At 42.4% G+C, this 288,358-nt stretch overlaps 4 protein-coding genes across 8 annotated transcripts in view; 3 read left to right on the top strand and 1 right to left on the bottom strand.

The window, feature by feature from the left end:
- The window catches only part of TBL1X (transducin beta like 1 X-linked), a 298,339-nt gene extending 281,822 nt beyond the window's left edge, over positions 1–16,517 (top strand). For all 5 annotated transcript variants that reach the window (XM_081327457.1, XM_081327458.1, XM_081327455.1 and 2 more), the window contains 6 exons: positions 3,346–3,467; positions 5,582–5,656; positions 5,882–6,009; positions 7,051–7,216; positions 12,328–12,429; positions 13,886–16,517. In XM_081327457.1, coding sequence (XP_081183583.1) covers positions 3,346–3,467; positions 5,582–5,656; positions 5,882–6,009; positions 7,051–7,216; positions 12,328–12,429; positions 13,886–13,912 — 620 coding nt within the window. In that variant the 3' untranslated portion in view covers positions 13,913–16,517. The remainder of the gene's footprint in view (positions 1–3,345; positions 3,468–5,581; positions 5,657–5,881; positions 6,010–7,050; positions 7,217–12,327; positions 12,430–13,885) is intronic.
- A 48,964-nt stretch (positions 16,518–65,481) lies between these two features.
- Positions 65,482–100,695, bottom strand: GPR143 (G protein-coupled receptor 143; the record flags this gene model as incomplete). The annotated part of the gene is made up of 8 exons (XM_081327461.1): positions 65,482–65,922; positions 73,137–73,254; positions 79,637–79,745; positions 79,942–80,051; positions 81,652–81,744; positions 82,768–82,862; positions 95,889–95,998; positions 100,452–100,695. 8 exons carry the CDS (start codon positions 100,693–100,695, stop codon positions 65,623–65,625), a joined length of 1,179 nt encoding a protein of 392 aa, XP_081183587.1. The 3' UTR covers positions 65,482–65,622.
- Positions 100,696–111,361: 10,666 nt separating this feature from the next.
- Positions 111,362–247,415, top strand: LOC308667237 (protein Shroom2-like; the record flags this gene model as incomplete). The annotated part of the gene is made up of 7 exons (XM_081326380.1): positions 111,362–111,587; positions 143,014–143,165; positions 172,934–173,065; positions 181,914–184,548; positions 206,229–206,329; positions 246,766–247,006; positions 247,398–247,415. Exons 1-7 carry the CDS (start codon positions 111,381–111,383, stop codon positions 247,413–247,415), a joined length of 3,486 nt encoding a protein of 1,161 aa, XP_081182506.1. The 5' UTR covers positions 111,362–111,380.
- LOC308667885 (protein Shroom2-like) lies at positions 247,217–270,988 on the top strand. Its single transcript, XM_081327460.1, has 5 exons — positions 247,217–247,515; positions 250,631–251,182; positions 260,824–261,001; positions 267,856–268,128; positions 269,695–270,988. The coding sequence occupies exons 1-5, from the start codon at positions 247,424–247,426 to the stop codon at positions 269,959–269,961; spliced, it is 1,362 nt and encodes a 453-aa protein (XP_081183586.1). The 5' UTR covers positions 247,217–247,423; the 3' UTR covers positions 269,962–270,988.
- The last annotated feature ends 17,370 nt before the right edge of the window (positions 270,989–288,358 follow it).

Raw genomic sequence — 288,358 nt, 5'->3', positions numbered from 1 at the left:
ATATTTAACAAATGGCAAAAAACATTTACTGTCATAATTATGTGTCACAAGTGACTACTGTATTAAACAGATTTAGGCTATTACATCCTAGTGCAGGGGTGTCAAACTCAATTTCATTGAGGGCCACATCAGCATTATGGTTGCCCTCGGGGGGTGGGGTGGCGTGGCCAGGTGGGCGTGACCAAGTGGGCGTGGCTGGGTGGGCATGGCCAGTTCAATGCTGCTCACTCAGCACAACTTACTCGAAATGCCTGGGTCAGGAGAGAACAAGTTGCACCAGCTAATTTGATGTGGGGACATCTCATTGCCCCACAAGCTCTTCACCTCCCCAAACATCTGCAGCCAAGCATGTGCAGAGGATGGAAAGGGCCTTCTTCCCAAGCCCAGGCATGATTGGTAGTTTGTTAGCTCAGATTTAGCCTCCTAGTCTCCAAGCTTGGAGAGAGAGAGAGAGAGCTGTCTTTGTGTGTGTGTGTGTGTGTGTGTGTGTGTGTGTGTGTGTGTGTGTGTGTTCCTTCTTCTGCCTTGACAGATCTCTGGAGAGCAAGAGGAGGCAGGGAGCAGCACTTCCCAGCACTTCCGAGTCCTGGCCCTTCTTGAAAGGGAATCCCCATTTCTACTCATGCATGGTAAGGATGCTGGCTTGTTGGAGCAGCCTTCCCTCATGCAGCTTCCCTGCTACCTTCTGCTCCTCTCCAGAGATCTTTCAAGGCAGAAGAAGTTGGAGGAAACTGCTTCCTGGAAATTTTCACCACATCAGCATCATGGTTGCCTTCAAAGGGCCAGTTGCATGTAGGACTATTGTATCATATTAGTTCAGAAGTGTATTATGTCTAAGAGTGGGGCAAAAAGGAGTAAAACCACTTGCTCCATTTTTTCCCCAACAACTCTATGTCCATGAAGCCCAGAAATAGAGTTCAAAATCCCTGAAATATCCATCCAAAATTTAGCTTTTGCAAGCAATGCTGGTTAGTTCTCTCAAGGTCTGTCAGTCTGTCCTTTGGGGGAGACCCAAAGCATCCCTCCATTGATTTCAACATATTTTCCACCAAGAATCAGACTGAGCATAACGTGGTTTGGGGACCCAGGGGGCAAGGGGATGGGGCTCACGGGGGCACTGGCAGGGATGGCCTGTGGAAAAGGAGGTCAGCGGCATGTGATCCAGGCTGGGAACATGCGGGGGGGGGGGGCGGAGCAATTCCAGGACAGAGGGATGGAGCCAGTCTGGGCACTGCCCAAAATTGCAGGAGGGTGGCTGCTGCCTCACTGTTGTGGCCCCAAAGGGCTGCCCAGCATTCTGCCTCACCCGCTCCCAACTCTCCGCAGCCCCAGGCCCGCTTGCACTGAAGGGCACAAGGAGACTTTGAAATTGACAGCACGTTTTCTCCTCCACACAAATCTGGAGACATTCCCAAGCCACCAAAGCCCAGGGCTGTGGTGTTCACAGAGCCAAGGGTGGCACCTACTCTGGAACAGTTGGGGCACAAAGGAGCATCTGGGGATGCCCCAGTATGACTCCTGCTGAAAGAAAGTTGGCAGCAGTGTCCCTGAGAGGCAGGCAGGGTGGCAAAAACAGTTTTTAGTGCTCAGCTCTACTATACCGCCCAGACCCCAGCCTGTAAAAAATCACAGACTATGCCTCCGGCTGCAGCTTCTCCTCCAATTGGTCCCGCTTTCCCTGCACAGACCAAATGGGAGATCCGCTCCAGGTTTTCCAGCCAGCCCAGTTCCTGAGTCCAAGGCGTCCTTAGAGCTAAGCAGCTGCTCTCCGCCTGCCTTTCAAGTTGGGATAGACTGCAGCTGCCCTTCAACTTTAGAAGGAAAGACACCCAGACCCCAGCCTGTAAAAAATCACACTCTGCCTCCAGCTGCAGCTTCTCTTCCAATTGGTCCCGCTTTCCCTGCACAGACCAAATGGGAGATCCGCTCCAGCTTTTCCAGCCAGCCCAGCAGAGGAGCCATCTACAGCTCTTTCTCTGGCCGCCTCAAGTCTGCCTTCCTGCCTGGGCACCTCTCCCCCTCACCGGCTGGGTGTTGCTCTCCCCCCCTCCTACCTCACTCCCTCCTACCTACCTCCTCCGCATCTGGTTGGCAGGAGACTAATGAGCTGCAAATGGTGCTGGGCTCCACCAGCCCACGTGCACTTGCCTCCTACTGAGCAAGTGCTCAGCTGGGCTGGTGCCAAGGTGGTGGGGGCCGGACCTTTGTAATTTCTGGGAGAGTTGTGAAGGCCGGATTCAATCATGTGGCGGGCCGTTTGTGGCCCACGGGCCTTGTGTTTGACATGTCTGTCCTAGTGTGCTTGATTGCATTAGTCTGAAAAGAAGGCAGAAGTGAGATAAATTTTGTCAGACAACTTTGAGAATAAAATTTTGCCATAAAATAAAGTATATTGATAGACCAAATCACTGAGAAATATTTGTTATTCTCAATTATCTTTTACATAGGAGATAGTATCTTTGTAGTGATTTAACCCAGTCACTTATTATACCAATAACATAAATTTACATAAATGGTATCAGACAATATCATGTAAATTGCATAAATTATTCCATTTTCATCTTACATTATTCAAACAATATGAATTGCCATGAATACTTGGTGTCCCAGAAATTTAAAATGCAGAGTCCATTTTATGTCAAGATTTCATCTTGTATTATCTTGTATAGAGTCTGAGCCACATGTTTTCATTCAGACTGATAGTGTTCTGAAAGTCTGTCCTCTGGTTTCCCAAAAGCTTTATTCTGGCATATATGTAAAAACTACATTATTATCTAATTTATTTTGATAAATTATGGGTTTCAGAAAGTATGCTTTGGGAATATTTTTAGGCTTGTTTGGAGTTTTTTTTCTACAGGTAGTCCTTAACTATGACTATGATGGACATAAATTGGGTCACCCAGCAGACTGACCCAATTTTACATTTTTTTTGCAATAGTTGTCAATGAACATCACAGTCATTAAGTGAACACTGCAGTTGTTAAATGAACCAATGATTCACTAGCAGTTTTGCTGAAAACCAGAAGTAAATGCTGGTTTTCAGCAAAACTGTCATAGAACACTTTAATGTATGTTATTTGTATGGCGATGTCATTAGAGTGGAAACTAGACCTGCTGCATGCTGTGGCATCAAAGCCTGGTACATAAGAGTTTTATTCTATTGTAAATAGTGGTCATATTAACAGAATAATGTTGGTCATATTATCAGAATAATGTTGGTCATACTATCAGAATAATAGTATAGTGTTAGGATGCTACGTGCAATTAAGTTAAATTAACAGTTGCAAAGGTAATTTGCTTCCTGGCTGAATTTTCTAATGGTCCCTTTCTGTCCTCCTTTCACAGCCCCAGCCCTGGACGTAGACTGGCAAAACAATACTACCTTTGCATCTTGCAGCACTGATATGTGCATACATGTATGCAGACTAGGCTGCGATCGTCCAGTCAAAACTTTTCAAGGCCACACGGTAAAATTAAGCAATAATCTTAACACATTGCAGTTAAAATAGACTTTATCAATATTTCAAGAATACTATATTCTAACATCAATAGCTTTCTAATTCATTTAGCTGGAAGGCATATATTGAATTTTGAGAATATATTTATGTGTTCATGCAAAATAGTAAGCATATTGCCTTGGGATGGGAGTTTCCTCATTCACAAATTAGCTGGCAAAGTGGTAATGTCTACTAAGAGGAAGCCAAGAAGGAAAGTTCCATTATTACCACAGCTGATTTTGCTTTCTTTCTACTTCAAAATTAGATAACATATTAGGGATTTTAGTCTTAAATTTAATCTTGTGTATTCTTGGCAGTAAATTCATTGACATTAATAAGAATATAGTGGAATTAATGTTTATTTGTTTTTATAGCTTTGCTTTAGAAAAATAGAAATGCATTCTTACATGAGGCAACTTCTAATTCCAATTTTTAATTTTCCATGCATCCCTGATGGCTATTTATTTATAAAACAGACAAAATATCCATGAAATGATAATGTGGTAATAATAATGCTTAAGATGTTAATTCTTTGACATTTAACTTCTATATTAACATCTCACAGAAAATTATGAACTCTGGAGTGATTATTACTTGCTTCCATTTGCAGTGGGAATGCATAAAATCTTGACATTTTAAAGGGATGTCTTGGACAAAATGATAATAACTAAGCAACATATTGAATTCTCTCTAAATTTAGACTTATAATGTTTAACAGAAGTAAAAAGTTGCAAAACAAGAAATGTACAGGGAATCCCCCAGGTACAAACATTATTTAGCGAGTTTTCACAAAAACAAATTAATTCAGAAAGGGTACTTACATTAGAAATTCAAAATTGCGACCAAAAAGAAGCCTTTGTAGCCATGTGACTTGGACTCAGTCTCTGCTGCAAAGGGCTACCATTTTAACTCTGACTTGCCTGGGCCATTCGGTGCTATGAGAAGCCGAAACGTTTTTTGTTTTTTGTTTATCCCTGGTCACATGGTCAAACAAGAGCAGAGTCAGCACCAGTTTTTGCTTTTGCTGCAATCTGCTACTGCCTGGGCTGAAGTGCTAGAATTACTTCTGTAAGTATTTTAAAATAATTTTTGTTACTCTATAGTGCTTACAAACAAACAGGAACTTTTTGGGAGCTGCTCTGCTTTTTAAGTGCTGTACTTTGCAAACTATTGTGTTTTTATTTTTGAGATTAGCATATATTACTGTAGTTTGTAGGTTTTAAATTTAAATTGCCTCCAGAAGTTGTGGGTGCCCCATCACTGGAAGCTTTTAAGAAGAGACTGGATAGGCATTTATCAGAAATACTGTACTCTCTTGTAAGAGCACTGGGTTAGACTACTAGATGACCTCAAGGTCCCTTCCATCTCTGTTACTATTGCAAGCCGAGAATTCTACAAATCTCTCCTCCATCTCCCTCTGGGTGCTTGGCTGGAGACTCTTAAGCTGGCAACTGGTGTTTTTTTTAAAGCACCGGCTCCACCCCCCCCCCTCCCTACCCTGAGGCAGCTGAAGACGCTTGAGTTGGCTAGCAGCAGTTGTGTTTTTTTAAAAAAAAATAACTAATGACTGCAAGCCCTGCTTGGAGGCAATTTAGTTCTTGAGCCAGCTCACCAGAAACAGCTGATCCGCAGCTGGTGGGAAACCCTCCCAGTTCAGTTACCAGGGCAGCTATTGGAGGAAATAGTAAGTCAGATCTTTGTTCATTTAACAACTCCTTTGATTTAATTAATGAATTTAATTTTAAAAATTTGTAAAATTGAGTCTGATTCATTTCACAAGTTTTTTTGACTTACAAGCCTAATGGCCAGGATCCATTAGGTTTGTACCTTGAGGACTACCTGTATTGTTTATCTGCTTATAACAACTTAATTGTTATCTACCAATGGAAAACTTTCGCTTGCAAAATGATTCAATAACATTCAGTCTATTGCCCTGTTTGAGAAACTTCTGAAAAGTTACATGTTTAAATAATGGAGTATTTTTACTTGATGTGCCAATAAATTCAGCTTAAGTAGCTTGCTTGTTTGTAAAAAGTACAACACTGTTTATGCACACTAATTTTAAACTAAAGCCTTTATTTCAGAATGAGGTCAATGCAATTAAATGGGATCCTTCTGGTATGCTTCTAGCATCCTGCTCAGATGATATGACGTTAAAGGTAATCTGAGGTCCTAGAATACGGTAGTATTTTCAACTTAAATTGAAGTTTATAAAATATTATTTGTAAAGTTTTCAAAGGATTTGCAATGTCTTTAAAGCCATCTGAAAATAGAAATTACCAGTCTTTTGTATGCTTTTTTTCATAGTGATCTGCATCATAGACGGAGAAAATATTTCTAAATATAGATTTTATTTATCTCCATTCAATTGATTCTTTATATAGATTTGGAGTATGAAACAAGACACTTGTGTACATGACCTTCAAGCACATAACAAAGAGATTTATACTATCAAATGGAGTCCAACAGGACCAGGTACCAGCAACCCAAACTGCAATATTATGTTGGCAAGGTAAAAGCAAAACAATGCAATGTCTTCCATTTTCATACCAAAACACTTGAAACACAGCTTCTCTTCACAGCTCCTTAGCATTCTGTACTCTCAGTTATATTTAACTAGGTGTTTACATATTTACAAAGTTATTGGTATTCTTCATAAAATATTAGAAGGAAAAGCATGTCTTGAAAAATGTTCCTTGCATTGTCAGCAATGGCAGAGGAGGAACAGAAAACTGTATTTTTGTGCTGAGCTCAGAATAAAGGGTTTCTTCCTCTAGTAGCCTATGTAATTCCTACAGTGTGCTACTTCATTCCTTTTTCTCCAACCCTACTTATTTATCTGTATTAAGTTTCATGGTCCACCTACATGCTATTTAGGATCAATGGCAATTTGCCTTGGCCAACTCGCCATGGCCAACTTGCCATGGGACAACTTGCCATGACCAACTCACCACAGGACAGGTCATTGCTGGACAAAGGTTACACTAATAACAAAGAAATGGTGGAATAGAATCATTGTTGAAAGGATGCAAAAGGAGGGACATAATGAAATGTGGTCAACAGAAATAAAAATATTTTTTATTTATTTTAAATAATTAAATAGAATTGTTAAATTGTTCTGCAGAGAGTTGTCCCATGGCAAGTTGGCTGTGGCCAGTTGTCCTGCAGCAAATTGTCTGTGGTGAGTTGGCTGTGGCAATTTTTTATTTATTTTAAATAATTAAATAGTTAAATTCTACCACAGAGAGTTGTCCCATAGCAAGTTGGCTGTGGCAAGTTGTCCCATTCCCTGCTATTTATGGTTACGTATGACTACTGAGCTAATATGGGGCTGTGACCCTGATATAGTCATTCAAGGAACTTGTTACATTGGGAAATCTCTATATCAGCAATGGAATGGGGAGATAAGCCCAAGCACGTATCTGCATAGGAAGGCAGAGAATATTGTATAAGATCAATAGGTTATTTTAATATTGATACTAATCTTTTTAACAACTTACATGAGCAATATCTATCCTCAATGAAAAAAAATGTTTTTATCTCTTTACTTCAGTGCTTCATTTGATTCTACTGTTCGGTTGTGGGATGTAGAAAGAGGTATCTGCACTCACACATTAACAAAACATCAAGAACCTGTCTACAGTGTAGCTTTTAGTCCTGATGGAAAATATTTAGCAAGTGGATCCTTCGACAAATGTGTTCATATATGGAATACCCAGGTATGGTAATTTTATATCACACCACTAAGATATAGGTTTAAATGTGCTCTTTAAATTGCAGGAATATCCTGCCACAAAAGGATATTCCTGTCACTAGTAGTTTTGTGTCTACCTGTAGGAGAAGGTGTGTATATAGTACACTGTAGATAGATCTTACTTATGTTGAATAGTAAAATGTATGACCAGGATTCCTATTCCAAAATGATTTTCAGCAATAAAGTTTTAAAATTTGTTTGAATCATACCCTTTAAAAATTATTAAGTCCTTTCCTTCAGCTTTATGTTTTCATTAATTGAAAGAGGTTATAAACAGTGTTCTTTCAATAGCTTAATTAGAAGTAGATAACTTAGTACTTTCCAGGTACTTTAGACCAGAGGTCCCCAACTTTTTGGGCACCAGGGACCAGTTCTATGGAGAGAGTTTTTTCCACACACCGGAGGGGGCGTGGTTTTGTGTGCTGCCTGCATCTCGCAGATGGGGCTTTGCTTGGTTGCTGGTTGCTGGTATGCCGCGGCCCGGTACTAATCCACGGACTGGGGATTGGGGACCCCTGCTTTAAAATCCAACTTCCATTAGATTCAGACTGTATAATATATACTATATGATGTAAAATAGCAACAGAATGTTATGTTTATAGTACAGAAACAAGTAACAATACTGATAGTTTGAAAATAAATTTAAAGGAAGTTTAATGGAAACCCTTAAACGTTCATCTTTAGTGTGTATGTCTTTCGCTGTGGTAGACTTCATGTTTTGAATTTAGTCCAAAAACTAACCTAATTTAATATTGTTGCCTTTTTTATCTGTCAAAAGGACTGTTCTTATGTTGATTATCAGTCAAATTCTCAAAGGCAACTTCGATGGTAATGAGGTTGGCTGCATTCCTTCCTAGGAATAGCAGTCTACACTCAAAATAAGTGAACTTAATTAAGAAATTGTATCAGTCCAGAAAAATTACTCAAAATACCAATGTGTTCTGAAACTTCCGGGTGGCTCTTCAGCGGCGAGGACAGTTGGATTCGACTGCCGGCCCTTCGATCCTGTTGAAGCAGCGGAATAGCTGACGATCAGCTGTTCCGCCGCTCAAAAACCCCTCTCCTCGGGCAAAGAGGGGAGGGGGAGCTTCCAGGTAGGGGTAGAGCTCCCCTAGTGGCCCAGAACATTTGTTCTGGGGCATGAAGGGTGAGAGCCCCCCCCGAAGCCTGGGAATGCTCCAGAACGAAGGACTCTTCTGCTTAGGCAGAACAAGACACTGAATCCACTCCTGCCGGATCTGATTGTCATCTTGAGTTATGGTAGCAGCAGAGCTGATGCAGGAGCAGTATAAATAGCAAGTACAAAGCTTTAACTCTGAAACTCAAACTCTCTTCCTACTCTAACGATTGTTTTAAAGAAGGGGAAGATGGCGCCTGACGGACTTTTTTTTCTATCAAGAAGTGAAAGTGTTTTTCTTCAAAGTAAAGTGACTGCTTGAACTGAGTGGGAATATGTAAAATGGACTATCAAACTTTAAAAGAGCTTGCTATAATTTGGAGGTGCTAAAAAGTTATTTTCAAGATTTGGTTATTTTACAGTTTAACTACAAAGTAATAAATGGACTAGAAAGTGAAAGTGTGTACTGAAAGTCATTAGTTGCAAAAATGGCTCCCAAACCACATAGACGTTTTTAAAAGTGCGGAGGCATTGCTTGTTCAGCAGTCTGGAATGCAGTCTTTGAAGTTACCCCCCGAAGCTGCTGCATCTGTATTGACTTTAAAAGATTTACAATATGCTTTAAACGATGCCTTAAAAATCCAGTCTGAAAAAATATTTGAGAAGGTGACAGAATTTATTGAAAAGGAATGCAAGGAAATAAGGGAGGATACTTTGATGGCACTTCAAGTGTTCTCAGGCTGTATTGAGAACCTGGATGAACGTGTGGAAGAAGTGAAACAAAATAATCTGATGCTGGAAGCTAAAATAGGTGAAGTGGAGAATAAAATGGAAAAACTTGAAGATGAAATGATGATAATGCAATATAGAGATATGGAATTCACCTTGAGGATCAGAGGTTTGAAAGAGAACCCGCAGGAGAATCTGGAAGAGACGTTGGTAGATGCTGTGGCGCCTATTTTGGGGTTTCAACCTGCAGATTTTCTTGGGAAGATAGATAAAGTATTTTGTGTTAATTCTTGGATTGCTAAACAAAGGAAACTGCCAAGGGATGTGGTTGTGTATTTTACAAAGAGAAAGATTAGAAATGAGATCATTCAAATCTCTTATAATAAAAGACTTAGAGTGGCTAATCAGGAGGTTTTGATTCTGAAAGAGATTCCTCCAAAAATTTTGAGAAAAAGGAAAGATTTTTTTCCTTCTGGCAGATGAATTAAAGAAACAACAGCTTCGGTCCAGGTGGGAGATACCAGTGGGGATTGTGGTGAATCATTCTGGAGAAAGATATTGCCTTAATACAGTAGCGAAGGAACGTGATTTTTATTCTAATGTATTGAAAGCAAGCTTACCGTCATCCTCAGAAGTTAAAAAAGGAAAGGAAAAAGGAGCGACTGTTACAAGGAATAGTTTCGGAAGCTGTGCAATCCTTGGTTTTATTTAAAGATCTTAAGATTCAAAGAATGACACGGGCTGCATCTAGATTCAAGGAATAACAATAATAATAACAGAGATTAAAGTCAAGTGTATGTAAGGAGGACATTGATAGAAACAAGATTTAGTAATGGAATTTGTTAAAGATAGTAGGATATTCAAGAATTAATAATGGTGGATATTTGGGGATGGTATTTACAGTAGATCTTAAAAATTAGTATGTATGTATTTAAATTGCTAGTCTAAATGTTGGAGATGTGGTTGTGATGATGCAATGTATTATTATGTATGATTGAATTGTACAAGATTACAATTTTAAAAGTTAAAGTAATTTAGTGGAATATGTAAGATTTTTAAGAAAAAGAAAAGGTTTTTCTTTTCTCTTTTTTTTCCTTTTTTCTTTGTATAACTATTTTTGTAGGGTACTATTATAGATTGTATTGTTATAGAAATTAAATTTAATAACTATAGTAGAATTTTTGATACTGTTATATTGGAAGAAGGCTGATTTGTTTATTATAGAAGAATGGATTTTGAAAGTTTTCAATTAGGTAGAAAAGGTAGAATTTGGAATATGTGAAGAATATTTGTAATGGAGATATATTGTGATGTTTAAAGAGAGTTAAAGCGTGATTGGATTTAAAGTGTAATTATAGTTTGTTAGTATATTTTAGATTAAGATTGTGAAAATAATACCCTGTATTCAGCTTTGGGAAGTGGGGGGGTTTGCGTGTGGGGGTGGTAGGGGTATTGGGTGGGTTAGGGTATGGGTTACGTGTAGGGGGGGATGGGGTTTATGCTTTTTTAAAAAAATGTACTTTAAAACTTTTTAAATTAAAAAAAAAGATGCTGTTGCTTTAAAAGTTAACTTTGGTGACTAGATCCCTTGAGCAGCAGCATTTTTTAGGTTTTTGGAAATTCCTGAAAAAATATATGTTACTTTAATTAGTGGTTTGGTCTTGCACACAGACACAAGGTTCAATTCACGTCTTACGAATCATTTAAGCACGTACGGTTCTTTTTTCCATGTACTCATCCAAATTATTAATTAAAAAATGGTGCAGGACAGTGTAAGGCCCTACAAAAAAAAATACCAATGTGTTCTGTTATAGATGCGACTCTCCCAATGTTGCTAAATTCTTGGCAAGCCTCAACATTTTTATACTGGCTGAAACTTTTATCAGTTGTAGTTTGGATCTCTTGGAATAGGGTCATATAAATTAGAGAGAAAATTACATTTTAAGAATAGTTTCATTCTTAGTTTTTTTTAATTTAGTTTTCAGTTTTATGTAGACTCCTTGTTATTCACCCAATATGTACCCTTAGTTAAAGGCCAAGTACCTTGTATAGTAAGTTAATAGTTAACAAATATCTGTGTTATCAAGATAATGATGAAAAATGACACTGCCATAGGTGTATACTATATGTCACCCAACCAAATAGAAAAAATAGATGAACTTTTTGCTAGTCAGTCATCTAAGGTATGTAAGGAAGTACATCACAACTGTAATGGGGGACTTAAACTACCCCAACATCAACAGGGAGACAAACTGCACCAAGTGAAAGATCAAACAGTTTCCTGACAAACTTAGCAGAAAACTTTGTCTCCCCAAAAATAGAGAAGGGAACTAGGGGGTCAGCCATAATGGACTTAATTCTCATTAACAGAGATGAAATGATAGAAGGTGTTGAAGCTATAAGAACCTTGGGGATGAGTGATCATGCAATATTGTAACTCAATATTATGCAAACACAAGCATTAGAACAAAGTCAGACTATAGTTTTGAATTTTAAGACAGCTGATTTCAATTAACATAGAGAGAACTTTGGAAGATTCTATGGATGAGAATCCTCAAGGGGAAAGCAACCCAAGAAGCTTGGGGAATTTTGAAAAGTGAGATTATAAAAGCCCAGTCTAGCACAATTCCAATGAAGAAGAAAAATAAAAGCTCTCAAAGGAAACCAGCTGCACAAAGAACTCTGATAAATGGAAAGACAAAAAGAACAAGTATAAAAAGTGGAAAGAGGGGCACATAATTATGGCACAATAACAGCAAATAGCCCAAGCCTGCAAAGATGAAGTCAGGAAAGCTAAGACTCAAATTGAGCTAAGGCTTGCAACAAAAGTAAAAAAAATAACACAAAAAAAGTTGCTTTTAGCATGTAAAAAAACTAGAAAAAAGCCAAGGAAATGATTGGTCCATTAATGGGAGAAAATGGTAACAAGGTGACGAGCAACAGGGAAAAAGCAGAACTGCTTAACTCATTTTTTTTTTTTGCATCTGTCTTTACACAAAAGAAAAAAACAGTCCAACCTTCTTCAAAAGATTAATGGCATAAAGATATAGTTATCCATTTGGAACATGGATGTGCCAATGGAAATGATCGAGTTATTGCTTCATAATCTATAGGCAAAACTAATGCAAGCATTATTTACAGAAATGTATGTGTTATGATATCAGTATTGAAATTATAAACAAAATGGTATATGTGTGTCCCCTGAATGAAGGTGTTCTATTTATTCATAGAGTGGGACTCTAGTACATAGCTACAGAGGCACTGGTGGAATATTTGAAGTCTGCTGGAATGCTAGAGGAAACAAAGTGGGAGCCAGTGCTTCAGATGGATCGGTATGGTTTCTTCAGTTTTGGGTGTTTTTTTAGTTATCCATAAATCAGTGCATTTCAACACTGCAAGTGTTTCTTTCTATGATGCATTAGTGATCTCTGCTAAAAGGCATAATCCAGACCAATTTATTCAGATAAGTTGGGAGTAAAATATAGTTCTAAGATAAGGAAACAAGAAACCAAAAATCTCAGCCTAAATAGAATCGTTAAATGTGGAACAGGTGTCCCCAACATTAATAGATAGCCAAGAATTCTTTGCCTTGAAAAGACAGGGGAGAAAGGTCTGAGGTTTAAATCCTGGCTGTGTAGGCTTTGGGGAAAGTTTGTATTAAACTTTGCTCTCAGGAGTGGCTGGCTGGGTAGGGAGGGGAAAATTGGTTCTTTGGGCCAGATATTTTTTTTTCTTTTCTGGGGGTATTTGTCAACAGCAACAGAAAGTGAGAGTGAGGAAGAAGGAGAGAAAAGGACAGGAGAGGGAGCACACTTTGTCACTCTTTTACTCTTGGGCTCCCTCTTGTTCTGCCATGCATTTCCTGCTGACCAGGCTAGAACGCATGTGGGGGGCTTTGCACCATGCAGCATCAGTGGCTAAGTTTTGGAAAAAGCAACTCACCCCAAACTGTTTCTTTGCTGGGAGATGAGGCTCCTTTGGAAACTTATTCCAGCAAATTCCCCTCATTGCTAAGCAGTCAAATGTGTAGAGCAGGCATGTCAAACTTGTGACGTTGCGTGACGTATTGCAATGCCGGCAATGGGGAGGGCGCAGTTTCATCATGATGCATCCAGCCCGTGGGCCGGCAGTTTGACATGCCAGGCATAGAGGTTTAGTATGCTTGGATTTTGGCAAGAAGGATTTTCAGTGCCAGAGCGGGGAGGCAGCAGTAAAGTATGGCTCTGGGCAAGGCCTGGAAAGCCTAGTGTAGGCCGCGCATAAGTCTCACTTCTGGTGCTGAAAATTCTCACTGCTAAAATCCAAGTGGAAAGCATTGACTTTCTAGGGAAGCTGGCAGGGAAGAATGCAAATGGCAATCACATGACTGGGATGCTTGACAATCTGTGGTAAACAGTATTTTGTGATGAATGGAAGTGTTTTACAGACTATAAAGCACTGTTCCAATACCATCTTAATTTTGAACAGTTGTTAAGGTACCAATCATAAGTCAAGAACTACCTATAATGGCCAAGTTCAAATAAAGATATTTCTTGTTTTCATTGTATGCTTTTGTACCACTGCAAAATTTGAGTAAGGATTTGATTTTAGGCTATCCTTACTCTTTAGCTAGCCTTTCTTTTATCTGAGTCTTTGCAATAGTTAGAATTTAAAACTGAATGATTATGAACATTTTATGAAAATGCAAGTATGCTCTTGTTCATTATTCTGATAGAATTATATACAATTGAAATATCACAACTTATTAAGAGTTTATTTGGTGCATAATACCCTTTTTCTGTGTTCCAGGTGTGTGTTCTAGACCTGCGAAAGTAAATATATTAGAAGAAACTACAAATGAACCAGCATTCAATGTGGAGGTAGAAGCACTCTTCAAACGTACTTTTAACATCTCTAGAATGGCAAAAACTGGGGGAAACAAACAGAAGCAGAACTAAACAAATAATGCATTTCTCCCAGGCAAAAGAAGCTTGCAATGTTTTGTCCATCAACCTTCACCAAGGTTTTAAAACAGAATCGTTTAGGGAGGCGGGATTTGTCCACTATGAACCTACAGCCTTTGGAGGCAAGCAACAAGGTGACCATCAAAAGCTAAATCTGCTGTTTGCTGGGGTCAAATCACTGAGATCTCATTATGACAGTTGCTAAAAAGAAGAAGAAAAGCTGTGCCAAAACCAATAACAAAAGGAAAACAAAATCTATGAAGCAAAATGCTTTGATAAACCAAATGGGAAAAAATCTCTATATGGTATTGCATTGTTTTTCTGTCTAGTTTGGACACTACAATTGCTCTCCCAAAGGACATTCAAAAACCAGTTTGTATTGATGATACATTCAAATTTGTAATCTCAACACTTTGTATTTTCTAGACTACTGTTATTTGTTCAGTGATTTTTTTCTTATCAGCTGGAATGTTACAGCCTTGACAATAACAGGCATAGGTTCAAACTGAATGTCTTTCTTTCTTTCTTTCTTTCTTTCTTTCTTTCTCTTTCTTTTCTTCACCAACTTTTTGCTTTGTCTTTTCCATTTGTGCCTAGTTAATGCAGAGAGCAGATGTGCATCATTAGTGACTGCTTCTGTTTTCCTTTTCTTCTCTCCCCCTCCCATCTTTTCCTCTTTTCTTTATCCTCTGATTCTGCTACTTCTTGAAATGTTTCCATGCTTCAGATATTGAAATCTGAAGAGCACTTTCAATAAATTGTGTATTAAGTGCTTTAGGTTCCAGGAAAGCTTTTTACAAAAGAAAGTTTACTTTTTTAAAAAAGAAACAGCCCTGTGTATTTTTGGAATAAGAAATAAAAGTCTTGGTATTTTTATGTTAAAATACAATTTTAGAAACTTAAAATATCTAACGTGGAGTGTATTGTGTTCCATCATTTTAAAGAACAATTCAGATGAATCCCTATTTAAAGATGTAGTATCTTTTCTAATCTTCATGAAAGGCAGTTTGCTAAAGAACAGTTTTGCCTATAGTTATTTTAAAAAAGATTCTTTAAATTAATCATACAAGTGGTAAAATATTCCATGGCATAAATTCATTAGCAGATGTTATAACTTGAGAGAATATTAAAACATATTTTCAGAATTATAAACTTCAAAACATAGTTCGGATTTTTAAAAAAAAATCATGACTTTTTAAAGGAAAAATATTAACATTGGTGTACCGTAATTCTGCTTTTAAATATAATTTTGACTTTATTTGAAGTTATGAAAGAATTAATCTTAACATTTCATATTATATTGAAATACTATTTATTTACAAATTATGCTAGAGATATTTGACAGATAGAACAGATTTCATGATTTTTATTTTTATTTTTCAAATAGTATTTCACCCCATTAAACTCAATGAAATTCACTTCTAACTAGACATGAATAATATTGCTGTTTAAGACAATATTTTAATTTTGGCTTCAAATCAACAATAACTGGATAGTGAGGCATATAAATATAATAAACAAACTACAGATAGTCCTTTAATTACAATCACAATTGGGACTAGAATTTCCATTGCAAAGCAAGAAGGTTGTTAAGTAAGTTGTGCCTAATAATATATATTTGCCACAGTTGTTAAGTGAAACATTGCACGTGTTAAGTAAATTATATGGCCATTAAGTGAATCTGTCTTTCCCCATTGACTTTGCTTGTCAGAAGACAGTTGACCCTGAGACAGTGCAATCCTACATGCCAGTTGTCAAGCAGCTGAAGTGGGGTTGCTATGATAGCTGTAAGTGCAAGGAAGTAAGTTACTTTTTTCAGTGCCATTGTAACTTTGAACGGTTGCTAAATGTATTATAATATCAAAATGATAGAACATTATTACATCCTCCCCATAACCAATTCTGGAATAAAATTCTGGACATTCTATTTGAATTTAGACTTAATTGAGATACATGTGAACTAATGGAATACTACATTTTTAATATGGTAAACAGGGTTCCTGTATGGAGAATCAAAATGCCTAATATTCCTAGAGTTTCACAAAGATTTTTTTCTTAATATAAGCAATTGCATTTTTTTAAATTTTAAAACGAACTATGTAATTTTGGGCCTGAGTGATATGTACTTTTTCATTTTTAGAGCTTTGTTTCCCTTGTTTCTCTTTCTTTCCTTCCTCTCCAAATTATATTTTCAGCCATTCACTGATAGTCTAAATTTTGGCTTCTGAAGGGTTATTGTCTGTGTCAGACTTGAAGCCAGGCTTGGTTCTCATTTCAGCATTTCACAGATTCTATTCAAACATCTCCCCTTTGCCCATTTTCTCTCTATACCCATCCCCTCTTACACAGATACACACACACAAATTACACTCACTCTCTTTCAGCAAATCACCCTGTGTGTTGTAATTCATTTGTTCAAGAAGAAAATCAAGAGATCGTGTTCAGTGTCTTGAATAAATTGCTATATTTTGATATTAGAACAATTTTGTATGAGTTATTCATTCCTTGTAGGCTATCAGCATTTTCTTTTTGTCTTCAGTTCTTATGATTTTCATATTACTAAGATCTCATGTTGAAAAATTGTGTAGTTTTCTTTGCTAGATACAGAAACATTGTGTGTTTTAGTCACTAAAAATCCTTAAGTACAGTATATGTTACATATATACAGTAATACTTCTAAAAATTTATGAGGCAGTATCAATCTACTCATCTTTTCAGAATTAAAGTCTAGAAAAGTATAGAATAGTTTTACTATTTTAAATCTGGATGCCTGTATTCTACATAAATTGTCAGATCCTATGTTCGTACTGTGTGATCAAAGCAACTGAAAAATAGTTCTTATGCCGTTCTTTTTTTTTCCAAGAGGAAAAACATTACTTTATTAGAATTGCATAACTAAAAATACAGCTAAATTATTCAAAGTTCCTTAATGGAATTTACAGTGAGGGTGAAGGTTTGTTCTCCGAGCTTGTGGGTTGGTTTCCAAATGTTCTGTTACCAGCATCATTTAAGGGATGTCTGTGTCAGTGCTGTTCAAGGGCTTCAGGTGTGGGTGTGTCAGCTGAGGGTCTTGTGATGGACGGTGTGAGGCATCAGAATCTTGTGATTGGGAAGTCACTTCAAGTCAGGGTCATTGGAGGGTGTGAGTCATCAATGAAGCTTTTGATGGGTCTTGTAATGGGGAGATTACATCAGGTCAGGATCACTGGAAGGTGAGCTGTTGCGGGGGGAAAGGGGGCTTGCATGGGTTGCTTGAGGGTTGGTGCTATCTCTGGTTGACTGTGGTCGATTTGGATTCTGAGGGGGTTCATCGACTGGTTGTAGATCAATGTTTTTACAATTTTTAATAGCAGTGTTTATAATGATTAAAAAGAAAAACTACTGTGGCATTTCCTCAGAAATAGCTGCCAAGACTGTTTTTGGTTTTTGTCCTCAAGTGCTATGTATTTATAGTCTCCAGATAACAGGTAAATCTTTTTAATATATTTTATGAATATTCCATAAACAAAGTAAACTAAAGAAGTAAAACATTGGTATGTGGCAAGATTATGCTTCTGGTCATTTTCTATTTATTTTTATTAGATCTTAGCTAGAGTGTTTAGAATTATTTTAAGCATCTTATCCGACATGGATGTGTGGAAAAAAGAAAGGAAGAAAGGAATGCACATTGAAGCAAAAGAAAAAGTTCTGTGGAGATGGAGTAGTGGTGGTTTATCCCTCATTAAAATAAAGCAAATTGTAATCAATGCATTCAAATGAGTAAGATGTTTCCAGGCCTGGATATGCCTTAAAAATGATTTGAATAAATGTTTCAGTCTTTGTGTTACTTCAATATCTCTATTGTTGAAGCACCCTGACTTTTTATAGGCTGAAAAAAAGATGCAATTGTGTTTGAACAATTGCATCATTTTTTTCAGCCTATAAAAAGTCCATTATGGCATCTCTTTTTCAGGTTTGTGCAGAAGCCTTGAGAAAACTCAGGATGCTTTAAATCAGGGGTGTCAAACTAGCAGCCCGCGGGCCAGATACATCATGCTGAAACTGCGCCCACCCCATTGCCAGCAATGGAAAAAAAAGTCACGATACGTTGCGACACGTCATGTGACATTGCAAGTTTGACACCCCTGCTTTAAATAAACATCCAAGAAATGTGTTTCTATGAAATGCAAAATGTCATTTTCAAAGTGTGCATCACCTATATTTTCTGCCTCAAAGTTGCAGGAAGAATCATAAGCAATCAACATTTTAATAGAGGAAGGCTAACAACCTATTCTCCATAGCTTAATTTAAATGTTTTGTGCACATTATTTAGTATAAAACCAAATAATGGGTTATACTTGAAATGCAGAGTTCAGTTGGACTAGAAACAGTATCAAACATAACAAAGAAGAAAGAACTTTTATTAAGTTCAGAGAAATGTAGAATGCCCACATCTGTTATTTTTTAATGGGGAAAACTGTATTAGAGCAAGAATATTATTTTTTGTTCTAATTTATAACATTGTATTGGATTATAAAATAAAATACAAAAACAAATAGTAGGACCCAGTGGGGAGGGAAAAGGGAAAGAAAAGTGCGGGGGAGAAGGGAAAAAGAAAAGAAAAAGCACTGATTTCCAACTTCCTCTGTTGCAGTAGAATAATGCATTAACATCAAAGCTCCATTTTTTACTTTTCCAAAGTTGTATAAACTAGCCATTTCTATAACAACAAATCAATCTAATCAGTAAAACCCAAAATCAAAGTTTCCTTTTTTTCCACCTTAAGCACAAAATCCAGATGCAGTCTCCATGTGAAACAAAAGTACTTATATTCTTTTCTTTAATCAAAACAGTCAATTTAGCCATCTCTGCCAATTCCATCAGCTTCTGTAGCCATTCATCCAAAGTAGGAATTATAACATCCTTTCATTTATGTGCATACAATAGTCTTGCTTCCATTGACATATATAAGATCAAAGTTCCAAAAAAAATTTCTACCTCTTTTTCCATTATGCCCAGAAGAAAAAATTCTGATTTCATCTTTACTTTAAGAATTTTCTGTATTAAGATATGAATCCTAGTCCAATATATCTTTGCTTTATTGCATGTCCACCATAAGTGATAAAAGATCCCTTCTTTACACATACATTTCCAACATTATTTTGAAATATCTTTATACATTCTAGATAATTTACGGTATCTGGTGTTAAATACCAATGGTACATCATCTTATAAAAAATTTCTTTAAATTATAATTCAGTGTAAATTTTAGGCTTTTCATCCACATATTCTCCCATTGTTCCAGCATCACATTATATCCAAAATTCCTTGCCCACTGAATAATACAGAGTTTTACATTTCACTTTCCAAATTTAATTTCAATAACATTTTATAAACTTTAGCAATAATATGTTTGTCACTACCACATAATAAAATTTCCAATTCATTTTCAATGAAGTCAAACCCATAACTTTTTTATTTAGTTTAAATCTTTCAATTGTTGATATATAAACCAATGACAAACATAGCCCTTTGATTCTAACTCTTCCCTCATCTTGAGGGTAACCAGTTGAAAAGTATCATTTTACCATAAGTCCACCAGTCCAGCTTCACGACCATTTCTTTTCTGGAAAAAACTTCCTGCAGAGGCACCCAAAGAGGCAACTTTTTAGAGAATCTTGTTTTGTATTTATTCCAAACTCTTAGTATGACACATCTAACAAAGTGATTGTTAAAATCCACATTGACTTTAACTTTATGATACCATAGATCAGGGCTTTTCCACTGGTGATACACATACCACCGGTGGTAGATTGGCACCTGGCAGGTGGTACGCTACGCTGCCCAGCCTAGCCAAGTGTAGCAGGGGAGAGAATGAGCCAAAGTGGTGCAGCACAGGACTTGCTGTGAGGGAGTCCTCAGGAGCTTCAGGGCTGCTGAGCCTAGACAAAGGCCCCAGAATTGGCACTTCCAGCACACCTGGAAGAGAAAGGAGGAGGAAGGTGGAGACAGGAGAGGCTATAAAAGGAGACAGTTTTGGCAGGAGAAGGGAGAGAAAAAAAAGGCGCAGCCTTGGGAGGAGGAGTCAGCTAGATCTGACTGAAGAGAAAAGAAAGAGGAGGAGGGAGAGAGGAGAGGAGATAAAACAGACTGGTTGGGAGCCAATCTAAAACTTGGGCAGCCATCCATGCTAGGCGTGCACACAGATGGCAGTGAAAACAGGCAAGAAACACAGCTGAGAAAGGGCTGCCCTTTGCGAGGAATGAAGAAAGGCACCATCAGCTGGAGGTGAGGCACGGAGGGAGGGAGGAAGGAAGGAAGGAGATGGCAATGAGAAAGAGGGAGGTAGAGAGCAGGAGGGAGGGAAATGGAAAGGAAGGAAGTGTTGGAAGAAAAAGCTGGGGGGTTGTTTTCCAGCCGGGAGGCTATACTTTTAAGAGAAAAGACAAAAAATGAAGCGCCATCGTTTGAAATAGACGAGAGGAAGCTGGCTGCTTGAGAGGTGATGTTTATTGTCAGAAACAAAGTACCATTTCAGCAGTTTGGTTCTGGGTCAGCTGAACAACAAACCAGGAGAGTGGAAGGATTCTTATATGATTTTGTGACTGAAATTCTGGGATTTGTGCAATGTGTTTGGCAATTTCTATTGTGACTGATGGCTTATGTCCTGTGTTGGATTTTGGGGTAAGGGGTTACTGGTTATAATTCTATTGCTCTGCTATTGTTAGCTGTAAGTTTTGTTGCAAGGGATTTTGAAGTATTTTTGTCCTGAATTGATTTTGCCTATAGCATTTGTTTACTTATGAATGGAGCCATTTGGGGAGGCTGCCTTAGCCAGCAGCCAGTACTTGCTACATTTTGGTTTCAGGTTTTTTTTCCTTAAGTGCCAGCAGCCATCTGCTGGCTTCTTAACTTTCCTTTCTAGCCAGTAGCTAATTCTTAAAACTAGCCTTTTTAAGCTAGTTCCCTCTCAGCAGCTTGTCGTTTCTGTCTCTGGAGGCTTTTCCTTGTTTGATAAATATATGGAATAGGGAAAATATTGGGGGGGTTGTTCAAATTCTTCTTTCAGATGGAAGGAGATGGGAATGACAGGGAGGGAGGGATGGAAGGAAGGAAGGAGATGGGAATGAGAAGGAGGGAGGGAGGGAAACAGAAAAGAAGAGAGGAAAAAGGGAGATTGAAATGAGAGAGTTGGGGGGTCTGAGGGAAGTCCTGCCTTAGCACTTGGCCACCAGCAGCCCTTCTGCCCTTTTACTATCCCCTTGCCCCTACCTCCTGGCCTATTCTGGTGGTCTCCCATCCTATTTCTAAGGATGCTTTGGTTACAAAGCCGGGTCTCCTCGCATGGAGAAGGAGTGGGTCTCCCTCTGACCCATGCACTTTGCCCTCCTACACCCACCATGCACAACCTAGCTAAGGAGAGCGAGCACAGCAGCAGCAGTCTCGAGGAGGAGGTAAGCTCAGCTGGGCGCCCCCTCAGGGAAGTGGGGGCTGGACTGGGTTGGGCTGCAGGGTCCTGGTGCCCCAAGAGCTTAAGGGGCATGCTGGGCACTTGCCCCCCACTTCTCAGGGCTCTGGGCAGCCCGTGCCACCTTCTGGGAATCCCCCGCATGGCCCAACAGGGACAGTGAGGCTCCTCCAGTTGACCATGCCCTGGCACCAACCCAGGTCCCAACCCCCCTCCACTAGAGACCCCTGGATTCCCCCACACAGCCCCACCCATTCACCCCTATAGGCAATCTCCAACCTGAGCAACATTGAGCTGGCCATTCCCCGCAGCCATTGACTTTCCTTGTCAAAAGGTTGCAAAAGGGGATCACATGACCCTGGGACACTGTGACCATCATAAATATGAATCAAGTATCCAAATATAAATCACATGACCCTGGGAATGCTGCAATGGTCATAAGTGTGAAAAATGGTCATAAGTCACTTCAGTGCCATTGTAACTTTGAACAGTCACTAAGCGAATTGTTGTCAGTCAAGGACTACCTGTACTTTATTACTTGTTTCTATTTTTAAAACCAGCGGATATGAATTCCTCCCCTAATCGTTTATTTTTTAAGCATTTCTTATCTTGTTTCTTAATATGTGTTTCTTGAAGGCAGATTATGTCAGCATTCAGTTTCTTCAGGTAATGAAAGAGTTTTTTATGCTTAGATGGGGCATTTGCACCATTAATATTCCTTGTAATAAACTTAATCTCCATCTTTAGACAAAGTGGTAGATTCCTGTGCAGAGATCTTCACTGAGTCTTCCTCTTCAATGCCAACTTTTTGAAATTGTTCCACCTCCATTTTCTTTTCCATTTAATTTAATTCTTCAGCTGGATCTAAAATTCGTTTCTGTCTGATCAGGAAGTCCTTGATTTTTTCAATATAATTCAGTCTAAATCTTTGCTCTTGATATGTTACTATCACTCCTTCAGAAGAGAGAGTGTTCCAGTGGAAGATAATTTTCCTCTTCTTCAGAATATCAGTAAGGAGGACTTCCGGTAGCACTGCCGCGCTGAATGGCGGCGTTTTGAAGCCGCTCGATCCTGGGAAGCGTCAAAGCGCTCGGAGGCAGCGAAAATCAGCTGTCCCGTGGCGCCGGAGTCTCTCCCTCGGGAGAAGAGGGAGAGGCGAGCTTGTTTGGGTAGAGGTAGAGCTCCCCTGTGATTCTCTCAAATAGTTTGGGGGATAACAGGGTGAGTTCCCTCGGAGCCCAGGCTCTCTCCGCTCTCAGGACGCTTTCGCTCCAAAAGGAGTGGAACCAGACGCGACAACTACACCTGCTGCTTAGATGGGACTGTGAGTATTTTTTTTTCTCTGAGAAGCAGGCAGAGCAAAGCAGGAAGATCTGAATTTTTAAGTTGATTTTAACTTTAACTCAGACTCATTATCTTCTTCAAGTTCTAAGTTGGAAATGGAGTAAAAATGGCGCTGGAATGTTTCTTTCTTATGTGAAGTGACTGCATTGGAAAATTGTTATATTTTGCTACATAGCAAGAGATACAAGCTGCAACTGATTTTACCCAGTACCGGATTTTGTGTATTTGAAAGCTTGTTCTTTTTTTTATGGAAGGTTAAGGAACTTTGGGAGAACTTTTATTTTTTTCTCTTCTTTCCCTTTCTTTTTTTTTTTAACTTTGATTCTGCTGGGTGAAAGAGGAAATCGAAACCTAAGAGATGGCTGCGAGACGTGGGGGAGGCCCTCCAATCTCTAAGAATGTTATTTCTTCTCCTTTATCACAAGTTGCAGGGCAGACTTTGATGAAACCTACAGTACAACCACCCTCCCCCCACCTCCTGCATTTACACTGGCAGACATTCAGCAAGTTGTGATGCAGTCAACACAAGTATTGCAGCAAGAAATAAAGGAAACAAAGGAAGAATTTGTTAACCAAAATAAACAGATGAGGGAAGATATAGTGCTTGCACTTCAGGGTTTCGCTGCACATATAGAACGCCTGGATGTTCGTGTGGATTCAGTTATGGAGTATGTGGAGAATTTGGAAAATAAAATCATTGATGCTGAACAGAAGATTGATAGAGTAGAGGTTAAGATTGACAGAACAGAGGACGAAATTATATCACAATATAAAAACATGGAGTTTGCATTGCATATTAGAGGCCTTAAAGAGAATCCTAAAGAAGATTTGGAATGGGAAGTAGCACAAGCAGTGGCTCCTGTTTTGAAATGCGAACCTGAAGAACTACTTAAAGAAATGGATAAGACATTTAGGGTTAACTCCTGGATTGCTGGTCAAAAAAAATTACCTAGAGATGTAGTGATTTATTTTTCCAGGAGATCAACCAGAAATTCTATTATCCAGGCCTTTTATCGAGAAAGATTTCAAATTGCAGGCCAAGACATTATAATTTTAAAGGAGATACCTCCAAAAATTCTTAGAAAAAGGAAAGATTTTGCTTTTCTGTCCGACGAGCTTAAGAAGCGACAAATCCAGTTTAGATGGGAAATACCCAATGGAATTGTGGTAAATTATGCAGGGACCAGATACAGATTGGATACAATTTTAAAAGCAAAAGATTTCTACACTAAGGTCCTGAAAGCAGGCTCACCACCGTCTCCTCAAATCAAAAGAACAAGACAAGAAGATAAACAATTGAGTGAAGGGGCAATGTCATTGCCTCTTGAGGAGATACGGCAGGCGGAGGTCATGGAGCAGAGTTTGGCATTAAAGGAAGACCCGAAAGAACAGAGGATGACTAGGGTTGCATACAAGCGTATGGAAAAAGAGCAAAAACAGAAGCCTGTATCTGGTCTAATTACGCAAGACGTGGTTGTTTCAGAGCCTGTGGGAGGGGCACGTCTGAAGAGAGCAACAGCTGATCTTTAGGTTATGTTCTAAAGGCTCATGGTCACCAGAGATGGTGAAGTTCCTGACATGGAATGTTAATGGCTTAAATTCACCACAGAAAAGAAAGAAAGTATTTTTTTATCTGAAACAACATAAAAATGACATTGTTTGCTTACAAGAGACACATATTGCATTTAAAGATCAAAAGTATCTGACTAATTCCCGATTGGGAACACATTTTGCATCTTTTGCTCCGGACAAGAAGGCTGGAGTGGTCATTTATTTAAGAAAAGACTTCTCGGCTAGATTAATTGAATCGGATAAACAAGGGAGATATGTTAGTATTGAATTAACATTACAAGGAAAGAAAGTTCTTCTTATTGGATTATATGCTCCAAATCAACAACAGCAAAAATTCTTCAAATTTTTACATCAGAGACTAATCGAATTGGATTATAAATCTGTTATTATGATGGGGGACTGGAATGGAGTTTTGGTCCCATCTGAAGACAAGAAGGGATCCTCCAAAAACTTTTCTAATTCGAAATTGCCTAAAGCTTTTTTTGATTTGAAGGAGGATCTGGAATTAAGAGATGTATGGCGGGAAAGGAATATGAGAGACAGAGATTTTACTTTTTTTCGGATAGACATAAATCTTTCTCTAGGATTGACTTTATTTTGATTACTACTGATCTTTTTTCTCGGGTTAAGAACGTTAAGATTTTCCCTAGGACAATGTCTGATCATAGTCCTGTTTGGTTGGAGTTTTTTGCTGAAGATGGTAATAGAGGATCCTGGAGGCTGAATGAGAACTTATTTACAAATGACTTGTTCTTGCAGAAATGTAGAGAACATGTGAAAGAATTTTTTGTTACAAATATGCATAAAGGTACATCGATGGGAATGGTTTGGGATGCTAGTAAAGCTTATATGAAAGGGGTTTTGATTTATATGAATAACGCCTATAGGCGTAAGCAAATGCAAAAACGTTTAGATCTTGAGGAAGAGATTAAATCTAAGGAGAAAAACCTTATTTTGAATCCATTGGATAATAACTTAAGGATTTCAATGCACTTATTGAAAGAACAATTTAGCATGCTACTGGCTGCTCAAGTAACAACCAACTTGCGTTATGCTAAACATAATACTTTTTGTAATGCTAATAAGCCTGGTAGATGGTTGGCTTACCAATTAAGGAAGAAACAGAAATCACGTACTGTAGACAAAATAGAATATAAAGGAAAAGAAGTTTACCAACAAAATTTGATTAAGAGGAGTTTTTTAGATTTTTATTCGAAATTATATTCTAAAGAAAACATACAAGCTTTAGATATAGACAAGTATTTACAGGATGCTCATTTTCCGAGACTTTCAAAAGAACAACAACTTGAGATGAATTGCCCAATAACATCAGAAGAAATTTCTTTAGCTATTAAACAGTTGAAATTGGGCAAGGCTCCGGGAACAGATGGATTAACAGCAATTTACTATAAAATGTTGCTGGTTGAAATGATTGAACCCTTAAAGATTTTGTTTAATGAAATTCAGACTGGATGTGCAGTTCCTCCATCATGGAGGACAGCTTTTGTATCATTGATTCCAAAAGAGGATTAAGACCTTACTCAACCTAAAAATTATAGACCTATATCGCTTTTGAATACAGATTATAAGATTTTTGCTAAAGTATTGGCTAATAGATTAATGCAAGCTTTGAAACAAATGATTCATAGTGATCAATCGGGATTTATATCCGGGAGGTATATGAAATATAATGTAAGACAAATTGTAAACTTGCTTGAATATTTGGATAAGAACAACCAAGTCCCCGCAGCATTGATATTTTTGGATGCAGAGAAAGCCTTTGATCAATTGAATTGGCAATTTTTATTGAGAGTTGTTGAGGAGATGAATTTTGGAGAAGGTTTTTTACATACTATTAAAGCTATATATCAACAACAAACTGCACAAATTATAATTAATGGGGGGCTAACAGAGACCTTTAAAATTGAAAAAGGTACAAGACAGGGATGCCCCCTATCACCATTATTGTTTGTTTTAACATTAGAGATTTTATTAATTAAAATTCGAGAGTCCTCTATGATAAAGGGAATTAAAATAAAACAGAATGATTATAGATTGAGAGCTTTTGCTGATGACTTGGTTGTGACAGTATCTCAACCGTTACAGTCGGTTATAGATTTGATGGAAATTATAACTCAGTATGGTAAGGTTTCTGGGTTCAAGGTGAATAGTAATAAGACTAAGATACTATCTAAGAATTTATGAGTGAAAGGGACATGTTATCTAAATTAACAGGTTTTGAAATAGTAAAAAAGGTTAAATATTTAGGAGTGTATATTGCAGCTTCAAATGTAAAATTATATAAGAATAATTATGAAACACTATGGTTGAAGGTACAAAGGGATTTAAATAATTGGAAAAAATTACAATTATCCTTATTGGGAAGAATTGCAGTTGTTAAAATGAATGTTCTGCCAAAGTTTCTCTTTTTGTTTCAAATGATACCTATATTGAAAAAGGATGCCAACCTTGATCAATGGCAGAAGGGTATTAATAAATTTATTTGGGCGGGGAAAAAACCAAGAGTTAAATTTAAGATTTTACAAGATGCTAGGGAAAGAGGGGGACTTAAGGCGCCGAATTTGAAATTGTATTATGATGCAGTTGCCTTGACGTGGGTTAGTGATTGGCTTAATTTAACTAACAAGAGAATACTTCATCTTGAGGGATGGGATTTGGTATATGGATGGCATGCATATTTGCTTTATGACAAGAAGGTGGATAGGGCTTTTAAATCTCATACTGTATTCTTAGAAGTGCCTTGTTGCGTGTCTGGAAAAAGTATTATTATAAGTTAAATTATAAAATACCGATTTGGGGAATTCCTGGACACGCGATAGAGGGCGTATCTATGGGAGTGAGTATGGATATGGTTTCCTATAAGGAATTACTTAGATTGGAAGGGAATGATTGGCAACTTAAATCATTAGAGGAGTTAAGACAAGAAAAAATAAGTTACTCTTGGTTTCAATATACCCAATTGAAAGCTAGGTGGAAGTTAGATCAAAAGGTTGGCATCACAATTACAGATCAAAATTTAGTAAAACAAATTAGAGACTTAAATTGTGCCAATATAAAGAGGATATATAATGTTTTAATTGAATTGGACTCGGAAATGGAATTAGTTAAAGATTGTATGATAAAGTGGGCACAAAATATTCAGGAACCAATTTCGCTGGATACTTGGGAGATAATTTGGGTCAGAAATGTTAAATTTACTCAGGCTCAAAACTTAAGAGAAAATTTTTATAAAATGTTTTATAGATGGCATTTGGATCCCAAGAAGTTGTCTAATATGTATCCTAACTTGCAGTCTAAATGTTGGAGATGTGGTAGTTTAGAAGCCACCTATTTTGATATGTGGTGGACTTGTAGAAATATAAAAGCTTTTTGGATTAAAATTTGGTGGAACATTCAAAAGATTTTTAAGAGGAAGATAAAGTTTTCTCCGCAATTGTTTCTATTGGGTATTGTTGTAGATTGTGATGTTAAAGAAACTAACTTGATGTTGAATATGATAACAGCAGCACGGTTACTGGTGGGACAATATTGGAAGAAGGATAGTTTGCCTACTATAGAAGAATGGGTGTTTAAAGTTTCGAATCTTGCAGAAATGTCTAAGATTTCTGCTTATTTGAAAGATCATTCACAGGAAAGATATATTTCAGTTTGGAGGAGATGGATAGATTATATTCAGAATAAATATGGGACTAAAAAGTTCCATTTAGCTTATGAGTAGATTTTTGAGGGATATTGTTATCTTAGTGTTAGTACTTTGTATGTATCTATGTTAAAGGGGAGTTAAAGCACATTATGAATTTGGTTAATTGTATATTATGGATAATTCTTATTTAGAATATGATTATTATAACTATAATCCTGTATTTAGCTCTGGGAAGTGGGGGGAGAAGTGGGGTTTGTTTGGGCTGGGGTGGATTTGGGGATATATTGTAAAATCTTGTTTCTGTAAAACTCTTTAATAAAAAAAAGAATATCAGTAAGGAAAACATAAGCTCTCCTTTTTCTCAAAGGAAATTCTGAAAATTTCTCAAAATTCTAACTGGAATTTCCTTCAGAACAATTATGTTCACATTTTCCATTTTTAGCTTGTGTTTGAAATGACAATCCAAAACATAATCTCTTCTTACAAAATGAACTACAACATCCCTTGGTAGTTTTCTCATAGTAGCATATCTGGAGTTTACTCTGTATGCCTTGTCCATTTCGCTATCATTTTTTTTCTTCCTTATTAGTTAAACTGAGCCAAAGCTTTAACCATCCTTAGTCTTTTTTTTGTAATATATTTTATTAATTTTTAAACATAAATCACTTAATAATTGATGAATAGTGTTTTGTATGGGTTTACATTTCTAAAACAATCACTAACAATTGATTTCAATAATCCATAATCCACATAATGGTTTTAGTTGATTTCCTCTTTTCCCCAAAATGTCCTCTTTTGCAAACATTGAGTTAATACAATTCTTGTTTTGATAGATAACAATTAAATATATATTTTTCCCAATATTCCTAAAAATAATAATCACATCAATATAATATTTCTTTTCTATCCAATCATTCTGGTTGCCTTTTCATGAATCCTGTTACAGTCCCTATTTAAATTTGTTTCTCCCATAAAATTCAAAGTATTCTTACTGGTTAATATTTTTTCAAAAATTAATTACATTTTAAAATTTAAGTTTATTTTTTCCATATGAACCATCTCAGCACTTTTACATTTCTTAAGGAATAGATAAAACAGTAAAAAAGGAAGGAGAGCAAGAGTAAAGAAACAAAGAAAATAGCGTACTCCTTAAAATATATATCCCTCCTAAGTTAATATATATTTGTTTCCAAAATTTCTTATTCTTTGTAATCATAATTAAAAATATGTTTAATCTTTAAATATTCCATTTAATACATCTAGTCATCTAGTCCTTTAACTCTTATTCAAAACATTTTTTATCCATTATAATTTTCTAAATTCAATCACATTTAAATATGTAAAGCATTTCCTTTATCTAAGCCATTTCAACTTGTTTATATTACTCATATCAAAAAATAGAATAAAAAGGGGGGGAAGCATACTATATTATTTAAGGGATTCATCCCTCTTAGAATGACATATATATTCTGAATCTTTTCTATTTCTTTAACTATATTCAAACAAATGTTTCTTTTTTAAATATTCTCTCTGGTAGATTCCATCATATATTTTCTTGATTTCCATAATAATAATAATAATAATAATAATAATAATAATAATAATAATAATAATAATAATAATAATAATAATAATAAGAATAATAAGAATAAGAAGAAGAAGAAGAAGAAGAAGAAGAAGAAGAAGAAGAAGAAGAAGAAGAAGAAGAAGAAGAAGAAGAAGAAGTAGTAGTAGTTGGAAGGGACCTTGGAGGTCATCTAGTCCAACCCCCTGCTAAGGCAGGAAACCCTATACCATTTCAGACAAATGGCTTTCCAGTCTCTTCTTAAAAACTTCCAGTGTTGGAGCATTCACCACTTCTGGAGGCAGGTTGTTCCACTGGTTAGTTGTTCTAACTGTCAGGAAGTTTCTCCTTAGTTCTAGGTTGCTTCTCTCCTTGACTACTTTACATCCATTGCTTCTTGTCCTGCTTTCAGGTGCTTTGGAGAATAGCTTGGCTCCCTCTTCTTTGTGGCAGCCCCTGAGATATTGGAACACTGCTATCATGTCACCCCTCATCCTTCTCTTCATTATACTACACATACCCAATTCCAGCAACCGTTCCCTATATGTTTTAGCCTCCAGTCCCCCAATCATCTTTGTTGCTCTTCTCTGTACTCTTTCTAGACTCTCAACATTTTTTTTACATCGTGGTGACCAAAACTGGATGCAGTATTCCAGGTGTGGCCTTACCAAGGCATTGTAAAGTGGTATTAATACTTCACGTGATCTTGATTCTATCCCTCTGTTAATGCAGCCTAGCACTGTGTTGGCTTTTTTGGCAGCTGCAGCACACTGCTGGCTCATATTTAAGTGATTGTCCACTAGGACTCCGAGATCTCTCTCACAGTTACTACTATCGAGCAAGGTACCACCTATACTATACCTGTGCATTTGATTTTTCCTGCCTAAATGTAGAACCTTACTTTTTTCACAATTGAATTTCATTTTGTTAGATAGTGCCCAGTGTTCGAGTCTGTCCAGATCCTCCTGTATCTTAAGCCTATCTTCTGGAGTATTGGCTATTCCTGCCAGCTTGGTGTCATCTGCAAATTTAATGAGTTCCCCATCTATCCCCTCATCCAAATCGTTGATGAAGATGTTGAAGAGCACTGGGCCCAGAACAGAGCCCTGGGGCACCCCACTACACACTTCCTTCCATGTAGATGCAGTTCCATTGAGGACCAGACGCTGAGTATGGCCTGTCAGCCAGCTACAAATCCATCTGGTGGTGCCGGAACTCTCATCTTGGCAGGCGCAGGAGGTGGGGGGTGGGGGTGGGGGTGGTGCTGCTGCGGTCACAGGCGTGAGAGGTGTTGGCGGCGGGCTGCCCCCCGGGGCAGGAGCCGGCACAGCCGGTGCTGTGGGAGCAGCGGGGCCCGCTCTATACAGCGGGGCTGCACGTGGCGGGTGGTGGAGGTGTGGCGGGCCAGGCGATGCAGGGCGGCCACTTAGGAGTGCCGGGCGAGGCGATGGTGGTGCAGGTCCAGCACTGGTTAGGCCACCAGCCTGGCTGACACAGGTGAGCACAAGGAAGGAGTGTACATCGACTCCGCAGAACCCACCTCCCACTCCTTGTCCTCTCTTACTTACCTAGTTGAGATGATGGAGTTGGGCAGCAGGGAGGGATGCAAACTTCCTGCCAACTCACCTTTGCTGCAGACAACTTGCCGGTGCAATGTTTGCCAGCCGGGTCTTTTGGCGCTCTCAGCAGCAATTCCTATTGGCTTTTGAGTAGCATAGCTTGTGGGAGGGAGGGAGTAGCATAGCTTGTGCAAAAGCTTTTTTTGTGTGTGCAAAAAAAGGTGCCAGAATGCCATTCAGAGCGTTCAATGAGAAAAGAAGCCCTGCTTTTATGTTTTAATCTTATGATTTTAAATATATATTTTTTCTGTTGTAAGTTGCCCCAAACCTCGCCATGTGGATTGCATACAAATATTACATAATCGGTAAATAAAGGTAGAACATATGTTAAATATACATCAAATGATAATATGCTTCCCTACAAAGTCAATTCTTGCTCAATGACAAACCAAGGAGTTAACTCAGAAAGGCAAGAGGAAAATCTAGAAGAGGTCTGTGCAACTTGTAGAAGGGAAAGGCCCAGACTGATAAATTAAAAATCTTTGTGGTCTGCAAAGGAATGCTGGTGGGCTAATCAATGATTTGGTGACTAGAGGAGCATCTACAGTGTTGGAGCTCGTGGTCATGGTAAGCCATGGAGACACTAGGCAACATGACTTTTAGGGCAGTGGTGGTGGTTTTATTACTTTTTTTAAAAAAAAAGTCTGTGCTCTGTCCAAGGGTGCTTGGCAGGCTGCATGTACAGGCCTGGTCTAGAATTTATTTTGGAGCATTCAACTATCTAGAGCAGGCATGTCAAACTCATTTTGTTTGAGGCAACTTCTTATAAAAGAATTGCCATTAATTTGTTTTAATAAAATAATTTAAATCAATTTTTCACTTGATTTCAAATTAAATGAATTATATTGGTTGACAATGAGATTTTTTTTAGTACAATTGCCAAATACAATAAACTGGTTTTAGGTATGTTACTGGAAGGAAAAAGCAATCCCTGCTGCGTTACTTATCCCAGAGAAGTATTTGCACATATGCAGGTATCCTTAGGGTGCATAGTTATGGATGAGAAATATTAGTTGCCAAGTTGGCATTTCTGGATGTAATACAGATATTTTGGACTTATTTTTGTTTCTTTGCATGTTTGATATTTTTAAAAAGGCATATGCTACTGACTACACTTATGCACATATGTAACATCTTTTGCTAGAATACATGATCACTGCTTGTCCAAAATGTGAAAAGTGAAAGATTGTGACTAAACAAAATTTTAATGTACAGATAATACCACCAGAAATTATTTTAGCCTTTTTACTAAATGTTATTGATGTTAAGCTCACCATGGAAAACATCATATATTGTTATGTATATACTAGGTTAATTATGTAAAGACTGAAGTGCAACATAACTAGATTCTAAATAATCTATTTTTCAAAACACACAACAGTCCAAACAGTAAAAGTAAACTCCAAATTAAGAATATTTCATTCTTAAGAATTGTTTAATTTAAAGTGGTTTAGTTGTAATAAATGGTTAGATTCAAAATAGTTTTCAATAGTACAAAATAGTAGAAAAGATACTATTTTTTTTCTAGCATCAGCTAAATTAGACATATTACATTGAGAAAAATGTTTCTCATTTCTTTACTGTTACCTTTATGAAATCATCATTGCAGAGATGTTAACATAGGAAATAGATTATTTTGTTATCTAATTTTACCTTCCAAATGACAGAAGCAGATGAAAAATCTGAGGTTCTTTCCTGTTGGCTTTTTTGAATTAGCTGCTTTAGATTCTAAAAGTTTAGTTCCTAAAGAAGTAAACCTGTAAATAATTTTAATGTCCTCCTCTAGTGCAGGGGTAGGCAACCTTGGCTCTTTTATGATTCAAGGACTTCAATTCCCAGAATTCCTGAGCCAGCATGGCTCAGCTTGGAAACCTCTTCTTTTCCCCTCAGCATGGCTGGCTCAGGATTTCTGGGAGTTGAAGTCCACAAGTCATAAAAAAGAGCCAAGATTGCCTAGCCCTGCAAAAGGCTTAGGAAAGCCAATAGAGGGAGCTTCTTTTTTTTCTTTTTTCTTTTTTTAAAAAGGTGCCTGAACGCCGTTCTGAGCGTTCTATGAGGAAAAAAGCCCTGCACTTATCTGTTTTATCTGCTCCTTCTCTGTTGTTGTTTTCTGGGAATTTTTTTTGTTGTATAGTTAACTTGGAAATAGATTGATTCATATTTTCAAAGTTATTTTGAATTTCTTTATGGTTTAAAATCATTGTTGTTTGAATTAGTTGCAGTATACTATATATCTCCTCCTGTGAAATATTTATGTTTTCTTGATATGTTCTTTTTACATGTCTCTGATCCATGATGACCAAGAATTTGAGTTTTTCTCTTCTTTCTTTTCTCTGCAAATAGTTTTAGAGTCCCGGTTAAATAGATATTTGTAATCCAAAAAGTTCAAAAAAAGATTTTTTTCCTGAAATTTATAATTCTCTCTTTGTCTACAGCCCAGATTATTGTCTTTTTTTGTCACAGCTGTTCTTTGTTGTTAAAGTTTTGAAGGTCACAAACACAAATTAGCTTTTCCCAGGTTTTGCCAAGTCTTATATGAAAGTCATAGCTGTCATAGTCTTCACCACTAAGTGTCAGCATTTATTTGTTTTTCAATTTCCAAAATGAACAATTGTTTTTAGAATGACAGTCTTAACCATTCAACAATTTTAGATTTATCCAGATTAAAGTTTTAAATTTCAGGTTTTATATTCATTTCACTTCCATATATTTTGATCCTCCATAAAAAGATTAATTTGCTGCTTCCATTAGTACAGGGGTCGGCAACCTGAAACAGCAAAAGAGCCACTCAGAACTGGTTCCGTCACACACACACAAACCCAGGAGCTGCAAAATGTGTGTGTGCATGCGCACATGCACACACATGCACAGAACAGGCTTGATTGAAGAGTGGCGCCTAAGGCAACATGTGCACCAGCCCTGCCCCCATCCACCTCTGGTATGGACGGCTCTGCCATCCTGGCTTTTCCTCCCTCAGAAAAGACTGCTCTCCCCCCACCCTGCGCTCTCTCTCTCTGCGACTTTCTTCTTTCCACCTTTTGGCGTGAAGGTTCCAAGGGAGCAGAGGAGGAGGCCGACGAGGAGAAGAATCTTCCGAGGCTTTGTGAAAGAGGGAGACAGTGGTGGGATTAAAATAAAACAGGCGGGGGGAGGTTGAGGAAACCCAGGAGAAGCCTACATCAGAGGACGAGCAAGTAAGGCAAGATTGGGGAGAGGAAGAAAGCTTTTGGGGCTTGCCCAGGCAGCTGCTCCCCACTCTCAGAAATTGCCATGGCAGGAGTGGAAAGAAGTGGGGTAACACCTCTCTCCCCAGTCTACCAAGCAAATAAAAGTTGAATGCAGCGGCTGGCAGGCAGGGACCATTAGGAGCAGCAGGATTGGAGGTGCAGAAGTCAACAGTGCCAAAGAGGAGGAAGGAAAGGAAAAGTGGGGGGTCTTTAAATAGTGACGCCCACTTTTACCCCTTTTTATCTTATTTTTTGCAACAACCGGTTGCAGATATCCACATGCTTGTCAGGTTTGAAAGCCTCCGCTTAAGTCTGTGTGTGTGCACAGACATAGGCTGACTCCTCATCTCCTGCCCTTGCTGCCTCTCTTGTCACTCTGCCTCTTTCTCTACCACTTAAAGCCATCCTGCACTTAAAGCCAGACCCCCTCCTTCTTTTCCCTTTTTTCTCTCTCTCTGTGTTTGTGTGTGTGAGAGAGAGAAAGAAAGAGAGACCAAGTCCATTGGTTTACCAATGAGCCACCGCCACCTCCTCCTTGTCTCCTGCCTTTCCTGCCTCTCCTGTGGAGATGTGTTTGCCTCTCTCTGCCTCTCTCTCTGCCACTTAAAGCCATCCTGCACTTAAAGCCAGACCCCCTCCTTCTTTCCCCCCTTTCCCCCCTCTCTCTCTCTGTTTTTGAGTGTGTGTGTGAGAGAGAGAGAGAGAGAGAGAGAGACCAAGTCCGTTGATTTACCAGCAAGCTACCACTGCCTCCTCATCTGCCCTTGCTGCCTCTCCTGTGGAGATGCATTTGCGTCTCTCTGTGTCTCTCTCTGCCACTCAAAGCCATCCTGCATCAGTTTCAATTGGCCCCAATTGCGAAGCATCCCCATAGAAGTCAGTGGAGGTCCGCAGTGTCTTGAAAGGCCAGCGCGGCACCTCCAAGTCTGTTGGATTTACCAGCAAGCCACCACCTCCTGCAGCTCCACACTGCCTTCTTTCACTCTGAACCGCAGCCTGCGAGGATTCCTCTCCACAGCTGCCACGCCGGTTCGTCCCTCGCCCTGTTGGTGCTGCGAGCCATGGGGACGCCTCACCCCGGCAGCATCGCTGGCCCGCCTCTGCTGGCTCCTCTGTGCTCTGGCTGCTCGTTGACTCTGGTGGCATCCCAGAGCTGGCCCGGCCTCGGCCGATGGGCTGCGGTCCACACAGTCTGCTCATCGGGCCATGGGAACGGCTCGAAGAGGCAGCCGGCGCTCTGGCGCTGTTTCCCCCGTTGTACATTTGTGTGTCAGACCCATGGGAACAGCTGGAAGAGGCAGCTGGCAGTCCAGCATTGTTCCCCCCCTCTGTGCTCCGGCTGTGCCGATGATGTCAGAACTGCCCCGAGCTGCTAGTTGACTCTGGCGGCATCCTGGAGCTGGCCTCGGCTGATGGGCCACAGTCTGCACGGTCTGCTCATCGGGCCGCCCGGCTTCCTGGCAGTACATCCCACAGGGGAGGTCTGCTAGGAAGGCGGCGGTCCGGCATTGTTTCTCCCCTCGTGCATGCATGTGTGTGTGTCAGACCTGCAGGAACAGCTGATAGAGGTGGCGGCAGTCTGGCGTTTGCGTTTCTCTGTGTGTTGAGCCCCGTGGGCCTGACACACAAGGGGGGGAATGCCAGAACGCCACCTCCCTACCAGCTGTTTCCTGTGGGTCTGACACACATACAAACATATGAGGGGGGAAAACAATGCCGGACTGCCGGCTGCCTCTTCCAGACATTCCCGCGGGTCTGACACACATACAAACATACGAGGGGGGGAAACAACGCCGTACCGCCGGCTGCCTCTTCCAGCCGTTCCCGCGGGTCTGACACACATACAAATGTACGGGGGGAGGGAAACAACACCATACCACCGGCTGCCTCTTCCAGCCGTTCCCGCGGGTCTGACACACATGCAAATGTACGAGGAAGGGAAACAACGCCAGACCATCAGCTGCATCTTCCAGCCGTTCCTGCGGGTCTGACACACATACAAACATACGAGGGGGGGAAACAACACTGGACCACTGGCTGCCTCTTCCAGCCATTCCCGTGGCTCTGACACACACACATGCAAAAGGGGGGAAACAGGACTGGTGGCTGCCTCTTCCAGCCATTCCCACGGGTCTGACACACATACAAACATATGAGGGGCAGAAACAAGGCCGGACTGCCAGCTCCTCTACCAGCCGTTCCCGCGGGTCTGACACACACACACATGCACGCACGAGGGGAGAAACGACGCCGGACCACCGCCTCCCTAGAAGACCTTCCCTGCGGGATGTGCTGCCAGGAAGCCGGGTGGCCCGATGAGCAGACCATGTGGACTGTGGCCCATTGGCCGAGGCCGGGCCAGCTCCGGGATGCCGCCAGAGTCAACGAGTGGCTCGGTGCAGTTCTGCCATCGTCGGCACAGCCGGAGCACAGAGGACCCAGTGGAGGTGGGCCAGCGACGCTGCTGGAGCAAGGCGTCCCCACAGCTCGCAGTGTTGCAGCTGTGGGGAGAGGAATCCTCGCGGGCCGCTGTTCAGAGTGAAAGAAGGCGGTGCGGAGCTGCAGGAGGTGGTGGCTCGCCAGGAAAACCAACAGACTTGGAGGTGCCGCGGCTGGCCTTTCAAGGCACCGTGGACCTTCATTGACTTCCATGGGCACGCTTGGCAATTGGGGCTGATTGAAACTGCTGCAGGATGGCTTTGAGTGGCAGAGAGAGAAACAGACGCAAACGCGTCTCCACAGGAGAGGCAGCAAGGGCAGGAGATGAGGCAGCAGTAGTTCACTGGTAAATCAACGGACTTGGTCTCTCTCTCACTCTCTCTCTCTCACAGACCAAGTCTGTTGATTTACCAGCGAGCTACCACTGCCTCATCTCCACTGCCTCATCAGAGAGAGAGAGAGAGAGAGAAAGTGAAAGAGAAAAGGGGGGAAAGAAGGAGGGGGTCTGGCAGCGCCCGAGACTCCATATGCTGCTCAGAAACTCCACCACCACCACCACCACCACACGCCTCATGTGACTGACCCACTCACCTTTCCAGCAGTCCTCCCATCTCTTCCTCCGCTGCTGCCATGTGCAGTCTGAAGAAGAAAAGAGGTTTGTGGGCAGTCCCACAAACCAAAGAACTTCAACCAATCAATTCAAACTTTTTTTCTGTGAGAAGTTTGAATTGATTGGTTGAACTTTTTTAGTCCATTTTTTTCTCTGGACTGCACATGGCGGCAGAGGAGGACTGGGAGCCACAGGAGATGGCTGCATGCACCTCTGGAGATGCAGGTTGCCGACCCGTGCATTAGTATAAGAGTGGGGTGGAAATCCCCTCCTTCCCTTTCAGAGCTATTTTGCTTCTTGGGGATCTTTTCCAGGAAATTAAATATAGAATAGAAAAGAGAAGATTCCTCACCCAGTTTCAAACACGCTGCTCACAGTTGTGCTGATTAGTACTTTTGGACTTCGGTTGCAAGTAGCTTGGGCTGGTTGAAGTACGACCAGCCTTTCTCCTGTCGGGTTAGAAGTCTTTCCCCAAGTCAAATGGAATGACTGCCATCGTTCCAGAATCAGTGGGACACCCTTCTTTCTTCGCCGCCTCTCCGGGGTGACTTAGACCCATTTAGGGTCCCCTGGCAGGGTGAAATTAGCCGTGGGGGGTGCAGAGAACCTACAAACCCGCCATCAGTTGCTACTGCGCAAAACCGGAAGTGTCTCCATCCTTAGTCTTATACCTTGTCCTGGTTGTTCAGGAATTGTTCGAAATCTTAATTGTAATTCTTTAATATGAGCTTCCATCCAGATCAGCTTCAAACAAAGTGTTTGTTTGCTTCAATTTATGTTCCATCCAGATCAGCTTCAAAAAAATGTTTGTTTCAATTTACGTTCCATAAGATCGACTCTATCTTTCACCTGTCTAATGTCTCCTGTCAGATGTTGGATTTCCTCCTGGAATTCCCTTGCCAAAGCATCAATCTTAGAGTCAAGTGTTGATACCGTTCTTTTAATTAATTCATCATTAGAATTCATTAATTCATGCATTTTAACTGTATAATCATCCATAAAGGGTTTCAAGTCTTCTATATAATCTCTCAGGTTTTTCGGTCTTCTTGTGGCCATAATTAAAATTAAAATTTTAAGATTGAAAGTTTTAAAGTTATAGATTTATAACATAAAATCCAATAGGTTTAATAATGTTAGTTAAGGGTTAAAGGAAAAGACAGTTCTATGGTCGTTTGGTTCCCTCGTGTGGTCAATCAATGTTATTATACAAGAAAAAAAACCAAAGCCTCTGCTTAGAAGCCTGCTGCATTCCAATAAGTAAGTTGAAATTGAAACTGTTTCATCCCGTTCTCATGGCAGATACAAAACACCATTTGAGCAGGCCTTATTTAAAAAAAAAAACTTCTGCAAAATCATCTAGCAGTATAAAATCCTCAAAAAAAATTTAAATTCAAAAATTTCAGTTTCCTCAATGCATTAGATGCTAGTAGTTTCCAGCTTCTTTGTTTTGTCTCGGATAAACCAACTCCTCCCTCTTCGCCAACTTAAAGTCACTCAGCTTCAAAAATTACAATAATCCCACAAAAAGGAAACAGCAAGTTGCAACTATAGAAAGCCTCTTTCAGCACAAAAGGTAAACATGCAGAAAAACTAGTGCCTAAGAAGCGGTGGCACCCTTTATTGTCAATTAAGAATGGCTGGTTCTTTCACAGCAAACTTGCATGGTTGTCCCGCCCCAGCCAGGGATTCACCCAACTATTTCTTCTTCAAGAAGCATTCTGAGAGTGTTCAGTTACTCGGGGAAGCTGAAGGGTTGATATCCAAAGCCTCCTTTTTCCCAGGAGGTTTCTTCTGGTTTAGAAAGAATTCTAAAACTTAAGCTGTGGAGAATTTTTAACAGAGATTGAGAACTCTGCTACATCAAGAGTGGCTTCTTCTGCAAAATTTTGATGTTTTGCCTCATTTTCCATCTCCTAGCATAGATGGAAAAACCACAGTGGAAAAACTTAGTGTAAAGACCCACCTCAGCTAACCATCCAAGAAAGCAGAACTCTTGAAACAGGCATTGTGTCAGGACCCACCTCAATCCACATCTTAGGAAATAAGAACTCTTGGATGCAAGTTTAGTCCAAAAGGAAAATGTTTACTAGGATGGAATCGATTGTGGCAATACAAGACGGAATCTAACAAAGTTACATTTCAATCCTATATAAAGCATTCCCATTTCAGCCCCTCCCCTCATCCATTTGGTCAGGCTCTCATCATTTGCTTAGGTGTCAGGCCCTTCCATGGGAAAGGGAACTCTCCTTGGTTTTATGGTTATTACTTTCCTTTTCAGTTGTAAATGAAGATGCAATCCAGATCTGTCTGTCCCCCTCCCTCCCCCAGTTCAAACGTTCCCTGTTGTTTGAAGATCGCCTTAAGTAACCATCCTCTCCCACCCCCTCGGAGAGATGGCAGAATCCCCAGAATAAGCACATTGTTCTACCTATACAATTATGAAATGTGATATAAATGGATTCTGACATTCGGCTCTCCTTTCAGAAAAAAGATGAGTCCATCTGTGGGGAAAGAAAACATATAAATGTTAGCCTGGTTTGTTCGGATATTCTGTATGAAACCTCTTAAGCAACTTAGGTGCTTTAACATGGAGTTTGTTAACCCACTCATTTTCTGAGGAGGGGAGGTGTTTCCATGCCACTAAATATTGTATCGTTCCATGGTGTTTTCTGGAATCTAAGATTTCTTTCACTTCAAAATATTGTTCTCTTTTCACCATGATGGGGGGTGGTGGTGGTGGGATTTTTGCTCGTAGTGGTGATTGTTGTTCTCTCTTTAATAGACTGCAGTGGAAGGTTGGGTGTATTCGTCTAAGATTTTTGGGTAGTTCTAATTCAACTGTTACTGGGTTTATGATTCTTTTAATTGGAAAGGGTCCAATATATTTTGGTCCTAGTTTTTTACAGGGTTGGAGTGATTTCAGGTATTTTGTGGATAAATATACCATCTCTCCTACCCTAAATGGTGTGGGATCGGTTGTTTTTTTGTCTGCCTGTGTCTTGTATGCTTTTCTGGCATCTTCCAATGCTTTCCTAACGATTGGCCATGTATTTTGTAATTGAGCAATCCATTCCTTCAGATCAGGGATAACCAGTTCTTTTGGGGTTAGTTCTGGTATTGGGTTGAAACTCTGGCCTGTAGCTACTTGAAAAGGAGTGTAACCTGTGCTTGAGTGGACTGCATTATTATATGCTACTTCTGCGAAAGGCAGTAGGTCCGCCCAGTCGGACTGCTGAAAATTAATAAAGCATCTTAGATATGTTCAAGTACATTATTAAGTCTTTCAGAAGCTCCGTCTGTCTGAGGATGGTGACTAGATGACAGTCCTTGGGTGGTTCCTAAGAGGGATAAAAATTCTTTCCAAAATGCCGATGTAAATTGCACCCCTCTGTCAGATATGATGTGTTGTGGTACCCTGTGCAATCTGTAAATATGCTGTACAAAAGGTTTGCTAATGCTTTTGCGGTCGGAATTTTTTGGCAAGGTATGACATGTACTTGCTTAGAGAACAGATCTGTGACAGTCCAGACTACGGTGTTTCCATTACTTTCTGGCAGTTCTACGATAAAATCCATGGCTATTTCTTTCCATGGGGCTGAGGGGTTTGCCACTGGTTGTAACAGACCTGGCGGTTTCCCTTGCAGTCTTTTGGCCATCGCGCAAATTTGACAGCTACCCACATAGCTTTCTATGTCCTTTTTCATAGATGGCCACCAAAATTGCCTTTTAGTTAAGTGTAAGGTTTTTACAAAGCCAAAGTGTCCTGCTGATTTTGTATCATGGCACAGTTGCATGAAATTGATTCTCTGTGTGGCTGGTATATATAGCTTCTTCCCCACCCATGGCAGTCCATCTTTAATTGTGCACACATGTTTATTTTTCTGGAACCATTCATCACTTTCCAAAGATTTCCTGAATTCTATTCCAGTTTGGCTATCTACCTTCGGCTTCATTTTTTCTTGTGCCCTGGTGGTACAAGTGGTTTAAAGTCAGTAACTCTTGTGCTGTTATATTGGGGCATGCGGGATAATGCATCTGCCAGGAAGTTCTTTCCCCCCGGTAAGTGTTTGAGAGTGAAATTGAATTGGTGAAAATGTTGGGACCAGCGGGCTTGCTTAGGAGTGAGCTTCCTGGGCGTTTTTAGTGCTTCCAAATTCTTGTGGTCTGTCCAGACCTGGAAAGGTATTTTATTTCCTTCTAAAAATTGGCGCCATGTTAGTAATGCCCACCTCAACGAGAATGCCTCTTTTTCCCATATTGGCCAGCGTTGTTCTGTTTCTGTGAGTTTTCTGGATGTGTATGCACATGGTTGCAACGTCCCCCCATCATTTTCTTGTAATAGTACAGCTCCTACCGCTACATCACTCGCATCTGCCTGTATTACAAAAGGTTTGTCGGGATCTGGGTGTTTTAGGACAGGTTCAGCAGAAAAAAGTCTCTTTAGCCTCTCAAATGCTGCTTGACATTCCATTGACCATTTTAGAGGCTGGCTGGGTTTCACGAGTGACCCCCCCTTCATTTTCAACAAATTTCTGAGGGGCTTGGCTATTTGGCCAAATGCGGGGATGAATTGGCGGTAGAAGTTTGCAAACCCCAGGAAACTTTGCAATTGCTTCCGTGTGCGGGGGGGTGCCCACTCTAGTACTGCCCTGACCTTCTCAGGGTCCATTTCGATGCCCTCTGGAGATATGCGATATCCCAGGTAGTTGACTTTTTCCTGATGGAATTCACACTTCGATAATTTAGCATATAAATGGGCAGCTCTCAACTTCTTCAGCACTGCTCTGACTAGTTTGATATGTTCCTCTTTGGTTTCTGTGAAGATAAGGATGTCATCGAGGTAAACCAGGACCCCCTTATATAGGTGCTCTCTCAGCACGTCATTAATTAATTGCATAAAGACTGCGGAGGCCCCTTGCAGTCCAAATGGCAATACTTTGAATTGATAGCACCCCATTGGGCAGTTGAATGCAGTCTTCCATTCGTCTCCTTCCTTAATCCTAATACGGTAGTATGCTTCCCTCAGGTCTAGTTTGGTAAAAATCTTTCCTTTCGATAGGTGGGATAGCATATCCTTCATTAGGGGAAGGGGGTACAGATTACATTCACTAATTGTGTTCAAATTTCTATAATCCACACACAAGCGGAAAGACCCATCCTTCTTCTCCCTGAACAGAACCAGGGAGGCCACTTTGGGTTTGGCAGGTTCAATAAATCCTCTTTCTAAGTTTTTCTTTATGAATCTTTCCATTTCTGCCATTTCCCTTGGGCTCATGGCATACATCCTGGGTTTTGGGAGTTTTTCCCCAGGTTTGAATTCTATGGTGCAGTCTGTGGGGCAGTGGGAGGGAAGCTCATCTGCTCTTTCCTCACTGAAAACCTCAGCCAGGTCCCTGTATTCCTCCGGTATCTCTGGTAACCCCTTCTCTTTCCCCACTGCTGCTGTCTCCTCCCTCTGGGTTGGGGGGGTGCTTTTGGAGTCTAAGTTCTTCTGCCCCCCCTTTGGGAAATTGAGTTCTGCTGTCCTCCAGTTTATCCTGGGGTTCCATTTCTTCAGCCATTCCAGTCCTAGAATCATTGGGCATTCCATGCCTGGGGCCACTATAAACGTTATGTCCTCCTCATGGGGCCCCAGTGATAGGTGGATTGGTAAAGTGGCTAGGGTGGCTGGTCCTCCCCCTGCTATTGTCCCATCTAATTGACTAAAAGAGATTGGTTGTTTTAGCCTCCTCACTGGGATGCCCAATCTCTCCACCAGCGTTGGGCTGTTAAGGCAGTGGATGCACCCAGAGTCTATCAGAGCTTTTATTTTGGCTGCTTCAGGCATAGGGGAAGCTAATATAGTCACTGTCTTAAGTATGGGTGGAAGGGGTCCACTTACCAATGGTTCTCCCTCTGAGCTGTCTTCCGAGTTGTCCACCGTCCCTGTGGTGCAGGCCGGAGTCCAATCCCAGTTCCTGGCAGGAATTGTGGACTCTACAGCCTCTGTCCTCTTCGTGGAAGATTCTTTTGTGTTGCCTTGGGGCTTCCCCGGCTTCTTGGAGGATGATGCCTCTGGTTTTCGTGGGGGGGCTTTTGAATGACATTCTGCAGCACGGTGGCCCTCTCTCCCGCAGTTGAAGCAACCTGTTGATTTTTTGGCTGTGGCTGGTGGTTTTTCCCCCTCGCGTGTTTGCTCGGGTGGCAGGCGGCCCCATGGTTTTCCTCTGCGGTGTCTCTTCAGTAGGTCTATTTCCACTCCCTCCGCCAGGATGTACCAGTCGTCGAGATGGGGTGGGTCTCCTCGAGGCAGGCAAGCGTCATACAGGTCGAACTTTAGACCGTCTTTGAAGTGGCTAAGGAGTATGTCTTCTGGCCAGTTCAGCTTGCTGGCAATGGCTCGGAATTCTTGGGTATAATCAGCCACTGCTCGCCTGCCCTGCCTCACTGTTTTGATTCTCTCCCGGGCCTTACGGTCAGCCAAAGGATCCTCGAACCGCCGCCTCAAAGATGACATGAATCGGTTGAAGTCGTTGAGTTCTGGGGCGTTGGAGTCATGCAAGTTCACCACCCAGTCTGCAGCCGTCCCGTCCAAGGCAGATTACACAATTCGGATGCGTGTTTTGTCACTGGGGATGTCCCGTCCGTACTCTTCCATGTAGCTGAGGACTTGGGTTAGGAAAAATCCCAGTCGTGATGGCTCCCCCTTGAATTTGACTTCCAGGGGCGGGAGTCTTTGGCTGGAGCATTGTCTGCGCCAGGGCCGGTATCGCTCCTCATCCTGGTCCCCGTCTGTGGTTCTGGGGGGGGGGTACTGCTGAGGCAGCAATTCCTGTTCCATTGGACGGCCCCGGGGTTTCAGGTGTTGGATCCCCTCCATTACCTTTCCAGTTGCGTCCCCAGGCGCTGCCTCGGTTGCGATTTTCAGCTCTCTCCTCCCTCAGTGAGCTCAGGGTTGCTTTCATCAGATCAATGGCCTTTTCTAGGATCCGCTCCTCCTCACTGGCGTGCAGGGAACTCTCCATCTCTTGCCTCCATTCTAGTTGGTGGTTACTCCGCCTCAGGGTCGCTTCTCCCGAAGCCTTTTCCCACTCACTTTTCCTTCCAACGCCCATCGACCACCGGGGTTTTCAGTCGTACTGCTCCACCGCTTCCCATCGTCTCTGGGATTCCATTTGGGGGGAAGACTCCCCCTCCATGGGGCTTCCCTCCTCTCTTGCTTCGTCGCCAGACATTGTATTTGTTGCAAAGTCCCCCGGTAAGGTTTTCCCTTCCAGGTTGACTCTTAAAGCAGATTCCGTCTACTGTCAGGACGCACCTCAATCCACATCTTAGGAAATAAGAACTCTTGGATGCAAGTTTAGTCCAAAAGGAAAATGTTTACTAGGATGGAATCGATTGTGGCAATACAAGACGGAATCTAACAAAGTTACATTTCAATCCTATATAAAGCATTCCCATTTCAGCCCCTCCCCTCATCCATTTGGTCAGGCTCTCATCATTTGCTTAGGTGTCAGGCCCTTCCATGGGAAAGGGAACTCTCCTTGGTTTTATGGTTATTGCTTTCCTTTTCAGTTGTAAATGAAGATGCAATCCAGATCTGTCTGTCCCCCTCCCTCCCCCAGTTCAAACGTTCCCTGTTGTTTGAAGATTGCCTTAAGTAACCATCCTCTCCCCCCCCCTCCGAGAGATGGCAGAATCCCCAGAATAAGCACATTGTTCTACCTATACAATTATGAAATGTGATATAAATGGATTCTGACACATTGTCTTAAAAGGAACTTTTATTAGGGGTTAGTGACAGTAGAGAAGTCAAGGCGAGATCTGGGGAAAAACCCACTTAAACTGTATAGTTAAACTAGCAATCTTCCTCCTCCCACCAAAGTCACAGTGTCCATTTGAAATCCAGCCAATCCACAGGTGGTACGATGTTTGGGTAACTGGAACAGTTGGCGCACATCTCAAGGTCTTCTCTAGTTTTGTTTCTCCATAGTTGTCTCCCTTAGAAGGGAAACACAGTCTTTTCTCAAGTGGATAGAGGTCGGAGAGGAAAAGCAGAAACCAAAAGTTATCCCAAGCGAAAGCAAACTTCACCCTCCTATTTTTCTTTCCCTCCTTCTCTAAACCTCTTTAATGCACCAACAAATAAATGCTTTAGCAGTGTTTCCCAAACTTTCTCCTTCATTACCCAAAACTGCTGATCAGAAAGTCCTGACTTAAATGTTCTTGTTCTAATTGGGTAATGAGTTACAGTACCAAAGAAAAACCACTTTTGCCCAATGTTAGGTAATTTACCCAGGTATGAGAGGCACTGGGCTTTGAATTTGTGTAAAAGTCCAGACTTTGTGAAAATATGACCTGAAAGTATTCCTTAATTAAAAAGAAACAAACCATCACAAAAAAGCATAGACATGAAGGTGTTATTTCCTTGGCCATTCTAATAAGTTGAATTCTACACATTTTCTCAACTTTTTTGAATGCGCCCACTGATGACTATGGAACTGTACATGTCTTTTATGGTAGACATGGAATAAGATTATATCAAGCAGCTTTTTAATGATTTTTGATAACTAGTTTTCACTGTATGCACCATCTAGGCACCTTTTGGTTTCTCTGCTTATTTAAATGTTAGGTCTTTCATTTTTCAGTTGGTTACCAAATAGCTGATGAGCCAAATAGTTCCTTCTCAAGGAACTATATACAAGCCAGATTCCTGCCTCCATTTCTTCCAATCATTCCAGATTCTTAAAGACTGCCTGGACAAATCCCTGCAGTTTTCTTGGCAAGGATTTTCAGAAGTGATTTGCCATTGCCTCTGTCAAAGCTGCAACTTCGTTGTCACAGTTGGGAGGGGGGATGTGTGCTTTTAAGGTTAGACAAAAGAATAAATTGTCCTGTGGAACCAAGGTCATTGCTGCTTGGGTTTTGGTGGGCTGAGCTTTCCATTACAAAGCCCGCTAAAATAGTTTATTGGGGAATGTGATTACTGGGGTGGGAAGTTCAACTATGTAACCTTTGGGAGGGAACTTCAGTTGGTTTCACTTTTGATCATGCCGATACTTTGTAACCAATAAATATGTTCTTTAAGGAAACCTGTTACATTGGAGTTCTGTTTTTACTGGTCTCATCTATCAAAACCATGACATTAAACCAAGACTCCAATTAATTTTAAAATGTGGGGTCCTGAGCCCCAGTTGCCTACCTAAACTTTTGGGAGGACATCAAAGACTCAGGGAAGATATCGAGGTAAAAAATAAGGGGGGATCGGCTGCTAGCCTTGGTGCAACGGCTGTAGATGGAATGCAGGCTACAACCCAGGTGGAGAATGCAGCCCCTATGGTCAGAGTGAGATCAAAAGCCTGGGAGATCCCACCGGAGAGGTTGATGCAGCAGGAAGGAGCACTGACCCTCAGAGAGACTTGGCATTTGGATGCTGTCCTGCCATGGAGAAGTACTGTTAAGGCTGTGGAAGCTGAATTCCCATTGATTTCATCCCACAGATCTCATTTGCTAGTGCTGGGAAAGGCAAAGTGGCCAGCCACTTGGGATGAATTAGGGGAATAGAGGTACCTGACTGCTATCCACAGTCATTCTGTCAAACGCTTGAGAGGCAAGTTTGATCAACTCGAGATGGGGGAAGTTTAGCCGATTACCCACCTGGTGATCTCCAGTGGGCAAGAGGACAGGCATCCTCAGGACCGTCCACCACCACGGTGAAGCCCCAGTCCCATAGCGATGGCTTGTGCTGCCTCTCCACTGCCTAGACCAGCTTTAACATCAAGCCCAGTGCGCTGGCAGAGCCCTGACCATTATCGATGCCCTGCCAGTCCAGGACCCCAGCAAAGGGCTTTCCAGGGATGGGCTCTTCTGCAATCCCAATACCAGCAGGCATACAACAAGCAGTGACCTGTGGACCCACCCCCAAACAAGCCCACGAGAAGCTGTCCTTTTTCTTGAATCAAGTGTGGGCTCACATGAATCGTTATGCCCATGCTTACCCAGATGGGGCTGGAATGATTGATGCTGTGGCAGCAAACTTAGAAAAGGAAACAGCCAAGTGGGTGACTGGCCTGCATAACAAGTGGGCACCAGAGCTATGGGACATCTGTTTATGTGTGGGCTGAGAGCCAGATTTAAAGATGAATTCCAAGCTCTACAAGCTGACATCCACAATTTGAAGCAGAGGGGCCTGCTAGCAAAAGAACACGTAAGGGAATTCTGAAAGGTGGCTGGATGGATCAGGCAGTGGCCTGAATGATCACTGATTCACCACTTCAAGGCTGGTTTGGACCATGATTTATTCCAAGCATGCACCTAGGAAGGGATTCCTGACCAACTTCATGAATGGTACCACCTGGCTATAAACTTAGACATCAAACTGAACCACTACCAAAGACCTACAGCATCAGGATCCAGACCAAGGCGAGACCAAGTGAAACGTCAGGTGCTCCAGTGCCCCCCACCTGCCATGGCCGCTGGGTTCCCTAGAGCAGGGCTTTTCAATCTTTTCACCCATTGTACCACTTTTAGGATAAGGCACTCTCAGAGTACCACCAGTCGCCCAGCAAGGTGTCAAAAACATGACCAAAAAAAGGAAAAAATGATAAAGTACAGGTAGTCCTCAACTTACAACAATTCACTTAGTGACTGTTCAAAGTTACAACAGCACTGAAAAAAGTGACTTATGACCATTTTTCACACTTATGACCATTGCACCATCCCCAGGGTCATGTGATTTACATTCAGATGCTTGGCATCCGAAAGCACAGATATCAATAACCATGCCAGGCTGGCAGTAATTTTGTGTTATGCTGCTGGTGACACCATGAGAGAAGAGCTGCTGAAACTGATGTCTTTGCCTGAAAGAACACAAGGCATAGATATCTGCAATGCTGTGAAAGAAGTTTTTCTATCACAAGATGTAAGACCAGAAAAGGTGGTTTCAATTACAAGTGATAGAGCACCTTCTATGGTGGGGGCAACATCTGGTTTCATACAGTTGTTTCTTCAAGAAACAAAACACAGAGTAATTCAGTTCCACTGCATCATTCACTAGGAAGCTCTCTGTGCCAAGGAAAGCAACAAACAATTTGACAATGTCCTCAAAGACATCACAAAAATAGTTAATTACATCATGGCTCATGCTCTGAATTGTCGGCAATTTCAAGTACTACTTGAGGAGGTTCAGGCACAGTATGATAGTTTAATTATGTACAACAATGTCCAGTGGCTGAGCAGAGGACGGGTCCTGGAGAGATTTGTGGCCTGCTTGGATGAAATTCGGCTTTTTCTGTATGAAAAAGGGCAAGAATATCCACAGCTCACTGATATGGACTGGCTTACCAACCTCATGTTTTTCACAGACTTTACACACCACTTCAGCCTGCTGAATAAACAATTACAAGGTGCAGGGAAAACAGCAGACAGAATGTTTGGTGATATCAAAACATTTGAGAGAAAACTGCAGGTTTTTGAAAGACACCTTGAAAGTGGGCAGCTGAAATATTTTCCTACTCTAAAAGTTCATTTAGAAAATTGTACAACATTTGCAGACAATCCTAAAAGCCATCAGGAAATCTACAAAGAGTTTTCTAGCATTGTTGCAGCTGCAAAAGTAAATTTTAGTAATAGATTTTCACAGTTCCGAAAAATGGAGACAAACCTGTGTTTTCTTACTGTTCCAGATAAAGCCAAATTTGAAGAACTTGATCTTTCCTGCTTAGGAAATCTGGATATGGAGCTACTGGAATTCCAAGAACATGCTACCTGGAAAAATAAATTCTGTGACCTGAGTGAAACACTAGAGAAGATGGAACGGATGACAAAGAACAGCACAGCTAGTTTTGAGAATGAAATCTTGAAAGTGTGGAATTCTCTGCCAGATAATTTTAAATGCATGAAAGCACTTGGGATTGCTCTCCTTATTTTGTTTGGATCATTTTACGCTTGTGAGCAGCTGTTTTCAGCTATGAATTTTATCAAGTCAGACAACAGAAGTAGACTAACAGATGACTGCATGTGTTGCTCTCAAAATTACAGACTATGAGCCAAGGGTAGATAAATTATCAGCAGCCATACAACAGCAAAAATCACATTAATTCTTTTACTTTTCAATAAAAACTTGTTTGTATCATTGAAAGGTCTGTTATTGTGTTTTTGGAAGGTGGAGTGAGTTGGGAATTTTTACTTTTTGCCTCGTGTTGTTTTAAAAAGAAGGTGCCCCAATGCCCCCCTGCATAGCCAGAAGCCTTGTGCCATCTGCTGCTGTGCTCCCCCAGCCTCTTTCCCTTCCTTTGAAACAACCCCCCCTCAATCCTCCCATTCCTTCTGAATTAAAAAGAGAGAAAGCCAAGTTTTTTCTTTTGTGGTTTTTACATATTTAACCTGCAGCTAGAAGGAAGTGGGGAAGAAAACCATCACGCAACACTCTTCTGTTTTAACTTTTTTTCCTTGTTGCTTTTTGGAGTTTTCATCCTGCTTTTGTAAGAGGGCAGCGTTTGGGAGGGGGTGTAGCTGCCCTTCTCCTCAAAGCTATCAGCTTAGCAAGGTGCCCACCTGCCAGTGCTCTTTCCCCTCTCTGAGGCTTTCGCGGGGGTGGTGGTGTTTGGTTTGTATTCCCCTCCCATCTGCTGGGTGGTTGCACCAGAATGGATTATTTCAAATAAAGTCCAATTTACTGTGAGATTTTGGAGGGACTTACTTAAACTGATTGGATTCATGCAAGGACTATCATTAGCTTTTCATCTGTCTACGAATGGAGTGGCTGACAAACTGAATGCAATGGTGGAACAATACATTATATGTTATGTTGATTACCAACAACGACCTGGGCTGACATCCTCCCTTTTGCTGAGGTGTCAGTGTGCAAAAATTTATGAACTGGAATAGCCATAGCAACAAACCAGCCAATGAGAACTGTGTCACATCCATAATGGTCCTAGCCGTCCCCCCCACACTAACACAGGAAAGAAATACACAGGAAACCGGGAAACAGGAACAAAATTTTAACAGATGCTGAAAACGCAAAGTTAGCACTGGGAGTGGTTTGCTCCCAGTGCTCTAAGTACCCTGCCCCTGAAGCTTTACCCTTCCCTTCCCAGCAGACCAGCATCTTGGTGGTTAGGTATAAATCCCTCCCCCCTCCCTAGTTACAGCCTTTGATTGTCCTCTGCTGTCCGCACAACTCTCTGTCCCGCCATCAGCTCTGCTATCCGGTAAGTCCCCTCTTTCCATTTGGGGGAGGGAGGTTCAGCTCCAGTATGCCGAGCCTGCCTGTGGAGGCCCTCCCAGTAGCCCAGAGGTGCTAGAAGCATTCACCAGGCCCACCAGCTATTCAGCGGCTGTGGAATGCAGGTGCCGGCGTTTCCAGCTGACCAGCACCCCCGGGTGGATGCAGCTGCCACCTCTGCTCCTCCGGTGGCTGCCGGGGCGTCTCATAGCCCACCAGCTGTGGGCCCAACATCCAAGCGTTCCAGCTGATTGGCCTGGCTCCCAGGCAGCTGGTGGTGTCAGTTCTGGCATCCCGACCTCTCAGCTGAGCGGTGGAGCAGCACATGGCTGGCAGGTCAAGCAGTGGCGAAACAGACGGTTGGTGGGCCACGTCAGAAGGTATCCCCCACCCACCTGATTGTTGAGCCTGGGGCTTGACAGGCAGCTCCCCCTACCAGGGGTCCACCTGGAAGACAAGAAGACACATGTAAGGACATGTTGAGGGACCGGAAAGCCCCCCTCCCTGGGCTTACCCGGGTATCGACAATAGAATCTGCGCACCAACCAGGCGGCATGTACATCCGGTTCCTGCACCCAAGAAGCATCCGTCACAGGATACCCCACCCACCACACCAAATATTGCAGTTGCTTCCTTCGGAACCGGGAGTCTAGGATCTCCTGCACCTCATACTGATCCCCTTGGACAGGACCTGGTTTCCCTTCCCTGGGTCTATAGGGGATGTTCCCAGCCGGTTTTAAGAGGCTACAATGGAACACTGGGTGTACCTTTCCTAAGACCCAGGGCAGATGCAATCTAACGGTCACCAGGTTAATGATCTGTGCAATCCGGAAGGGGCCCAGGTATTTAGGGGCTAATTTCTTGCAGGGCACCCTTAACCATAGGTATTTGGTTGATAAGTACACTTGGTCCCCCACCCGGAACTGTTTCTGGGGACTTTGTTTTTTGTTGGCCTGGGCTTGTGTGCTTGCCTCTGTTTTAACCAAGGCTCATTTCACGTTACCCCATACCCCCCCCAAAATGGGTTATCCACTCCTGTGGTTGGTAGGGCGTGGGGTCCCCTTGTTGGTACTCAGGGATAGTGATGAAGTCCTGGCCATGCACCACTCGTAAAGGGGTATATCCAGTGCTGCTGTGCATTGTATTGTTATAGGCCACTTCCACGAATGGTAGGAGGTCAACCCAATCCACCTGCTGATAGGAGATGTAACTTTGTAGATACCGCTCCACCATTGCATTGGCGTGCTCTGTCGCTCCATTAGTACTGGGGTGGTATGCGGAACTGAGGTCTTGCGATGACCCAATGGACCGGACGAAGGTCCGCCAAAACCTAGCTGTTAATTGTACCCCCCCGATCTGAAATGATCTGCCGTGGCACCCCATACATGCTGTATGAACATTTTGGATAACTTTCGAGCTGACAGTAACCCCTAGCATGGTATGAAATGGGCTTGTTTTGAAAAAAGGTCCACAATGGTCCAGATCACCATGTACCCACAGGTCTCTGGCAGCTCTACCACAAAATCCATCCTGATGTCCTCCCACGGTCGGGTCGGGTCTGCCACCAACTGGACCAAACCTGCTGGTTTCCCCCTTTGTTTTGGAACTCATGCAGTCCCGCATTGAGCTCCACCACCAACCGATACCACTCCTGAAGCCTACCCAGGACCCCCCTGACCACGCACGTTTGGCATAGGTCTCGGTCTAGGCCCGCTCAGAACTGGTGGATTAACAGCCTTTCTGGCCAGGATCGCAGTCTACCAGAGGCTCATCTGAAGTCTCATACATACTCCACTGCAGGCTGGCCTCGTTATTTTATTGTCAGGAGCTGCGCCTCAGCACGCTGGACCCTTGAGACATCCTCGAGGCGGGACCTCAGTGCTTCTAGGAAAAGTCCCGCATCAGCCAATTCCCTGGTGTGTTCGGTATACAGGTCAGCCACCCAGTCCGCTGCTTCGCCTTGCAATCCTGCTGTCAGAGCCACCACCATGGCCCATTGTGATGGGTAGAGGCTGGCGTACCGATCCAGATGGTTGACAGCTTAGCTCAGGAACATTGCCAGGCAGTCTGGATTCCCATCAAATGTGGTTGGAAAAGGCAGGGGACCCCAGGCCATCCCTGGACCCCATGGAGCTCCAACCATCCCCTGACCCACAGGAGCGGGGTGTTGGCCTGCTGTTTGCTGGCCCGAAGGCCCAAGGAGTCTGGTTGTTGACCCTGTAGCCTCTCTGCCAGTCTCTGTTGCCATTCTACCTCCCCACAGAGGCCTTGCCTGCTCAGCTGGGCCACCTGATCCAGAGCCGCCTTGCTGGGGCCCCAGCTGGAGCCTGGGACTGGCCAATCGAAACCAGGATGGGCCTGACATGGCTGATGGTGCTTCCATGCTGGGCCACGAAGCTGTCCCATGCCCTGCCTCCCATCTGGACCACAATGGTGGATTCTAGAACCTGGCCTCACCAAACCTCTCTCTGATGATATCCATGGTGTTTTGGCCGGGCACTGTGGAGTAACTCCAACCCCTATCATCCTCGTCGGTGACCCTCCTCTCTCTCCACTCCACCAGGGGTCCTGGAAGGGCCAACGTGTGGGTCTGGCCAGCGTTTGGCCAAGCTATGCCACCATTCACTGGATTGCCCTGGGGCTGCTCCTGCTCCCTGGCTCCCGGGCTCTCACTTACCGGGGCTGCTGAGCCTGCAGTTCCTGCTGAAAGAGGAGAGGCCCAGCCAGTGGTAAGGCCTAAAATTCGGGAAGCACAACTTCCCGAATTTTAGGCCTTACCACTGGCTGGGCCTCTCCTCCTTCAGCAGGAACTGCAGGCTCAGCAATCTCAGGTGGACTGCTTTCTGCAGCTACTGGTGTGGCTTCTTGCGTTCCCTCAGCCATATCTCAAAAGATTACTGATAAGGGTAACGAGGCAGGAGAATGCTAACTTTAACTGTCATGTCTGTAATGGTCCTGGCTTTCTCCCCCCAGACTAACATAGGAAAGAAATATACAGGAAACCAGGAAACAGGAACAAAATTTTAACAGATGCTGAAAACACAAACAAAGTTAGCACCGGGAATGGTTTGCTCCCAGTGCTCTAAGTACCCTGCCCCTGCAGCTCCACACTTCCCTTCCCAGCAGACCAGCATCCTGGTGGTTAGGTATAAATCCCTCCCCCCTCTCTAGTTACAGCCTTTGATTGTCCTCTGCTGTCTGCACAACTCTCCATCCCACCATCAGCTCCGCTATCCGGTAAGTCCCCTCTTTCCATTTCGGAGTACAGCCGATTGGGAGGGGGAGGGAGGTTCAGCTCCAGTATGCCGAGCCTGCCTGCGGAGGCCCTCCCAGTAGCCCAGAGGTGCTAGGAGCATTCACCAGGCCCACCAGCTGTTCAGTGGTTGTGGAGCGCAGGTGCTGGTGTTTCCAGCTGACCGGCAGCCCTGGGTGGATGAAGCTGCTGCCTCCGCTCCTCCAGTGGCTGCCGGGGCCTCTTGTAGCCTGCTGGCTGTGGGCCTGACGTGCAAGCATCCCAGCTGATCAACGGGGCTCCCAGGTGGCTGGTGATGTCAGCTCCGGCATCCTGACCTCTCAGATGAGCGGCAGAGCAGCACATGGCTGGCAGGTCAAACGGTGGCAAAACAGATGGTTGGTGGGCCGCATCAGAAGGTATCCCCCCCACCCAACTGATTGTCAAGCCTGGGGCTTGACAAACTGTTTTTGATTAAGACAGAGTATTGGCTATGTGAGGCATGTGATCCAGCCTAGGTCTGCATGTGTCTTAGTCTTCTCTGTTGTTTTTTTCCTGATCTCCAAGTTAAGAGTTGTTGATGTTCCCAAGAGCTGAATGAAACTGTATGTATCATCTTTATATATATTTTTTTTAGATAAAAGTTTTTCTAAACTTTGCCTCCTGCTCATTTTGAATGTGTGCTTATTTTTTGGGCTTATTTTTGCGCTAGAAAGCTGTAAAACTCTAACACATGGTACACAGCAGCACTGGACTCACCCCTTTTAAGATAGCTACTGGTAGAGAATTCATTCCTATGCCTGAATACCTGCAGGAACCTCCCGCTTCTCAAACCTTAGATCAGTGGATGACCTCCTGGAAAGCTGTTTGGGACAATGCAAAAAAAGCTTTAAGGAAAACCTCAAGAATTTACAAAGAGCAGGCTGACAAGAAAAGGGCTCCTCAGAAGCCATTTTGTATATGTGTCTGGGGGGAAGTCTATCTCTCTACGAAGTATTTAAGACTCAAATTGCCTAGTAAAAAATTAGGACCAAAATTACTTGGAAATAATTCAAATTATAAACCAGTCACAGTAGAGCTAAAACTCCCTCGTCTTTTGGGAAAAGTCCACCCTGTTTTCCATGCAGCCTCTTGAAACCTTTCAGGGAGTCCTCTTTAAGACCTCCTCCAAGATGGCCCCTGGTCCCCTGACAGTGGAGAGAGAGACTCATTATGAAATAAAACAAATCTTTGATTCTAGGTTATACAAAGGAAAATTACAATATTTGGTACAGTGGAAAGGGTACCCACTATCAGAGGCTACTTGGGTGAAAAGTACCGCAGTCAAAGTAGAAAGATTGATATGTAAATGTTTTGATAAGCACCCTCATAAGCCTTGGGGAGATTCCTAATGCTAATTCTTTATTTACAGGATTTCTCGTTTCTGCAACTTTGTTGTCAGTTGCCACAGTTGGGAGGGGGAATGTGTGCTTTTAAGGTTAGACAAAACAATAAATTGTCCTGTGGGAACCAAGGTCATTGCTGCTTGGGTTTTGGCGGGCTGAGCTTTCTGTTAGAAAGCCCACTAAAGTAGTTTATTTGGGAATGTGATTAATGACATATTACTGGGACCCTTTAGGAGCAGCTGAAAAGTTAGACAATTTATTAGGACCAAACAGTTATACGTGGGATGAGTTAATGGCTATACAAAACACATTGTTCTTGGCTGAAGAGAGGCAATTGATCCGGGCCACTGTGATACAAGTCTGGGAGCGGGACATTCCCCCTTTGACAAATAATGATATACAGGGAGAGGATAAAATTCCCAGTGTGAGACCTAATTGGGATAATAACAATCAGGCACATAGGACAAATATGGAAGATATGAGGAACATTATAAGGGGAATAAAGGAGGCAGTCCCAAAAGCACAGAATATGACAAAGGCTCTAAGCCTTGAGCAAGAAAAAGAGGAATCCCCCACCGCCTTCTTACAAAGATTAAAGGACACCATGAGAAGGTATTCAGGAATGGATCCTGATGATGTGGCAAATGTGCCGCTCGTCAGAATCCAGTTCATGAATAAGGCTTGGCCAGATATTTCAAAGAAATTGCAAAAACTGGATAATTGGACTACCAAACCTATAGATGACCTATTAAAAGAGGCTCAGAAAGTGTATGTCCAGATAGATGTGGAGAAAGTAAAGCAAAAAGGGAGAGTGATGGTGGCCACAGTTAAGGAGGTAGTAAGGCAGCAAGAGCCCCCACCTCCCCCTCGAGCTCTGGAAGGAGGACCAGGATGTGGAAAACAGATTGGAACAGGGGATGTCAGAATCAGGGATTCAGGGGAAGGACACAAGGAAGTAGGAATGGCATGGGCCGGGAGGAATGCAGAAGGAGATGCTTTGGGTGTGGCCAGCCCAGACATTTTAAGAAAGATTGTCCCGTGCAACAGAAGGAAATGCAAATGTACAAGTTAATGGAAGGGGATGAGGAGCAATATTAGGGGTGTCAGGGGCACTTTATATTTAAGTCCCACAGAGAGCCCTTGATAAATTTCTTAGTGGGACCCAGCGAAGAGGAATTAGTATTTCTAATAAATACAGGAACAGCCCAAACCTCCGTTTCTGTATTAACTCCGGAAATGAAATTAAGTGATCAGAGTTTCTGGGATAAAAGGGGAAGGATTTGAAGTCCCCAAAATCAATCCCCTGGAAATTAAAGTAAAAGATGGGGGACAGAAAATTAATATTGAGATGTTATATATTCCTGAGGCTGGAGTAAACCTATTAGGGCGAGATGCTCTGATGGCATTACAATTAAAATTAGAGTTCAAGCCTGAGGCATTCATGAGAAAACTGACCCAGGAGGAGAAGGATAAGATCAACCCATCTGTTAAGGTGAAAGAGGGGAACCGGGGGGGGGGGATTTACAGATCACCCCCTTTAAAAATCAACTTGAAAGAATCTTAACGAAATAATTAAGGAAAAACAATATCCCATTTCAATGGAAGGTAATCAATAAACCCATAGTACGAGGATTATTGGAGAAGTTACATGAAGGAAGCCACTGGGCGGGGGTTCAGGGATTGGTGGATGAGCTCCTGAAACATTATGGGTACATTGGAATTTATACCTTGGCCAAACAAATCTCTGAAAAATGTCTCATGCAAGAAAACTAACAGGCAAGCTAAGAGAAAACAGCAACTAGGAGGGAGGCCACCTGCCCTAAGACCATTCCAATGCATTCAGGTAGATTTCACCAAGCTACCTAGAATAGGCAAACTAAAGTTTTTGTTGGTTATAATTGACCATCTAATCCAGTGATGGTGAACCTTTTAGAGACCGAGTGCCCAAACTGCAACCCACATGTATCGCCGGGTGCTGGATGGGCATGGCCCACTCGGCGGGTGCAGCTACAGTGTGTGTGGCAGACTGCATAGGCCTGGCCACTGGATGGGCATGGTTGCGGTAGTCATGGCAGACTGGGTGGCCATGATGTTGCTCATGGGGAGGGACACCTGTGGGGGCTGGGCAAGGTTGGGGGAGATCCAGGTAGTCTCTGGTGGGTGGGACAGTGGGCAGAAGGCTCATCTTGCAGGGTGAGGTGAGGCAAGGCAGGGGGCAGGGCAGGGGTGCCATTGCCACAAGACGAGGCAGGGGCTGGGGCGGCTCCTGCCTGACACCATCAGCTCCCACACACAGCGAGCGCATGGAAGCCAACAGGGTCCGTCAGCAGCCACAGCCTGCCCGCCCCTTGACTGGTGCACTCTTGGGCTCTGCAGCCCACTGCCAATACTGGGCCAGCCCTCCAGCAGCAGGCGAAGTAGGGGAGGGGGAAGGCACACGATGCAGACTGCCAGATGTGCCTACTCCATCCCATCTGTTTTTGCTTGCAGTTGGAGAGCAGGTTGCTGCTGGTCATCTCCTTGACCCCCTCGCAGATCTTGCCCTTGGCCCGCCTGTGGAGCCTGTTCCCCTTGCATACCCAATGCACCTTAGCCCCACCTCTGACTGCCGGTGCCAGCAGGTCATGCAGGTCCATTAGACTACCACCGCTGCCTGGAGCACTGGCCCACCCAGCACAAAGGAGGTGAAATGGCTGGCTAGCAAGCTCAGGTAGAGGTGATAGAACACGCCCACACCCAGCAAGCCAAAGGCCACCTCAAATGGGGAAAGCTGGATCTCCATCAGTACTATTGCCCTCCAGTCCCAGCTAGGCTTGTGTGCCTCCCTCCATCTCTGCTGGGCCTGGGTGGCCATGACGCCAATAGGGATCCGGCTTTCCCCGCTCGGGGTGGCCTTTTGCCCTGCTGGCCCTGGGCGTGCTCCACAACCTCTAAGCAGGCCTTCCTAGCTGACCGCTTCACCTCCTTCGTGCTCAGCGGGCGTGCAGCTCTGGACGGTGGCCTAAAGGACCAGCGCGAGTGGCTGGCAGCCGTGGTAGGTACTGAGGTGTGCGAGGGGAGCAAAGAAAAATCCCTGATCCCATGTAAGGTGAATTATTTTCTCTGCCATACTTTTAAACCTTTCTTTAAAGTTAACTTGCTGGTAGCAAAAAGCCTTGGAGAGCAGAGAAACCAACCCCCCCCCATCCCATGTAAGGAGGCTTTTCTCCTCCCTCCTTGGCTTTTTGCTCCCAGACAGTCTGGCAGCGAACAGCCAAAGGGAGTGGGGGGAAAAACCTGATCCTATGTAAGGGGCAGTATTTTCTCTGCCATACTTTTAAAACTCTCTTTAAAGTTTACTTGCTGCAGAATGTGGATCCTTCCCATTCTGCTGCACCAAGTAAAACAGTCTTGCAGTGAACATCGAGTGGAGAGAAAAAATCTGGTCTCAGGTAAGGTGGAGTATTTTCACTTGTCAACAGGGAAAAAAAAACATTTTTTTTGGAGACGCCAGACTAGCGTGCATTCATGTGCATCCAACCGTCTTGCTTGCTGCAAAGCCAGATTGCAGCAAGGAAGGAAGGGATTGGAGCACGTGAATGCACGCTAGTCTGGCCATTTCTGGGCCGGTTCTCCGAATTCAGATTAAATTAGGTACTGGTTCTATGGAATGAATCCCACCACTGGATGGGGGGTTGTTGTTACTGACCGGCAATAAGATGGTAAGTTCAAGGAGGCCATCATATTCCATTCAGCCATGGGTTGGCTTTTTCTATGATACAAATCTTGTGTTTTAAAAAATGGTTTAAAGGTCAGGGGGAAACAACACAATGAGAATGAGAAGCACCCCACCGCCAGCCACTACTTTCCCCACCCCATCCCAATGGAGCGCTCCATCGCCGCCACCGCTACAACCCATCCCTCGCATGGAGCGTCCTGCTCCCATTGCCCTAACCCACCCCTCACAGAGCGCCCTTTCACACTCCGCTTGCAGGGCACTGTCCACCATTTCTTTCAATTTCCCTTCTTGCCACCGGATATTTTCCATCCATTCCTATGAGTCTGGGCTTTGGGTGGAGATCGGCTGCCTGCACCCACCAGGTCTGCTGTGCAGGGGGAGGGGGCACCTCCCCAACGGCAGCTCCAGGCTGTCTGGCCTTAGGCCATTGATGGCAAACTTTTAGAGACCACATGTGCTGTGGCGATGGCACGTGCCCACAGAGAGGGCTCCACATGCCACCTCTGGCACGCATGCCATAGGTTCATCACCACTGATCTAACTGGATGGGTAGATGCATATCCGTGTAGTAATGCCACTACCAAGGTGGTATCCAGGGTACTACTAGATCAGATTATTCGTAGGTACAGGAGGGTCACTCAAATTGATAGCAATCAGGGGAGCCATTTCACGGCAAGGGTATTGCAGAATATTATGGAAGCCTTGGGAATAAATTGGAAATTTCACACCCCTTGGCACATGGCCAGCAGTGGAAAAATTGAAAGAGCTAATGCAAAGATAAAGGAATCATTAACCAAACTAATTTTAGAGACCCACATGCCCTGGACTAAGTGTCTGCCACTCGCACTGCTGAGAATTAGAACTCAGCCACGAAAAGACATAGGACTGTCACCCTATGAATTATTATTTGGAGTTGCTTTTACCCCAGGACAAATTTATATAGATTCACTCCAAACTCGAAATAGAGTACTGAAACAATATGTACATAAACTGTCCAGATATTTTGATTTTCTCAGGAAACAAGGATTGCTGGCACAAACACCTCCCTAGGAGTTTCCAGTCCACAGATTCCAGATCGGAGATTGGGTGTTGATCTGGGGTTGGAAGGAGAAGAAGCTGGTTCTGAAGTGGGAAGGCCCTTTCCAGGTGCTGCTGAAATCAAAACAGTAGTACAAACGGCAGAGAAAGGCTGGACCCTCTACACCCATGTAAAAGGACCAGCAGAAGCTCCAACTGAGTGGAGAAGTATGCCTCAACCTGATCCTTTGAAGTTGATAATAAGAAAAAGCAAAATATAGACATTTCTCACCAGCAATCTGTTTATAGATCTAGCTGAAAGAATAGCTACCACCCTGGGAGTAAAGAATTGTTATGTATGTGGTGGGACAAATATGGGGGAACAATGGCCCTGGGAAGCCAAAGAACTTGACATCCAAGATACTAATATTACGTCTACATGGACTACTAAATTAGCAAAGAAAAGTCAAATGTGGGCTGTAACTACATCCATTATAGTTTACTTCTGCTTTCAGAGAAACTGCTCCAAAAACCAGGAGGAAGTAGGAATTATGGTATGTGAAGGCCAGAGATCTTACGGGGACTCAAGTATTCAGAATTGGGGAACCATGCATAGTATTGATCATAATCCCTTTAATAACACGGGTTGTTTTTTTAAAATTCCATTTATATCCCGCCCTTCTCCGAAGACTCAGGGCGGCTTACAAGCTTAGCAGTAAGCTTTTACAGGGATTATGGAACAATGCATCCCAAGAATGGCCTGCTCCGCAAGGATTGTATTTGATATGTGGAAAGTTTGTATATACCAGCTTACCTAACAATTGGTGTGGTTCATGTGTATTGGGAAATATAAAACTCAGTTTTTTCCTACTTCCTATTCCTCAAGGGGAAAAACTTGGAGTAGCAGTATACGAGGATAAGGGAGCTAGGAAAAAACGATCATTGAAAATTGGAGAATGGAAGGATAATGAATGGCCACCTGTGCATATAATACACGTATATTGACCTGCTACTTGGGCTGAGGATGGATCATGGGGATATAGGACTCCAATTTATATGCTGAATCACATTATTAGGCTACAAGCAGTTTTGGAAATTGTTACTAACGAGACAGCGCTAACATCGAATAAGTTGGCTAAACAGAATACCCAAATGAGGACTGCAATTTATCAAAATAGGTTAGCATTGGATTATTTACTGGCAGAAGAAGGGGGGGTTGTGGAAAATTTAATCTCACCAACTGTTGTCTGCAAATAGATGATGAAGGGAAAGCCATTGAGGAAATAACGAATAAAATAAGAAAAAGAGCCCATGTACCGGTCCAAACCTGGACTGGAATACTTGATGATGAAGGATTCCTGGGAGGAATTTTTAGGAATTGGAAACAAGCTTTATTTATGTTAGTAGTGATACTTGTAGGATTAATGTGCTTACCCTGCTTGATCACTATAATACGAAGTATTGTACAAAACACTATGGAGGGAATGGTAAATGCCACTAACAAAAGTGACAAGCAAATGATGATGTTAAACAAGGTAACTGAGCATACTACAATAATTGATTTCGAGAATGCCGAGGAGATCTGGGAAAGTTTAAAACCATTTGAAAAACTATATTTTTATTTTTAAATTAGTGTAAAAATAGAAAAGGGTGGACTTGTGAGCAACACAGAAGTTTAAAAACAAAATGGTTGTCAGAACCTATTCCTATTCTATCTCTCCCGAGGGGGGGGAGATGTGCCTGCGGGGTTATTGCTTCCTCTATAACTTTTTGTTTTGTTTATTGCCTCATATAACCTTTTGCTTTGTTTATTGCCTCATATAACCTTTTGCTTTGTTTATTGCCTCTGTGTCCACTGCCCGCTACAATTTGAGCTAGAGACGGGCCAATGTTATCTCCCCTTTTCCTATGATGGACTTAACAAGAAAAAAGGGTGGCCAGGGGTAGTTTTGAAACAAACATAACTGGGGGAGGGGTGATGTATTCTGGTTAGGCTTCTCGGACAAAATTGTGCCCTCTGAAGTCCTTTCAAATGGGACTGAAAGGGAGGGGAGGGGGGCATCACGATAGAAGTGTATATAATGCTATAAATTTACATGTTTGAGTGTGGTCTCTGTTTTAGAACTTCCTTTAGAAGCTTCTCTCAGAGATTCACCGCACTTTGCAAACTGCTTTTTCTATTTTTGCAGACTAAACTTTTCTTACCAATCCAATTTTGCTGGTGTTTTAATTCCATTCCCAACATCCTTGAGCAAGATTCTGCCTTTTTAATTGTTATATTCCTGATATATCAGATCAGTTTAACTACAAAAGTCATAAATGGCATTTTGGGCCTAAATGAGATCTATAATTGTTATGGCACATTGCTCTGTTTGTGTATAACCATCTTAACATTTCAATGCATATTCAGTATACCTTTGCTTAAAATGGAACATTCCAATTCTTTTATTTCTTTAATAGAGAAAATGAATCATTTGTTCCACCATAATATGTCATAACAAAGAGTGCAATTTTAAACTAGCTTATAGGTTTTCTGGGCTTATAAATAATGTATTAAGAGAAAAACCACTGAGGTCCATTATAACTATGAAAAGGATGTTTTCTTTTTTACATAGCTGATAATACACCATCAATATATAAGGCTAATTTAGATTGATAGAAGATGTAGACAAATGTTAATTAGACAATTCTTTATAAAAAAAATAGTAAGAAATATATATTTATAAATATGTAAGAAATAACAATAAAGGTCAAAAACTAAATTGTTAATTTACAAACTTCCTAAACTATAATTTCCTTTAACTTATTTGTTGAACAAAATCTACGGTTTGGTTTCATGTAGCAGCCCAAAGGAAATTATGGCTGTGATGCATTAATCTTTAGGGCATATGCTAAAGCTAGATATTGGAGATTGCTAATTTGGATACCACTAGTTTTCTTTCATGAATCTGTATAATTTGTACCCTTGCATCTTGCATTAGTGCTTATCTTTTTTACGTATTATTTTTAACAGAAATCATTCCATCCCAATGAGATGGTAATATGTATCTAGAAAGATACAGGAATGATTAACAATACAAAGCAACCTACCCCCACTCCAAAAGTTAACTTTCACAACTGTGTAATTGGTCAGTAGAGAAACAGAATGCAGAACTAAATCTTAACTAGTGTGTGTTTTGGATATACAGTTGCAAGAAAAAGTATGTGAACCCTTTGGGATTACGTGGAGTTTTGCATGAATTGGCCATAAAATGCGCTCTAAACGTCATGTAAGTCACAACAATATAAAAACACAGTCTGCTTAAAATAATACTACACAAACATTAGCTGTTGCCATGTTTTAATTGAACATAAGATGGAAACATTCACAGTGCAGGATGGAAAAAGTATGTGAACCCCTAGCCTAATGACTTCTCCAAGAGCTAATTGGAGCCAGGAGTGAGCCAACCTTGACTCCAACCAGTGTGATGATATTGGATGTGTTGCTGACAGCCGTCCTGCCCTTTAAAAACACACACCTGTTTTGGGTTTACTGGTCTCAAGAAGCACTGTCTGATGTGAACCATGCCTCGCAGAAAAGAGCTCTCAGAAGACCTACGATCAAGAATTGTTGACTTGCATGAAGCTGGAAAGGGTTACAAAAGTATCTCCAAAAGCCTTGATGTTCATGTGTCCACGGTAAGACAGTCTACAAATGGAGAAAGTTTAGCACTGTTGCTACTCTTCCCTAGGCGTGGTCGTCCTGTAAAAATGACTGCAAGAGCACAGCGCATAATGCTTAATGAGGTAAAGAAGAATCCTAGAGTGTCAGCTAAAGACTTACAGAAATCTCTGGCACATGCTAACATTTTTGTTGACACATCTACAATAAGAAAAACATTAAACAAGAATGGAGTACATGGGAGGACACCACGGAGGAAGCCATTGCTGTCCAAAAAAAAATATTGCAGCATGTTTGAAGTTTGCAAAAGAGCACCTGGATGTTCCACAGCACTACTGGCAAAATATACTGTGGACAGATGAAACCAAAATTGAGTTGTTTGGGAAAAACACACAACACTATGTGTGGAGAAAAAAAGGCACAGCACACCAACATCAAAACCTCATCCCCACTGTAAAACATGGCGGAGGGAGCATCATGGTTTGGGGCTGCTTTGCTGCCTCAGGGCCTGGACGGATTGTTGTCATTGATGGGAAAATGAATTCCAGAGTTTATCAGGACATTTTGCAGGAAAAGGTACGACTATCTGTCCGCCAACTGAAGCTCCGCAGAGGATGGGTGATGCAACAGGACAATGACCCAAAGCATACAAGTAATTCAACAAAACAATGGCTTCAACAGAACAGAATACGCCTTCTGGAGTGGCCCAGTCAGAATCCTGACCTCAACCCGATTGAAATGTTGTGGCATGACCTTAAGAGAGCGATTCACACCAGACATCCCAAGAATATTGCTACACTGAAACAGTTTTGTGCAGAGGAGTGGTCCAAAATTACTCCAGATCGTTGTGCAGGTCTGATCTGCAACTACAGGAAACGTTTGGTTGAGGTTATTGCTGCCAAAGGAGGGTCAACCAGTTATTAAGTCCAAAGGTTCACATAATTTTTCCACCCTGCACTGTGAATGTTTCCATCTTATGTTCAATTAAAACATGACAACAGCTAATGTTTGTGTAGTATTATTTTAAGCAGACTGTGTTTTTCTATTGTTGTGACTTACATGACGTTTAGAGCGCATTTTATGGCCAATTCATGCAAAACTCCACGTAATCCCAAAGGGTTCACATACTTTTTCTTGCAACTGTAACTGCTGGCCAGAAGGAGCTACAATAAAGGAATCAACATCATCAGAGGAGTTATGGAAATTCTAGCACAGAAGTGGGGAAGAATGGCTCCTTTATGACCTGGCTGGCTTAGAAGTTCTGGAAGTTGAAATCCACATGTCATAAAAGGGCCATCATTCCCCATCCCTGTTCTAGAGCAATCACATTTCTGCATGTTAAGAAAAGAAAGAGAAGAATAGAGAGAAGCAGCTATGACTAAAATTGTGGGATGATTTCAACTGAGGAAAAGCAAACAAGCAAAAAAGTAGGCAATCATAGGAAGCAATGCTCTGTAAATTACATGCTGGTTACAGTGGCATGTTTAGTTTTAAATTTTAAAATAAATCATTAGAATTATAAGATTTCCTAATATCTTTTATTAAGTAAAATTGTCTTTTGCTGGCAATGCAAGCAGAAGAAGACATAAAAGCAGATTAAAGAATTTACTAGTAGCTTATTCTGACATGCTCAGAATTTATTGGTATATTTGCCTCAACAACTATTTATTATTTGTTTTGTTTTTTTAAATAAATGATTAGAGAGTCCAGTTTAAAAAATGATGTGTCACCTGGTGTAAATATTAAGTGGAACATTTCTTCAAGGTCTGGATCATGTATCCATTCCTCGGCACTGGTCTACTAATTGAATAAACAAGCTAACAGCATTTTAAGCAGATAAAATCTTGTCAATGTATGTGTGAGTGAATCCTGAAGTTTACCAGCCTTGGTAGATAGGAGAATTCTTCATTAATCCCTCATTGGTGCCCAGATTTCCTTCAGACAGTATGCTTAAAGTTTCATCTGTCTGATAGATGGGCTCTGTTGATGTTTTCTTTGAGTCATGGAAATTCACTGAGCTTCCACTTGGCAAAGCATAGCCATTTCCAGCAGCAGTTGAGGTGGAGAGAGAATCCCATGGAATTGGGTTTTTCTGCCACTGCAAGTCCAGATTCCAGCCAGTCCAGCCATAAAAAGCCAACGTGAAAAGAAAGCCTTGCATGGGGTTCAGCACTCCCTAGGAAGGAAAGAACAGAGGAAGTTATTTGAGGGCCAAAATGCAGCTTATTATACTTTCTGGTGAGGACTTAAAGCAGTAAAGTAGCCCTGCTTTCTCTGCTATTATTATCTCCTATTTCAGACTAAAGAATCAGACCTCAAATTACATAGTCATCCTCTATAAAAAAATAGACAACAAAATGCAGGAATAAATATATCTTAAGTAATGCCAGCTTGAATACAATAGAACAGAACAGAACAGAACAGAATAGAAGCTGGAAGGGACCTTGGAGGTCTTTTAGTCCAGCCTCCTGCTCAAGCAGGAGAACCTATATCATCTCAGACAAGTGACTGTCTAGTCTCTCTTAAAAATCTCCAGTGATGGAGCGCCCACGATTTCTGGAGGTGAGCTGTTCCAATGGTTAATTGTCCTCACTGTCAGGAAGTTTCTCCTTAATTCTAGGTTGCTTCTCTCTTTGATCACTTTCCAACTATTGTTTCTTGTCCTGCCCTCTGGTGCTTTGGAGAATAGTTTGACCCCCTCTTCTTTGTGGCAGCCCCTCAAATACTGGAATATTGCTATCATATCACCCCTATTTCTTCTTTTCTTTAGACTAGCCAAAGCCAAGTCCTGCAGCCGTTCTTTATATGTTTTAGTCTCCAGGCCTTTGATCATCTTAGTTGCTCGTCTCTGAATTTTTTCCTAACTTTGATCATCTTTTTTGTGATATGGTGACCAAAATTGGCTGCAGTATTCCAGATGTGGTCTTACTAGGGTTTTATAAAGCGGTACCAATACCTTGTGTGATCTTGATTCTATGCCTCTCTTTATACAACCCAGGATTGTATTGGATTTCTTGGCGGCTGCTGCATGTTACTGGCTCATGGTTAAGTGATCGTCCACTAGGACTCCAAGGTCCCTTTCACAGTTACTGTTTTTAAGCCAGGTCTTGCCCAATCTGTACTTGTACCTTTGATTTTTCCTGCCTAAATGTAAAACTTTGCTTTTCTCCACACTGAAACTCATTTTGTTGGATAGGGCCCATTGTTCAAGTATGTCAAGATCTTTTTGGATCCTGAGATTATCTTCTGGGGTGATGGCTACTCCTGCAAATTTGATGAGTTCCCCTTCAATTCTCTCATCTAAGTCATTGATGAAGATATTGAAGAGTACTGGGCCTAAAATGGAACCTTGTGGTACCCCACTGCTTACTTCTCTCCATGTGGATGTAGTGCCGTTGAGGACTACTCTTTGAGTACAGTTTGCCAGCCAGCTACAGATCCATCTGGTGGTGATGTTGTCTGTTCCAGCTTTTTCTATCTTACCAAGGAGTACATTGTGGCCTACTTTATCAAATGCCTTATTGAAGTCTAAGTATACTACGTCCACAGTATTTCACTGGTCTATTAGTTTAGTCACTTTGTCAAAGAATGAAATAAGATTGGTTTGGCATGATCTGTTTTTAACAAACACGTGCTGGCTACTAGTTATAACTTTGTTTGCTTCTAGTTGTTCACAGATCTGTTTTTTGATTATCTTTTCTAGGATCTTCCCAGGTGTTAAACTGATTGGTGTGTAGTTTCCTGGGTATGTTTTTTTTCCTTTCTTGAAGATGGGAACCACATCAGCCCTTTTCCAATCTTCAGATACTTCCCCGGTGCTCCAGGATTTTTGAAAGATGTGGTGCAATGGTTCTGAAATAACATCTGCCAGCTCCTTCAGAACTCTGGGATGTAATCTGTCAGGCCCCGGTGATTTATATTCATCAAGGTCGAATAGATGTTCTTTTACCATTTTCTTGCTTCTTTTAATTTTTGTTTCTAATTTGTCATTTGCAGTAGTTTTTTTTGGTATGTTGGGCTATAGTTTCTTTTTGTGTGAAGACTGTTGCAAAGTATGAGTTAAGGAGCTCTGCTTTCTCCCTGTTGCCTGTTATTTTCTTGCCGTTTTCTTTCTTTAGTGGACCTACAGTTTCCTTAACTTTTTTCTTGTTATTAATATGTTGGAAGAAACTTTTTTTTATTATCCATGATTTCTGTTGCAAGTCTTTGTTCGTTCCGAGCCTTTGCTTACCTGACTTCATCTTTGCATGTTCTGGCGGTCTGCTGATAATTGGCCTTAATTATGTGCCCCTCTTTCCATTTTTTGTATTTGTCCTCTTTGTCTTTTAAGTTTGTCAGAGAGATCTTTGTGCAGCCATGCTGGATTCTTCTTGAATTTCTTTTCTTTTTCAGTGGTATTGTGGTGGTCTGGGCTTTTATGAATGCATTTTTCAGAGTTTCCCATGCTTCTTGGGTTGCTTTCCCCTTTAAGATTTTCATTCATGGGATTTTTTCTAGGTTCTGAGTTTGTTAAAGTCAGCTCTTTTGAAGTTTAAGAACCTGGTTGGATTGTTTTCTGTTGATAGTGTTTGTGTTATATTAAATTCCACTTTTGCCCAAGGTTCTGGCAACTTCAACTCCCTCTATCACTTCTTCTCTATTAGTTAGAATTAAGTCCAGTATGGCTTTATGTGTAGTTTCCTCCTCCTATAATGCCAGCTATGTCATACCCTCCCTCGTGTACTATTGCTTCTAGTTCGCCCTGTTTGTTCCCCAAACTTTGAGCATTTGTATATAAGCATTTAAGACTTTTATGCCTGTTCATGGGTATGTTTCCTTTATCTCCTGATTGTTGTTTAGGTTTTTCTTTTTTCTCATCTCTGCCTACCTCATTGTTTGTTTGTTTTTAATCCCATTTATATCCCACCCTTCTCTGAAGACTCAGGGCGGCTTACAATCTAAGCACAAATCAATTGTTTGATTTGTTTTCTTGGGATTTATGATTGGTTTTGGATGGTTTTGGTCACCCTCCCCCCTCAATTTTAGTTTAAAGCCATCCTGATGAGTTGGGCCAGTCTTTTTCCAAGTACATTTTTCCCTGTTTTCGTGAGGTGTAGCCCATCCCTTGCCAAGAATCCTTTGCGTAGGAAATGCAGTCCACATTCCAGGAGTTGGCAACACCAACTCTTTAGCAAATGGTTTATTTCTAGAATTCTTTTTCCCCTCAATGGGTGTTGGCCTTTTATTGCCTAGTTGTTTGTAATCTCTCACTATTGTACTCAGATTCTTTGTTGTGTCATTCATTCCAATGTGAAGGAGTAGGAGAGGGTAGTAATCAGTAGGCCTAATTATTTTGGTTAGGTTCTCAGCCACATCTTTGCTGTGCAGGGCCACCCAAGACGGACAGGTCATGGCAGAGAGTTCTGACAAAATGTGAACCACTGGAAAAGGAAATGGCAACCCGCTCCAGTATCTTTGCCATGAAAACCCCATGGACAGTACCAAAAGGAAAAAAGATATGATGCTGGAAGATGAGCCCCTCAGATTGGAAAGCATCCAAGGGAGGACTAGAGATCTCTTCAAGAAAATTAGAAAGCATCCAAGGGAGGACTAGAGATCTCTTCAAGAAAATTAGAGAGATGAAGGGAAGGTTTCATGCAAAAAATGGGCATGATAAAGGCAGGGACCTAACAGAGGCAGAAGAGATTAAGAAGAGGTGGAAAAATTACACAGAAGAACTATACAAGAACGAGCTTAATGCCCCAGATAACCATGATGAGGTGGTCACTGAACTTGAGCCAGACATCCTAGAATGTGAAGTGAAATGGGCCTTAGGAAAGCTGAGCAACAACAAAGCTAGTGGAGGTAACAGTATTCCAGCTGAGCTATTCAAAATCTTAAAAAGACGATGCAGTAAAAGTGTTACACTCAATTTGCCAGCAAATTTGGAAAACTCAACAGTGGCCACAGGATTGGAAAAGATCAGTTTACATTCCAATTCCAAAGAAAGGCAATGCCAAAGAATGATCAAACTATCGCACCATTGCACTCATTTCACATGCTAGTAAAGTTATGCTTAAAATCCTACAAGCTAGACTCCAGCAGTATGTGGATCAAGAACTACCAGAAGTACAGGCAGGATTTTGAAGAGGCAGAGGAACTAGAGATCAAATTGCCAACATAAGCTGGATCATGGAGAAACTTATATGCAGAGCACATCATGAGAAAGTCAGGGCTAGATGAATCAAAAGTTGGAATTAAGATTGTCAGGAGAAATATCAATAACCTAAGATATGCAGATGATACCACTCTAATAAGAAAGTGAAGAGGAACTAAAGAGCCTCTTGTTGTGAGTAAAGAAGGAGAGTGCAAAAGTTGGGTTGAAACTAAACATTAAGAAAACCAAGATCATGGCATCCGGCCCTCTCAATTCCTGGCAAATAGATGGGGAAGAAATGGAGGTAGTGACAGATTTTATTTTCCTGGGCTCCAAGATCACTGCAGACAGGGAGTGCAGCCAAGATATTAAAAGACACTTGCTCCTGGGGCGGAAAGCCATGGCAAATCTAGACAGCACAGTAAAAAGCAGAGACATCAGCCTGTCAACAAAAGTGCATGTATGTAGTCAAGGCTATGATCTTCCCAAGTTGCAAGGTATGGCTGTGAAAGTTGGACCATAAGAAAGGCTGAGCGCCAAAGAATTGAAGCCTTTGAACTATGGTCCTGGAGAAGACTCCTGCGAGTCCCTTGGACTGCAAGGCGATCAAACCGGTCAGTCCTAGAGGAGATCCACCCTGACTGCTCTTTAGAAGGCCAGATCCTGAAGTTGAAACTCAAATACTTTGGCCACCTTATGAGAAGGAAGGACTCACTGGAGAAGAGCCTAATGCTGGGAAAGGTTGAGTGCAAGAGAAGAAGGGGATGACAGAGAATGAGGTGGTTGGATGGAGTCACTGAAGCAGTAGGCATGAGCTTAAATGGACTCCAGAAGATGGTAGAGGTCAGAAAGGCCTGGAGGAACGTGGTCCATGGGGTTGCAATGGGTCGGACACGACTTTGCAACTAACAACAACAACCTGTCCTCAGCCGGTCTTTCTAATTGCCCCCAGTTGCCTCCAGCTGTTGCCCCTTTGAGGTCTCTTCTATGTTCAGCTAGTTTTTCCTGTGGTAAGCTGGTCTAATAGCCAGTCTTTTTGAGCTGGGCAGGTTTGCTAGTTGGTTTTTCTCTGCTGAGCAGGTTTAATAGCCAGGTTTTCTCTACTGGGCCTTCTTACCAACTGCCTCCATCTGCCACTCCACCACTCCATCTCCGGCCATTGCTGTCTCCAACTTTCAGCCAGGTTCTCTCGAGCTGCCAGTTGAGTCCTCTGCTGTTCTGCTGCTTCTGTTGTGCTGCCTCATTGCCACCTGCAGGCCTCCCAGTCAAGTCCCAGTAAAACCTGGTCTGCCAGTGTCCATAGAACCTGGTCTGCTGCCGGCTGTAGGCCCTGGTCTACTGTACTGCAATTATTGTGTAGTGGGTCCGACGCAAGAGAGACGCCAGCCGGTGTGTGAGTTCAGCTCTTTATTGGAAGGGGAAGTGAACTGGGGAATGAGGGCTACCTGGCCTCCTTATATACCTGGCCAGGTAAGCTAACAGCCAATGGGGTTGGCCCTAGGTTTCCCGCCGAAACTGTCCAGGCCAACGCCCCCTGATGGCTGTTGCTATGCAGATGCCTGCATACATAACAGCAATGTTTCACCACCCCTACCAACAGCTTTGCAGCCACATGGGTCCCATTTGCTGGTCCATGATGCCAGTGTTCTGCTTCCTTCAGCAAACAGCGCTGCCTGGATAGTTCACAGTAAACTCTCCTCTTCTCTTCCTGGCTGGCTCTCCTCCCTTCTCCACAATCTCACCGGCTCTCCTGTTTCTCCTCTCTGCTGGTCATTGCACTGCTCTCAGTTGGCTTTCTTCTATGCCCCACAGCTGATTCTCCTCTCTGCTATGCAGATCTTTCTTCTCCTTTTCTCTTCTCTAGTCTTTTTTATTTTTCTGACTTATCTTTCCTCTTCTCCTATTGTTTTGTCTTAGTTTAAGATAACTTAGTTTAATAGCAACTTCTCTTCCCACGATGTAACCATGCTTCCTCTGTGGCCGCCATCTTGGAATGGAATTTTGAGGTGCCAATCCATTTGCCAGCTCCTTATTCCACCATTGGCTCTGCTGAAAGCAGAATCATCTTCAGTCCACCATTGGTTCCCCAGAAGTCCCAAGGCTTTTTGGTCATGCCCAAGAAGACCATTTTTATAGAGTTGCTGGCTAATATGAAGTCAGAATGAGTAAAACAACATTGGGGTAGGAATAAGATTTCTAGCAAAGTCAAATCCCTGCTAAGAATAGAGAAAAATAGCTATGAATGACACAAGAAAATTCCAGCTAAAAAAACAGACAAAAACGGGGAGAGAGTGCCAAGCAATGTGAAAGATAGTTCACAGGAAATGAATGGCATCAAAAGCACATAGGAGAGGCAAGATAATGATAGCAGGAGGCAGAGGACAAGAAGAAAAAATGTTTGGTGTATAGTCGCTACAATATAAAATTAAAAAAGGAAAAACTGGCAAAGACGTTCTTAGGAACCAAGTTTGATATGACTCAACTTATATAAATACTTCAATACAACTACAGTGATGCTTAAAAGTCTGTGAACCCTTTTGAAAATGACTTGAAACATGATCTCTTCCCCACACAAGTCCTAAGACTAGATAAAAGACATACTTTTGCCACATACACAGTGGTGGGATTCAGCCGGTTTGCACCACTTCGGCAGAACTGGTAGATAATTTTTTTGTTGCCCAGGCCCAGAATGGACTTCCAGAAGCGGCATCCACACAGAGAACTGGTTGTTCACATACTTGAATCTCACCACAGCACACACAGAAATGTGGCTTTGGATCATTTTACTCAATAGATGAACAAGTATAATGTTTTTGACTCATTTGTTTAACTGAGTTCTCTTTATCTAGTTGTGTGGAGAACAGGTCATGGTTTAGGTCATATTTATGCAGAAATACTGAAAATTCAAAAGGGTTCACAAGTTTCTAGGCACCACTGGATACATATATTTTTATATACAAGTTGTATATACAAACTATTTTAAAATATCTTAGAATGTGTTTTCCCCTTACTCACCTCAACAAACTTTTCATACATATATGCATGGCTGGACTCATGACATCCAAAGCCACAGATTGGCTTAACACCATTATATAAACTCAACAATCACAGATTATTAAATAAGTTACTGTTAATCAAACCACAGTTGTATATAAACTGTGAACCCAGTAAATTTGCTTAAAATTTCCATATGTACAGGAGGAGGCCTTAAATATCCTGGCAGTTTCCCTGTAACCAACTAGAAAAGCTCATACCATTATAATCCATGTGATCAGTGCAGCAGTTCTGATATTTTTCAAGGAGCTTCCACTGATATCTGGCTGCATTTCCAGGTAGAACAGAAGACACTCATTTATGATATTTGATGACCAGCTTTTATGAATGTAAAAGTTATGGATAAAAACAAGACAGAAAGCTTTATAATTATTTGTTATTTTCAAAGCAAAATTAAAACAACTTTCTATCAACATTACTTGTTTTCCTTTCAGGGATAATAAATATTAGTATGAGTACACATAATTATTTTGTTAGAATTCCTTCAAAGAGACAGAAGCACATAAAAATTATTAAATAATGTGTTTTTTATTAGAGCACTATTATAACTACAGTTATAAAATGGATTTTTTATTTTTATTTTTTAAATTTTTTAAAATTAATTTTCTAATATTGCATTAACATATTTGAAAAGCAATGTGGCAGCTGAGTACAATAATTCCATTACATTTAAGTATCATCAATACAGATCTCAGTGTTACAACAACTAATTCCTTCTCTTTCCCGCTTTATTTATACTCTCATATTCAAGCCAACCCCCTTCATGGATTACTGCCTTGTCGTGGTGAAGGAGCTTGCGTAATTCAATGAAGCTATGAGCTATGCCGTGCAGGGCCACCCAAGACGGACAGGTCATAGCAGAGAGTTCTGACAAAACGTGATCCACTGGAGAAGGAAATGGCAACCCACTCCAGTATCTTTGCCATGAAAACCCTATGGACAGTACCAAAAGGCAAAACGATATGACGCTGGAAGATGAGCCCCTCAGGTTGGAAGGCGTCCAATATGCTACTGGGGAAGAGCAGAGGGCTAGTACTAGTAGCGCCAGAAAGAATGAAGCGACTGGGCCAAAGCCGAAAGAACGCTCAGCTGTGGATGTATCTGGTGGTGAAAGGAAAGTCCAATGCTGTAAAGACTTTTTCTCCATAGGAACCTAGAATGTAAGATCCATGAATCAAGGCAAGCTGGACGTGGTCAAACAAGAGATGACAAGACTGAACATTGACATCTTAGGAATCAGCAAACTAAAATGGACAGGAATGGGTGAATTTAATTCAGATGACCATCAGGTATACTATTGCGGGCAAAAATCCCTCAGAAGAAATGGAGTAGCCTTCATAGTCAATAAAAGAGTAGGAAAAGCAATACTGGGATACAATCCCCAAAATGACAGAATGATCTCAGTTTGAATCCAAGGCAAACCATTCAATATCACAGTAGTCTAGGTCTATGCCCCAACCACTGGTGCTGAAGAGGATGAAATTGACCGGTTCTATGAAGCCCTACAGCACCTTATAGAACTAACACCAAAAAATGATGTCCTTATCATCATGGGGGATTGGAATGCTAAAGTAGGAAGCCAAAAGATAACTGGAATAACAGGCAAGTTTGGCCTTGGAGTACAAAATGAAGCAGGGCACAGGGTGATAGAATTTTGTCAAGAGAATACGATGGTCATAGCAAACACTCTTTTCCAACAACCCAAGAGATGACTCTACACATGGACATCACCAGACGGTCAACACAGAACTCAGATTGACTATATGCTCTGCAGCCAAAGATAGAGAAGCTCTATACAGTCAGTAAAAACAAGACCAGGAGCTGACTGTGGCTCAGACCATGAGCTTCTTATTGCAAAATTTAGGCTTAAACTGAAGAAAGTAGGGAAAAGCACTAGGCCACTCAGGTATGAACTAAATCATATCCCTGACGAATATACAGTAGAGGTGACAAATAGATTTAAGGAATTAGATCTGATAGACAGAGTGCCTGAAGAACTATGGACGGAGGTTCACAACATTGTACAAGAAGTAGCAACTAAAACCATCCCAAAGAAAAAGAAATGCAAGAAAGCAAAATGGCTGTCTGAGGAAGCTTTGCAAATAGCTGAGGAAAGGAGGGAAGCGAAAGGCAAGGGAGAAAAAGAAAGATATGCCCAATTGAATGCAGAATTCCAGAGAATAGCTAGAAGAGATAAGAATGCCTTCTTAAATGAACAGTGCAAAGAAATAGAAGAAAACAATAGAATAGGGAGGACCAGAGATCTTTTCAAGAAAATTGGAGAAATGAAGGGAACGTTTAATGCAAAAATGGGCATGATAAAGGACCAAAATGGCAGGGACCTAACAGAAGCAGAAGAGATTAAGAAGAGGTGGCAAAATTACACAGAAGAACTATACAAGAATGAGCTTAACATCCCTGATAATCACAATGAGGTGGTCACTGACCTCGAGCCAGACATCCTAGAATGTGAAGTGAAGTGGGCCTTAGAAAAGCTGAGCAACAACAAAGCTAGTGGAGGTGACAGTATTCCAGCTGAGCTATTCAAAATCTTAAAAGACAATGCAGTAAAAGTGCTACACTCAATTTGCCAGCAAATTTGGAAAACTCAACAGTGGCCACAGGATTGGAAAAGATCAGTTTACATTCCAATTCCAAAGAAAGGCAGTGCCAAAGAATGTTCAAACTATCGCACCATTGCACTCATTTCTCATGCTAGTAAAGTCATGCTTAAAATCCTACAAGCTAGACTTCAGCAGTATGTGGATCGAGAACTACCAGAAGTACAGGCAGGATTTCGAAGAGGCAGAGGAACTAGAGATCAAATTGCCAACATACGCTGGATCATGGAGAAAGCTAGGGAGTTCCAGAAAAACATCTACTTCTGCTTCATTGACTATGCTAAAGCCTTTGATTGTGTGGATCATAACAAACTGTGGCAAGTTCTTAAAGAGATGGGAGTACCAGACCATCTTATTTGTCTCTTGAGAAACCTATATGCGGGTCAAGAAGCAACAGTGAGAACTGGACACGGAACCACTGATTGGTTCAAAATTGGGAAAGGAGTCCGGCAAGGCTGTATACTGTCACCCTGCCTATTTAACTTATATGCAGAGCACATCATGAGAAAGGCAGGGCTAGATGAATCAAAAGTTGGAATTAAGATTGCCGGAAGAAATATCAACAACCTAAGATATGCAGATGATACCACTCTAATGGCAGAAAGTGAAGAAGAACTAAAGAGCCTCTTGTTGCAGGTGAAGAAGGAGAGTGCAAAACTTGGGTTGAAACTTAACATTAAGAAAACCAAGATCATGGCATCTGGCCCTCTCAATTCCTGGCAAATAGATGGGGAAGAAATGGAGGTAGTGACAGATTTTATTTTCCTGGGCTCCAAGATCACTGCAGATGGGGACTGTAGCCAAGAAATTAAAAGACGCTTGCTCCTGGGGAGGAAAGCCATGGCAAATCTAGACAGCACACTAAAAAGCAGAGACATCACCCTGTCAACAAAAGTGCGTATAGTCAAGGCTATGGTCTTCCCAGTTGCAATGTATGGCAGTGAAAGTTGGACCATAAGAAAGGCTGAGCGCCAAAGAATTGAGGCCTTTGAACTGTGGTGCTGGAGCAGACTCCTGCGAGTCCCTTGGACTGCAAGGCGATCAAACTGGTCAGTCCTAGAAGAGATCAATCCTGACTGCTCTTTAGAAGGCCAGATCCTGAAGCTAAAACTCAAATACTTTGGCCACCTAATGAGAAGGAAGGACTCACTGGAGAAGAGCCTAATGCTGGGAAAGATCGAGGGCAATAGAAGAAGGGGACGACAGAGAATGAGGTGGCTGGATGGAGTCACTGAAGCAGTAGGCATGAACTTAAATGGACTCCAGAAGATGGTAGAGGACAGGAAGGCCTGGAGGAATGTTGTCCATAGGGTTGCGATGGGTTGGACACGACTTCGCAGCTAACAACAACAACAACATTCAAGCCAACACAGTTCTTATTCTATCAAACAACAAATAACTTTCTAATATTCATCAAAATCTTCAATTTATATGTATCTTAATTAATTTAACATTCCATCTTTTAGACAGTCAATGACCTAATTTTTTTTAATTTTAATTTTCCATATTTTAAAATTAACATTTATTCTTTATCATTTCCAAATTTTAAATGACCCCAATTTTTATCACGATTCCCCCGCAGTCTAAAGTTCTGAATACACTTCTTATCTATATAGGCTTCTCGCCATCTACATCAACCAATTAACAGTACAAGGTAGTATTCTTATTTTCTAGTAATTCTCAAGTATCTTAAAATCTCCAATTTAATAGCCAAGATTACTTTTATTTCCACACTTATTTCCTCTTTTTTCTTCTTTTAGTTTACTATCTCATATTTGATTGGAATCATTTTTTTTACTGTTAACATTTATACCACAAACCAGTATTCAAATTTAATTCTTAGTTTTTATACTTCTAGGTTTAATTTATCCAAAATTTTTCTTTGTCTCAGCTCATCACAATATCTTATATTCAAATCTTAATTCTTTTTAACATTCAATCTTTTAACCCATCAGTGATCTAATAAGCTTTTCTCAGTTTTAATTTTCCCCTAATATTTAAATTTAACATTTAATATTTATTTTTTCCAGATTTTTAATTGTCCACAATTCCTTTATCACCATTCCTCACAAAATCTAGTATTTATCTATCATTTATCTTAACAAATTAATAAAACAATATAAAAATTCTTATTTTAATATTTGTACTTCTAAATTTTGCATGACCAAAATTTTCTTTATCTCATACAATTATAATGTCTTATATTCAGAATAAATGTTTTATCTATTTGTGTATATTCTACTTTAGATCTCATGTGTAAATCAAAAACCTATTTCTTTTCAGTCTTATTCTAGCTTTCTTTCTTTGCCAGATCATCTTCTGTGTCTTTGCTTTTAAATCATCAAGCAGATCTCCTTGTGTTGTTGTAGCTCATTTGGTGTTGAAAAGACCATCCACTTGCCTTTTTTTAAGAGGACTAGCTGATCTAGCAGGTTGTCTCCTTGTTTTTCCAGCTGGACATGGCTGTCCCAAAATATTTATCTTTCATCTATTTTTCTTTTGAATCTTCAGATTCCTTTTGATTTATAAGAAAAGTACTTTCCTTTTTCTGTTATCAATTTCTTTTCTGTATCTTCCATTATCTGTATTTGTTGAAAAGTTGAATCTTTTATTGTAGCATTTAGTTGTTCCACTTTTTCTGTAGACTTCTGTATAGATGATTCTTTAGTTGAAATCATAGTTTGAGTTTGAATGTCCAGGATGCTTTCTTGTTTTTTCGTGCCGTTTCTTATTTCATCTCAAGCTGTAAGGAGAGTTTGGACAATCGCTTTTAAGATACAAAGAGTTTGTTGCTGTTCTTCCTCTGTAGGAAAAGTCCATTCCTGTTTTTCTTCCATTGTAGTATATTAAAACTGAAATCTTACAATTAGAAAATCCACTAAGTGAAAAACAGAGCTGAATTTCTTACAGCTGGTATTTCAAGGTTGGATATATCTTATCTCTTTTCTAACCTGTCAACAAGTCTCTCTTAAACATATAATCTCAAATTCAGCCAGCAGATGTCACCCCAGAGTTATTTTGATCTTTTCAGTTTTTTTCTTCCATTTTAAAGAAAAAAAACCCAGATCTTCAGTAAAAATAGGAATAAAAATCAGAGAAAAATAAAGAATAGACAATTAAAAATCTTATAATCCACCAATTTTAGAAAATAGAGTTCCAATTAGGATCCTAGTATTTTTTTCAATGTTTTAAACTCCCTTGGGTAGTTGATCGCTGCTATTTCTGGAGGGAGGGCTAAAATCTCCCTTCCGTCACCACAGGGCGAAAATACTTTAGCAGCTTATGCAGGTAAATAAGTAATTAGGATACAAGAGGGGTAGATCTCACCCAGTCTCTTCCATGCTGCTTTAAAGATGTCAGGTGGTAGATGCGACTTCGGCTGTCTGCAGCCTTGTGTCGGACCATATCTCTATGGACAGCCTTTCGTCCACCGGTTTGGAGATTCTCTGGCTCTAATGGGAGAGTTGCTCTCCTGCGATGGCCCTTGCTTGCTGGTCGCCTCTACTGGGAGACTTTCAACCCTCTTCAGCGTCCCCCAGTGATACGAAACTGGACGAGGGAGACAAGAGTTGTCTTCCACACGTCCATGGTGGCCGTGCAGCATACTGGAAATCTTCAAAATGGATTTTTTATTTATTAGTATTCATATCAAGCTGTGCTGTTACATAGCAATAGAAATAGTAATAGCACTTATATACCATTTTATAGCACACTCTAAGCGGTTTACAGAGTCAGCATATTATCCCCAACAATCTGGTTCCTCCTTTTACCGACCTCGGAAGGATGGAAGGCTGAGTCAATCTTGAGCCAGTGAGGATCAAACTCCTGGCAGTGAGCTGAATTAGCCTGCAATATTGCATTCTAACCACTGCGGCCATCACATATGAGAGATAAAATACTGTTGTCGAAGGCAACATTAAAAAAGGTTTTGAGTTATAACAGGAAGAGACAAAGGAATAATACTACATTAAAATTGAAGTGGAGAACTTACATATCAAGAAAATACACATAGTTCAGCCAAAAATCCAACACATATATTTGCCTGTCTTTGAAGTTTCCTTTAATTTTTTTAATCTTACCAAACAATGATGATCATCATAATTTTGAAAAAACGTTTTTTAATCTCTGTCCCCAGCCGTCTTTCATTCTCTGTGTAGATTCCTTGCCTTCCCTTCAATAAAGATGCAACTGAGAAGCAGAAAGCAGAAATGAAGTATGTTCATTCAATAAAGAAGTTGATCCTGCCTAGCTAGAGCAAGCCTGCCATGTTTTGAGTGCAGAAGGCACTATACCATGGATCTGCCCCCCGCCTCTTTCCTAGTAGGTAGAATTGTTAATCTTCATTTTTTCCTATTAAAAATCTAATTGTCATTTGGAATCTTACCAGCAACAACAGTTCTACTGAAAAGAATTGGGTTGACCATCAAAACAAGCACCAGTGGAACATACGTGGTGACATAATGTGGAATTGCATGCTCCAGTCCATTTTCACAACTGTAAAATAGGGAGAGCAGATGATTATAATTCGGATTTATTTGTTCCCAAGTTGGAAAAAGCTTCCTGCTTAATCAAGGAAGATTTCTTATGATTTGCTTACAATGCGGCTATAGGAATACATTGAATAAGTGTCTTCAGTGTGGCAGCATCGACTGATGGCCAGACAGAAGGCTGTATTTGTATGAACAAATATATAGTGTTTAACTGACAGTGATAGTACAGTAACTGACTGTTTTTCAAAGAAATAATGATTATATTGCAAAATCATATGAAGGTGGAAGCTTTCCGGAGGCCAGTTAATTGATCCAATTTATAGAAAAATAGGAAAAGGGATTGAAATGTATTTGAAAAACAGCCTAATGCAAAAAATTAATGTTAACCTGACTGACCCCCAAAAGGCTAAGTATGAACATATTCTAAAGTTCTATGTGGAAAAGAACAAATGATTCCATAACTTGCATTTGGAGAAGACATTTAAATCATTCAGATAAAATATCTTTAAATGTGATCGGGGCAGAGCGCTAGTAAAATATAAAAGCAGAATTTGAAGGTTGCAACAATTTTGCATGCATTGTACTAAAGAAGTGAGCAAGACAATATCCCAAACTTATGAGATCACTCATTCTCTCTTATACCCTTTCCTCTATTTCACCTCCTCTTTTCTCTCATGTCCTCCTTGCTCATTACACAGCAATTAGACATAGAGTCAGTTGCAATTCCAGCATGATATGTTTCTTAATGGTTTAATTGGTTATACAAATACAGCAGGTTGTTGGTTACATGGCCCATTTGAGAATTTGAGAACACTGGGAACAAAAAAATCAGCAAATAAAAAGGATGTTACTTCTTCCATATACAAATTTCACTTCTCACTGCTTTAACAACTTCCCATCTCCCACAGGCCTCCTAATACTAGCGTTCCTTTGTGAGATTAAAATTCTCTGGAAAAATGGATGTTTGCGGTTAAATAACAAAAGCTAGTAGTGGGAGGAAGGCCCAAACATTTGCATGCATTTAGGTTCCCTTAAAAATGACTCCTGTCAATATCCACATTAGCACTGTATTGTGACAAGAGCTTGCTCTGCAGGGTTTTCTTTATAACATTCATTAGACCCTAAGACTTATTCAAGTAAATATTTTCAGATCTTTTAATTACTTTTGACATGTATATACTTTCTTATTTTTCTCCACCATGCAAATTCCCATGCTGTCTACGGACACTGACAAATTCCTGACTCTGGAAAAGTATCTCCTTAAAACTGAACAACATAACAAGGTTGGATTCCATTGTATACCTGGGCAGTGAAGCTGGCTTTCAAATGTTAGATTCCCTGCCTTTTAATAAATATGGACCTAACCAATAGCCTTCAGTGTCCTTTGATTTAAACAAATTATTGAAATGACTTAAAATTCAGACAACATTAGTAATATTAGATGGGAAGGCCTGGAAAAAAACCTGGAAAAATTGAAAAAAAAACATGGTTTTTTTTTCATTTTTTCCCAAACAGCTTTGGAAAAAAGGAAAAAAAATGGGGGGGAAACCCTGTTTTTTCCCAATCTTTCTGTTTTTTTCCAAGCCTTCCCATCACTCACTTACCTAGAAACTGAAGGATAATAGAGCAAAGCAACTCCCTCCATGCACAGCAAAATTGCCAAGCCCCATGTCATCATATGGTACAAAACAATAGTGCTAGAATGATATTGTACAGAAAAATAAAATGTGAATATTGTTCCTTGTCAACTTCAAAAATTATATGAATTCCATTCATATAAATTACAAGGTAAGTTACAACTGATGGTGAAAAAAGAATACAAACATAAGCTTTTGAAAAGTTTCAGTTTACATCTTTTCAAAGCAATATCACAATAGAAAATATCAATATGAAAATACACATTCTACAGCAAACAGAATAAAACCCAATTAAACGTTGATAGCAAATATTAAATAGCAAGGAAATATATTTTTCCCCCGCTCAGTTGTGTTCAATTCTCAGACATTGCCTGGACAAGTGCTTGTATTTTACTAGGCAAGCTTTTCAGAAATAGTTTGACTTTGCCTTTTTCCTAGGGCTGAGAGAAAGTGATTGATCCAAGGTCACCCAGCTGGCTCTGTGCCTAAGACAGGACTTGAACTCACAGTTGCCTGGTATTTACCTTAATGCCTTAACCCAGTGATGGCAAACCTTTTAGAGACCAAGTGCCCAAACTAAAACCCAAAACCCACTTATGTATCATCAGCTGCTGGGTGGGCGTGGCCCATTGGGTAGGCATGGCCCATTGGGTGGGCATGGCTGCAGTGGTAACAGCAGATTGGGTGGGGCTAAAAAGTTCAATCAATCAATTCCAACTTTGCAAGATCTTTTTTTCCCCGCGAGAAGTTGAAATTGATTGATTGATTGAACCTTTTTTTCCCTACATGGCGGCGGAGGCCTAAAGCAAAAAGGTTTTATAAAACCCAGCTGAAGGCCTAGGACGGGGGCAACGGTGCGTGTGCCCACAGAGAGGGCGCTGCATGCCACCTGTGGCATGCGTGCCATAGGTTAGCCACCACAGCCTTAACCACTACACCAAATTGGCTCTCATATTAATTATTAAGCAAATAGTTATTCATATTCATCCATGAAGAGAAAGCTATCTAAATGTACACTTAACCATGAAAATATGTCATCCTGAAAATACCCCATGTTTAAAATATAATGTTCATTGGTGATACCTTACTCCTGCTGATCTTTTAACTACCAAGTACGAATCCACAGCATAGCAAAACAGCCACCAAAAGACAGCACTGTACAAAAGTTGGATCCACATCTGAGAAACAAACAGAAAATCACGTACCATAGGGACTTAGAACTGGATTATTGAAATATTGTTACCCGTAAGTCTGAAATGTTATGTCCAGCTGTGTTCAGTATATTACACAGAACAGAACACCAAAGACAATTGGGTCAAATAATTTCCACCTACCCATGTTCTTCCTAAATTCAGATATACATAATAAGTTTGCTCAGTGCTTCAAATTCAAATAATTTGAAAAAAAACGTTTTAGATTGTTCAGAGCATGAATACGGGTCTTTACCATATCTGTATTTTTCCAGAATTTTACCACTGATCTCACCAATAGCCACATGAGTATAGGAAAAAACACAGCTACTTTAAAGAGATACAGACAGCTGCATGGATTTTTAGAATCAAATCCAAAATTCTGCATAATGCAAATGTATAATCTATTCTCTTTTTCCTCCAAAAAAACAGTAAGATATTAAAAAGCTCTTTAAGCATGGCATACTTTGAGAAATCAAACTAAAGGAAACTAAGAGTGATTCTCATAATCTTGGTTACTCAGAACTTGTGACTGTACATCACGACAAAATTAAATATATTAAACTTGGTTGCACATATTTCTCATGAAAGTTGGATGGAAATTAGAATATGCAGTTTTAAATCAAACTAAATTCCATGGCATGCACATAATTCACACATTTTGTTTAGATCATTTATCAGTTCTTAATCAGTAGTTACAAGTTGTAGCATTTTTTCTCATAGGAACTGGATTTTCACTGCATATTACATTGGTCTGAAGCTTTATTTCTATTTGACTTCCACTTCAATTCCTTCAATTGTTTATTTTTACTTAAGTTACTTTCATCTTACATCTTTTTAGTCATTATTGCCAAAGGTTACTATATAGCTTACCTACAGAAAGTTATAATTTAATCGTGTTGCATGCAATACTGAAAGTCAAACTTTTTTCTCAAAGAAAAAAATGAAATTCAGCTTTAAAAAACCCAATTGAAAGCAAATGCTGCTCTAAAAACATTAACAGAAAATTAAATGAAAAGCAGAAGTTAAGTAAATTGAAGATGATTATTACTAAATAAATGGGCTATTGATTTGCTGCTTTAGACCATCACCTGTTTTTTATTTATATACAAATGTATTTTTGTAAAAGTCACAAAATTGTTATTACTAGCATAAATAAAAAATAAAAACTGAGAACTAATATAAGAGTGCTTTTACCAAATCCTATAACCTATGAGCTCACTATAGATTTGCCTGAAAAGTTTTAAAAGCTCATATTAAGAAATGCTGTAGAACTTCAACTCAGAATATTTAAGAGCTGTACTGGGAGAAATTGTATGACTTCAGGAAATAAAGTAGTTACTGATCAGTCCTGAACGTGGTTGGAGAAGAGTTTTGTATCAAACCAGTCTAATACTGTGGAAAATAACTGGAAGTAGTGAGGAAGTTTAAAAATAAAAATATATATGCTTTTAGTATTATCATGTAATCATATTTTATATTTTATAATAATCATTTTATAATCAATTGCTTGAGTAGATGCTTTGAGAATATGGGGAAAAATACAGGCCTCAAGTGGAGGGAGGGGGAGAACAGGAGTTGCCATGGGGCCCAGTATGAGTCACCATCTTGGAATTGTTTTTAAGTACCTTCTGGTACCTGGTACCCCTGGCAGGTGTAGAAGATGGGAGACATTTCTAGAAACAGGATAGTAGGGGAGGGATCTTATTAGTATAATGTAAGCAAACAGGGGCAGAGATAATGTATTCTGTTTAGGCACTTCTGATAGATTGTAACCTCCAAAGCCTAAGCCAATGGGGCCATGGGGGAGGGAATGGGGCGTCGCGATAGGATGTATAATAATATGTGATTTTGGAATTTGGGGTGTGGTTCAGTGTTTGGCTGCATTGTTTGCCTTCCTGAATCCACCACGCTTTGCAAACCGTTACTTTTTAGACTTTGTTGTGAAGTCTAATAAACTTCTTTTCTATTTGTAACACAAACAGAGTGGATTTCAATTTGTGACTATTTTTGTGTCTAACAATTTTTGGTGCCGAAACCCGGGACTCAACAGGATTTCATTCACGACTCCCTAACTTGGTGGACGATGTGGAAGGCATGCCCTGTCGAGTTCGACAGTCCAGCTTCGAACTCCGGGAGTGGTGAGTGCTGAATGAACCCTAGAGCCCCAAAAACCTGTAGAACTTACAAATAGAACAGAAGTGTGAAGGGGAACAGGAACAGAGATTGCCGGCCTCAGGCCTCAGGAAATACCGGGTAACTTCGTGCACGGACCTAGGTGAGTAAGATCTGGGGTGGACAGATGAAAACCACCTAGGCGGTTGGGAGAGGGCTGGGTAGGACTGCTTGAATCTGAGATCTGTGGGAGGAGTGCATTAGGCGTCCCAAGTACCACTGGGGGTAGCAAGACGGAGTGGGAACTGACCCCTCTGTAAGAGGGGAAGCAGGAGCTTGGTGAAGTGAAAGTTGGTCTCATTAGATTGGTAAGGATAAGATAGCAGTACGGTAAACCAGCAGATGAGGACTGGGTAGGACTGTTTGCATCTGAGATCTGTGAGAGGAGTGCATTAGACATCCCGAGTACCACTGGGGGTAGCAAGACGGAGTGGGAGCTGACCCTTCTGTAAGAGGGGAAGCAGGAGCTTGGTGAAGCGAAAGTTGGTCTCATTAGATTGGTAAGGATAAGATAACAGTAAGGTAAACCAGTATAAGCAATTCTCGGAGTGTTCCCAGAAAAGAAATGTGTGAAGAAAATTAGGAAAAAATCCCAAACTAAATGTAGATAAAGAGAATCCTTTGGGACTCTTATTAATGGGTTGACTGTGTGTGTTGGGGGCCTCACAGGCAGGGAAAGACCAGTCATAGGCAATAAGGCCAGTAAGGGGATAAGGTGTCCCCTGGAAAGTCCCTTAGGGCAAGGTTAGTAAAGGTACCATGATTCAATATTGTTATTTTGAGTGGCCAAGAAATCCTATTGCTCAAAATATGGAAATATGTAAGTTTTAAAAATTGGCTATGTCAAGCATTAAATATATATATTAATAAAAGAAGTTTTTGTGCCTGTTAGATTCCAGGCAGTGAATAGTTCATTTTTGTTAGAGGAGTGTGGAGGTAGTGTATGTGTGTCTATCTGTGTTGTGTCTAATAAAAATAAACAAAAAAGCCTTATTTAAAAACGTATGGTTTGCCTAGAGAAAGTATGAAATGAAAGTTTTGTATGTGAAATTGTTTATGCAGGCAGTTGGAATGGAAGTGAATGAGTTAATTTGCTGATATGTAAATGTGAGTGTGTTAGCCCTCAAACCCACCTACCACCCCCACCCCGTCCCAGGCTGTGAAAGGAACAGTAAACTGCAGATTTTATTGTTGTAAAAGCCATGGATGATGTGTGAGAGAATTTATAGAAAATGCATGTAAAGGAGAGCAAACTATTTTTTTTAGTGGTGAGATTTTTGTAAAGTTTCTTTTACTCCCCCCCACCCCCGCTGTCCCCTTCATGGATTACTGCCTTGTCGTGTAATTCAATGAAGCTATGAGCTATGCCGTGCAGGGCCACCCAAGACGGACAGGTCATAGCCGAGAGTTCTGACAAAACGTGATCCACTGGAGAAGGAAATGGCAACCCACTCCAGTATCTTTGCCATGAAAACCCTATGGACAGTACCAAAAGGCAAAACGATATGACGCTGGAAGATGAGCCCCTCAGGTCGGAAGGCGTCCAATATGCTACTGGGGAAGAGCAGAGGGCTAGTACTAGTAGCGCCAGAAAGAATGAAGCGACTGGGCCAAAGCCGAAAGGACGCTCAGCTGTGGATGAAAGGAAAGTCCGATGCTGTAAAGATTTTTTCTCCATAGGAACCTGGAATGTAAGATCCATGAATCAAGGAAAGCTGGACGTGGTCAAACAAGAGATGACAAGACTGAACATCGACATCTTAGGTATCAGCGAACTAAAATGGACAGGAATGGGTGAATTTAATTCAGATGACCACCAGGTATACTACTGCGGGCAAGAATCCCTCAGAAGAAATGGAGTAGCCTTCATAGTCAATAAAAGAGTAGGAAAAGCAATACTAGGATACAATCCTCAAAATGACAGAATGATCTCAGTTCGAATCCAAGGCAAACCATTCAATATCACAGTAGTCCAAGTCTATGCCCCAACCACCAGTGCTGAAGAGGATGAAATTGACCGGTTCTATGAAGCCCTACAGCACCTTATAGAACTAACACCAAAAAATGATGTCCTTATCATCATGGGGGATTGGAATGCTAAAGTAGGAAGCCAAAAGATAACCGGAATAACAGGCAAGTTTGGCCTTGGAGTACAAAATGAAGCAGGGCACAGGGTGATAGAATTTTGTCAAGAGAATACGATGGTCATAGCAAGCACTCTTTTCCAACAACCCAAGAGACGGCTCTACACATGGACATCACCAGACGGTCATCACAGAAATCAGATTGACTATATGCTCTGCAGCCAAAGATGGAGAAGCTCTATACAGTCAGTAAAAACAAGACCAGGAGCTGACTGTGGCTCAGACCATGAGCTTCTTATTGCAAAATTTAGGCTTAAACTGAAGAAAGTAGGGAAAAGCACTAGGCCACTCAGGTATGAACTAAATCATATCCCTGTTGAATATACAGTAGAGGTGACAAATAGATTTAAGGAATTAGATCTGATAGACAGAGTGCCTGAAGAACTATGGACAGAGGTTCGCGACATTGTACAACAGGTAGCAACCAAAACCATCCCAAAGAAAAAGAAATGCAAGAAAGCAAAATGGCTGTCTGAGGAAGCTTTGCAAATAGCTAAGGAAAGGAGGGAAGCGAAAGGCAAGGGAGAAAAACATAGATATGCCCAATTGAATGCAGAATTCCAGAGAATAGCTAGAAGAGATAAGAATGCCTTCTTAAATGAACAGTGCAAAGAAATAGAAGAAAACAATAGAATAGGGAGGACCAGAGATCTTTTCAAGAAAATTGGAGAAATGAAGGGAACGTTTAATGCAAAAATGGGCATGATAAAGGACCAAAATGGCAGGGACCTAACAGAGGCAGAAGAGATTAAGAAGAGGTGGCAAAATTACACAGAAGAACTATACAAGAATGAGCTTAATGTCCCTGATAATCACAATGAGGTGGTCACTGACCTCGAGCCAGACATCCTAGAATGTGAAGTGAAGTGGGCCTTAGAAAAGCTGAGCAACAACAAAGCTAGTGGAGGTTACAGTATTCCAGCTGAGCTATTCAAAATCTTAAAAGACAATGCAGTAAAAGTGCTACACTCAATTTGCCAGCAAATTTGGAAAACTCAACAGTGGCCACAGGATTGGAAAAGATCAGTTTACATTCCAATTCCAAAGAAAGGCAGTGCCAAAGAATGTTCAAACTATCGCACCATTGCACTCATTTCTCATGCTAGTAAAGTCATGCTTAAAATCCTACAAGCTAGACTTCAGCAGTATGTGGATCGAGAACTACCAGAAGTACAGGCAGGATTTCGAAGAGGCAGAGGAACTAGAGATCAAATTGCCAACATACGCTGGATCATGGAGAAAGCTAGGGAGTTCCAGAAAAACATCTACTTCTGCTTCATTGACTATGCTAAAGCCTTTGATTGTGTGGATCATAACAAACTGTGGCAAGTTCTTAAAGAGAGTACCAGACCATCTTATTTGTCTCTTGAGAAACCTATATGCGGGTCAAGAAGCAACAGTGAGAACTGGACATGGAACCACTGATTGGTTCAAAATTGGGAAAGGAGTCCGGCAAGGCTGTATACTGTCGCCCTGCCTATTTAACTTATATGCAGAGCACATCATGAGAAAGGCAGGGCTAGATGAATCAAAAGTTGGAATTAAGATTGCCGGAAGAAATATCAACAACCTAAGATACGCAGATGATACCACTCTAATGGCAGAAAGTGAAGAAGAACTAAAGAGCCTCTTGTTGCGGGTGAAGAAGGAGAGTGCAAAACTTGGGTTGAAACTTAACATTAAGAAAACCAAGATCATGGCATCTGGCCCTCTCAATTCCTGGCAAATAGATGGGGAAGAAATGGAGGTAGTGACAGATTTTATTTTCCTGGGCTCCAAGATCACTGCAGATGGGGACTGTAGCCAAGAAATTAAAAGACGCTTGCTCCTGGGGAGGAAAGCCATGACAAATCTAGACAGCACACTAAAAAGCAGAGACATCACCCTGTCAACAAAAGTGCGTATAGTCAAGGCTATGGTCTTCCCAGTTGCAATGTATGGCAGTGAAAGTTGGACCATAAGAAAGGCTGAGCGCCAAAGAATTGAGGCCTTTGAACTATGGTGCTGGAGAAGACTCCTGCGAGTCCCTTGGACTGCAAGGCGATCAAACCGGTCAGTCCTAGAGGAGATCAATCCTGACTGCTCTTTAGAAGGCCAGATCCTGAAGCTAAAACTCAAATACTTTGGCCACCTAATGAGAAGGAAGGACTCACTGGAGAAAAGCCTAATGCTGGGAAAGATCGAGGGCAATAGAAGAAGGGGACGACAGAGAATGAGGTGGCTGGATGGAGTCACTGAAGCAGTAGGCGTGAGCTTAAATGGACTCCAGAAGATGGTAGAGGACAGAAAGGCCTGGAGGAATGTTGTCCATAGGGTCGCGATGGGTCGGACACGACTTCGCAGCTAACAACAACAACACCCCCGCTGTGTTACTTTAAGAGTGAGAAAGAGAGAGACAGCCAGAAGGGGGGGGGGGCTGGTCGTTTTAACCATTTTTTTTTCTGCTTAGAATTTTGGTCTGAGGAAGGGGGGTGGATGTGAAATTTAATGCCCACTCTTGCAGTTTCAGCTTGCAATTTTTTTACTCGAAAGAGGAGAGATTAATGTTTGGACAATCGTTTTTGGAAATTGAGTTTTAGTTAGACATATATATTCATCAACCAAAAGAAATTACTTTGAATTGTTTTGCTTAGATTTGTAAGTTTTAACCTACTTGATGGAAATTTGTTTCCATCTGATTGGAATAGGATTAAATTGGAATTTGACTATCTTTATATTAAAAGCAATATTAAAGTTTGATATAGGACTATTTCAGTAACTCAGAAAATCTTATTAAGCTTGTTTATTTATTTATTGTTGTAGAGTTGCTTTTTGTTGTTGTTGTTTTAATTTTTATGTTTTTATGTCTGTGTGCAGGACACACTGATAGAAAATAATACCTAAGAGAAATCAAACAGTGTAAAAAGGACATTGAAAATTTTCCCTTTGATAAACATCCAAATATACCAGCTTTCCCCTTAAGGGAGGTGCCAAATGGGGTAGATGGGAACAATGTCCCAAGGATAACCTTTGTCCAAGAGCTGTTAAAGGCATCTGAAGTAAGGGCATTTAAAAAAAAAGAATTGAAAAATCTAATTGAGAACCCGCTGAGGGCTGCTGAACAGTTGGATAATTTATTAGGACCAAACATTTATACCTGGGATGAACTGATGGCTATTTTAAATTCTTTATTTTCGGCTGAAGAAAGACAATTACCGGTAATTAGAACTGCAGCAGCAGCAATTTGGACTAGGGAACACCCAAATGGGGGGCTGGTGGCATATGTAAAGCTTCCTCTTGGCAGACTATACTGGGATAACAATGATTTGGCTGGAAGACAAAATATGGAAGATATGAGAAATCTTATAATTACAGGAATGAAAGAAGCAATACCAAAGGCTCAAAATATGACCAAGGCATTGCAGATAGAACAAGAGAAGGATGAATCCCCAGCTGCCTTTTTGCAAAGGCTAAAAGATGGTATGCGTAAATATACAGGGATGGATCCAGATGATGCTGCCAATGCACCACTGATCAGAGTTCAATTTGTTACTAAATTCTGGCCTGATATAAATAAGAAGCTACAGAAATTGGATGATTGGACAGCCAAACCAATCAATGATTTATTGAAAGAGGCTCAGAAAATGTATGTTCAGAGGGATACAGAGAAAGTAAGGCAGAAAAGTAAGATGATGGTAGCAACAGGTACAGCAAGTGATAAGCAGGAAAAACCTCCTAGAAGAGAGTTTGGGAACAAGCAGAGTTCCTTTGAGAAAGAGAGAAACATGGGAAGTAGAAGAAAGTGAGAGGTGGATGTTGCAAGATGGAAGACGGATGTTGAAAAGAAAGAAAAAAAAATAGCTAGCACACAGAAGCAGCCACTGAAAGGGGGTTGCAAGGGATGAGTGATACTTAAAAAAAACCCAGGATGGTTGTATTTATACTCATTAAATAAATCTGTGATAAATGTATGATATGTAAACAAGTAAATAAAAAGCTCTATAATATCTAGTGGTGAGGCTATTTCAATGCGTTCAAGTTGAATTTAAATTATCTCAAGTGGGGGAAATTCCACAATATGAAACTAATGACATGTTTATAAAGGATTAGATACTGGGGCTGTTTTCTGCTTTGTCTTTTCTCAGGAAACAAGGATTGCTAACCCAGACACCTCCATTGGAGTTTGCTGTTCACAGGTTTCAGCCTGGTGATTGGGTCCTGATAAAAAGCTGGCGTGAAGAAAAACTTACTCCAGCCTGGGATGGTCCCTACCAAGTCCTCCTAACAACTGCAACAGCAGTTTGAAAGAAAGAAAAAGGGTGGAGCCAAAAGAGTGGAAAATAATTCCTGGAGAAGACCCGCTGTGAATAAAAATTACCAAAAACTGATGTGATCATTGTGGGATGAATAGTTTGGATTTTGTTTGTGGTTTTTTTCATTGTAGGAGCAGCAGCTTTCTGGCTTTTTCGATCTGAGTGGTGGCCTATGCTGTACCATCCAAAGGATTCCAGAGGAAGCTGTGGACCTCTGCATTCTACAAACCCTTACATAATATGTTGGTTCTGTGATTGCAACTGTATCACTGAATGCTGTTGTTGTTATCACTACTGTGATTGTGGACCAGTCTGTCCCTATGAAGAACCTTGTGACATAGTAATAGTGGAAGATTGGTTACAAATGTGTAAAGGTCCGACACCAAAAGAGCCTTTTTATCCCACATACCCATTAGGAGAAATTGAAATTGAGACACCGGAAACACAACCTGACCTAAATTCAGTTATTTTGGGAGATAGTGATATTCAAATTATGGATAGATTTAAGAGAAGGAGGTGTGTGTGGAAAATTTAACCTAACTGTTGTTTGCAAATAGATGATAACGGAAACGTTATAGAAGAAATTACTAATAAAATGCGAAAATTAGCACATGTACAAACTTGGATGATAATGGCTTTTTAGGGGGAATTTTTAGAAATTGGAAGGGACGCGGTGGCTCAGTGGGTTAGGACGCTGAGCTTGTCGATCAGAAGGTCGGCAGTTTGGCGGGTCGAATCCCGAGTGCCGCGTAACAGAGTGAGCGCCTGTTATTCGTCCCAGCTTCTGCTCACCTAGCAGTTCGAAAGCACGTAAAAATGCAAGTAGAAAAATAGGGACCACTCCGGTGGGAAGGTAACAGCGTTCCGTGCGCCTTTGGCGTCTAGTCATGCCGGCCACATGACCACGGAGATGTCCTCGGACAAGCGCTGGCTCTTCGGCTTTGAAATGGAGATGAGCACCGGCCCCTAGAGTCGGAAACGACTAGCACGCATGTGCGGGGGAACCTTTACCTTTACCTTTAGAAATTGGAAGCAAGCTTTGTTTATGCTTGTAATAATCATTATGGGATTAATGTTTTTACCTTGTCTTATCCCTCACATTAAGAATATTATTCAGAGTACTGTGGAAGGAATAATACAAATTAATCAGAAGGAATCATTAGGGAGAAAAATGTATAACCTTACACAAATCAATGAAGAAACTAATTTTGTAGAATATGAAAAGAAATTAGAAATACAAAGAAATTTGGAAAGATTTTAATGTTTTATTTTTAAAGAATAGGTAAAAAGAAAAAGGGTGGATTTGTGGAAAATAACGAAGTAGTGAGGAAGTTTAAAAATAAATATATATATGCTTTTAGTATTATCATGTAATCATATTTTATATTTTATAATAATCATTTTATAATCAATTGCTTGAGTAGATGCTTTGAGAATATGGGGAAAAATACAGGCCTCAAGTGGAGGGAGGGGGAGAACAGGAGTTGCCATGGGGCCCAGTGTGAGTCACCATCTAGGAATTGTTTTTAAGTACTTTCTGGTACCTGGTACCCCTGGCAGGTGTAGAAGATGGGAGACATTTCTAGAAACAGGATAGTAGGGGAGGGATCTTATTAGTATAATGTAAGCAAACAGGGGCAGAGATAATGTATTCTGTTTAGGCGCTTCTGATAGATTGTAACCTCCGAAGCCTAAGCCAATGGGGCCATGGGGGAGGGAATGGGGCGTCGCGATAGGATGCATAATAATATGTGATTTTGGAATTTGGGGTGTGGTTCAGTGTTTGGCTACATTGTTTGCCTTCCTGAATCCACCACGCTTTGCAAACCGTTACTTTTTAGACTTTGTTGTGAAGTCTAATAAACTTCTTTTCTATTTGTAACACAAACAGAGTGGATTTCAATTTGTGACTATTTTTGTGTCTAACAATACTACTTTCATATTTATTATAAATATATATATATATCTATTAGTTTGAGACAGTCCAGACAAGCACAACCATGAGTATTAATTCTGTCATTATTGTAAGGATACATTTACAGAGTCTTGCAAGTCTGAAAGTGCCTCTCACATCCCTCACTTTTAGACTTCTGAGGATACTTTCTCCACGCCACTTATCATCCTGTTGTCTAGGCTGTGGCTCTTCTTCCTCTTTCCCAAGGTTATTTCCAGATGCCATTATGAAGTCTAAAAATAATGATTATTTCCTGCTCTTTTGGCTATTTGAATCAGCAATACACTAGATCCTTCTGCAACCTTTTTCATGATATGTTGGAGCCTACCATACCTATCAACCCCAGATACTGTAGCAGTGTTTATGGGACTCCAGAATAAGTTCTGGATATTAATTAGGAAAAGACTTCACTAGCATTTTTTATCTATTTATAGTGACATATGTGGATTTGGCTCTTGCATGCCTTTGCACATAAATGAACACAAAAAAGTGAACAGTTCATGAAATGTCACATACTTATTCCATTCTGCTATAAAGCTCACACATTGAATCACTTTATCAATATAGGAAACAAAAGCATGAGAAACACGTCTTCTGGAATGCTTTAGAATCCTTTTATCAACAACAGTCAAAAGTCGTAATGCATGTTTGTGCACTAGGAAGCATAAGCAGAGCAGGCCATATAAAGCTCTGTTTGGGATCACATGACCAACACCTGAGGAAGGCTTCGAATGGAGCAATCACCAACATTCCAAGTCACTGCCCATGCCCTGGAGCAGGGGTGTCAAACTCAATTTCATTGAGGGCCACATCAGCATTGCAGTTTCCCTAGGGGGGGTGGGTGGCCAGGGTGGGCATGACCTACTGGGTGGGCATGGTTGGAGTGTGTATGGCCTACTGGGTGGGCATGGCCAGCTCTACATCATTCACGTCAAGGGTGCCTATGGGGGCCTGGGCAGGAGTGGGACAGATCTGAGGGTCTCTGGCAGAAGGAGATGGGACTGGGGCAAGTGCCAAGGCATGGTCCAATGGAGGAGCCTCACTGTTCCTCTCAGGCCATGCGGGGGAGGCTGGACGGTGGAACGGAGGTCAAATGCCCAGCCCTCAAGCACCTGCGGCACTAAGCCCAGCCCCACTTTCCCAAGAGGCTGCCCAGCTGCACTTACCTCCTCCTCAAGGCTGCTGCTGCTGTGCTTGCTCTCCTTAGCCAGGCTGCTCATGATGGGTACGAGGGCAAAGTCAAGAGGGAGGCCCACTCCCTCTCCATGTGAGGAGATCTGGCTTTGTATCCAAAGGTTCCTTAGCAATAGGATGGGAGACCCCACCAGGATAGGCCAGGAGGAGGAGACAAGGGAATGGTGAAAGGGAAGCAGGAAAGGACTAAGGCAGGATTTCCCTCAGACCCTCCCTCTCCTTCCTTCTTTCCTTCCTTCCTAAGAACAAAGTGGTGGGGAAATATTTGAGATGAGGGAGGGAGAAAAACAGGCAAGAAACGCAGCTGGGGAAGTGTCATCCTTCGTGAGGAATAAAGAAATGCACCATCGCCTGGAAGTGGCCAGCACATGGCCCTCGCCTACTTCACATATCTGGCTTGGTGGGCTCTGGGGGAGGGGATGCCATGAGCAGCGCGAGAGTCGATGTTACTTACGCAATGCTGCCCAGCCCCCAGCCTGCCCACTTTTGGCAGGCAGTGGGGCGCTCTCCTCACAGTGCCAAGAGGCTGAGCCGGGTGGCACGAATCTGAAGAGAAGTGCAATGCTGCCCAGCCCTTAGCCTGCCCGAAACAGGCAGGGCCATGTGCTGGACACTTCCAGGTGATGGTGCATTTCTTCATTCCTTACAAAGGGTGATACCTCTGCAGCATGCGCCCAGGGGGCAGTGCCGACGCAGCACGGGCCAGTCCCTCGCTGTTTCCAGACGGCCTTGTGGAGCTAAGACTGAATGTATTTCAGCATAGATGACCACCACAAAATTGTACATTGGCTCCCGGCTAGCCAAGGCAGGAGGGGCCATTCCCTCACTGTTTCTAGGATGGCTTTGTGGGCCACATGAAACCACTTCGCAGGCTGGATCCGGTCCCCGGGCCTTGTATTTGACTTGTCTGCCCTGGAGGAATGTAACTTGCACCATTATTGTGGGTAATTTCCAGTTTAGTTTGCATACAGCATCCCAGTTATTTTTTTCTCTACAACCAAAGGGCGGATCAGGCCCATTTTTAAGCTTGGTATTTCATTAATCTACTTACTGTGCCCCCATATCAATTGTGATCCTTTCTTTTCCTGTACAAATAGACAGACAGAATCCCTGTATCTTTGAATTATTTATTTGCAATATTCTTCTGGGTTAGAAAGAATGAGAACATTGCCCAAGTATTCTATCCTGACCTTTTCAAAGGAGAAAGATATCAATACAAACTAGCAGCAATTTCATTCATTTCATTTATACCTACCGCACTTCCTACACAGAATGTAGCAGGCCATATATCAGTTTGATTTACTAAAGATATATTTGCCACAAAGTCTGGGAACCCTAACCAGACGATAGATCGGAAGATTATACCTATAAGGAAGAGAATAAATCCATATTAATGCTACAACTCTGACCACTTTAATATTCATGTTGTTTTATACTTTCCAAAAGTATTAAAAAGAATATGAGACTTCATTCAGTTTTCTATGATGAATTATTTTTCCCTTTTATAACTTGAAGCTATTTTATTCTGAATTATTTTGAATCTCCCAAGGATAATTGCCCATTTTTAGAACTAGTGTTATATTCCATTTATGTTGCTAGTCATTCTAAGACCCTTTTATGTTTGGTTCCTGTTTTCAAAAACCCTTGAAAGAGGAAAACATTTTCTAAAATATATGTTCCAAATATTTTTGCTGTTTTTATTTCAGTGATTTCTCTCTGTCCCCTTTTCTCCTCAAACACAAACAGCAGCAGCTATCAAGGAAAAAGGTAGATGATAGATAAGGATTTGGTTCTGCTGCTCTGCTTTCCAATGCTTATTTCCCATGTAGCTTAATTCCATGTAACTCAGGATGTGGCCTTAAGGACTGGGAAAAGTTTTTTTTTATCTATTTTTTCTCCCCCCTTGTCTTATGTGAGATTAAACAGGATTGAGGACACCCATCTCTTTTGTTTTTATCTTTCATTAAAAGTCTATTTTTATTACAATGGGAGTGTATTTTCCTTTTCAAATGATATTTTGGTAAAGGTTTTGTTCTGACAGTTAAAGGGTCGGTGATCCCTCTAGCAACTTTGCTTCTGTGTATGTATTGGGAGAGAAAATGTAGAAACTGGTATGAATCAGGATTAGAAGTATTACAGTTTTACTCCCTCACATGCATACATTTCCGCCTTCCATCTTCTGGTCCACAGCTGCCTGCCTGGCCAATAAGGAAAGGATCAGCAATATAAGAATCCCCTGTCAGTTCTCTGGCTAATCCTAGCCATTTTCTAGAAAGAAAGATGGAATAATCTGCATTCTCAGTGACCTTTGTCACAGTAAGACTGCATACTACTGCAAGAACCACTGACTGGATTAATGGGAATTGTCTTCTATGGCTGTGTTGTGGGAGAAGGATTGGGAAAAATCATATGCTTGTCAGCAGACCCAGCTTTCAAATTATCACTAAGGTCATGTGAATGCCTAGATCTGAAAGGATAGATTTCATTCATGAACTGAGACATGTAAGGGATTAAAAACTGAGTAGTTTTAGTCAAATTCTTTAGAGGAAATGTGGCAGTGAAAATAAATAGGTCAATGAGAGCTCTCTTTTCCTTCCTCCCTCCCATTCTGCTTTCATTAATACCTTTCATGATACAAGGGGAAAAGAGAGATTTTTAAGGGAATTTTTAGCAAACTATTACAAGTACTGGAAAAGCAAAATCTATATCTAAATAAACACATTTTTAAAAAATGCAGTAGATTCAATTTCCTTCATATTCTGTCTGAGTCACTTTTAACACATTAATCAGTTTTTCATTGGAGATTATGGTTAAACTGTGAAACTCGGATTCGGACCGGTTTGGACTCCGACTGGGCAGAGTCTGACGATCAGGACACGGGTGGTCTTGTCAATGTTATCTGGGAGGAGTTCGATCCTGTGACTCCGGAGGAAGTGGACAGGATTATGGGGAGGCTGAGCTCCACCACATGTTTATTGGACCCGTGCCCTTCCTGGCTGGCTTATGCAGCCCGGGAGGGGACACGAGGCTGGTTCCAGGCGGTTATATCTGCCTCTTTGAGTGAGGGTAGTTTCCCCGCCGCCTTGAAGGAGGCGGTGGTGAAACCTCTCCTCAAGAAGCCTGCCTTGGACCCAGCTGTGTTAAATAACTTTCATCCGGTCTCCAACCTTCGCTTTCTTGCGAAGGTTGTTGAGAGTGTGGTGGCGCATCAGCTTCCTCTGGTTCTGGATGAAGCGGATTATCTAGACCCGTAACAATCGGGCTTCAGGCCCGGGTACAGCATGGAGACGGCATTGGTGGCTCTGGTGAATGATCTCTGGAGGGCTCGGGACAGGAGATATTCCTCTGTCCTAGTCCTATTAGACCTCTCAGCGGCTTTCGATACCATCGACCATGGTATCTTGCTGCGGCGTCTCAGGGGATTGGGAGTGGGAGGCACGGTCCTTCAGTGGTTCTCCTCCTATCTCCTGGGACGCCCGCAGTCGGTGTTGGCAGGGGGGTAGAGGTCGACCTCGAGGCCTCTCGCTTGTGGAGTCCCTCAGGGGTCGGTCCTCTCGCCTCTCCTGTTCAACATCTACATGAAACCGCTGGGTGAGATCATTTGTGGTTTTGGAGTTGGGTATCATCAGTATGCTGATGATACCCAGCTTTTTATTTTGACCCCAAACCACCCCAGTGATGCCCTCGACGTGATGTCCCGCTGCCTGGAGGCGGTTCAGGTCTGGATGGGGAGGAACAGGCTTCGACTCAACCCTGACAAGACCGAGTGGCTGTGCGTACCGGCATCTCGGGATATTCAGGATATCCCATCTCTCTCTACGTATGGGGGGTGAGTTATTACCCCCCATAGATAGGGCTCGCAACTTGGGAGTCCTCCTAGATTCACAGCTTTCTCTAGAAGACTATATAGTAGCCGTGACTAGGGAGGCCTTCGCCCAGGTTCGCCTGGTGCGCCAGTTGTGGCCCTATCTAGACCGGGATGCCTTACGTACGGTCACTCACGCCCTCGTGACCTCTCGTCTGGACTACTGCAACGTTCTCTACATGGGGCTACCCTTGAAGACCACTCGGAGGCTCCAGCTGGTACAGAATGCAGCCGCGAGAGTTGTGTTGGGAGTTTCCCGACACTCCCATGTTACACCTCTGCTCCGCGAGCTGCATTGGCTTCCAGTTGTCTTCCGGGTGAGATTCAAGGTGTTGGTAATGACCTACAAAGCCCTACATGGCATGGGTCCGGAATACCTTGGGGAGCACCTGCGGCCGGCGTCAACTTCCCTCCGCCCAGTACGCTCCCACAGAGAGGGCCTCCTCAGGGTGCCACCGGTCAAAGAATGTCGAATGGTGGCCCCCAGGGGGAGGGCGTTCTCTGTGGGCATGCCGGATTTATGGAACCATCTTCCGGTCGAGCTCTGGATGGCGCCTGACCTCCGCTCCTTCCAGCGCGATCTCAAAACCTACCTTTTCGAACAAGCTGGCCTGGCCTGATGGGATGGGGTTGGGTTTTACTAATCGGTTTTAACCTACTTTTTAATGTGTTTTAACTTATTCATGGGCATTTTGTTTAATCGTTTTTAATTTTTGTATCTTGTTTTTTTAATATGTATTGCCCTGTTCACCGCCCTGAGTCCTTCGGGAGAAGGGCGGTATACAAATAAAATTAATAATAATAATAATAAATAATTAATATTCACTACTATTTCATCTACCTAACTAATTTATCTTTTAAAAAATTACTTTCTGTTGTAGTGCATACAAAGTCCAACTGCATGTGGATTAAAAAGCAATTCCCATCATATCCAAAGATATTTCTATGTATATTCAGAACACGTTTAAGAACAATTCTGGTCATATTTGACCTCAGATTTATCAAATTATGAGTCTTGACCAGTGCTTTTTTTGTAAAAGAAAAAGGTGCCGGAACTCACACGTCATACAACCTGCCTTGCCTACCCTACAAGGTTCCATCCAAAAAAGGTGCCAGAACTCCATTCTGAGCATTCTATGACAAAAAAAAGCCCTGGTCTTGAGTATTATATTTGTGGAAAGAGGATCAAGAATGCTTACATACTAATAGACAAACCAATTAGGCAACAGCAACAGAGCAGCTGGCTTTTTATATCATACTAAAATGAAGTGATAGCAACTGCAATCCAAATCACAAATACAAATCCCAAACCGTATCTCACTTTGAAATAACATATAATGGTTTATTGCATATCAGAAAGTCCAGGAATAAATTTCAACATACTGTACCAGACAGTGTTACCTTTATTTGTCTATTGTTTTTCTTTATGTCAGAGGTGCTAATTTACTGGTATTGTTGTCCTAGAATAATACATATTAAGAATAACAGAGTTGGGAGGGACCTTGTAGGTCTTCTAGTCCAACCCCCTGCTTTAATATTCCCTATTAAAATTTCATATTCCAAGTATTGTGTGGTGTATTTAGTTCCACAAAACCAACTGCTAACAGAACAAGAGTTAATGAATAGAAAAAGAGATCCAGTCTTAAACATCTGAAATTTCATACTTCCGGACTTAGGAGTAAGTCCACTTAAAATCACCTGCAAAGCAGAAACCAGGCTGCAATGCTAGTGAAGCTCCACTGGATTCCAAACCATTGATGTGCATTGTCAAAGTACTTATTACTTATTTATTCGTTTCTCTAACATCGTCTACCTTAGTCTCATATTAAAATATCCTTAGGCGGCTTTCTCCCAGCCCCTCCGTCTCTCTTCCTCTCTCTCTGCTCTTTGGTGGGATTGATTTAGTTATCAAATGTATATAGTCGCCCATATCACCAGAAGTGACCTTCTTACCCAGAGAGCCCAGCATGTCACATGCCGAGATGAGGAGGAGGATGGTGGTGGAGGAGGAAGCCTTGGAAATTCCTCGGGAGCCCCGATCCTTCTTCGGGAGGAGTTGCAGGGCGCTCAAGAGAATCCCGGCAGAGGCGCTGCCAAAGCAGACCCCGCAAAAGACCTCTGACTTGAAAGACACCACAAGCTGCGTGGAGACGTCCCGGTTGGGGCAACAGAAGGTTTCCAGTCTCGGAGAGGCCATAGCAAGTTTGGGGGAGACTAAAGGGTCGGGGTGGGACGAAGGGCCAGACGCTTTCGCTCGCTCGTAGGAAGCTCTTGCAGGCTTTCCGTCTTGTTCCTGCTGCAACTTAGAATTAGGGAGTCACGCGATAGCCAGATCATGTGGCGAAGTGGCGATTAAAGCCCCTGGAGCTGCCATTCCCGGCTCCGTTTTTTGTTTTTTTCCGAAACTGTGTGTGTGTGTGTGTGTGTGAGAGAGAGAGAGAGAGAGAGAGAGAGAGAGAGAGAGAGAGAGAGAGAGAGAGAGAGAGAGAGAGAGAGAGAGAGAGATGCTTTTAGTTACTGCTTCAGCATTCCTCCATCAATAGTAGCGAATACCTGTAGCTCTGGTGTAGGATGAGGGTGAAGTTCATTCTCTCAGAATCCAAAGTAGAATCCGAATCAGCCACACAGCCAACCAGAGACAGTACCAGCCCTCAACCAACCCACACAACCCCCTCCCCTACAAGCAGTTCACATCCCAGTGACCCTGACCTGATGTAACCTCCCCATCAGAAGACCCATCATAAGACCCTCACTAGATGCACCCTGCCTGAAGCCCTTATAAACAGAACACTGGCACTGACTGACATCCCCTAAACTCAGCTGAAGATGTTAACTAACATGGTAACGAAACATTCAGAAACCAACCCACAAACTCAGAGAACGAATCCTCACCCTCATTCTTCCATCAACTGCATCTTGAATTTCCACTTTGCACTATCATACGGCATCTGAGCTCAGAAATCCATATGAAAACTAGATAATGACAACATTGTAGAATTTTTGCATCACCGCAGCTATCTAGCGATGTCTACTGGGCTTTTGCAGCCTAGGCTCAGTAACCTGTCACTAGATCAGTATTTTTCAAACTTGGCAAATTTAAGGTCTGTGGTTTCAACTCCCAAAATTCTCTAGTTTGTGTGCTGGAAAGGGAATTCTGGGAGTTGGTCCACTTAAAGTTGCCAAGCTTGAAAAACATAGCACTAGAGTCAAGTTAGTAGACTGGAAAGTTGTCTTTTATTAAGAAGTTTGTTTTCTTAAAAAAATAGAACTAAAGGCCAGAATTTACCCCAGCATTTGGGTATTTCTTTTTAATTAACAGCTCAGTCTGTTCTTTGTATTCTCATCTTAAAAGTATGTTCAATGATATGATATATATTTTAGTTGATAAGACTTATTTTTACGTAAATCAGTATCATCAGCCCAAATCAGTCCATTACAGGATTAAGTCCTCTTCAACTGACTGCAAATATTTATTTGGGTGTTTTCTGGGTCTTTCAAGGTCATGTATCCAATCAAGGATAGTTGTTGTCGGACACTGATCTGTTGTATAATAAGGTCAATCCATTATCTTTTCCATGAGGCTACTCAATTATAATGTATATCCTTGACTATTGGTGGAGTCAATTTTTTTTCTTATCACATTTTATGTTAAGCATTTGTATACTTTTCTACTTCTGTACTGCTTTTGCATTGAATATGCAAGTTGTGAAACCTTGTGTTACTACATGTATTATACACTAATTAAAGTATTACATTCCTGAAGTAGGTTGCGATGTTCTGAAATGCTCTTGAAGCTACAGTAGTTTAGTCTATGACATTACTGTCCACAATTAACTTTTTACTGTCAACATTCTTTTCTATTTTTTATTGGCAAAGGTTTTGAATAATTTTTGTCTTCAAGATAATTTTCAAGCCATGTATTTGGTCACAATTTCATCTTAAATAATGGTTCACAAATTCTATTTTACTGCTTTCACTGAGTGGGATTGTATTTCTTTTGTGCTTGTGTGTGTGTGTATAACATACATAAATAAATTCTTCATTTCTAAATAAGCATACAACTAATTGCAGAATTAATCTGATGTCATGATAAAGGGAGAGGGACATTTTTAAGAGTTTCTGAAAGAGCACAGGAGTTTATTTTGGTGTATAAAATGCATGCCTTTATGTTAGACCACAGGTGTCAAAATCAATCACATCACGTGATGTATTGTGACAGATCACAATGTTTTTTGCCTTTGCGGAGCTGGGGTGGGCGTGAACGGCATGTGACTCATCCAGCCCATGGGCCCCCAGTTTGACACCCCTGTGTTAGACTGACAGGAAGGTCTATTAGGCAGCAAAACCAAATCTTCTTTTGTATAACCATGTTGCACCACGCTCTTAACATTAAATTTCTGTAAGGTAAACTGTCTTTGAAATTGCTCATCCATTTTACACATTTAGTACTAGTTTTTAAAACTATTTTGAAAGAGGAAGACTTTGATTTCTCTGGCACTTTACATCTACATAAGAAAGAAACAGGATACTTTGAAATGGAGACAGCATGACTGCAATATGGTGTCAACGCTGCTAACATTGGATGTTTTTGCATCAACAATACATGGAAATGTAGCCATTTTTTCCTTTTCACTTTTAGAGTTAGATGATACTGGGATGGGGGGATGTGAATGAGAGTCCAGCTATACATAACAACACTAAACTTAGCGTGAGAATCAAGGTTATTCAGCCCAGAGCTGATTAAGAATAGGCGGGCTGGAAAGCTGGAGAGAAAGCCCATGCTTCAAGCTAATTGGGGAATGCCATTTATGACTATTAATTGGAGGAGGGAATTGTGCTTTGATACTATGTGCCCAGGGGAGGGGAATTCAGTTTTTGGCTTTGATTATCTAAGTGCCAATATTATGCTACTCAAATAAAAGATCGTTTAAGATAAACAATGCCTCGAAGTTCTTTTGAAGAGTTTCATCTGTCGGAACCATGACATTAAGCCAAAAACTCAAACTCAAACTTTTTCCTAACTATCTTGGGTTCCTGAGCCCAGTCGCTGTCCCTAGAATCGAGGGATAAGCTGACAAAGATTCGAGGAAGATCTCAGCATGAAGAAAGAGAGAACGCCTGAAACCAACACCCCGGCAGCGGCTGCTACCCCAGAGGGCAAAGCCCAAGCCACAAGGACAGCTGATCTGGTCAGCGGCTGCTACCCTTGGGGGCAAAGCCCAAGCCACAAGGACAGCTGATCTGGTCATCAGAATAGACCCTACCCAGCAAAGACTCCAGACACCTCGAGATGCCCTTGCCACCCTCAAGTGCTTCAAAGGCGGGAGAGGTGGAGATGCTAGGAAGGGATTCCCGCATGTCACATTCCCCAGACCGGTGGAGAACCACAAAATCATATACCTCTGAGGACTTGGGTGAGTGGAAGTACCTGTCCGCAGCCATAGTCAGTCAGTGGAGAAGTTGGTGGAAAGATTTGAAGAGCTAGAGATGAGAAGGGGGGAGCAACCTTCCTGTTCCCCATACGCTAGCGATCATGATGATTGATGAGGCAGCCACCAACTCCTGACAAGGGGAACCGCCAGTCCCACCTGTGCAGACCAGGCAGCCTCCCCGCCCTTGAAACCACCTTCCAGGGCCTCCAGCCCTGTGGAGAGAGACAGCTCCAGACGTCGCTCCTCCAAAAGCCCAGATCGCTGACGACGAGATAGGAGCCTGAACCATTGCTGGGACAGCCAATCTGTCAGGGCCCATTTCAATACCTCATCCTAAGAAAGTAGAACTCATGGAAACGGTTTCTTCCAAAAGGAGCTTTTATTAGGAGAAGTTGATAGGAGGCATGAGAGACAGGATCTGAGGTTTTCCTGCTCAGATCAATAGGTTAAAAGTGTCCCAAGCAAAACTCCACCCCATAGTTCATCCAGTCAGTTTGAATAGGCTAATCCCTAGGTGCTAGGTCTGTGGTGGGAAAGAAAAGATAACATCAGACTGTCTCCGGGCTGCAGCGATGTTTTGTCAGCTTTTCGCACCTTTCCTTGCGAATACGGAGATAAGCTGCTTGCCGGAGATACATTCCTTTCTTCTCCCCTCCCCCTTTTTAGCTGACAACAATGGGAGAGGTAGTTCACAGAAGAGGTATGCAGAAATAGCAATGTTTTACAATGTAGCAATAGAGGAAGTCAAGGCAATAACCCACAAGCATTTCCCCCCTCCCCTTCAGGAGTATGGCAGAACCCAGAAATGAAAAGAGAAAAGGTTTGAGTTAACAAAAGAAAAGTGGCCCATTAGGATATGGGTTCTGACAGAATCCCTGGATTGACACGCTTACCGAGCACCCAGCCCAGTGTCCATACAGCAATGGGGGATACCGCAGCCTGCAGAGGTGGGAGGCCAGCAGCCTCTGCCAGAGCAGCAGCTGAGCTGGGGGTGGCCGTAGCCCCCAAATATACAGCAGCAGATCCAGCAACAACCCCCTCCAGAACCACAGGGGGCTTACAGCAACTGGGGATGCCACAACCCACCGCAAACCAGCAACAGTGGGGATGGCAGCAGCCCCCGCCCATGCAGCAACCATTGGGAGGCCTACAGCTATTGGGGATGCCGCAGCTGCCAGCAATGCAGCAACAGCTGTGAGGGTGGCAACAGCCCCTGAGCATGCAGCAACCATTGGGAGGCTTGCAGCCACTGGGTATCCAACAACTGCCATGGGGGGCAGCAAAAGCTGGGGGTGCAATAGCCACAGTGAGGAGGCCAGCAACCATTGATAGTGCCACTTTTCAGGGCAACCTTCGATGGGGACCCAGAGAAGCTGATCTTCTTCCTCAACCAAGTGCGCTCTCACTTGAACCGCTGTGCCTATTTCTATCAGAACCCAGCCACTATGGTTGACGTGATTGCGTCCAGCTTGGAAGGAGAAGCATCCAAGTAGCTGAACAATTTATATAACGAGCAGGTATCTGAGTTGGAGGACCTCCATATCTTCCTCCTAGTACTGAGAGAAAGGTTTGAGGACCCATCCATTGCCCTCAAAGTGGAGGAACAAGTCCACAAGATAAAGCAAACTGGCAGGCCTGCACTGGAATACATATGAGAGTTTTGCAAAATAGCCGGTCGGATAGAGAGGTGGCCCGAGCAATCCCTAGTCCATCACTTCAAAGAGGGACTAGACAACCATCTCTCCCAGGCCTGTATCTATTGAGCAGTACCTGATCAGCTGCAAGAATGGTACCAGGCAGCAGTAAGACTGGACATTCAGGTCACCTGGTATAAGAGGTCACTCCCCACCTGAAGCCAAGTCGAGACCAGAGCAACTCAAACAGCAGCTACCCCCCCACAAAACCCTTCAACCAGTGCAGGTACTGAAAATCCCAGGCCACCTGCAGGTCCACTGATCAAGTGTTTCCGATGTGGACAACAGGGACATTGAGCAGCAAATTGTCCAGTCCCTTACCCTCAGCAGCAGAGTAGATCAGGACCAGCAGCTAGAAACAAACCCATCCAGCAGCCAACGAAAGAGAAATCTAATTGGATCACACAGGAACCTGTTGCCCAAGTCATGTCCCCCATGCAGGATAGTGCCAAGACCTAAGCTGGACCCGCCGCCACTCTACCCTCCTACGACAGCGACGATGAAGGAGAGAACGACCCAATGTTGAGTCAACACATCCCACCTTTCTCGCTACCTGCCAAACTCATAATCCCTAAGATGGGGGCACAGGTAGATTAAAAAGTGCTAGTCGACTCTGGATGCTCCCGGTGTGTTATTAGCTTGTCATTTGCCATGAAAATGGGAATACGAGGAAGGCTGCTCTCCAAACCCGTGAGATTTGAGTAAGCTGATGGCTCCCTAATGGGGGGAACTTTAGTCACTTTAGAAATAGGTGAGCACTGGGAGTTCATTTGTTTCCTGGTGGCTCCAAAAATGACTGAGACTGTGAGGTTACCTATAGGACCCAAGCCCCTCCCTTAATGCAAGGGACGTTACAGGAGAGTTTAGCCCACCCAATGAGCTAGCGCCCAACGACTGACCAAAATGTTCCTGAAACACATCTACCAGCTGCATGGCGCATCTAAATGAACAATTTCGGACAGGGGGGTGCAGTTCACAGCTAAGCTTTGGAGAAGTTTTCTTAAACTAATTGGATCATTTCAAGGTCTATCATCTGCTTTTCATCCATCTACTAATGGGGCGGCTGAATCCGCGAACTCAATAGTGGAGCAATATCTCAGATGCTATGTTAGCTACCAACAAACAAACTGGACTGACCTCCTCCCTTACACAGAGGTGGCTTACAATAACTCTGTTCACAGCAGCACTGGCTTCATGCCTTTTAAAGTAGCCACAGGAAAAGAGTTCAGCTTGATACCTGAATACCCCCAGGCGCCCTCATCTCAGACACTTGATCAATGGGTGAGGGGGAGGGAAGAAGTTTGGAATATCATGAAAACTGCTTTAAAAACGCTTCTGAGACCTATAAAAAGCAGGCAGATAAAAAAGGGCTCCTCAAAGAACATTACAAGTTGGGGAAAAGGTTTATCTGTCAACTAAATATTTACATCTCAGATCACCTAGTAAGAAGTTAGGACTGAAGTTCATGGGACCTTTCCCCATTGTAAAGATCATTAACCTGGTTACAGTGGAATTAAAACTCCCTAAGCTCTTAGGAAAAGTTCACCCTGTTTTCCATTGCAGCCTGTTGAAACCTTATCGGGGTTCCACTTTAAGACCTCCCCCTAAGAAGGCACCCAGACCCCTCATAGTGGCAGGACAGACTCACTATGAAGTAAAGCGTATTCTTGATTCTAGAATTATTGCAGGGAAATTGCAGTACTTAGTACAATGGAAAGGATATTCGTTGTCTGAGGCCACTTGGGTGAAGTCTGACGTGAAAGCTGACAGACTATTTAATAGGTTCTATAAGAAACACCCTAATAAACTGAAAGGCAATCCCTAACCTGTTCTTTCATTTACATTCCAGGATTTGTCCTTTTTGTAAGGGGGGGCATGGATGTCAATGCTGCTAACATGTTTTTGCATTGAGAATAGATGGAAATGTAGCCATTTTTTCCCCTTTGCTTTTAGAGTTAGATGTTGCTAGTTGGGGCATGTGAATGAGAGTCCCGCTAGACATAACAACACTAAACCTAGCGTGAGAATCAAGGTTATTGAGCCCAGAGCTGATAAAGAATTGGAGAGCTGGAGAGGAAGCCCGCGCTTCAAGCTAATTGGGGAATGTGATTTATGACTGTTAATTGGAGGAGGGAATTGTGCTTTGATACTATGTGCCCAGAGGAGGGGAATTCAGTTTTTGGCTTCGATTATGTAAGTGCCAATATTATGCAGTCAGAGACCTTTCCAAAAGGCCACTGTAGAGGAGAAGGCCTCTGACTGCAAAATGCAGCCTGGGGATGCTGCAGAAGAAGTGGGCCAATAAGGAGAGGCCTGGCTGCAAGATAAGTGAATGCAGGGTGCGTGGGGCAGTTCCACACCTCCACCCTTATCCTAGCTTGATTTTTAGATGTGTGCCTTGCCCCAAAACTAAGGGTTCTTTGGGGGTAGGGGTTATATTAGGCCCACCCCCCAAAATCAATCTAGGGCTTATTTTCGGGGTAGTTCTTACTTTCAGGGAAACACGGTAGCAGCAACAGCTTTGAGATTAGATTGTTCAGAGGTTTTCTAAAGAACAAAGGTTAATTAATATAAAGAAAATTATGATTTCTCTAATTGTTTTCCATTGGATTCAGTGACATTTCAAAAACAAGGAAATTAAAGATATTATGAAAAAAAGTTTGACTTTATTCATTTCATTCCTGCTATTTTGAAGGACTCATTTATAGCTCTATCTGCTTCTGAAAACTTTTGATACCTTCAAGAGTAAAAATAGATGCATGAGTTACTATATGCTTCCTTTAACTATGGTTTTGTTGTTTTTTATGGTTCAGATGAATTGGACAATAATGTTAGACTTTCTATTAGCAAAGAGTTAGGGTTTGTCATGCATAAGTTTAAGAGGACCATCTTTCACAGTGCAACATCCATTGGCATCTAGCACAAATAGCAACAGCAAACAACAACGACACAATGTGTTTCATAATATAAATCCCTGCCTTTCATATTAGCTCATTCCCCTGCTCCACAACCACATCAATGAAATTCACTCCCGCCATTTTTTTAATGCAGGATATAATCACCGTTGCTACTTCTGAGGGATCTCTCTTCTCCCATGTACACAAGCTCACCACAGAATTGTACCCTGTGAATTGCCATCTTTAAGAGCACGGAGAACCTGGTCTTTTATTCTAGGTATCACAACAGTTACAGAAGAGCAATCCTTCTCCTCCTTCAATCAGGTCCTATCATTTACTAACAGTGGTATCCAACAATATGTGTGGCTGAAGCAATCCCACCAGAGATTGGTTCTCTGCTGAGAGTCCAACTATTCTTAGCACTCACTGTATGGATAGCAATGGAAACAGATGGCAATGGAACTCCTTGATTTGTATAGAAACAGCAATTGCAAAGAAGTCCTGGTATTATGGTATTGACAGAATTGGAAGAATGAGTTATCAGACATCACAAATGTATTTGTGATCTTGTATGGTACATGTTGCCTCAGCAATGCTGAACAATGTCACTATGACTTATGCATGACAAAGTCCAAGCCAACAGATGTGATAATGGAGTGGCTGGTGTCTAGTGATGGCCATGACCCAGACCTTGTTCATATGCATGGCATTGAGTGGCTGCAGGCAAGTGGGGATGGGCATCTTCGTGCAGTGTTGACATGTGTATCCCACATACATGGTAGCCCTGCAGTTTCTACTTGGAGTCTTGGCACACCTTCTCCATGGATTCCAGATCCTAAAGCACAACACACAATGTGCATTCCTGAATGGCAATAGTTTGCAGTGCACCACCATGGAAGACCCCACACAGAGCAAGGCAGAGATGCTGTGTAAATTTGCCCTCATTTGTAAAACAGTAAGTTTCTACCTACTGAGCATTAATTGAACAAAGTGAGAGGTAATGTAACATTTTAGTGCCTTCAAGTCAATCTTTACTCCTGGTAAATCCTTGCAATTTCTCTGGCAGAATTTTGGAAGTGATTTGCCATTGCTTTCTTACTAGGGTTAAGAGAGAATGATTGGCCCAAGGTTTCTCAGCTGCCTTTGTGGCAGTTCACAAACTCCTGGTTTCTAGCCTGATCCTTTAACCAGTACACCAACTTGGCACTGTCAGTGTAATAAATGGGTTTTTAAAAAGGTAACACATCATTTTATTCCACCTTTATTATTTTTATAAATAACTCAAGGAGGTGAACACTCACAATGCTCCTTCTTCCTCCTATTTTCCCCATAACAACCCTGTATTATGAGTTGGGCTGAGACACAGTGACTGGCCTAAAGTCACCCAGCCGGTTTTCATGTCTAAGGCGGGGCTAGAACTGACTCCTAGTGTTCAACCATTATATGGTTAAGGTATCATGCTGGCTGGTGAATTCTGGTAGCTGAAGTCCACAAGTCTTAAAAGTTGCTAAGTTTGAAGACTTTGTGCACTAGACTAAGGAATTTCTAATTGTCGCTTTTAGTCCCTGTTAAACCCGGATTTCGTCACTAGGCTATCTAGGCTGCTGTAGAGCTTTAATTGATTCGAAAGCGATGCTGCTCCCCGCTGTGCTTTCCCGCAGCCGTCGCTAGGAGGCCTCTGACGAGAAAAATGTCGCCTCCAAGACATTTCGCAGGTAGCTCGGTGCTGCGCGCCGCAACCCCCAGCAAGGAAAATGCCGGAACTTTTTCATGTTGTAAAATCCTCTCGGTCGCTGAAACGCCCAGCCCGCGGGGTCTTTTGGAAGGCTGCTAAGCGAACTTCTCGTCGCCCTCCGACACAAAAGCCTTCTTTAGCCAGCCTGTTGTGCTTGTCCTCCTCGGCAAAACAGCAGCAGGGGAAAAGGCCCTCGTGAAACCCTGCGGCCAAAGAGCCGGAAGGAGCTGGCGCTGCCTGGAAGGGGAACAGGGAGGTTTTTTTCTTTTTCTTCCTTGCCGTGGCTCAACCTCTCCTTTTCTTGGCGCCTTGGAATCGTCAAGTTTACTGTTTGCAGCTCCTTTCCTCGTATAAAACTGGCTCCAACTGGACCGCTTCTAAGAACACCGAGCGCAAAACTACATTCAAAGGAGCAGTTTTCTGAAAGGTGGCCACTATTCTCAGTGGAAAGGCGCTACTCCCATTGTGAAGAAGATGGTGCTCGCGACTTTCCTCTAAATGTTGAAGAAAACTTTTCGCTATTGTCCTCGGCTCATTTGGGAAGGACGATTGTCCAGATCGAGATTTCCTTTTTAAAACAAAAAAATACCCATGTTTCAAATCACCCCTTTTCCTGTTGGCAAGAGCCCCCCTCCTATCCGAAACGGAATCTCGTATCATCTGGAGAAAGTGAAAAATGCCCTCAGTGACTTCCTGCCTTTCTCTTCGGGCTCTGGTCTCTGGCATTTCCCTTGGGGAAAACTGCCGCGGTTTGTTTCCGTGAATCTATTAGGCGCGCGCAAAGCAACTAAGCCAACAGCCGTGAAAGCACGAATAAATATTTTATGCTTTGAGGGAGCTGTATCTAGTCCAGTCAAGCGAGTCTAATTTCCTGGGGTCGCTTGCTCGCTCGCTCTTCTCCCTTTGGGTGATTTGGGCTTCTCTTTCAAAGAAAGAAAATGAGAGCCTGAACTCTGGAAGAGGAGGAGGAGCCAGGGTGTGGAAGGGGTTTACAATCCCTCTCCCTTCCCATCTGGGAGCAGCCTGAAAAACTGCTGGGAGGTATGTGGTTCCTAGGTCGGCGAAGCGTGGGATTAAACTAGGAAGAAGTTTTTTTTTGGGGGGGGGGACAATTTCGAGAGACTATGGAGAATGTGGACTTCAGAGGCAGACAAAGATCCGAGGCTGAATCCGGCAGTAATCCGGCAGGGACACCCCCACCAGCTAGCGACAGGAGACAGAGAGGAGCTGATCTGTACAAGCTGGTGGAAGTACAATTAAGTGGCGAAGCTCCCTGGGGATTTACTTTAAAAGGAGGCAGAGAACATGGAGAACCTCTGATCATCTCTAAGGTAAGGGGCAAGAGCTGCACGAATGCATCTGCAGTGGTGCGTATCTTGTCGAAGCGGAAGTGGTGCCCCTGGACGAGGTGTTTCTTAGTTTCTTTTGTTGATGTGATCCGCCCGAAGAATAGGATTATGGTACCAATTGGCACTGAATGATTATACAAAGAATTCCGGAGGGGGGGGCGGCGGGAAGGGGTGAGAAATGAAATGGTGATGGCTGCGGTGTACCTTAACAAGACAACTTGCGGGTTCTTGGCACTGTCTGAATGTCTTTAATTTAATTTAAGGAAGAGATTGCTAGCAAGCCTTTTAATGTAGGTCTTAAAACTGCTTGGTCACTGCTTTCGTGTTGGTGATTTGGGGAGTTACAAAAAGGGCATGAATAGTGCAATCAAGAACCAGACTTTAGTGGCAAACTACTGTGTTGTATTTGGAGACATGTTTTATTATAAATGTACACAATAGTCTCAGTGATTAAAAGTAATAATGTATTAAAGCTTAGTTTTACTGTTTTATAAATACTTATATCCCATTCAACGGTGACTAAACATTTATAGGTATTGCTAGAGTTAATACCCCCCCAAGCTTTATTAATTAATTCAAAATAACATTTCAAGTTAATTCATCAGCCATCACACAGTTGTTGGACTGAAAGGCCATTGGGAAGAAGGTTCACCTTTGCACTTATGTACAATATTTATTGAAGTAAAGTAATTCAGGTTGCTGAAAGTAAATCTACATATCCTATTTGTCTTTTTGAATTTTGTGAATGATTATATAGTGCTTAATTAAAAATGGACATTATTCCTTGTGGAAGCACTACACTTTCCTCCTTTTACAACCCACAAAAGGAGTTTTCTTCCTTCTCTGTCATTGTTATTCACCTGTACTAAATAAATATTTCATTGTAAGTTAGACCGTAAACCTATATGTCAAACTAAATTTTTTAACTTACGACTTTTTATGGTATCTTTTTTACTTGAGATATAAAAGGGGGGCAGGGTTCTTATTTAATGGTTAAAACTGAGTATGTAGTTTTATTTTTTCAGACATGTTCCTCCTTATATTATTTTCAAAAATTGTGTATAAGGTCAGAATTCCTGACGCTGATGCCCTCCTTATGAGTTACTCTACAAAGGAGCTGAAAATTATAAAAACTCTAACCTGACACATTGGTGAGACTAGGCTGCAGAGGTTCATGTGTGATAAGCTATGCATATTTCAAAAATGATTTACAAAACATAGTTTGAATCTTATATGAGCACAGTACATCTCTAATTTTCATTAAAGCAGCTCCTCTTTTTTTCAGAACTAGAAGGGGACTACTTTATTAATGATAAGCAGAGAGATACAATGCTTGTGTGGGTTACAAAGCACTACTGAATTGTTTCATAGCATTTATGACCCTACTGTGTAACAGTTTTTGTGTAAAATACATATAGATTGCTAAGCCATCATTAACTCAACCTTGATTAATGAATTAACCCAGATACCACATTTCCATGTTTATGAACAGAACAATATTAAATTATAAAAAAATCCTGATTGTTTCCCACAGCGATGGGTAAAAGATAAATTTTAGCAAAGGTTCTCATTCAAAATAGTTCAACAATAACAAGTAAGCAAAATAAAAAGAATTTGCCATTGTCTTTATGTTAGCCTCTTATAAATCAAGGATTTGAGGATGCCTTAAATCATTTTGGGTCTCTCTGAAAATTAGTTAATGTATTTTTCCTTAAGTTTAAAATGTATAACAATACTTATTACTCTAGGAAATAAACTGTGTGCACAATTATTAGGCGGATTAATTTTCTTATTGAACAACTGTAGTGCTCTTGGTCAATCCAAAATGTTAATAAACCTCAAACCTGAATATTTATGAAAGTAAAAGTGAGGTTTTGGCTTTCTTAGGAGAATATTTATCTCTGCACAATTATTGGGCAACTATTAGTGTGCAGAATTATTATGCAACTAAATGAAAAATGAAAATTTGCCCATCTCATTCATTTGCATCTATTAAAGTGAGAATAATAACTCAAAATGTACAAATAAACATTTCTGACATTTCAAAAAAAAAATCAGTGACCAATATAAATATCCTTCTTTTCAATAACAGTCATAATCCTTCCGTTCATGGAGTCTGTCAGTTTCTTGATCTGTTGAGATCAGTGTTTTGTGCAGCAGCAACCACAGCCTCCCAGAGACACTGTTCAGAGAGGTGTACTGTTTTCCTTCACGGTAAATCTCCCATTTAAGAAGGGCCCACAAGTTCTCAATAGGGTTTAGGTCAGATGAGGAATGGGGCCATTTCATTAGTCTTTCATCTTTAAGGCCTTTACTGGCTAGCAACGCAGAGGAGTACTTTGAGCATTGTTCAGCATAAAAATCATGGTCTTTTTGAGATGCAGACTTTTTCCTGTACTACTTCTTGAAGAAAGTGTCTTTAAAAACTGGCTGTAGGTTTGGGAATTGATTTTTTGTCCATCTTCAGCCTGAAAACGTCCAACTAGCTCATCTTTAATAATATCAGCCCATACCAGTACCTCACTCCACCTTGCTGCCATCTGAGTCGAAGTGGAGCTCTGTGCCCATTACTGATCCCATTACGGGCCCATCCATCTGGTCCATCAAAAGTCACTCATCTCATCAGTCCATAAACCCTTTGAAAAATCTGTCTTCAGATATTTCTTGGCTCAGTCTTGCTGTTTCAACTTATGTGTTTTGTTCAAGTTGTGGTCAGGTTTTAGCCTTCCTTACCTTGGCCATGTGTCAACTGTCCAACTAACGAATTCAACATTGAGGAAACTCTATGGCTTTGAGGTGCCATAAAAGATAAACTTCATTGAATACACATCTCAGTACTGAGGAAGCAAAATCAGCTCTAAGTTTCCTGCATGAAAATCTGGTTAGTTAACAATAAAAAGGTAAAGGTTCCCCCGCACATGCGTGCTAGTCGTTTCCGACTCTAAGGGCCGGTGCTCATCTCCGTTTCAAAGCCGAAGAGCCAGCGCTTGTCCGAGGACATCTCCGTGGTCATGTGGCTGGCATGACTAGACGCCAAAGGCGCACGGAACGCTGTTACCTTCCCACCGTAGTGGTCCCTATTTTTCTACTTGCATTTTTACGTGCTTTCGAACTGCTAGGTTGGCAGAAGCTGGGACGAGTAACAGGCGCTCACTCTGTTACGCGGCACTCTGGATTCGACCCGCCAAACTGCCGACCTTCCGATCGACAAGCTCAGCATCCTAACCCACTGAGCCACCGCGTCCCTTTTTTAGTTAACAATAGCTCTCCATAATCCCACCCACCAAGTGTCATGTTGTCAAATCATATTTCTTTGGTTTGTTATGAGAACAGTCCACTTCTCTGCCAGACACCTGCTTTTCTGAACTTGGTTTTCATGGTCCCGTTTCTCCCAAGCTCACCTTCCCCCCTGTTTCAATGGCAAGTTGAATAACGATAGAGATTAGCAAGCATCTTAGGAATTCAATCTTGACATGCTGGCCCCCTAAAAAAATAAGCATAGGGTAACAATAATTACAGTTATCCAACCATTCACAAATCATCCCCTTAGATGTTGTGCATATTTCTCATGAAACTTTTGTGTTAGTCGATCAGTCTTAACATCCTGGGCTCTCACCCACACAGCATCAGCTAAGGGGTAGCCTCTCCAGAGGACTAGGTACTGTAACTTCCCCCTAAAAATCCTTGAAGTTAATATTTTCTTAATCTCATAATGCCTCTCACCCTCGACCAGTATAGGAGGAGGAGGTTCCTCTTGCCCAGGTCTCAGGCTGGATCTTTTGAACGGTTTCAATAAGCTGCAATGGAATACTGGGTGAATTTGCTTCAATTCCTTTGGCAATCGTAGTTCAACAGTTACTGGATTAATTATTTTCACAATTGAGAAAGATCCTATGTACTTAGGGCTCAACATCTTACAAGGCTGCCTTAGCTTGAGATACTTAGTAGACATATACACCTGGTCCCCAATCCTATAACTCTCTTCTGGAGCTTTCTTCCAATCAGCCTGTTCCTTATACGATTCCCTAGTTATCCATCCAATTAGCTAAGGATGATGAGGAAGGGGACCCCTGTGGTAGTTCTGGCATAGGCATGAAGTCTGCTCCCATCACTACCTCGAATGGGTTGAACCTAGTACTGCTATGTACAAAATTATTGTAGGCTACCTCTGCAAAAGGCAGAAGTTCTGCCCAATTGGTTTGTTGGCAGCTCACATGGCAGCATAAATACTGCTCTATCATTGAGTTAGCTCTCTCTGCCATCCCATTGGTACTCGGATGGAACCCAGTATTGAGCCCCGTGAGGATCCTATTAATTTGATAAACTCCCACCAGAACTTTGCAGTAAACTACACCCCTGGTCAGAGATGATGTGCCTTGGGACTTTATGCAGCCTATATATATGCTGCATAAATAGCTTGGCTAAGGTCCAAGCTAATGGAAGTTTCAGGCATGCCACAAAATGTGCTTGCTTCGAAAACAGGTCAATCATAGTCCAGATTAAGGTATTCCTGGAACTCTCAGGTAGTTTCACAATGAAGTCCATGATTATCTCCTCCCACGGGCTGTGTGGGTTAGCCACTGGCTGTAACAGTCCAGGAGACTTTCCTGGCAGTCTTATAGAAGCACATGTCAGCCAGCAACGTAGTTCTTTATGTCCTTGTTCATCTTGGGCCACCAAAATTGCCTCCTTGTCAAGTGGAGGGCCTTCAGAAAACCAAAATGGCCCGCTGGCTTCACATTGTGACAACTTTGCAAAATTTAGGCTCTTAGATTAAGTAGCACGTACAGTTTGGAACCCTTTCAAGCCAGACCCTCTTTCATTGTCCCTTTTATGGTTCCTAAACGATTCATCTCCCTCCAGGGCTTCCCTTGGCTTTTGGGTGACCTCATCAGCTGGCTGAGGGGGAGCCAACAGAATTGGTCTTGTAGAGCCCTGTGCTGCTAGCTGCCCTGAGGGAATGATCAAGCTGCCTAGTATGTGTTGATTGTCTCTTTCACTTTCACGGCCAATCACACTTGCCTAACCTTCCGTGGCTTTTCCACCCCCAGTCCTTTCTCATCTTTAATCCTAAACTTCTACTTTTGCTTCCTCAATCAATTGATGCATTCCATTTTTTTCAGCCACAACAGCCCCAGTATCATTGCCTCTGCTATCTTTGGGTATAATAAACTGGATAGTCTCTTTGAGGCTCCATACCCTTAGGCCTATTGGCTCAGGCAGGTTGCAGGTTGCAGGCACAACCCCCCCCCCCAATAGGTGAGCCATCCACTTGCTCAAACTTCATGGGTTGCTTTAGTCTCTTAAGCCTTAGTCCCAACAAGTCCACCGTTTTTAGGCTGATTAAGCACTGGGTGCAACCCAAGTATAACAGGGCCGTGAAGACCCCCCCCCTTGCTCCTGACTGAGGGGGGACTACCACCTCCCCCTGGGCAGTTAATGGGGTGATGGTGCCACTTACCATCGGATCATCTTCCCCCTCGCTGTCATTCTCATAGACGGGTCCAGACTTGCCGGGGATTGGAGTTTCCTCCCCTTTGCTTGATTTGGGGGAGACCTCCACAACCTGTGCCACTCGTATTTTCTCTTTTGTCTTCTTTGAAGTCTTCTTCGGCTTGGGTTGGCTCAGGTTCCTGGGCATTAATATGGGTTGGGGGAGCTAGGCATTTGGCTGCTTAGTAGCCTTTTCACATTGGAAGCAAGCTCTGGCAGGGCGATGCGGACCCTCTCTGGTGCTCAGAGGAGGGGCCCCTCTCCCTCTACGTGCTGGCAGGCACTTCTTTTGGCTTTGGTGAGGGCAGCTTTCAGCTGCAGAATGTCAACAATATTGCATCAGGTGCAGCTCTACTGTAGTGGCCAGTTGGTACCAGGCTTGGAGATTTGTCAGGGATCCCCTGGGGTAGGCAGTTCTGGTACACCTCTCTGCTTAGCCCATCTCAGAATTGGTAGACCAACAGGCATTCCAGCCAGTCTCCTGGCTATGCTGTGAAACTTCCAAATATACTCAGCCACGGGCCGATTCCCTTGTCTTATGGAGCGGATATCGGATTCTACCCGGTAGGCTTGGGTGGAGTCCCCAAACCTGGCCCAGAGTCCTTCCAGGAAATCATTGACAATACCCAATTCTGGAGCCCCTTCGTCATTGAGTGCCGCCATCCACTCAGTGGCTTCCCCTCCAGTTTTGCTGCTATAGCGTTCACACAGGCCACTTCGTCTGGGAACACCGCCCCATGCTGGCTCAGATAGATCCATACCTGGTTCAGGAAATAGGTGAGCTTCTCTGGCTGGCTGTTGAATGTGGCTTTCAGAGGTGGTAGCTTGTGGTCATCTTGAACCAGTAGGTAGCCGGGTGGTACCCCCACAATGTGTTGGGCACCACAGGTTGGGTAGGGTTCAGGGGGCTGCCTAATGGCCACCAGGAGGTTCCCATTGTTTCCCTGCCAGTCCCTGGCACACCCATGTTAGCGCTGCTGGTTGAGATGGGGAAGGGGACAAGGCCGCAGTTTGAGCCGTCCCCAGTGTTGCCCCTTGGGCTGGGGATTTTGTATGCTCCGCTTGTCACACCTCCATCCCCAGTGTGGCCCAACCTGGGGATCTCACCTCTTCCATTCCTCGCATGTCCAGTTCTCTAAACTTTTCTTGCAACTGCTCCACCGAAGGGCCGAGGGAAGTGGTTAGAGATTTCCACTCCGCTGATTCCTCCCAGTCTGCAGCCCTCTTGGTCTTCCACTCACTTCCCAGGGTTATCGCAACCCACTGGTTTTCCCACATGAAAATCTGCCAAGTTAACAATACCTTCCCTTAACACCCACCCATCGGTTGTTCACATTGCCCAATCATATATCTTTGGTTTGTTATGAGAACGGTCCACTTCTCAGACACCTATGTTAGTTACCTTGGCATTCTTGTAGGCTCTCATGGTTTGTGGATGGCTTCTTGGAATCCCATTTCCTCACTACACTTTCTACACCTCCCCCTGTTTCTATGGCAAGTTGAATATTCATAGAAGTTAGCAGACATCTTAGCAATTCAACCTTGACATGTTGGCCCCCTGAAAGAAGGGTAAACATAAAAGAGAAATAAATACACTTAAACATTCAAACATTATCCTCTTGGAGGTTGAGGGTATTTAGTATGAAGCTTTCTTATTAACCCGTCAGCGTTCACATTATGAGCTCTTACCCATTCAGTATTAGCTAAAGGGTAACCTCTCCACTGGATCAAGTACTGTATCTTCCCAATAAAAATCCTTGAGTCCAGTATCTTCTTAACCTCATAATGTTTCTCACCCTCCACCAAAATGGGAGGAGGAGGTTCCTTTTCAACTGGCCTTAAAGTAGGTCCCTTATTGCAATGGAACACTGAGTGGACTCATTTCAATTCTTTTGGCAACCGTATTTCAACAATTACTGGATTAATGACTTTCACAATTGAGAAACATCCTATGTAAGTAGGACTCAGTTTTTTACAAGATTGCCTCAGCTTGAGATCTGTATCACTGTATTCCCAGAACTCTCAGGCAGTTCTACAATGAAGTCCATGGCAATCTTGTCCCACAGGCTCCTAGGGTTAGCCACTGGCTGCAATAGTCCAGGAAAGGGCTTTTCAACCTTTTCACCCATTGTACCACTTTTAGGATAAGGCAATATCCAAGTACCACCAGTCGCCCAGCAAGGTGTCAAAAACGTGACCAAAAAAATAGGAAAAAAATGATAAAATACAAGTAGTCCTCGACTTACAACAATTGGTTTAGTGACTGTTCGAAGTTACAATGGCACTGAAAAAAATGACTTATGACCATTTTTCACACTTATGACTGTTGCAGCATCCCCAGGGTCATGTGATTTACATTCGGATGCTTGGTAACTGATTCATACTTATGAAAGTCACAGGGTCATGTTATCATCTTTTGCAACTTTTTGACAAGCGAAGTCAATGGCAGGGGGAGGGGGCAGCTCATCACTCAGGTTGCAGGGTACCTGTGTGTGGGGGGGAATCCATGGGTCTCTGTTGGAGGAGGGTAGGACTGGGGTGGGTGCCCTCCTTCCTCTCTCTCTCCCATTGTCCCTTCCTTCCTTCTTTCCTTCCTTTCTTTCCTCCTTTTTTGTCTCTTCCTCCTTCCCTCCCTTCCATTGTCCAGCGCTACTCCGCCCAGACCCCAGCCTGGAAAAAAATCACAGACTCTGCCTCCAGCTGCAGCTTCTCCTCCAATTGGTCCCGCTTTCCCTGCGCAGACCAAACCAGAGATCCGCTCGAGGTTTTCGAGCCAGCCCGCCCACCCGGTTTTCGAGTCAGGTGCGTCCTTAGGACTAAGGGGCTGCTCCAGCTGCTGCGTTCCCCGCCTGCCTTTCAAGTCGGGATAGACTTCAGCTGCTCTTCAATTTTGGAAGGAAAGACACTGGAGATGCCTCTGGAAGATGCTGGAGAGGCGGCCGAGGTAACTGAAGGTCCCTCTTGCTGGGCACAGTGATGGCTGTCTCCCCAGCCCGCTCTCTGGCCAGGAATCCTCCTGATTGGCTGCTGGGAATGCGCACGGCAGAGGCGCTGCTCGGGGCTGGAGGGTGATCGCATAAGCAAGCAGGACAGCCACACATGGCAGAGGCAATGCTTGGGGACGGAGGGGAGGCCGGACAGATTGCAGGCACTGGCGGTGGTGCTGGTGCAGAGGGCGCTCGCGCGTGTGATGACCCTCCAGCCCTGAGCAGCGCCTCTGCCATGCGCATCTGTCCTGCTCGCGTGTGGGTTCACCCTCCACACTGGTGCCACCGCCAGTGCCTGCAATCTGTCCAGCCTCCCCTCCCTTTTCTCCCTTCCTTCCCTCTTTGTCTCTTCCTTCCCTCCCATTGTCCCTACCTTTCTTCTTTCCTTCCTTCCTTCCCTCTTTTGAGAGAGGCCAAGCGGGAACGAAGCAGCCCTCAGGTCTGTGCTACTGCAAGCGCCGGTGTCGCCTGGGCTCCTGCGCAGCTCACTTGCTTGTGGGGAAGACCTCCATTACCGGAAAGAGGCTCAAGAGGAAAAGGGGCAGCTGGGGATGCCCTGAACTATCTTGTGCTCATATGCCCGTTTACTGGAGCTGCACACCAGGATCAAAAGAACCACAACCCATAACGGGAGGCGGCAGCCATGATGAGGCCACTCAGAAGTGTTTTGTCTCTCCTGCCATAACCGCCCCTCCTTTCTGTCTCACCTGCCCCCATTGCAAAATAACCATCCCCTCCGCGGTGGCCCCCGCAGCCTATCAGAGAGCAAGAGCCATGGTGGCACACTCTCCCGCTCAGTGCGAGAGTTTAACGGCATCACCCAATTACAAGCCACTTCTGGACTTCAACTCCCAGAATTCCTCAGTCAGACACACTGGCCTGGGGATTGGTTTGGAGGCCCAGAGGGGAGGGGAGCAGCCGAGGGCTGCCCATGTGACCTTGAAGCGGCCAGCTTTGGAAGTACCATTGCTCGAGCCAGGCAGAGCAGGCGATGGGAGAGGAGTGGGCCGATCGCTTTACTGGTAACTGGGATGCGCCTTCCCGGCCATGTGTGCCTTGGACGGAGCTGTGCTTCTCCCAGGGGGTGGGGCACTTGGGCGCAGGACCAATCAGGAGCCCTGTGAGGGGGCAAGCACTGGGAGCCGTAGTTGAAGGCTGAAACGCCTTGAGCTGTAACTGCTCACACGTGTTTGTGTGTAAGCAGGGATCAATGCTGCTTTCCAGGTGATAAGTGCTTCTTTGGGGCTCAGCAGATGTGTCGGGATCAGTGCTGCTTTCCAGGCGATTGGTGCCTATTTGGGGCTCAGCAGAAGCACCAGGTTCACCACCAAGCTCCAGATGGAGCCTGGTGCTGATTCTGGTGCTTCCGCTGAGCCCTGGCAGCCCCAAAGAAGCTCTGAACAGCTGCAAAGCGGTCCTGATCCTGGCTCTTGACCCCTGGCAGCACCAGCACCAGGCCGCCACCTCCCTCCCAGCCTCCTCACCGGCTGGGGCTGCCACTGGGAAGCCGTTGATCCGCCAAGAGCTCTCCGTGGACTGGAGCCCATCAGCGAAGGTGTGGGCTGGCCATATGTGTCGATCAGCTGGCAAATCCATATGGCCGGCCCTGGGGACGGCGGGGCCTTGCTCTGCGCCTGCTCTCTTCGCGCAGCCTAGGGTTTGTGCAACCCGCTGCCAAGCAGCATTTTTTCTGCAACCAAGTGAGCTGGGAAGGAGCGGGGGGGGGGGGAGGAAGGCAATGCCGCATACCACCAGCCCGGTGCTCGCGTACCACCAGTGGTAAGCATACTACCGGTTGAAAAGCCCTGTTCCAGGAGGCTTTCCTGACAATCTTTTCATGGATGCACAGATTGGGTACCCAGCAATATAGCTCTCTATGTCCTTGTTCATCTTAGGCCACCAAAATTGTCTCCTGGCTAGGTGGAGGATTTTCACAAAACTGAAATGGCCCATGGGCTTTACGTTATGACACCTTTGCAAGATCTGAACTCTTAAGTTGAGCAGCACATATAGCTTGGGGCCCTTCCAGGTTAGACCCTCCCTCATTGTCAACTCTTCTCTGTGTTTCCTAAACTGTTCATCCACCTCCAGGGTTTTCTTCAATTTCTGAGTGACCTCATTATCAGCTGGCTCAGGGAGAACCAGCAAAATTGGCCTCATGGAGCCTTGCGCTACCAGGTGCCCAGAGGGGATGATCAAGTTAACTATTTCTTTGCTGGAGTTCTTGTACTGAGGTAGGCAAGAGAGCGCATCTTCCAGGAAATTTTTCCCTCCTGGTAGGTACCGAAGGGTAGTTAAATCTAAGTATTGAGCCCATCGGACCTGCTTAGGGGATAGTTTCTTTGGGGCCTTCAGGGCCTCCAAGCCCAATGGACTGCCTAGGTCTCCTTCTCCCACACCGCCCAGTGCTTCTTGGTGTCAGTTTCCAGGAGGTGTAAGCACATGGTTGGAGTTTCCCTTCTTTGTTCTTTTGAAGTAGGATTGCCCCCACGGGTACATCACTAGTGTTGGCTTGTATCACAAAAGGTTCTGTTGGATCTGGATGTTTGAGGGTCGGCTCCGCTGCAAAAAGCCACTTGAGCTTTTCAAAAGCTGCTTGACACTTCATAACCGCCCTGAGTCCTCAGGGAATAGGGCGGTATATAAATGTAACTAAATAAATAAATAAATAAATAATAGTCCAATTGAATAGCTGGCTTGCCTTGGCCTTCAGTCCTCCCCCTCCCATTTTTAATAGCTTTTTTTTATTTAAAAAGTTTTACAATACATTTTGACTTTAATCCCCCCCTCCCCCTCCCTATCCCTTCCCCCCATTCCCTCCTCCCCCCCACTTCCCAGAGCTAAATACAGGGTATAAAATCAAAAAACAAACATAAGCACCCCTATGTTATCAGCAATAAACTATTAGTTCTATCTCCCTCTAGCTCATGTAAAATGAATACAAACAATACTAATATTACAAATAAAGTAAAAAAGAAAAAGAGAAAAACAGAAAAGAGCTTTACTCAGAATAGATTTTCTTAAGCCCAGTCCTTATTCATATTAATTTCAAAGAAAAAAAACAAAACAAATTCTCAGTTACGCGCCAAAAGCGCCTATCTATTAACCTTAATAATCTCCAACCAAACTAAACCATAATCAAAAATAATTCTTGCATGTATCACACCAAATGTCTCGCAGTTCCAAGTCATCCTTGAGTTCAAATAAAAAGAGTAAAAAAAAAAGGGTTAAGCAGTCTGTAAGACAACTTGTTGTTAATTAGGAGCTTGCATACCCATTCTTAGTTCAACACACACTTTTAGTCCATAACCCTAATATACTTTTCTAACAAGCAAATAACATCCATCTTAAATTGTGTTAAATATTAAAAAAAAACTTTCTTTCTCCTCTATGATAAATTTAATCCATTAAGATACTAATTTAAAATTTAATCAGCAATCTTAACGCCCCAAAACTTTTGGAGCACGTCTGTCATGACCCCCAAAACTTCTTTGGACCGCGCCCCTCCCACATCTTCACTGTAAATACACTTTGGAGATTCCATAACTATCTGCTGGTCTTGCTCTTGCTCTCGTCTCGCTCTTCTTAGGGCGGCACGCGTCTTCCTCTGGCCTCCTGCAACATCCAATGAAACTGTATCTTGATCCCCTCCAACACCATTGTCCTCTATCTGTCTGTCTGCAACATCTTGAAGCTTTCCCTCGCCGTATCCCTTAACAGCTTCCAAAAATGATAGGGGGGTTGCTTTTAACACATTGCTATAAAAATCACGTGCCTGGGCCACAGTAACCAGACGATGTCTTTTACCTTCATGCGTCACCACCAGTCCAACTGGAATCTCCCATCTAAACTTAATATCACATTTCTTAAGTTCCTGTACTAAAAATGCAAAATCTTTCCTTCTCCTTAAAATCTTCGGAGGAATCTCTTTTAAAACCAAGACTTCTTGCTCAGCCACTACCAGTTTAGTATCATAGGCAGCTTGAATAACTTCATCTCTAATTACTCTCTTTGTAAAATAGACCACCACATCTCTGGGTAACTTCCTTTGTCTTGCAATCCATGAATTAACACGAAAAATTTTGTCCATATTTCCCTCAATTTCAGATGCTGGCTGGCCCAATACCCCTTCCAGAGCCTCAGAAATCAGCTGCTTTAAATCTTCTTTACAGTTCTCCTTTAAACCCCTGATTCTAATAGCATACTGCATCTGATGATACTGAGCAAGGCTCAATTCTCCGTCCATTTTATCCCTTATATTTTCATTTTCTGATACCTTTGCTTCTAGTATAGAGTTCTTTTGACTGAGATCCTTCACTTTTTCATCCAGCTGTTGCACACATTCAGCTACAGATTCAATCATAGACAACATGTCCACCCTCATTGCTCTAAACTTCTCTTCCATCTTCTTCTCCAGTTTCTCCTCCAACTTTTTCAGCTTTTCATCCATCATGTCAGACATCAATTGTGAATGCTTTCCAAGAGCATCTTGTAAATCCTTAAGCGTCAATGCCGGAGGAGGTGCAGGAGGAAGCAAAGCTTGCAATGAGGTCTGTTGCACCAGGGAAGACCCCACACTCCGAAGAGCTTTAGAAGTTTTAGCCGCCATCTTCCCCCACTTTCACTTATTGCGCACTTTCACTTTAAAGCTATAAAATCCATTGAGCTAGAGAGTAAAGATAAGAGTCCACATCACCTTGACCTCCTGTACCGCTCTGCCTGCATCTTGACAATCAAAAGTATTTCCTTTTGGCAGGGGTGGTTGCTAACGCCTGGCTCTGCTCCATAAATCCCGGAGCAGGGGCGCTGCGCAGCTCGGAGCAACCCAGGCTTCGGGGGGGCTCAATCCTTCAGCCGCCCAAACTCTCAGCTCAGGCGGCCCCGGAGAGCTCAACCCCTACCTGGGGCCTCACCCCCTCCTCTTCTCCCGAGGAGGGGGCTTCAAATCCATCTAAACAGCTGATCGGCGCTGTTTACGATGTAAAAACACAGCTGCGGAGCGGGCAGCCCGAAAACGGCTGTCTTCGGCGTCGCGTCGCCACCGGAAGCCCCATTTTTAATAGCTTGATGATAGGTAGGGCTGTCTGTGAAGGAGGGGGTGAATTGTTGATAGAAGTTGGCAAAACCCAGAAAGCCTCTGGGTTCAGGGGCTTCCCACTCTAATGTTGCTTTCACTTTCCAAGAGTCCATTTCTTTTTCTTTTTTTTTGTAATAAGCTTTTTATTGTTTGTTTTTCCCTCTACATACATATGTTAGTTTTTCAAACAGCATGTGATCTGGGTTCATAAAACGCTAATACATAATCAAGTCCTACTCTTTGGTTCTCTCCTTTAGCCATTTGTAGAATAGATTCCAACTTTGGTAATATTCTGTTTCTTCTTTGTCTTTCAGCCTCATAGTTAATCTGTCCATCTCCGTACATTCCAGTATTTTTTTTATTACTTCTTCTAAAGGTATTCGTTCATTCTTCCAACATTGCGCATAGCTTATTCTTGCTATGGTTATAATATATAGAACCAAATATAAGTTTTGCTTATTAATATTTTCTGTTACTATACCTAATAAAAAAAAATTCTGGATTAAATACTACATGTTCTCCTAATATTTTTTCTAGCCAAGCATGTATTTTTTTACAATAGGCCTTTACTTTGTCACATGTCCACCAGATATGATAATACGTACCTAAATTATCTTTACATTTCCAACATTTACCTGATACATTTTTAAACAGTTTTGCTAATCTTGCCGGAGGCAAGTGCCATCTATAAAACATTTTATACAGATTTTCTTTATACACAGTTGACATTGTCAATTTATAATTTCTCTCCCATAATTTTTGCCATTTTTTCTAATTCTATATTATAACCAAAGTTTTTCGCCCACCGTATCATTGTCTCTTTAGTTTGTTCACTTTCCATCTCTAAAATTAACAAAAAATTATACATTTTCTTAATTAATTTCTCATCAGAAGTTAATATCTTATCAAATACAGTTTGTTCTTTATAAAATCCATACAGTTTCATATCTTTTTCATATCTATTTTCTATTTGTAAGCGTACCCACCATGACGTTGATGCTCTGATTTTCCAGCTCTTGTTTCGATTTTAATGTCCCTTCAGTATTCAAAATATCTCTATATGTCCAGGTTTTTTCAAAATCTAACAAATTTGTGTGTGAGAAAGCTTCAGACATTGATAACCACCCTGGAATTTTTACATATATTTTCGTTTAAATTTTTCCCCATATTGTTATCAAAGCATACAGTGATTTTGAAAATACTTATGAATTTTGTTTTTCCCATACCACAAAAAAGCGTGCCACCCCAGTTGTAAGTCATGTCCCTCCAAATATAACAACCTTTTATTCCTAAGCATTATCCATTCTTTCACCCATGTTAATACAGATGCTTGATAATACAAAGACCACTCAGGTAGGCCAAAGCCTCCATTTTCCTTAGTATCTTGCAAGGTTTTCATCTTTATTCTAGCTTTCTTTCCTTGCCATACAAACTTCAAAATTAATGAATTCAACTCTTGGAAAAAAAAATTCCCAAGTTTTATCGGAATTGTTTCAAATAAAAATAAAATCTTAGGCAATATATTCATTTTAACTGTAGCAATTCTTCCTAATAATGACAGTTTTAAATTTTTTCACTTTTCCAAGTCTAGCTTTATTTGTTTCAATAACCTTGTATATCTTCTTTTATTGTTGAGCACTTAGCTGATAAATATATACCCAAATATTTTACCTTTTTCACTATCTGTACCTCTGTTACTTCTGACAGTCAGCTTTTTTGCTTATCCGGAAGGTTCTTAACTATTATCTTAGTTTTTTCTTTATTTATTTTTAGTCCTGCTATTTCTCCATATTGTTCTATTTCCCCTCACATTTTTGGGATCATCACCAAGGGTTCTTCCAAAATAAATACTAAATCATCAGCAAATGCTTGTAGCTTATATGTTTCACCCTTTATCCCCAACCCTCTAATTTCTGTATCTTGTCTTATATTTCGATTTAAAACTTCCAAAGTGAAAATAAATAAGAGAGGGGATAGAGGGCATCCTTGCCTTGTGCCTTGCCTTATTTCAAAGCTCTCAGTACAATCTCCATTCACAATCACTTTGGCTGTTTGTTTATTATATATTGTTTTTACCATATTTATAAAATTCTGTCCAAAGTCCATTGTTTGTAATTGATGAATCATAAATTGCCATGAAAGATTATCAAATGCCTTTTGAGCGTCTAAAAATATTAATGCCATTTGTTTCCCTGGATGTAGCTCATTGTATTCCAATACATCTACAGTTGCAAGAAAAAGTATGTGAACCCTTTGGGATTACGTGGAGTTTTGCATGAATTGGCCATAAAATGCGCTCTAAACGTCATGTAAGTCACAACAATAGAAAAACACAGTCTGCTTAAAATAATACTACACAAACATTAGCTGTTGTCATGTTTTAATTGAACATAAGATGGAAACATTCACAGTGCAGGGTGGAAAAAGTATGTGAACCTTTGGACTTAATAACTGGTTGACCCTCCTTTGGCAGCAATAACCTCAACCAAACGTTTCCTGTAGTTGCAGATCAGACCTGCACAATGATCTGGAGTAATTTTGGACCACTCCTCTGCACAAAACTGTTTCAGTGTAGCAATATTTTTGGGATGTCTGGTGTGAATCGCTCTCTTAAGGTCATGCCACAGCATTCCAATCGGGCTGAGGTCAGGACTCTGACTGGGCTACTCCAGAAGGCGTATTCTGTTCTGTTGAAGCCATTGTTTTGTTAAATTACTTGTATGCTTTGGGTCATTGTCCTGTTGCATCACCCATCCTCTGCGGAGCTTCAGTTGGCGGACAGATGGTCGTACCTTTTCCTGCAAAATGTCCTGATAAACTCTGGAATTCATTTTCCCATCAATGACAACAATCCGTCCAGGCCCTGAGGCAGCAAAGCAGCCCCAAACCATGATGCTCCCTCTGCCATGTTTTACAGTGGGGATGAGGTTTTGATGTTGGTGTGCTGTGCCTTTTTTTCTCCACACATAGTGTTGTGTGTTTTTCCCAAACAACTCAATTTTGGTTTCATCTGTCCACAGTATATTTTGCCAGTAGTGCTGTAGAACATCCAGGTGCTCTTTTGCAAACTTCAAACATAACATGCTGCAATATTTTTTTTGGACAGCAATGGCTTCCTCCATGGTGTCCTCCCATGTACTCCATTCTTGTTTAATGTTTTCCTTATTGTAGATGTGTCAACAAAAATGTTAGCATGTGCCAGAGATTTCTGTAGGTCTTTAGCTGACACTCTAGGATTCTTCTTTACCTCATTAAGCATTATGCGCTGTGCTCTTGCAGTCATTTTTACAGGACGACCATGCCTAGGGAGAGTAGCCACAGTGCTAAACTTTCTCCATTTGTAGACAGTCTGTCTTACCGTGGACACATGAACATCAAGGCTTTTGGAGATACTTTTGTAACCCTTTTCAGCTTCATGCAAGTCAACAATTCTTGATCGTAGGTCTTCTGAGAGCTCTTTTCTGCGAGGCATGGTTCACATCAGACAGTGCTTCTTGAAACCAGTAAACCCAAAACAGGTGTGTGTTTTTAAAGGGCAGGACGGCTGTCAGCAACACATCCAATATCATCACACTGATTGGAGTCAAGGTTGGCTCACTCCTGGCTCCAATTAGCTCTTGGAAAAGTCATTAGGCTAGGGGTTCACATACTTTTTCCACCCTGCACTGTGAATGTTTCCATCTTATGTTCAATTAAAACATGACAACAGCTAATGTTTGTGTAGTATTATTTTAAGCAGACTGTGTTTTTCTATTGTTGTGACTTACATGACATTTAGAGCGCATTTTATGGCCAATTCATGCAAAACTCCACGTAATCCCAAAGGGTTCACATACTTTTTCTTGCAACTGTATTATCACTCTTAAGTTATTTTTAATTTGTCTCTTTAGTAAAAAGCCATTTTGATCCGGGTGTATGAATTCAACCAAATATTTTTTCAATCTCTCCACCATTATTGAAGTAAAAATTTTATATTGCACATTAAGCAATGAAATCGGCCTGTAGTTTTTAATCTGGATCAAATCCGAATCTTCTTTTGGTATTAAAGTAATATTTGCTTCAATCCATGACATTGGCATTTTAGCTTCTAATGAAAGTGCATTAGAAACATCTTTCAATGGTTCGCTTAATATCTCTTGTAAGTTCTTATATAACTCTGGCGGAAGTCCATCTGGACCTGGTGTTTTCCCATTTTTTTGTCTCTTTATGGCCTCTGTTATTTCCATCATTGTAACCCTTTTGTGTACCCCTTCATGGATTACTGCCTTGTCGTGGCAAAAGGGCTTGCGTAATTCAGTGAAGCTATGAGCTATGCCGTGCAGGGCCACCCAAGATGGAAAGGTCATAGCAGAGAGATCTGACAAAACGTGATCCACTGGAGAAGGAAATGGCAACCCACTCCAGTATCTTTGCCATGAAAACCCTATGGACAGTACCAAAAGGCAAAACGATATGACGCTGGAAGATGAGCCCCTCAGGTCGGAAGGCGTCCAATATGCTACTGGGGGAGAGCAGAGGGCTAGTACTAGTAGCGCCAGAAAGAATGAAGCGACTGGGCCAAAGCCGAAAGGATGCTCAGCTGTGGATGTGTCTGGTGGTGAAAGGAAAGTCCGATGCTGTAAATATTTTTTCTCCATCAAAACCTGGAATGTAAGATCCATGAATCAAGGAAAGCTGGACGTGGTCAAACAAGAAATGACAAAACTGAACATCGACATCTTAGGTATCAGCGAACTAAAATGGACAGGAATGGGTGAATTTAATTCAGATGACCATCAGGTATACTACTGCGGGCAAGAATCCCTCAGAAGAAATGGAGTAGCCTTCATAGTCAATAAAAGAGTAGGAAAAGCAATACTGGGATACAATCCTCAAAATGATAGAATGATCTCAGTTCGAATCCAAGGCAAACCATTCAATATCACAGTAGTCCAAGTCTATGCCCAAACCACCGGTGCTGAAGAGGATGAAATTGACCAGTTCTATGAAGCCCTACAGCACCTTATAGAACTAACACCAAAAAATGATGTCCTTATCATCATGGGGGATTGGAATGCTAAAGTAGGAAGCCAAAAGATAACTGGAATAACAGGCAAGTTTGGCCTTGGAGTACAAAATGAAGCAGGGCACAGGCTGATAGAATTTTGTCAAGAGAATACGATGGTCATAGCAAACACTCTTTTCCAACAACCCAAGAGACGGCTTTACACATGGACATCATTAGACGGTCAACACAGAAATCAGATTGACTATATGCTCTGCAGCCAAAGATGGAGAAGCTCTATACAGTCAGTAAAAACAAGACCATGAGCTGACTGTGGCTCAGACCATGAGCTTCTCATTACAAAGTTTAGGCTTAAACTGAAGAAAGTAGGGAAAAGCACTAGGCCACTCAGGTATGAATTAAATCATATCCCTGTTGAATATACAGTAGAGGTGACAAATAGATTTAAGGAATTAGATCTGATAGACAGAGTGCCTGAAGAACTATGGACAGAGGTTCACAACATTGTACAAGAGGTAGCAACCAAAACCATCCCAAAGAAAAAGAAATGCAAGAAAGCAAAATGGCTGTCTGAGGAAGCTTTGCAAATAGCTGAGGAAAGGAGGGAAGTGAAAGGCAAGGGAGAAAAAGAAAGATACACCCAATTGAATGCAGAATTCCAGAGAATAGCTAGAAGAGATAAGAATGCCTTCTTAAATGAACAGTGCAAAGAAATAGAAGAAAACAATAGAATAGGGAGGACCAGAGATCTTTTCAAAAAAATTGGAGAGATGAAGGAAACATTTCATGCAAAAATGGGCATGATAAAGAACCAAAATGGCAGGGACCTAACAGAGGCAGAAGAGATTAAGAAGAGGTGGCAAAATTACACAGAAGTACTATACAAGAATGAGCTTAATGTCCCTGAGAATCACAGTGAGGTGGTCACTGACCTCGAGCCAGACATCCTAGAATGTGAAGTGAAGTGGGCCTTAGAAAAGCTGAGCAACAACAAAGCTAGTGGAGGTGACAGTATTCCAGCTGAGCTATTCAAAATCTTAAAAGACAATGCAGTAAAAGTGCTACACTCAATTTGCCAGCAAATTTGGAAAACTCAGCAGTGGCCACAGGATTGGAAAACATCCGTTTACATTCCAATTTCAAAGAAAGGCAGTGCCAAAGAATGTTCAAACTATCGCACCATTGCACTCATTTCTCATGCTAGTAAAGTTATGCTTAAAATTCTACAAGCTAGACTCCAGCAGTATGTGGATCGAGAACTACCAGAAGTACAGGCAGGATTTCGAAGAGGCAGAGGAACTAGAGATCAAATTGCTAACATACGCTGGATCATGGAGAAAGCTAGAGAGTTCCAGAAAAACATCTACTTCTGCTTCATTGACTATGCTAAAGCCTTTGATTGTGTGGATCATAACAAACTGTGGCAAGTTCTTAAAGAGATGGGCGTACCAGAGCATCTTATTTGTCTCTTGAGAAACCTATATGTGGGCCAAGAAGCAACAGTGAGAACTGGACATGGAACCACTGATTGGTTCAAAATTGGGAATAGATTCCGGCAAGGCTGTATACTGTCGCCCTGCCTATTTAACTTATATGCAGAGTACATCATGAGAAAGGCAGGGCTAGATGAATCAAAAGTTGGAATTAAGATTGCCGGAAGAAATATAAACAACCTAAGATATGCAGATGATACCACTCTAATGGCAGAAAGTGAAGAACTAAAGAGCCTCTTGTTGCGGGTGAAGGAGAGTGCAAAAGTTGGGTTGAAACGTAACATTAAGAAAACCAAGATTATGGCATCTGGCCCTCTCAATTCCTGGCAAATAGATGGGGAAGAAATGGAGGTAGTGACAGATCTTATTTTCCTGGGCTCCAAGATCACTGCAGATGGGGACTCTAGCCAAGAAATTAAAAGATGCTTGCTCCTGGGGAGGAAAGCCATGGCAAATCTAGACAGCACACTAAAAAGCAGAGACATCACCCTGTCAACAAAAGTGTGTATAGTCAAGGTTGTGGTCTTCCCAGTTGCAATGTATGGCAGTGAAAGCTGGACTATAAAAAAGGCTAAGTGCCAAAAGAATTGAGCCCTTTGAACTGTGGTGCTGGAGAAGACTCCTGCGAGTCCCTTGGACTGCAAGGCGATCAAACTGGTCAGTCCTAGAGGAGATCAACCCTGACTGCTCTTTAGAAGGCTAGATCCTGAAGCTAAAACTCAAATACTTTAGCTACCTAATGAGAAGGAAGGACTCACTGGAGAAGAGCCTAATGCTGGGAAAGATTGAGGGCAATAGAAGAATGGGACAAGAGAGAATGAGGTGGCTGGATGGAGTCACTGAAGCAGTAGGCGTGAGCTTAAATGGACTCCAGAAGATGGAAGAGGACAGGAAGGCCTGGAGGAACGTTGTCCATAGGGTCGCGATGGGTCGGACATGATTTCGCAGCTAACAACAACAACACAACAGATTTAATTTATGTTTTATTATGTCTTTTTTTGTGGATTTCTTTGTAGTTCTAATTCTAACTTTCCAAAAAAAAAATTAATAATACATATTGCTGTTTTCTCTGTTCATTTTTCCTTGCCATATACGTTATAGCTATACCTCTAAAATACACTTAAGCTGTGTCCCATAGATTTTGTGCTGTAGTATCTTCTTTTTTATTTTCTTTGAAGAAGACTTCCATTTCTTTTTTTGTTAACTCTATAAATTCTTTTTTTTAAAATATGGTATGATTTAAAGTCCATCTTGGCCCTTTTTGTATTCCTTTCCAGGTCTTTTTAAAGGGATTATGATCTGCCCATATGTCTGTTTCTGTTTCAATGTCCTGAACATTCATTCTCACATTGGCAGTCATCCAAATCATATCAATCCTTGACCAGGACTTCTGGCTATTTGAATAAAAAGTATATTGCATTTTTTGTGGATTCACTTCCCTCCAAACATCTTGAATTCCACTTTCCTCCACCATATCAAAAAATGTCTTAGGTAATTTTCCTCTTCCATTTTTCCCTGTTTTGTTACTTTTATAGTCAATTTTTCCATTTTTCTATTATTGCATTGAAATCTCCCAGTAGGCAAATATTTTGATACTCCATTTCTATTATTTTTCTATGTAAGTTTTTGTAAAATTTTTCTTGATTATGATTTGGTGCATAAATTGCCACTAATAATATTTGCTTTTGATGCAGATAAATTTCTACCATTAAAATTCTTCCTCCTTCATCTGAATATACCATTTTAGAATCTATTGTCTCTTTAATATATAAATGACTCCTCTTTTTTTCTGTTGTGCTGATGCATAATAAAGTTTTCCAATTGTTGCATATTCCAGTAATTTATGATGCTGTACTTTTATGTGTGTTTCTTGCAAACAAATTATATACAAATTCAGTTTCCGTAATTTCATAAAGATCTTATTTCTTTTAATTGGGGAATTCAGTCCATTTATGTTTACTGAGAAGATTCCATTTTCTTTATCCATTTCCATTTATTTATATTTCAGTCTAGTAGATCTAGTAGTCCTTTGTTCTCTGGCAAGTCCTTCATCCTCGCCCTTTTGGTCATCTTCCTCTTTCTGTTCTTCTGTTTGTGCAGTTTCTCCTTGAGTCCTCTCTTCTGTTTGTTTCTGCTCCTTACTCTTCCCTTGACTTAATTTCACTCCTTCATCTAATATTGACCTATTCCTCACTTCAAAATCTTCTGCTTTCCAAATTGAGTCCAGTCTATAGCTTGTATTGTTCCAGTTTATTAAGATACCTTCTGGCATCAACCATCTGAAATTTATACCATTGGCAATCAGTTTCATGGTCAAAAAATGGTACTGTCTTCGTGTATCTCTCTCTTGGGTATCTGCTTTAAGACCACAATTTCTTTATTTTTATATTGTATTGGTTCATCTCTAACTTTCCGTAGTACTTCATCTCTTGTTGTCTTCTTCGTAAACCTTACATGTACTTCTCTTGGCAGCTTATTTCTTCTTGCATAGCTTGAATTGAAGCGAAATATCTCATCTAGCTCTAGCTGAATTTCTCCTCGATCTGCCTTCAAAGTCTCCTCCAGGATGTCAATAATCACCTCCGCTATGTTTTCTTCTCTATCCTCAGGAATGTTTTGAAATCTTAAATAATGTTCCGCTTTTTCCATCTCTAAAATCTTCATTGCATTCTCTAATTTTTCATTTTCTTGTAGTAACATTTCTTTTTATCATTCTCATCTGTTTTTTCTTCAATTTTATGTATCTTCTGTTGATTTTTTATTATCATTTGATTCTGAGTTTCAAATTTTCCCTTTATATACAAAATTTCTTCATTTAATTTCTCCAGTTTACTTTGTGTACTTCAATGATTTTCCTGCATTTCTAGGTGGTTTCTCTCCAAAGTCTCTTGATTCTTTAACATGAAATCTTGAAGAAATTTTAATTAAGTCTGTGTTTTACTTTGAGCAGTGCTTATCTTTTCACGTTGCAACATTGCTTCAATAGATCCCTGTGTTGTAGGACTTGATTGTTCTACTGAGGGTGCAGAAGAAGTTTTCTTCATGAGTCTAGTAATATTCGATGAAGTCATTTTACAGCTTACAATCTAAAGCCAAAACAACGTCTGTTTAAATTTAGCGAAATTCAATAAAAGTAGCTTTGAATCTCAATCTCACAACAAGGCAGTCTTATCATTTGCAGGTGTCTTTTGTCAAGGTTAACTTCAGCCAACAACAGTATATCAGAAATTTTGTTCTTCTTTTGCCACTAGATGTCCTCCTTGGCTTATTTATCAATGTCTGATATTTTTAACAAAGAGTCTTGCCCCCCTTTATAATTACTTGCCACTTTTAAACCTTCTGGGGGTCTTTACTTTCCTGCCCTTTCCCATCAGGGGCTCAACATTTATAATCCTCAAGGAGAAGGAAAGAGAAAATCTTGCTCACCCAGCTTCAGCACGCAGTTGAAATTCCGCTGATTTATAGTCCTTTTTCTTCCTGTTGGAGATGACTATGGCTGGTAGATCTTAGCCTTTTCTTTCGTTTTTCCCGAAGGTCCTACAGTTCGCTCCGATCGGATGTCCCTTGATCTGAGCTCATGAAGTATCCCTCCTCCTTCATTGCCCCTCCAGGGCAACTTTCTGACCCTTTAAGGGTTGCTAGACAAAGAAAAATCAAGCTGGAAAGCTGAGCTCTGGCTTTTCCCAGTTGTCCCGATGGCTGCCAAACAGGAAGTCCAAGAGTCCATTTCTACTCCTTTGCTTGATATGCGATATCCCAAGTAGTCCAAACTAGTTTTGTGGAAATCACACTTTGATAGCTTAGCATAAACCTTAGCTTCCAATAACTGCTGTAGTACTTCCCTTACTAGCTTCACTTGTTCCTCTATTGTCTCTGAGTAGATGTGAATATCATCCAGGTAAACCAGCACTCCTTTGTACAGATGATCACGCAGCACATTAATTAGCTGCTTGGAACAGCTGATGCTCCCTGTAGCCCGAAAGGCACCACTCAGAATTGGTAACATCTTAGGGGCAATTGAAATCTGTCTTCCATTCATCCCCCTCCTTGATCCTCACACGATAATATGCCTCTCTCAAGTCCAGCTTGGTAAACACCTTTCCCTTGCACAGGTGCACCAGCATGTCATTCATGAGGGTGCGGGGGTACATATTCTCCACACAAATTCCATTGATCTCCCTGAAATACACACACTCAACTATCCATCCTTTTTCTCCTTAAAGAGCACTGGTGCTACTACTTTGAATTTAGCTGGTTGGATGAAACCCCTACTCAAGTTCTTGTCCACAAAGACTTGTAGTTCCTCCATCTTCCCTGGGGTCATAGAGTACATTTTTGGTTTGGGGAGTTTTGCCTCTGGTAGCAACTCAATTGCACAGTCTGTGGGGTGGTGAGGAGGGAGCATATCTGATTCTCGCTCACTAAATACTTCCACCAAGTCTCAATACTCCTTCAGGATGCTTTGCACTGCTGGGCTGCTCTCCACTAGGGCAAGGCTTTTCAACCTTTTCACCCATTGTACCACTTTTAGGATATGGCAACATCCGAGTACCACACCACCTAGCAAGGTGTCAAAAACTTGATGACCAAAAAAAGAAAAGAAAAGAAAAAAGTGATGAAGTACAGGTAGTCTTCGACATATAACAGTTCGCTTAGTGACTGTTCGAAGTTACAATGGCACTGAAAAATCCCCCCCCCAAGCTACAGCCGAACAAGACACCTGCCTGCCCGCCCAGTGGTGGTTCTCCTCCTGTCCAAGGTTTTCATTGTTGTGAGCATTTCTGTTGAGGATTGGCAGTGGGGGTGGGGTGGGGTGTGTTTGGTTTTTATTCCCCCCCGTCTGCTGGGTGGTTGCAGCAGGTTTTGGTCACTTCACATGACCCTGGGACACTGTGACCATCATAAATATGAATCAGTTGCCAAGCATCTGAATGTAAATCACAAGACCCTGGAGATGCTGCAACATTCCAGCTGATTGGCGCTTCTTCTGGGCTCAGCAGAAGCGCCAGGATCAGCGCCAAGCTCCAGCTGGAGCCTGGTGTTGATCCTGGTGCTTCCGCTGAGCCCTGACAGCCCTGCAGCTCCAGCCATCTCTCGCTCCGGCTTGTGTGGTGCTGCCATTCCCCTCCCCTGCTACCACTTTTCTAGGATGGTCGCATACCACCTGCCAGGTGCCAATGTACCACAGGTGGTACCTGTACCACTGGTTGAAAAGCCCTGAATTAGTAGACCAGTGAAATGTTATGAACATAATATACTTAGACTTCAGCAAGGCATTCAACAAAGTAGATAGACTACAACCTACTCCTTGGTAAACTAAAAAAAGTGCCTCCAGAAGTGGTGAATGCTCCAACACTGGAAGTTTTTAAGAAGAGACAGGACAGCCATTTGTCTGAAATAGTATAGGGTTTCCTGCCTGAGCAGGGGGTTGGACTAGATGACCTCCAAGGTCTCTTCCAACTTTATTATTATTATTATTATTATTATTATTATTATTATTATTATTATTATTATTATTGAAAAAGAAGTTGTACAAGTCTTTTTGAGATATATGGTAATAAACATCTGCCCAGTCTCTTTCAAGCAAATATATATATAAATATATACTTCACATACTTCATCTACAATGGACAAAGATACAAACAAATGGAAGGAGCACCCATGGGATCACCCCTTTCACCTGTCATCGCAAACCTCTACATGGAACACTTTGAAACCCTCGCTCTAGAAAAATCCAACCACAAACCCAAACTCTGGCTCAGATACGTAGATGACACCTTTGTAATCTGGCCACACGGCAAAGAAAAACTGGATGACTTCCTCACACACCTCAATAGCCTACACCCCAAAATACAATTCACCATGGAAACAGAAGCTAACAACCAACTTCCCTTCCTTGATGTCTTAGTCTACAAGAAATGCAACGGCTCCCTAGGACACACTATCTACCATAAAAAAACACACACAAACCACTATCTGAACGCACTCTCACACCACCACCCAGCACAGATCAACTCCGTAGCCAAGACACTCATCTCTAGAACAAAACACCTAGCTGACGAACAACACCTAAAAACCGAAGTACACACTCTCACTAATGTACTAACAGCCAATGGATTCCAAAGAAACATGATTACCAACTTAATCTGAAGAGAGACACCCACAAAAACCCAAGACAGAGAACAAGTAAATGGCAAAGCCCTCCTCCCATACTTAAAAGGGACCACAGACAGAATCAGCAAGATCCTCCAAAAACACAACATCAAAACAGCATTCTACACAGACAGAAAAATATCCACCATCCTAAGAAACCCTAAAGACATAATTGGGTTAGAAAACCAAGGAGTATACGAAATCCCATGCACCACCTGCCCCACCACATACATCGGACAGACCAACAGAAGAATAAGAGCACGCATTGAAGAGCACAGAAACTCACTCAGAAAGGGAGAACAAACTTCATCCCTGTTCCAACACTTTGAAGCCACGGGACATGAAATTGATTTTAAAAAAAACAGAACTTTCGCCAAAATTGAACATTTTAACAACAGAATAATCAGAGAAGCCATTGAGATAGAAAAACGCCCCCACAGCATGAACAAACGAGATGATACCTCTTGCCTACCAGCCATTTGGAAACCCGCCTTGATTGACAGACGAGTCCCAACCACCAAGAATGATACCAGACCCAAACTCATGACAATATCACATGACATCACCACCACACAACCATCCAAAAAGCAAATCCGAACCCACAATGATAACGACGCACAACCACAAAACAGAAACCTAACTACAGCTGCAACATCAGCCACTTTAAACCCCTCCAAACCACACAATAAGCAAACTGACATCCACTATAAAAACATGGCACCACCACAAACACGGAGCCGAACAAAAGCAGCACAACTCACCAGCTCAGGTCTGAGGCTGGCAGCTGAGACCAGCCATCCACCCAAAACACCCCCCCAACCAATCAGAACACACACCCCATTCAAAACACACACCCCATTCAAAACACACTCCCTCCCAATCAGAACACACCTAATCCCCCACCCAATCAGAGCACACCTCCACCCACAGAACACACCCCCTCTGGCAGTTTAAAAAAGAGGAACAAAGTCACTACCACATGCTTCTCCCAGAAGAAGGAAGCTGAAGCCACCAGCCTGATGATGACGGATGGGATTTCGTCGAAATGTTGCTTTTACACCTTCAATTCTACGCAGGAAAAAAACCCAAATAACCAAAGATCCACATACAAACACCCGCGAAAACCTCAGAAAACATATTATATATATATATATATATATATATATATATATATATATATATATATATATATATATATATATATATATATATATATATATATATATATATATATATATATATATGTCCCCTTCATGGATTACTGCCTTGTTGTGGCGAAGGGGCTTGCGTAATTCAATGAAGCTATGAGCTATGCCGTGCAGGGCCACCCAAGACGGAAAGGTCATAGCAGAGAGTTCTGACAAAACGTGATCCACTGGAGAAGGAAATGGCAACCCACTCCAGTATCTTTGCCATGAAAACCCTATGGACAGTACCAAAAGGCAAAACGATATGACGCTGGAAGATGAGCCCCTCAGGTCGGAAGGCGTCCAATATGCTACTGGGGAAGAGCAGAGGGCTAGTACTAGTAGCGCCAGAAAGAATGAAGCGACTGGGCCAAAGCCGAAAGGACGCTCAGCTGTGGATATGTCTGGTGGTGAAAGGAAAGTCCGATGCTGTAAAGATTCTTTCTCCATAGGAACCTGGAATGTAAGATCCATGAATCCAGGAAAGCTGGACGTGGTCAAACAAGAGATGACAAGACTAAACATTGACATCTTAGGTATCAGCGAACTAAAATGGACAGGAATGGGTGAATTTAATTCAGATGACCATCAGGTATACTACTGCGGGCAAGAATCCCTCAGAAGAAATGGAGTAGCCTTCATAGTCAACAAAAAAGTAGGAAAAGCAATACTGGGATACAATCCTCAAAATGACAGAATGATCTCAGTTCGAATCCAAGGCAAACCATTCAATATCACAGTAGTCCAAGTCTATGCCCCAACCACCGGTGCTGAAGAGGATGAAATTGACCGGTTCTATGAAGCCCTACAGCACCTTATAGAACTAACACCAAAAAATGATGTCCTTATCATCATGGGAGATTGGAATGCTAAAGTAGGAAGCCAAAAGATAACTGGAATAACAGGCAAGTTTGGCCTTGGAGTACAAAATGAAGCAGGGCACAGGCTGATAGAATTTTGTCAAGAGAATACGATGGTGATAGCAAACACTCTTTTCCAACAACCCAAGAGACGGCTTTACACATGGACATCACCAGACGGTCAACACAGAAATCAGATTGACTATATGCTCTGCAGCCAAAGATGGAGAAGCTCTATACAGTCAGTAAAAACAAGACCAGGAGCTGACTGTGGCTCAGACCATGAGCTTCTTGTTGCAAAGTTTAGGCTTAAATTAAAGAAAGTAGGGAAAAGCGCTAGGCCAGTCAGGTATGAATTAAATCATATCCCTGTTCAATATACAGTAGAGGTGACAAATAGATTTAAGGAATTAGATCTGATAGACAGAGTGCCTGAAGAACTATGGACAGAGGTTCGCAACATTGTACAACAGGTAGCAACCAAAACCATCCCAAAGAAAAAGAAATGCAAGAAAGCAAAATGGCTGTCTGAGGAAGCTTTGCAAATAGCTGAGGAAAGGAGGGAAGCAAAAGGCAAGGGAGAAAAAGAAAGATATGCCCAATTAAATGCAGAATTCCAAAGAATAGCTAGAAGAGATAAGAATGCCTTCGTAAATGAACAATGCAAAGAAATAGAAGAAAACAATAGAATAGGGAGGACCAGAGATCTTTTCAAGAAAATTGGAGATGAAGGGAACGTTTCATGCAAAAATGGGCATGATAAAGGACCAAAATGGCAGGGACCTAACAGAGGCAGAAGAGATTAAGAAGAGGTGGCAAAATTACACAGAAGAACTATACAAGAATGAGCTTAATGTCCCTGATAATCACAATGAGTTGGTCACTGACCTCGAGCCAGACATCCTAGAATGTGAAGTGAAGTGGGCCTTAGAAAAGCTGAGCAACAACAAAGCTAGTGGAGGTGACAGTATTCCAGCTGAGCTATTCAAAATCTTAAAAGACGATGCAGTAAAAGTGCTACACTCAATTTGCCAGCAAATTTGGAAAACTCAACAGTGGCCACAGGATTGGAAAAGATCAGTTTACATTCCAATTCCAAAGAAAGGCAGTGCCAAAGAATGTTCAAACTATCGCACCATTGCACTCATTTCTCATGCTAGTAAAGTTATGCTTAAAATTCTGCAAGCTAGACTCCAGCAGTATGTGGATCGAGAACTACCAGAAGTACAGGCAGGATTTCGAAGAGGCAGAGGAACTAGAGATCAAATTGCTAACATACGCTGGATCATGGAGAAAGCTAGAGAGTTCCAGAAAAACATCTACTTCTGCTTCATTGACTATGCTAAAGCCTTTGATTGTGTGGATCATAACAAACTGTGGCAAGTCCTTAAAGAGATGGGCATACCAGACCATCTTATTTGTCTCTTGAGAAACCTATATGTGGGCCAAGAAGCAACAGTGAGAACTGGACACGGAACCACCGATTGGTTCAAAATTGGGAATAGATTCCGGCAAGGCTGTATACTGTCGCCTTGCCTATTTAACTTATATGCAGAGCACATCATGAGAAAGGCAGGGCTAGATGAATCAAAAGTTGGAATTAAGATTGCCGGAAGAAACATCAACAACCTAAGATATGCAGATGATACCACTCTAATGGCAGAAAGTGAAGAGGAACTAAAGAGCCTCTTGTTGCGAGTGAAGAAGGAGAGTGCAAAAGTTGGGTTGAAACTAAACATTAAGAAAACCAAGATCATGGCATCTGGCCCTCTCAATTCCTGGCAAATAGATGGGGAAGAAATGGAGGTAGTGACAGATTTTATTTTCCTGGGCTCCAAGATCACTGCAGATGGGGACTGTAGCCAAGAAATTAAAAGACGCTTGCTCCTTGGGAGGAAAGCCATGGCAAATCTAGACAGCACACTAAAAAGCAGAGACATCACCCTGTCAACAAAAGTGCGTATAGTCAAGGCTATGGTCTTCCCAGTTGCAATGTATGGCAGTGAAAGCTGGACCATAAGAAAGGCTGAGCGCCAAAGAATTGAAGCCTTTGAACTATGGTGCTGGAGAAGACTCCTGCGAGTCCCTTGGACTGCAAGGCGATCAAACCGGTCAGTCCTAGAGGAGATCAACCCTGACTGCTCTTTAGAAGGCCAGATCCTGAAGCTAAAACTCAAATACTTTGGCCACCTAATGAGAAGGAAGGACTCACTGGAGAAGAGCCTCATGCTGGGAAAGATTGAGGGCAATAGAAGAAGGGGACGACAGAGAATGAGGTGGCTGGATGGAGTCACTGAAGCAGTAGGCGTGAGCTTAAATGGACTCCAGAAGATGGTAGAGGACAGGAAGGCCTGGAGGAACGTTGTCCATAGGGTCGCGATGGGTCGGACATATCAGAAGCAAGAGAAAAAAATGTAATAATGTACATGATACAAGGACTAGTAAGAAAGGGGGTAGATATCTCTGCTGTATTATTTTTTCCTGTAAAGGTTTCTTTAGAGAACTAACACATTAAATGTACTTCCTTGTATTATTCTAGACATCATTTTTCTCCATATAGCAGTGTTTGCCAAATTGTTAGGTGTTACCTCCTATTTAAAAAGTACCCAGAGGCCCAGACTAGAGGGGCCTTTTTCCAGTTCTGGCTGGTACACTCAGTGAATGACTACTTGGCTTCAGTAACTCATACTCTCATTACAAGGAACATTAGCACTTTGATATCAGTAATGGGACAGTGTTTGATCACTTAGTGATCTAATTGATGCTTAATATATTTCTGTGATGGAAGCGGAGATTTATAGCACTTTAAGTTTGGAATTGCTATCTAGGTAGAGATAGTAACAGCTTTTGAGTTTTACCTTCTTAAAATGGTGTTATAAGGGACTATCTCGTGGAGAAGAAAATTTAACCACAGTGCCTTCGTAACTTCCAGATCAACTATTTGGATGCCTTTTCTTCTTTTCTTTTTCCTTTTCCTTTCCTTTTATCTCCCAGAGCCACTTGGTAGTGAAATATAAAATAAATAAATAAAATGCTTCTTTTACACTATTGTCAACTCAGCCGATCGATTTCTATAAGATAAACAAGCAGAATATGTGTTTTTTAATAACCTATGTAAACCAAGTTGGGTTTTTTTCTCATTTTATTTTTCAGATTGAAGAAGGTAGCAAAGCTGCTGCTGTAGATAAATTGCTGGCTGGAGATGAGATTGTCAGCATCAATGACATTAACCTCTCTGGCTTCAGGCAAGAGGCAATCTGCTTGGTGAAAGGCTCATATAAGTTTCTAAAGCTTGTGGTAAAAAGGTAAGAAGATCACAGTATGCAGTGGCAAAAACTGAAATTAGGTTTTGTTTGGATGTTGTTAATTTAGTGACAATAATTACTTTTTACAAAATACCTTTGTCACCACAAATTTCTCTGTGCATTTTCTAAAGTAACTCAACTCTACTTCAACATATTTTATTTTTGAATTGCTTCAGAAAGCTAGTTGATGTTGTCATTCATTCTTGGGAAAAGATTGCTTGACAATAGGTCAGGTAAACTTAGGGTTTGTTCTGTAGCATTTCTAAATTAAAAAACGGCAAGGTAAATATCCGGTTTGTACATATTTTAAGTCTCATTATTTATGACTGTGACAGTTTTGGGGAAATGCACCTCATATGTAGAAATGATGCTTTGTCAGATATCGTGGGTTTAATCATTGAATGGTTGTGGGAAATATTCCTTCTCATTCTTTTAAGATTATAAAGTATGATATTCATATCTCCATTGCAGTTTTTAGGTGTGTTAGGCTTCTGCGTTTTAGTCACCCTACCCCAATTTGGAAAACTGTCCATGTACTCAATCTACTACTACTAATATTTCTAATAAGCAGTAGCTTCAGAAGTCTGGAGTTTGTTGTCTCTGCACATATTGAGAATATCTTATTGAGTATAGTTATAGGACAATATGGCTATATGTAAGGAATGAAGTTGGCATCCTAAAGAAATTAGGTCAACATAGATCAGATGCATTCCAAGACTGTAAGGGGAATAGGCAAATATAGGTTAACTCAGAAAGATGGAAAGAAAAAGACTAGCATGTAATGGCTTTAATTTCTGTGAATTGCAGTGCACAGATTTTATGTATAGTAATTAGATTATCAATCTATCATTATACCATATATTGCCTCAAGGGTGAAGTGACTCCAGAAACTTACACAATAAGATTGGCAACTACAGGCCAGGTGGAAAGAAGATCAGAAAATTGGTTTTTCAATGACTGATGAAAATCTGGTAAAGCAAATTAGAAATCAGGGTCCAGCACATGTCAAACGGATATATCTTGCATTGATAGAAATTGACTCAGAAACAGAACTTGTTAAAGATTGCATGATAAAGTGGGCTCAGAATATTCAAGAAGTTATTACAATGGATACTTGGGAAAAGATTTGGGTGAGAAACGTAAAATTTACGCAAGCTCAAAATTTAAGAGAGAACTTTTATAAAATGTTTTATAGGTGGCATTTAGATCCTAAAAAGCTTGCAAGTATGTATCCGAACTATCAACCTAAATGTTGGAGGTGTGGTGGCGAAGACGCAACGTACTTTCATATATGGTGGACCTGTAAAAAGGTTAAAGCTTTTTGGATTAAAATCTGGTGGAACATGCAGAAGATATTTAAGAAAAGGATAAAGTTTTGTCCGCAATTGTTTTTACTGGGCATAATTACTGATACTACTGTTGTGGACACTAAGTTGATGTTGAACTTAATTACGGCAGCAAGACTTTTAGTAGGTCAATATTGGAAGAAGGAGGAACTGCCGACTATAGAAGAATGGACTTTAAAAGTTTCTAACCTGGCGGAAATGGCAAAGATATCGGCGTACTTGAAAGACCATTCGCAACAACGTTATATTACGGAGTGGAAAAATGGATTGATTACATCCAGAATAAATATGGGACTAAAAAGTTTCATTTAGCATTTGCATAAGTATTGATGTGATATTAGTATTGCTTGTAGTCATTTTATATGAGCTAGAGTGCGATAGACTTAATAGCTTATTGTTGTTAGCATATGGTTGTTTATGATTGTTTTTACTTTTATATCTTGTATTTAGCTCTGGGAAGTCGGAGAAGGGGAGGGGGGGAGGGTTGGGAAGGGTTGGGTAGGGGGTGGGGGGGAGGGGTTGTTAAAGGTAAAATGTATTGAAAAACTTTTCAATAAAAAAAAAGATTGGCACATCAAGTAAAAAAAAAACCACCCCCACCACCGCCACACAAAAGCAAAAGTAAAAGTAAAAAAAACATACAGGAAATACCTGTGATCAAATAAGAAAGGCTATAGAGTTTAGAGTCAGTTTGAGAACAGCATTCTGGTTCAGTTCTATAATTAGGCCATATACCAAATTCCTTTCGAGCATCTAGTGCACGGGTCGGCAACCTGCGGCTCCGGAGCCGCATGCTCCTGCGGCTCCCATTCCTCCGCCATGTGCAATCCCCCCCAAAAAAAGTGGGACTAAAAAAGTTCAACCAATCAATTCAAACTTCTCACGAAAAAAAAAACTCGCAAAGTTTGAATTGATTGGTTGAACTTCTTTGGTTTGTGGGACTGCCCACAAACCTCTATTCTTCGGACTCCACATGGCGGCAGCGGTGGAAGAGACTGGAGGACTGCTGGAAAGGTGAGTGGGCCCATTTTTCATCTGCTGTGCCTTCCTTGGGCTCCCCTCCTCTGAACACACTGCTGCTGTCTTGCCTGACTCTCTCCCCACCCCACTCTTTCGCAGCAGGGCCATTCGGCCGTTTTTCCACCTGCTGCGCCTTCCTCAGACTCCCCTTCTCTGAACACACTGCTGCAGTCTTGCCCAACTCTCTTTCCACCCTACTCTTTTGCGGCAGGGCCATCCGGCCCTTTTACCATCTGCACCTTCCTTGGGCTCCCCTCCTCCGAACACACCACTGCCGTCTCGCCCGACTCTCTTTCCACCCCACACTTTTGCGGCAGGGCCGTTCGGCCATTTTCCCATCTGCTGCACCATCCTTGGGCTTCCCTCCTCTTTACCGTCTGCTGCAACTTCCTCTGGCTCCCCTCCTCGAATACACCGCTGCCATCTCTCCCGACTCTCTTTCCACCCCACTCTTTTGCGGCAGGGCCATCCGGCCCTTTTTCCATCTGCTGTGCCTTCCTCGGGCTCCCCTCCTCCAAACACACTGCTGCCGTCTCGCCCAACTCTCTCCCCACCCCACTGTTTCGCAGCAGGACCGTCCGTTCCTTTTTCCATCTGCTGCGCCTTCCTCAGGCTCTCCTCCTCCAAACACACCACTGCCATCTCTCCTGACTCTCTTTCCACCCCACTCTTTCGCAGCAGGGCTGTCCGGCCCTTTTTCCATCTGCTGCAACTTCCTTGGGCTCCCCTCCTCTGAACACACCACTCCTGTCTCGCCTGACTCTCTCCTGACCTCACTGGGCAAAACAGTGGAGGAGGGGAGCCCAAGGAAGGCGCAGCAGATGGAAAACGGGCCGGATGGCCCTGCCGCGAAAGAGTGGGGTGGGGAGAGAGTCGGGCAAGACAGCAGCGGTGTGTTTGGAGGAGGGGAGCCCGAGGAAGGTGCAGCAGATGGAAAAAGGGCTGGACGGCCCTGCCGCGAAAGAGTGGGGTGGAAAGAGAGTCAGGCAAGATGGCAGCGGTGTGTTTGGAGGAGGGGAGCCCAAGGAAGTTGCAGCAGATGGAAAAAGGGCCGGACGGAACTGCTGTGAAAGAGTGGGGTGGGGAGGGAGTTGGGCGACACAGCAGCAGTGTGGTTGGAGGAGGGCAGCCCGAGGAAGGTGCAGCAGGTGGAAAAAGGGCCGGACGGCCCTGCTGCGAAAGAGTGGGGAGGGAGTTGGGCGAGATGGCAGCAGCCCTTTTTCCACCTGCTGCGCCTTCCTCGGGCTCCCCTTCTCCGAAAACGCTGCTGCCGTCTCTCATGCCTTTCATTATTTTTTATGATGATGAGGGAATTGCAGGAAAAAGAGAGGGTCTGCGAGCTCGAGGCTTGCAGGAGGGAAGAGCTGCACGATTGGATGGCTGGAGAGAAGCCGAGCAGGCAAACTTAAACAATGAAAGCAGAGTCCCTTCTGGCTTCTGCGCTGGGGCTGCTACCCTCTTCACGGTGGTGCCAGCAGCGGCATCGCCTTCTATGCTGGTCCCATTGTAAGCTAGGTGTGCCCCCGCACGCTCACAGGAAGGACAGGAAAAAGGGGGTGGGTTGTGCTGGTGTCGGGGTTGGGGGAGGAATAAGGGATGCATGGGGGTGGGATGTGTGGGAGGAAGAGTCAGAATCCAAGGTGTTCAAATCTGGTGGGCTCCCAGCAAAAGCGCCAAAGAAGTGATGGGAGAAGGAAAAGAAACAGCGGGTGGGGGGGAAGCGCCCTGTTTTTTCTTCTTCTGGCTGAATGGGGAGGGGAAGGAGGAGGAGGAGGAAGAGGAGGAGGAAGAGCAGTGATTGACAAACTCCCAGCCAAACTCTTTGGGAGAGGGAGCGCAGGATGGAGAGGAGGGCAACTTGCCTTGGAGAGGGAGGGAGGAGCCCTCCTAATCTGACTTTTGTTCTCTCTTTCTCTTCCCTATTCCCCTTGCTGCTCCGCGATTCCTCCTCCTTCTCCTCCCCCCCAGTAAACTGAATGCAAAAATCCCACGAAAACCCCCAAATACCGCAGCAAGCTGAGATAGGTAAGTCCAAGCAGCAGCCTCGGAAGATTTGCTGCAGCAGCTCCTTCTCCCCGTCGGCCTCCTTCTCTGCTCCCTTGGAGCAGTCTTGTCCAAGGGGAGGAGAAGCCAGGACAGCAGAGCTGTCCATACCAGAGCTGGATGGGGGCAGGGCCGGTGCATGTCTCGCCTTAGGCTCCACTCTTCTATCAAGCCCCCTGTTGTGCGCATGTGTGTGCTCGCGCGCATGCGCGTGCACATTTTGCAGCTCCCTGGGTGTTTTTTTTTTAGGGAACCGGTTCCGAGGGGCTCTTTCACTGTTTCAGGTTGCCAACCCGATCTAGTGAAATATCTTCTATCGATCTTTAATCCTTGTTATCTAGAGACCAGTCTTGCATGCTGTAAAGAAATTGTTGAAGAATTATAACAGAGTATCATGAGCAGTATTTTCCCATAGTCCTTAAAGAAAGCGGAACAAGATTTTTAAAGAATCAAACTTTTGGGCACTGCTATTTGTAACAATTTGGGTAGGATTAAAAAGGGAGGAGGGAGGAGGAAAAGTCAAAGTCAGCAGGGAATAGAAGGTGTGCCATTATATTGTATCAAATATCTTATGTTGCTTATAGCTAAGGTTTATGTCACAGCCATGAGTTCCTGCTCTAAAGGAGCAAATTTCTATCCTTGAAACAAAAATTAATGAACTGGAAATATTTAGACAATAAGATAGTATAAATAAAATATCTTCCAGAATATGCATCCCCCAAATAGATCATGTAGATAGAGTAATGGTTTTCAAGGTTTGAATTTATTCATAAAATGACTTCCAAGTAAATGGCATATAACTTTTTAAGTATTTATATAAAGGCAAAAATTGCTAAAATTTTATGTTAGCCACATATGATAGAGCTGTAGGAAGTTATAGGAATGGGAAATCAGGGAAGCAATAAACAGATGTCAGAATAACAACAAATACGAATAGTTTCTGGGAGAACTACCAAAAATTATATTATTATTTATTAAATTTCTCCCTAAGGACTCAGGGCGGCTCACAACAATAAAAAATTTAAAAAACATAGAATACAAAGATTAAAAAAGAATTAAACAAAATAGAGAAATAAAGGACAATTTAAGCCGATAAAAACCAAATTTAAAAACCATGATCAGTCCAGGCCCGCTTGTTGGAACAGCCATGTCTTCAGGTCACAGTGGAAGGATCGAAGGTAAGGGGCCGTCCGCAGCTCCGGAGGCAGTTCATTCCAGAGGGTCGGCGCGCCCACAGAGAAGGCTCTCCCCCTGGGGGTCGCCAGCCAGCATTGCCTGGCCGACGGAACCCTGAGGAGGCCGACTCTGTGGGAGTGAACCAGGCGATGGGAGGTTGACATTGGCAGCAGGTGGTCTCACAAGTACCCCAGGCCTAAGCCATGTAGGGCTTTAAAGGTAATTACCAGCACCTTGAATCGCACCCGGAGGGCAACTGGAAGCCAATGCAGCTCGCGCAGGAGTGGTGTAACATGGGAGTATCGAGATACTCCCATAAGCACCCGCGTGGCCGCATTTTGCACCAGTTGAAGCCTCTGGGTGCACTTCAAGGGCAGCCCCATGTAGAGAGCATTGCAGTAATCCAGGCGAGAAGTGACAAGGGCGAGGGTGACCGTGCCTAGGGCATCTCGGTCCAAAAAGGGGCGCAACTGGCGTACCAGGCGAACCTGTGCAAAAGCCCCCCTGGTCACGGCAGCCAGATGGTCTTCCAAATTAAGCTGTGAATCCAGGAGGACACCCAAGTTGTGGGCCCTTTCTGAGGGGGGCAATAACTCCCCCCCATAAGAAGAGATGGAACCTGCTGGACAGTACGAGATGCCGATATCCATAGCCACTTGGTCTTGGAGGGGTTCAGCCTGAGCCTGTTCCTTCCCATCCAGACTCGCACCGCCTCCAGGCACCGGGACATCACGTCAAGGGCATCACTGGGTTGGCTCGGGGTGGAGATAAACAACTGGGTATCATCGGCATATTGGTGATACCTCACCTCACCCCAAAGCCACGGATGATCTCACCCAGCGGCTTCATATAGATGTTGAACAGGAGGGGGGAGAGAACCAACCCCTGAGGAACTCCACAAGAAAGGGGCCTCGGGGTAGATCTCTGCCCCCCTGCCACTACAAACTGTGAAAGGCCCGAGAGGTAGGAGGAGAACCACCATAAAACAGTGCCTCCCACTCCCAACCCCTCGAGCCGTCGCAGCAGGATACCATGGTCGATGGTATCAAAAGCCGCTGAGAGGTCAAGTAGGACCAGGACAGAAGAGCAACCCCTGTCCCAGGCCCACCAGAGATCATCTACCAGTGCGACCAATGCCATTTCCGTGCTGTAACTGGGTCTGAAACCGGACTGCTATGGGTCCAGATAATCCGCTTCATCCAGGAATTGTGGAAGCTGATGCGCCACAACACTCTCGACAACCTTCGCTACAAAGCGAAGGTTGGAGACAGGACAATAGTTATTCAACGAGGCCGGGTCCAGAGCAGGCTTCTTGAGGAGGGGCCTTACCACCGCCTCTTTTAAAGCGGAGGGGAAGACACCCTCTGTCAATGAAGCATTGACAACTGCCTGGAGCCAGCCTCCTGTCAGCTCCCTGGCGGCCAAAACCAGCAAGGAGGGACATGGGTCCAATAAACAAGTTGCAGCGCTCAGCCTATGCATAATCCTGTCCAGATCATCCAAAGTCACAGGGTCAAACTCACCCCAAATGGTATGACCAAGACCTGCCCGCTCCACTCCGTCGGATTCCGCCCAGTCGGAGTCCAAACTAGTCCAGATCTGAGCGATTTTGTCCTGCAGATACTGTACAAGTTCCTCAGCCCTACCCTGCAAGGGGTCATCCCCCGGTCGCTGATTAAGCAGTGAGCAGGTCACTCTAAACAGGGCGGCTGGGCGGTTATCTGCGGACGCAATGAGAGCGGAAAAGTAAACACACTTTGCTGCTTCCATCGCCACTAGGTAAGACTTAAGACATGTTCTTAGCCATGTTTGATCAGATTCGGATCTGCTGGACCTCCAACAGCTCTCTAGGCGTCTTTTCCGGCGCTTCATCTCTCGGAGTCCCTCAGTAAACCAGGGGGCTACCTGGGATCTGCGCTGGGTCAGAGGCCGCAAAGGCACAACTCGATCCAAGGCCCTGGCAGCAGCCCTCTCCCAGGCTACCACTAGGGCCTTGGCAGAGTTGTGGGCAAGGGAAGCAGGAAATGTCCCAAGCTCTATCTGGAACCTCTCAGGGTCCATCAGGCGCTTGGGGTGGAACCACCTGGTCGGTTCCGCCTCCCATTAGCGGGGGGTGGCGTACTGAAAGTCTAGCCAGAGAAGGAAATGATCGGACCATGACAGGGGTTGGATGGTTAAATGTCCCCTACCCAGATCATTAATCCACTGCCCAGAGATAAAAACCAGGTCGAGTGTGTGACCTCCCATTATGGGTCGGGTCTTGAATTATTTGAGTCGGGTCCATGGCCGCCATGGAAGCCATGAACTCTCGAGCCAACTCAGACGCCTCACCCACGGAAGGCAAATTGAAATCCCCCAGAACTATAAGCCTGGGGAACTCAATCGCCAAGCCAGGCAAGACGTCAAGGAGCTTGGGCAGGGCCGATGACATGCAGCTGGGAGACAGGTACGTAACCAATAGGCCCAACTGAACTCTAGGACCCCACTTCAAAAGGAGAGACTCACACCCGCCTATCTGAGGGGCAGTGGCCACTCGCGGACAAAGACTCTCCCTAATAATAACCGTCACCCCACCCCCCCTGCCCTGGGCCCGCGGCTGGTGAAGCACCCGGAATCCCGGTGGGCATAATTCCGAGAGGGGGACACCCCCCTCTTGGCCCAACCAGATCTCCGTGATGCAGGCCAGGTCCGCATTCTCCTCGATAAAATCATGTATGAGGGGAGCCTTGTTCACCATGGACCTGGCATTGAAATAAACCAACCTGAGCCCAGGGTCCTGCAATCCTGTGCCCTCGGGGGAGCAAGAAGAGCCACGAGGGTGGGAACAGGCAACCGCTTGAAGACAGTGGTGGCCCATTCCCCAGTTGCGATAAAGCCCTCTGCTCCCACACTCTCTGCCCCTCCCAATCACCGTTGGTATGGGAAGACCCTCTTCACTTGGAGCTGAGTCCCCCCCCAAACCCCTACTCCTCCTTGTGACCATCTGATGGTCTGGACTGCTGTCCGGATCGAACTCCCCCAAGTTCATTCCGGATCCTTTGGGCCTCCCCCCTCCCGAAACCCCTTAAAATTTTATTTAAAAAACTCAATAAAAAACCCCTCAAACCCTCTTTGCAGCATGCCATCTCTCAGGGTCCCATAACCCATCATCAAGAAAGATCTTCTTTAAAACAGATGGACGCTTCTGTGAGAGGGGGGAATCTCGCAGTGAATAAAGTTCTCCAGAGTATACACTGGCATATAAAGTAAAACAGTAACAGTAACATCGGACAATGGACAGTGGCAGTAGATGGAATCAATGAAAAGTTCAGTCGGCCAGTGGCAGGTCCCAAAAGCCACAATCATGATGATAGTGAGATAATCAACGGCGGCGACAGCAAAAGTCATAATGAAATAAAGATGACAAATCCAGAAGGGGGGGGCAGCCCGATGACAATGCCAACGGACCCAAGCCAACAGGTTCAAGCACGACGACAGGGACAGCTGCGACCTCCGCGGTGGCAAGAGGAAGGAACAGCAGCAGCGGCAGACCCCACAGCCACCACAGCACCACCAGGTCCACCGCATTCACAGAGTCAAACTTGCCGAGTGGCAGGGGGGGGGAAACATGACATCGAAGCCCCCTTCCCCCCAGCCATAACCCGGGGCTCACAATAGAGCAAACAAGCACGAGCAGGGCCCAAATTCCGGCTCAAATTCACTCGGTCCAGCTCCGCTCAGCTCGGCACAACAAGGAAGCAGTCAGGTCGACCCTGCCCAGCCGCCAGCGTCCTCTCACCAAAGTGTTAATGGTCGGCTTCTCCTCCTCCATCCTTTGTCATTGTAAGCTGTATCCAGACAGGGGAGGGTGCCAACGCTCCACCAGAAATTCAGCTGACTGAAGAGGGCCAAAACGATAGCAGAAAGCCCCATGGCCACCCAGCAGAGCCAAAAACCATACCGTACTAAAAAGCTCAAAGCCAGCGGAGAGCCATATTGGACATGCGCCGGGAAGAACCAATAGGTTATAACAAAATAGGTTATAACAAAATCCCATCTGGTCTGAATATTTGATGGTATTTTGGGTTCTTGTTGGGAAAAAAGAACAATTAACATATTACCTATTCTCTAAGCCAGGGCTTTTCAACTGGTGGTACACGTACCACCTGTGGTACATTGGCAGCTGGCAGGTGGTATACGACCATCCTAGAAGTGGTAGCGAGGGAGGGGAATGAGCTAAACTAGCGGCAGCACCGCACAAGCCTGAGCGACAGATGGCTGGAACTGCAGGGCTGTCAGGGCTCAGCAGAAGCGCCAGGATCAGCACTGGGCTCCAGCTGATCGGTGCGTCTTCTGATTGGTGCTTCTTCAGGGCTCAGCAGAAGCGCCAGGACCAGCACCAGATTCAAACTCTTTCCTTCATGGGGAAAAGGGCAGGAGGGGGGATGAGGCTTCCATGTTCCTCAAATCTGGGGCAAAGCAAAGCAATGGGAACCTGAAGTTGCCGATCACCTGGCCGACAGTAGTGAGATCGGCTGTGCTGCACTGGAAGTGCAAGCAGAGGCACCCTTGAAAATGGACCGGATGGAAAGCAGAGCAGAAATGAAATCTGAAACCCCCCCAAAAACCCAAAACCCACCTCCGGACAGCCTTTTCCCCTCCTTTCTTAATGTGAGGATTTGATCCCCTGAGAAGCCACTGCCTGGCCATCCACTGAAGGAGCTTGGGAGGAGCAGAGCCCCGGGACCTTCGCCCCTTGGGCTGCCTGGATTCGGGAATGGCTCATGCAGCACAGAGACCTCTTTCCCGGGGCTTGCAGTGGCTCTTCCTGGCCACCCTGTGACAGGCGAGGGGGGCAGTGAGAGGAGGGGGGTGCCACCTGCTACAGGGGCTTCAATCTGTACTTCATTTTGGAGAAGTAACTGGTCAGGCATCGCAGTGGCTGTGCGGGATGAGGCTGGGCTGTGTGGGGCACTTCATTTCTGGAAGGGGCGCAGCAGCCCTGGCAGTTTTTCAAAACTCCGCAGCAGTTTTTTCCCTTTGCTTTGGGTGCTCAATTTGGACAAAAAATACCTGGCAGATGCCACGTTCATCTTTCCTCCGCAGAAGATTAAAGGAAAAAGTTTGGCTCATTTGCTGGTTTCTCCTTTTTGCAATGTTGCTTTTTTTTGGGGGGGGGGGAGTTTAGCAAAGAGCAGCTATCATCTTTGGCCTGTTTGGTTAGACTTACAAACCCCCGTTTCCAAGCCTTGCTTGGCTTCCCTCATAGGATGCAATTCCTGCAGAGCAACCGTTTAAGACGGGGATGGGGAACCTTGGCTCTTTTATGACTTGTGGACTTCAACTCCCAGAATTCCTGAGTCAGCCATGCTGAGGAGAAAGGAAGAAGTTTCCAAGCTGAGCCATGCTGGCTCAGGAATTCTGGGAGTTAAAGTCCACAAGTCATAAAAAAGCCAAAGTTCCCCACACCTGGTTTAAGATCTCTGAACTCTGGAGTCAGTTTGAAACTTGCTCCATGGCTGTGATGGATTATGATTCAATTAATAATTAGAAGTTAGCATGTACATACCCATGAAAAAGAAATACCTTTGGGAAATATTAAACAGGCAGGAACAATTGGAAAAGAGGTAGAAAACAGCCCCAGAAACCAACTATTACAAATATGAAAGGCTGCTCCAAAAGAAACATCCATTTCCCTTCTCTTAGAAAAGTCAAGCCGAAAAATAAAAGTACCAGAGGTTTTCTCTCTCTCTCTCTCTCCCTCCCCCTCCCTCCCTCCACGGCCCAGCTCAATTAATAGCCTCAGGCAGACAGCCAAGAAACATGAAGCAAAAGAAACAATGTAGCTTAAATGTTGCAATAAGCGCTAGCCTTGAACAAACTAAAAGAAAGCTGACAGGAGTGCGCTATACACACATAGAAACCAATAACAAGTTTAACCCCCCCCCACACACCAGCACTTATGACAAGATTAACTTAGACACACAAAAACTTCATCAATAAGTTATTTCCTTCCCTGGGTGATAGGATTAATCAATCCTGCTGATGGGGAAAAAACCAAGCTAGGAAATTACATTGTAAGCCGCCCTGAGTCTTCGGAGAAGGGCGGGATATAAATGGGATTAAAATAAATAACACCTGTGGTACATTGGCACCTGGCAGGTGGTATGCGACCATCCTAGAAGTGGTAGCGGGGGAGGGGAATGAGCTGAACAAACTTCTTATAAATCTCATCAAAATTTAAAATAGGAAAAGGAGTATAAATTGTACCATTTTTACTAGCTAGTCCAGAAGTCATTGCTGAATCACTTCTCTGTCTGGCTTCTGTAATAAAATCCACTTTTTGGCAGCTTGCTTTACTCAGTGTCAACTTTATTTTTATTTTTATTTATTTTTTGCCTATTTTTTCCCCTTAAGTCTGAGTCAGTCACTGTTCCTTTGTTGTCCATTAATGAAATGCACATTCTCTCTTTTTTCTATTTTTGCTGTTTTTTCTGCAGCTGCAGGAATTGTATCCAGGGAAGAAATAAAATGCTTGCTCATGTTATTTGTCCTACAACTGACATGATGCATTGTATTTTTGTAAGAGGTTTGAGGCTATATTCTTAAATATTGGCCAGATGCGTTGAAGAATGAAGCTGCCAGAGAACCTTAACAGTGTCTGACATGTAAAAACAAAACAAAAGGTTTTGTAGAGGCTGAGTTTCCAAAGAGCCACATTTTGCATAGCTCCAAGGCTGTGAAATGATTTGGTGGGTGGATTTAATTATCTTTCTTTCCGACGTTGATCCAGGCGCTTCTGCTGAGCCATGAGAGCCCTGCAGAAAAAAGGAAGGAAGGAAGGAAGGAAGGAAGGAAGGAAGGAAGGAAGGAAGGAGATGGGAATGAGAAGGAGGGAGGGGGGACTTCCGGTTGGTCGCCATTCCTGTCGGACAGGAGAATTCCCTGCTCTGGAAATCTCCTGCGTGTTGGAGGAGGGGGGCACCGCAACAGCGCTGTGGGCACCCCAAAAACAAAAACAAAAAACCCCCCTCAGATCAAGCGTTCTGAGGACATGGGACTCGGCGGGCACCTTAGACGTTTTCCCTGCTCTCCGGTAGACCCTAGTAAGGGCTGCCGAAAGCGAGCAGGGTGGGAGACGTGCTGTGAATCTTCTTTGCTAACTTCAGCGCGCGAAGCTACGAGTTCCAAAGGACGTGGAGCGACCAATTTCCCCGTCAAAAATTAGAAGAATTTGGACAATTGAATACCATGAGTAAAAGAATCTTAAAAACAAAATTTGGACTTGATTTGGATTGCGGAAGGGAAGCTAAAAACGGAGGTCGGTCCCTTTCCACTGCGGCAAAACTGAAAGCAATTGCCTGACAGCTGCAGCAGTAAAGACTCTTGAACTTTTAAAACTTCCAAGTTTCTGTTTTATAAAAACAAAAATAACAAAAAAACTCCCCTGAAGCAGGGTGAGGGGGGGAGAGACTCTTTAGACTTAAACCTCCTGTCAAAATAAATAAAACTTAAACCGACTCTCTCCCTGGGAGGGAGACCGGGTCAGACAGCGGACTCCATTGTGATGTAATAAAGAGTCTGGAAGTCTTCGATTCTCATTTCCTATTGGAACCTTTGATGTTACGGTGACGGTCTGAGCTGTTGAAATTGAATCTTTAAGGATCAGACTTTCTCATCGGCTTGGTAACATAAATTGCTTCTTAAAAACTAAAAAAAAGACTGGTAAAACTGCCTGCTTGAGTGGAACTGTTGTGCTCTGGCTGTTGCAACTGGTTGACTGCTAGTGAGAAAATAGTGACCTCGACATTCCAAACTGTTGAGCCTCTAGTTTGTTATGGCTGCGGAGGCTACAACTGCACCAAAAACAAGAAGGAAACTTTCTGTCTCCTCAACCTTTGAAGATGAAGTGCTCAAAATGTTAAATACATTAAAGGAGGGGCAGGACAGATTGCAAGAGACACAGGATAAACATACAGAGGAATTTAAAGAGATAAAAAAGGAAATTGGCTTCCTGAATAAGGAAATTCAACAGATCAAGACAGAAGTTTCAGAAGTGGATACAAGAGTTACTCAGCTGGAAACAGGACGTGTCCAGGATTTGGAAAGACAACAGTACCAAGCTCAGGTAGCAATTGCTTCCCTGCAGATGAAGGAGAGGGAAATGAACTTAAGAATTCGAGGATTTCCCGAGATAGAACAAGATAACTTAAAGGCAACAATAATCCAGGAATTTGAAGCATCGTGGGATTTGACAAAAGAATTGGAAATAATAATAGTGAAGGCCTATAGATTTGGAGCGAAACCAAAGAAGAGAGATTTGAAATTTATAAGTGATTGTATGGTGGTTTTTCAAACTAAAGAACAAAGAGATAAAATTTTGGGCCTTCACTATCAAAAGAATTTGAAAGTCCAAGAGCTATAGGTGGTCCTTTTTAAGGTTATCCCAAAAATTTTCTTGGATTTAAGAAGCAATTATACAGATTTGGTTAGTGCCCTAAGAAAGAAAGGAATCTACTTCCGTTGGGAATTCCCCGAAGGATTATATTTTAAATACCAACAGAAGAAGATTCGAATTCGAACATTGGGAGAGAAGGAAAGATTTCTGGAGAAGAACGTAAAAGATCTTGAATCGGAAGCAGGAGCAAGACCTGGCCCACAACTGGAATTACCACCTCTTTTTGACGTAGGGCCGCTAGTAGCCGGGGCAGGAGTTAGCCAAGAGCAGTACAGTAAAACAATATGGCACTAAGAATTTTATCATGGAATGTGAATGGTTTAAATTCGAAACCTAAAAGAAATCAAATCCATCACGTGTTGCAAAAACAGAATTTGGATGTGATATGCCTACAAGAAACACGTGATGAGAACTCATAGAAAAATTTTGCAAAATAAAAGATTAGGTCAAGAATTTATTTCAGCAGATAAAGTTAAGAAACAAGGAGTAGTGATTTATGTTAAAGAGAAATTTGAAGCAAAATTATTGTTTAAAGATGAGGAGGGAAGATATGTTGCAGTTGAAGTAACAGCACAAGGCGATAAGTTGCTGATGCTTGGAATTTACGCACCAAATGAAGGTAAGGCTGAATTTTACAAGAAAATACACGATGTACTTTTGGATTATATGGATTATAAGATAATCTTGATGGGAGACTTGAATGGAGTAGTCTCCACATTGATGGATAGAACACAGAGACAGAAGATTTCTAATGATGGAAGTCTACCAAAGACTTTCTTTGAAATGATGGACAATTTTGATATGATTGATACTTGGAGATTGAAAAATCCATTGGAGAAAGACTTCACGTTTTTCTCTTATGCAAATAAATCGTGTTCCCACCTCGATTATATATGGACAAGAGATTTGGCCCCGAGAATAAACAAATCAGAGATTTGCCCAAAGACTTGTTCTGACCGTAATGCTGTGCTGCTGGAATTAAAACTGTTTCTACAGGGTTCGCTTAGATGGAGAATGAATGATGCCTTGCTGAGAAGTGAACAGATCATTGAGAAGGCACAAAAGACCATAAGAATGTTGAATTCGCTTTAGTTTTTCATATTATCTTTCAACTTGATGACACACAGGATGATGTAAGTCTTAGTAGGAAGGAAGAAGTGATGTCTTACTCCTGGGCTTTTCAACTGGTGGTACGCATACCACTGGTGGTATATGAGCTCGGGCTCAGGGTAGGGGCGGGGGGGTGGCAGTTGTTATTAAGGAGGCCCTTTGTCCACGGGAGACTACTGCCCCTCAGGCGGATGTGAGTCCCTTCTCCTGAGGTGGGGTTCTGGGGGCCAGTTGGGTCTGTTGCTCACGTACCTTTCTCCCAGCTGCGTGGCAACGGCCCTGCCCGGGCTACTAGACGCTCTCTTGGGGTTGCCGGTTGAGTTTCCCAGGCTTATGGTTCTGGGAGATTTTAACCTGCCTTCCCTGGGTGGCGTGTCGGTGGTGGCCCAAGAGTTCATGGCTTCCATGATAGCCATGGACCTGACCCAGATTATTCAGGGTCCGACTCACAAGGGGGGAAACACGCCCGACCTTATTTTTATCTCTGGGCAGTGGCTTAATGGTCTGGGTGGAGTTACTCCAACATCTCAACCCCTTTCATGGACAGACCATTATCTCCTGCGGTTGGGCCTCCGTCATGCCACTCCCCGCTGCTGGGAGGCAGATCCGACCAGGTGGTTCCGCCCCAGGCGCCTGATGGACCCTGATAGGTTCCAGACAGCGCTTGGATTGATTCCTTCCTCCCTTTCCCACAGCCCGGTCGAGACCTTAGTTGACGCCTGGCAACGGGCTGCTTCGGAGGCTCTCGACCGTGTTGTGCCTTTGCGGCCTTTGACCCGGTGCAGATCCCAGCTCGCTCCTTGGTTCTCCGTGGACCTGCGGGAGATGAAGCGCCGGAGAAGGGGCCTAGAGAGCATTTGGAGATCCAGTCGGTCCAAGTCTGACCGAACACAGTTAAGATCCTTTTCTAGATCTTATCTTGTGGCAATGGAGGTAGCGAAGCATGCTCACTTCGCCACCCTCATTGCATCCGCAGATAACCGCCCGGCCGCCCTGTTTAGGGTGACCCGTTCCCTTTTAAATCAGGGGACGGGAGAGGACCCCTTGCAGGGATGGGCCGAGGAGTTTAGTGAGTATCTGGTGGATAAAATCGCTCAGATTCGGGCTGGCTTGGACTCCAACTGGGCAGTATCTGACAAGGGGGAACCGATGGGTTTGGCCGATAATATTTGGGAAGTTTGATCCTGTGACTCCGGGTGAAGTGGACAGGATCATGGGGAAATTAAGTGCCGCCACGTGTTTGTTGGACCCGTGTCCCTCCTGGCTGGTTTATGCGGCTCGGGAGGTTACACAAGGCTGGCTCCTGGCAGTTATTAATGCTTCCTTGAGTGAGGGGTGCTTCCCTGCCGAACCAACCCAGCAATGCCCTCGACGTGATGTCCCATTGCCTGGAAGTGGTACAGATCTGGATGGGGAAGAACAGGCTCCAGCTCAACCTGGCCAAGACTGAGTGGCTTTACGTACCGGCATCTCGACTTGTCCAAGAGGTTCCATCTTTGGTTATGGGAAGAGAGGTGTTACCTCCCGTTGATAGGGCATGCAATTTAGGCATCCTCCTGGACTCACGATTCAGTTTTGAAGATCATATTGGAATTGTGGCCAGGGGGGCATTTGCCCAGGTTCGCCTGGAGTGCCAGTTGCGCCCCTATCTGGACCGAGATGCCCTACGTACGGTCACTCATGCACTCGTTACCTCCCGGATAGATTACTGCAATGCTCTCTACATGGGGCTGCCCTTGAAGACCACCCGGAGGCTCCAACTGGTGCAGAATGCGGCTGCGCGGGTAGTAATTGGAGCATCCCGGTACTCCCATATTACACCCCTCCTGCGTGAGCTGCATTGGTTACTGGTTGTCTTCCGGGTGAGATTTAAGGTGCTGGTACTTACCTTTAAAGCCCTACATGGCCTAGGCCCGGGATATTTGCAGGACCGTCTGCTGCCAGGAACGACTTCCCATCGCCCAGTGTGCTCACACAGAGAGGGCCTCCTCAGGGTGCTGTTGGCTAGACAATGTCGGCTGGCGACCCCCAGGGGGAGGGCCTTCTCTGTGGGAGCGCCAGCCCTGTGGAACCAAGTCCCCCTTGAGCTCCGGATGACCCCAGATCTCCGGTCCTTTCGCCGCGGCCTTAAAACTTTCCTTTTTCATCAGGCTGACCTGGATTGACAACAGGGTTTTTAAAATGTTTTAATTTTTAATTGTTTAGTTTAACCTATTTATTGGGGCTGTTTATTTAATTTCTTTTAATTTTGTATTGTTGTTTTTATTGTTGTTAGCCGCCCTGAGTCCTTCGGGAGATAGGGTGGCATATAAGTCCCAAAAATAAATAATAAATAATAAATAAATAAATGATAAATGTGAAAAAATAGTAATTATTTTAATAAATGTTAGAAACTATTTTCATATTAAGGAATGATTTGGAGGGGCTAAGAGCTGCCTTTTTATGACATCTGCCTAATATGCTTTTTATAAACCTACTGAATCAACATTTCATACAAGAAATATTTCATGGTTAATGACCAATGCTGCTGGTTTCCAAAATGTTAGATTTTGCTTTTTTAATATTTTTTTTATGTTACAGATATCTTTTCTTATACCTAATGGATATAATTTATATTTACTTTGATAAGTACATAAAAATGCCAAGTATTTGGATTTAAGTTTTGCAAATGGGGCTTCTTTCCATCTTTCATTGTTTAAAATTTTTACTGCATATTTTGCAACCTTCAATATTTTAATAATAGATTATTAAAATGTCAAAATTGTTTCCAAATGATATTACGTTGCAACTTATTCCCCTTTACTTTAGGTGCCCTCTAGTGGATATTTTTATTTATTTGATCCAACTGATTTAAATGCTGTTCTGCATTAGGGAATTACATTTGAATTCAGCAGTGTGTCCATTATTATCTAATGTACTTGTATAGGAACCAGATTTATTAAAAAAATTGTAGATGACATTAATACAATTATTTGGCTTCATTGCTGTATAATTCCTGACAATGTGTCAACAAATCTTAGATAGCAATAGAGTTGATTTGTGAAAGTACACATCATGTCATGGAGGGATATGAGGACTTAAGCTAATTCTTACAGTACTATCCAAATTAGAGTTGTGATTTCACGCTATTTATTTGCATAAGTATCATCTTAGTTATGATTGGCCTGACTTCAATGCATTTATACCAGTCTTCTACAATAGTACTCCAGATGTATTTGACTTCAGCTCCCATAATTCCCAAGTAACATAATCTTTCCAAACCTAGATATAAGAAAATCATGAGTTAGAATTGGACCATACACATGAACTGCTCTATTTATTTATTTATTTATTTATTTATTAATTATTGGGACTTATATGCCGCCCTATCTCCCGAAGGACTCAGGGTGGCTAACAACAATAACATACAATAAATACAGAAGTTAAGATAAAATTAAAATTAAAGGCCCCTGTACAATAAATTAAAAATAAAATTAAAATAAATTAAAAAATAGAGTTAAAAATTAAAAACATAATTAAAATCCCTGTCAGTCATTTTTGCAAGTGAAAGGCTGTTTAGAAAATTATTATATAGGTGTAAGCAGAATTACATATAAATGCATTGTCCAAGAGAAAAGATGGCTTTATTTTGTATGGTACATTGTGGGTTAGACTTCACAACCAGAAATTTCTCTAGATAGTTGTAGTACAGGCACCCATCTCATTCTTCATGACAACCTTTTAGGGAAACCTATAACAAAAGGAAAAGTGAATGAAGCTGGATAAATTAAGCATATAAAAACAAAATGTTTATATTCTTTCTTTATTTACACCCATGAAATATAATATGCAACATGTATGCATTTATTAGTTAATTGTAAATTATAAAATAAAAACACAAAAATAGGATCACAGTAAAATTTAGTTTATAAGGAATTAAAAAGAACACATTAACAAAAGAAATCAACCAAATAGTTCCTGTGTGGACTAGAGAGTGTTTTATCTAGGTCAAGAGTCCCAAAAATATTCTTATGGTATTTTTAGAATATGTAGATTTTAAAAAAAAATTAGCTTTTGAGACATGTTTTTCCTTTATTGATTCATTAGTCATGAGTTATTTAGATATTTTCCACACTCACTGCATTCAGACCTTTATAATCAACACATAAATGAAGAGACCCATCTTTTTCTTTCTTTAAACAACACAGGGGCTCCCACCACAGACTTGGCTCGTTCAGTGAATCCCCTCGCTAGGTTTTTATCCTTTTGGAATATTCCATTAACAGCACAGACCCATAGCTGACAGATCTGATTAATGTTCATGTTCGTGACAGTTCTGTAAATTTTTTAGGCAAAGTGGTATCCAGTTGAATGGGAAAGTTCTCGTGCTGGGAGAGATTGTGAGTTAAGAAAATGTAAAGACTTCAAACAGTTTTGAAATATGCTGTAAACTACTGTATACATCTATGCACTTGATATTTTAATACCTATCTTGAAAAAGTTCCTTTTTTTAAAAAAAATGAAGTTTTCACATTTGCATAGTATTTTTTCTGTTCCTGATGTTTGAAGTGGATAAAAATGTCTTGGTTTAGACTTCTACATTCTATCTATATCTTCTCTCCATTGATATTTAATCAATTGGCAATTTAGAGAGGGAAAAAAGAAAGTCTGTGAAATTGCATTGGAACAAAGCTGTTGTTATGTTGAATTTGCTTTTGTTTTTCATATTATCTTTCAACTTGATGACACACAGGATGATGTAAGTCTTAGTAGGAAGGAAGAAGTGATGTCTTAGTCCAGGGCTTTTCAACCGGTGGTACGCATACCACTGGTGGTACATGAGCAACTGGCTGGTGGTACGTGGCGTTGCCTTCCTCCCCCTTCCGGCCTCCCCCCCCCCCGCGCTCTGCTCCTTCCCAGTTCACTTGCTGCTGGAAAACATATTGCTTGGCGGTGGCCTGCAGGAACCCTACCGAGGGTTAGCGAAGAGCACTGGCGCAGAGCGAGGCCCCACCCTCCCCAGGGACTCGTTGTGCAGCAACTGGATTGACCTCTTCTTGTGCAGGATCCATGTTGTCCTTCCCCCCTCTTCTTACTTTACAAGCAAGCGCAAGCCTGAAGGGGACAGAGCCATCCACTCCCTCAGCAAGTAGGTGTTTGAGACTGCTCACGTTGCAGCCCTGAGCGCCAACCTCAGAACTGCCCCCTCCTTCTTTTCCCCCTTCTCCCTCTCTTTGTTGCGGCCTTCCATCTTTTCCTCTCCCCCCCCCCCCGTGAGCTTGTGATACCCTCATGTTGCCTCCTGGGGTTCGAGACTTTCCCCCCCCTCTCCTCTTCCCGAGGTGCCCAGCTTTACGGAGGGGAAAGCAAAGCAGCCGAATGGCACGTGCCCTCCCCAAGGGCTCATCCTGTGGCAGCAGGTTGGAATTGAAGCCCACATTTGTTTTGCTGATGCGCGCCAGGCGAAGCCATCAGAACACGGGTGTGGAGGGAAAAACGTGCCCGCCTGATTTCCTCCCCCCCACTGTTTCACCGAAACCCAATCACACACTCCTGCGCAGCTCACTTTCTTGTTTTCTGCTTGCTTTCTGCAAGCAAGTTAACTGGGCAGGAGCGTAGGATCAGCCTGTATAACTACAGCTGAGCTGTGCTGAGAAACCCAATCACACACTCCTGCGCAGCTCACTTGCTTGCAGAAAGTGAGCTAGTGAGATTGCCAGGAGCCAGGGTCCAAAGGATTTGTGCGACATGTCTGAGAAGGTGAAATGCTGCTGTCTCTCCTACCTGCTTTGCATGGGGCGAGCCTGGCGAGATGCAGGGCTGTAATTTGTCTGAAAGTCGGTGGAAGGGTTTGGCTGGGGGGCAGAGGAGGCGGGAGAAGACTGGGGCTCTGGCAGGCCTTGGGCTGGTGTTGTGCTTTGTGGGTGAGGAAAGCAGGAATTTTTCTTCCCTCTCTCCTGCCTTGGTTCTGCTCTGGATCATACAGTTTGGCTTTTCTGGACGGTCTTAGCAGCCTTTTGTTCGCTTCCTAAAAACCGGAGGGTGGGTGGGGATAGAAGCAGCAGGAGATACGTGGAAAGAGAGGAGTAAGGAATTGGGACATAATGTTCCAGGAAGCCCCTTAGCTCCGTTGCGCCTCCCCTCCCCCCATACCATCTTTTGGATGCAGAGAAAATGCCAGAGTTCAAGGCAAAATTAATACCAGGAGCTAGTAAGTTTTCCTTTTCTTCCTGTGAACAATCCACTGCCTTATTACTAAAACCAAACAGAACTTGCAGAGATGGGAGGCGAAAAAAGAAAACCAGTTTGATTATGCTATTAATGGATAGATTTAATGGTTTGTAGTGATTAGGACGCTCGTTGTGGCGAATGGCGATTGGGAAGCCTTCTGTCTTTGCTTCGGCTTCATGATTTGAGCCCGAACCGAAAGACGCATTCTCCAACCGGCTCTTCCTTCCCCTTCTCTGGGCTGGGCTGCAAGCTCGCCCGCTGCTTCTGCGCTTCCTCCTTTCCTCTCCCTTGCAGAAAAAAAGGAAAGGCAAGCGGTGGGGGAGGGGGTTTCCCATGCTCCTTTTGCAAACAGGAAATATTGTGGGTCTCCTCACAAGGAAGGAAACCCCAGATGTGGAGAAAGCCAGGGAAAGAGTGCGTGTGTGTGTGTGTGTGGGGAGAAATCCCTGACTGCAATTCCTGTGCAAGATTTCCTGCTTGCAAAAGGAAGGGACAAAGAGGGAAGGAAAGAAGGAAGAAAGGAAGGAAATAAGAAAGGTAGGGACAATGGGAGGGAAGGAAGGAAGGGACAAAGAGGCAAGGAAAGGGAAGGAAAGGAAGGAAGGGAAAAAGAGGGAGGGAAGGAAGGAAGGAAGGAAAGAAGAAATGAGGAAACCCCAAATGCGGAGCAAGCCAGGGAAAGAGTGTGTGTGTGGGGGGAGAGAAATCCCTGGCTGCAATTCCTGTGCAAGATTTCCTGCTTGCAAAAGGAAGGGACAAAGAGGGAGGGAAGGAAGAAAGGAAGGAAAGAAAAAAGGTAGGGACAATGAGAGGGAAGGAAGGAAAGAAGAAATGAGGAAACCCCACATGCAGAGCAAGCCAGGGAAAGAGTGTGTGTGGGTGGGGGGGGGGAGAAATCCCCAGCTGCAATTCCTGTGCAAGATTTCCTACTTGCAAAAGGAAGGGACAAAGAGGGAAGGAAAGAAGAAAGATAGGGACAATGGGAGGAAAGGAAGGAAGGGACAAAGAGGGAAGGAAGGAAGGAAAGGAAGGAAAGAAGAAACATAGGGACAACGGGAGAGAGAGGGAGGGAAGGAAGGTACCCACCCTAGTCCCACCCCCCTCCATCAGAGACCCATGGATTTCTCCCCCCCCCCCCCCCACACACAGGCACCCTACAACCTGAGTGATCAGCTGGACATGCCCCCCCAGCCATTGACTTTGCTTGTCAAAAAGTTGCAAAAGTTGATCAGATGACCCTGGGACACTGAACGTCAAAAGTATGAATCAGTTGCCAAGTATCCGAATGTAAATCACATGACTCTGGAGATGCTGCAACAGTCATATGTGTGAAAAATGGTCATAAGTCACTTTTTTCAGTGCCGTTGTAACTTTGAACAGTCACTAAGCAAATTGTTTTAAGTCGAGGACTACCTGTACTTTATCATTTTTTTCCTTTTTTATCAAGTTTTTGACAACTTTCTGGGCAATTGGTGGTACTCACATATTGCCTTATCCTAAAAGTGGTACAACGGGTGAAAAGGTTGAAAAGCCCTGTCTTAGTCTGCTAAATACCAGATGAGTTCAAAAGAAACTCACTAGTTTGTTTTGTAATATTACTGCTATTCTCTTAACTTTGCCGTTAGCTGTAATATTTTATCTGTGTCCAGTAAAAACCAAAACAAAGATTATGTTATGAAAATAGATTCCTAAATTCCCTGAAGTTGGTCTGTCTCCTGCTGGACTGATATAAAAGAAGGACATTTTATTTATTGCTGTTGGCTTTTTTCTTTTTCTTTTGGTGAATTTCTTAGTGCCCTAAGGGATTAAAGCAAAGCAATGAGCTGGAGTCCTATTTGGAGGCTTTTGCTAATTGCTATTTAAACAACTGTTACTTAAAATGTCACATCAATTTAAATGAGTATTAAATTTTATTAAAATGTTCATTAAAATATTAAAACTAAGAAAATAAGCCATTTGTGGAGTAGCTATTTTTATTTTTATTAATTTTATAAGGATGTCCAATTATTTAGCAACTCTTGGTATAAAATCAATACTAAACTACAAATCAGTAAAATTAAATAATAAATCTATACTGATTTAATAGCAATTATAATACAGATCCTCTGGGAAATTATTTTATTAATAAAACAATCTCCTCAAATGAGAATTATGTTAATTTCTAATGCTGTCATAGATTCTTAATATTACTGAATGAAATATCAAAGCTCCATATTTGTTGTTTTAAAGACATACCTTTGGCAATCAAACTTTTCTTTGTTGTGCAAATTGGTCCTAGGAAATAAATAAGGGCAAAGGTATGTATAAATCAATGATATACAGTGTGTTTGCTCTTTGCTTCCCCAACACACAATGCACCCAGGTGTACCTTAGTCTTTCCACTGAAGTTAAACAATACTACTCAAAAAAGTGGTCTACTCCTCAGTAGAGGAGTTTAATTCAGTGATGCCTTTACAATTGCTATTCTGTCATTTTGGCTAATTTTGAATCAAAACCAGCTGCTACTGTCTTTTTTTACTTCTTTTCTAAAGTAAAGTATTTATGTTCCAGTTCCTTATCTTATTCATTTCATTGTTGCAATAATTTCCCTTCCTTTCAACTTCAGTTTCATACCATAAATCACTTTAGCTTAGTTCAAAGTGTATTTCTAAAGGCTGTATTTCTAAAATACAAACGACTAGAGGAGAAAGTGCTATTTATTTTTTTTCATAGCAGTAATGTTATTGCTACTTCATTGTGAACAGTTGTAGTTAAATAACAGTGTTCCATTATATTTGTTTGCTAACCATTTCTGGTCAACTAAAGAGGTGCAAACCTCATAGAAAGTTAAAGTTGATTCCTTAATGAAAGTAATTTCATCAGAAAAGTAATTTGCTGCTTCAACTTTCTTTAAGTTAAAGCTAAACCTTTTTTTTAAAGTTACTGCTTGCAGTTTCACATTCCAATGGATATTTAAAGAAATTAGTCTTTAAATAATGTACATGTTGGGTTTAAGTCACAAAACAAAAATGTCCTTATTATAAAAACTCCTTACTTGATGGTGTTCATTTAAATTAAATCTGATCCTGTGAACACAGCCATGAATATCCATTCTGCCTCACAGAAAGATCGACATAAGATATCAAAAAGCTGTCAGGGTATTATATTGCCTTATAAATTACATTGTGAAGTAAAGTCATACATCTGTTTCTGGTTAACAAAGCAGCACTATGGGATTTAAAACACAAATAATAGCTTGGTATGTGTCATGATTCCAACAAATGAAACTCCTCAAAGAACTTCAATGCATTGTTTACCTTAAAGAATCTTTATTCGAGTAGCATAGCTTCGGCACATACATGCTTGAAGCCAAAATCTGAATTCTCCTCCCCTTAGCACATAGTATGAAACACATTTCCCTCCTCTAATTAGCAGTCATAAATCACATTCTCCAATTAGTTTGAATTGCAGGTTTTCCCTCCTGTTCTCTATCCCACCATCTCTTATCATCTCTTATTTCAAAAGCCCATGAGTTCATACACTTTTACAATGTTGTTATGTCTAACTCCCATCACATTCCTCCTCCTCCCCCAGTATCATGTAATTCTAAGAATAAAGCATAGGAAAGAAAAAGGCTGCATCTCCATATGTTGTCAAAGCAAGAACATCCGATGTTAGCAGCATTGACAGTATGCGCATGTGCCCTTGAGCTCATGCAAATTAAGTGTCTTAACAATATAGGAATTAAATGTTCATTTTAGAATGACTTTTGTTAAATGCATGCATTCACAAAATAGCATCTGTTGTGGAAACTATATGATTTGGGGCTTCTGAATATATTCAGGAATATAAACTAAGTAGTAATATTATTTTTTCTCTAGAAAAGAATGGTAAAGAAGGCTTTATAGATCAAAATGTAGTAGAGCATTCCCTGGCATTTTTTTAAAAAAATACTTAATATAAGAAAAATCAGTAACTTTCCAGTTAGAGATGGTAAAGCTATTAAGGAAATTGTTTCAGACAATTCAAATGGGAGGAGGGGTGCCCCCGTCTTGGAAAACTGCTTTTATTTCTTTGATTCCGAAGGAAGATCAGGAAGTCACCCAAGCAAAAAATTATAGACCAATATCACTTTTGAATACGGACTACAAGATATTTGCTAAGGTTTTAGCTAACAGATTAATGAGGGTACTGCAACAAGTAATTCATGGTGACCAAACTGGGTTTATAAGTGGTAGACAAACGAAGAACAATGTGAGGCATATAGTTGATTTATTGGAATTTTTGGAAAGAAACAATCAGATCCCTGCAGCGTTGATCTTTTTGGATGCTGAAAAAGCCTTTGATCAATTGGATTGGCAATTTTTGTTGAAAGTATTAGATAAAATGAATTTTGGGGATAAATTCTTACAACCAATTAGGGCACTATATCAAAAGCAAACAGCCCGTATAATAGTAAATAATAGTTTGACTGAAGTATGTAACATTGAAAAGGGCACAAGGCAGGGGTGCCCGTTGTCACCTTTACTATTTGTTTTAACATTGGAGATATTACTGATTAAAATACGGGATTCGGAAAAAAATTAGAGGAATTCAAATAAGAGATCAGGATTACAGACTGAGGGCATTTGCAGACGATCTGGTTGTTACGGTGACTCAGCCAGAAAATTCAGTTGTAGAATTGATGGAGATAATAATGCAATATGGGAAAGTTTCTGGATTCAAGGTTAACATACAAAAAACTAAAATGTTGTCTAAGAATATGACAGTATCACAAAAGGCTGTTTTAGAAGAGCTAACGGGATTTGAAATTGTTAAAAGGGTTAAATATTTGGGGGTATATTTGTCACCCTCAAATGTAAAGCTATATAAAAATAATTATGAAAAGCTATGGGGAAAAGTTCAAAAAGAATTGGATAGCTGGAAAAAACTACAATTATCTTTATTGGGAAGAATTGCAGCAGTGAAAATGAATGTTTTGCCGAAATTTCTATTTTTATTTCAAATGATACCTATTCTTAAAAAGGATTCAAACTTGGAGGAATGGCAAAAGGGTATTAATAAATTTGTCTGGGCAGGGAAAAGGCCACGAGTTAAATTTAAGATTATGCAAGATACGCGTGAGAGAGGTGGTCTTAAAATGCCTAATCTTAAACTATACTATGAAGCTGCTGCTTTGTCAGCGATAGGTGATTGGATTAATTTAACACAAGTGAGATTATTAAATCTTGAACGTCATGATTTGCTATTCGGTTGGCATGCATATTTATTGTATGATAAGAAGGTGGATAATGTGTTCAAGGTGCATATTTTAAGACATGCTCTGTTGCGAGTTTGGAAAAAGTATAGACATAAGCTAAATTATAAGATACCTATATGGGCAATACCGAAACACGCAATAGAAAATATAAGTGTTGGGTTTAAACATGATGTGACTACATATAAGGAAATTTTAAGTTTGGAAAGGAATGTATGGTATTTGAAGCCGTATAATATCTTACGAGAAGAAAAGATTGTACAAACTTGGTTTCAGTATGGGCAATTGCAGGCCAGGTGGAAAGAAGACCAGAAAATTGGTTTTTCAATGACTGATGAAAATTTGGTAAAGCAAATTAGAAATCAAGGTCAAGCACATATCAAACGGATATATCTTGCACTGATAGAAATTGATTCAGAAACGGAACTTGTTAAAGACTGTATGATAAAGTGGGCTCAGAATTTTCAAGAAGTTATAACAATGGATACTTGGGAAAAGATTTGTAAAATTTACGCAAGCTCAAAACTTAAGAGAGAACTTTTATAAAATGTTTTATAGGTGGCACTTAGATCCTAAAAAACTAGCATGTATGTATCCGAACTGCCAGCCTAAATGTTGGAGGTGTGGTGGTGAAGATGCAACGTATTTTCATATATGGTGGACCTGTAAAAAGGTTAAAGCATTTTGGATTAAAATTTGGTGGAATATGCAAAAGATATTTAAGAAAAGGATAAAGTTTTGTCCGCAATTGTTTTTACTGGGCATTATTACTGACACTACTGTTGTGGACACTAAGTTGATGTTGAATTTAATTACGGCAGCAAGACTTTTAGTAGGGCAATATTGGAAGAAGGAAGAACTGCCGACTATAGAAGAATGGACTTTAAAAGTTTCCAACCTGGCGGAAATGGCAAAGATCTCAGCGTACTTGAAAGACCATTCACAACAGAGATATATTGTGGAGTGGAAAAAATGGATTGATTATATCCAGAATAAATATGGGACTAAAAAGTTTCACTTAGCATTTGAATAAGTATTGATGTGATATTTATATTGCTTGTAGTTATTTTATAAGAGTTAAAGTACGATAGATTTAATAGTTTATTGTTGTTTGCATATGGTAGACTATGATTGTTTGTACTTTTATACCTTGTATTTAGCTCTGGGAAGTCGGGGGAGGGGGAGGGAGGGAGGGGTTGGGAAGAGGGGAGGGGGTTGGGAGGGGTTTTGTTTTGTTTTGTTAAAAATAAAATGTACTGTAAATCTTTTCAATAAAAAAAGAAAAATCAGTAACTGATTGAAGATAATAATATGATTGAATATTATGATCATAAATCTAACCATGTTATTGATGGCCTAACATGCACATTAGGTCATACTGTAGATCTGGTTTTTTTGCCCTCAGGGAAGTAGTGACATGATCTGAACATGCAAGACATTACCACCAGTGCTTTATCATTTGATCAGGTGACTGTGAGTCACAACAACTCTGTGGTTTCTTTTCAGCTTCCTGGTGTTGCATTCCTCCCTAGTCATTAACGCATCAGACTAGAGGAGGTAGTGAATTTTAGTCCTTTCTTAGGCATGATAGTCAGCTGGGTGACTTTGGGCCAATCTGTCTCTCTCAGCCCAACTTACCTCACAGGGTTGTTGATATGGGGAAAATAGGAGGAAGAAGGAGCATTATAAACATTTATAAAAATAATAAAGGCAGGATAAAAATAATAAAATCTGTCCACAGTAAATAATAGACCTGAATGGGTTTAAGAGGAAGCTTGTGGTGTTTCCTAATGATTTGATAAACAGTTTAATAGAGGCTTTGCTTCTGCCTGGAAAGATTTGCATTTGACAGTTGTTTGTCAGTGGCAGACATGTTTCACTTTATAGCCTTACCTGGGATACAAGAATTTAACCCAAATTCATCCAAAAATAAAATATTCTATAACTGGGCTACATCCCATACAAATAAACAAGCCACTAGAATTATTGTGATATAGTAGATAGCTATAGAACAAGGGTCAGGAAACAGAGGTTTTTAGTCTACTCTTATCCATGAAAACTCACATGATAAAGAAAGTCACCTTCTTTCAGCCTACCCTATTTCACAAGGCTGCTGATCTGAAAGTAAGATGAAAGGAGATTACTAAAACACTGTGAGCTCCTGTGGGGGAGGAGTGAGTTATACATTAAATAATAATAAGCAAATGTAAAAGTTAATCTTTTGTAGTGGAATGTCTATGCCTATGGAGATTCTTAATCATCCAGTCATGGTTTCCCAATGGTGCTTTTCCAAAAGGCAACTTTTGCATTTTTTAAAAAATATTTTGCTTCTGAAAAGCTTCTTGGATGAGAAGTGTAACAATTTCAAAAGAAAAAAACACAAAGTCCAGTTGCCTTTTGGAAAAGCACTTTGGGGACTTTTCATGCATCAGGGGGTTGGATTAGAAGGTCTCCAAGGTTCCTTCCAACATTATTATTAGATCATAAAGTGATTAGCACAATAATTATTGCTAGATTGGTAGAGAGGAGACAGCTTCATGCAGGAAGTTACATAGGATTTGAGGATCTTTAGGAGATCCATTCCTGGTTATGTAAAATTTTGAAGCAACTGGGCTTAACCCCCTCCTCCCCCCTCTTTGGAGCAGCAAAAGTCAAGAAGGCATAAGAGGCTTCTTCATGCCTGCTGTTTCGTTCATTTTTTGTACACCTGAAGAAGAAAGCAAATGGGTTATAAAAGCAAAGAGATAAGATTCTGGTCTTCAGCTGTGGGGTTCTTCAACTGTAGAATGTGGGGTGAATTCTCTTTTCAAGGTGATGCTTTATTCTGTAAACAGCAACAATTTGCATCTGTATCAAAGTTTAGTCTTTCCTATAGCTAATAAACCATATCTACTTTATTCTGAGATTCAAATAAGAGGAATGTCTGAGCCCTGATTAAGCTCAGAGTACTTTTTTGTACTTCCTTGCTTGTACACAAGGTTTAATTGTTTTGAATTTATTTACCTGCTCTTAAAAAAGTGTTTCAGCTTGCTTTGGAGTGTCATTTAAAACAAAAGCTGGTGATTTATTTTAAAAAAATGTTCTGTAATGCAATCCTCATTACTGCATCTGTGAACTACGTCTTTAGTTGTTTTCCACAGTGTGATTTCCATATGCAGTAAATGTATTTGCTTCACTTTTCTCATTCCAGAAAAAACGATCTAGCCTGCAGGCCTCATTCCTGGCATGCTACCAAATTCACTGATAATCGACTTGAAACAACTGTGTCACAACTCTCCTCCACCAATGTCTGTGCTTCATGGCCCTCTCAGTATCATTCAAGGTAAGTTCTTGTTGAAACTTACAGGCAGCAGGCTCAAATGGTAACAAAATAATTGCTTGTCTTATTTTATTATTAACTTTAAACTTCCAGCAATGTACTGTGTTGTCTTGTTGGGCTTATTGTGCAAAGCAAGCTCTGTTATTGAAAAGATCAGTAAATTATATACCCAAGAGTTATTAATTCAGAATGCTTTTTCATAATGAAGAAGGAAAAATAATACCTGCAAGTTGTGATGGCTAGCATTTTTTCTTTCTTTCCTACAACTGGTACCAGAATATATACGGTAATCCTTTCAAATCCTGGCAGCTAATTGCACCAAATAACTTCTTCCAGCAGCCTTTAATTTAATGGAAGAAATAGAAATTGCTGTTCCAGGGTAGCTTCTTAAAATTATACATGTGTATTCTTTTCTGGAAACTTTTTAAAGAATAATTCTGTAATTACTTTTCTATTTACTGTGTAATTTCCTTGATGAGAAATAGATATTGCATACCATTGCCTTCTTAATAATTGAAAAGTCCACAGTAATAATTATTTCTGTAAAAATTCTTCCAGGACTTAAAAAATAAGTACCTTAATTAAGATATATATATTTTTCAATCATTCATAATGCTATTCTTTAATTTTGACTAACACAAAAAACCATAATATAAAATAAAATATTCAAATTTGTAATGAATTTAGAAATACATTTAGCATTCCACTATAATAAACTATTAATAATAATAATAACAATCTAAAATTTACTTATAAGCTAAATAGAACTTTTTAGTCCCATATTTATTCTCAATATAATCTATCCATCTTCTCCAGACCGAAATGTATCTTTCTTGTGAATGATCCTTCAGATAAGCAGAAATCTTAACCATTTCTGCTAAATTTGACACTTTAAGCGTCCATTCTTCTATAGTAGGCAAGCTATCCTTCTTCCAATATTGCCCTACCAATAACCATGCAGCTGTTATCAAGTTCAACATCAAGTTAGTTTCTTTAATATCACAATCTGTAATAACACCCAATAAAAATAATTGTGGAGTAAACTTTATCTTTCTCTTGAAAATCTTGAATGTTCCACCAAATTTTAATCCAAAAAGCTTTTATATTTCTACAAGTCCACCAGATATGAAAATAAGTAGCATCCAAACTGCCACATCTCCAACATTTGGGCTGTAAATTAGGATACATACAAGACAACTTTTTAGGATCCAGATGCCATCATAAAACATTTTATAAAAATTTTCTCTTAAATTTTGGGCCTGAGTAAATTTTACATTTCTAACCCAAATTACCTCCCATATATCCAATGGGTATCGGTTCTTGAATATTTTGGGCCCACTTTACCATACAATCTTTAACTAATTCCATTTCCGAATCCAATTCTATTAAAGCATTATAAATTCTCTTTATATGCGCTCGATTTTGATCTTTAATCTGTTTTACCAAATTTTCATCCATTAATGTAATACCAACCTTCTGATCTAACTTCCACCTAGCTTGCAATTGAGTATACTGGAACCAGGAGTGTACAATATTTTCTTGTTTTAACTCAGGTAATGACTTTAATTGCCAATCATTCCCTACCAATCTAAGTAATTCCTTATAAGAAAGCATATCCAAATTCGCACCCATAAATACACCCTCTATCGCGTGTCCAGGAATCCCCCAGATCGGTATTTTATAATAACTTATAATAACTTATAATAATACTTTTTCCAGACAGGCAATAAAGCACTTCTTAAAATATGAGATTTAAAAGCCTTATCAACTTTTTTATCATAAATTAAATATGCATGCCACCCATATAATAAGTGCCATCCCTCAAGATAAAGTGTTCTTTTATTTGTTAAATTAAGCCGATCACTAACCAGTGTTAAAACCACCGCATCATAGTATAATTTCAAATTAGGCATCTTAAGTCCTCCTCTTTCCCATGCATCTTGTAAAATCTTAAGTTTAACACTTGGTTTTTTCCCCGCCCAGATAAATTTATTAATACCCTTCTGCCATTTGTCCAAATTAGCATCTTTTTTCAAAATAGGTATCATTTGAAACAAAAAAAGAAACTTTGGTAAAACATTCATTTTAACAGCTGCAATTTTCCCCAGCAAAGATAATTGTAGTTTTTTCCAATTATTTAAGTCCTTTTGTACTTTTAACCATAATGTCTCATAATTATTCTTATATAATTTCACATTAGAGGCTGTAATATATACTCCCAAGTATTTAACCTTTTTCACTATTTCATAACCTGTCAATTTAACTAACATTTCCTTTTCGTTCATGGTCATGTTTTTAGATAATATTTTAGTCTTATTATTATTTACCTTAAAACCAGAAACTTTCCCATATTGAGTTATAATTTCCATCAAGTCTATAACCGATTGAATTGGTTGAGATAATGTCACAACCAAGTCATCCGCAAAAGCTCTTAACCTATAATCATTCTGTTTTATTTTTATTCCCTTTATTATAATTGATTCACAAATTTTAATCAGTAAAATCTCCAATGTTAAAACAAACAACAATGGTGATAGTTGACATCCCTGTCTTGTGCCTTTTTCAATTTTAAATGCCTCTGTTAATCCCCCATTAATTATAATTTGTGCCGATTGTTGTTGATATATAGCCCTAAGAGAATGTAAAAATTTATCCCCAAAATTCATTTTATCAACAGCTTTCAATAAAAATTGCCAATTCAACTGATCAAAAGCTTTTTCAGCATCCAAAAATATCAATGCCGCAGGGACTTGGTTGTTCTTATCCAAATACTCAATTAAATTAACAATTTGTCTTACATTATATTTCATATATCTTCCAGTTATAAATCCAGACTGATCACTATGAATCATTTGCTTCAAAACTTGCATTAATCTATTTGCCAATATTTTTGAAAAAATCTTATAATCTGTATTCAAAAGCGATATAGGTCTATAATTCTTAGGCTGGGTAAGGTCTTGGTCCTCCTTTGGAATCAGCGATATAAAAGCCCTTCTCCAAGACGGAGGCACTTCTCCTCCAGTCTGGATATTATTAAAGAGTTCCTTTAATGGTTCTATCATCTTTGCAGATAATATTTTATAATAAATTGCTGATAATCCATCTGTACCAGGAGCCTTACCCACTTTTAACTGCTTAATTGCTAAAATAATTTCCTCAGAAGTAATTAAACAATTCATCTCCTTTCGTTGTTCATTTGAAAGTCTAGGGAAATGTGCTGCCTGTAGGTACTTATCTATATCTAAGGCTTGTATATTTTCACTAGCATATAATTTTGTATAAAAATCTAAAAAACTCTTTTTAATCAACTTTTGTTGATATACCTCTTTACCTTTATATTCTATTTTCTCTATAATACATGATTTCTGTTTCTTCCTTAATTGATAAGCCAACCACCTACCAGGCTTATTTGCATTACAAAACGTATTATGTTTTGCATAACGCAAATTAATTGCAACCTGATCAGCCATTAACATATTAAATTGCTCTTTCAACAAATTTATGGAAACCCTTAATCTATTATCTGATGGGTTCAAAATAAAAGCTTTCTCCTTCGATTTAATCTCTTCTTCAAGCTCTTTACGTTTTTGCATCTGCTTACGCCTATATCTATTATTCATATGAATCAAAACCCCTCTCATATAAGCTTTACTAGCATCCCAAACCATTGCCATCGATGTGCCTTTATGCATATTCAAAGCAAAAAATTCTTTCAAATGTTCTCTACATTTCTGCGAAAGCACCTCATATCTGAATAAATTTTTGTTCAATCTCCAAGATCTTCTATTCCCATCTTCAACAAATAACTCCAACCATACAGGGCTATGATCCGACAATGTTCTAGGAAAGATCTTAACATTCCTGACCCTGGAGAAAAGATCAGTAGTAATTAAAAAAAAGTCAATTCTGGAAAACGATTGGTGCCTATCCGAAAAAAAAGTAAAGTCTCTATCTTCCACATTCCGTTCCCGCCAAATATCTCTTAATTCCAAGTCATCTTTCAAATCAAAAAAAGCTTTAGGCGATTTAGAATGATTAGGAGAATTTTTGAAAGATCCCTTCTTGTCTTTACTTGAATCCAAAACACCATTCCAGTCACCCATCATAATAACAGATTTGTAATCCAATTGAATTAGTTTGTGATGTAAAAACTTATAAAACTTTTTTTGCTTTTGATTAGGGGCATATAATCCAATAATAAGAACTTTTTTGCCTTGTAGCACTAATTCAATAATAACATATCTTCCTTGTATATCAGATTCAATTAATCTAGCTGATAAATCTCTTCTTACATAAATAACCACTTCCCCCTTTTTATCTGGGGCAGAAGCTATAAAATGTGATCCCAACTGAGAACTAATCAAATACTTTTGATCTTTTGCAGCAATATGAGTCTCCTGTAAGCAAACAATGTCATTTTTATGTTGTTTCAGGTAGTGAAATACTTTCTTTCTTTTCTGTGGTGAATTCAGGCCATTAACATTCCATGTCAGAAGCTTTGCCACGCTTAGTGGCCTGAAGCCTCTGGAACACTGCCTGAAGATCAGCCGTTGATCTCTTCGGTTGTGCCCCTCCCACAAGCTCTGTAGTAATCGGGCCTTGTGTTATTGATCCAGAATTAGCCTTCTGCTTCTGCTCCTTTTCTTTACGTCTATACACAGCCCGAGTCATCCTCTGTTCCTTTGGATCATCCTTTAACACCAAACTCTGTTCAATAGGCTCAGCCTGCGGTAAATTTCCAACAGCCAGTGACATTGCACCTTCAACTGGTTGTTTATCTTCCAGCCTTTCTTCTATTCTCTTAAGTCGTGGAGATGGTGGTGAACCTGCTTTCAGGACATAACTATAAAAATCTTTTGTCTTTGAAATTGTATTAAGTCTACATCGTGTCCCTGCATAATTTACCACTATCCATCTAAACTGGACCTGTCGGTTTTTAAGCTCCTCAGACAGAAAGGCAAAATCTTTTCTTTTTCTAAGAATTTTTGGAGGTATTTCTTTTAAAATTATAATGTTTTGATCTGCAATTTGAAATGTCTGTTTGTAAAAAGCCTGAATAATTGCATTTCGAAGTGATCTCCTGGAAAAATAAATAACCACATCTCTGGGTAAATTTTTCTGCCTCGCAATCCAGGAATTGACCCTAAATATCTTATCCATCTCTCTTGATAACTCCTCAGGTTCACATCCCAGAAAAGGAGCTATAGCTTTTGCCACCTCCTCTTTCAGATCTTCTCGTGGGTCCTCCTTTAATCCTCTTATTTGCAATGCAAATTCCATATCTCTATATTGTGAGATGGTCACTTCGTCCTCTGTTGTATCAATCTTGTTTTCAACTTTGACAACTCTGCTTTCTAATTTTATAGTATTTTCCACAACTTCATCCACCCGATCATCCAAGTGTTCAATATGTGTAGCTAACCCTTGAAGTGCAAGCAATATGTCTTCCCTCATCTCTCTATTTTTATTCTCAAGAAGGTCAGCCATCTCCTCCTTCATTTTACTGTCAAGGAGATCAGCCATCTCCTCCTTTATTTCTTGTGTTGCTTGCTTTAAAGCATTTTGAATGTCTTTAAGCGTAAATTATTATTATTATTATTTATTATTTATTCGTTTTATATACCGCCCTTCTCCCGGAGGACTCAGGGTTGTGTACAGAGCAAAGTAAGTATACAATAAACCAACAATAAAACAAAACCCCAGATCTACAAATAAAACCCCAAATCTATCAGGCCAGGCCGGCTTGCTGGAATAGATAGGTTTTTAAATCTCGCCGAAAGGTGCGAAGGTCGGGGGCCATCCGGATTTCGGCTGGTAAGCGGTTCCAGAGGATTGGCGCACCCACCGAGAATGCTCTCCCCCTGGGGGTCACCAGCCGGCATTCTCTGACCGGTGGCACCCTGAGGAGGCCCTCTCTGTGGGAGCGCACAGGACGGAGGGGTGTTGACGCTGGCAGTAGGTGCTCCCATAGGTATTCCGGACCCATGCCATGTAGGGCTTTGTATGTCATCACTAGCACCTTGAATTTCACCCGGAAGGCAACTGGAAGCCAGTGCAGCTCATGAAGCAGAGGTGTAATATGGGAGTATCGGGGAGCCCCCAAAAGCGTCCGTGCAGCTGCACTCTGTACCAGCTGAAGCTTCCGAGTGATTCTCAAGGGCAGCCCCATGTAAAGAGCGTTGCAGTAGTCAAGACGAGAGGTCACAAGTGCATGGGTGACTGTACATAAGGCATCCAGGTCCAGATAGGGTCGTAGCTGGCGCACCAGACGAACCTGAGTGAAAGCCCCCCTAGTCACAGCTCCTATGTGATCTTCTAAGGAGAGCTGTGAATCTAGGAGGACACCCAGGTTGCGAGCCCTATCTACGGGGGGCAGTAACTCGCCCCCAATATTAAGGGATGGAATACTCTGAATATCCTGACATGCCGGTATGTACAGCCATTCAGTCTTATCCGGGTTGAGTTGAAGCCTGTTCCTCCCCATCCATTCCCGGACCGCTTCCAGGCAACGGGACATCACGTCAAGGGCATCACTGATGTGGTTTGGGGTCGAGATGAAAAGCTGGGTGTCATCAGCATACTGATGATAACCCACTCCAAAACCACGGATGATCTCACCTAGCGGCTTCATATAGATGTTAAACAGGAGAGGTGAGAGGACCGACCCCTGAGGAACTCCATAAATGAGAGGCCTCGGGGTCGATCTGTGGTCACCCGCCAACACCCACTGTGAACGTTCCAGAAGGTAGGAGGAGAACCACTGAAGAACAGTGCCTCCCACTCCCAATCTCCTGAGACGCCGAAGTAAGATACCATGGTCGATGGTATCAAAAGCCGCAGAGAGGTCTAATAGGACCAGGACAGAGGAATGACCCCTGTCCCGAGCCCGCCAGAGATCATTCATCAGAGCGACCAATGCCGTCTCCGTGCTGTGTCCGGGCCTGAAACCCGATTGGTACGGGTCTAGATAATCAGTATCTTCTAGGAACAGAGGAAGCTGATGCGCCACTACGCTCTCAACAACCTTCGCAAGAAAGCGAAGGTTGGAGACCGGGCGAAAGTTGTTTAAAACAGCTGGGTCCAGGGAAGGCTTTTTGAGGAGGGGTCTCACCACCGCTTCTTTCAAGGCTGCGGGGAAACTGCCCTTTTTCAATGAAGCAGTTACCACTGCAGGTGGTGGGGGAGAAGGTGGAGGGGATTTAGCATTAGCTGTAGGTTGCACTACAGGTTGTGCTACAGGAGAGGAGATTGTACTTTTAGAAAAAGCAGAAATTCCCAAACTCTTTGAAGCCATTTTCCTGCTTATAAAAATCCACTTCTTATAAGTTTTACTTTCCCCTTCAACAAAATCAGCAATTAAAGAAAAAAAGTAAAAAACAAAGTCCCAGAAAAAAGCTGTAAAGAATTCTTTCTTTTAAAAAAAGAAAGAAACTCTAAATACACAAAGTCTGATACGTTATTTAAACTTTGTTGCCAAATGTATCTCTTTCTTGACACTGTTCTTTCAAACAAAGAAACAGCATTCTGGCGCCATTTTTCCCCTTTAAGTCAAATTAAAATATGGAGAAGATTGATTCTCCCCGAGTTAAAGTTTCCAGCACTTGCAATTTTTACTTCTCCTGGTCAGCTCTGTCTGCTTTTAAATTACTCACAAGTCCCTTTAAATAGCAGATGTGGATGCGGCGTCTTGCTTTGATCCTGAAACTCGGAGCAAAGGCGTCCTGGAGTGTGGAGAAAGCCTCGCGCTCCGAGGGAGCTCTCACCCTCCGACCCCCAAATAATTAAGGGGGTCAAGGGGAGCTCTACCTCTACCTGAGGAAAACTCTCCTCCCCCTCTTCTCCCGAGGGGGAGGTTTTCAAGCCGCGGGACAGCTGATTTTCACTGTCTCCGCGCGCTTTTCACGCAATCACAGGGCTGGCGGCCAGAAGAAAGCCGCCATCGGCATGGCGTCGCCACCGGAAGTCCAGTCTCACCAGAAGTTTTAGTTTTAATTACATGGTATTATTATTATTTCTATATTGTATTGTTTAATAACTTAGATATTAATTTGTTTATGTTTTTACTATTATTATGTTTACTTTTATTTTGCTTGTATTTATGTTAAAGGAGAGTTAAAGCGCATTATGAACTTGGTTTTTTATATAGTTGGTTAATGTTAGTTAGATTATGGTTATTATATTTGTAACCCTGTACTCAGCTCTGGGAAGTGGGGGAGGGAGGGGGGGTTAGGGTGGGTTGGTTTTGGGGATTATATTGTAACTTTTATAAAACTTTTCAATAAAAAAAGAAATACATTTAGCATTATTAACACTATAATTCTGGTTGGTTGAGTTTATATACTATTAAATAATATATTCTGTTTCCTAATTTATATTTTGACAACTATCTAAGGCTGCAATTATATACCAGTTAGGTAGAAATAAACCTTTAAGAACTCTGTAGGATTTTTTTTCTAAGTATATGTATATTTTTTACTGTTGTATTGCATCTTTTTCAGAAATACTATGAAATTCTTTTTGAATAAAACTAATTTGCTTGGGGATTTTGTCTGTGCTGATTTTTAGTAAGACAGAAGCGAGAGAAAACTTAAAAACAAAGTATTATCTGACATACTAAGAACATATCAATTATCTCGAGATAGTGGTCAATCAATTAGGGAGTTGATAGACACAACCATGGGCTCGCTGTAGTTTTCACTAAAGCCTTTTTCACACTTTGCAGTTTTAAAAACAATGATATTATGGTTTTAATATACAACTTTAATACATAAAATATTGCTGTAGGTAATTGTAATGATGGTTTTGTGTATGTACTATATTAATGGAGGTCTGCTTGTTTTATTTGTTGCAGTTCCTTTGATCTTTTAAACTCATGGGATCAATCAAATCTACATCATACCTCAGGCCAGTTCAGCTCTGTGGGAAGCATGGATATCTGGGATCACACACCCCAAACATATCAGTATGGTCAGATTTCCTCTGCAAAGTCCAATAGCAGCATTGATCATCTGGGGAATCCCAGCAAAAGAGATTCTGCATATGGTTCTTTTTCTACTAGCTCCAGTACACCTGATCAAACATTGTCCAGTGTAGATGCTGTGTCAACAGAGAATGTGATGCATAAAATGGGTCACTGGGAAACTCCAAAACAAGGAAATAACAAGACTGCTTCGTTTCTGAGTGATAATGGAAGATCTGAAGAAAAAGTTAACTCCTTTGCAACTCCCCCACAATATGAAAACAACCTAAGTTTGCGACTGGAAGTCCATACTAATTCAGTCTATTCTGGTGCTGGAAGATCTAATTTTGTACCTGTATGGTATGTCCCTGAAGGAAAAAAGTCTCCTTCCCCTCCACCTCCCCCACCCCCTCTCCGTAGTGATAGCTTTGCTGCTACCAAAAGTCATGATAGAGATCATGCACCTCTGTATTCAGAAGGCATTCAGAGCCCCCAGCATTTTGAAGTCCTACACAGAACACCAGTCAGAAATGACTGGAGTGCTGAAGCTGCTGAAGAACAAAAGCTAATGATCAAGTCAGTTATCAAGACCTCACACAGAAGACGAGGAAGCAGCCCAATACAAAGACCTGATTTTATTCCAGATTATGGTTTTTCTTCCCCAGGTGACAGGATAAACAATAATATGAGAAGTGCTAAGAGGCTGCATTCTTCTCTGTCTAGTACTGATGTTCGATTTGCCCAGTTTGTTTATGAGTCTCAGCACCATCAACATCAGCGTCAGTATAGTGATGAATATAGTTGCTTTCACAATACAGAAGCTTCTGCATCATCTAAAGAGCCAAAATGGCTCTCTCCATATAGTGACATTAGGGAAAGGCCTTCTGATAAACATAACTGTCATCTAAACCAAACCAGAATTCCTAGTAATACCACCACTGCAGTTTCTGACATGAGTTCTGAGGAAAACCCTGGACTAAATCATTATTACTGTGCAAAAGTGCAGCAGCCTGCTCAGGGAATCTCAAAACCATTTCAATATAAAAATAAATGTAGGAATTCTGGGACAGGAAATCTTGCTGCTTCTGTGTCAAGTGAAAATCCTGTCATAACCATGAGCCAAAATCCTAAATATTCTCTACCTCAGCATCTTATTGAGTCTTCTCTGGATATATGTGAAAAGGGAGCTCATTGTGTAGTTAATAAAGGAGAGGATATTAAGGCTGTTGTACTAGAAGATTCTAGGAAGGTAAATTACTCTGAGAAATTGAGTCAGAATAAGACATTTGAAGAAAATCTCAGTAGTCATCATGATTATAAGGATGGGCAGGAATATTTTCAGGTGTCTGACACTAAAATAGCCCAAAAAGATTTCAAATGGAATCAGGAGAAGAACTATCATATTTCTCCTCCAAAGACTCCAATGTTGCATTCTTTAGCTCAGGAAGAGAAAAAGCAAATTAATGTTGCTGCCGAAATTGGAATTAATAAACAGGCAGGATTTGATGTTCACCTAAGCAAAAATGCACGAAGGAGTGATCGTTTTGCTACCACACTGAGAAATGAAATTCAAATGAAGAGAGCAAAACTCCAAAAAAGCAAAAGCACAGCGGCCTTAGTAGAGCCAACTGAGGAGGACTGTGTTGAGAACTGGAAGCATGATCCTCAAGAAAAGACAGTCTGTTTATCACAAAGTTGTTATTCTCACATGTACAAAGATAATCTGAAAGAGGTCCAAACCAGAGTCTTGAAAGCCACTTCTTTTCAGCGCCGAGACTTGGAACCCAATTCTGCAGAGTATCTTCCAGACCGAAAGACAAATATGTATAATACTACTCCATTGACTTTTGTTTCTGAAGATGAATTAGGTTTCCCTGAACTCAGACAGTCTTCTAAACAGATATCACTGAGTAATGGTGCTCACCATCTTTCACGTATTGGTACTAGGAAGAGATTTACTGCAGAACAAAAGTTAAAATCTTATTCTGAACCTGAGAAAATAAACGAAGTGGGTATGTTGAATGATAACTGCCAAACATACCATCGTCCAGCTACATCAGAGGAAGCTTTGGAAACTTTTGCAGATAAATGGAAGTTTTTTGAAGAAACTAGTAAGCCAGTCTGTCAAAAATCTTCACAGAGATGTGAATCCTACTTTCGTTCAGAAGCAGAGATTGCTACTCTTCATAGAAATTCTAATGAAATCGAATCTGGAGAATCATGGTACAAAAAGAAAATGTGGTCAGCTTCTTTCGGAGTTGAGAATGTACTTTGTGCATCTGATAGATCTAGTGAAACTGTACGTTCCAGTGGTGACATCACTAAATCAAGACAACCTCAGAGATTAGAAACATTTGCAGAATACCAGGCTTCCTGGAAAGAACAGAGAAAACCTATAGAAAGCTGTAGTTCTGGAAAGTGCCATTCAGCTGATAACATCCTTGATGCTGGCTTTGAACAACTTGGGAAATCTCAGTATAAACATGAAAGGTCCAGGTCATCTCCTTCTACTGATTTTTACAAGCAGGTAAACACATTTTACTACACTTTATTTCAAAGCAATGAAAAATAAGTATATAAAAAAGCAAAGTTCTTAAGCATATAGTTGTATACAAAATTTCAGGCAAGCCAGTATACATTTCAATGAATCCTTAAAGAAACAGAAAACTGACTCAACATTTGCATGGTACAAAATTAAATATAGTTTTCTGCAAACATGAATGCATACTTAGTATAGTATTTTTAACTATATACAGTTTCCAATTAAAAATCTGAAAGTATGGCAGATTTTGAACTATGCTTTTAAGTTGGTACTTTGTAACATTTTTAGTAGTAATTAGAGCTTCCAAACAACTGTAGTTAACCTAAGAATTTTTCTTTTTGGGGGGTTGGGCCAATTTTTCCCTATGTTTCTTGCAGGACCTCAGAAATTTTCTTAGGCTTCCTTGCCTGCCACTGCATGTTTGAGATCGTCTCATAGATGTTCAATAATCTTATAGTCTGAAGATAAGAGGGCTGTTCCAAAACCTTTGACCTTTCTTTCATGTAATACTTCATAATGGTCTTCATGAACTATCCAAACTCTTTTCAGTTTTAATTACTTTATTAACTGCTGGACATTAGTTTGAAACCAAGAAAAGTCTCCACCAAAGTTGGAGATTCAAAAGTGGTAAGGTCTGAAAAACAGAACTTCATAGATCACTCCAACTGACCTTCCAAAAATTTCAACCCCCAGTAAAACATTACTTACTAAACAACAATAATGTACATATGTAAAGTTACCAAAGGGAAATCTTTTTCATGGCTCTATGATGTATTTGAAGAAAAAAAAAACGTTGCCAGCTGGTAAAAATAGAGAGGGTTTAGTTATACTTTGTGGTTGTATGGCAGACAATAACACAGGACATTTTGAAAGGAAGAATGGAAAGGAAGAATAAATATCAGTAAACCCTGATCTTCTTTTAAAAGACCTTGAAGGGTAAAGTGAAGCTTTGTTTCATTTTATTCTTATCCAGGTTTGTTTTCATTATGTTTTTGTTATGGTCATCCTTCTTATCTTTACTTCTCATTTTTGTCTGCTGTATTTTTTCTTTATTTTTAGTATTTCCATTTATTGCCATCCACAATAGTTTAAAATTGGACAAGATATAAATTTAAAAACAAAGAAGTAAATAATGCCCACTCAGTAAAGAAACTGAATCTGAAAAGGGAATGGATATTTCAGCAAAATAATGATCCAAAACATAATTTGTTTCTCACTTACCTGATAAAATGCCAGTTACATATATAGTGTTGCTTTTTCTCTTAAATATATACCTAGCCTTCAGCATGTCTACATCATTCATTTTTCTATCCACTATTTTTTCCCCATAATTCACCCCCCCAGCCTTGACACTCTCTTAATTAAGAGTGGAGATTATTATTTTGTTGCTTTAAAAAAAACATTCAGCCTGGCTAAAGCCATCATTGTTGTTCTAAGTTGCCACATAGATTGGGGGTGGGGGAGAAGATGGGAAGGAAAATGAAAGTATTAGTAGTCAAAACACAGAATAGTCCTGTGGGAACCAAGGTCATTCCTGCTGGAAGGAGGAGCAACAATGAATTGAGAAGCCTGCCAATTACTTTCATTGGGTCGTATGAACTATAGAATAGTAGAGGAGAGGGAATTGTTACTTTTAGTTACATTGAATCTCTAGGAGAATTTCAGAGTTGGTTTCACTTTTGACCGTGCTGATATTATGTATCCAATAAAAATGTGCTTTGGGGAAGCTTCAAGTCTTGGAGTTCTGATGTATTTGGTTTCATTCATCGGAACCTTGACATTAAACCAATTCTCCTAAAACTTTTTTTTACTGCTCTAAGATAGAGGGCTATTGAGGAGCAATCCTCAGGGTCCTGAGCCCCGACCACCCACCCGATTCTTTTGGGAGGACGGTGAAGACTCAGGCATGATCCCAGGATGGAGAAGAAAGGTGGAGCAACTGCTAATCCCAGTACAACCCCTAATGAACACGGGTGACTGCCCAGGCTGGAGATGGAGCCCCACTGGCTGGTACATGACTGAAAGCCCATGTGGACAAAGCTGATAGGCCAGCGGTGCAGGAGAAAGCTCTAGCCATTGGGGACCTTTACCATGCAGAGGAAGATTTCTGGTGCAAGAGCTCCCCTAAAGCTGCTAAGGCTGATTTCCCCTTGATCTCTACCCACAGCTCTCTATCCCTCACACCCAGGTGTAGAGTGAAGAGATTGGCCAGAAGGGATGAGTCGGGAATGGAAATACATGACAATGATGCATGGCCACTCGAACAAGAAATTAAAGGAGAAATTTGACCAATTGGGGGTTAGGGAAGTGACCACAATCACACAATATGAGATAGCCAGAGCCGAGGCCAGGGTGATGCAACTGCTTCCCACCTGTTGGAGCCCGAGTCCAGTTGTAGCCTGTGCCGCTTCCCTGCTTCCCAGACCAGCAGCTGCCTGGAGCCCAGGACCCAGATGAAATCCCCCATGCCAGCAGCAGGCTGCAATCCCAGTTGATCAACTGAGAGGGTTCCAGGAATGGGCTCAACCTCAACCACGACCTCAGTACCACCAGCTTGGCTGGTGTCCAGTGCACTGGGTACCTCCACCCCCTGTGGACTCACCGCCGATAAGAGCCACGTTTGATGGGGACCCAGATAGGCTGATGTTCTTTATGAACCAGTTGTGGGCAAATTTGGATTGCTACATTCCTGCCTAACCTAATTAGAAAGTGATGGTGAATGCAGTGGCAGCAAACCTAGAAGGAGAAGCTGCAGAGTGGGTGACCAGCCTTCACCAAAAGGACGCACCATAGCTTGGAAACATAGACTTTTTCCTGGAAGAGCTGAGAGCTAGGTTTGAGGATGAATCTCAAGCCCTGCAAGCGGATGTGGAAATATGCGACCTAAAGCAGAGTGGCAGACCAGCTAAGGAATTTGTACGAGAGTTCTGAAGGGTCGCAGGCAGAATAAGACAGTGGCTGGAGCAATTACTCATCACTGCTTCAAGGAGGGCCTAGACTGCAACCTGTACCAGACCTGCACCTACCAGGGAATTCCTGAACAGATCCATGAGTGGTACCAGATGGCAGTGACCTTAGACATTGAGCTTAAGAGCTACAAGAGGCCCAGTGCTCCTCAATCGAAGCCCAGGTGAAGCAAGAAGAGGCGCCAGTTCAGTTGATGCCCAGCAGCGATTTCAGTGACCAGTGCTCCCAGAGCTCCTACTTGGGCCCTCATCAAATGCTTCAGGTATGGCCAGCAGAGCTGTTGGGCAAATGAATGACTAACACCGGCTCCCCAGGGGAAGAGCACCCCAACCACCACCTCAAAACTGAAAAGACTGCAATGGAGAAGCTGGGAGAAATCGAGCTGGGTGCATCAAAGCCAACCCATCGAGGTCTCCTCCCCTCAACTGGAGAACTCCAGTTGAACGCCAGGCACTACTAGCCCTGTACAACAGTGACAATGAGGGCAAGAATGATCCAATGGTAAGTCAAGCCATCCCTCCTTTCATCATTTCTGCTAAACTTATACTACCTAAAACAGGCCCAAATGGAATCAGACGTCCTGGTAGATTCAGGCTGCACTCAATGCTTAATCAATCTCTAAACTGTGCTTAAGCTAGAAATCTGAGCCAAGCAACAGTCCCTGGCCATGAAATTTGAACAGGTTGATGGGTCATTAATTGGAAGGTCACCTGCAACACACCTAACTGAACCAGTACGGCTAGAAATGGGGCAGCATTGGGAAATTATTTGTTTTGTGGTGATCCCAAAAATGACAGAGACTGTAATCCTGGGGTTGGCCTGGCTAGATAAATGGTGATCTTCCATATGGTGGGAAAACAGGGTGAGAAGCATGAGGTTAGGGACCGAGCCTTTTCTGCATACTCGTGATGATCCAGAGAGGGGAGCCACTTCCACTGAAGCCAGACATGAACCAATTGAGACTTTGAAAATCACAGCTGAGCAGTTACCTGAGGTCCAACTCATTCCTAAAGATTACCAGGATCTGGCTGAGGTATTCAGCAAGAAGGAATGTGATGTGCTCCCCCCCTCACTGAGCTACTGACTGTGCAATAGAGATCCTGCCAGGAGCTAAGCTACCCAAACCAAAAATGTATTCCATGACCCCCAGAGAGATGAATGAACTAAGGGAATACATTGACAAAAATCTGGCTAGGGGATTTATCCAGCCTGCAAAATCATGCATAGCCGCTCCTGTGTTGTTTAAAGAAAAAAAAAAGATTGGGCACTGAGATTGTGTGTGGATTTTAAAGGCTTAAATGCTGTTAGCATGGAGAACATGTACCCACTTCCCTTGATAAAGGACATGTTAGCTCACCTCCCCAAGGGGAAAATGTTTACTAAGCTGGAGATGCGAGAAACTTACTACCAAGTAAGAATTAAGGAGGGAAATGAGTGGAGAACTTAATTGCATTGGATCATATGATCTGGGAAGTTTCCAGTTCAAGGTGATGCCCTTTGGTCTCCAGGGAGCCCTTGCTGTGTTCATGCAGCTGATGAATAAGGTGCTACATTACCACCTGTACAAGGGGGTCCTAGTTTATCTCGACAATATCCTTATCATTACAGAAACAATGGAGAAACATGTCAAATTGGTTTGCGAGGTGCTCAAGAAATTATGAACAGCAAACCTTTATGCCAAACTATCTAAATGTGAGTTCCAGCAAACAAACCTGGACTACCTGGGATACTGAATCTCGAGCGAAGGGATGAAGATGGATCCAGGGAACATCAAAGCCGTTCTGGAATGGCAGCCCCTTAGAACTCACAAGCAGCTACAGAGTTTTTTGGGGTTCGCTAACTTTTACCGGCAATTCATCCCCTCTTTCATGAAAATAGCCTTGCTGATTACCAAACTCTTGAAAACTGGCAAACGGGAGTCAATACCCCATTGACTATAGAGTGCCAAGCAGCATTTGAGCAACTCTAAAGGTTGTTCGTGGGAGAGCCAATCCTCAAACTTCCCAACCCCAAGGAACAGTTCATCATTCAAGCAGATGTGAGTGACATTGCAGTGGATGCCATTCTTCTTCAAAAAAAAAATGACGAGTGAACTGCAACTGTGTGCATATACCTCTAGAAAACTCACCAACACAGCAGCATTGGTCTGTATGGGCAAAGGAGGTATTTGCTGTGCGTTGGGCATTGCTAATCTGGCATGCTAGTATGGACTGTCCATAAGAACCTTGAAGCACTAAAAACCTCACACAAATTATCCCCCAAACAGGTTCAATGGGCAATTGTTTTAACTTCTCTCTCAAATATATTCCCGGGGGAAGAACGTCCTGGCTGACATATTGTCTATAATGTCTAGAATGTCACAGTACAAGAGCTGTTGGAGGAGGTGAATGCTATCATTCCCTCACCTCAAAAAGCCTCTCAACTCACCACTAGAAATAAAGCCTGAAAGCAGTCCATCAGCCCTGACAGCAGTTTAACACAGCAACTAAAAAATCAACTGAAATCAAACCCCTGGTTCAGAGACAACAAACAGCTCTTAACCTATAGGGATGGACTAGCATGGAAGGGTTCCAAATTGTACCTTCCTAGCACCCTCAGGATCCAAGCCCTGCAATGAAGCCACAATGCTAAGCAAGCCAGCCACTTTGGATTTTTAAAAATTTGCACTTAGTGAGATAGCAATTCTGGTGGCCAGGAATGAAAAAAAATCATTGAAAGCTATGTTAAGTGCTGTGCTGTACCACCATGAAAACCAGACTCCTGGGCTGCTACAATAGGTGGTGGAACCATCCCAGCCCTGGGAAGAGATCAAAATGGTTTTTATCGTTAAACTCCCTGAAAATAGCAAACACCGTGATTTGAGCTGTCATTGACCTTTTCTCAAATCAGATTCATTTTATAGCCTGCCCTGATCTCCCTTCCATCCAGAAACTGGGGAAGAGTTTTTAAAAACACATTTACCGACTCCACGGAGCACCAAAAGGAATTATATCAGATCAAGGGGTCCAGTTCACTGCAAAAGTTTGGAGGGAGTTCGTGAAGCTGTTCGGATCCATCCAGAGGCTCGGCTCAGCTTTTCATCCAAGTACAAATGGAGCTTCTGAATGAGTGAACGCAATGGTGGGTCAATATTTGAGATGCTATGTCAACTATCAGCAAATTAACTGGGCAGACCTGCCTTTTGCTAAAGTGGCATATAACAAAATCGTGCACAGCGATACTGGTCTAACTCCCTTTAAAGTAGCTATAGGCAGGGAATTTGTGCCTTATGCACAAATTTAGGAACCCTCCTCTTCACAATACTAACCGAGTGGGTAAACACATTGCAGAGCCCTTGGGCAAACGTCAAATGTGCCTTTGTAAAAGCCACAAAGATTCAAAAGGAGCAGGCTTATAAGAGGTGGTCCCCCCAGAAACCATTTCATATAGAAGAGAAAGTCTATTGCTTGACCAAGTATTTATCAATGAAACTATCTTGCAGGAAATTGGGACCCAAATGTAATGGTCCTTTCCCCATTGTAAAGATTATTAATCCTATCACAGTTGAGCTAATGCTCTCACGACTGTTGGGGAAAATACATCCAGTTTTCCATTGCAGTTTGTTGAAACCAGTTATAGAATCAACTTTGAGACCAATAGCTCGAGCTGCCCCAGGTCCCATTATGGTGGAAGTGACACCCATTATGAATTAAAACACATCCTTGACTCTAGGTTATATAAAGGAAAATTAGAGTATCTAGTTCAATGGAAGGGCTACCCTTTGTCAGAAGCTACATGGATAAAGAGTAGAGATGTAATGGCAGACAGATTAGTACAAAAGTTTCATGACAAACAGATCCAAAAGCCTAGGGAGCCATCAAGACATTAGCAGAACATTAATGTGTATTTATGCTTAATATCTTTCAGGGACTACTGTAGTTTCCGGCGTATAAGACTACTTTTTAACCCATGAAAATCTTCTCAAAAGTCAGGGGTCGTCTTATACGCCGGGTGCTGAAAATTTAGGGACAGGGCTGGCTGGAAAACCTGGAGTGGATCTCCCATTTAGTCTGCGCAGGGAAAGCAGGACCAATTGGAGAAGAAGCTGCAGTCTGTGATTTTTTACAGGCTGGGGTCTGGGTGTCTTTCCTTCTAAAGTTGAAGAGCAGCTGTAGTATATCCCAACTTGAAAGGCAAGTGGGGAAGGCAGCAGCCAGAGCAGCGGCTTAGCTCTAAGGACACATTTGACTCAGGAACTGGGCGGGCTGGCTGGAAAACCTGGAGCGGATCTCCCATTTGGTCTTTTTTTAAAAAAATCCCATTTATATCCTGCCCTTCTCCGAAGACTCCGGGTGGCTTACAATTTAAAGCACAAATCAATGTGCTTAGCAATAGCCTTCATTCTGTGTATATGCCTGTTTATTAGGGCTTTCACACACACCCCCAAGCAGCATTATTACAAAGTCAGCTTATTGCCCCCAACAATCTGGGTCCTCATTTTACCTACCTTGGAAGGATGGAAAGCTGAGTCAACCTTGAGCCTGGTGGGATGCGAACCTGCACTAATTGCAGGCAGCTGGTGTTATTTAAGGCTCTGCGCAGGGAAAGCTTTAGAGTGAATTAGGAAAAGTGAAAAAGTGAATTAGGAAAATAGGGAACGGTTGCTGGAATTGGGTATGTGTAGCTTAACGAAGAGAAGGGTGAGGGGTGACATGATAGCAGTGATCCAATATCTCAGGGGCTGCCACAAAGCAGAGGGAGCCAAGCTATTCTCCAAAGCACCTGAAAGCAGGACAAGAAGCAATGGATGGAAACTAGTCAAGGAGAGAAGCAACCTAGAACTAAGCAGAAACTTCCTGACAGTTAGAACAATTAACCAGTGGAACAACCTGCCTCCAGAAGTGGTGAATGCTCCAACAATGGAAGTTTTTAAGAAGAGACTGGACAGCCATTTGTCTGAAATGGTATAGGGTTTCCTGCCTTAGCAGGGGGTTGGACTAGATGACCTCCAAGGTCCCCTCCAACAACTTCTTCTTCTTCTTCTTCTTCTTCTTCTTCTTCTTCTTCTTCTTCTTCTTCTTCTTCTTCTTCTTCTTCTTCTTCTTATTATTATTATTATTATTATTATTATTATTGTTATTATTGTTATTATTATTATTATAGTTTAATCCACTTGCACTGTTTTATGTTTACATGTTTGATGACAAACAGCCTTATGTTTATAAGTGACAGTTTTCCTACTAAGCACCTGCATGTCATAAGCATTTGAATTAAAATTACCATATTAAAATCAAATCTGATGTTTTTTAATTTTTATTTGGTGTGCGTTGGAAGAGGGGTAGTCTTATACGGCGAGTATAGCCCAAACCCTATAATTTAACAGGAAATGTAGGGGGTCGTCTTATACGCCCAGTCATCTTATACGCCAGAAAATGCGGTACTTTCTCTTTAGAGGAGTCTGACTATCAACATCTGAAATTAGCCTGGTTGAAGCCATCTTTGTCATTCTAAGTTGCCACATAGATTTGGGGGGGGAGAGATGGGAAGGAAAATGAAAGTATTGCTGGGCAAAACACAGAATAGTCCTGTGGGAACCAAGGTCATTCTTGCAGGTGTTGTAAGGAGGAGCGACAACAAAATTGAGAAGCCCGCCAATTACTTTCATCAGGTTGTATGATCTGTAGCATAGTAGAGGAGAGGGAATTGTTACTTTTAGTTACATTGAATCTCTAGGGGAATTTCAGAGTTGGTTTCACTTTTGACCGTGCTGATATTATGTATTCAATAAACATGTGCTTTGAGGAAGCTTCAAGCCTCAGAGTTCTGATTTATTTGATTTCATTAGTTGGAATCTTGACAAAAACATTGAAAATACACAGCCTGAAACATTAATTTAGATGTTGGGTTAATTCCTGAAATCTGTCTAATCTACAAGGGCCCTGGGTATGTGTCACCAATATACAAAAAGAGAGAAGGGTATCTTCTCAACTCAGCTGTGAGAAGCTTTATGGCTTTATGGATTATCTGAAAGTCAGGTTGGGAGCCAAAAGAGGTTAAGTCGAATAAATGCCATGTTGATACATTAGTATTTAAAAATGCCTTGTTGACATATTAGTATTCCCATTTAAAAACCCATTTAAAATAATAAGTATGCAATACTGCATTATTAGATACATGACCCCCTTATCAGATTAATATGTGGTCATATGGGTGGGTATGGATGTGATCAAATAACAGTGAAGAAACAATTCTGTTTAAAGTTTAAGATAAGCTAAATATCCATTCATTGCAACAATTATTGGCCATCTGGAATGGTAGCATTGTACTATAAATAAAATTTATAATATATGAAGAAGTTACGCCCATTGCAGATTATTATAAATTGATCATGGGGGATATAAACATTGTACTACTGTTTTCACACACATGTAGATTCACACTACAAAAATGGTTTTGCAATTTATCAGTAAACAAGTACTGTTATTTTTTATGTTAATTTTGTGTATATTTATTGTTGAGCCATGGGAAAAGATGGGCATTCTGATGGCATAGTTTATCACATTGGAAATGACTCTACAAATGAGTCATGCTGTGAGCGATATACTGTAAAGAAAATTTTCAGTAAATTACAATATACTGGATGAGGCTAGGATCTTCTTCAAGGCATATTTCCTTATGTTTGCAAAACTATTACATCATCAGTTATTGTTTAATGCTGTTTCAAGTTGCTATTAGTTTTCTACTTATTTGAAGGGAGATGGTTGCTTCCTGTTAGTAAAGACAAGCTTTTCATTTTCAGCATTTGTAAAAGTATGAGGAATGTACATGTCAAGCTATGAAGATACCTTGCATTAGAACTGCCATGCTGCTTCTAGCTTGCCTACAGTTACGAGGGAGGGGAAAATATTGGAATGCACAGGTGGTTTCTATCAGCGTGAGAGCCAAGGTCACTGAAGAGATGTTTTTGCAAATAGAGACTTTCTTCTCATAACAACCATTTGAAGACTAATTGGACAATGTAATCTGAACTGTCAGAGAGGGGAAGGAAGGTTTTACTCTTTTAATTATCTTTTTCCTGCCATATTGCCAGAGCTGGTTTTCTTTCTACCATGCCGGCATGTTATGCCTAATAAAGTTTTACATTGCAGGAGGTCTTCAGGGCATCTAAGTTCTTATGATCAGTCCATACCTCAAATGGGGCTTTGCTTCCCTCCAGGAATTGCCTCCATGTTAGTAGGTCCACCGTACCACAAAAACTTCTTTCTCTCACACAACCCATCACCGTTTGGTCTTATTTAGCTTGTGAGACATGTACACACATGGCTGTAAATTTCCCTCCTTGTTTAGCTGGAGGAGGACCGCTCTCATGGCTACATTGCTGGCATCTGCCTGGATCACAAATGGCTCCTCTGAGTTTGGTTGTTTCAATACTGGTTCAGCTGTGAACAGTCCCTTTAATCTTTCGAATGCTGTTTGGCATTCCATCATCCAGTTCAAGGGCAGATTCGGCTGAGGCTTCTCCCTCCCCCCTTGTCCACTTTTCAACAGCTCAGTAATTGGAAAGGCTATCGTGGCAAAGGAGGGGATGAAATGCTGCTAAAAATTTACAAACCCTAGGAAGCTCTGCAGCTGTTTGCGGGTGCGAAGGTGTTCCCACTCCAAGATGGATTTCATTTTTCCTGGATCCATCTCTACCCCCTTGAACAACACACAGTAGCCCAAGTAGTCCAGCCTGGACTTGTGAAACTCACATTTGGACAGTTTAGCATACAGCTTAGCGTCCAACAGCTTTTTCGGCACATTCGTTCATCCACGGTCTCAATGTAAATGAGGATGTCATCCAGGTACACCAAAACCCCTTTGTATAAATGTTCATGTAGCACCTTGTTTATGAGGTACATGAACACAGCAGGGACCCCCTGCAGTCCAAAAGGCATTACTTTAAATTGGCTCCTAAGGGGGAAGTTGAACACCATCTTCCAGTCATCGCCTTCCTTGATTTTCCATAGTATGCCTCTCTCAGGTCTAATTTTGTGAATATCCTCCCCTTAGCTAAATGTCCCAACATATCCCTCATGAGGGGGAGGGGATACATGTTTTCCACACACACGCTGTTGATCCCACGAAAATCCATGCACATTCTCATAAACTCATCTTTCTTTTCCTTAAACAAAACTAGCGCTGCCACTCAAGCTTTTACCACTTGAATAAATCCCTTGCCAAATTTTTATCAATGTATTCCCTTACTTCCTTCATCTCTTTGGGAGTCATGGAATACATCTTCGGCTTAGGGAGCTTCGCTCCAGGCAGGATCTCCATAGCACAGTCTGTGGGGCAGTGAGGGGGCAGGACATAGCACTCTTTCTCACTGAATGCCTCCATGAGGTCTCGGTACTTCCTTGTGATGAATTGCTGCTCCTCCCCCCTCTTTGATGCTCCCTTGCTGTGCTCAAGAATTTTCCTTGCCCCCCCCCACCTTCTCGAACCACTCTTTCCTCTTGCCAGGGGGGGCTCAGGCCCTGCCTCCTTATAACCATTTGTTTAAATGATTTCTCCCAATAGATTTGAGGGCCCCACCTTGCTAACCAAGCCAGGCCTAAGATCATATCCTCTGCCATCTTTGGGGTGACTATGAAGCAAATGGTCTCTTGTTGTTGTTGTTGTTGTTAGCTGCGAAGTCGTGTCCGACCCATCGCGACCCTATGGACAACATTCCTCCAGGCCTTCCTGTCCTCTACCATCTTCTGGAGACCATTTAAGCTCACGCCTACTGCTTCAGTGACTCCATCCAGCCACCTCATTCTCTGTCGTCCCCTTCTTCTATTGCCCTCGATCTTTCCCAGCATTAGGCTCTTCTCCAGTGAGTCCTTCCTTCTCATTAGGTGGCCAAAGTATTTTGAGTTTTAGCTTCAGGATCTGGCCTTCTAAAGAGCAGTCAGGATTGATCTCCTCTAGGACTGACCGGTTTGATCGCCTTGCAGTCCAAGGGACTCGCAGGAGTCTTCTCCAGCACCATAGTTCAAAGGCCTCAATTTTTTGGCGCTCAGCCTTTCTTATGGTCCAACTTTCACTGCCATACATTGCAACTGGGAAGACCATAGCCTTGACTATACGCACTTTTGTTGACAGGGTGATGTCTCTGCTTTTTAGTGTGCTGTCTAGATTTGCCATGGCTTTCCTCCCCAGGAGCAAGCGTCTTTTAATTTCTTGGCTACAGTCCCCATCTGCAGTGATCTTGGAGCCCAGGAAAATAAAATCTGTCACTACTTCCATTTCTTCCCCATCTATTTGCCAGGAATTGAGAGGGCCAGATGCCATGATCTTGGTTTTCTTAATGTTAAGTTTCAACCCAAGTTTTGCACTCTCCTTCTTCACCCGCAACAAGAGGCTCTTTAGTTCTTCTTCACTTTCTGCCATTAGAGTGGTATCATCTGCGTATCTTAGGTTGTTGATATTTCTTCCGGCAATCTTAATTCCAACTTTTGATTCATCTAGCCCTGCCTTTCTCATGATGTGCTCTGCATATAAGTTAAATAGGCAGGGCGACAGTATACAGCCTTGCCGGACTCCTTTCCCAATTTTGAACCAATCAGTGGTTCCGTGTCCAGTTCTCACTGTTGCTTCTTGACCCGCATATAGGTTTCTCAAGAGACAAATAAGATGGTCTGGTACTCCCATCTCTTTAAGAACTTGCCACAGTTTGTTATGATCCACACAATCAAAGGCTTTAGCATAGTCAATGAAGCAGAAGTAGATGTTTTTCTGGAACTCCCTAGCTTTCTCCATGATCCAGCGTATGTTGGCAATTTGATCTCTAGTTCCTCTGCCTCTTCGAAATCCTGCCTGTACTTCTGGTAGTTCTCGATCCACATACTGCTGAAGTCTAGCTTGTAGGATTTTAAGCATGACTTTACTAGCATGAGAAATGAGTGCAATGGTGCGATAGTTTGAACATTCCTTGGCACTGCCTTTCTTTGGAATTGGAATGTAAACTGATCTTTTCCAATCCTGTGGCCACTGTTGAGTTTTCCAAATTTGCTGGCAAATTGAGTGTAGCACTTTTACTGCACTGTCTTTTAAGATTTTGAATAGCTCAGCTGGAATACTGTCACCTCCACTAGCTTTGTTGTTGCTCAGCTTTTCTAAGGCCCACTTCACTTCACATTCTAGGATGTCTGGCTCGAGGTCAGTGACCACCTCATTGTGATTATCAGGGACGTTAAGCTCATTCTTGTATAGTTCTTCTGTATAATTTTGCCACCTCTTCTTAATCTCTTCTGCCTCTGTTAGGTCCCTGCCATTTTGGTCCTTTATCATGCCCATTTTTGCATTAAACATTCTTTTCATCTCTCCAATTTTCTTGAAAAGATCTCTGGTCCTCCCTATTCTATTGTTTTCTTCTATTTCTTTGCACTGTTCATTTAAGAAGGCATTCTTATCTCTTCTAGCTATTCTCTGGAATTCTGCATTCAATTGCGCGTATCTATGTTTTTCTCCCTTGCCTTTCGCTTCCCTCCTTTCCTCAGCTATTTGCAAAGCTTCCTCAGACAGCCATTTTGCTTTCTTGCATTTCTTTTTCTTTGGGATGGTTTTGGTTGCTACCTCTTGTACAATGTCGCGAACCTCTGTCCATAGTTCTTCAGGCACTCTGTCTATCAGATCTAATTCCTTAAATCTATTTGTCACCTCTACTGTATATTCAACAGGGATATGATTTAATTCATACCTGAGTGGCCTAGTGCTTTTCCCTACTTTCTTCAGTTTAAGCCTAAACTTTGCAAGGAGAAGCTCATGGTCTGAGCCACAGTCAGCTCCTGGTCTTGTTTTTACTGACTGTATAGAGCTTCTCCATCTTTGGCTGCAGAGCATATAGTCAATCTGATTTCTGTGTTGACCGTCTGGTGATGTCCATGTGTAGAGCCGTCTCTTGGGTTGTTGGAAAAGAGTGTTTGCTATGACCATCGTATTCTCTTGACAAAATTCTATCAGCCTGTGCCCTGCTTCATTTTGTACACCAAGGCCAAACTTGCCTGTTATTCCAGTTATCTTTTGGCTTCCTACTTTAGCATTCCAATCCCCCATGATGATAAGGACATCATTTTTTGGTGTCAGTTCTATAAGGTGCTGTAGGGCTTCGTAGAACCGGTCAATTTCATCCTCTTCAGCACTGGTGGTTGGGGCATAGACTTGGACTACTGTGATATTGAATGGTTTGCCTTGGATTCGAACTGAGATCATTCTGTCATTTTGAGGATTGTATCCCAGTATTGCTTTTCCTACTCTTTTATTGACTATGAAGGCTACTCCATTTCTTCTGAGGGATTCTTGTCCACAGTAGTATACCTGATGGTCATCTGAATTAAATTCACCCATTCCTGTCCATTTTAGTTCGCTGATACCTAAGATGTCGATGTTCAGTCTTGTCATCTCTTGTTTGACCACGTCCAGCTTTCCTTGATTCATGGATCTTACATTCCAGGTTCCTATGGAGAAAAAATCTTTACAGCATCGGACTTTCCTTTCACCACCAGACACATCCACAGCTGAGCGTCCTTTCGGCTTTGGCCCAGTCGCTTCATTCTTTCTGGCGCTACTAGTACTAGCCCTCTGCTCTTCCCCAGTAGCATATTGGACGCCTTCCGACCTGAGGGGCTCATCTTCCAGCGTCATATCGTTTTGCCTTTTGGTACTGTCCATAGGGTTTTCATGGCAAAGATACTGGAGTGGGTTGCCATTTCCTTCTCCAGTGGATCACATTTTGTCAGAACTCTCGGCTATGACCTGTCCGTCTTGGGTGGCCCTGCACGGCATAGCTCATAGCTTCATTGAATTACGCAAGCCCCTTCGCCACGACAAGGCAGTAATCCATGAATGGTCTCTTGGTGGTCCCCAAATTCTAGTTGCACTGGCTCCATCGAATGGGAAGCTACCTTGCCTCCTATCAGTGCCATCAACCCGTTTGAATCTCACACCTTCTAAACTTCCTCACATGCAGAGCTAGCCTCTGCACTGTGGTGTCAACCCTGTGACATTGGATGTTGTCGCTTTGGCAGCAGCCATTTTTACTTTCGCTTTTAATGTTCCTTTCTATTTTTTTAGAGTTCAGATGTAGAAGGGGGGAATGGGGTAAATGCCTGAGGGTTTAGCTATCCATAACAATGTAGAAGTGTGGAAACTCAAGGATGTGTTCTGATAAGTTTCAGCAGACTGAGGGGCCGGAGAGGAAAGCCCATGTTTTGTGCTAATTGGGGAATGTGATTTACGACAACTCTTGTGGAGTGGGAATTGCAATTTGTTACTTTGTATCTGGGAGGAGGGAATCAGATTCTTGAGTTCAGCTATGTAAGTGCCGATACTTTGTTTCCTAAATAAAATGTTCTTTAAGGAAGAATTCTTGCCTTGAAGTTCTTTTACTGGTTTCATCTATCGAAACCGAGATGTATGACTTGGCTAATAAGACAACAGGTGGTGCCCGAGTCTATGACGGCCTTCACCACCACCCTCGCCCCTTTGCAGGATGCTGCAATGTCTACTATAACCTCAAGGTGGTTGACAGGTCCACTCACCATTGGTTCATCCTCCTCCTCACTCTTGCTGTCATAGAGGGTCATCAGTGGTTCCTCTTCAGTTGGAGTTCCCTCCCCTTCTCTTTGTGTGTGGGAGACCTCAACAACCTGGGCTACCGCTCACGTTTTCTCCTTCCCTTTCTTTAGCAGCTTCTTTGGTCTTGAGGGAGTTGGTGCCATAGGAGCCATCTGGTGGTGAGTGCTGGGCACATCACTGCCCTATGACCCTCCAGGCCACAGCAAAAGCACATAAGGGGGGGTATGCTCAGACAACCTTGCAGGGCCTGGAGACGCTGCCAATGGTTGCCTTCTCCCTAATGTGCACTTCTCTTGACTTTTCTTCGGCTGCGGTCCAAACCCCCTGCTGCTCTTGTAAACTGCCAGATCTAGCTTCATAGTGGGATCCCTCAGGTTAGGCACAGGTGAAACAGATTGCGGCTCAATCCTTCTCCGCCAGTGCCTCAGCTTTCCTATGATCTTCCTGAAATCTCTGGTGTACTCTGCTATGTGTCTTTCTCCTATCTGACATTGCAGACCTCTGCCTCCACTCGTCGGGCTTGTGTGGGGTCCCTGAATCGGGTTCTGAGGCCACAGAAGAATGCATGCAGATCTGCCAGCTCGGACGCCTTTGTCATGGAGATCTGTCACCCATTCCACCACCTTTCCTTCAACGTTGGTCACTATGACATCCACCCAGGCCTCATCATCAGGATATTCTGCTCCAAGTTGGTCAAAATGGGTCCAGACCTGGTTGAGGAAAAATGCCAGCTCCTCAGGCTTTCTGTCAAATGTTGCCTTCAGGGGCGGGGGTGGAGGCGGACTCAGTGTGGGCTAGGGTCCTGGCATCCAAACACCCCCCATAGGGGTACATCCATGGGTGAGCCCCATAACTAGGGGCCAGTGGCGGTCACCACTCTACTCCCCCAGGCTGGGAAGCAGGCATCAGTGATGGACTGCAGGCTGCCAGCCCGGGATTGGGGCCAGGCTGCAGAGACGCCCTGGTTGCAGCTGCTCTTCCAATTGCTGCAACCGCTGTTCCCGCTGAGTGCTGGGGTGAAGGTGTGAGTGTTGGCGCTGGGAGTTGAGCTAAGCACCCTAGGATCCAGTTGTGGGACTAGCTTCCCTCCTCAGACCTCCAAGTTGCTGACCCTTTGCCTCAGTTGCTCCACCAACTGAGACCTATAGACCTTGTAGACCTGACGGAGTACAAGGGCCGTGGAAGTTTCGAACTGAAGCTGAAGAAAAGTCAGGAAAATTGCACACTAGGGAGGAAGCAGCTGATGGAGGTGTCTCTGGTATTGCAGGGCCTTCCGGTTGCGCTCCCATCACGTGTTTTTGCTGCGGCCAGGAGGACCATCAGGCAACAGTGTGCCCAGAGCCGACACCCAGGGTGGCTCCTGCTGCCCCTCCTCCCCTGAAGCCAAAGAAGCCACCCCAAAAAGGGAAGGAAATGTTATGAGCGGCACCCCAAGTCATTGAGGTGTCCCTCACTGGAGAAAGGAGGGGAGGGAACTCCGACTGAACAGAAAACACTGATGGCCCTCTATGAGAGCGACAGTGAGGGAGAAGACGACCTAATGGTGAGTGGACTAGTGAACCACCTCGAGGCTAACATGGACATTGCAGCACCCTGCTCAGGGATGAGGGGTGGTGGTAAAAGCTCTCATAGTCTTGGGTTGCACCCAATGCTTGATTAGCTAAGCCACAGTGTGGAGTTTAGGGCTGCATGTGAGGAAGCTTATGAAGTCCATGAAGTTTGATCAAGTTGATGGCACCTTGATGGGGGGCAGAGGACCTTCCCATTTAATGGAGCCGGTGCAGCTCAAATTCAGGGACTATCAAGAGACTGTTCGCTTCATGATCACTCTAAAAATGGCTGAGGAAATGATTTTAGGCCTGACTTGGTTACCAAAGTGGGTGCCCTGGATCTATTGGGAGAAAGCCTCAAAGTGAGTAATCATGAGAAAAGAGAAACCCAACCAGAAAAGGGGAACAAGGAGACCTGTTGAGCTCAGCCAGACCACAGCAGAGAGAGAAGAACAATGACTTGTTCCCAGAGAGTACTGGGACCTTGTGGAGGTGTTTAGTGAGGAAAAAATGTGACATTCTGCCCCATCACCACCCCACAGACTGCGCTATCAAGATCCTGCCCAGAGCGAAGCTCCCTAAGCCAAAAGATGTATTCTGTAACTCAGAGGGAGATGATGGAGCTGAGGGAACACATTAACGGAATTTGGTGAGGCTGCAAAATCCCAGGTGGCAGCACCGATGCTATTTAAAGAAAAGATAGATGGATCGCTGAGATTGTGCATTGATTTCCGTGGGATTAATGGAGTATACATGGAAAACATGTATCCCTTCCCCCTCTTGGAGGATATGTTGGCACATTTAGCTAAGGGGAGGATATTCACAAAATTAGACCTGAAAGAGGCATATTATTGAGTGAGAATCAAGGAAGGTGATGAGTGGAAGACAGCCTTCAACTTCCCCCTTGGGAGCTATCAATTTAAAGTAATGCCTTTTGGACTGCAGGGGCCCCCTTCATTGTTCATGCAGCTCATAAATGAGGTGTTACATGAGCATTTATACAAAGGGCTGTATCTGGATGACATCCTCATTTACACTGAGACTATGGAAGAACACATGAAATTGTGCGACAGATGCTGAACAAACTGTTTGACGCTAAACTATGTTAAGCTGTCAAAAGTTTCACAAGAGGAGCTTGGATTATTTGGGCTCCTGGGTGTCATGCGAGGGGGTAGAGATGGACCCAGGGAAAGTGAGGTCCAACTTGGAGTGGCACGTCCCTCATACCCACAAACAGCTAAAGAGCTTCTTGGGGTTTGCAAACTTCTATAGGCAGTTCATCTCCTCTTTTGCAGAAATTGCCTTGTCAATCATTGAGCTGTTAAAGAGGGGGAGAGAAGCCCTTGCTGACCCAACCCTTGAACTAGACTATGGAATGCCAAGAGGCATTCAAAAAACTGAAGCAGCTGTTATGGCTAAACGGGTTCTAAAACACCCAGACTCAAGAGGAACCTTTTGTAATTCAGGCAGATGCCAGCGATGTAGCTGTTGGTGCAGTCCTCCTCCAGTGGAATAAGGAGGGAAACTTGCAACCATGCATGTACACATCTCACAAACTGAATGAGACAGAATGATGGTGGGCTGTGTGAAAGAAAGAGGCTTTTACTGTTCCTAGAGGGGAGTAAAACCCCATTGGAGGTGTAGACTAACCATAAAAATTTAGACACCCTGAGGGCCCCCCATAAGCTCTCACTTAAACAAGTCTGATGGGTGCAATACTTCAATTGATTTGATTTTGAGTTAAAGTACATCCCATGGGGGAAGATTTTTCTGGCCAATTCCCTATCCTGCATGCCTCAGTACAAAAGCACCCCAGAGGAGGTGGTGAGTTCCATCATTTCCACCAAACAATAGGCAATGCAAGCTATGACCAGGCGACAGCAGAAGAAAAGGAACTCACCCCCAACTTATGCATTTGCCCAATGACTGAAGTAGGAGCTACCAACCGACATGTGGTTTGTGGCTCATCAAAAGGAACTAACCATGAGGGATGGGCTGGTATGGAAGGGAGATAAACTATATCTCCTGCAGCCTATGACTGCAAGTCCTGCAGTGCAGCCATGATGCTAAGTAGGCTGGCCACTTCGGGTTCTTAAAGACTCTACACCTTGCCAATCATCAGTTCTGGTTGCCAAAAATGAACAAGGATATTGAAAGTTATGTGAAGAAATGTGCTGTTTGCACAGCAAGTAAGAGACTGGAAGAGCCCAGGACTGTTGCAGCAGGTGGTTAACCTGGCTAGACCCTGGGAGGAGATAGCTATTGATTTTATAGTGGAGCTGCCAGAGAGTGGGAGGAACACCATGATTTGGACTGTAATAGACCTCTTTTCCAAGCAAGCCCACTTCATTGTGTGCTCTGGACTCCCGTCAGCCGAGAAGCTAGTGAAGATGTTTTTACAGCATATCTACCAGCTGCACGCAGCACCTAAGACCACCATTTCCGACTGTGAGGTCCAGCTCATTGCTAAGTTTTAGTGAGAGTTTGTGAGGATGATTGGGTCCTCCCAGGGGCAGCTTTTCATCCGAGTATGAATGGGGCCAAAGAATGAGCTAATGCAATGGTGGAACAGTACTTGCATTGCTATGTCAACTACTGGCAAACAAACTGGGCAGGACTTCTGCCATTTGCGGAGGTGGTGTATAACAACATAGTACACTTTTTATTCCATTTAACCTAACCACGAGGTTGGAGTTTGTGCCAATGCCAGAATGCCAATGCAGGAGCCTCCCTCCTCGAGCACCTTAACCGAATGGGTAAATTTGTTCCAACGTGTTTGGAGTGATGCAAAGAAAGCGTTAAACAAAGTAGCTGAAAGTCAGAAAAAACAGGTGGACAAGAGACGAGTTCTCCACGGGATGCTCCGGGTAGGGGGAAAAATGTATCTATCCACTAAATGCCTCAATTTGAAACAAACTTGCAAGAAGCTAGGTCCAAAATACATAGGCCCTTTCCCTATTGTGAAAGTTACAAACCCGGTGACAGTAGAGATCAAGCTACCTAGAATATTGACACCCAATATTCCACTGCAGCCTACTGAAGCCGTTTCAGGGGTCCACTACGAGGCCAGTGGGGAAGGCAGTCCCAACGCCTATAATGGTGGGGGGAGAGATGCAGTATGAAGTCAAGCAGATCCTTGATTCCCAAATTCACAAAGGGAATTTACAGTACTTAATCCAATGGAAAGGCTATCAAATGTCAAAAGCTAGATGGGTAAAAGCTCACAACGTAAAAGCACATCGTTTAGTAAAACGATTCCATGCTAAATATCCCCAGAAGCTGGGAACAGGGCAAGAGAAAGTTAACAAGTAATAATGTGGATTCGTTTTGTTTTCCAGGTTCCCCCAACTCCCTTGCGTTAGAACTGCCATGCTGCTTCTAGCTTACAGTTACAAGAGGGGAGGGGAAAAAGGTTTGGAATGCACAGATGGTTTCTAGCAGCATGAGAGCCGAAGTCACTGAAGAGATGTTTTGGCAAATAGAGACTTTCTTCTCATAACAACTATTTAAAGACTAATTGGACAATGTGACCTGAACTGTCAGAGAGGGGAGGAATGGTTTTACTCCTTTAATTATCTTTTTCCTGCCATATTGCCAGAGCTGGTTTTCTTTCTACCTTGCCGGTATGCTATGCCTAATAAAGTTTTACATTAGGGACCAAAATGTCTGCTGTGTTTATTTGTTTGGGCTTTTCAACTGGAACCTTGACACTATACTAGCTGGAAGCCAGGGGTAAAAAGTGATGAATAATCACTTTTTCATCTGACTATGCCCTGCAATAAATTATACACAAATGGGTGCCATTTCATTTTATTTTGTCAATGCTACATCCTGACTCTATAGAAGGGGTGTTCAACCTTGGCAACTTTAAGACTTCTGGACTTCAACTTCCATGCTGGCTGGGGAATTCTGGGAGTTAAAATCCGCAAATCTTAAAGTTGCCAAAGTTGAACACCCCTGCTCTAGAGATTATATCAATCATCTTCAGCCTGATGCTTCCAGAGGTATAAAGATTTCAACTTTCATAATCCCCAGCTACTCTTTATGTTAAGAAAATATGGAACTTGAAATTGAAAACATCTGGAGAGGAAAGAATGCATTGGAGATAGATAGATAGATAGATGATAGATAGATAGATAGATAGATAGATAGATAGATAGATAGATAGATAGATAGATAGATAGATAGATAGATAGATTCACAGGTATAAATGATTATTTTAAAAGCTTCACTTTTTGTAATCTTGTTTATTTATGTTGCCTGCCAAATACATTTGCGCACCATAATAGTTAAGTTTTTCAGTGTCCTCATTTAGGTTTTGCCCAAGCAGAATTGCAAATGATTATAGTTTCTTCCTTTTAACTGGTCAGATGAATTAGTAGCTTGAATGCAAAGTTTGTGAAACTAACTAAGATGTTACATTTGGTTTAAGCTAAATCAGCAGAACGCAGGATAATTTGTGGACTTCAGGCAAATCCATAAATGAAGGGGTGTGTAATAATATGTTTAAGGAAACTGAAAGTTGATAATTTATTGCTTTACCATGTTATAAAACTGTGTTTTCAGGGAACATCAACAGAAGCAAAGAGGCAAACGGAAAAATCCAGGAAAGATGAAGAGCTTATTTCCTCTGTTGCAAAATCAGATGAAAGCAGCTGCAATTTGAGGTAAACAAGGGAATTTTTCTTCAAGTCTTAATAGCATATATTGCAGAAAATGCTTAGTCAGATATTTTCTTGGAAGAACAGAAGCTGTTGAACAATCTATTTTTAATATTCCTCATTTTGTAAAATGTGTGCTTCCAAAAGGGAACAAATGTTGAAAATGAAGTATATATATTATATTTTGATGCTATAGAAATATTTAAGTAATTGTGTTGTTACTAGTTTTTCTTACTAAAATTAAGCTGAATAATTTCTGTCAAAATTAAATAACCACTCTCAAATCTATTTTTATGGAGAAGTTAAGCACATATTGTAAATCAGCAGCACTTGAAAGTATTTAGATTTTCTGAGGAGCTACCTTTTATGTAGTAATGTATTTCTATTGCTTGGTATGAAAGTTATTTTAAACCAGATAATTGTTTTGTGTTTGAATAGTATTTTAAATTTCTGCTGGCTAAAAACAGAAGTGAAAACTTTCAATGTTCTCCTTGTGGCCTGCCAAAGAAAGGGAAAGAAAAAAGTAGGGATGCACAGAGCAATATGGCTGAGATTTATTTAGCCAAATGAAGCTTCTGTGTGTTTGAACTTGCCAACCAGCATGGAATCAAAAGAGAAGCATGTCAGTGTGCATTACATTACTTTTGTAAAACTTAATAATAAAACTTGACAAACAAGATAACAAACAGTGAAAGATTCTGAGAATTCATGGCTAAATTATAAAAAGTGAAATGTATAATTGAAGGTTCCACTGTATTGCAATAAATATACAATTACATGGATGAAAGTAGAGTAGGATATCACTGGCATCTCTTTTACATTATAGTAGTGTTTTGTGTTTTAGTGCAGTTCATAATAAGCATAAGCAAGTTTTTTTAAAGATGTGAGCATGATGCAAATGTTGAATATAGCATTGCAAGTGGGAGAGAAACAGTTATTTAAAAAGTATTTATTTAAATATCTCACAATTGAATTGTGGACTCCAACTGCTGCTGTGTTGCAGATGTTATTGCTGTTATCGTCATCAGCAAACAAGTAGAGCTGCTGGAAAACAAAGTTGAAATGTTTTAGAAATGATTCTAAAATAGCTCATAAATTCAAACTTTCACAGTTGTATATGACTAATTTGCTAAAGCAAACAACAGCCAATGACTTAAAAGCCAGCCATCAACATAACATAACATCGTCCTGCCTTCAATACATCAAACCTCGATGACGGGCCCGACCATTGGGCCTCTGAGAGATGGCCAGGCAGGGTCAGGGGCCTCCATCACAAGACCAACAAGAGGCCCCTGGTTAAGTTTCTTGTTAAGTTTTTTGTCGGGTTAGGGAGGGGGGCGGGAAAAGAGTATGGCTGCTCGGGGAAGGCAGGCCTTCCGGGTACCATAACGCAGGCCAGGCCTACGACCATTCGCGATGGTGAGAAACGAGGACCAGTCGCCGACAATAACCAATGGCGTACTGACGAACATCCTATTCCCAGGATGGTGGGGAACGGCAGAAGGTGCACAAGGGCCGTATCGTCACCGGGAGTGTCATCTCCGCTCTGTACAAGCGGTGAGACGCTCCGACCCTCTGTACTTCCCCGGAGGACCCGGGAGCGAAGGTGTGCAGCCTCCTATGCTAAGGCTGGTCTACCTGAATGCCAGGTCCGTAGCTAACAAGGCACACCTTGTTCGTGACCTAGTGGAGAGCGAGCACGCGGACCTGGCTTGCATCACGGAAACCTGGCTGGGCCAAGAGGGTGGTGTCCCTCTGGTTGACCTCTGCCTGCCAGGTTTCCAGGTGCTGCACCAGCCTCGGACCCATGGGAGGGGCGGGGGAGTGGCAGTTATCATCAGGGAATCCCTTAGCCCGCGAGAGATCGCCGTCCCTCAGATGGTCGGGTGTGAGTCTCTCCTACTGAGATACGGCCCGGGGGCGCAGTTGGGCCTGCTGCTGGCATACCTACCACCTAATCGTGCAGCGGCAGCCCTGCCCGAGCTACTCGATGTCCTCTCAGGGTTGGTGGTTGAATTCCCAAGACTCATGGTCTTGGGCGACTTTAACCTACCGTCCCTGGGAGGATCGTCCGATCTGGCTCGGGAGTTCATGGCTTCCATGGCGGCCATGGACCTGTCGCAAATAATTTCTGGACCGACTCATGAGAGAGGCCACACCCCAGACTTGGTGTTCTTGTCTGGACGGTGGCGCGATGATATCGGTGGGGGTGCCACGACTGTTATGCCCCTGTCATGGACCGATCATCACCTCGTGCGGCTAGACTTCCCCTTTGCCACCCCCCGCCGTGGGTGCGCGGTGCCAACCAGATGGTACCGCCCTAGGCGCCTAATGGATCCTGATAGGTTCCAGGCAGCGCTTGGGGACGCACATGCACTCCCTGCTCACAGCTCGGCGGATGCCTTAGTGGAAGCCTGGGAAAAGGCAGCCACGGAGGCTCTGGACCGAGTTGTACCCTTGCGGCCTCTGACCCGGCGCAGATCCCAGCGAGCCCCATGGTTCACCGCGGAGCTCCGGGAGATGAAGCGTCGGAGACGGGGCCTAGAGAGCCGTTGGAGATCCAGTCGATCCGAATCCGACCGATTGCGATTAAGAATCCTCACCAGGTCTTATCTCGCTGCGATAAGGGTGGCAAAATCCAACTACTTTTCCACCCTCATCGCGTCCGCAGATAATCGCCCGGCTGCCTTGTTCAGGGTGACTCGCTCCCTACTGAACCAAGAGGTGAGGGAGGAACCCTTGCAGGGTCGAGCCGAGGAATTGGGTCAATATCTGCTGGATAAAATTGCTCGGATCCGAACCGGCCTGGACTCCAACTGGGCTGAGCTCGAAGAACAAGGCATGGACAGTCTTGTCGACGTCACCTGGGAGGAATTTGATCCTGTGACTCCTAAGGAAGTGGACAGGATTATGAGGAGGTTGAGCTCCTCCACATGCTTACTGGACCCGTACCCTTCCTGGCTGGCATATGCAGCTCGAGAGGGGACACGAGGCTGGTTCCTGGCGGTCATCTCCGCTTCTCTGAGTGAGGGTCACTTCCCCACCGCCTTGAAGGAGGCGGTGGTGAGACCTCTCCTCAAGAAGCCCACCTTGGACCCATCCTCATTGAATAACTTTCGTCCAGTCTCCAATCTTCGCTTCCTTGCGAAGGTTGTTGAGAGCGTGGTGGCGCACCAACTCCCTCAGATCCTGGATGAAGCGGTTTATCTAGACCCGTACCAATCGGGCTTCAGGCCGGGCTACAGCACGGAGACGGCATTGGTCGCTCTGATAAATGATCTCTGGAGAGCCCGGGACAGGGGCCATTCCTCTGTCCTAGTCTTATTAGACCTCTCGGCGGCTTTCGATACCATCGACCATGGTATCTTACTGCGACGCCTCAGGGGACTGGGAGTGGGAGGCACGGTTCTGCGTTGGTTCTCCTCCTTTCTCCAGGGTCGCTCGCAGTCGGTGTTGGCAGGGGGACAGAGGTCGACCCCGAGGCCTCTCGCTTGCGGAGTCCCTCAGGGGTCGGTCCTCTCGCCTCTCCTGTTCAACATCTACATGAAACCGCTGGGCGAGATCATTCGCAGCTTTGGAGTAGGGTACCATCAGTATGCTGATGACACCCAGCTTTTCATCTCAACTCCAAACAACATCAGTGATGCCCTCGACGTGATGTCCCGCTGCCTGAAAGCGGTCCGGGAATGGATGGGGAGGAACAGGCTTCAACTGAACCCGGACAAGACTGAATGGCTGTACGTACCGGCAAGCCAGGATACTCAGAACATCCCATCCCTTAACATCAGAGACAAGTTACTACCCCCTGTTGATAGGGCCCGCAACCTGGGTGTCCTCCTTGACTCGCAGCTCTCCCTGGAAGATCACATAGGAGCTGTGACCAAGGGGGCCTTCTCCCGGGTTCAACTAGTTCGCCAATTACGGCCTTATCTGGACCTGGATGCCTTACGTACAGTCACCCATGCTCTTGTGACCTCTCGCCTAGACTATTGTAACGCTCTCTACATGGGGCTGCCCTTGAGATCCACTCGGAAGCTTCAACTGGTGCAAAGTGCAGCGGCACGGACACTCTTGGGAGCCTCCCGATACTCCCATATCACACCTCTCCTCCGTGCGCTGCACTGGCTTCCAGTTGCCTTCCGTGTGAAGTTCAAGGTGCTAACAATGACATACAAAGCCCTACATGGCATGGGTCCGGACTACCTACGGGAGCACCTTCTGCCAATGTCAGCACCCCACCGTCCTCTGCGCTCCCACAGAGAGGGCCTCCTCAGGGTGCCACCGCTCAAGGAATGTCGGCTGGTGGCCCCCAGGGGGAGGGCATTCTCAGTGGGTGCGCCAGCCCTCTGGAACAGCTTACCAACCGAAATCCGGATGGCCCCCGACCTCCGCACCTTCCGGCGCGAATTAAAAACTTACCTGTTCCAGCAGTCCGGCCTGGCCTGATAGCTCTAATTGGGGTCCCAGTTTGTATTTTACTATTGTTTTTTTCACTATTGTTCATTCTGTATGCCTACCTTATTCTGTACACCGCCCCGAGTCCCTCGGGAGAAGGGCGGTTTATAAAAACAAATAAATAAATAAATAAATAAAATAAATAACCCAATCAGCATCTAAAAAGCCATATACAACAGGAATAAATACCACACAGAGAACACCACACACTCTGCTAGAGAGAAGTTCCCTGAAGATGGGATCCAGCACAAGTCCCAGAGCTTGGAAGACAAAATCCCTGGTCCCAATGACGGGCCCAGATTGTATCCTGCTCCTTAAAAACTCTTATTTTTAATTATTTAATTAACAATTTAAGAAATGAATTGTTCCTAACATTCAGGATTAGAAACATTTCTTTCTTTTTGATTTTCCCCTCTTACCCAGCACACTCATGCTCACCCACCACTTGCATGGCCCAGTTCTGAACAGGCTGCGGCCTGGAGATTGAGGACCCCCGGTTTACAGTACTATTGGATTATGTTGCTTTTAAAGCTTCAACTAGGAAGAACCCAATTTGGGTAGGTGTTGTGTAATACATGCAGAACCAATGACACACAGTCACAATGTAAAAAGTGTTTTCTATTTTTTTAATAATATTTTATTATTTTTTTCAATTTTACATTTTGAGTATTTAAAAAGCAATGTGGTGACTGGGTTAATCAATAGTTCAATAACAAATCTTTACTGCAAATCTCAGGTTACAACATCAGATATTTCTTCTCTTTTTCCCTTAACATTTACTGTCTTGTATTCAAGCTAGTACAATTCTAATTATATCAACTCAATAAAAACATCATTATTACATTTATCAATAAATTTTTAGCTTATACATATCTTAATTACATTCAATCTTCACAAACAATCCATATCCTGTTATTAATTTTTACCCAATTTTAGTTTCTCATCAATATTCCAATTTAATCTTTGATATTTATAATTTTCAGACTTTGGGTAACCAAGATTTCCCTTGTCTCACTTCTTAACATAATATTCAAAATATACATTTTATTTATTTGAATGTAATCTTGTTCTATTTCCTAAAAGTTATCTATTTACCACCATATTAAATCATCTACAATACAATATCCCCTTTAATAAATCAAAACCATTATATATATTACCTGGGTTAATCAATAAATCAAACATATTCATAATAATAATAATAATTATTATTATTTATTAATTTTATTTATATACCGCCCTTCTCCCGAAGGACTCAGGGCGGTGAACAGGGCAAGCATAAAAATACAGAGTTACAAAAGTTAAAAAAGGATTAAATATATGCCCACTAAAAACAGTAAATACAAATATTAAAATAACAATAAAAAACCCCACCCATCCCCCATCAGGCCAGGCCGGCTTGTTCAAATAAGAATGTCTTTAGATCGCGACGGAAGGAGCGAAGATCGGGCGCCATCCGGAGCTCAACCGGTAACTGATTCCATAGATCCGGGGCGCCCACAGAGAAGGATCTCCCCCTGGGGGCCACCAATCGACATTCTCTGATCGGTGGCACCCTGAGGAGGCCCTCTCTGTGGGAACACACAGGGCGAAGGGAAGTTGATGCCGGCAGCAGGTGTTCCCTAAGGTACTCCAGACCCATGCCATGTAGGGCCTTAAACAGCATTACTAGTACCTTGAATCTCACCCGGAAGACAACTGGCAACCAATGCAGCTCACGGAGCAGAGGTGTGACATGGGAGTATCGGGAGACTCCCAACACAACTCTCGCGGCTGCATTCTGTATCAGTTGGAGCCTCCGGGTGGTCCTCAAGGGCAGCCCCATGTAGAGAGCGTTGCAGTAGTCTAGACGAGAGGTTAATTTTATTTTCCCTAATTAATTTTATTTTCCCTTTTAGGTCTAATTTTTAAATATTAAACAGATAAAATCCTTATTTTCAACTGATTTCCAAGTATTTTAAATATAATGACCAAAATTCCCCTTAACATCTCCCTTTAAACCTCTAATTGATAATATGAAATCCCCTCTAATAAGTCAAAACCCCAATTTTCTTCAACCTTATTCTGGCTTTTTTCCTTTGCTAACTAGGCTTCCATATCAGTGCTTTTAGATTGTCAAATAGATCTCCCTCTATTCTTCTATATATTATTTGAAATAAAGGAAACCATTTAATTGCCAGTTTTCTGGAAGGACTAGCTCATTTGTATTCGTTAAATTGTCTCCCTGTTATTCCAGTCCCCCATGCTTGCTCTGATATATTTGTCTTGGTTCAATTTGTTCTTTCTCAAAATTCTTCTGATTTATATAGAAAGTCATTTCCATTTTCAGTGTTGTCACTTCCTTTTCTGGATTTTCCATCAGCTGTATTTGTTGGGCGATTGAGTCCTCTGTCTTAATATTTGATTGTCCCACTTCTATTATCTTCTGCATTGTTGGTTCTTTGGTTGTGTTTGGATTTGTGTATCTAAGCTGGCGTCTTGATCTTTTATTTTAGGTCTTATTTTATCACAAGCTGAAAGAATGTTTTCATGTATTGCTTTCAACATGGAAAGAATCTTTTCCTGGTCTTCATCCATCTCTTTCACGTGTTTATAAATAGTCTTTATAGTAAAAGTTGTTTGTCAAACAAAAGTCAGTAAAGGTTTACTTTCACAGTTCAAGTAGGCCAATTATGCTGCCCAGCTGTTCCCTTACATCTAAGTCTCTCACAGGTGGTGCCAAGATCAGGAAAGTCTTATCTAAGGTCTGGGCTTCAAGCCAAGTCTCTTTTAGGAAATAACAAATTGTAATACCCAACTTCACCACCAAATGTCACCATGCCATTTAAGGTTTTTTAAGTCCAAAATTTTTCTAATCCTTTTTCCAGTTTTATTTCTTTTTTGTAGATAAAAATTCTGGTCTCCAGTAAAAATAGGAAAAATTTTGGTGACCAAGTTTCAGGAACATATAAATCCAATTAGATTACAATTGTTATTTTTAATGCTTTGATTCCCCTGGGTAGTCAGATGCCGCTGTTCTTAGAGGGTAGGATAGAAATTCCCTTCCCTCTCTCCTCACAGGAAGAGAAGGTACTTAGGGTAAAGATAAGATCAAATCTAACCCAGTTTCATCCGCGTTGCTTTTGAAGTGCTTGATGGTGAATTTGACTTCCTGTCTGCAGCCTAATGACAGGCCATATTGCTATGGCCGGTCTTTCCTCTAGCAGTTTGGAGGGCTGCTCTGCCCACCCATGATCAAGCGGGGGTCCCCTCCTTGCTCGCCCCTACAGGGCAACTTTCGACCCTTTCCATGGTACCCCAGCGAAGGAAAATCGGACATGGAAGATGGAGCTTCCGTTCCAAGCATCCACGGCAGCTGTGGCGGCAAACTGGAAGTCAAAAGTGTTTTCTATTTTTGAGAGATTTAAATTTCACTCTAATATTAGAATGCTAGTAATGAACAATCACAATAACCAGTAAGAAAACACAAATTCTTAATCATTGGCCATGCTACTGAGAATACTAAGTACTGCAGGATTCTTCTGGAGAAATCAGTATGTGTATAATTGTAGACACATGTTTTTTATTAGTGTTATTTGTTATCTAAGAACTTGCACACGTTATAAAAGTTAAAAGGTTTCCTTTCCTATACAATTAAAAAGCATAGTAATGCCAAATCTAAGCACAAGAAGCATTGTAACAAATCAGCTTTGTGGAAGAATATTTTAATTGTTATTGTTAATATTCCACAAATATAGGTAGTCCTTGATTTATGTTCACAACTGGGACCAGAATTTCCATTGCTAAGCAAGACAGTTCTTAAGTGAGCTATACACCTTTTTACAACATTATTTTGCCATGGTTGTAAAGCAGATCACTGCAAGTCATTAAGCAAAACCAGCTTCCCGCAATGACTTTACTTGACTTTGACTTTCCCCCCACCTGGCATTCCATAGTCCATTTCAATGGCTGGCTGGGTTTTGGCTTGTCTTCCCCCTTCGTTTTTAACAAATTTGTAATGGGGAGTGCAATTTGCACAAAAGAGGGGATGAATTGCTGATAGAAGTTAATGAAACCCAGGAAACTTTGCAGGTGCCTCCTGGTGCGTGGTAGCGCCCACTCCAGTACAGCTCACACTTTCTCTAAATCTATTTCCACCCACTCATGGGAAATACGGTAATCCAAATAGTTGATTTTTTTTTTCTTGTGGAACTCTCATTTTGAGAGTTTGGCGTAGAGCCAAGCTGTGCAGAACTTATTCAGAACTGTCCTGACTAATCTGACATGTTCGTCTTTTGTTTTGGTATAAATTAGGATGTCACCAAGTACACCAAACACCAGTGAGTCAGAGTTTGGAGCAGATTTCATTTTTCTGCTTGCTGGGTTGCATTTACAAGGATTGAGTCATGAAACAAAATGAATAGAAGCTAATGTTTATATATTGCAGTACCTTAACACAATTTGATAAATAGAGAAGATTTCTCTAGTGGGAGCTTGATTTCATTTGCTTTCAGTGAAAAGTGTCTCCTTTATATAATATTTTTTGTTCTTATTCTTGTAATACTAATCATGACTTTGTGCAGATATTTTCACTCTGAAATTAACTGAAACCCATCCTTATTTATTAATACATTGATTGAATTTATATACCAGCCATATTGATAGCCAAAGTAACACAGGTGGTATTGAAGTACTTGCCTTACATATTTTCATGTAATACCACAGTGGGTAAACCACTGAATGAGGATTCAATGCTTTTGGTTCGTCTGATCCTTTTTTTAACCATTATAATGATCGAGGATCTGTTTCATTTCAGTAACATAGATGCCTCTTCTGGTGCTTTTTATGCAATTGACCAAGGCAGCTGCTTCAGAAAGTTGGGAATTGGGAGCACAATCTTAAAATGGTTCTATCCTGTAATGAAATGCATTAGTGCCCTTCAGGAAAGAGAAGAAGAGATGCTGCATAGGAAACAATCAGATAAGAGGGATAGGAAGCCGCAATTGATTAACAGTCACACAAAGAAAGTGAGAAAGAACCCATTCTAATGGATCAGGCAGTTAAATGTGGCTGATGGGAAGTTTGTACTTTCACATATGCCCAATTATGTTAATGTAGTCTTACAATAACCCCTTCATAGATTACTGTCTTGTTGTGGTGAAGGGGCTTGCATAATTCAATGAAGCTATGAGCTATGCCATGCAGGGCCACCCAAGATGGACAGGTCATAGCAGAGAGTTCTGACAAAATGTGATCCCCTGGAGAAGGAAATGGCAACCCACTCCAGTATCTTTGCCATGAAAACCCTATGGATAGTACCAAAAGGCAAAATGATATGATGCTGGAAGATGAGCCCCTTAGGTCGGAATGGGTCCAATATGCTACTGGGGAAGTGCAGAGGGCTAGTACTAGTAGCACCAGAAAGAATGAAGTGACTGGGCCAAAGCCAAAAGGACGCTCTGTCAAGTTTCCGACGTATGGGCTTTTCAAGTGACTCTGAGGCATTGTTTACTTTAAAAGTCCTTTATTAGCCTAATACACTGGCAAATGCTTGCTCGAAGGAAGCTGGAATCTGAAATCTCCGTCCCTTGCACAATATATTAAAACACAATTCTCCACCTTTCTAATTTTGTCATTAATCATATTCTCCAATTAATTTAAAGAATCAGTTTCCCTTTCGTTAGAAAAGCCCCCAAGGTCTTATCTTCTCTAGATAAAAATGGCCTTGAAAGGTGCAATCCTACTCATCCCCCCTCCCAACATTAAACTAACTTTCTTAAAGCAATACACAAGTTTAACATATGAAACGGCTACTTCTTTATCTCTTGTCAAGCAATAACATTCGATGTTAGCAGCGTTGACATCCGCCCCCCCTTACAAAAAGGACAGATCCTGTAATGTAAACAAAATACAAGTTAGGAACTGGCTTTTGCTTTATTGGGGTGTTTCTCATAAAACCTTTTGATAAGTCTGTCAGCTTTCACATCAGTAGATTTCACCCAAATGGCTTCAGACAATGGGTATCCCTTCCATTGTACTAGGTATTGCAATTTTCCCTTAAAGATTTTAGAGTCAAGAAGAGGTTTCACTTCATAATGGGTCTGACCTGCTACCACGAGGAGCCCAGGTGCTTTCTTAGGGGGAGGTCTTAAAGTGGAGGTTCGAAACGTTTTCAGCAAGCTACCATGGAACATCGGGTGAATTTTCCCCAAAGGTCTGGGTAGTTTCAATTTTACTGTGACCGGGTTGATGATTTTCACAATGGGGAAAGGTCCCAAGAATTTTGGTCCCAATTTCTTATTGGGTAGTTTAAGGCGTAAGTATTTGGTCGACAAATAGACCTTTTCCCCAACTTGGAATGTTCTTTGGGGAGCTCTCTTTTTGTCAGCTTGCTTTTTGTAGGTCTCAAAGGTCTGTTTTAAGGCCACCTTTGTATTTTTCCAAACTTCTTCCCAACCCCTCACCCAATGATCAAGAGTCTGGGAAGCGGAGGGTAACTGAGGGTATTCCGGTATGGGGTTGAATTCTTTCCCTGTGGCTACAGGGAAAGGATGTAGCCGGTGCTGCTATGTACTGAATTATTGTAAGCCACGTCTGCAAAAGGGAGGAGGTCGGTCTAGTTTGTTTGTTGGTAAGAGATGTAGAATCTAAGGTATTGTTCCACCATTTTGTTGGCGGATTCTGCAGCTCCGTTAGTAGCCGGGTGAAAAGCAGTTGATAGGCCTTGAGATGATCCAATTAATTTAAGAAAGTTTCTCCAAAATTTCACTGTGAACTGCACCCCTCTGTCTGAAATTATTCACTTAGGGGTGCCATATAGTCGATAGATATGTTTTAGGAACAATTTAGTCAGGCATTGAGCCGATGGAAGTCCTTTGCAGGCGATAAAGTGAGCCTGTTTTGAAAATAGGTCTATCACAGTCCAAATGACAGTATTTCCTCTACTGTCGGGTAGGTCTACTATAAAGTCCATAGCTATTTCTTCCCATGGTTGAGAAGGTTCGGCCACCGGTTGCAGTAATCCAGGGGTCTTTCCTGGGATTCTTTTCATGGTGGCACATACAGTACAGCTCTTGACATAATTTTTCTATGTTTTAGTCCCGGCCACCAAAATTGCTGGCGAGTGAGATGTACAGTTTTTTAGATATCTGAAATGTCCAGCTTGTTTGACATCATGGCTGTATTTGAGGGCATTAAGACGAAGAGCTTCAGGCAAGTACAATTTTTCCCCCTTGATCAGTGAGGACTTCTTGCTTTTTTTTCTTTACCCCGGGGTCATCAGGATTAGGGGTCCTGCGAGGTGTGAGTTGGGCCGCAGTTTGTTGACTGGGGATAATTGCCTTGTGAACTTCTTCGCGTTTGCTTTTGTACTGTGGCAATCAGGAGAGCGCATCAGCTAGGAAGTTTTACTGGTATGTACTTTAGAGTAAAGTTAAAATGGTTGAAGTACTGTGCCCATCGTACTTGTTTTGGGGACAATTTGTGGGGAGTTTTTAGTGCCTGTAAATTTTTGTGATCTATCCATACTTCAAAAGGCACCTTGCTCCCTTCTAAGTAGTGCCTTCAGTTTAATAGCCCCCACCTAATAGTGAAGGCCTCCTTCTCCCAGACTGTCCATCTCCTGTCACTTTCAGTAAAATTCTTAGAGGTGTAAGCGCAAGGTTGCAGGACCCCACTTTTATTATTTTGCAATAACACCGCTCCGACTGCCATGTATCTGGCGTCTGCCTGAATTACGAAGGGCTCCCCTGGGCAGGGGTGCTTTAGGACTGGTTCAGCCGCAAATAGTCTTTTTAAATTCTCAAAAGCTTTCTGACAACTAAGAGTCTATGCTAGCGGTTGGCCAGGTTGCAGTTTTCCCCCTTCCTTGCCTGTTTTGAGTAGTTCTGTGAGAGGTACAGCGATCTTGGCAAAAGAGGGAATAAATTGACGGTAGAAGTTGGCAAACCCTAGGAAGCTCTGGAGCTGTTTGCGGGTTCTTGGGGGCTGCTATTCAATTATAGTTTTTACTTTGGCGGGGTCCATTTCGATACCTTCATTGGAGATTCTATAGCCAAGATAATCTAATCAGGTTTGGTGAAATTCACATTTCGACAATTTGACATAAAGTTTGGCATTCAATAGTTTCTTTAACACTTCTTTCACCAGTTTTATATGGTCAGTCATATTTGTGCTGTATATCAGGATGCCATCAAGGTATACTAGGACCCCTTTGTATAGGTGTTCATGTAGGACCTCATTAATCAACTGCATAAATACGGCTGGGGCCCCCTGAAGTCCAAATTGCATGACTTTGAATTGGTAGCTCCTCAAGGGGCAGTTGAAGGCTGTCTTCCACTCATCCCTCTCCTTTATTCTTACCCGGTAATATGCTTCTTTCAGGTCTAACTTGGTGAAGACGCTCCCCTTCGTCAGGTTGGTTAGCAAGTCTTTCAGGAGGGGGAGAGGGTATTTATATTCCACACTCACAGCGTTTAGGCCTTTATAGTCCATGCAGAGACATAAAGACCCATCTTTTTTCTCTTTGAACAACACAGGGGCTCCCACAGTAGACTTGGCCCATTCGATGAATCCCCTCACTAGGTTTGTATCCACATATCACTGCCTCTCCTCCATTTCAAGGGGGGACATAGCATACATTCTTGGTCGGGGGAGTTTGGCCCCTGGTAACAGTTCAATGGAACAATCATTGGGACAGTGAGGAGGCAAGGTATTGCATTCTTTCTCACTAAACGCCTCCGCTAGGTCCTGGTACTCACAGGGGATGAGCGGCTCACCAGGTGGCCGTAAGGCAGCCATGTGCGCTTGCTCATTGGGTGGGCTAAAATCCCCTGTAACATTTGTTGAATCAATGGGGGGATCGGGCCCTATGGGTAATCTCACAGTTCTCATTCCTTTTTCCCACCAGATAAATGGCTTCCATTTGTCTAGCCAGGCTAGTCCTAGGATCACAGTCTCAGACATCTTTGGAGCTACCAGGAAGCGAATAAACTCCCAGTGCTCACCTATTTCCAAGTGTAATAGCTCCGTTAATTGCATGACTAAAGTCCCTCCTATTAGGGAGCCATCGGCTTCCTCAAACCTCACAGGTTTGGAGAGCAGCTTGGCCCATATGCCGAGTCTCAAGGCATATGACAGGCTAATGATGCATCGGGAGCAGCCGGTATTTAGTAGGACTTTCAGGTCTACTTGTGCCCCTGACTTAGGGATTATGAGTTTAGCAGGCAGTAAAAAAGGTAGGATGCGTCGACTCACCATCGGGTCGTTCTCCCCTTCATCGTCACTGTCAAAACCAAAAAGTGGGGGTGGGTCCAGTCGGTGGGCCAGCGTCCTCCTGGGTGGGGGACGTAACCTGGGTAATGGGTTCCTCGGTGGCCCAGTTGGACTTTTCTCTTGATGGCTGCTGTGCGGGTTTCTTTCTCGTTGTTGGATCTGGTCTACTCTGCTGTTGCGGGTAAGGAACTAGGCAGTTCGCTGATCGATGTCGCTGCTGTCCACATCGAAAGCACTTGATTGGTGGACCTGTAGGTGGTCTAGGTCTTTCAGCAGTAGCAGTCGTTGGGAGTTTTCGGGGTGGTGGTAGCCATCTGGATCCTGGTTTTGGCACAGCTTCAGGTGGGGGAAGCTTTTTATAGCGGGCAAGCTGGACATCTAATTTCACCGCTGCCTGGTACCATTCATGCAGCTGGTCGGGTACAACTTGGTAGATACATGCCTGAGAAAGGTGGTCATCTAACCCTTCTCTAAAAAGATGTATTATTGATTGCTCAGGCCATCTTTCTATCCGACCTGCCATTTTTTGAAACTCCTGCACATACTCTAGGACAGGCCGGCCGGCTTGCTTTATCTTATGGATTTGTTCTTCCGCTTTGAGGGCAATGGATGGGTCCTCAAATCTTTCCCTCAGCCCAGGAGGAAAAGGTGGGGGTCCTCCAATTCAGGGGCCTGCTTGTTATATAAATTGTTCAACCATTCAGATGCTTCTCCCTCTAGGTTGCATGAAATCACATCAACCATCGCTCTCAGGTCTGGGTAAAAGTGACCCCAGCAATTCAAGTGAGAGCATACTAGGTTGAGGAAAAAAATCAGTTTCTCTGGGTCCCCATCGAAGGTTGCTCTGAAGGGTGGGCTCATCATTGCTTCCTGGCCCCACCCTAGTTGTTGGTTCAATGGCTACTGGGGCCCCAATTGCTGCTGTCCCCCCCCTTGGTTGTTGGATCAACTGTTGCTCAGGGCTCCACTGCTGCTGGCCCCCTCCTGGTTGTTGATTCACCAGCTTCCAGGGCCGCCACTGCTGTTGTGTCTCCAGTTGCTGCTGGTTGCTGATTTAATGGCTGCCAGGGCCCTCCCTGCTGCTGGCCCCACTGGTCCTGCTGTACGTTCAGGGGTTGCATGTTTGGGCCCTGCTGCTGCCACCCTTGCTGTTGTCCTCCTACCAGCTCCTTATCTCCAGGCTTCTGCACCACCCCCAGCTATTGCAAGGCTTCTATTAGCTGGGGCAAGCTCAGAGATTGTTGGCCTTTCACTTGTGGGTGCTTCCCAACCTCCCATTGCTGCAGAGGCCCCAGACTGGGGTCCTCTGTCTCTATGGGTCTGGAGGGCTTGGCAGGGGACTCCTGGGTCTGGTAGGCAATGTGATCTGCAGACAGGATTTTCCACTCACCCAAGTATTCAATCTCAGCTGGCCTGGCTGCTCCGAGACGCCTGGAGTCTCTGCTGGGCTTAATCCACTTTGACGACCAGTCCAATTCTCCTGGTTGTTTGGGTCAGCTCCCAGCTGGGAGTATTGCTGAAACTCTTTCCCTGCCGGCTTCTTCGCTGGCCCTGCCCCCACTTGGGGTGGCGGCTGGTGCCGGGGAGCTGGCTTCAGGCAATTTTACTCCCTCCATTATGGGATCTTCCCCAACTCTTTGCCAGACTGCCTTTCAAACCTGGAGACAGCGACGGGAGGTCGGGACTCCCTAATTAGTTTAAAAAGTAGTGTGGATTCCAGCTTGATGCCAGGTTTCCGACGTATGGGCTTTTCAAGTGACTCTGAGGCATTGTTTACCTTAAAAGTCCTTTATTAGCCTAATACACCGGCAAATGCTTGCTCGAAGGAAGCTGGAATCTGAAATCTCCGCCCCTTGCACAATATAAAAAGGTAAAGGTAAAGGTTCCCCCGCACATGCGTGCTAGTCGTTTCCGACTCTAGGGGCCGGTGCTCATCTCCGTTTCATAGCCGAAGAGCCAGCGTTTGTCCGAGGACGTCTCCGTGGTCATGTGGCCGGCATGACTAGACGCCAAAGGCGCACGGAACGCTGTTACCTTCCCACCATAGTGGTCCCTATTTTTCTACTTGCATTTTTACGTGCTTTCGAACTGCTAGGTGGGCAGAAGCTGGGACGAGTAACAGGCGCTTACTCTGTTGCGCGGCACTCGGGATTCGACCCGCCAAACTGCCGACCTTCTGATCGACAAGCTCAGCGTCCTAACCCACTGAGCCACCGCGTCCCTTGCACAATATATTAAAACACAATTCTCCACCTTTCTAATTTTGTCATTAATCATATTCTCCAATTAATTTAAAGAATCAGTTTCCCTTCTGTTAGAAAAGCCGCCAAGGTCTTATCTTCTCTAGATAAAAATGGCCTTGAAAGGTGCAATCCTACTCATTCCCCCTCCCAACATTAAACTAACTTTCTTAAAGCAATACACAAGTTTAACATATGAAACGGCTACTTCTTCATCTCTTGTCAAGCAATAACATTCGATGTTAGCAGCATTGACACGCTCAGCTGTGGATGTATCTGGTGGTGAAAGGAAAGTCCAATGCTGTAAAGACTTTTTCTCCATAGGAACCTGGAATGTAAGATCCATGAATCAAGGCAAGCTGAACGTGGTCAAATAAGAGATGACAAGACTGAACATTGACATCTTAGGAATCAGCGAACTAAAATGCAGGAATGGGTGAATTTAATTCAGATGACCATCAGGTATACTACTGTGGGCAAGAATCCCCTAGAAGAAATGGAGTAGCCTTCACAGTCAATAAAAGAGTAGGAAAAGCAATACTGGGATACAATCCCCAAAATGACAGAATGATCTCAGTTCGAATCCAAGGCAAACCATTCAATATCACAGTAGTGCAAGTCTATGCCCCAACCACTGGTGCTGAAGAGGATGAAATTGACCAGTTCTATGAAGCACCTTATAGAACTAACACCAAAAAATGGTGTCCTTGTCATCATGGGGGATTGGAATGCTAAAGTAGGAAGCCAAAGGATAGCAAACACTCTTTTCGAACAACCCAAGAGACGGCTCTACACATGGACATCACCAGACGGTCAACACAGAAATCAGATTGACTATGTGCTCTGCAGCCAAAGATGGAGAAGCTCTATACAGTCAGTAAAAACAAGACCAGGAGCTGACTGTGGCTCAGACCAGGAGCTTCTCGTTGCAAAGTTTAGGCTTAAACTGAAGAAAGTAGGGAAAAGCACTAGGCCAGTCAGGTATGAATTAAATCATATCCCTGTTGAATATACAGTAGAGGTGACAAATAGATTTAAGGAATTAGATCTGATAGAGTGCCTGAAGAACTATGGACGGAGGTTCACAACATTGTGCAAGAGGTAGCAACTAAAACCATCCAAAAGAAAAATAAAAGCAAGAAAGCAAAATGGCTGTCTGAGGAAGCTTTGCAAATAGCTGAGGAAAGGAGGGAAGCGAAAGGCAAGGGAGAAAAAGAAAGATACGCCCAATTGAATGCAGAATTCCAGAGAATAGCTAGAAGAGAAGAGATAAGAATGCCTTCTTAAATGAACAGTGCAAAGAAATAGAAGAAAACAATAGAATAGGGAGGACCAGAGTTCTCTTCAAGAAAATTGGAGAGATGAAGGGAATGTTTCATGCAAAAATGGGCATGACAAAGGACCAAAATGGTAGGGACCTAACAGAGGCAGAAGAGATTAAGAAGAGGTGGCAAAATTGCACAGAAGAACTATACAAGAATGAGCTTAACGTCTCTGATAACCACGATGAGGTGGTCACTGACCTCGAGCCAGACATCCTAGAATGTGAAGTGAAGTGGGCCTTAGAAAAGCTGAGCAACAACAAAGCTAGTGGAGGTGACAGTATTCCAGCTGAGCTATTCAAAATCTTAAAAGACGATGCAGTAAAAGTGCTACACTCAATTTGCCAGCAAATTTGGAAAACTCAACAGTGGCCACAGAATTGGAAAAGATCAGTTTACATTCCAATTCCAAAGAAAGGCAGTGCCAAAGAATGTTCAAACTATCACACCATTGCACTTATTTCACATGCTAGTAAAGTTATGCTTAAAATCCTACAAGCTAGACTCCAGCAGTATGTGGATCGAGAACTACCAGAAGTATAGGCGGGATTTCGAAGAGGCAGAGGAACTAGAGATCAAATTGCCAACATACGTTGGATCATGGAGAAAGCTAGGGAGTTCTCCAACATGCACAGTATAAAAGGGAAAAAGAAATGGAAAAGAATTTGAACCCAGGCAACATATTGTTGCTGTTTATTCATCAAAAATGCCTGTCAGCTTCAGTATCCAAGGGATAGGATTGTCCTGAGGGTCCACGACTTGGGTGTCCTCCTAGACCTTGGCTTCTGTTGGAAGGGCAAGTCAAAGCTTTTGGATGGTGATGATGATCATGATAGATGTGATTTCCTTCTGTTATATGGACAGTTTATATTTTTATTATTGTGAATGTTGTCTTGTATGTCACAGGCATGTTATGATTTCAGAGTGAAATATTTAATAAAGTAATTTAATAAATATGCATTTTATTTAGAAATTAAATGTGCAGAATCTATTTAGGAAAGCATTTTTATATTTAATTTGTAGGAATGTATTTACATCCCACTTTTACTTTGTACAACTCAAGGCTGTATATACAGTTCTTTCTATTCCATATTTTTCCCAAAGCAATCCTATTGTTGGGCTGACAAAGTAACTGGGCCAAAGTCACCCAGTTAGCTAAGGAAGGTCTAGAACTCAAAGTCTTCAGGTTTCTGGTTGAGCAAAAAAATATTCTTATCTGTTTTTGCTACTGGGCACAACATTGTCTGGACCTTTGTATTTGACAACAGCATTCTTGAGATCGCAGTTCTGTTTTTTCAGTTTATATTTTTATTATTGTGAATGTTGTCTTGTATGTCACAGGCATGTTATGATTTCAGAGTGAAATATTTAATAAAGTAATTTAATAAATATGCATTTTATTTAGAAATTAAATGTGCAGAATCTATTTAGGAAAGCATTTTTATATTTAATTTGTAAGAATGTATTTACATCCCACTTTTACTTTGTACAACTCAAGGCTGTATATACAGTTCTTTCTATTCCATATTTTTCCCAAAGCAATCCTATTGTTGGGCTGACAAAGTAACTAGGCCAAAGTCACCCAGTTAGCTAAGGAAGGTCTAGAACTCAAAGTCTTCAGGTTTCTGGTTGAGCAAAAAAATATTCTTATCTGTTTTTGCTACTGGGCACAACATTGTCTGGACCTTTGTATTTGACAACAGCATTCTTGAGATCGCAGTTCTGTTTTTTCATCAAAAACTATTTGACTGCCTAAGAAGAAGAGCATAGGCATCTGCTATGCTAGTGCAGGGCTTTTCAACCAATGGTACGTGTACCACTAGTGGTACACGAGCACCTGGCTGGTGGTATGTGTAGGATGGGTTGAACAGCACTGTAAAAAAATAAAGTAAAAAAAGTAAAAAAAAAATGTTTTTTACTAACCTGCTTTCAGCTGCATTCCGTTTCTCCATTCGCTTCTCAGCCGCGTGTTTGTGGGACAAAAAATGTTCCAGCCTATGACCAGCCCTGTTTGTGTATCAGGGACAACCTCTTTTTCCTTTTTACAGTCAATAGGCTGGAAAAACCCAACCCAAATTTATTTACAGTTCAAACAAAAAAGCAATAGAATAAATGAATCAAAATATCAAACAAGAGTTAAACAGAAGTAACAAGAACAGACCAGGACTCTCTCAGAATGTCTTCAAATGGTTGCCTTCAGCAACCAGCCCCGCCCACACCTTCCCCTTTTATTATCAGTCCCAAGGCGTGGCTTCTCACTGCCTTCTCATCCTCTCACTGAGTTGCCTCATTGATTTTCTCCGCTCTGCTCTTCTGGATTGCCTTCTGCTTCTAGCGTCTCTGAACAGATTCAGCTGTGACTCATCTAAGTCTGACACCTCATTGTCACACAGCTGGGCCTCATGAGGAACATGACTGGAGGGGCCAGGCTGAGAGTCCTGCAGTGCATCAGAACCTCCCTCCGACACCAAAGTCTCTCCAAACCCCTCCTCCTCCTCCTCAGATTCATCGGACTCAGCTGCTGTGAGCACAGGCTGACACTGAATCACAACACCATGAGACTTTCTAACTTCTCACGAGATATCGTGAGAAGTTAGAAAGTCTCATGTAACTTTTTTTTCTTTTTTACCGATAGTCCCACAAACACGTAGCGAAGGCAGAGAAGCGGAGAAACGGAATGCAGCTGAAAGCAGGTTAGTAAAAAAATGCTTGGGGGTGATGAGGGCATCTGGGTGAAGGTGGGGGCGGCAACCTTACCCTGCATGGTGGTGGGTAAATGGGCACGGGGGACCCAGGAGGAGCTGCATAAAGCAGGCAGAGGGAAGGCTGGGCAGTTTGTGGGCGCCAGCAGGGTTAGAGGACGATTGCACGTGCAAACGGGAGAGCTGCATGAGGCAGAGGTGCTGCCTGAGCCCGGAGGGGAGGCCGGGCAGTTTGTGGGTGCCAGCAGGGTTGGAGGATGATTGTACACGCAAACGGGAGAGCTGCACGAGGCAGAGGTGCTGTCTGGGGCTGGAGGGGGGGACAGGCAGTTTGCGAGCACCGGCAGGGTTGGAGGACGATCGCATGCACGAACAGGAGAGCTGCATGAGGCAGAGGTGCTGCCTGGGGCTGGGGGGGGGCAGGCAGTTTGCAAGCACCGGCAGGGTTGGAAGACCATCACACGTGTGAATGGGAGAGCTGCGCGAGGCAGAGATGCTGCCTGGGTAGCCCACTGGTCCTGGGGCTTCACACAGCAAGCAGCTAGGCATGTTGCGTGGCTGGCAGCTTTGCATGGGGCTGCTGGGGTGGTGGGCAGGCAAGGGGGGCTTCTCCCTCCGGGAGTGGGGGGAGAAAGATGCATCCTCCGACCAGCTCTTCCTTCCCCTTCTCTGGACTGGGCTTCAATCTCGCTGCTTCTGCACCTCCTCCTACCTCCTCCCCCCCTTCCAGAAAAAAAGGAGAAGACAGGCAGTGGGGCAGGGGGTTTCCCCATCCCAGATGCTGTCTTTGCAAGAGAGGCAGAAGTGATCGCCCTTTTGCAAGCAGGAAATCTTGCACGAGAATTGCAGCCGGGGATTTCCCCCCCACACACACACACACACTCTTTCCCTGGATTGCTCCGCATCTGGGGTTTCTTTCCTTGCGAGGAGACCTGGGGTGGTTGGCTGGGCATAACCATTAACTCTCTGAGCGGCGCTGGCTAAGTAAAGTTGGTGATTATGCGATTGGGAAGGTGCTCTTTCTCCAGGATATTTGTTCGTCTGTCTAGGGGCTGACATCAAAGCACCTTTTGTTGCTGCAAGCTTTTCTCCCACAGTGAGCCCAAACTAGAAGCCATGTGGAGTTGGGAGAGTCCATGTTGGGAAAAGAGCAGAAAGCGAGAGTCGCAGTACTGACAAGTTGAAACCTAACGCCTAGCCAGGGCCCAGTTTCAGTTGGCAGAACCTGGCTAGGCTTGTTCTATCCAGACATCTTTTGTGCTCACTGAAAGAAGGGAGGGAGCCCCGCCTTTTCTCCCGAACGCTCGAGCGGGGTTTCTGTGATCACCCCTCCACAGAAAACAGGTGGTATGTGCCTCGCTGGGCTCTGCCATCCTGTTGCTTGGCCGCGGAAAGTAGTAGACAAAGTTTGTGCAGGACAGGGAGGCCCTACGGCAGACATGTCAAACACAAGGCCCGCGAGCCACAAACGGCCCGCCACCTGATTGAATCTGGCCCTCACAACTCTCCCAGAAATTACAAAGGTCCGGCCCCCACCACCTTGGCGCCGGCCCAGCTGAGCACTTGCTCAGTAGGAGGCAAATGCACATGGGCTGGTGGAGCCCAGCACCATTTGCAGCTCATTAGTCTCCTGCCAACCAGACGCGGAGGAGGTAGGTAGGTAGGGAGTGAGGTAGGATGCGGGGGGGAGCAACACCCAGCCGGTGAGGGGGAGAGGTGCCCAGGCAGGAAGGCAGACTTGAGGCGGCCAGAGAAAGAGCCACAGATGGCTCCTCTGGCGGGCTGGCTGGAAAAGCTGGAGCGGATCTCCCATTTGGTCTGCGCAGGGAAAGCGGGACCAATTGGAAGAGAAGCTGCAGCCGGAGGCAGAGTCTGTGATTTTTTTACAGGCTGGGGTCTGGGCGGTATAGTAGAGCTGAGCGCTAAAAACTGTTTTTGCCACCCTGCCTGCCCCTCAGGGACACTGCTGCCAACTTTCTTTCAGCAGGAGTCATATTGGGGTATTCCCAGATGCTCCTTTGTGCCCCAACTGTTCCAGAGTAGGTGCCACCCTTGGCTCTGTGAACACCACAGCCCTGGGCCTTGGTATGTCTCCAGATTTGTGTGGAGGAGAAAACGTGCTGTCAATTTCAAAGTCTCCTTGTGCCCTTCAGTGCAAGCGGGCCTGGGGCTGCGGAGAGTTGGGAGCGGGTGAGGCAGAATGCTGGGCAGCCCTTTCGGGCCACAAGAGTGAGGCAGCAGCCACCCTCCTGCAATTTTGGGCAGTGCCCTGACTGGCTCCATCCCTCTGTCCTGGAGTTGCTCCCCCCCCCGCATGTTCCCAGCCTAGATCACATGCCGCTGGCCTCCTTTTCCACGGGCCATCCCTGCCAGTGCCCCCGTGAGCCCCATCCTCTTGCCCCCTGGGTCCCCAAACCACATTATGCTCAGTCTGATTCTTGGTGGAAAAAATGTTGAAATCAATGGAGGAATGCTTTGGGTTTCCTCCAAAGGACAGACTGACAGACCTTGAAAGAACTAACCAGCATTGCTTGCAAAAGCTAAATTTTGGATGGATATTTCAGGGATTTTGAACTCTATTTCTGGGCTTCGTGGACATAGGAGAGTTGTTGGGAAAAAATGGAGCAAGTGGTTTTACTCCTTTTTGCCCCACTCTTAGACATAATACACTTCTGAACTAATATGATACAATAGTCCTACATGCAACTGGCCCTTTGAAGGCAACCATGATGCTGATGTGGTGAAAATTTCCAGGAAGCAGTTTCCTCCAACTTCTTCTGCCTTGAAAGATCTCTGGAGAGGAGCAGAAGGTGGCAGGGAAGCTGCATGAGGGAAGGCTGCTCCAACAAGCCAGCATCCTTACCACGCATGAGTAGAAATGGGGATTGCCTTTCAAGAAGGGCCAGCCTCCCTCATGCAGGACTGGGAAGTGCTGCTCCCTGCCTCCTCTTGCTCTCCAGAGATCTGTCAAGGCAGAAGAAGGAACACACACACACACACACACACACACACGCTCTCTCTCTCTCTCTCTCGCTCTCTCTCTCTCTCGCTCTCTCTCTCTCTCGCTCTCTCTCTCTCTCGCTCTCTCCAAGCTTGGAAACTAAGAGGCTAAATCTGAGCTAACAAACTACCAATCGTGCCTGGGCTTGGGAAAAAGGCCCTTTCCATCCTCTGCACATGCTTGGCTGCAGATGTTTGGGGAGGTGAAGAGCTTGTGGGGCAATAAGATGTCCCCACATCAAATTAGCTGGTGCAACTTGTTCTTTCCTGACCCAGGCATTTCGAGTAAGCTGCGCTGAGTGAGCAGCATTGAGCTGGCCATGCCCACCCGGCCACGCCCACTTGGTCACGCCCACCCAGCCATGCCCACTTGGTCACGCCCACCAGGCCACGCCCACTTGGTCACGGCCACCTGGCCACACCCACCCGGCCCCCCGAGGGCAACCATAATGCTGATGTGGCCCTCAATGAAATTGAGTTTGACACCCCTGCCCTACAGAGACAGGAAAGGTGACCTGGGTGGTGTGTGTGGGGCTTTGGTATCCTCTTTTGAAAGGGGACTCTTGGGGACAAAATGGGCCAGCCCAAAGAGTCGCCTTGCTGGTGGGAGGGGGCTGCTGGTGGGGGCGGTGTTGGATCGGGTGCGCCATCGAGCTTGAACCGGGTGTCAAGCTGCCAAAACCGCGCATGTATGCCCTAACACCCCGCGAGATGCAGGAGTTGCGACACTACATCGACAAAAATCTCGCAAGGGGATTCATTCAGCCCGCCTGGTCCAAGATAGCAGCACCAATACTGTTCCGGGAAAAGAAGGCTGGCACGCTCCGCATGTGCGTCGACTTCCGTGGTGTTAACGCGGTCTGCGTTGAACACCTGTACCCGCTGCCCCTCATGAAGGACCTTTTAGCACACCTGTCAACGGGACACATTTTCACGAGGTTGGACCTACGGGAAGCGTACTACCGGGTGAGGATCAAGGCTGGGGATGAATGGAAGACGGCATTCAATTGCCCACTGGGCAGTTTCCAGTTCCGGGTCATGCCGTTCGGACTCCAGGGAGCCCCAGCGGTCTTTATGCAGCTGATAAACCAGGTGCTACACAAACACCTGTAATGTGGGGTGCTCGTTTATTTGGACGACATCCTGATATACTCCAACACCATGGAGGAGCATATTGTCCTTGTGCACCAGGTGTTACGGAAACTGCTGGCCGCCCGTCTCTATGTGAAACTCACGAAGTGTGAGTTTCATAAGACAAGGTTAGACTACTTGGGGTATCGGGTTTCGGCGAACGGAATTAAAATGGACCCCTGTAAGGTAGAGGCCGTGGAGCAGTGGCAAACGCCACGGACACGAAGACAGCTGCAAAGCTTCCTAGGTTTTGCCAACTTTTACCGGCAATTTATCCCAGGCTTTGCTGCCGTAGCCCTGCCATTGACAGGCTTGTTACGCACACGGCAGACCGGGGAGAAACCACGTCCTGGGACAAAGTTGGCATGGACCACCACGTGCCAACAGGCGTTCAAGACCTTGAAGGCCCTGTTCGCCAGGGAACCAGTGTTGGCGCATCCCAACCCAGACATACCGTACGTGGTCCAAGTAGACGCCAGCAACGTTGCGGTGGGAGCAGTGTTGCTGTAGCAAAACGCCGGAGGCGCACTCCAACCATGCGCCTATGCGTCCAAGAAGCTGTCATTCTCAGAGCGTGCATGGGCGATTTGGGAGAAAGAAGTGTTCGCCGTGTGCACGGCCCTGGAGACATGGCGTCATTTGCTGGATGGGGCCGCCCACCCCTTCGAAGTATGGACGGACCACAAGAACCTGGAGGTCCTGCAGTCACCAAGGAAATTGGCGCCTAAACATGTTAGGTGGGCTATCTACTTCCGGCGTTTCAGGTTCGTGCTGAAATATGTGCCGGGGGGACGGAATTTCCTCGCAGATGTGTTGTCAAGACTCCCACAATACGACACAAAACGGGAAGCAGTAGTCCAAGAACTCATCCCTCCAGACAGCCCAACGGCTGTTGACCAGGTAGCGTGCAAGGTGGGGGATGATTTGTCCCGTGCTATGTGTGACGCGTTGGCTGCAGATGCCTGGCTGAAGGAGCATCCCGGCCTCCTCACCATGCGTGACGGCTTGGCCTGGCATGGGAACAGGTTGTATGTACCCCTGGCTCTTCGTTCCACTGTCCTGTACCGATACCACGATGCCAAGCAGGCTGGCCATTTTGGCTTCCTTAAGACCTTGCACCTGACACGGCGACAATTTTGGTGGCCATGTATGAAGGCGGACATGGAACAGTACATCCGGAGCTGCCATGTGTGTGCCACAGCAAAACCTCGGGTTGGAAAGCCATTGGGGTTATTGCAGACAGTGTCTGACCTTGAACGACCATGGCAGGATATTGCCATGGATTTTGTTGTCGGGTTACCAGAGAGCAGGGATTACAATGTGATCTGGACGGTTGTGGACCACTTCTCGAGGCAAGCACACTTCATCCCCTGTAAAGGGCTACCATTGGCCAAAAGGTTGGCTTGGCTGTTCCTCACTCATGTATACCGACTACACGGTCCCCCCCGGCGGATAATCTCCAACTGTGGGGTACAGTTTACGGCATGGTTTTGGAGGGAGTTCCTGCAATGCATCGGGTCCACCCAAGGGCTAAGCTCCAGTTACCACCCAAGCACCAATGGCGCAGCTGAGAGGGCCAACGCCACGGTGGAAAGGCTCCTCAGAAGCTACGTAACGTACCAGCATACAGACTGGGTAGACCTCCTGGTGTTTGCTGAGGTCACTCACAACAACGCTGTGCATAGCAGCACGGGTTTAACACCATTCCGGTTGGTGGTGGGATACGACTTTGTACCTATCCCCGAATGCAGTCAGGAGACGAGAGTACCAACTGGGTCCAGGGAGTGGGTTTGCCAAATGGAGGGTGTCTGGGTGGTCGCCAGGGAGGCGATGACAAAAGCCTTGGCCAGAGCAAAGGAACAAGCAGATAAGAGGCGAGAGCCATTTGAAACCCCCAAGCCGGGGGATTGGGTGTATCTCTCAATTAAGTACCTGCAGTTGCAGATAACTAGCAAAAAGTTAGGACCCAAGTACCTCGGTCCATTCCAAGTGGTCCGGGTGGTTAAACTTGTGACGGTGCAGTTACGGCTGCCAAAGCTCCTGGGGAAAGTCCACCCGGTACTCCACAGCAGTCTGCTGAAGCCCACCTGGGGTCTGCCCAGGGAGGGGGATGGAGAAGCACTGGGCCCCGTCCATGGGGACCAGTATGAAATACTGGCAGTTCTCGACTCAAGGATACGGAGGGGGCGGTTACAGTACCTAGTGCTGTGGAAGGGATACCCGATGATGGAAGCCTCCTGGGTGGGGAAGGCAGACGTCCGAGCGGCCCGTTTGGTTGCGGCTTTCCACCACAAACACCCAAACAAGCCAGGGGGTGGCACCGGAGACTCGATGGCCTGGGTCAGCGACCGTCCATCTATTTGTCCTTCCCTTTCAGGTGGGTCTTTGGTAGGGGGAGCCGACTGTCAAGCCCTGCCGGCTTGTCACTCTTCGGGGACACCTCGGCACGTCGGCTCACCTGATGACTCCGGTGTCCCCTCCTCATCCTGGAGAGCCATTCCCTCTCTCCAGCACAGCAGAATGGCCCCACAGTGCCTGGGCGGCCGGCACCAAAGCCGCTGGCTGCGCCTGCCGCCAACCAGCTGATGCCTGCGCCCCGGGACGATCAGGGGGGCCCCGGATGGACCAGGCCGACGCAGGCAGCAGCCGGCCAGTTGGTGGCCATGCCTGCGCTGCCCCTTTCGTCAGCCGGACCTTCGGGCGAGCCAGTGAGGGGCATGCCGTGGTGAAGGGTGGTGGGTGGTGGGCTCCGGGAGGAACACGGGTGGGGTTGCGTAGGGACGGGGCTTACCTGGCGGGTGGCCCTGCGGGTTGTCAGTGAGAAGCGTGGAGGGAGGCCAGCACACAGGGTTGTGGGCGGGGTCTTTATGGGATAGCGGGCGGATGCCGGCTTGTACTGGTGGGGTGGGGTTGAGGCATGGCCTGGTGATAAAAAGAGCGTTGGAGCAGGATGCTGCCAACGCTGACTTTATTGCGGTTTTCTGTTTGTGGGGAGAATAAACCTTGTCACCCGTTCCTTAGCCGTGTTTGTGTTTCATCATTGAGGACGTCTATGACAATTATTACAAAAAATTGATCTAAAACCAGAAACCTTCTTATTAGGGATTATTAATGATAAACTTAGCAAAGCATCTTTTTACTTATTATTGCATATTTTAACCACAGCAAGATTGGCATATGCCCTAAAATGGAAAAGAAAGGAAACACACATTGAAGAAGAAATAATAGATAAAATTTTATCCTGTGCCGAAATGCACAGGGAGATTAAAAACAAAACTGAAACAGAGTACTACGAAATTTGGAAAAATTTGTATGATTGGTTAGAGATAAGGAGGAATGCTGAGATGACTATCGATTGATTAGCTGATAACGTAAAGACTTTTTACTAGCACTTATATTAGGATACAATTGAAAGATATTTAAGCACAACGTTGATGACTGAAAGATGGTTTACTAGAAAATTTACAGATGTTATATGTACATTTTGCTATACTTTGTTCTGTCACAGAATGCATTTTAATTTTCTGTTTTTCTTTCTGTCACATAAGGTAATACTAATAGCAGTGTTGTAGCCAGGGAAGTTGAATCGTGTCCACTTTTGTTTTTAAATGTACATTTAATAAAAATTTAATGAAAAAAAACTTTCATAAAAGAACTTATCACTATATTCATAGACCTGCTTAGGAAGAAACTCACTGAAGTTTCTTCAGTGTAGGCAAGACAAAACTCATGTGTGCTAATATACAGATCTGCCTCTTGTGAAATACAGGCATCAAATCCTAAATGTGTGTCTTTTTCAGAATTGCAATTATAGGGCTTTTTTATCACCTTTTCGAATAAATGGAAATTTGGACTCAGTGGGTTAGGACGCTGAGCCTGTTGATCAGAAGGTCGGCAGTTTGGCGGGTCGAATCCCGAGTGCCGCGTAACAGAGTGAGCGCCTGTTACTCGTCCCAGCTTCTGCCAACCTAGCAGTTCGAAAGCACGTAAAAATGCAAGTAGAAAAATAGGGACCACTACGGTGGGAAGGTAACAGCGTTCCGTGCGCCTTTGGCGTCTAGTCATGCCGGCCACATGACCACGGAGACGTCTTCGGACAAGCGCTGGCTCTTTGGCTTTGAAATGGAGAGTCGGAAACGACTAGCACGCATGTGCGGGGGAACCTTTACCTTTTTTTTACCAGTCTCGAAATTAGGTATTAATTGCTCAATTTTTTTAAGCATAGTTTCATCTGGCCTTGCCTTATCAGCTTCAACTTTTATGTAAAGGTCATAAAGGCACATTTTACTAGTGATGAGTTACCTTGCAGTCTATGCTGCTAATTTTTAATGAACACAAAATAAGAGATTGGGAGACCTGGTTTTGTAGTAAGCCAAGTCCCTGCTTTAATTTATTTTAAAGGGAACATTAAATTTCTTCAATGTATGTTCTGCACTCTAATAAGTGAAGCAACTGTTGGAATGTAAGACAGCAGAACAACTACTAGTTTCTTTCAGTAGAGATATATAGTTCTACAGCAGGGGTGTCAAACTGCCGGCCCATGGGCTCATTGCATCATGCGGAGGCTGCCCCCACCCCAGCTCCGCCAATGTGAAAAATGTCACAATACGTCGTGACATGTCATGTAATGCAGCAAGTTTGACACCCATGCTTTACAACCAAAAAAATATTTGATTAAGCATAGATGTATGCTGTGAGTCATCTATCATAGATTGAGATTTTAAAATCCCAGGTGATTTTTTTACCTTATACAAAGTTTATAGGCATAAGTTTTCCAGAGTGGGTTTGTTTATTTTTTTAATTAAAATTCATTATTTTTAGGAGCTAGATTTTATGTGCGTGTGGTTTTGTGCTGTTTGTGAGAGGAAAATTACTTAAGTCACATTAAATTACATTTCCAAGCTGTGTTTGTAAATTCTTCAGGAGGACTTGTTGAAAGTTAATATTGCTGTAACATTTTACGGGGTTTGCCTCTGAGTGTTTCTGGTGCTTGAAGCTTTCTTTTGTCCTTTTTGAACAGTAAGCTGCTGTCTTTTCGAGGTAATATGATCAGCATGTGTTGCATGAAAAATAACCATTTGTAATGTATATATGCTCCTTGTTGAATGAAGATTCCATTTTTGATAACACTGTCTGTACTAATGTAATAATTGTCAATCAGTTACTTTAGAAAAGATTCTTGTTGCTATGTCTCCTTGAAATGAAGTACCTCTTGAAATGAAGCAAAAATCTTAAGATCATCTGAACCTCAGCATGATTGTATGCATTTTGCTGATTTGATAAATGCAATAGAAATTAAAAGATGTTTTGAAAGATAGCATTGAAGATTATTGGCATTCAAGTATGTCATGATGTCTTTTTGGTTAGTTGACCTGTTGGTCCTTCTCAGATTTGCATGCCAGGATGCAGAATGTGGGGATTTTTCAGTATTAAAATATCTCTTCAATTTTAATTTTAATTTTCTTTTTTACCCCTCCACATTTTTGAAGCACTCTTCCTATTAACCCATTTACTCTTACATCATATATTTGTTTTGGGGTTTCATTCTCATTGGTTTTCTCTATATGATCTTTTTTCTCATACTGGTCCTTCACATTTGTATTTGGTCCATTCTCATCTCAGTTCATTTTTGACTTTATCTTTTCCTGTTTTACTACATTCACTTCTTAAATATTCTATTCCCATTGCATCCAATTTACAGTTATGTTTGCAGTAACATAGCAAACTCTTGGTTCCTTATAAAAAAAGCAGGATAGCTTTCTACCTAGTCACTTAGTCCCTTTAAAGAAATGTTAATTCCTTGTGATAAACTACCCATTATCTTTCTACTAACTTCTGAACATTTAAAAGTTTCTTCATCATTTCTTGTCTTCAGTGACGTACCAGGGTACACAATTTATCCACTTCCTCTTTTTACCATTTATATATAACTTGAAATTATTCCCTCCTTTATCCATGTCTAACACCTTGGTTTTGATACATTAATTTTCAAATCCATATTCTTTATTGCACCATACAATCAATCACTGCAACTCATTTGTGTTCTCACATCACATGCAGTCACTTCTGCACATGCAGTCACTTCTGCATCTCTAATATCATCACATTTGACTTCCTGGAAAAGATCTCCAAGAAGCAAAAAAAATCCTCTGAAAGTGAGAAGGAAGGGGACTACACCCCCAACCTCCCATAGACGGAAGTGGCAAATTAAATTTTTATGGGGAACAGAAATATAATGAAATGAGGTTAATAATACTACAGTCTGGATAAATCTGAAAACCATGAAAATTGTTAAAATTTCATATCTGAAAGACTATTGATGAAATTATAAGAAAATCTATGCTTTAAAAGTTGGGGGAAAAATAGCTACTAATATCTAGTGGAGAATTAGAATATAAAACTATAGCTGCATTGACTTGAAATTGGCAGGATGCCCAGAATAGAGAACTTGTTCCTTTGAATTTCAGTGACTTCTAAATAAACAGAAAACAGCTAGAAACAAAAGAAAGAAAATATACTGGGCTATCTAGTACAGAGTGAGAACTATATTTGTTTAGAAACTGTTGACCTTCTGGGATTATAAATACACTGAACTGCAATTTTCAAGCTCAAGAACTGTTTGCAGAAAAAGAAAAACTTTGACTTTTGGCTAATCTTCTAAATTGGGAGTTACTGGAAAGCTTTCAGGTGGTTAAAATTCTGGACTGAAATCTTGGCTGATTGATACTTGTAAGACCCCTGAATAGAAGAACAGTTACAAAATACTGCTTTCAGTGGTGCTTTGATAATTGGAAATGTATTGGACTATAAAAACCATATGTAAAGATAAAACTACATAAGATTTTATTGTTTGGATTTTAAGTGGCTAGTTTGACAAGGCTAATCAAAGAGACTATGGTACTGGTGAAAAACTATCTGGAGGGGGGAGACAAAATGGATGTTGTACATCTATCTAAAAGGAAACAGGAAACCAACCATTCCCTCCTGAAGACCTCAGCCTGGAACATCAGAGTTCTGCAGGAGCAATGACTCAAGACCAGAGAAAACACATTTCAGGAGAAAATAAATGCAATGCTGCGACAGATTCAAATGACAATTGTTTCAAATTATGAGGACATCAAAAACAACTTTGATGACATAAATGAGCATATCTGACTTAAACTTACAATTAAAAAACTCTCAAAAATGACAATAAAGAATGAACAAACAAATCAGATAATAGAACACAGACCAGATGAGAGTGATTTAAATATGGAAGCTACAAATGAAGAGAACTACGACTTAATATAAACAGAAGAAAATCTGCAAGATTTTACTACAACAAAGGAAATAAAAATGATGTTTTATCTTCCAGGACTTCAAATCAAACTTGAGGACAAGAAAGAAGATCTAAAGAAATGGATTAAAGAGCTGTCAGGAAAATCATTAAAGTTTGGGAGACAAAATGAACAACCTATTTAATTTGTCTTTTTTATCCCCAACAATATCTACAAAAATACAGGAAAAATCCCCTGGCAAGCTGAACATACTGAATTGGAAAGCGACCTGGCAAAAGAAGAAGGCTAGAGTCAGATTTAAGAGACTTGATTCGATTTACCAGATGGAGTATTATATGATTAAACACTTGTTTGAATATGGTTGAAAGAATAAAGTTTAGATATAAAGGGGCCCTATAGTAAGAGGAATAAGATATATAAGTAGTATATTTTTCACAATACATGAAATGTAAAAATATTGGGATGGCGTATATCAGGCATGTCAAACTCGCGACATCACGTGACATGACTTATTCCCCATTGCTGGCAATGGGGAGGGTGCGGTGTCGTCGTGATGCATCTGGCCCATGGGCCAGCAGTTTGACATGCCTGGTGTATGTGAATGAAAAGTTTGGATATTTAAAAATAATTAATTTTGAGAAAATTATGACTGATAAGAGTGGTTTGAATACAGTGGGGAAATTAAGCTTAAATAAGAATTTTTAAAACAGGACACTAATGACTTAATAAGATGACTTTTATAAATACAACTGAAATATAAACCGATTAAAAAGATATTATATATTGATGTTATTGTTCATTGTACAAATACTAGAAAAATGTTTATACTCAACCTTGTATGTATCAAAAATATTAAGAATTATATTTGTTTAATGCAGACAAGGAGAATACTACTGGAAGAAGAAAAGATCAAGGAAATATATCATTGATTAACATATTAATTATAGGAATTATTATTGATTGTTTTTAAATATATGAACTCAGACAACACAATTTGCTAAACACTAGAGATTGTTATTGTAAAAAATCAATAAAATATAATAATAATAAAAAGATTGTTCACCAACATGCTAAACAAGTCACATACGCAGTCCATAAGCAAACTACAATCACAATTTAACATTTATAGCTGTTGTTTCACTTTGACATTGCTCCTGTTGGTATTAATCAGCCTTATTTCCACATGATAGTGTTTCAAACTTTATTACAGTAAATATTTATCTAAATAATTTTTATGTAGCTGGCAGGAAGTTGAAACAATGGCTTTTTAGAATTTTTCAAAAAGATAAATTCCATAGACCTAGTTTTTTAACTTCTGTCTTTACTGACATACGTAACTTTAGAAAATGTCTAATTTATTGCTCTTGTTTGATAAGTAGCTATAAGTAGAATTACTTTTTTGTTTCAGCTTCTTTCCTAAACTTACATATCTCTCCAGCCTCCTCTAATCAAAGAGCAATTCTGAGACTCAGAAGTATTTCTATTTGAGTTTAATTCTTTGATGATGATCAAATATACTTTGATCATCTAATATCTTTATTCAGATAATCAGAATTCAATTCAATATTCCAAAATATGCACATGCATTTTATCTTCCCTTCACATACGCAAATCAATTAGAAATTTAAATTTCACTATATTCCCACAATGGGAATTGTGTCTTCAGGAAAGCAACTAAGGCAGCATTTCTTATTATGTTTTTTTAAAAAATAAATAAATAACTATTTTCATTTCATTTGAATGTAAAATGGCTGATTCAATATAAATGGAGGAACAAAGCAGTATAAAAACTGCTTTCAAGTAAATGAAACTCATGCATATTTCAGTATCTCAGATACAATCCTCTAAATGCTCTTACTGCCATCGCTATTGGTTTTTAAAATAATTAATAACATTTATATCCTTTCCAAACTTAAGTACAAAATAATAGTTTTAAAAGAAAGCAGTGAAACCCTTCTATTAGTTATATGAAATACTTCATGGATTATTTATAGGAAAATCATTTAAATTCCAAACAAATTATTTAACAATTGCTTTTATCTCACATTCATTCTTTCATGTGTTTCTTTTTTGCTATTTATTTTATTGTGCACTTAGGAAAATTTTAAAAATGGACCCTTTATCTTTTATCATTTCTTTAAATTTTGGGTCTGAACCAATTTAGTTCATACATTTGAAAAAACAAAGTATAATTCCAGAAATACTATGCATCCCATTTTATATTAAAGTAAAACTTCCACTACCCTGTCATCTATATATTGAAGGAGACTTTATCTAGAAGAATCCTTGAGATATAAATCTATCTTGATTTATAATGTCTGCGCAAACGGATTTTTTTTTTCATTGAATAATCTGATAGTCAAAATTGTATTGTATAATATGGTATTAATTTTGTGCAGAATATCCTAAGAATTTCAAATGTAAGAGATAATAGCTTATCTTTTATGGCTGTGCTTCTGGTTGCAAATATATTCAAAAACTGCTAACTGCAGATGCAGGAAAATGGACAAATGAGACTAAGTAATAATCCATTATATGTAGGTGCTGCCCCTTGCAAATTGGATGCTTAAATTTGCTATTTAAAAATTATATTCCCTTTGTTTCAGGGATTTTAAAAGAAGGAAAGTCTCTGTGTTAGTGTCAACATATCTTTGCAAGCATTGTTCACTTTTGAGTGTGAGTGGGTGGGGATTTGTTTTTACATAACTCCAAGATTTTGTAAAATATTTTCATTTCCTCTCTCCTACATGATCTTCTTTGTATTATATTTATATTAATATTTTTGTTTCTAATTTAAATTTTTCAACTGATTTTTAATACAGTTTATTGCAATGATTTAAAGGAGGAGGAAAAATGAACATATTTGTTGTGATTCAGCATCAGCAGCTGAGTCGGATGATTCTGAAGAGGAGGAGGAGGAGGGGTTTGGAGAGCCTTTGGTGTCAGAGGAAGGTTCTGATGCACTGCAGGACTCTCAGCCAGGCCCCTCCCGTCTTGTTCTTCATCAGACTCAGCCGTGTGAGCACGAGGGATTGGAAGAAGACGATCCACAGCTGGCTTTGTTCAGGGACGCTAGGAGCAGGAGGCAATCTAGCAGAGCAGAACAGAGGAAGGCAATGAGGCAACTCTGGAGAAGGCAATGAGAAGCCATGCCTTGGAACTGCTGATAAAAGGAGAAGTGTGGGAGGTGCTGGTTGCTGAAGGCAACCGTTTGAAGATCTTCTGCTAGAGTCCTGGTCTGTTATTCTTGTTTAACTCTTGTTTGAACTTTTGTTTTAACTCTTGAACTTTTCATTTAACTTTTGTTTGAACTCTTTGTAAGTAAATTTGGTTGGGTTTTTTCCAGCCTGTTGACTATAAAAAGGGGTTGTCCCTGACATTCAAACAGGTCCGGTTGTAGAGTGGAACAGAACAGTTTGCCTTCAGCCTCCCACCCCTTATTATTATTATGGAGCAGCTATGTGCTGAAAATGCCCAGCTCACCCAGCAACTCGCTTTGTTGGCAGCTCAGGTAGCTCAATTACAAACACAGGTCCATGCTGCACCTGCACCACCACCACCACCCAGGAGAAAATGCCAAGTTGCGATGCCGGATAAATTTAATGGCAATCCAGATATGTTTCCTGCTTTCCTGGGTCAATGCCAGTTATTTATCAGCGTGAGAGCAGCTGATTTCCCCACTGACCGGGATAAGGTGGGGTTTGTGTTAAGCCTTCTCTCTGGTGATGCAGCTCATTCTGTTCTGAACCAGCCCTCTTCTCGCACCCCTAATCAAAAGAAGAGTCTGGAAAGCGTCCAAGGCTAAAAGGCTTCTGCCAAGATTTAATTACGCAGTTAACAAAAACACAAGAGCTTGTCTTCTCAAGCGGAAAAAGTTGCTTTCAGCCACCAGCCCCTCCCCAAACACTTCTTTTATAGAGAGCTCAGGGCGTGGTCTCCCTGTGCCTCCTCCCGAGGAGTCCCATAGTCTTTCTTTGTTTGTCCCTGCTCGTCTGCCTCCTGCGTCGGGCGTCCTTGAACAGGGCCAGCTGTGGGTCATCATCCTCCGCACTCTCGGGCTCACACAGCTGAGAAGAGGTCCCCGGCTGAGGGCTCTGCAAAGCCTCCAAATCATCATCATCAGCCGGTTCGTTTCCCTCCTCCCCCACATCTGAGTCCTCCGATACATCGGAGCCGGCTGTCGGACCCACAGGCTGGCCCTGAGTCACAACACATTGGGGCACACCTCTGCTGGCCCAACCTAGTCAATTGTTGGACAACTTTGTGGGGTTTTGTAATCATATGCGTCTGATGTATGAGGACCCCGTAAAGACGCAGACTGCTACCTGACGCCCGAAAGTTCTGAGGCAAGGTCAACGCCTCCTACAGGGCTATATCAGCGAATTTCAGCTGCTTAGCCAGGATTCAGCATGGAATGAGACTGTGCTCATGGACGCTGATCCATCTCTGTCTGTGGATCGATGCTCGGCTGCAGCAGCGAAGGAGTCGCCGTGCCACCCCAGAGACCCCTGCGGCCCCTGTTTTGCGTGAGACCCCGGTTCAAAGGGAGGAGCCAATGTAGCTAGGTGCTACCAGGCCTTGTCTATTGGTGGCAGAAATGAACAGGTGATGTTCGGGGGGGTGTTTTTACTGTGTGGACCCAGGGCATTTGGCTGCCTTCTGCCAAAAGAAGCGACGACGGGCATCAGTGACTGAGTCTGCCCCGAGAAAGCCCCCTACTTGTCGGGAAAATCCCCGAGCCCAATCTAAAAGGTGTGTTAGGTCGGGCGTCCCACAACACCGAGCATCATCTTTCCAATGCTGCCTGTGGACCTCCAAAGCATCTGATATTGGAGGCACATCTGATCCTCCCCAGATCCTCCCCGGGGATTCCAGTCCATGCCTTAATTGACTCTGGGGCCACCACAAATTTTATGGACTCAGCATTTGTGGCCAAATGGGCTGTTCCCCAGTGCCCGGTAGAACTGCCTATGTTAGTGGAGACTATCGATGGTTGAGTGCTCCTGTCTGGGCCAATTAAGGCCGCCACACAACCATTTATGTATGGCCATCAGTTCCCATGAGGAGGCCATACAGTTCTATATCACCTCAGATCTGCATTTCCCTGTGGTCTTGGGATTGGCGTGGCTCCGGGCGCATGACCCACAGATCTATTGGTCACAGAACTTGGTCACCTTCCCAAGCTTAGAGTGTGTGGACCACACCCACCATATCTGTGCCGGCCAGGTGGAGGGTTCCCCAGGGGTTTCCTTGCCTTTTGAACTGACTGAATTTGCTGATGTGTTCAGCGAGACAGAGGTAGATCAATTACCCCCGCACAGGCCCTATGACTGCCCCATTGATTTAGTCCCTGACCCGCCTCTCCCAGTGGGGTGCTTGTATTCCATGTCGGACCCCGAGTTGGCTGCACTGCAGGACTTTCTGGAGAAGAATTTGGCTCGGGGTTTCATCCGGCCCTCGTCCTCGCCAGTGTCTGCACCCGTGCTCTTTGTCAAAAAAAGTCTGGTGAATTGTGGCTTTGCTGCAATTATAGAAAATTAAACACCATCATGGTGCACAATCGTTACCCACTGCCCCTCATCCCCAAACTCTTGGACCAACTCCGGGATGCTAAGATCTTCACGAAACTGGACCTGTGTGGAGCTTACAACCTTGTCAGAGGTCGGTCGGGTGATGAGTGGAAGATGGCATTTGGTACTCGATATGGACACTTTGAATACACGGTGGTGCCGTTTGGCCTGACCAATGCCCCCGCCGTATTCCAGCATTTCATGAATGATATTTTCCGGGATTTGTTAGATCAGTTTGTTGTGATCTACTTGGTCGACATCCTGATCTACTTCCCGTCACGAGAGGTGCACCATCAACATCTCCATCAGGTCCTGCAGCGACTCCGAGAACATTGGCTGTATGCCAAATTGGAGAAGTGCCAGTTCTACCGGGTGACCATCGATTTTCTGGGTCACCGCATTTCTCCTGAGGGCATCGCCATGGAGCTGAGTAAGGTTGAGTCTTTGCAGAGTTGGCAACCCCCACGTCGTGTGAAGGATGTTCAGCAACTTCTTGGGTTCGCCAATTACTATTGGGCTTTCATCCCTGGGTTTGCTACCCTGACAGCCCCCCTCAGCTCCTGCAGAAGAAGACTCGGTTTCAGTGGGACGCTCCAGAACAACGGGGTTTCCAGGCTTTGAAGGAAGCCTTCATGAAGGAGCCCATCTTGAAGCATCCTGACCCGCAACGGCCGTTTGTTGTGGAGGCGGATGCCTCCGACATTGCCATTGGAGCGCTGTTACTCCAGGCAACGACACCCGGCGGTACCCTCTTCCCTTGCGTGTACCATTTGCGGAAACTGAATCCATCGGAGCGCAACTATACCATCTGGTAAACGGAGCTGCTGGCCATCAAAGTGGCGTTCGAGGCCTGGAGGCATCATCTGGAGGGGGCGCAGCATCAAATCGAGGTCCGGACAGACCATAAGAATTTGGAAAGCCTGCAGACCACTCGGAAATTGAACCAATGCCAGATTCGGTGGTCTCTTTTCTTTGCAAGGTTTAATTTCCAAGTCAAGTACATACCCAGCAGTCACAATCAAAGAGCAGATGCTCTGTCCAGGAAGCCCGAATATTCCCGAGCAGAAGACAAGCTTCTGCCCAGGACAGTGCTCCCCATCAAGTCCTTTGCTGCGGTGCGGGAGCTGATAAATATACAGGCTTGGATCCGGGAGGCACAGCAGCAGGATATGTGGGTGGCTCAGCGGAAGGAGGAGGTGGGGCCAGATTCTCCATGGACGGTCACGGATGGACTCTTATTTTATCATGACCGGCTCTATGTTCTGGGAGGGCCACTCAGGAGACTCATCCTCAGCCAGTGTCACGATAACCCGGCGGCGGGGCATTTTGGCCTGTTCAAGACCCTGAACCTGGTCTCCTGTACCTTCTGGTGGCCCCGAGTCCGACACCACGTCCAGGCCTACGTCACTTCCTGTATTCCGTGTAGGCAGGCCAAGTCAGCGACAGGGCCCCCACCCAGATTACTGCAGCTCTTGCCGACACCTAAAAGACCCTGGGGGGCTATGTCCATGGACTTTCTGACAGATTTACCCCCGTCTTCTGGTTTTATGATGGTGTTTGTGGTGGACATGCTGACCAAGATGGCGCATTTCATCCCATGTCATGGTTTACCGTCAGCCGGCACCACTAGTCGTATGTTTATTCAGCAGGTGTTTTGGCTGCACGGCCTCCCTGATAGAGTCGTATCTGATAGATGGGCCCAGTTTACAGCCCATTTCTGGCAGGAGTTAATGCATGCGTTGGATGTCAAGATTTGCCTCTCGTCCGTGCATCATCCTCAAACTGACGGGGACAGAGAAGGTCATTGGTATTCTAGAGCAATATCTGCGCTGCTATGTCAATCAGCAGGAAAACAATCTGGCCATATCTGAGTTTGCATTCAACAACTTGCAGCACACCTCCACACAGATGACACTATTCTTGGCCAATGTGGGATATTACACCCGGTTTTTCCCCCTTTCCTCATTAGACTCACCGGAGCCAGCAGCGAACAACTACATGGCAGTTACAGGCAATCCATCAATTGGTGCGGCGACAGTTAGAGAAGGCCAAGGCCAATTACAAAAGCTTTGCTGATCGGTCGAGGCAGGATACGCTTCTACTGCCGGTGGGAGATCGGGTCTGGCTGTCCACCAGGAACCTACCATCAGCCCGGCCAGCTAAGAAGTTAGACCACTGATATTTAGGACCATTCCCAATCGAGGCTGTCATCAATCTGGTCGTCTATCGCTTAACTCTGCCACGTTCCCTGTGTGTGCATCCGGTCTTCTATTGGTCTCTGTTGGTCCCCGAGCAACCGGTGTGTCCACTCCACCGAGCAGAACCTCCCCCGCCAGAACATTGTGACGAAGACAGCACCCCCGAGTATAAGGTTGCCAGCATCAGGGACTCCCGTTGGCTGAAAGGTCATTTCCAGTACCTGATCAAATGGAAAGGCTACGGAGCAGAGGAGTTCACCTGGGAAGATGCGACCACCATTCATGCTCCTGCTTTGGTGTCTGCCTTCCATGAACAATTCCCATCCCAACCGCATCCAGATCGGCAGAGCTGGGAGAAGGGCCCTGCAGTGCGGTATAGTGTTGTGATTCAGCGTCAGCCTGTGGTTCTGGCAGCTGAGTTGGATGATTCTGAAGAGCAGGAGGAGGAGGGGTGTGGAGAGCCTTTGGTGTCAGAGGAAGGTTCTGATGCACTGCAGGACTCTCAGCCAGGCTCCTCCCATCTTGTTCTTCATCAGACTCAGCCGTGTGAGCACGAGGGATTGGAAGAAGACGATCCACAGCTGGCTTTGTTCAGGGACGCTAGGAGCAGGAGGCAATCTAGCAGAGCAGAACAGAGGAAGGCAATGAGGCAACTCTGGAGAAGGCAATGAGAAGCCATGCCTTGGGACTGCTGATAAAAGGAGAAGTGTGGGAGGTGCTGGTTGCTGAAGGCAACTGTTTGAAGATCTTCTGCTAGAGTCCTGGTCTGTTATTCTTGTTTAACTCGTTTGAACTTTTGTTTTAACTCTTGAACTTTTCATTTAACTTCTGTTTGAACTCTTTGTAAGTAAATTTGGTTGGGTTTTTTCTAGCCTGTTGACTATAAAAAGAGGTTGTCCCTGACATTCAAACAGGGCCAGTCGTAGGCTGGAACAGAACAATATCATTGAATAACTATAGATCTAGAAATTTATTTAATGAAATAAAATATGTTGTGCATAATTTTGTTCAAGTGGCCTCATTTAGTTCACATGAAAAGGAAATAACAATTCTGTTATTTGTGTGAAGTAATTGAAGTGTCATATCACAAAATGTGATTCTATATATACTTAATCTTTGACAACAAAGATTTTATTTGTTAGTTTTATTACAAAAATAGTTTTATTACAAAAAGTACATTTGTTTTATTATGGAATACTGTAAGCTTAGGCATAATTGAATAATAGAAATATATTTACTAACTGTACCCTACTTACTGATGCTTAAATAATTCATTATTCACTCCCTTTTTCTAGATCATCTGATAAAGAGTATTCAGAAGACTCTCTGAGAGAACTCAGGAGGACTTGGGAGGACTACAGTTCAGGAAACAAGTGGAAAGTATCTGCAAGGACCTTCTATGTAGGACAGGCCACAGTTGCATTACAGTGGAGCAGAGGTAGATCTGGGACATTGCCCAGTGATTACAGATATTCACAGGAAAATGTAAATGAGAAAAGCAAAGATTACGGTGCTTTGTCTCTTGCGATTTCTGGAGTACAAATATCAGATAAGAATCAGCACTTTTTAACACATATCAAAGCAGAAGAAAATCTACAGGGGAATTCTAAGAATAAGAAACATGGCTCTTTTCCTCAGAGGCCACCCGCAACCAAACAAGATAAGAAACATGGGCGACAGGATAGCTTTTCAGCTTCACTTGCTTCAGAATCTTTGCTGACAGTGCTCAACAGATCAGCCCAAACTTCCCCTGCTGCTACCAATACAGTAGTAGACAGCTCATCACCTTCTCAGGTTTCCGCAAAAAATTATGGAAAATTTGAAAGTGCAGAGCTACCAGAGACTGGGCAGTTGGCATCCACAGAAAATGTTTTTCAGTATTTAGAACAAAAAAGACATCTCAAATCTGAACCTCCCCTTCCTTCAGCTTATCGTTACCATCTAAAATCTAGAATGGAAGCATCAAGATCCCCTTCACCACAGTTTGCTCCACCAAAGCTGACTGATAAGCCACCTGTGGCTGCTCAAGATGAAAATTCCACAAGGTAAGTCACCTTACACAAATGGTTAAACATTTGTCACATGTTTTATTGTTGGATTTTTTTCACCAGTTTAATATTAAGGTTTCCAGGCACTGTCCCTACATGGTTCTAGCAGTTTAATGTTAAGTCTCCTAGACAGTTTTAGAACCAGATTATTTTACCTCAGCAGAAATTATATACAATTTATTTATTTCTGCTTTTAAACTGAGTTCAGTGCAAAAAGCTTAACTTACAAGTGAATCTCATTAACAGTTCTTGAAAATAAAGATAGTCATCCAATGACTCTATGACTAATTAAACAATAGGAAGCACAAGATAGTCCCCTTTTCAGGTACCCTGCCATTCTGGTGGAGGGGGTAGGAGGATGCTTTCGGGGAGTATTCTTTGCATACTTTTGTTTTTGCTGTAACGCTATAGCTGCTTGGGAATTAGGGAGGGGAATCATCTTTGGAAACGGAAGGACTCCCTCCAGCCTGACTCCAAGGCCACTGCACTTTGAAGATCACCTGTTATCAGTCCTGTGCTTTGGTGTTCTCAAAACAATTTTTCGGCACTGTATTCTGCCAATGGACTGGTCAGGGGTGTTGGGTTTCAAAGTGGGAAGAATAGTTTGGTGCTTTGCGCAGCAATGTTAGATTCTGCTTGACTTTGCTGCAAACCCTCTTTCAGTAAAAGTTCTTTTGATTAACCACATGGAGTCAAGAGTTGTACTTTCCTGAGAGGGCCAGTTGGGGCAGGTCCTTACATTAAGCAGAATCTGCAGTAGTGGTCAACATGGAGAAGCACCCGCCTCTACTGTGGGGACCAAGCAAGGAATGTCTGCAAAAGGCAGCAACCAAGAGGAAGCTGAGTGCTGGGGGGAAGCCTCTGCCAAGGCTAACCCCGGGGTAGACCTTTCTGGCTGGACGGAAGAGGTTGCTAGCCTAGGAGATTCATCAAAACCCAGGTGATCCATTGGTGTCGGGAAGAAGGATGACTGGGAAGGGAGAACTAAAGGAGGGATTCTCATCTGAGGCAGCTGAGACAGCCAACAATGCAAGTGGCAAATGGAGCTGGAAGAGCTTAAAGTTGAAAAAGAAGAAAGCGGCAAAGTCTATCACACTGACTTCCTCATGAAGCAAGCATGTGATCGCATGTTCCCTTATCCTAAAACTGAATTTTCCATTGAATATTTTGTGTATCATACATACAGCCATGTTAACAAAATCCAAATAAAATAGAATGCATGTATCCAGTCTTACATATACTATTACAAACATATTTGGATGTTTTCAAGCCAGAGGTTCATACCTTTATCACCATGGAAATCAGAGTTATTTTTATGAATGGTTGAAAACCACTATCAATGTTGCCAGAATAGTTAGCAAAACAATGTTAATCTCTAGATCTAACTTCTCTAAGTGAACAACTATATTTCTAGGATAGAAGATGAGGGAACCCTGTATTACAGTGACAGTTCTTTGGACTTAGTTTTATTGCCAGCAGAACAGGACTTCCTAAAACAAAGACAGTCTTAGAACTGCCAGTTTCTAAACATTTCTATTCCCTTGGTAGCCAGATTAGTATAGAATACATAATATACAGCATATAATACAACAATTTATTTCTCATTATGGCCAAAAATAGAGGATATTTAACATCGAAAACAAGTAAAACAACTGCCAAGAAAAGTAGCTTTTCACTGGTACAAGTTAGCAGGATTTTATATGAAGGTGTAGAGCTCCTGTTGCGCTGCCCTGCAAAGTCTTGCACACTGAATTTTAATTTGTGAATAATATAAGTGGGCCATATTATTCATACTTTGTAAAGCCAATAAAGAAAATAGATATATCTGAGAATACCCAAGTCAAAATCCCCAATACATTTAGTCCAGCTGCCCCAACACCCCTGCAGTCATGTAATCACAATCGGGCACTTGGCAACTAACTTGCATTTACAATGGTTGTAGTATCCTGTGGACACATGATCACCATTTGCGACCTTTCTGGCGGGCTTCCCGCAAGCAAGTCAATGGGGAGGGTGGCAAGGAAAGTTGCAAGTTGCTCCTGCCACCTCCTTTTTCCTGAGGAGCTTGAACTCAACAGTATGAGATCCCAGGGACCTTGTACTACATAGTTTCTACATGCCTACAGCAACCCCTGCCATAGTGCAGGCATGCCCAGCAATGTTTATGCCAGGCTGCAGCAATCACTCCCCCTTGCCCAGCCATGCTCATTAACTGTATCCTCCTGCACTCATAGCAGCCAACTCTGCATATGGCCACACTCCAGCTGCACCTTGGCAGCCAGTCCTTGCCTTTCCAGGAGTATCTGTTGGCCTGTTTGCAAGATGCCAGAAACTTGCTCCTTCCTGTCAGCTTCCTCATTGACTTTGCTTGTGGAAGCTGTCAAGAAGTTACAAAACACAGTCATGTGAGGTCTTTGCTTAATGACCCTGACAACAGTAATGGGCGCTGTCTGGATTGCTTTTGCTAAGCAATGGGATCACATGATGTCATTCTTTATGACTGCATCACTTAGTAATGAAAATTCTAATCCCAGTTATGGGCTTTAAGTAACGACTATGTATAATAAATGCCTTAAGTGAAGAATCTTCGCTAGTCATAGCTACAAATTTACCAAATGTTATGTCTCATATGCCAATTCAAGTTTCATACTGATTTATAAATTGCTGTTCAATTATTTCACCTGTATATAATAAACCTAGCTTAAAATTTAGAAAACTTTGTTATAAACAATGAGAACCTTGTTTAGATTACAATAGTAATTTGCACATTATTGGAAAGAATTTTTACTGAACAGACTAGATGTTTCTTCATATCAATATATGTGGGATCAGTCAGTACATTTAGGCTTAATTTTTGTTCATCTTTTTTAAAAGGAAAAAGCATGTTAAGTATCTTTAAAACTTCAGTTAAGTGCAGTTCTTTGTACATTTTATAACTTTAGTAACAATGGCTAGTGCTCAGTAGAAATAAGGATATTTAAAATATACATGGGTATGTGAAAAATGTTACTCATTCCTAAATTCATAAATAGGCTATTATTAATCTATATTTACATCAGTCAACAGTGTTTACATAATACATGTACTGTACTATTTTATTTTTTTTCTAAAGAATTGAAAGAGTCATGGATAACAATACAACAGTAAAAATGGTTCCAATCAAGATTGTACATTCTGAGAGCCATTCAGAGAAGGCAAGCAGGCAGAATCTTGGGACTATAATCGAGCCTCCTACTTTACGAAGCGGCTTAAAAAAAGATGAAATCAAGACACTTAGCACTTCTGAACAGTCCTATTCACGTTTTTGTGCTTATACAAGACAAGGTATGGAAAGTGACCTTGAGAACAAGTCAAGCCTGTCTTATTTGCAACCTGTTGAAAGCTTTGGGAGGAACATAATGGAAAATGACATATCCATCCATGAAGTTAATTGTGTGAGAGCCAAAGAAAAGACAATTGAGGACTGGAAATCAGAAGAATTAGCTAGAGAAATAGTGGATAAGGATAAATCATTAGCAGAAATTCTGGACCCAAATGTGAAAATAAAAACCACAATGGATTTAATGGAGGGAATCTTTCCCAAAGATGAATATCACTTAGAAGAAGCTCAACATCGCAGAAAATTTCTTTTAAAGGTTTCAGCACCCAAAACTGAAGAGGAAAAGTGAGTAGATATTTTTCCAACACAAATTAATGCTTTTATCCTTTTTTTAATCTTATATGTGCACACACTATTTTAAGTTTTGTTCTATTAAAATATAAGTTATATAATCAAGACAAACTTAGCAAACATTACTACTGTAATTTTCTTCCAATTCACACCCAGTTTTGGTTGGGATTTAGATTCTATTTTTTAAAAATATATTTTATTGATTTTCTTAACACAGTCACCTTATTATTAGGTAAACGGCATGTTGTCTGGGTTTACATTTAAAAACAATCCATAACAATTAGAGTTTTACAGCTTTCCAGCGCAAAATTAACCCCCTAAAATAAGCACACATTCAAAATCTACGGGAGGAATAGTTTAGAAAATCTTTATCTATAAAATATATATAAACATGATACATACAGTTTCATTTAGCTCTGGGGAACATGGTAGAGAACAACAAGTAACTTAGGAGATCAGGACACAGGGAGAGATTAGGACATGCCCAGACCTAGGCTGGATCACATGCTTTACACAGCCAATACTGTACTGTGTCTTAATCAAAACAGTTCTCATTGGCTGGTTTGTTGCTATGGCTATTCCAGTTCATGAATTCTTACACATTGACACTCCTCCCTTTATGACTAGAATAGACATAAAACCAAATAATTTAATACTCTTCCCATGGTGTACTCCACTCAATGGCTTGGTCATTACATCTGGCAGATTGTCATCTGAAGAACAATGAAGCAAGCGAATTAGTTTACTTTTGATGGCTTTTCTGATGTTACAATATTTAATGTCCACATGCTTGCTTCTACTTTTCACTCTGTCACCTGTTGCCATTTTAATGCAAGCAGCATTATTTTCAAATACTGTTACAGCTTCTTTAACTTCTATATTTAAATCCTTTAACAGCTGTACATACCAGGTTACCTCTGAACCAAGTTTAGACAGAGCAATAAATTCTTCCTCCACAGTAGAAATAGCTACAGTTGTTTGTTTCTGGACTTCCATCCAATCAAAGTCCCTCCAAATAATACCACAAACCCAGAATTGGACTTTCTGGTTTGCACATCATTGGCATAATCACTGTCAACATAACATTTTAACTTTAATTCATCAGAGACCTGTATTTGAAGACCTAAATTCACAGTTCCCTTCAAATACCTGAGAATTCTCTTCACAGCCATCCAATGCAACTGCATTGGTGTGGCAGAAAAGTGACTTAAGATGCTTACTGCACAAGCTAAGTCTGGTCTGGACCACTGTGACAGATATAAAGGTAAAGGTAAAGGTTCCCCCGCACATGCGTGCTAGTCGTTTCCGACTCTAGGGGCCGGTGCTCATCTCCGTTTCAAAGCCGAAGAGCCAGCGCTTGTCCGAGGACGTCTCCGTGGTCATGTGGCCGGCATGACTAGCACAGAACGCTGTTACCTTCCCACCGTAGTGGTCCCTATTTTTCTACTTGCATTTTTATGTGCTTTCGAACTGCTAGGTTGGCAGAAGCTGGGACGAGTAACAGGCGCTCACTCTGCTACGCGGCACTCGGGATTCGACCTGCCAAACTGCCGACCTTCCGATCGACAAGTTCAGCGTCCTAACCCACTGAGCCACCGTGTCCCTTGTGACAGATATAACAGGCTTCCTAATGTTGACTGATATATCTCCTGATCACAGGCTTCACTTTTGTCCTCACCCAAAGTGTTGTGAAAATCTATGCTCATAGATGTTGGAGCAGAATCCTTCATGTTGTATCTCTCCAACAGCTGTTCAATTTTCCTTCTTTGACTGAGAACAAAGCCACCTTTCTCAGTTTTTTGTATCTCTACAGCAAGATAGTTTTGTATTTCACCCAGGCTTTTCAAATCAAACTTTTTCTCCAATTGATTAACAATTTCCTTCACCTGTGCCAGATCCTTTGCAATGAAGCAAAGATCATCTACAAATGCTAATAATTGGCAATCCCCACCATGGAACCTTGCAGTATATATGCAACCATCAGCCTTACAACTCTTGAACCCAAGAGCCTTCAATGCCACATCTAAACAGATGTTCCAGTTTCTGGCTGATTGCATCAGCCCATAAATGGCCTTATTCAGTTTATACACAGTGCCAGGTTTTTTAGTTTCATACCCTGGTGCTTGAACCATGTAAATTTTTTCCTCCAACTCTGCATTGAGGAATGCTGTGGTTATTTCAAAATGGCAAATTTTATGGCCATGTGCCGTTGCTAACGCTCGTGCCAACCTTATAGTTTCACTTTTTACAGTTGGTGCAAATACCTCATCATAGTGCACATTTTTCTTCTGCAAAAACCCCTCTGCCACTAATCTTGCCTTATAATGGACTTCATTGTTGGGTAACACTTTCTTTTTGTATACCCATTTACATCCTACAGCTTTGTAAGGTGAACCCTTTATGTTCATCCATGGATTTCATTTCTTTATCCATGGCCTCTTTCTACTTCACTTGCTCCACTTTGGGTAGTGCCAATACTTCCTGATAGTTTCTTGGCTCATACCACACATTACACATCTTTACCAGCAGAATACCTGTCAGATGGAATCCCTTTGTTCCATCACTCTGACCTGCGTGGCATTGACTGCTCTTGACTGTCAACCCTTTCCTGCTTCACATCAGAGTCACCATCTTCTTCTGACTCCTTTTCTTGTCCTTTTTCAGCTTCTCTCTGAACGCTGACACCATCACTGAGTCACTGTCACTAAGTAGATCATCCCCAGAATTGGCATCATGTCTGCCCCAATTCTGCTCTGCAAAGCTAGCAGATCTGGAAATTACTATTCTTCTGCTCCTATTACTAAAGCGATAGCTTTTTGAGCCAGGCTCATAGCTCATAAACCTGAGCTTTCTAGCCTTTGGTTGCCCTTTTTTCCTAATTGCCTTTGGAATATGCACCCATGTATAGCTTCCAAACACCCTTAAGTGTGCTAGAGATGGCTTTCTCCCATATAGCACAGCATATGGAGTATCATTTATAGAGGAACTCCACAGCCTATTGACCAAATAATTGGCTGTCAACATGGCTTCGCCCCAATACAACCTACTCAGACCAGAATCCTCCAGCAGTGAGTCTCTCATTGTCTGCAAGACTTCATTCCATCTTTTAGCCATGACATTCTCATCTGCTTGTGCAGATTTGTGTGTCTATGTCGTATTCCTATCTGTCCCAATCACTGTTGAAAACTTGCTGACATGAATTCTGAACCCGTCAGTTTGCAGCTGGCATACCAGTTGCCTATATCTTCTGCGAAACTTACCCATTGCTTGAACTTCTGCAGCACCTCTGTTTTGCTCTTTAGCAAATAACAGAAACCAAATCTGCTATGGTCATCTACAATGACCAGCGCATACCTGGCTCCTCCCATTGGTCCTACTAAATCTGCATGTACCAGCTCTAGAACCCTTGTTGTTTGCCTTGTGCTCTTCTTGCTCACTGGAAATACCTTAGATTTTGATGATTTACATGCTGCACAGTCTAAGTATGCCTTACACCCTTTTAGGGTTAATCTCTCTGCAAATTCTGGCATCCTTTGCAACACTCTGAAGCTGGCATGGTCAGGCTTTCAGTGCAAGAGATGAATGCATGAATCATGCTGTGCCACATTACCAAATGTTTGGGCACATTGAATCTTTTGTGCCTGCAACACATAAAGATTATCCTGTATTATGCCCTGTGCATATACATTCCCATTTCTTTTTATGAGACAATTCCCATTTACAAATGTGGTCTCAAACCCTTGTTTGTCAAGACTGGAGACACTCAGTAATTTATGCTACATTTCAGGCACACATAATACATTATTAAACCTTTCCTCCAGACATGGAATCAACACACTGCCTTTCCCCATGACTTTTGCCTTCTAGCCATTTGCTAAGGCCACTGCATCTGCTCCAATTGAATCCAATCTGGAAAACAACTTAGAATTATTAACAGTTGTTTGACTAGCCCCACTGTCTATTAACCATTTGTCTCTGCTATGACAATAACTAACATTTGCAACAGCAGCTTGTCCATTTGCTGTTATTCTGCCTTGTAAACAGTCTTTCTTGAAATGAGTTTCAGCCCCACAAATGAAGCATGTGTTTTTCTCCTGTTCTTTCCTCTTGGTAATTCTCTAGTGAGATGTAATCCATCTCTGCAGACACTCAGTCTGGTGCTTTGCTCTCTCTGCTCCTTGGACTTCCACCTCAGGAATTTCTCCTCGTGGCTTATTCTAAAATGGTGTTTCTGTTCTCCTGAAATCAAACAGGCTTTAAGTCAGGGGTGTCAAACTGCTAGCCTGTGGACTGGATGCATCATCTGGAAGCCGTGCCCACCCCATTGCCAGCAATGGCAAAACTGTCCCGATACGTTGTGCTACGTCGTGTGACGCCACAAGTTTGACATGTGTGCTTTAAGTCCTTTCATACTTAATTCCTGTTCTGGTCTGCATTCAAAAACAGCTGAAACGATGGCCCACATTAGTACCAACAGCAACTTCTGAGACTCAGGAATCTGCACTCCTCACTGTTCTAATTCAACAAACAGTTTCTGCATGTGGAGCAAATGCTCTTCTACGCTCTCATGTGGCAGCAACCGGGCTCTGTACGATTGCCTCGATAATTGCACTATATTGCATGCTGAAGCATTCCCATGGACACTTCTCAACTTCAGCCAAAGTTCTCAACTTCTTTTGCAGTTTTTAAGTCAGCTACATTTAAGAATTGTTCATCTTCCACACTTAAGATGATGTAAGCCAGTACCTTATCATGCCTCCATTGATCTGCAGCTTATTTTCTAAGTGATCATCTTAACTACCTCATCATAAATCCTGTTTTCAAAGTTCTTATTTAGATTTGTTTTCCCCGCAATGTTCAAAACATTCTTACCAGTTAAGATTTTCTCAGTTAATTACACTTAAGTATTAAATCTTTTTCCTCATACAAGCCATCCCAACGATTTTGTTTCTCATATTTTAAAAAAGAAAAGAAAAAGAGAAGAAAAAAGGAAATAATATACTACTTGAAAAACATGTCCCTTTTAAGCTAAAATACATTTATATCCAATTTTTTTCTATTCTTTTAAACCATATTCAAACAAATGTTTAATCTTTAAATATTCCACCTAATAAATCCAATCATCTAATCTTTTGAGTATTCAGAATATTTTTTATCAATTGAGATTTTCTCAAGATCAATTACCCTTAACTATCTAAAACATTTCCCTCATATAAACCATCCCAACATTTTTATATTTCTCATATCATAAAAAAACTTGTTACTTGAGGAGCCCATCCCTCTTAAACTAAAATACATTTATATCCAGAATTTTTCTATTTTTTAACCATATTCAAACAAATGTTTAATATTTAAATATTCATTTTGATATGTCCCATCATCCAATTTCTTAATTCCAACTTTAGCTCTTTTTTTTTTGCCAAACATCTTTCCTAATCAGTATGCTCCGCTGGACCCAAAAGTCTTTCCATAGTCTTGTAGATGTTGTTTTAGGTACAAGAGATATATCCAGTAAGATGTTTTTGTGGGAGGGTTTCGCCACTTCGTATTCATTGAAAATCTTTTTCTTTCTTTCTCTCTCTTAATTTCTCTTATTGTTTTTTGTCTCTCAAGTTCTTATAGTTCTTCTGACAGCTCTATAATCCGTTTTGTCAAATCTTTTTTCTTATCCTCAGACTTATTTTGCAATCTTAAAGTGTAGGTTATCTTTTCCATGTCTGATATTTCCTGCAAGTTTTTCTCTGCCTGGGTTAAGTCATAATTCCTTCCATTGTTGTGTTCCATCTTTAAATCTCTTTCCTCTGGTTTATATTCAGTTGTCTGCTTTATCTGATAACTCTCTATTTTTATTTTCTGAGAGGTTTTTTGTTGTAAGGTTAAATTGAAGATGTGTTCATTTATATTTTCAAAGTTGTTTTTAATTTCCTTGTGTCTTGAATTAGTTGCAACATATCATACATTTCCTCCTGGAAGGTATTTGTTTTTTCTTGATATGTTCTTTCTGCAGGTCTCTGACGTTCCATGATAGCCAAAAGTCAAAGTTTTCCTTTCTCTGCAAACAGCTTTAGAGTCACAATTCTATAAGTATATATAATTCAAGAAGGTCAAAAAAAATTTTCCTAAGGTTTATAGTTCTTGCCTTCTAAAATGTTTTCTTTTTGTTGCAGCTGTTCTCTGTTTAGTTAAGACATTGAAGGTCACAAAAACAAGTTATCTTTTACTGGGCTCTCTGTCAATTCCTGTATTAGAGCAACTACAGTTGTATATTTTCATCCACCACTATATGTCAGCACCAGTTCATTTTTTCAGTTTTCAAAACAAACAATTACTTTCTTCTGTTTTCATCAATAATCTTTTGAAAAAGAAAATTTTAACAAATTCCACCAATTTCACACTTAACCAGATTTAAGTCTTACATTCATTTCATTTCAATATATTTCTGTTCCCCATAAAAGTTTAATTTGCCTCTTTCTTCTGTGGGAGGGTGGGGCAAGAGTCCCCCTCCTTCTCACTTTCAGAGGATTTTTGCTTCTTGGGTTTTTTCCCCCAGGAAATCAAATATCAAGTAGAAGTGAGAGAATTGGTATTCTTACCCAGATGCAAACACATAGTTTGCGATCAAGCTTATATTAGTGCTTTTTGGCTTTGGCTGCTTGTAGCTTGGGCTAGACTCTGGAGTGAAGCTAGCTGTCAGGTCCTTAAAACCCTCTTTGTTTCCACTGCATAGTTATTCTACTTTTGGGGCCTGTCATTCTGCTGGGGGGAGGGGGAGCATGCTTTTGCTTGGGATAACTTTCGCTTTCTACTTTCCCTCTCCTGCCTCTATCATCTTGAGATAAGTATGTGTCTCCCTTATCAGGGAGATGGTTACAGAGAAACAAAAGCTGGAGAAGACCTTGAGATGCGCACCAATTATACCAGTTACCCACTCATTGTGTCACCTGTGGATTGGCTGGGTTTCAAATGGACATTATGACTTCTATGGGAGGAGAAATATTGCTAGCTTAACTATACCGTTTACACGGATTTTTCCCCAGATCTCACCTTGACTTCCCTACTGTCACTGACCCCTAATAAAAGTATCCTTTTGAGACAATACCTGTTTCAAGAGTTCTGCTTTCTTGGGTGGTTAGTTGAAGTGGGTCCTTACACTAGCCCACAGGTCTGCAACCCGCGGCTCCGGAGCTGCATGCGGCTCTTTCAGCCGTCTCCTGCGGCTCCCAGTCCTCTGCCATGTGCAGTCCAAAAAAAAAGGGACTAAAAAAGTTCAACCAATCAATTCAAATATGCAGGGTAGGTGCATATCTCGCCTTGGCTCCACTCTTCAGTCAAACCCTGTTCTGCGCATGCTTGCATGTACGCGCATGTGCACACATTTTCTGCGGCTCCCAGTTTTTCCTTTTGTGAGGGAACCGGTTCCGAGTGGCTCTTTCACTGTTTCAGGTTGCTGACCCCTGCACTAGCCTTTGTTCTGCTGGTTTCTGGAGGACTTTCCCCGAACGACCAGATTGGCTGCCATCTCTCCACGGTTGGTGGGGCTTCCCTCCTTCTTTATCGATTCTCCGGGGCAACTTTAGGCCATTTAGGGTCCCCTAACAGAAAAGAATCAGCCGTAGGGTGTGGAGCCCCACAATTCCTCAGGTACTTGTGCTACTGCACAAAACCAGAAGCCTCAGATTTAGATTTTAATTTGGGAAAACACCAACTTCAAACAGACTGAAATACCCAACATTCTATTTTCAGGAACAAAATACTTGTATTAAGCTTACAAACTAGAGATGAATCCCCATTTCTCCTAGTGGTTTATCAAAAACTTATAAATCTTGATGATTGTGGAAGTTTCATTTCACTGTAATATATGCTTGTTGTTGACAGATTCATTGTGCCTTCTGGATAAAAATTGTTTTCATTACTTCCTAGCTTTTTATTATAAATGTTATTTTTCATAGCAGGTAAAAGTTATTGCACAGAACAGGGAGCTCTACAGTAATTTTGTACTTTAATTATAAGTCACCAGCAACACAGATATCTACATTTCTGAGCAATCTGAGAAAGGCAGTGGGTCTTATGAGCTCAAAATTAAGAATACGTAGATTGGATTAGCACTAATACAATGTGTTGATGAGTATTGGATATGGCAGATGCTGATTCAGATCAGTGAATAACTGAGTGAGTCACTATTTTAGACCAACTTAACTTTCAAACCTGTTGCAGGGTAGAATGAAAGAGAACTTCCATATATGTCATCTTGACTTGTCAGGAAAAAAAAGCTGGATATAATTGCAATAAATAAAATAAAAAATAATGCATCCTAGTAAATACTCTGATAAATTATAATTTGATTCACTATAAGTAAGGCTCACTTTAGCCCTATGACAACACTGTTTTCTCATACAATAGCAGAGGAGTTCTTAAATCTTCCAGTAACTTGCTTGTCTGTAAAACTTAGTAAAAATTCAAAAAGTATATAAAATATTTTATTACTATTGAGTTTTACCAAAATTATATTTTCAATTTGTATATTTCTATAGATTTTTGGAGGAGAATCATAAGAAATTACAAATATCTAACTGAAAATTAATGGGAGATAGAAAATGAAAATATAGTATTTTCACTAACACAAAAATGAAAATAAGTAAATTTGAAATCTTATTTCCAAGCATGTGATTGTTTGGTTAATGTTGCTTCATGCCAAAAAGAGAGACAAAGAGCTATCTATATCTTAGATATTCAAATGTTGTTCCTTTTAATAGAATGTTCATTAAGTGTAGCCAGTTGAGGGATGAAACCAGTCATCTTGGTTACTTTTTTGAAGTGATATGTGATAGAAAATGTTGAATTTTGTGAAAGTTTTTCTCAGATTGATTCTCTATATGTTGTCTATTATTCCTCTCATTGACATCCACCAGGCAAGATACTGGTTTCAGTATAGTCCATGGCTTGTCTCTTTGTACTGTATGTGTGCATTGATCTCTAAAAGGAGTAGGGCTTGGGTTGGATACCATCTTGCCAGTTTTGACCTACTGCAGACATCATTGGTACTTTACTGTTTATTTGGAGGAAAAATAAGCTTCCTGTAATTGAATTATGTTCCAAAATAATTGATCCTATATATACAATATATTTGCTATCAGTGAACTGATTTCAATCTTAACTTTTCTAGTATTAAGAGAAAGGTATTTTTAGCAATAGGTTCTTTTAAGCATTAGAATTGCAGATAATGAAACCCAAGAACCTATATATTTACTAAATGTGTGTTTATGGGATTAGATAATCAAGGCTAATGAAAACCACAAACAGATTTAAATATTATCTTTCTTCCATTCCCCATGTAATCAAGTGTAGGGCATAGAAATCTAAATATGGTCAAAGAACATCAATTAGAAGCAAAATAGAAACCAGCATTTTAGGCCATAATTTTGAGAGATTCCTTTAATTTCCTGTCTCTCTAGCTAGGTTCTTGGTGGTAAAATAATATGGTTATTTTATCTGTTGTTTCTTTGGGTATCTTTCTCTTAACCCTACAATCTGTGTACTGCAAATAGTATTTCACAATAATTATTATCTTGCTTTCAGTGCATAAACATGTTTAGAAGTCTGTTGAAAACTAGTATTTTTTTTAAATCTTTGCTTAGGAAAGAGGAGTTGCCTCTGTCTTTGGCCATTCCCTTAACAACTAATTCCACTTACTATAGCACCTCTGCACCCAAGGCAGAACTTCTCATTAAGATGAAGGATATGCAGCAGCAGCAGCAACAGCAAAGTGAGGAAGATTCTGAAAAGGAGTTAGACCACAATTTGTCTGAGAAGAAGGTAAGCTTGTCATGAGATTTTGTTTTCATTGTTACTTATTATTGGAAGCCATGGTCTTGAGCTATCTAGTGGTTTTGTCTCAGTGCCTGTTCAGCTGAAATAAAATGTGATCACACCAAAAATTAAAGAGGAAGCAACAGTGCCTAGTATCTAATATCCACAAAGTAAGAGAGAAGCTCCTATTGAAAGGAACAAAAAAGCAAAGTGATAGCATTAACACCTCTTCAGAATACAGAATAATTTACTAGTAGTATACTTAGTAGGATGCAGTATACTTAGATTTCATCAATGCATTTGATAAAGTAGACCACAACCTATTCCTTGGTAAGCTAGAAAAAGATGGAATAGACAACATCACCACCAGATGGATCTGTAGCTGGCTGGCAAACCGTATTCAACGAGTAGTCCTCAATAGCACTACATCCACATGGAGAGAAGTAAGCAGTGGGGTACTCAAGGTTCCGTCTTAGGCCCAGTACTCTTCAAAATCTTCATCAATGACTTAGATGAGGAAATTGAAGGGGAACTCATCAAATCTGCAGATGACACCAAACTGGCAGGAGTAGCCAACACCCCAGAAGACAAACTCAGGATCCAAAAAGATCTTGACAAACTTGAACAATGGGCCTTGTTCCAACAAAATGAGTCTCAATGTGGAGAAAAGCAAAGTTTTACATTTAGGCAGGAAAAATCAAAGGTACAAGTAGAGATTGGGCGAGACCTGGCTTAAAAACAATAACTGTGAGAGGGACCTTGGAGTCCTAGTGGACGATCACTTGACTGTGAGTCAGCAGTGTGCAGCAGCAGCTAAAAAAGCTAATACAATCCTGGGTTGTATAAACAGAGGCATTGAATCAAGATCATGCAAAGTATTAGTACCGTTTTATAAAACCCTAGTAAGACCACAACTTGAATACTGCAGCCAATTTTGGTCACTATATCACAAAAAAGATGTTGAGAGTTTGGAAGAAAATTCAGAGAAGAGGAACTAAGATGATTAAAGGCCTGGAGACGAAAACATACAAAGAACAGCTGCAGGACTTGGGTTTGGCTTGTCTAAAGAAAAGAAGAAATAAGGGAGACACGATAGCAGTATTCCAGTATTTGAGAGGCTGCCACCAAGAAGAGGGGGTCACATTATTCATCAAAGCACCAAAAGGCAGGACAAGAAACAATGGTTGGAAACTGATCAAAGAGAGAAGCAACCTGGAACTAAGGAGAAACTTCCTGACAGTGAGGACAATTAAACAGTGGAACAGCTTGCCTCCAGAAATTGTGGGTGCTCCATTACTGGAGATTTTAAAGAAGAGGCTAGACAGTCATTTGCCTGAGATGGTATAGCTCCTCCTGCTTGAGCAGGGGACTGGACTAGAAGACCTCCAAGGTCCCTTCCAGCTTTATTCTATTGTATTCTACTATGCTTATAAGTGCTATGTGCTTAGAGCTCAAAGCATTTTTAGAGACCTGACACACCCACTTTACAGCCTATTTCTGTTGCTCCCCTCTGGGAGGAGGTTTTGAAGTATTTCTAGCAGGACTACCCGATTCTGTAATAGCTTTGTTCCCTATGCCATCCGTCTGGTAAACTCCTAAGATTTGTTTTTCTTGCCATGCACATGTATACATAACCCGAACTAGGTTTAGGTTTAGGTTTTATTAAATTTTTATACCGCCCTTCTCCCGAGGGACTCAGGGCGGTGAACAGGGCATATCATAAAACTACAAAAGTATAAAAGTTAAAAAAGAATTAAATTATTGCCCAAAGTAAAAACAATAAAAATATATACAAATATTAAAACCCTAAGTAACTCCCCATCAGGCCAGGCCAGCCTGTTCAAACAAATGGGTCTTTAACCCGCGCCGGAAGGAGCGGAGATCCGGTGCCATCCGGAGCTCAACCGGCAGTTGATTCCACAGAGCCGGGGCGCCCACAGAGAAGGCCCTCCCCCTGGGGGCCACCAGCCGACATTCTCTGACTGGAGGCACCCTGAGGAGGCCCTCTCTGTGGGAATGCACAGGGCGGAGGGGAGTCGACGCCGGCAGCAGGTGGTCCCCGAGGTATTCCGGACCCATGCCATGTAAGGACTTAAAAACCATCACTAAGACCTTGAACCTCACCCAGAAGACAACTGGTAACCAATGCAGCTCGCGTAGCAAAGGTGTAACATGGGAGTACTGGGAAACTCCCAAGACAACTCTCGCAGCCGCATTCTGTACCAGTTGGAGCCTCCGAGTGGTCTTCAAGGGAAGCCCCATGTAGAGAGCATTGCAATAGTCAAGACGAGAGGTCACGAGCGCATGAGTGACCGTACACAGGGCATCCCGGTCTAGATAGGGCCGCAACTGACGCACCAGGCGAACCTGTGCGAAAGCCCCCCTAGTCACGGCTACTATATGATCTAAGGTAAGCCGTGAGTCTAGGAGGACTCCCAAGTTGCGAGCCCTATCCACGGGGGGTAAAGACTCACCCCCCCCATAGAAAGTGATGGAACATTTTGAATATCCCGGGATGCCGGAATGTACAGCCACTCAGTCTTGTCAGGGTTGAGTTGAAGTCTGTTCCTCCCCATCCAGACCCGAACCGCCTCCAGGCAACGGGACATCACAGCGAGGGCATCACTGGGGTGGTTTGGGGTCGAAATGAAAAGTTGGGTATCATCAGCATATTGATGATACCCAACTCCAAAACCACGAATGATCTCACCCAGCGGTTTCATGTAGATGTTGAACAGGAGAGGCGAGAGAACCGACCCCTGAGGAACTCCACAAACGAGAGACCTAGGGGCCGATCTCTGCCCCCCTGCCAACACCGACTGCGAACGTCCCAGGAGATAGGAGGAGAACCACCGAAGAACCGTGCCTCCCACTCCCAATCCCCTGAGACGCTGCAGCAGGATACCATGGTCGATGATATCGAAAGCCGCCGAGAGGTCTAATAGGACTAGGACAGAGGAATAGCCCCTATCCCGGGCCCTCCAGAGATCATTCACCAGAGCGACCAATGCCGTCTCCGTGCTGTACCCGGGCCTGAAACCCGATTGGTACGGGTCCAGATAATCCGCTTCATCCAGGACCAGAGGGAGCTGATGCGCCACCACACTCTCAACAACCTTCGCAAGAAAGCGAATGTTGGAGACTGGACGAAAGTTGTTCAACACAGCTGGGTCCAAGGCAGGCTTCTTGAGGAGAGGTCTCACCACCGCCTCCTTCAAGACGGTGGGGAAATTACCCTCACTCAAAGAAGCAGATATAACCGCCTGGAACCAGCCTCGTGTCCTCTCCCTAGCTGCATAAACCAGCCAGGAAGGGCACGGATCCAATAAACATGTGGTGGAGCTCAACCTCCCCATGATCCTGTCCACTTCATCAGGGGTCACAGAATCAAACTCCTCCCAGATAACATTGACAAGACCGCCCGTGTCCTGGTCGTCAGACTCTGCCCAGCTGGAGTCCAAACCGGTCCGAATCCGAGCGATTTTATCCGACAGATGTTGACCAAACTCCTCGGCACGACCCTACAAGGGATCCTCCCTCACCTCCTGATTAAGGAGGGAGCGAGTCACCCTAAACAGGGCGGCCGGGCGATTATCTGCGGACGCGATGAGGGCAGAGAAGTAATTACACCTCGCTGCCCTCATCGCTGCGAGATAAGACCTAATATGGGTTCTTAACCGCAACTAGTCGGATTCGGATCGGCTGGACCTCCAGCAGCTCTCTAGGCCCCGTTTCCGACGCTTCATCTCCCGGAGCTCCGCGGAAAACCATGGAGCTCGATGGGATCTGCACCGGGTCAGGGGCCACAAGGGTACAACTCGGTCCAGTGCCTCAGTGGCTAGACTGTTGTTTCTCTGTGTCATATAATATATGTGGGTATATGCATAATTCTGTATTTATTTATTCATTTTTGTCATATTTATGTAGTGTATATCGGAGGTGGTGACCCATTGAGAGCTGAATGCAAAGAAATTTCATTTTAATGTATGCCAATTAGTGTACATTCAAAGTGACAATAAAGTTATTATTGAGTCCTTCGGGAGAAGGGCGGTATAGAAATTTTATTATTATTATTATTATTATTATTATTATTATTATTATTATTATTATTATTATTATTATTATTATTATTATTATTATTAATTATTATTATTATTATTATTATTATTTTCTAAAAGATACTTTTTTAAAAAAAATATTGTACATCACTGAATTGCATTAACTTTTAGAATTAAATCCTTTATAAAAATAACTGAGGAAAAAGTACTATTCAGTTCAACAGCATTTGTTTCCCAGTGGACTTATTCAGAATATCAGTTATCTGATATTATCTGAATCAGCACAGTTATTTAGCTCAAACTCTGATGTTTTGCTCATGGATTGGTGTTGAGTTCAGCTGGTTGGTGGACATAAAAAAAGAACCTTCTTGGTGAACTTAACTCTAAGCCTATCATTTCAGAACTTATAAAAGAAAATTCAGCCTTCCTGTTTAAGAATCATATTAATCATTTTAACTTTTACTTAATTTGAAGTTAATGACAACTTCCAAATGAAAATTCTTTAAATTATTGCTGATTTTTATCTTGGCTCCAAATAGGACTGTTTACAGATATTTACTTTATTATTAGGTTAAGATTTTTATTTATTTAATTTATCAAATTTCTATACCATCCTCCTTATCTAAGTGACTTTGGGCAGTTTACAAATAAAATAATATATAACCCACTTCAAGAGAGGTATTATATATAGCTTTAGAATACTTATAAATACTTGTGACAGAATTAAAATATTGAAGTCCAAAGTTAAGAAGTGATATTTCAGGATATCTGAAGGATGACTTAACAGATAACAAAATAACAGTCGAAAGGGACCTTGGACATCTTGTAGTCCAACCGCCTGCTCAAGCAGGAGACCCTGTACAATTCCTGACAAATGGTTGCTCAACCTCTTGAAAACCTCCAGTGATGGACTTCCCACAACTTAGATTGGCACTCGAAGATGTAAGGATTTTGATAAATATAGATCCATATTCATTAACATTTGATTACTGAACTTAATTATGCAACACATAACAAACTGACAGTGGCAAGAGCAAAGGAAATTTTCTCTATATAATCAAGATAAAGTCATTCACAATACTCTTTAACAGTATGATTAAAATATACTATAATATCCTTGCCAGATCATAATGTGTAACACAATTGTAGAAAATATATTCAATTGAGCATTAGAATTTTGGGTTTTAAAACTTCTCTGAGTTTGGTTTTTTTATTTGCAAACATTTCCACATCCACTTGGTAATAATTTAATTTAATTTAATTTAATAATATTTATATACCGCCCTTCTCCCTGAGGACTCAGGGCGGTTCACAGGGCAGAATAAAATACAAATACAAACGTTAAAACAGGATTAAATAATTGCCCATATTAAAACAGTTGGAATAAAATTCTAAAACACCAAGTTAAAATTAAAGCACAAAATTAAAAAACCCCCACCAATCCCCATCAGGCTAGGCCGGCTTGAACAAACAGAAACGTCTTGAGATCGCGACGAAAGGAGCGAAGATCGGGCGCCATCCGGAGCTCTACCGGTAGCTGGTTCCACAGCTCCGGAGCGCCCACAGAGAAGGATCTCCCCCTGGGGGCCACCAATCGACATTCTCTGATCGGTGGCACCCTGAGGAGGCCCTCTCTGTGGGAACGCACAGGGCGCAGGGAGCTTGATGCCGGCAGCAGATGTTCCCTAAGGTACTCCGGCCCCATGCCATGAAGGGCTTTAAACACTGTTACCAGTACCTTGAATCTGCTCCTTATGTAACTTCATAGTTCTCTTCACATGTGCAGAAGACTTGAATAAAAACACTTGTTATCTTAAATAAGATTTTTGTAAAATAAATATTGCCCATATTAAAAAAATAGTGATTCTTCTCAAGTTTTATCTGTTAATATTTCCTGTCTTTTAATAAAGAGGAATACAATTTTGCACAACTTCTATAATTGTCTGAGATGCTGCATAGACAGAAGTACAGTTATGTGGGAGTTGCTTTTGATTAGATGATGTCTCATGGCTCAGTCTGGTTGTTCACAGGGCTGCTGCCACAAGGTGAGTCGAGGCAGGTAGGGGAGGGGTGGACCTGCCCCACGTGCCCTGCATCCGCTTGCCTCAGGGCTCCGCAGCCAGGCCTCCCACACCCCGATACCTTCCTTACCTTGGGGCAGTGGCAGCAACAGCCCTATCCGGCAGGGGCCCACATGGCCACTGCCGGCCCACATCTTCTGTGGCCACTAGCCGTCGCTCACATGCATCACCCCCCTGGCCTCTGTTTCGCCGGCAGAGGCCTTTTCCTGAAGGCCTCTGCCAGTGAAATGGAAGCCAGGAGGCAACGCGTGTATCAACCCAGGGCTCCATTGTGGGCTGCAGAGGCTTTCCCTGAAGGCCTCTGATGGCAAAATGGAGGCCAGGGGGTGACGCACGAGTGGTGGCAAGTGGCTGCAGAAGAAGTGGGCTGGTGGTGGCCATGCAGGCTCTTGCTAGACAGGGCCATGAGGCAAGACAGTGGGAAAAATAAGAAAATCCCAAATCAGAAAATGCTCACAGCATGCCTTTATAACCATTCCAGTAAGAGAATATTAACAGCTGCTCTATTTGAAATGACTGTATTTTGCTTGCATTGCTTTCATTTTTCTGAATAACAAAAATATATATACTACTTTGACAAGATTCTGTTATCTTGTGGTTTCATCATCTAGCCATTTAGAGTCATGAGATGAGTAGCCATATAAACCTAATAATTAATTGTATCTCATAAATTGAGCTCCTCTCTCTCTCTCTCTCTCTCTCTCTCTCCTCTCTCTTTCAGCAAGAGCTTATAGATAGCATTAGTCGAAAACTAAAAGTGCTAAAAGAAGCTCGAGAGACACTCTTGGAAGACATTGAAGCCAATAATCATCTTGGAGATGAAGTGGAGGTAGTTGTAAAGGAGGTCTGCAAATCCAATGAATTTGATAAGTTTCGGATGTTTATTGGAGATCTAGACAAAGTGGTTAACCTCCTGCTATCACTCTCTGGTCGACTTGCCAGAGTAGAAAATGCATTAAACAACTTGGATGAAAATGCTTCTCCTGAAGAAAGAGTAAGGCACTTGTATTGTCATATGAGGAAAAACTGTCTAATTGCACCATGTTATTTTGTTTTTGCCAGCTCAAGTATATACATAGACTCCTGTCTTAATTGAGTAGTCTTCTTGGTTAAAAATAAGACATCAATTTTGCTCAAAAGCTATTTTGCTAGAGAGATGTTACTTCAGCAGTGGTTTTCTTTTACCTGAACTGCTTATATGCAAAATTGTTGATCAATCCTGCTATAAGAGAGCATTTTTTCATCCTCATTTAGTAGGCGAGGACTGTTTGTTGTGGACATCTCAGACTCTGAGCCTCCATCTTAGCTAGCTGCAATTCTAGAAATAAAGTTGGAGGGCCTGGCACACTTTAAACCAAGCAGTTATACTGTGATCAAATTAAGTGGATCATTCCGAAATGAAGTTCTTAAGAGAATCTGCATTCTCCAATATATTGTTGAAAGAAAAATCTTCAAGTCCAGTTCCAAGCTGGGAGTAAATAAAAATGGAGGCTAAGATGCTGGAAATAAAATGGAGGCTGCTTAGAAAGAAGGTTCTTGTTTATTTAGTTGCCAGAAACTTCAATGACACAGCATATTTCTGGAGTGGCTGACAAAATGGAGTTGGGAGTGGGTAGGTTTTTATAACTTCTTGGGCTTTGTGTTTGAGGTGCCTGTTCCTGTCTGAGTACTTTGACCTGAGCTTGAGTATGCCCTTTTGATATTCTAATGATGGTGGGTTAATCCTATTATGCCCTAAAGGTCATGTTCCTGTCCTTGGAGTCTTTGTTTTTCTAATCCCATCAGCTGTGGAGGCTGAAAGTGTTTTGCTTATGAATGGTGTGCCCCAAATCTGCATTTCTAAAAGCTGGCCTGCTCAGTTTCTGCCTGGGGAAACTTGGGCTGTTTCTGCCTCCCCTAGCTTTTCTCCATTATTTCTGTGGAAAAATATAATGTTCTATCTTTTTTAATATCCCCTAAAATATTTCCTTCTTGGGGGTGGGTGGGTGCTGACTTCCTACAATATTTTGGATCAAACCACACAAGAGCCAGGAATTGAATACTCACTTAACATCTGAGGATGTATCTGTTTCTGCCTCCAAAAGTTGGGAATACTCCAACGGTGGAAGTTTTAAAGAAAAGAGTGGACAACCTTTTGTCTGAAATGGTATAGGGTTTCCTGCCTGAGCAGGGGGTTGGACTAGAAGATCTCCAAGGTCCCTTCCAACTTTGTTGTTGTTGTTGTTGTAATGGAGCAGAACAACTCATTACAAGACAATTTTCCTGAAGACACAAATTTAATTAGAGCTTGTAGAACTCTAAGAATAAAAAGACTCACATAGCAGACAGTGAATCAACCTTTTTGAGACACGGGAATGCTGCCATCAATTATACAATATATGTTTTAAAATGTTCTACCAAATAATAAAATTCAGAAAGCTGCTTTGTCATTTTATTATTTGCTTGGGAAGGTCTTCCTAAGATGTTTCCTTTAAAACAATGATAGGAGAACGTTCATTATGGAAATGGAATATAGACTAAATGTATTAATCACTGCAATTTTCCTGTTCTGTTCCCTTAGCAGATTCTAGTAGAAAAACAGAAATTACTCACACAACAACATGAAGATGCAAAGGAGCTGAAAGAAAACCTGGATCGAAGGGAACGGATTGTCTTTGATATTCTGGCCAGCTATCTGAGTGATGAAAGCCTTGCTGATTATAAGCACTTTGTCAAAATGAAATCAGCCCTCATAATAGAGCAGCGAGAGCTAGAGGACAAAATCAAACTTGGTGAAGAGCAACTCAAGTGCCTAACTGAAAGTCTCCAGCCTGAAAGACCCAAATAATGATTCAATAATGGCAATAATCCTCAGACTTCACTTTACATAGTTTTATTTGCAAACCTTGAAACCTTTTACAGTTTTTTTAAGACAAAAGAAGTCAATATACATATGAGTACTGTTCCCTGATTCCCCAAAAGGGCATAAGAAAACTGTTAATTTTAGAGATTTTGAGAAAAAGTATTTATATTAAGCAGACAAAACAACTTTTCCAGCACTATGATTAGGCTGGTGAAATACATTGGCAACAGTGTACATTTTGATACAATTTTTTAAAAAGAAATTTTGCATGACATTAGTCTTTTCAAAATTATTTCAAAACCATTTGCAAGTAAGCTTTTAATTATATCCAATTGAAATACTTCAGAATATACCAGTAAATTGTATATTTCTGTGGCTCTGTTAATTTTAATGTTGTAATAATATATAACTATAGTTCATTAATTTATCACTTCAATATTGATGGCTGTAGCAAGGATAAAAAAGAAGAATCCAAAGGCAAAAGTTTAATTCCAAGAAATTTTCTTAACTAAATAAAAAACTGAAGAATTGATTCTTATAAGTCTAAGTTTGTAATGCAGTGCAAAATTAATACATTTCCTTAGGTACTATTTGTCAGGTTTAATGAGTCATATATTTGTAGGTTGTTCTGCATATTCTTCATCTGTTCGTTTTCACCTGATGATTTTGCCTTTAATGATGACTGTCCTATGACTGTACTACAGGTGAAACTCGAAAAATTAGAATATCGTGCAAAAGTTCATTTATTTCAGTAATGCAACTTAAAAGGGGAAACTAATATATGAGATAGACTCATTACATGCAAAGCAAGATAGTTCAAGCCATGATTTGTCATAATTGTGATGATTATGGCGTACAGCTCATGAAAACCCCAAATCCACAATCTCAGAAAATTAGAATATTGTGAAAAGGTGCAATATTCTAGGCTCAAAGTGTCCCACTCTAATCAGCTAATTAAGCCATAACACCTGCAAAGGGTTCCTGAGCCTTTAAATGATCTCTCAGTCTGGTTCAGTAGGAATCACAATCATGGGGAAGACTGCTGACCTAACAGTTGTGCAGAAAACCATCATTGACACCCTCCATAAGGAGGGAAAGCCTCAAAAGGTAATTGCAAAAGAAGTTGGATGTTCCCAAAGTGCTGTATCAAAGCACATTAATAGAAAGTTATGTGGAAGGGAAAAGTGTGGAAGAAAAAGGTGCACAAGCAGCAGGGATGACCGCAGCCTGGAGAGGATTGTCAGGAAAAGGCCATTCAAAAGTGTTGGGGACTTTCACAAGGAGTGGACTGAGGCTGGAGTCAATGCATCAAGAGCTACCACACACAGAAAGATCCTGGACATGGGCTTCAAATGTCATATTCCTCTTGTCAAGCCACTCCTGAACAACAAACAACATCAGAAGCATCTTACCTGGGCTAAAGAAAAACAGAACTGGTCTGTTGCTCAGTGGTCCAAAGTCCTCTTTTCTGATGAGAGCAACTTTTGCATCTCATTTGGAAACCAAGGACCCGGAGTCTGGAGGAAGAATGGAGAGGCACACACTGCAAGATGCTTGAAGTCCAGTGTGAAGTTTCCACAGTCTGTGTTGATTTGGGGAGCCATGTCATCTGCTGGTGTTGGTCCACTGTGCTTCATTAAGTCTAGAGTCAACACAGCCGTCTACCACGAGATTTTGGAGCACTTCATGCTTCCTTCCGCAGACAAGCTTTATGGGGATGCTGACTTCATTTTCCAGCAGGACTTGGCACCTGCCCACACTGCCAAAAGCACCAAAACCTGGTTCAATGACCATGGGATTACTGTGATTGATTGGCCAGCAAACTCGCCTGACCTGAACCCCATAAAGAATCTATGGGGCATTGCCAAGAGAAAGATGAGAGACATGAGACCGAACAATGCAGAAGAGCTGAAGGCTGCTATTGAAGCATCCTGGTCTTCCATAACACCTCAGCAGTGCCACAGGCTGATAACTTCCATGCCACACCACATTGAGGTAGTAATTGCTGCAAAAGGGGCCCAAACCAAGTACTGAGTACATATGCATGCTTATACTTTTCAGAGGTCCGATATTGTTCTATGTACACTCCTTGTTTTATTGATTGCATGTAATATTCTAATTTTCTGAGATTGTGGATTTGGGGTTTTCATGAGCTGTACGCCATAATCATCACAATTATGACAAATCACGACTTGAACTACCTTGCTTTGCATGTAATGAGTATCTCATATATTAGTTTCCCCTTTTAAGTTGCATTACTGAAATAAATGAACTTTTGCACGATATTCTAATTTTTCGAGTTTCACCGGTATAAGAAGCTCCTTGTTTTACTTAGATTTACAGTTGGACACCTCTGTGCTGTTTATATGAACAAATAAAATAACAACTTTGATCTTATTTTCCAATTACATGTAGGGACACGTTAACACTGTAATCTAAAAAATGTTTTTAAAAAGCCCCTTTAAAATCTTTTACAATTCAGGGGTGTCAAACTGCCGGCCTGTGGGCTGGACGTGTTATCCAGAAGCCGCGCCCACCCCACTGCCGGCAATGGCAAAACTGTCCCAATACGTTGCGCGACATCACGTGACGTCGTGAGTTTGACATGTCTGTGTTACATGATAACGATGCAATAACTGTTGGTGTATTTACCAACTTATAATGTTCCTTAATATATGTTTGTAATGAATAAAGATAATATATCTTTTCTACAGGTATTTTTAAGACTTACTGAGAAATATTTTACTTAATACCTAAAACCTTGAACCGTTCTGTACAGTACCCTTTTTTAGAAGTTAAATTAATTACACCATTACAAAAGAACTTAATTGTGAATCATTTCACAAGAGTAGGTACAATTTCAGCTGTTCTGATTACTCTAACAAAATTGTTAGCTATAGAAGGACTAACCATAATTGATTCCACATAATCATGTATTTCATAAGCAGATATCACTCAATCCTATGCATGTCTATTCAAAAGCAAACCTAGGACTTATGCAACAAGACACAGGTATGGCATTGCAATTATGTATTCTTCAGTGGTCTCTTATCACAAATATCAATGCAAATTCATACATTTGATGCCATTTCCTTCTGTATTGTTAACATTTTAACAGTTTTCTCTAATATTTATATCTGGCAAATTGGCATCATTGTGAGATACATTCTCCAGTCCATATTAGACAAATGTTCTATTTTGTTTCTGGTTTAATCCTTACATATACACAATATAAAGCACCAGTTTTGTTCCAATCAAATGTAAAGTTTTTTTTCTTCAACTCTTTAAGGAAATAAAGGTTTTCTGTGGTGCTTCAGGTTATATATGTGCACTCAAAATATAACCAGTATGTACACAGTAATTTGCATTATGACATATAATTCATATGAACTTAGTACATAAATTAATGTATAATTATATTTCACTTTGCATAATAATATATTTAACCTTTGGTTAAGCTTGCCATTTTTTGTTTGTTTGTTTGGCAGGCTCTCTGGAAAGGGCCAGTAAGAGATTCCCTCTTCTGTATATATACTTTACAAACATCTCTATTGTTTGTTCTATCTGAAAGAGAATCTGGTGCTAAGGTCTTGCATTGGCATCATGAGTGAAGGATTATTTCTTCACTTTATAGGTTATTGCAATATTTAGACTTTTTGTACAGTAAAAAATATATTTTGATTTTTTCCACTGTGGTCCATACTTTACTCCAATTCAAACAGCATATTTCAATTTCTTAATTTTTGCTTAATTATTTACCAACTGAGGTTATATTGTTTTATCAAAAATAAAATAAAATAAATATTGTGCTGGGGTATTGAGTGATGTTAATTTTAGCTATTATGTATATGAATAACATTACATAATTGAATGTCATTATGAAGAATGTTAATTCTACTTGGATGCTGATTAATTAGCATCAAATTATAAATCCTTAAAATTATTTCCATTTACATTTAAAATCTTTACCAAAGACAGTTCTACAGTAAAATAAGAGATAAATACAAAGACAACTGGAAAGTTCTAACTTGTTTGTGCAATATGATAGCAGTATTCACTTTTCTAATATGAGATGACAAATAGATTTTTTAGAAGACATAGAAAGTTAAAGCATTCCTGTAGAAAGTTCTGCCTCTTATGTCTTATCTTCTTTTCCTTTTTGGAAGAATGACCCAACAGTGAATTTTTTGTGTCCACTGAATACATTAAGATCTTATTCATTTTTTCCCCTTTTACTTAAAAGATATTCTCTCTATAAATGGCTTTACATTGTTTTATAATACATATATAATACATATATTAATAAATAAGAATATTTAGCGAAGTATACTGGCTTAATCCAAGAATATGCAGACGTTAGGATATCCAGTAAATATCGATCTACAAAGGATGCTATTTCTTCCATTCTCCATCTGAGCTTGAATTATTTAGAGGAAATAAATACTCATGTGCATCTGTTGTTTGTCAACTTCAGTTTGGGATTTAACACAATCATTCCCCAGCATCTAGTAGACAACCTGGGCCTTTTAGACTTACGCACTCATTTGTGCAACTGGATTCTTGATTTTCTTATTAACAGGCCCCAATATGTGTATGTTGGAACAAATACTTCTAACTTCTTGAGCACAGGGCTACGTCCTAAGTCCGCTGCTGTTCACCCTGTTGACCAATTACTGTTGTGATAGGTTTGCCACCAACCATATTGTGAAGTTCACAGATGATACAATAGTAGTGGGCCTTATTCATGATGACAATGTGAGTGCTTACTGCAAGGAGTTGGGTTGGTGAATTGGTGTAAGAAGAACAGCCTAGTTTTAAATACCAGAAAAACCAAAGAGATCATTATCGATTTCAGAAAAGGCAGGCACAACCGCACTTCTCTGTGCATTAATGATTCACCTGTGGAAATGGTTACCAGCATCAAAGTCCTGGGTGAGCAGTTGTGCTTGGTTGCTCAACAGCAAGACACTGGAGAAATGGGCACAGCAGCGCCTGCATTTTCTGCATTGCATGAGAAAAGCACATCTTCCTTCCCCTACCCTTACCACTTTCTATAGTGGGATGAACGAGAGCATCCTGTCATACAGCATCATAGTCTGGTTTGGAAGCATCACTGCTTCAGACAGGAAGGCGGTGCAGAGAGTGGTGAGGATGGCTGAAAAGATCATTGGCAGTTCCCTCCCTCCCATCCAGGACATAGCACAGAAGCGTTGCTTCAGCAGGGTCCATAAAATTGCCTGGGACACTACCCATCCTCTTTACAACCTGTTTTCCTTGTTACCTTCTGGGAAGAGGTTCCATGATATCCAAAGCAGGACATCCAGTTTCAGCCACAGTTTCGTTCCATACAGTATAAACCTTGTGAACTCTCAAGTTTCCTCCTTCCATTATATATTCAAGATGGACAGTGTTTAATATTAACATGTTAAGTATATGTAGGAGTGTAGGTCTATAATATGTTGTATATAGCATGTATATGTTGTATATAGTATGTTTAGGTGTGTGTCATGTTTGTGTTCACTTTGAGAGCAGGCAACTAAATTTTATTTTTGATATGTGTCATTGTGCCCACTGTAAAAAAATGACAATAAAGATTATCTTATCTATCTTAAATATGTGAAAATGAGTCTTCTGTTGACTAAGTTGGGCTATTAATTTGGAAAGTGTTTATAATTTAAAAAATCAAGAAAAACAAATAGCAAATAATTTATTTATTGGTAATTATCTATTTATAAGTTCTCATTTGGTACATAGCCACTGTGTAGTTTTGCTTAGCTTTCTCTGGCAGTTAAAGCCAGAGATAGATAGCTCAAGTGATTGTATGTTGGACTATTGGAGAGATCAAGATTCAGTCATGGAATCTCACAGACTTTGGACTAGTTGCTTGGTCACAGCCCAGCCTATCTCACATGATTTGTGGAAATAAAACAGGGAGATCCTGGTGCAGGCTTTCATGGCCAGTATCTGTCAAAACCCACTTTACCCCACATCTTAACAAAGAAGGACTCTTGGAGAAAAGGTTTCCAAGTAGGAACTTTTACTAAGAAATAGGATATGGCAGGTATAATAGACAGTATCTGAAGAATCCCCTCACAGTTCAATATTTTTAAAGTGTCCCTGAGCAAACTCCACCCCTCAGTTTATTCGGTCACTTCCGGATCAGCCAAGCTCCAGGTGGTAAACCCCTCATGGGACAAGAGAAACAGCAGTCCGTTTGTAGCAAGATCATTCCCACCCCCTCACATTTCATCTGGAGAAACAACCCAGATTCCGGAGGCTTTCATTCCTCACTTTCCACCCCCTTTCCTAGATGTCTGCAAGATAAGAGGGAAATGCCTGGTAATTGGTTATATTGTGATGGATAGCAGGCAGGCAGAATACACAAAAGGTTACAATGAAGGAAGGAAGTGAAAGCAATAAAATCCCATGCTTGTTTCCTCTTCTCCTTGGGAATGGCAGAATCCAGGGGAGGGTGAGATTTGGGTTTTGCACAGAAGAGATAGAAATGAAGTAATGGATTCTGACATCCTGCCCCCCTTTAAAAATAGGAGAGATCCACCTGTAGAGGAAACAAAAATATAGATGCTAACCCGGATTGCTGGGATATTCTGTATAAAACATCTTTAGCAATTTAGGTGCTCTAATGTAACGTTCATTTACCCACTCGTTTTCTGAGGACAGAAGGTGTTTCCAAGCTGCTAAGTATTGAATTGCTCCGTGGTACTTTCTAGAATCTAGGATTTCTTTTACCTCGAAGTGTTGTTCTCCTTCAACCATGATAGGAGTTGGTGGTTGTGGTGTTTTTGGTCGTAAGGGTGACTGTTGTTCCCTTTTTAGCAAACTGCTAAATTATTTGCTTAAGATTTTTGGGTAGTTGTAATTCTACTGTTACTGGGTTTATGGTTCTTTTAATTGGAAAAGGTCCAATATATCTTGGTCTGAGTTTTTTACAGGGCTGTAGGGATTTTAGGTATTTTGTGGATAAATATACCATCTCTCCTACCCTGAATGGTGTGGGATCGACTCTCTTTTTGTCTGCCTGTGCTTTGTATGCTTGCCTAGCTTCATCTAAAGCTTTCCTAACAATTGACCAGGTGTTTTGCAATTGTGCAATCCATTCTTTCAGCGGTGGGATTTCCGGTTCATTTGGGATTAGTTCTGGAATAGGGCTGAAACTGACCGGTGGCTATTTCAAAAGGAGTGTAGCATCTGCTGGAGTGGACTGTGATATTGTAAGCAACTTCTGCAAAAGGTCCGTCCAATTCATTTGCTGGAAATTAATAAAGCATCTGAAGTATTGCTCCACTACTGATTTCCCGTGTTCCGATTGACTGTTCCCCTGAGGATTGTGACTAGATGTCAGTCCCTGAGTAGTTCCTAAGAGGGATAAAAATTTCTTCCAAAACTTTTACATAAATTGCACTCCCCTGTCAGATATGATGTGTTGGGGTGCTTCATGCAATCTGTAAATGTGCTGCATGAATAGTTTTGCTAAGGTTTTTGCGGTGGGAATCTTTTGGCAAGGGATAAAGTACACCTGTTTGGAAAACAAATCTGTGACCCCTCAGATGACAGTGTTCCCATTGCTTTCTGGTAATTCCACTATAAAATCCATGGCTATTTCTTTCCAGGGGGCTGAGGGGTTCGCCACTGGTTGTAACAGTCCGGGGGACTTCCCCTGCAGCCTCTTAGCTGTTGCACATGTTTGGCAGCTGGCCACATAGCTTTCTATGTTCTTTTTCATGGATGGCCACCAAAATTGCCTTTTAGTTAAATGTAAGGTTTTTACAAACCCAAAATCTCCTGCTGATTTTGTATCATGGCACAACTGCATGAAATTGATCCTCTGGGTGGCAGATATGTATAACTTCTTACCCACCCAGGGTAGTCCGTCTTTGATTGTGCACACGTCTATTTTTCTGGAACCATTCATCAGTTTCCAAAGACTTTCAGAATTTGATACCAGTTTGGCTATTCAGCTGTGGCTTCATTTTAGCTTGGGCCCTGGTGGTTACTGGCGCTGCCAGTTGTTGTTCGGGCATAAGTGGTTTAGAGTCAGTGGCTCGTGTGCTGTTATATTGGGGCATGCGAGATAATGCATCTGCCAGGAAATTCTTTCCCCCCAGTAAGTGTTTAAGTGTGAAATGGAATCAGTGAAAATGTTGAGACCAGTGGGCTTGCTTAGGAGTGAGTTTCCTGGGTATTTTTAATGCTTCCAAGTTTTTGTGGTCTGTCCAGACCTGGAAGGGGATTTTATTTCCTTCAAGGAAATGCCGCCACGTAAGTAATGACCACCGCACAGCGTACGCCTCCTTCTCCGAGACAGTCCAATGTTGTTCTGTCTCCATGAGTTTCCTGGATGTATATACACATGGTTGCAATGCCCCCTCATCATTTTCCTGTAATAATACAGCTCCCACAGCCACATCGCTCGCGTCTGCCTGTATTACAAAAGGTTTATTGAGATCTGGGTGTCTCAGTACAGGTTCGGCAGAAAAAAGTCTCTTTAGCCTCTCAAATGCCGCTTGACATTCCATTGTCCACTTCAGGGGCTGGTTGGGTTTCACTGGGGGACACCCCCCCCTCATTTCCAACAGGTTTGTGAGGGGCAGGGCTATTTGGGTGAATGAAGGGATGAATTGGCAGTAGAAGTTTGCAAACCCCAGGAAACTTTGCAATTGCTTCCTTGTGCAGGGTTGTGCCCATTCTAATAGTGCCCTGACTTTCTTGGGGTCCATTTCCATGCCCTGCGGGGATATGTGATACCTCAGGTAATCTATTCTTTTCTGGTGGAATTCACATTTCGATCATTTTGCATAGGTAGGCGGCTCGCAATTTTTTCAGAACTGCTCTGACTAGATTAATATGCTCCTCTTTGGTCTCAGTGAAGATAAGGATGTCGTCCAAGAAAACCATGACCCCCTCATATAGGTGCACTCTTAGCACTTCATTAATTAATTTCATAAAAACCTCAGGGGCCCATAAATTGATACTGAATGAAAAAGAATTTCTACAACTAGCGACAATGGAATTTTTCTTCAAAATAAATAAGAAAGAAGAAACATCACTCCAAAATGTTTGGGACACTGCTAAAGCATATTTCATAACTTACATGGCTAAGAAGAATTAAGAAAAGAAACAACTACAACTTAGTTGAGGGAGAAACTCAGAAGACTAGAAGCAGAACTACAAACAGATCCAGATAGTCTCACTCAAGAAACAAATGGAAATGATAAAGCATAGGATAAATTTAGCTGAGATGGAACTAATGGCTCAACAGATCAAACGAGCTAAACAGAACTTCTTTGAAAATGCAAATAAGCCGGGAAGATGGCTAGCATATAGATTGAAAAAAGAAAAGAAAATGATAAAGAAATTACGAAATACAAATGGAGAAATACAGTTTCAAAATGATGCAATGAAAAAAATTGTTAAAGAATATCATGAGACACTTTACAAGGCAAGGAAATCCCCAAGGAAAAAATGCAGCAATATTTAAAAAAAGGAAACTTACCAAAAGTTTCAGAACATTCAAAATATATTGAATGAACCAATATCAGTGATAGAAATTACAGAAGCTATAAAAAGGCAAAAAAAAAGATAAAACCTCGGGACCAGACGGACTACCAGCAGAATTCTATACTGCTTTACAATATATCTTAACTCCAACTTTGAAAGAACTTTGCAATGAAATTCTCCTGGAAACCAAAATACCAAAGACATGGACTGAAGCTAATATCACTTTAATACCTAAAGAAGATGCAGACTTGACACATATAAAAAATTATAGACCAATCTCATTACTCAATGTGGACTATAAAATCTTTGCTTCAATAATGGCAGAAAGAATTAAGAAATTTTTGAGTTTGATCAAAACGACTTTTTACCTAAAAGACAGATAAAAAATAATTTAAGAACAATCCTGGATTTCCTCGAGTACTATGAAGCCCATCCAGGGAAACAGATGGCTCTGATATTTCTTGATGCACAAAAAGTATTTGATAATCTAAATTGGCAATTCATGCTCCAGCAACTTGCCGAAATGGACTTTGGGGAAAACTTTATGAATGCAATTCATGCAATTTATGATAAAGAGACTGCTAGAATAATTGTAAATGGAGACTATACAGAAAACTTTAATATTAAAAAGGGCACAACAGACAGAAGATTGTATATTGTTAAAAACAGATGGGAATCTGATTAAAAAACTTTACCTGTTTCTGCTTAATCTAAAGATGGAGGAAGAACAAGTTAAAGAAACAATGATAATTTGGGCAAAAAATGTTGGTCACACTATAGAACTTGAAGAATGGGAAAGGTTATGGGATAGAAATATTAGATTAACCAAAGCTGTATCATATAAAGAAAATTTGTATAAAATGTTTTATAGATGGCACATGACACCAGTGAGACTAGTGAAAATGTTTTAAAATACTTCAAAAGTTTGTTGGAAATGCAGCCAAAGACCAGGTAACTATTATCATCTCTGGTGGACATGTTCTAAAGCTAAAAGGTTTTGGCTTAAGATACATTTATGGTTGGAGACTATGGCTAAAAAACAAATAGAATTTAAACCAGAATTGTTTTTGTTAGGAATGATAGATCCCAATTATGATAAAGAGACTGGGTATTTAATATTACATGTATTAACAGCAGCAAGAATTATGTATGCCCAATACTGGAAAAATGAGAGTTTACCAACTGAAGAAATGCTTATCAAGAAAATATTAGACTGTGCAGAAATGGATAGATTAACTTTAGAGATTAAAGAAAAAGAGCATTTAGTCTACTATAGTACCCGGAATAAATTTTATCAATGGCTAGACAAACGAATTAGAGAGAAAGGAATGTGATACTTATTTTTGACCTTATTCTACTAAGAAAAATATTATAGATTGAAAATCTAACGTTTACTATAATTTGCTATATCTATTATTGTTATCAATCATTATTCTTACTACTTCTATTGATATATATCAACCCAGACAATAGGCTATTTGCTAAATATTGAATGTAATTGGGGAAACACCAACCCCTTCCCAAACTTTCCCTCTGTCCCAACCCCACACCCTATCCCTTCATTTTCCTCCCCACCCTTATAAAGACCAATAAAATTTACATTAAAAAACCCATGCGGGGGCCCCTTGCAGTCCAAATGGCAGAACTTTGAACTGGTAGCAACCCATTAGTCAATTGAATGTAATCTTCCATTCATCCCCTTCCTTGATCCTAATGCAGTAATATGCTTCTCTTAGGTCTAGTTTGGTAAAAATCCTTCCTTTTGATATGTGGGATAGCATATGCTTCATTAGGAGTAGGGGGTACAGGTTGCTTTCACTAATTGCATTAAGGGCCCGGTAATGCACGCATAAGCGCATAGTGCCGTCTTTCTCCCTGAACAGGACCGGAGCGGCCACTTTGGGCTTGGCAGGCTCAATAAATCCCCTTTCTAAGTTTCTATTTATGAATCTTTTCATCTCTGCCATCTCTTTAGGGCTCACGGAATACAGCCTGGGCTTCAGGAGTTTTGCCCCAGGTTTGATTTCTGTAGCACAGTCTGTGGGTCATTGAGGGGGGAGCTCATCCGCCTGTTCCTCACTGAAAACTTCAGCAAGGTCCTGGTATTCTTCTGGTATTTATGGTAACCCCTTATCCCACTCCTGCTGTCTCCACTCCTCATGTTTGGGGGGTCCTTTGGGGTTTTAAGTTCGTATGCTCCCCCTCCGGGAAGTTGAGTTCTGCTGTCCTCCAATTTACCCAGGGGTTCCATTTCTTTAACCATTCCAGCCCTAAAATCATTGGGCATTCCATGCCTGGGGTCACTACAAATGTTATGTCTTTCTCATGGGTTCCCAGGGACAGGTGAACTGGTAAGGTGGCTAGGGTAGCTGGTACCCCCCCCACACACTATGGACCCATCTAACTGGCCAAAGGAGATTGGTTGCTTTAGTCTCCTCACCGGAATGCCCAAATTTCCCACTAGTGTCAGGCTAATGAGGCAGCGGGTGCAGCCAGAATCTATTAGAGCTTTTACTTTGATGGCTTCGGGCATGGAGGAAGCTAATATAGTCACTGTCTTAAGTATGGGTGGAATGGATCCACTTACCATTGTTTTGCCCTCCGAGCTGTCCTCCAAGGTTTCCACCACCCCTGCGGTATAGGCCGGAGTCCTCTCCCATTCCTTGGCAGGGGTTGGGAACTCTACAGCCTCTATCCCCCTCATGGCAGGCTCTTTTGGTTTGGCTGGGGACTTCCCTGATCTCCTGGCCAGTGATGGGTCTGATTTGCACTGAGGGGCTTTTAAGCAGCATTCAGCAGCATGGTGGCCCTCTCTCTCGCATTTGAAACAGCCCGTTGACCTTTTAACTATAGCCGGTAGCTTTTCTGGCTCACGCATCTGTTCAGGGAGTGGGCGGCCCCATGGTTTTCCTCGGCGGTGCCTCTTCAGTAGGTCTATCTCTGCCTCCTCTGCCAGGACGTACCAGTCATCGAAGTGGTGTGGGTCCCCTCAAGGCAGGCAAGCATCATACAGGTTGTAGTTTAGGCCATCTTTGAAATGGCTAAGGAGGATAACTTTCGGCCAATTCAGCTTGTTGGCAATGGCCTGCCTGGAATTCTTGTCTATATTCAGCCACCGGCCGTCTGCCCTGCCTCACCATTTTGATTCTGTCCTGGGCCTTGAAATCAGCCAACGGGTCCTCAAATCGCCTCCTCAAGGATGACATGAACCGGTTGAAGTCACTGAATTCTGGGGCATTGGAGTCATGCAGGTTCACCATCCAGTCTGTGGCCGGTCCATCCAGGGCGGATTGTACAATACGGATGTGGGCTTTGTCGCTGGGGATGTCCCGTCTGTATTCTTCCATATAACTGAGAACTTGAGTTAGGAAAAACCCCAAGCATGGCGGCTCCCCACTGAATTTTGCTTCCAGAGGTGGGAGTCTTTGAATGGATCGGTGCCTTCACCACTGGTGGTATTGCCCCCCATCCTGATCCCCATCTGCGGGTTGGCGGGGGCTGAAGGGTGCTGAGGGGATAGCTCTGGGTTCAGTGGACGGCCCCGGTGCCACAGGTTCCGGATCCCCCCCACTGTCTCTCCAACTGCTGCTCCAGGCACAGATGTGGCTGCGGGACTCAGGTTTCTCCTCCCTTAGAGAGCCAAGGGTTTTTTTCATCAGGTCAATATCTTTCTCTAGGAACCAGTCTGTGTGTGGTGTATAACTCCTGTCCTCTCTGCTGACATGCAGGGAGTTTTCCATTTCTTGCTTCCATTCAGGTTGGTGACTGCCCCGTCTCAGGGTCACTTTCCTCGACACCTTTTCCCACTTGCTTTTCTTTCCAATGACCAATGACCACCGCAGTTTGTGGTCACGCGTCTCCACCGCCTCTTCCCCAGAGGAATATGATGCTTTGGCTCCTGATAGTTGGTGGGATTTCAGTCGAGGGAAAGCTCCCTTTCCATGGGGCTTCCCTCCTTCCTTGCTTCATTGTGATATGCAGGTTCTGAGGTTTTGCTGGTAAAAAATACAGGAAACCAGAAGTTGCCTTCAAGCTTTACGTTTTTTATTCAGCTGAACAAAAAGATGGGCTCCTCTAAATTAGAGCAGCCCAGAAAGACAAGAAATCCTTGTATTTATTCTTTCTGGTTACATAAGCAAGCTATCCAGCAAAGCTGACACGCATATGATAAAGATTTCACCCAGTAGGTCTGGCATACTGTAGATAAGAGAGCAGAAGTAACAAACATGTTCCATTCGGGGTGTTTCCCTATAGAACATTGGGTATTTTCCTTGCTGGCCTTTCATGACCCTGCTTCCAGGACTTTGCAAGAGCCCAAAGACAGTAGGGCCATCTGCACATTCACAATTGATATTTCCTATACTGTCCCCTAATTCCGGGTCAACATAATCCCCCCTTTTCATACTTAGACCAGTGCATAAAAGTATGAATACGGGATAGGCTTATGCGGGCCACATTGTTGAGGACAGGCAGAGATGAATAAGGGCAAGCAGTGAATGACACAACAGGATACAAGAACAAGGAATACTACAAAGAGAGTACCAAGAATAATTCCCTAAACCATCCCCATACAGTATCAATAGAAATCTTCAGATTTTTAGGGTAATTCCTAATTCCTTCCTCCATGAGATGAATGGTATCCTTGTGTTGGATAATATGAACAGAGGGAAAGATAATCCCTATGGTACATTTACCAGATCAATAAGCTGGCAAAGACTTGCAGGCAAACTGATCACAAAGGAACCACCAGTCCGAGTGATTAGCAAGATAAATGGCTGGTTTGCTTTCCACCCCTTAGGCATATAAGCTCTTAACACCAGACATATAAGTCATGAGTCCCATTGCTCCAAACGAACTACAAAGAGCAGAGGGGACCTTCTTGTAGTCAAGGCCAAAGGTCTGATGACATCTATGCCAACCATCCCACATACCAGTACTGACCTTCTATGTGACTGTGCAAGGTGTATAGATCTCTAACTTATCTCTGGAAGAAGAACTTTCCTGCCCAAACACAGGAAGACTCCAGCCCCTTGTTACATTGGTCATCATGAAGGCTTCCAAGGGTGTAGTCTCCATGGCCAATCCATGTATACCAGTGAAGGATATAAGTGCACAGATTCAGTAATCTGTTATGTTCAAAAGCTGAATCCATGCTTGCATATCCAGTATATGGGTGTTGGAGCCCCAAGTCCCCAAAGAGGGACTGGGAAAGTGGGGACCACCTCCCATAATTGAAGCTGACCACCGCCCATAATCCCCCCTGCAAAAGAGAGCATTGAGTAGGGAAAGAAAAACAAGACAGAGTACTAAAAAAAAGAAAGGATGAACAACCCAAACAAAAAACCAGATGTCAGCCAAGAGAGAGAAGTGATGTAAGTAAACAGGAAGCCGGTGAGAAGAAATCACCCATGTAGAAGCCCGGCAGGCACAGGTATCACAATGACCAAAACGTCCCGGCGTACAGATCAGCGTTGGCCCTCAAACAGAAGCTTCAGCCCAAGGTCTTCCTCAGCACCAGGGGCCACAGTCCAAGCAACTCGGTCCTCAGTGTCAGGTGGTGAAGAAAAGCGAAGACGAGCATGATGAATCCAAGCACAAAGTCCAGCAACCTTGACCACCATGTGGGTAGCGCGAAGAACAAGGAAGGGCCCTGTCCAGCAGTCAGCTAAAGGGCCAGAAGCAGTCCAGGACGTGGCAAGCACCCAAACACCAGGAAGAAAAGGATGGAGTGGATGATCCACCCCTGGATGATGGAGGGCTTGAACAGCTTGAGAAATGGAAGAAACATCATTAGCAAGAGAGTGTATACATCCTCTGAGGGCCTGGTCTCCAACAACAGGGAGGGAAGTGGATAAGGCGAATGAGAAAGAAAGGGCTGACCATACACCATCCAAAAGGGAAACAGGCCTCTCCATGTGTACTGAAGACTGGAGCCTATAGGACAGATGAAACAACCAAACAATACCCAGGGCCTGAATTTCTTGCTGGATAATGGTAGGGAAAGGCCTCATTCCCTCCAGAGAAAGCATCCACAAAAACCCCATGTCCATGGCAACTCAGTAAAATCAAATTCTTAAAAACTAGCAGGATCTTGGCCAGCCCCAAGCCTCCCCAAGGGGAAATAATAATTTCCACAGGTCATTACATCCACAAATCACACATCGCCTGATCATTGTGAGGGCTCTGTTATAGATCCCTGTTGTAGTCCATTATAAGAAACTCAGCCATGGCCTTGTAACCCCAATGAGTGCTGGCATGCAAGTTTTGTAAGAGGGCCCATAATGCATGTTTTGGGAGAAGGCACTTCCCATCCTTCTCCAGCCTATGTCCATGATAAACAGCACGTAGTTCAGAAGCTCTGTGCCCATCCAGTGCATATGTTGAAGCCAGCACAGGCAAATGTGAGGGTACAAGTGCACCCATATACCAAGGGGACAGCGGACCTGATGCGGCAGACTTTAAGGTGCGGTTGGCCAAGGCACTTCCTCTTTCATTTACAGTACCAACCCTAACATGGGCCCTCACATGCATGACAGCTACCTTATGTGGGAGCAAAACAGCATCCAATAGCCTGAAAATGTCCCGTCCAAATTTAATAGGAGCAGTGATTGAACCACACTTCATCTATAATGCCCCACGTGCATGTATAAGACAAACCTTCCCAGAAATTTACTGTCTATAAATATATTAACCGCACCATCTGACTTTTCAAGACCCTCATCAAGGCAATGAGTTCAGCTTCCTGAGCTGAAGTACTTGCAGGGAGAGCTGCTGCTTCCACTATCTGGTCCAATGTGACCACAGCATAGCCAGCTAGCCTTTCTCCCTGCATATAAAACTGCTGCTGCCTATATACAGGTCCCTGTCCACTTCCACCAATGGCAGGTCAGGTAGATCTGGCCGGCCAAAAAATAGTTCTATAATAGTTTATACACAATTATGATCACTATCCAGTTGGGGAAGAAAGGTCACTCTATATGAATTTGTGAGTTGTCAAGGAGTGCTATCTGATACCGTTCCAGTCAGGAGGCTGTAAGCTAATGGGCCCCCTTGGATGCTAACAAATCCTGGATGGAATGGGGTGATTCCACTGTGATAGGAGCCCCAAAGGTTAATTGTTCAGGAGCCTGAAAAGAAGAATGTCACTGCAGCCATCCGAAAGCATGCTGGCCATCCTTGAACAACAGGATCCAATAGTTTGGAAAAACAGGCTACAGAGTGAGACCAAGTACCAAGAGTTTCAGTAAGGAACCCAGCAGTCACCCCATTACTTTTAGCCAAATACAAGGGGAATGGTTCAGTGACACCAAGAATGCCAAGGGCCGGAGCATTCACTAAAGCAGTTTGAATGTTATCAAATGCCACCTGACAATCCTTGGTCCACACAAAGGGTTCTTTATCCATGCCTGTAGTAGCCTGATATAGGGGCTTAGCCATTAGAGTAAAGATGGTGCTTGTAACATAGCAAGCAAATACATCCTAAAAGAGCATAGGGCAGTCTGAAAGGGAAAGAAAGATGAGTAAGGCCAATACCACCCATAAAGCATTCCAAAGGGTCGAGTATTGCAGCTGACACAGAAGGGCCATTGGCCCCAAAGTCCTGAAACATTTGCGAGGAAGTGTCTCCAAGCGGCTTATGTAATACTGAATGTGACGCTCCTGTACCAATCAAAAAGTATATTGTTCTTCTCTTACTTTGACTTGTATCAGGGGTGAAGAGGAAGAATCATCCATAAGGGCAGGGAGATAAAGACCCCAGCCCTTCACCCCCCTTTCTATCCAGAGCATGGTTGAGAAACAGTACTCTATAGGACAGTCAAGAAGGGAACATAAAAGACATTCCCTGCTCCAGTGGCCAAATGTCATGCGTATACAACACCGTTCCTGTCCCAGGGCAAAAGACCACAGTGGGTGGTCTGGGGGGTGCCTGGAATCTGGGTGACATCATCCCATTTCTCTCTTGAAGGGGACCCTACCACTCCTTGCCATCCTCTTCCACAAGCCCAACTTCCACCCCCTTCCACTAGGGCAGGGCTTGGTGGGCAGGGAACCCAGGCCCTTTTGTGACTTGTGGACCTCGGTTGCCAAAATCCCTGAGCCAGCATGGATGAAAAAGTAGAAAATCTAGCCCCAGAAACCAACTATTATAACACGAAAGGCTGCTGCAACCCCCCCCCTTTCTCTCAGGAAAGGCAAGCCAAAAAATAAAAGTACCAGGGAAGAGGTTTTTTTCTCTCTCTCTCTCTCTCTCCCCTCTCTCTCTCACCCCCGCCCAGCACAGTGAACAGTCCCGGGCAGACAGCCAATAAATATGAAGGAAAAGATAAGCGTTAACCATGAACAATTCAACAGAAAGCTGACAGGCCTGCCCCCCACACACAAAAAAACCAACAACAGAATTAACCCCAAACACACCAGGACCCATGACAAGACAGAGACAAAGACAAGACAAAAACCGCATCAACAAGTTATTCCCATCCCCGGGCAATAGGAGTAATCAATCCTACTGAAAGGGGGGGGGGGGGGAAACCAAGCTAGGAAATGAAGAAGAACAAACTTCTTACAAACTCCTTATTGATCTTTAGCTCATTTTTTTCCTCTTAAGTCTAAGTGACTCACTGTCCCTTTGTTCTACAGCCAGGGCTTTCTTTTTTTGTGGTCATAGAATGCCCAGAACAGAGTTCTGGTACCTTTTTTGAATGAAACCTTGTAGGGTAGGCAAGGCGGGTTATGTGATGTGTATGAGTACTGGCACCTTTTTGGTTTTTTGTTTACAAAAAAACCCACTGTCTACAGCAAGGAAATGCATATCCCTTTCTTTCCACATTTGCTGCTTTTTCTGCAGCTGCAGGAATTGTATCCA

This window comes from Vipera berus, assembly GCF_964194415.1.
Source record: "Vipera berus genome assembly, chromosome: 4".
Classification (NCBI taxonomy): domain Eukaryota; kingdom Metazoa; phylum Chordata; class Lepidosauria; order Squamata; family Viperidae; genus Vipera; species Vipera berus.
The sequence above is the reverse complement of the archived record's forward strand: the minus strand, read 5'-3'. Positions and strand labels throughout refer to the sequence as shown.

What these genes read in the sequence shown, in the direction of transcription:
- LOC308667885 (XM_081327460.1), top strand. Translation starts at nt 247,424, where the DNA reads ATGGAAGCATCAAGATCCCCTTCACCACAGTTTGCTCCACCAAAGCTG. An exon ending in CAAGATGAAAATTCCACAAG is followed by an intron (nt 247,516 to 250,630) that starts GTAAGTCACCTT and finishes TTTTTTCTAAAG; the next exon opens with AATTGAAAGAGTCATGGATA. An exon ending in ACAATTTGTCTGAGAAGAAG is followed by an intron (nt 261,002 to 267,855) that starts GTAAGCTTGTCA and finishes TCTCTCTTTCAG; the next exon opens with CAAGAGCTTATAGATAGCAT.